Source organism: Schistocerca piceifrons, chromosome 3 (genome assembly GCF_021461385.2).
Source record: "Schistocerca piceifrons isolate TAMUIC-IGC-003096 chromosome 3, iqSchPice1.1, whole genome shotgun sequence".
NCBI classification, from domain to species: domain Eukaryota; kingdom Metazoa; phylum Arthropoda; class Insecta; order Orthoptera; family Acrididae; genus Schistocerca; species Schistocerca piceifrons.
The window spans coordinates 404502866-404791223 of NC_060140.1; the positions used below are offsets into that span (position 1 = coordinate 404502866).

The window sequence follows — 288358 nt, forward strand, 5'->3', positions numbered from 1 at the left end:
ACATTTTATGTACAGCAATGTTTGAGCTAAAATTAACCATATGCGTAGCTTACAGAATGCGTTTTTATCTCTGCAAACTCTTACAAATTTAGTGAAATTTAATGCAGTGCATTAACTGTGGCGAGTGACGAAAGGCAATTCTAAACCTTACTGAGCGATGGTGTCTGACTATAAAACGAGCAAAAAGCAAATTTTTCACCAAACAGTTTTCTTAAAATCGGATAACCAGTATTTGATAGTGGTTGGAATGTCGTCTCACAGCACGCGCAGCAAAATTTGGTGGGCAGTACAGAGATAATAAAGCCGCACTCAGAACAGAACGCAGATAGCAAGTCTGTGGTAGTGACAGAGTAACAACAGTTTACAGGCTTGTTTTGAACCGCAGCTTCATAGAACTGTACGTCTTCTCATTTCATGGGTAAACATGTGCACGCTTCTTTATTTTTGAATCATACCATATTTAAGGTCTTTCACGGTTAGTTAACAGCTATAGCAGTTTGTGGGAAGACGTCCCAGTACCCAGTCGAGTATACAAATTTTTGTCTTGTAATATCGTGTTGGAACTTGCTTTCTGCAATGTCATCTACGGTTGAGTTTACAATCATTAATGACAGTGTGTCCGCCACGATAGTTGAGTGGTCAGCGTGACGGATTGTTGTCCTACAGGCCCGGGTTCGATTCCCGGCTGGGTCGGGCATTTTTCTCCGCTCAGAGACTGGGTGTTGTGCTGTCTTCACCATCATGTCATCCCCATGCAGGGCGCAGGTCGCCCAATGTGGCGTCGAATTTAATAAGATCTGCACCAAGACCGCCGGACCTGCCCCGCAAGGGGCCTCCCGGCCGAAGACGCCAGACGCTCATTTCATTGATTTCAAAGACTGTGTCATCCCTATTAATGTGTTTCTTTTTTGTGTTACTAATCTGAAACTGGATTCTAGTAGTAACCATTTTATATTGACCAATGACTGTACAAAGAAGAGATTAAAAGACTTACGAGAAAGTTACGATAATTGAGTTGGATACAACTCAGGTGGGACGCAATTCATCTCATTTGCCTGCTTTTGAATATGAGATAACAGACGTTTGCTGCGAGTCGTCATTGAATTTACTCAATGGAGAACGTCGAAATTTTGTGGCGCACGGGGATTCGAAGCTGGATCTTTCGCACACTAGACAGATGCTTTGACCACTACACCCCCTGGACATTTCCGAAGGAACAGACACCACACTAGTTTTTTAAGTCACCATATTTCTGACTTGATGCGGCCCGCCACGAATTCCGATCCATACATATACGAGTAAAGGCGAGGACAGCCAATGAGGTCTTCGTCCAGATGCACATAAGGACCGAACTCCCATGGGAATCGACAAAATGCCGGGAAGAATGAGACGAGGGGAATGGGCCAGGGGCACTGCATTAGTAGTGTGAAGATAAGCTGAGAATTTGGCTCTGATGGGAGGGACACTACGGTAGTTCGTGCAGTTGCAATAACCACTGCTTACATACCAGGAGACCTGGGTTCGAACCTAATCCGCCATAAATTTTCATCTTCCCCCATTGATTTAAATCAATAACTACGAGCAGCTAAATGTCTGTAATTAATTTGTGCCTTAATCCATAGCGGCTGCTGAATAAAAATAGGTTCCGTTCTTTCAGACATGTCCGAAAGGACAGACATCACATATATACTTTGGAGTATGAATGATGATAGCGATAATATCGACAATCTACTACATGGTGTTAGTAGTGAAAATAAAATTTTGCTATTTGATGTGTTCATAGTAAGCAGTATTGGCTCCAAATGCGACGATAATAACCTAATTTCGAAGGTTAATGGTACTTACTCTTGTGTGTAAATATATCACCATGTCCTCCATTTTTAACTATTGAATAAAGTACAATTTCGTTTGTACTGGAGTAAGAGTGCGGAAAACTCATCGAGGCTGACCTGTGGTTGATCCGTACTTTCTGAAGCACCGACAACCTCGATCAAAATTGGCCGTTTCGTGCTCGGGTAACGGGAGCTCTCAGTTTTAATAGCCGGAGAGCACTCTAGAAGCAATATCTGGTCAACAGTAGGGAGTCTGAGTAGGGCAGCAGACGTTTATTTGCTGCGGGTCAGGTCGGCTCGGGCAACAAGTTTGGCGGCCGCTGATCCGGCTGAGCAGGCAATAACAAGGGGCCCTGGAGAGAGGGGAATCCCCCACCGCTGCCCTGCCCGTATTTCATCAAGTGGCGGGGAAACCCGGCTCCAGGCCGGATAACGAAGCCCGCACCGTGACCGTTCGGATGCAGGCTCTGCTTCTTAGTTCCTGCGTCACCAGCTATCTTCCAACAGAGAGTGTAGCACCTACGTCAGTGTGATTAAACCCTTCTGGAACCATTACCCGTGAACGTTATCAGATATCAGCACTTAACACCCACTCAGTTTACCACCTGAGTATACTACAAATAAAAAAAAAAATACATATGTATGGCCTGCACCTGAATGTGAAGGGGAAAGATAAGTTAGCTTCTGTTCTAGCAGATACTGTTAGGGGAGTCCACAGTCATACAAGGGATGATCTCTGTGGTTAATGGAACCAGACAGCCAAGTATTTTTTTTAGCTTAAAGCCAAAATTCAGATGGACAACATTCAAGAAAAATAGCATAAAAGAAGCTTCATGTACACTAAATAGGGATAGCATAAAAGAAGCTTCACGTACACTAAATAGGGATAAAGCTATGGGTGGTATCAATTTACTTCCCCAAAATATCAGGGAATAGAAAATAAAGTCGGTGAACAGTTAGTGTATTTAGAACATCTCAAAAATAAGAATGAGACTGATGTACTTTGTCTGTCTAAACACCATGTAGCTGTGGGGGTGGAATGTGTCAGAATAAATGGGTATAATTTAGCAGCTTACACCTGCAGGTCTAACATGGATAAAGGAAGAGATGCCATTCACAAAAAGAAGGGTACAAGTACAAAACTGGAGAAGGAAGCAAATTTTGTGTCGATCAGCGATTTGAAGTTTGTGCATGTGAACTACAGCTAGCTAATGTAGTATTGATATTAGCAATATGGTACAGCTCCCCTTTAGGAGATTGGGAGCTCTGCATAAAAAAAGTTTAACTCCGTATTGTGCTGTCTGTCAGACAAAAGGAAGTTTTTAATCTGTAGTGATTTCGATGTAATCCTTCTAAGCAATTATGATAGAAAACCTGAACTAGGCGTGTTATTAATGGTATATAACTTAAAATCAGTGGACATCATCCCTACACAAATAGCTCAAGGCCATATCACTCAAATAGATCATATATTTGTACAGCAAGAAGATGAAAAACTAACACATGTTTTCCCTGTGATAAACGGATTATCAGGCCACCATGTACAATTGATTAACTCACAATACCTATCAGGGTGTACAGTTCAGAAGCCATTAACTAAAATCGTAAGGCTGGTCAAACTGGTATCTATAGAGCACTTCAGAGAAAGTTTGAGAATTGTTAAATGAGGAGAAGTATATAATGAACTAAATGCTAATGATAAATGCAACATACACTCCTGGAAATTGAAAGAAGAACACCGTGAATTCATTGTCCCAGGAAGGGGAAACTTTATTGACTCATTCCTGGGGTCAGATACATCACATGATCACACTGACAGAACCACAGGTACATAGACACAGGCAACAGAGCATGCACAATGTCGGCACTAGTACAGTGTATATCCACCTTTCGCAGCAATGCACGCTGCTATTCTCCCATGGAGACGATCGTAGAGATGCTGGATGTAGTCCTGTGGAACGGCTTGCCATGCCATTTCCACCTGGCGCCTCAGTTGGACCAGCGTTCGTGCTGGACGTGCAGACCGCGTGAGACGACGCTTCATCCAGTCCCAAAAATGCCCAATGGGGGACAGATCCAGAGATCTTGCTGGCCAGGGTAGTTGACTTACACCTTCTAGAGAACGTTTGGTGGCACGGGATACATGCGGACGTGCATTGGCCTGTTGGAACAGCAAGTTCCCTTGCCGGTCTAGGAATGATAGAACGATGGGTTCGATGACGGTTTGGTTGTACCGTGCACTATTCAGTGTCCCCTCGACGATCACCAGTGGTGTACGGCCAGTGTAGGAGATCGCTTCCCACACCATGATGCCGGGTGTTGGCCCTGTGTGCCTCGGTCGTATGCAGTCCTGATTGTGGCGCTCACCTCCACGGCGCCAAACACGCATACGACCATCATTGGCACCAAGGCAGAAGCGACTCTCATCGCTGAAGACGACACGTCTCCATTCGTCCCTCCATTCACGCCTGTCGCGACACCACTGGAGGCGGGCCTAACGGTGTGCGGGACCGTAGCCCAGCTTCATGGAGACGGTTGCGAATGGTCCTCGCCGATACCCCAGGAGCAACAGCGTCCCTAATTTGCTGGGAAGTGGCGGTGCGGTCCCCTACGGCACTGCGTAGGATCCTACGGGCATGGCGTGCATCCGTGCGTCGCTGCGGTCCGGTCCCAGGTCGACGGGCACGTGCACCTTCCGCCGACCACTGGCGACAACATCGATGTACTGTGGAGACCTCACGCCCCACGTGTTGAGCAATTCGGCGGTACGTCCACCCGGCCTCCCGCATGCCCACTATACACCCTCGCTCAAAGTCCGTCAACTGCACATACGGTTCACGTCCACGCTGTCGCGGCATGCTACCAGTGTTAAAGACTGCGATGGAGCTCCGTATGCCACGGCAAACTGGCTGACACTGACGGCGGCGGCGCACAAATGCTGCGCAGCTAGCGCCATTCGACGGCCAACACCGCGGTTCCTGGTGTGTCCGCTGTGCCGTGCGTGTGATCATTGCTTGTACAGCCCTCTCGCAGTGTCCGGAGCAAGTATGGTGGGTCTGACACACCGGTGTCAATGTGTTCTTTTTTCCATTTCCAGTAGTGTATATCTTAATAAATTTATATCCCATTATGAACATCGTTGCTACAAAAAAATTACTAAATGTAACACTTAACAGTCTTCAGAAAGATAAGGAAAATTGTTTGAGACACGAAGAATTAGTAAAGACACAGAAGATATTTTTCACTATAAAATTTTTTGTAACATACTTAGAAAAGGTGTCAGAAAATAAAAAATTATCTATATTAGAGACGAAATTAACAACTCTGGCAATAAAATCAAATCAGTGTGGAATGCTGCTAGAAGAGAGAGAGGGAAAGTAAGCTCATGGGTAGGTAGTATTACTATTAAAGAGAATGGGATCGTCTTAACGATCAATACACTAGTTGCTTTTATATTTAACAACCATTTCTTAAGTGTGGGAGAAAAAATAGGTGAGAATAGTTCAAAAGAAAACGTCAAGCAGTACGTGGAAGAGTCAGTTTTGAGAAATCCTTGTCAGATATATTTTCATCTAACTACCTATTGTGAAATAAGGAAAATCATTAAATCTTTGATAAATAAATGTGCAGTTGGAGTAGATAACATCTCTAACAAGATATTAAAACAATTTGGAGGAGTTGTTGCTGATGTACGTCTGTAATGTATCACCAACTCAAGGCATTTTCCCAGACAGGTTAAAACTTGCCATTGCCAAGCCTGTTTCCAAAGAGGGGCATCACAGGTGTCAATATTTACCGGCCAGTATCCTTGCTTACAGCATTTTCAAAACTTGTCGGGAAAGTAATGTACTCAGGAGCGGTTAGCCATCTCAACAGTAAGGGCATATTTAGTATATCACAGTTTGGATTTCAAAAATGCTGTCGTACTGAAACAGCAACATACAGTTTCATTGCCTACATAATAGAGTCTGTAAATAATAAAATGTCCCCAATAAGAAATTGCTGTGATTTATTGAAAGCGATTGATTGTGTGAACCGTGACATTATGTTACAGAAATTACAATTCTACAGCTTAAATGGAACAGCATATGAGTGGTTTAAGTCATATCTACAGATAAGGAAGAAAAAAACTTTTGTATATGTTGTTTAATGATTAAAGGAAGTTTGCCACTTCATCTAACTGGGTTGAAATTACATCAGGATTTCCTCAGGCTTCGATACTGGGTCTGCTTCTGTTCTTGCTATATGTAAATGGTCTCCCTTCGTATCTAAAACAAGAAGTTAAACTAACACTGTCCGCAGATGATACAAGCATTATTATTAATCCAGTAAGCGAATACCCAAAAGAAAATGATACAAATAATGTCTTTGGAAACGTTGTTGATTGGTTTTCTGCGAATAGGCTTGCACTGAACTTTGACAAGCACATTACATCCAATTTTCAACTGCAAGGAGTATAGTTCCTTATATAACACTCAACAGAAGTCAGTTGCCAGGGTAGAACGTACTAAGTTTTGGGATATGCATACTGTATAGATGATAATCTTAATTGGAAAATCCAAATTTTTGATCTTCTAAAGCGACTTGGTTCAGGAACTTTTACAATCATAATAATTGCTTATTTTGGCGATATAGAAATTACTAAGCTAATATACTTTCCATACTTTCACTCTCTAAAGTCACACAAGATAACATTTTGGGGTAATTCAACATTTAGGCAATAAGTATTCACTGCTCAGAAGAAAATGGTTAGAATAATGTGAGGAACTCATAGACGCACATCTTGTAGGCATCTGTTTAAAAGGTTAGGAATTCTTACCACAGCCTCATAGTGCATTTACTCAGTAGTGAAGTTTGTTCTCAACAACGTGGACCAATTTGAAAACAACAGTGACATTCACGATTATAATACCAGAAGAAGGAAAGACTTACACTGTCCTCCACTTAACCTATCTTTGGCACAGAAAGGCTTAAATGCACTGCTGTACAACTTTCCGATAAATTACCAAATGAAATAAAATGTCTGTCAAACAGCAGTAAGAGTTTAAAAATAAATTGTAATCATATCTTCTTGACAACTCCTTCTATACCAAAGATGAATTCTTGAGTACGAATAAACAAATATATAGGAATAATATACGCGTTTGAGCCATTAATCTGGATGGGGTAGGTAACAAAAATTTTAAGCTTTTTTTTAAAAAAAAACCCTTGGTGCATGTGTGCATCTAACTAAGAATGAAATTAAAACATATTAGTCGTACTACCAAGCCTAACTCAAGTGCTCTGCTGGTGTTTCGTTATGTCGGAAAGCTGTGTTATTGTATCAGTTGGTATTGCATACTTCTGACTTTCTCTTTAACATCTACATCTACATCTACTTCTACATTTATACTCGGCAAGCCACCCAACGGTGTGTGGCGGAGGGCACTTTACGTGCCACTGTCATTACCTCCCTTTCCTGTTCCAGTCGCGTATGGTTCGTGGGAAGAACGACTGTCTGAAAGCCTCCGTGCGCGCTCTAATCTCTCTAATTTTACATTCGTGATCTCCTCGGGAGGTATAAGTAGGGTGAAGCAATATATTCGATACCTCATCCAGAAACGCACCCTCTCGAAACCTGGCGAGCAAGCTACACCGCGATGCAGAGCGCCTCTCTTGCAGAGTCTGCCACTTGAGTTTATTAAACATCTCCGTAACGCTATCACGGTTACCAAATAACCCTGTGACGAAACGCGCCGCTCTTCTTTGGATCTTCGCTATCTCCTCCGTCAACCCGATCTGGTACGGATCCCACACTGATGAGCAATACTGAAGTATAGGTCGAACGAGTGTTTTGTAAGCCACCTCCTTTGTTGTTGGACTACATTTTCTAAGCACTCTCCCAATGAATCTCAACCTGGTACCCGCCTTACCAACAATTAATTTTATATGATCATTCCACTTCAAATCGTTCCGCACGCATACTCCCAGATATTTTACAGAAGTAAATGCTACCAGTGTTTGTTCCGCTATCATACAATCATACAATAAAGGATCCTTCTTTCTATGTATTCGCAATACATTACATTTGTCTATGTTACGGGACAGTTGCCACTCCCTGCACCAAGTGCCTATCCGCTGCAGATCTTCCTGCATTTCGCTACAATTTTCAAATGCTGGAACTTCTCTGTATACTACAGCATCATCCGCGAAAAGCCGCATGGAACTTCCGACACTATCTACTAGGTCATTTATATATATTGTGAAAAGCAATGGTCCCATAACACTCCCCGTGGCACGCCAGAGGTTACTTTAACGTCTGTAGACGTCTCTCCATTGATAACAAGATGCTGTGTTCTGTTTGCTAAAAGCTCTTCAATCCAGCCACACAGCTGGTCTGATATTCCGTAGGTTCTTACTTTGTTTATCAGGCGACAGTGCGGAACAGTATCAAACGCCTTCCGGAAGTCTAGAAAAATAGCATCTACCTGGGAGCCTGTATCTAATATTTTCTGGGTCTCATGAACAAATAAAGCGAGTTGGGTCTCACAGGATCGCTGTTTCCGGAATCCATGTTGATTCCTACATAGTAGATTCTGGGTTTCCAAAAATGACATGATACTCGAGCAAAAAAAGATGTTCTAAAATTCTACAATGATCGACGTCAGAGATATAGGTCTATAGTTTTGCGCATCTGCTCGACGACCCTTCTTGAAGACTGGGACTACCTGTGTTCTTTTCCAATCATTTGGAACCCTCCGTTCCTCCAGAGACTTGCGGTACACGGCTGTTAGAATGGGGGCAAGTTCTTTCGCATACTCTGTGTAGAATCGAACTGGTATCCCGTCAGGTCAAGTGTACTTTCCTCTATTGAGTGATTCCAGTTGCTTTTCTATTCCTTGGACACTTATTTCGATGTCAGCCATTTTTTCGTTTGTGCGAGGATTTAGAGAAGGAACTGCAGTGCGGTCTTCCTCTGTGAAACAGCTTTGGAAAAAGGTGTTTAGTATTTCAGCTTTACGCGTGTCATCCTCTGTTTCAATGCCATCATCTTCCCGGAGTGTCTGGATATGCTGTTTCGAGCCACTTACTAACGTAAGACCAGAACTTCCTAGGATTTTCTGTCAAGTCGGTACATAGAATTTTACTTTCGAATTCACTGAACGCTTCACGCATAGCCCTCCTTACGCTAACTTTGACATCGTTTAGCTTCTGTTTGTCTGAGAGGTTTTGGCTGCGTTTAAACTTGGAGTGAAGCTCTTTTTGCTTTCGCAATAGTTTCCTAACTTTGTTGTTGTACCACGGTGGGTTTTTCCCGTCCCTCACAGTTTTACTCGGCACGTACCTGTCTAAAACGCACTTTACGATTGCCTTGAACTTTTTCCATAAACACTCAACATTGTCAGTGTCGGAACAGAAATTTTCGTTTTGATCTGTTAGGTAGTCTGAAATCTGCCTTCTATTACTCTTGCTAAACAGATAAACCTTCCTCCCTTTTTTTATATTCCCATTAACTTCCATATTCAGGGATGCTGCAACGGCCTTATGATCACTGATTCCCTGATCTGCACTTAAAGAGTCGAAAAGTTCGGGTCTGTTTGTTATCAGTAGGTCCAAGATGTTATCTCCACGAGTCGGTTCTCTGTTTAATTGCTCGAGGTAATTTTCGGATAATGTCACTCGATGCTCTGTCCCTACCACCCGTCCTAAACATCTGAGTGTCCCAGTCTATATCTGGTAAATTGAAATCTCCACCTAAGACTATAACATGCTGAGAAAATTTATGTGAAATGTATTCCAAATTTTCTCTCAGTCGTTCTGCCACTAATGCTGCTGAGTCGGGAGGTCGGTAAAAGGAGCCAATTATTAACCTAGCTCGGTTGTTGAGTGTAACCTCCACCCATAATAATTCACAGGAACTATCCACTTCTATTTCACTACAGGATAAACTACTACTAACAGCGACGAACACTCCACCACCGGTTGCATGCAATCTATCCTTTCTAAACACCGTCTGTACCTTTGGAAAAATTTCGGCAGAATTTATCTCTGGCTTAAGTCAGCTTTCTGTACCTATAACGATTTCAGCTTCGGTGCTTTCTATCATCGCTTGAAGTTCTGGTACTTTACCAACGCAGCTTCGACAGTTGACAATTACAATACGGATTGCTGCTTGGTCCCCGCATATCCTGACTTTGCCCCGCACCCGTTGAGGCTGTTGCCCTTTCTGTACTTGCCCAAGGCCATCTAACCTAAAAAACCGCCCAGCCCACGCCACACAACCCCTGCTACCCGTGTAGCCGCTTGTTGCGTGTAGTGGACTCCTGACCTATACAGCGGAACCCGAAACCCCACCACCCTATGGCGCAAGTCGAGGAATCTGCAGCCCACACAGTCGCAGAACCGTCTCAGCCTCTGATTCAGACCCTCCACTCGGCTCTCTACCAAAGGTCCGCAGTCAGTCCTGTCGACGATGCTGCAGATGGTGAGCTCTGCTTTCATCCCGCTAGCGAGACTGGCAGTCTTCACCAAATCAGATAGCCGCCGGAAGCCAGAGAGGATTTCCTCCGATCCATAGCGACATACATCATTGGTGCCGACATGAGCGACCACCTGCAGATGGGTGCACCCTGCCCCCTTCATGGCATCCGGAAGGACCCTTTCCACATCTGGAATGACTCCCCCCGGTATGCACATGGAGTGCACATTGGTTTTCTTCCCCTCTCTTGCTGCCATTTCCCTAAGGGGCCCCATTACGCGACTGACGTTGGAGCTCCCAACTACCAGTAAGCCCACCCTCTGCGACCGCCCGGATCTTGCAGACTGAGGGGCAACCTCAGGAACAGGACAAGCAGCCATGTCAGGCCGAAGATCAGTATCAGCCTGAGACAGAGCCTGAAACCAGTTCGTCAGACAAACTGGAGAGGCCTTCCGTTCAGCCCCCCAGAATGTCTTTCGCCCCCTGCCACACCTTGAGACGACCTCCCACTCTACCACAGGTGAGGGATCAACCTCAATGCGGGCAGTATCCCGGGCAACCACAGTCGTAGTCCGATCGGGGGATGCGTGGGACGAGCTGGCCGTCCCCGACAAACCCCCATCCAGACCCCCACAGTGATGCCCATTGGCAACAGCCTCAAGCTGTGTGACCGAAGCCAACACTGCCTGAAGCTGGGAGCGAAGGGATGCCAACTCAGCCTGCATCCGAACACAGCAGTTGTAGTCCCTATCCATGCTAAAAACTGTTTTACAAAGAACGTCTGAACTAATCTACAGAGAGCGCAAACAAATCGACAAAATTTAAACGGTTATTAAAATACAAGATTGCCTAGAAAATGCAGTAATGCTGCTACTTGCGCACTGCTGACACTGCTCGGCGGCGGAAGGAGACTACGCTAATTACACTATTCAGGTACTAAAACGCGATGCTACAACTCTCAAATACTATAATACGCCCGAAATTCATGAATTAAACAATGCAAGTACCAAAAACACGCAAAGAAATTAAGAGTTATACTATGTAACAAATGAGTGAGCTGGGAGTATACGACTTGCTGCTGCAGCTGCTTATCCAACGGCGGCAGGGAGCACACTGACTGTGACCAACCGACACTGGCCGTTCAAAACAAAAACAGAAGACAAACGACTACGCGAATTTACACTATTCAGGTACTAAAACGCGATGCTACAATTCTCAAATACTATAATACGCCCGAAATTTATGAATTAAACATTGCAAGTACCAAAAACACGCAAAGAAATTAAGAATTAAACTATGTAACAAATGAGTGAGTTAGGAGTATACGACTTGCTGCTGCAGCTGCTTATCCAACGGCGGCAGGGAGCACACTTCGGTTTGGTTTCAATTGATGCTCACCATTAGTCTGTTTTCACGTTCGTTCCTTTCTAAGACCTTTTTGTTGACGCTACACGTAAAAAATGAGACCGGCAATTTATCTTAAGACTTGAGTAAAACATCAGGTGCGTAATTCTGAAGACAGCAAGACCAGCCAAGTTTGAGACTGAAACTTCCTGGAAGATTAAAACTGTGTGCGAGACCGAGATTCAAACTTAGGACCTTTGCCTTTCGCGGGCAAGTGCGCTACCAACTGAGCTACCCAAGCACGACTGACGACCCGTCCTCACAGCTTTACTTCTGCGAGTACCTCTTTTCCTACCTTCCAAACTTTACAGAAGCTCTTCTGCGAACCTTGCAGAACTAGCACTCCTGAAGGAAAGGATATTGCGGAGACATGGCTTAGCCACAGCCTGGGGGATGTTTCCTGAATGAGATTTTCACTCTGAAGCGGAGTATGCGCTGAAATGAAACTTCCTGGCAGATTAAAATTGTGTGCCGGACCGAGACTCGAACTCGGAACCTTTTCCTTACGCGGGCAAGTGCACTGCTGACTGCAAGGTTTGCAGGAGAGCTTCTGTAAAGTTTGGAAGGTAGGAGACGAGTTACTGGCAGAAGTAAAGCTGTGAGGACGGGGCGTGAGTAGTGCTTGATTAGCTCAGATGGTAGAGCACTTGCCTGTGAAAGGCAAAGGTCCCGAGTTCGAGTCTCGGTCCGTCACAGTTTTAATCTGCCAGGAAGCTTCGTATCAGCGCACACTCCGCTGCAGAGTGAAAATCTCATTCTCCGAGTTTGAAATTGATCATATAATCAGCTTAACGACACACTCATTTTTGCTGACAAGAGTAATATACAGAAGACTGGAAAAGAAAATTATGGATCTGGTAGCTGACGATCAGTTCGGCTTTAGAGAAGGTAAAGACACGGGAGACGCAGTTCTGACGTCTCGGTTGATAAAGGAGGCAAGACTGAAGAAAATTTTAGATAAGTTCTTAGCATCTGTCGAACTTGTAAAAAGAGTTGGACAATGTTCAATGGCGAAAGATCTTCGAAATTATGGGAGAAATTGAGCCTAGCTACAGGGATATACGGGTAATACACAATATGTACAAAAACCAAGAGGGAACAATAAGACGGGAAGACCAAGAACGAAGTGCTCGGATTGAAAAGGGTGGAAGGCACGGATGTAGTCCTTCACCCTTCAGTTCAATCTACAATCGACGATGCAAAGCTTGAAATAAAGGAGAGGTTCAAGATCGGGATTAAAATTCAGGGTGAAACCTGCTACCTTCAATGTTTTAAGTGAAGAAGAGTTACAGTTTCTGCTGAATGGAATGAACAGTCTAATGACTACAGAATATGAATTGAAACTTGAGAACTGAGAGAAACTTAATATCCCATTTTGTGACACACGAAGCAGACGAAGAAATTCTGCTTCCTAGATAGCCAAAATAACCCAATATGGACCGAGTAAGGAGGACATAAAAAGCAGATTATCAGTGGTAAAACGGGCTTTACTGGCTTGCAGTTATCTGCAAGTTTGAACAGAAGCTTAAATTTGAAGAAGAAATTTCTGAGAATGTACATTTTGAGCACAGTATTGTATGGTAATGAAACATTGGCTGTGGGAAACCAGAACCGAAGACAATCGATCCATTTGAGCTGTAATGCTACAACGCTTCTACCGCTTTTCTTCCACGTTTAATTTGCTTTGTTTAAACATTTACTTTTGAAAATAGTGAATTCCGAAAATTTTTAATTTAATAGTAACTATCAATACGATAACTAAAAGCACTGTCTATCAAACCCTAGACAGAGTCTATGTCCAATATTTAGTGATTTCTTGTTTTATTCCTGTGGAGGCAGCTGTGTATTCGTCGAAGCTTCCTACCTTTTTAACGTGACCGGCTACATCTGTAGGATGCTGCTTGATGTCTGCCCCTCGTCTGTCATAGGATCGTTGTCTGCTGCCCGTAAACATTCTATTTGAATAAATTACTTCGAAATCTAAAAGCAGCAAACCATCGCCCCTAAAAATCGTCCATTTAAATATTAAATGCTGATAACATTTGAAATGTGGACACAGTAGTACGCGATGTGACATGTTAATCTAACGAAAATACAGTATTCTAGCAGCAGGTAGCACACGTCAAACTAGATTTGTGAATTTTGCTGCGTGTACGTTTATTAAGGATTTTGCTTCGCATAAAGCTCCACGCTATGTTCTCACAGCTATAATAAGCTCTAATTTGGTTGTCTTTAATCAGATATTCGTATTACAATTTACATTTCCAAAAACACAGTTCATACGTTTGCGATAGTCCAAAATTACGTCCTTACGTAACGTTTGCTAACAATTTAATCATTACTTCACCTCGTTCCAACCGTGCATCTTGCTGTAGTGTCCAGTGGCTGAAAAACTTCTCCCGTTATCTTCCATTAACGTTTCCAAAACTAGTGTGTATCACGTTATTTGCACAAAGCAGCTTGGATATTATTTGGTCCTCCTAGCGACGCTTGGTCCTATGAGATGACGCTAGACAGCATCCGACGGATTCACGCCGCCAAGAGGACAGTGAATATTTTCAGATCACAATTAAGATGTGTTAAGGGACGATGATAGTGATACCTCCTTTCAGTTTCGGGTTAGGAATGGTCATCCTGTCAATGAAGGTAGCGGGAACTGACGTCTCCGTTGACAGCAGGTCTTGGATCGCCAGTGGCATGAGAGTAAGTACTGCCTCCATGGACAACATGTCTAGGATCGCCAGTGCTATGCGACTAAATAATGGAACGCTCGACAGAACTCCATAGCATCCAAACCCGGTGTTTTATGGGTCTCGCCTTTACTGATGGCATCAAATATTTCCTTTTCATAACGTCCGTCATCAAGGCGTCAGCCACAGCGTGGGTTGACGTACCGTAGATATGCTGTATGACTTCCATCATCGTCAGTCGGTCTTAAGCCGAGTCTTCGTAGATGGCCATTCTGATGTCACGCTGTGTAGACAAGCGCCACTCGTCGGCTGCATCAGCAACATGGATCAGTACTCGTTGGCGTCATCGACTTTGTCTGCTAACGTGATAAATCGATGCCTTACCAGCATAAATCTATGAGGCGTCCGTGCGCGAACGACTGCGCCCTCTAAGTGTCGTCATATGTGTGCCATGATCTGTACTTTGGCCTTGTTTACAGCTGTCGATTTCTCTGGTGTGGGCGGCATTGAAACATAGTAATAGAAGTCGAGTGACCGCCGGTTCCATGAAGTAGCGTCGCGAATATACGCAATCAAAGTACGCTGGATAATCGGCCAGCCACGACCAATCCACTACTGTAGCATTGTGGGACATGCTCCTGTGCGGCAGATACGTCAGTCCCAGACATCATCGAGAGCGAGTTTGTGGTCGGGGAAAGTCAAATGAGCAGTGTTGAGCTGTCCACACCTGCTGGCCGCGGTGGTCGAGAGCGCTTAAGTAGAAGATATGTTCTGTAAAGGTAACTGGCCACAACTCTGCATCTCCCAACGCATATATTAGGGGACGATAGACATGTATCCTGTCAATGCGGCTAAATGAATGGTTCTTTTTAAATGACCAAAGTATCAACAGTCTAAGGTTCCGAGCAAGAGACCGGCGCAAGGAGAATGTCGTGGCAGCGGTTCCTTTGGAACTAGATCACTGTTAAACTAGCCACCAAGAACGATCTCCCTTGTCTGCACTGAAAAAAACTGCAACTTCCTCCGTAATTAATCGCGCGCGGTGTCGGTGGAGTGTGGAACCACACGGAGTCTATAAATTGATAAGTAGCACACCTACCACTTCGAGCTTCATCCCTCTGGCGTTGCAGAGCGTCCTGAGTAGTATTACGACGCCACTGCCGGTGGGTGAAGCTTGGGATGTAAATGCATTGTAACAGTATACGTTAGGGCAGACTGCTATGCTGATCCCTCGGAAGGAGGCTGAACCGGCGTCAGCTGCTTAAAACATTCTCTGTAACATCCGTAACTTTGGATGGGTGCATACAGTGACCTGATTTACATCTCCTCTGTGGAATGTCACCATCAGCTACAAAGGTGCGCAGACGACTCACGAGCTTTGAGGCAAGCACGACTTCGTACGATTGCAGTCGTTGTCCCCGTGTAGCATGGTGAGCACCCTCATGCTTTTCATCGTCGGCCATCAGTACAGTCCAACAAGAGCTATGAGCGGGCTGTGGTTGTTAGGAGGTATCTTCCGTAACGGCTTATTGCAGGGTCGGAGGCATCTACGGCAAAGGGTCGGCTGCAGAGGTCGGCTCGTGTGGCTAAGACTTGGCTGGGAGAAGGAAGTAGGTGCTGTGCTGTGTAGCGCCTTGTTCTCGTTGGCTGCAAGAGTACATATTCAATAGTTGATGTTCATAAGAGACAGTCATCGGAGGGTATCCGACGTCGCTTTTATGCTTGCGCAGCTTGTGTTGCTTGCGGACGTCTGGCACAGAACCGGAATGCGGTTGTCTTTCCGTAAGGCAGAAGTTGGCACAATCTTACCCTTTACGTCCATCCCATCAAAAGCTTGAGCTGGCACGGACTTTGTGTGACGGCCTTCTGCTGTTGCTCTGCCTTTGGCACGTCATTGTTCAGATCTGTACTTGGCGCGGTGTCGGAATCTGGTTTTTCGGAGAGCGAGTTTTTCCTTCGTCTGGCGAAGATTTTGGCCTCATTGCTGCGAATAAGTGACGGTGTGGGTCACACGTCGACCTGACGCGACGTTCCTGGCAACTCCCGGAACACGTGTGTGGCTGTCCGTAATACGTTATTATTTCTCGGCAGCTACCAACGTTGATATATGACGACAAATGTTTTGTTAGCCTCATCTTCACGTACCTGACTCCGTTAAGGACGGATATGTTGTGAACGTATTCCATTTTTCGACTACGTGGTTGATACGTTTCCATATAATGTGAGAGAGCAACGTTAACACCAGGTGGCACTTCAAAGGGTAGTTCGATGATGCGCAGAGAGCATAGCCAGAACTCCACGTGATAGACGATGACTGCTCCAGTCCGTCAGCGTGTTTCAACTTCAGGATGCTGGCGTGTCTGGACAGCACGTCATGACAGACGGCATCAGTTGTGATTCTTACATGATCGACGCTACTACTGATAGAATGGTGTATGTCTGCTTTAGTTGGGATGAAGGTGAAATTTGTCACGAAGGATGAACTCAATTTCAAAAGCCCCGATCGTGCATAGTTCGACTGAAAACTGAACTTGATCGTGTCTTTTCGATACACTTGAGCCGTGGCACGTCTATCAACTGTCGTAGCCCTAAGCGGCGGCGAAGTTCTAAACAAACTGTTCGCGCTCGCGAACACTGCAGACGGGACGCAAACATGACGTCCTCGCCGCTACGCTTAAGGCAAACTGCTATTAGGCCATCCGGACGCAGTGGTCATTGCAGCTGCACAGGCCACCCTAGCTCGCCTCCCGTCCGTCATAGATTCTCATCTTATACCACGCACTACTAATGTAGTCTCCCTTGCCCATTATCCTCGTTCCTCGCGGCATTTCAACGATTCCCATAAGAGCTCGAGTGTGGTGTGCATCTAAACTGATCAGATGGTCGTCATCACATTAATTATATGTGTAATGTCTGTTCTTTTTGGACAAGTCACGTAACGAACGATTAATATAGAAAGCATTAAGCCAGTCTTCATTTTAATTTAAGAATGTGAAATGTAATTATCCATCTTGTCTTTTTATAAACAGTCTGGAAGGGAGCATTCTGTAGACTCTTGCTCAGCAGCTACAGCCCAGTAGGTGTCTCCTCAACACGGGGAAATGGGAGACGGAGAGGCTGCTCCATTAATGAACTCTCCCATGCTACTGCACAAGAGGGCCCACCTCAGCTGACACAAAAGCTCATAGACTGGATGAATGGGAGAAAGTGACTTTCATATTACTTTCTTTGGCACATTTGCAATGTACGTCCTCAGTTCCTTGCTGCATATATTCCACTCTGCCTCTACAGTTTTCTATATACAGTATTCCTTTCCCCATCTATTCTGGGGAAGACTTCCTTGTTCCTTACTGTATCATTCCATCCAATTTTCAGTAGTCTTCCGTACCACCACATCCGAAACACTTCCATTCTCTTCTTTTCTGATTGGTCCACAGTCTCCTTATACAGAGGTGATAAAAGAAACTAGGTCCAAAATCTGAAAGGTGTTTGATTTATCTCCACGAATTAAAAAGGTGGAAGGTTTCACTGTAATCTCAGAAAAGTCACGCAGCCAGTGTTCACAACTTTCACCAGGTGTCTTACTGTTAATGAAGGCTGTACTAGGGGCACACTCCATGTTACATTGGCATAACGACAACATTGTTCCTACTGAGTTCAATATTCCTGTGTTATCGACGACATAATGTATGAATCTGAAAACAAGATAACTTTTATCCCACCCGCCACACGCGTCACTGAATATGTCCAGGTGCTTAAAATCACGTGCCATATTTGTGAATGTGAAGTCGTGCAACACGAATATAACTTCGTCATATCCTTTTCCTCCTATGATCTCTTGACAACAGTAGAAAAGTCACTATGAGACAGAACAGGAATGTCAAGGGAATACAGAGATAATTAGTGCCTATAAAACACGTCACTAGTGGATATATTTGGCATTTTTCTAAAAATTTGTCACAATACCTTCATAATCATTCTTTTCCGTGGCCATGATTTTGGGGCTTTCTTTCTTCTATAGAACGTTTCTGCTTTCACCTTGTATACATCATTTTCTGTCTTTAGCTGCATTTCTTCTCTTTGAAGTCTCAAATCAAATGGTTCAAATGGCTCTGAGCACTATGGGACTTAACTGCTGAGGTCATCAGTCCCCTAGAACTTGACCTACTTAAACCTAACTAACCTAAGAACATCACACACATCCATGCCCGAGGCAGGATTCAAAGCTGCGACCGTAGCAGTCGCGCGGTTCCGGACTGAAGCGCCTAAAACCGCTCGGCCACCGCGGCCGGCTTTGAAGTTTCATTTTGCCCTTTTATTTGTAGTGCTCTTTCACCTGTGGGTAATGACTCATTTCTGCTTGAAATGCTGCAGATATCACATCTATAAAAACTGAATTTTATGTTGAATTTAGAATTTAATAAATTTCGATTAGATACATCAGGTAACCCCTTTCAATTGTACAGATGATGATTTTTTCTAACATTCAGATCTGAAGGAGGGACAATTTCTGACTTAAACTCTCGCTTCAATGATTTGGCCTGTATGTGAAAGATGTAATGTGGTTATTAACTGCTTCAGACACCTCTGACCCTTTTCTTTTATGTATATGGTAGTATTTTCCACGAATATCTTTCAGTGCTGCACCTAGAGTCTACATGGTGTTTGCAAAGTCCGTACTTCTCGCGACGTGATACCATTTACAGCAATAAAGGCTTTCACAAACTGGTATCTTGTTCACCTTTTGACCATCTCTAACACACATTTCATTAGCATAAACCAATTCATAGAAACTGCAGCTCCAGATCTTGTCTAGAACTACGCTGCTTTATGGGTTCATAGAATCATTCCAGCTAAGTTGTAGTTCTGCCCTCTATTTCTTCAAATACTTGAAAAATTTTTGATTTATGTTCAGGACCCACATTTTCAAAACATTTTAATCTCTTACACTTACAGTTTCGACCGAGCTCAAGAGATGATAAACACATAGTTTTCACAACCGCCAACATTGTGCCTTGGGCTGCTCTCATCTTAGAAGACTTCTCTGCACAAGAACAATTTCGAATGTCATTTACTTCACCTTCCACACTTTCCATAGCCCTAGCAGAAACACCACTGCAATGACAACGACCAGTAGCTTGCGAACTGAAGCCACGAAATAATCATTTTTAAAACAAGAGACTAACAACAATAACAACAGGGCTGCCAACAGAGCTTGGAAACAATAAAAGTTCTGAAACATGTGGGAATGAAAGTCATCAGTTTTTCGTACGCCTAAACTGGCATCCAGCATTATTCCCGTACATGTATAATTTTCAGGCCGTTACTATACAGTGACGTCACTCCTCAGCTATGCACTGCCACTCATCTCGTTTTCGGCAGAAAGGTGACGCCCATCAATTTCCCCTGTCGTTCTTCAAATGTTAAAGTCTCATATACGAACTGCCTTCGTTTACTGACGTGCCTGAACCACATTCTATATGCTGATGACAATACACAGCTAGTCTTTAACTAAGAAAACTCTGAACGTGGAAACAATACCCGGAAGAGAGCATGTTTAAGGATAACTTGAAATTAAACTACAATAGTACCAAATTAATGTACAATGATCTCATTAGAAAGGAAGTAATATAAGTTATTAGTGAAGGGAAATAATTATTTTATGAATTTTTTCTTTTAGAGGCCTTCAAAATAACGGCTGGCCGAACAGCAAAAGAATGGGAGGGAAGAGACCTGAAGATCTCTTGGTAAAGGGAATAAGTTTTCAAAACAATCAATAAGTGTTTAATGGGAAGAGTAGTATATGTGCTTAGTAAAAGTAAAGATTGCAATGTCGAGATTCATGCTGCGAATTACAAGGGTGCACTGTGCAACAAGTATATTAGTCAGGGAAAAGGGTACGTGATGACGACTGTTGCGGGCGCCACATCCACCTTACTGGCTGGTAGTTGTGGAATACAGTTTCGTAACCAGTTTGAAAAAATAGGAAAGCACATGACTTTGTCGCTATTGAAATCTTTCGATGAACCAGTCATGATTAAACCATTACACCTGAAGTGCAAGTTATGTGAAACAGGAGAAATACCTCCAGACTGCAAGAAGACTTCAGAGTTCGAGTTCCCAAGAACCATCAGTTCATTATGTCATGCTCCCAACATACTGACACGAATTGTTTAGAAAAACTGAAAAAAAATTGAAGTAGCTGAACTCAGGGAAGATCAGTTTGGATTTCAGAGAAGTTTGGGAACATTCTACGCAATACTGGTGCCATGATTTATCTGTGAAGATAGATTACAGAAAGGAAACCTATGTAGATAGCCTTTATAGATATAGAGAATTTATGAAGGTAGTAGTTAAGAAAATCCAGTGACTGCAATATCATTTGACATTTGTAAATAAACCAGACTGTAATTGTAATTGTCGAAGGACGTTACAGGCAAGCAGTAGTTGAGAGGGGATCCCACATGTTATTTAGTATGTAAATTGGGCAAGTAGTAAAGGAAACCGAGAAGAAATTTGAAAAGGAAACTAGTGTGAACGGAGAAGAAAAAAGAACTTTAAGGTACTGACAGAAATAGATTATGAAATGAGACGCTGATAGTAGTTCATGAGGTTTACTGTACGGGTAGCAAAACAGCCAATGTTGCAGAAAAAAAGTATATAAAATGCAGACTGTGTATTGCACGATATGAACATCTGAAAAAGAAAATTAAGTACATCTAAAATAAATCTAATCACCACGAAATCTTACTTGAATGTTCTCTGCAGTGTACCCATTGTGGTAATATTTACCTTGAGCGAAGCTTCTGCAGAGGTGAAATGTGGGAATTTAAGCTTTAGGAAGACTTTCTTGAAAGTTCAAGGTATTTGTCTGCAGTGAATCCAGTGTAGAGTTATTTCCATGAAATAAAGTCTTCTAGATGAAACTTGAAAGGTAAGCAGTTCTGAAAACCAGACAATAGAAGCCTTCGAAACGCGTTGCTACAGGTGGACGCTCTAGATTTTATGGGTAGAGCGTAAAAATAATTGAGGTATACTGAATCGAGTTTGAGGAAATATAAATTAATTGCAAAACAACGGATTGGTTGACAGTATAGGTCCTAAGCCTTGAAGGAAGTGTTAATTTCGTAATGCATGCAAGAGTGGTGGGTAAAAATCATAGAGGGAGACCACGCGATGAACACAATAAGCAGTATCAAATGGATGTATTGTAAGTAAATGAAACATCTACAGCCGTCCTTATGGTGTCATTTATTGTGTAGCTACCAGTTTCGGCGGTTCAGTGCACCATCTTCAGACTTTAGTGGATGTGGAAGGGGCTTTGACGATCCATATATACGATGCATCTGTTGCCAGCATAATTGGTTTACGCAGACTGCCTGTATCTATGATGTCTTCTCTCCAGTCAAAAGGATGGACGTACAAATGGATTTAGGTTGCAAATCTAGCAAATGAAGAAGCTTTCACTGTGTGGAGTCGTGTTGACGGCTGGACCAGACAAGTCGTGGGACTGGACTACTAAAAAACACAACTAGAAAATACCGAACAGACGACCTATGACTTCGGTGAAGGAACAGGATGGATCGCCTTTATCCAGGTATGAATACCAGTGCTACTGGTTACTTCTTGTGGGAAACAGATTCATGTGAAGTCTTTCGTCCAATCACATAGTGGATGGGTTCATCTACTGAACAGTGCGGAGCTGTAACGAATTCTTTCCGCAAGTGAATGAACCAGTTATCTACAGGCTTAAGGATGACAAAGAGGTATGGAAAAGGGGGTCGTTACTGATGCCACTACGGTTGCTTTTCAGTGATGATATATGTGATTACATACTACTCATTATATGTGACCACTAGACGTACTCTGCTCCCTTAAAAATGATTAAATTTTGCTACATGATGCTACGACAATATGTGGACAAAATAACCACAAAAACATAAATATTCAGTCGATAGCAATACTTCTCTCCTCTGTTGACGTATCAAATACTATGTCTAGAATGTGAATAATTTATTTCGCAGTATCTGTAACGGATCCCATCTTTTACTCAAGCGGTGCTTTTAATTTTCATTCACGCAGATTAATGAATTCAGTATCTCTCTATTCATTATTCGATCTATCAATCTCAACCTCAGCGTTCGTTTGCTACCACATTTCGAAATCCTCTACGCTCTACCTGTTTATCGTTCATGTTTTAATTCCGTACAAGGCAACACTCCACGCTTTTAGTATGCCATAGCGAAACGTGATTCCCTGAGGATTGTCTGATCTTTTTAACGTATGTCTTGTTTTCAAGACAGCATGCATTCCGTTTGTTTGATCCTTTAAGTCAGCACCCACATCTACATAAACATATATATACATGGCTACTCTGCAATTCGCTCTTAGGCGTTTGGCACAGAACCCCTTCCAGACAGTTACTTGACCGTTCCATTCTCTAAAGGGCCTAGGGAAAAATAAACACAAAAATTTTTCAGTGTAAAGGCGATCTCAGGACTTATGATGGTCCCAATGTAGTTGGGAGCCAATGAAACTATACCGTCATTCATAGGAGGAAGCTGGTGACTGAACTGTTGTGAAAAGATCTCGTGGACAAAATCACTTAGTGTTGAGCATTGCCACCCTCAATTAACTTATCATATTCACGAAATTGTGTCATCCATTTCATGGTAATACAAAACTAAAGCCAATATTTCAAGTTTTTCTATGTATTCCATCAACATTATCTGGTAAGAATCTAATGCCTAGCGGCAGTACGCCGGTAGAGGAAAGAAAGACGTGGTACAGACATCTTCTACAGTTGATTTCTTTTTGAAGTGTTCTACCAATAAAACGCGGACTTTAGTTGACCTTCCCCTGGATACTTTATTTGTAATAGTTTCTGTTTACGTTGTTCGCAGTTGTAATCCCTAGACCTTTAGTTCAGTAAATTTTCGTGTAACGTATATTCTAGTGCTCGGATGGTGGAGAACCTCATACTTTTCATTGTTTTTAATTTTCTCTTTTTATTCCACAAAGATATCTCGACTAAATAATTTTGCAATTCGCTTTCAAATTATCATGGTCCTACGGGGTGCTGAGGGACATTACCCTCACACAACTTCACACAGCTGATTGGATTGCCCCCTAATAGATTTATATAAACTGAGAGAAAGCAGGTATTATTTAAGTTTCATTGCATGACTTCCTGTGAGTTGGAATGAACTCTGATTTTTAAATTACAATACGATGAGTATACCTCAACTTCTTCGTTTCGCATTAAATACCTTTCAAAATTTATCCTTTCCTGCTTGCTCAGGAGACCAGTGTACAGACTGAACAACTTCAGAGATAGACACACCATTCTCAACTGCCTACACCCTTTCGTGTTCTTAGGTTCTTCTAGTTTCTGTGCGAGTCGTAGTCAACTTATCGCTATCTGTGTTTTCCCCCTACTACTTCCATAATTACAAAGAGTGCATTTATAACACAGAAATGACTCATTTCCTACTTTGCTTTCCGTGTCTCTTCTCGGCACATTCGAGCATCTTTGGCTCGGGGTGGTGGAAGCAGCTGTAGTCCATTCCGCGAGGACGTGTCCGGAGCAGGGAGAAATGGGCAGTATGTTCTGAGTCGGGGAGCAGCGCAGTTACGCAGTTAGCAGGCACAGCTACGGGAAGTGTTGTACTCTGGCTTGCCAACGGCTGCGGCTGCTGGTCGTTGAGTGGCATCGGTATCAGACTCCGCATTGAAGTCCACTGTTGTTTGAATTTGAATGAAATACGATACCGTGGTGGACTAAACGAACACCGTTATATCACAAGGAGAGGAGTTGTTTCCTTATGGAGCCACGTCAATGAAAGGAATATTGAATTCACCGGAACCTATTTCAGTAATTGCTATTTAAAGTTCTTTTTCGAGCCTCACTATTCAGTTAAATTAGCAACTCCTTTAGAGCTCACTGGTGGCTCCTCCACTTTGACAATGGTCTTTACTCACCTAACTACTTAGACACTGGGGCTTGTAATTTAGAACGTTTTGTTACCGTGTGGGGTTGGCGCTAAGATCGAGAGTCACCAAGTCTAAGAAGTCATACATTTACTGATGTTTACCGTTGATGTTTGATATGCTGACTGATTTAATATTGCGGACCACACTGATATCCGGGAAGAATGATAGGAGGAATTCTATTATTGTTGTTTAAGAATTAGTTTTGTAATTGTTACTGTCTTGAATATTTTAGTTGTTTCATATTTAACGCGTTGCCGAGATGTTCCAGAAGATACGTGGAACTCCTTACGATAGTGATTTGTTGAAATATAACCTCAGCATGTTTCGCTGTCGGAATATTAACTTTTCAACACTTCTAGTGTGAGTGCATCTCCTACTTTGTACGATATTAACTTTCAGACACTCGTTGTAAATTTCTTACAGTAACTTCTCGCGGCGTTGGATCGTTAAACATAGGGCTGTGGCACGGTTGCACGGAATATAATAGCCACAGGTCGAAATGGGTAGCGTAAGAATTGTAGTTGTTGTCCCATGAATGCTACTAATGGTATTTATTTTTCAGATGATAAGAACTATTTTGGTATTTAATCAGTTAAATGCCCAATGCGCAAATTAAGCATTGACGATTGTATCCCATGTGTGCACTCCGTCTGAGTAGCTTCTAGCGAAATTTGTTGTGCTCTGTTGTTACGCAGGAAACAAAAGATAATGTACATAGAGAAGCAGTATAAATATTGAGTCAAAATGCAATATATTACAATTTAACTATATCTGCAAATAATTGAAATATAACGGCTTTCAAAGAAAGGAGTCCAGTCAGATCAAAAATAATAATGAAACAGAAAATTTTAGTACATGTATCACACTTCAGCTATTTAGAAAGTGACATTACATGTAACTACGACAAAGATATTGAGGGGCAGGTTAATATGTATCTGCGGAACAATTGGGAGAACTTTGGGAAGGAAAACAAGAAAAGATACATATAGGAATTTCTCTAAAGTAGTTTCTATACCTTCTCTGCTATATGGTTCCGAATCATGGACAGTAACAAGAAAAGATAAATCAAGTATACAAGCAGCAGAGATGAAGTTCTCGAGATATGTAGGAGTCTCTAATAAAAAGGATAAAATAAGGAATTAAAAAATAGTATCAAGTTAAAAAATCTTTTCTGTTGATGACAAGGTAGAAGAGAACAGAAGGTAGTGGACGAATAGTGCTGATAGAATGACAGGAAACAGGTTGCCAAAAAATACAATGTAATATCGGCCGACTGGAAAAAGAGAACTAGATAGACTTCGCAAGAGATGGATGACAGAGACCGGAAAGAGTTATTACACCTAATCCTTGGAAGGAGATGATGATTTTGCTGTACCAATTCTGTGCTGGGTTCATAAAATCAATTTATTAGCTAATTGTGTGTTTTTGGCTACTATTTTGCCCAGATATACTTGTTTCAATAAATTACTTTCTTAACCAATTGTATATTTTCATCATCGTCATCATCATCATCATTTAAGACTGATTATGACTTTCAGCGTTCAGTCTGGAGCATAGCCCCCCTTATAAAATTCCTCCATGATCCCCTATTCAGTGTTAACATGGGTGCCTCTTCTGATGTTAAACCTATTACTTCAAAATCATTCTTAACCGAACCCAGGTACCTTCTCCTTGGTCTGCCCCGACTCCTCCTACCCTCTACTGCTGAACGCATGAGTCTCTTAGGTAACCTTGCTTTTCCCATGCGTGTAACGTGACCCCACCATCTAAGCCTGTTCACCCTGACTGCTACATTTATAGAGTTCATTCCCAGTTTTTCTTTGATTTCCTCATTGTAGACACCCTCCTGCCATTGTTCCCATCTACTAGTACCTGCAATCATCCTAGCTACTTTCATATCCGTAACCTCAACCTTGTTGATAAGGTAACCTGAATCCACACAGCTTTCGCTCCCATACAACAAAGTTGGTCGAAAGATTGAACGGTGCACAGATAACTTAATCCTGGTACTGACTTCCTTCTTGCAGAAGAGAGTAGATCGTAGTTGAGCGCTCACTGCATTAGCTTTGCTACACCTCGCTTCCAGTTCTTCCGCTATGTTGCCATCCTGTGAGAATATGCATCCTAAGTGTTGTGGACTGGCAAGACAGCCAGTCCACAGTGACGGGTAACCGAAAGGCACGCGCTTAAACTCACGCAGGCTGGCGTGAGATCTGAAACAGGATACGTAATGAATGCTATAAAGAAAAGTACGTAGCTGCTGGAATACTTAACTTAAATCCACAATTGGTGAACATTGGTCTTGTTACTGTACATGCTTCATTAGATACATAGCAAAGGATAAATGGCGCCTTGCTAGGTCGTAGCAATTGACTTAGCTGAAGGCTATGCTAACTATCGTCTCGGCAAATGAGAGAGTAATTCTCAGTGAACCTTTCCTAGCAAAGTCGGCTGTACAACTGGGGAGAGTGCTAGTAAGTCTCTCTAGACCTGCCGTGTGGCGGCGCTCGGTCTGCAATTACTTACAGTGGCGACACGCGGGTCCGACGTATACTAGCGGACCGCGCCGATTTAAAAGGCTACCACCTAGCAAGTGTGGTGCCTGGCGGTGCCACCACACTAAGTACTTGAAACCGTCCACCTGTTCTAACTTTGTTCCTCCTATTTGGCACTCAATCCGTTTATATTTCTTTCCCACTGACATTACTTTCGTTTTGGAGATGCTAATCTTCATACCAAAGTCCTTACATTTCTGATCTAGCTCTGAAATAGTACTTTGAAAACTTTCAATCGAATCTGCCATCACAACTAAGTCATCCGCATATGCAAGACTGCTTATTTTGTGTTCACATATCTTAATCTCACCCAGCCAGTCTATTGTTTTCAACATATGATCCGTAAATTATATGAACGACAGTGGAGATAGGTTGCAGCCTTGTCTTACCCCTGAAACTACTCTGAACCATGAACTCAATTTACCGTCAACTGTAACTGCTGCCTGACTATCCTTGTAAAGACCTTTAATTGCTTGCAAAAGTTTGCCTCCTATTCCATAACCTCGTAGAACAGACAATAACTTCCTCCTAGGAAGCCGGTAATATGCCTTTTCTAGATCTATAAAGCATAGATACAATTCCCTGTTCCACTCATAACACTTCTCCATTATCTGCCGTAAGCTAAAGATCTGGTTCTGACAACCTCTAAGAGGCCTAAACCCACACTGGTTTTCATCCAATTGGTCCTCAACTAATACTCGCACTTTCCTTTCAACAATACCTGAGAAGAATTTACCCACAACGCTGATTAAAGAGATACCTCTGTAGTTGTTAGAATCTTTTCTGTTTCCATGTTTAAAGATTGATGTGATTACTGCTTTTGTCCAGTCTGATGGAACCTGTCCCGACTCCCAGGCCATTTCAATTATCCTGTGTAGCCATTTAAGACCTGACATTCCACTGTATTTGATGAGTTCGGACTTAATTTCATCCACCCCAGCTGCTTTATTGCACTGCAGTCTTTTGACCATTTTCTCCACTTCCTCAAATGTGATCCTATTTCCATTTTCCATCACCATTCCTATCCCATTCTACCTCGAAATCTGAAACATTACTGATCGCATTTTCACCTGCATTGAGCAACTCTTCAAAATATTCCCTCCATCTGCCCAAGGCATCCACAGGATTCTCCAGCAGTTTTCCTGACCTGTCCCAAGTTCTTGTCATTTCCTTCTTACCTCCCTGTCGAAGACTGCTAATTTCACTCCAGAATGGTTTTTCAGCAGCTTGACCCATAGTCTCCATCCTGTTTCCAGAGTCTTCCCAAGATTTCTTCTTGGATGCTGCAATTATCTGTTTGGCTTTGTTTCTTTCTTCAACATAACTTTCTCTGTCTACCTGAGTTCTAGTATGTAGCCATTTTTGATACGCCTTCTTTTTCCTTTTACAGGCTGCCTTGAGTGTGTCATTCCACCAAGCTGTTTGCTTCATCCCACTTTTACACACTACTGTTCCAAGACATTCTTTAGCCACTTCTAGTACTGTGTCCCCGTACCTTGTCCATTCCATTTCCAATGACTGTATTTGACTACATTCTGAGATCGCTGTTATGTACTTGTGCCTGATTTCCTTATCCTGAAGTTTCTCCACTCTTATCCTCCCACAGATAGACCTGACCTCCTGCACTTTCGGCCTCACAATCCCAATTTCACTGCAGATTAAATAATGATCGGTGTCATCAAAGAATCCCCTGAATACACGTGTGTCTCTCACAGCCTTCCTGAATTCCTGATCTGTTATTATATAGTCAATGACAGATCTGGTTCCCCTGCCTTCCCAAGTATACCGGTGAATGTTCTTATGTTTCCCGTTCCTGTTGGCCTCCATATCCCCTCCAAATTTACCCATAACCTTTTCATACCCCTCTGTTCGATTTCCAATCCTGGCGTTAAAATCAACCATGAGCAGGACACTGTCATTGTCCTTTACTCTAACAACTACATCACTGAGTGCCTCATAAAAACTATCCATCTTATCTTGATCTCTCCCTTCACAATGCGAATATACTGACACAATCCTAATTTTATTGCTAGACACTGTCAAATCTATCCACATCAGTCGTTCGTTTACATACCTTATTGCAACTACGCTGGGTTCCATTTCTTTCCTGATGTAAAGCCCTACACCCCATTGTGCTGTTCCTGCTTTGACTCCTGACAGGTAGACCTTGTATTCTCCCACTTCCTCTTCTTTCACCCCCTTACCCGAATGTCACTAACAGTTAAAACGTCCAGTCCCATCTTACTTGCAGCCTCTGCCAGCTCTACCTTCTTCCCAGAGTAGCCCCCATTGATATTAATAGCTCCCCATCTCATTACCATTCGTTTTTAATTAATAAATTTTTCAACTTGCCATTCTGCACGTCATTCACCCAGATCTTGCCCCACGCATCCCTGAGCTACACCTCTTGCCGCGTTAGTACCTACATGGTCACAAAAGAAACATTTACAGTCCATCAGTGTGCAATTACTCCGTTTTACAGAATGAGTAGTCATTGAGCAGAAATTTATGGTGAAAACTTTCAGTAGTTTTCTATTTAGCTGAGTGGTTCTAATTTCGGTCATAAACCATTGTCTGGTTAAGCAGGCATAAATGGCTAGGTTTGAAAATGATCTATGACGGAAACTAGTAGGAATGTGCAAAATAAAAGGCAACTGAAGGTTTCCACCAAGAATTTCGACGATTATTTAGCAGCTGATTTTCCCAACCTATATGTATGTAGATTGCTCCATTTGGTTATGGGAAGGGGTGCTTGCTGACGACTTCCGCGTCCAGCACTCCCTCCGGTGACCTGTGCAAGGTCAGGGCAGCGCTCCCACTTGCTGTTGGCGGCATCCGCTGCGCGGGTCGTGATTTCTCTCGGGCCACTGGTGCTGCGGATTCATCACCGCTATCTGCGCCAGGCAGACGCAAGAGGGCAACCCGAGGAGGTCACACCCACAATTCATTTCTTCACTCGACGTATTTAAGCACATGCTCCGACCTAGTAGCACAGAAGTACATTCCGCTTTTGCCCCCTTTATGACAGAAAGTTGATGGAAGTTCCAGTAAGTACAATACGATTTCCAAGACACTATCTTTTACTGGAATGTAAATTTGAGTCATTTTCAACTGCTTTTTCGTCAGTTTTCTGAGTACTTTGATGCGGTCCAATCGAATTCCTTTCTTGTGCCAACCCCCAAATTTATAATAATCGTTACACCTAACGTGACGAACTTTTTCTTTGAATTTATTCCAAACTCTGTCTTCCTACACCACTTCTTTCCTCAACAGGTGCATCTGTTACCCTTTAAATTATTCCCCGGCGACTTAATAGTCCTTTCGTGCGGTCATTCCTTCATCTCAGTGTTTTCTATATGTTTCCGTCTTCTCCGACTTACTGGAGAACCTCCTTCGTTTCCCACAGTACATGATCCAATATGATACAGTGCTGCGCTCCAAACGTACACTCCGAGAAACACTTTCCTCAAATTAAAGCCGATGTTTGATATTAGCAGAATTCCTTTGGGCAGAAATGCCCTCTTCGTATGTCTAATTTGTTTATTATGTTTTTTCTTCGGCCTTCATGCATGATTTTGCTTTCAGGGTATCATAACTCCTTCACTTCGTCCTGACCCCAATTTTGAAGTGAATTTATTGCCTACACTTACATCTCCTGCTTCCCACTACCTTTGTGTTCTTTCGGTTTACTATACGTTCGTACTGGGTACCCATTATGCTGATCATTATGGTCAACGAGTCTTGCAATTCTTCTTCCTTTACGTTGAGGATAACAATATCAGAGAATGTTATCATTTAGATAGTTTCATCCAGATTTGTAGTCTCACCGTTGAGCCGTTATTTTCATTGCTTCTTCAACGTACAGATTGAACAGGAGTGGCCGATGGCTATATTCGTGTGCATAAAATTATTCGGAAAAATGTGGCGTGATAGTTTCAAAGAAATATTGCTGTGTAACAGTACCAACATAGCTTCGTGACGTAATTTCTCAGGTAGTGCTGCGGATAAAATGGTATAAGAACACGCAGAAGCAGAATAGATCATGCCCTACTGATATTATCATTAACCTATACATCGTTCTAAAATGTCTGCCCATATCATTCACCTGTCATTGTTTCTGATTTCCAACCAGATGATCTATCTCTTTTGAGACTATTAGCATTTGTATCTCTTCCCTTTGCGACAGCTCTCTCGTTCCTGTTACTAGTGCAGCGAGTGTGGGTGAAAGCTGATTCTCTTGCACCCTTCAAATAGAATATTATATTTCGTCTCTTTCAACTTTCATTCGTTTGTAATTATGGCTCTGAAAATCCATATTATCTCCTGTTTTATCAATGCCACTTGCTATTTGTCATTGTATATCGAGTAATGTTGATCTTCCGCTAAGGTCTGGTGTTACTGGCTAGAGGAATGTCATGAAAATGTTGACGTGTTTTTGAACTTTTCTTCTAGATACTGTACGTGAAAATGGTGCTTTACTTGTCTGTTCCCTTGTTTTGTCTCAATCTATACACAACGCTGTTCAGTAACCACAAGAAAAAGAGCAAAACATGAGCTAAATGACGGAAATATTAAAATGAAGGAAAGTTGTGGCAGTTTTGTAAATAAGAATTTCCTTATACCTGAATGTAAACAAAAGGTCTCCAATACTGAATTAATTCAGCTTTTAAGTTTGACATTGTCAGTAGAAGACAAAATCATTTTAATTAGTTGTTAACGTAGTTTCCGGTCTACTGCTAAATTGCATATTAATATTACGACTATTCTAGGACACTGAATCCTTGACTCGGATTTCTAATTGGACTTAAATTGGATAAAGAATCTTAAAAATCCTCAGATAAATTTCGTATATATTTACGAGGATTTACGTGACGTTCAAAGTAAACGATTTTGGGACACTTAATGGCCACTCATCAGAATTTAACTGTGGGCTGTGATGTGAATAGTCTCATAGTATAAGTTTCTAATTTTTTGAAAAGGTATGTTCATTTATTTTTACAAATTCCCAACAATCACAGCCTGGACAAAACAATTCAGAAACCAATCAAGCGCCAGAACAAGAAACATTGAGATAATGACAGCATATTTTTCTGTGAAGGTAAATTGACATTTTAGTGCTCAAAGATGTCAAGCAACGACTTGATATATTTGGTTGAATTTCGTGCTTGACATCAAAAAACCAACGAAATGACTCTACTTTCCAGGTTTCTGCAGAAAACTGAAAGGTAATTTTGTGTTATTTTGCTGCAACTTGTCTGTTGGCATTGGTGCTCTGAATCCAAAATCGGTAATTATGTTACTAGTTTAGGGATAACTAATTGAAAAGAGCTTATGGTTAGCGCAGTCCTTTCGTATTAATAATAATAATTACTCTGTATCATAGAGTATTGAGTACAGGTTCGAAAATGAACCTCAACAAAATACGAAACAAGGGGTAGCAAAACAAGGAAAACTTACAAACGTATTCGCAATGCAAAATAAAAGGAGACGCTTTTGTTTCGGACTCTGGCAGAAACATACTTCATAAAACGAATTCCTATGTTTTCACTTGTAAGTGCAATACAGAATGTTAACGAGAACGTCATAAATGAAACGTAGAAATATTTGCATTGCCTTGAAAATAAAAACTCTGAAAATATCTGTGTTCAGGCATCAGTAGAGGCTACTGAAGTGAATCTTAGGCGGGGAAAACAACGGCTAAAAAAGTGATAGGGCTAATGAATGCACTTTTAAATGACATCAGTCATACAGTTTAACTGGAAGATTGGCTGTATACTAATGCATGTTTGAAAGAACGTCTATATTGTAATACATAACAGATTAAGGAGAATCTTCCAGTTATTGCTTGATAATACTACACCTAAGGCGCGAACGGCCAGAACAACAGTGGTAGTGTTATTTCTGGCAATATTTATATTCGTATCCATGACCGTACTGTAAACTTTGAAGTTACGAAGTTCATTTTGGATGATAACACAGAAAGTGCTCCTATGGTCATTGAAATAACATAAAAGTTCATGAGGTATTTATTAATGACAATTTCATAAGATGTTCTTTAATGACAGTTATGACTTGAAAGACGTCGTCAGGTACCATTTTACATGTTCTTACCTTCGTGAAAACTTTGGGTATTAATTCAGTTGACAACAAGTTGACGTATATAATCAATGTAAAAACCTAAAATCGATGTATATGGAGGAGTCCTTGTGTATCATGCTAATTGTACTGAAACAGCAGAATGAAGTGTACATAAGAGAGGAGCCAAAATGTTTCATACAAGTATGGAAAAGCATCTAAAAATTACGAAAATAAAGCTGCCGATTTGGTTTTGATTATGTGAAAAACTTCCCGCTTCCGAATATTCCTGTACAGGAAAGTTTTTTCCAGGCAGTAAGTTTGTGTTAACGTTTTTAGTATCCATGATCTGAAAAGCAACAAGCCCAAAATCTATCTTTATCTTGAGAGCAAAGATCTTGAATCTTCTGGAGGTAAAAGAAGCCTTCATTTTAGTGACATTTCGCCAAGACAAAACAAGACCCAAGCAGTTGATTTTTGTTAATGTCTGCTGTTGAAAATATAACTCAGAAATTCCCTGTTCGTGGTCACTCGAATTCACCGTGTGGCAGTGATTTTGATGCTACAAAGCATCTCCTGAAAAAATAGATCGAATTTATGAGACAGAGAAATACGTGGTGCTTATATTGAAAGCTACTAAAACAGATCTTTTAACTATTAATTAAGTTTCCTTCCAAGATATCATAAGTTTCAGAATTTGGAAGGCTCATTCATACAAAAAACTTAGAAACTCAGTCGGAAACTCTGGTAGAGAAGAACTACATGATATACTCATACAAACAGCAAGAACACTCCCGTTACAGTGATAGTATAGTCACATGTTAATGGAATCATTCCGTCAGCTCTCACTCTGAGGAACACAAGTACCTCTCCAAACTTATCCACCAAATTGATCTATCTTTCAGAAAGAATAAGTTTAGAAATATAACACAATAGGTAGATCTACAAAAATTATACTCCGGGTTATGGACAACAATGTTCACTCATTCAAAATCGTCAGTAAAGCATTGTATTGCGCCTGAAATGCGAGCACTATAGTTCTAGGCACCCTCGACTCATGTTTCTGTTTCAACCATAATTCCTTCGTTGTGGTTTTAGGTTCTCGTCAATATCAAGGACCTGCGAGTCCTACCGTCCTAAAGCCTTACTTGGTGGGGTGCGAAACCCTTTATTCCCGCATGTCTACTATTTCTACTACCCTGAAGTTGGTTTACAACGACAGCTTAGCTCCTACCGTGATGAATCACCATATATGTTTATTTCATCGTTTTGTTTAACTTGCCTTACCAGTGCAGTCTAAATCTAATTAAAAATGCTTTTATTAGAACATAAAAGAACGACAATTATGCTATAAAAATTGGGTTGCTCCACTACTTTACTGCAGAAATCGGTTACCGGTAAGTAAAAGTATTTTTAGTTATTATTCAGCAGCAAAAAAATCGTAAAAACTATTTTTATTTGACAAAACGGCTTGAAAAGTATACTGCTTAAAGGAAAACATACGACGAGCAGAACCAAAGCCTTTAATCTGATACTAGACAGTTTTTCTCTTTTCCCAAACTCCGCAAACTTGCTGCTTTAATGTTTTCTGGAATAAACGATTCCCTGTGTGTGGGCTTAGATCGGCGTTCATTTCAATTACAGTTTCCGAGCTGAGAGTCTGTAGTAGCAGTATTAAACAATTCGTGGAAGTTTCGTTCCCATCAGCGCGAGAACTCTTCCAGTTGTCGATTGTGCTCTAAAGATACACCGTCCGTCCTAAATATTCCGAGTCTGTCTGTATTCCTGGCTTGTAGGCGACATCAGTGCATTACGTAAGGTGGCAGCAGTTGTAAACACCAGATGTGCATTCGACAAGTCAGTTGCGAGTAGACAGTGTTATCCAAAGGAAGTGCGGAAGTAGCATCTCTGTGTTGATGTGTCGCCAATCCCAATAGGACAAAGTCCATAAATCAAGTTTTCAAGAACGTTTTTGCCCTCCCACACCTCGACTCCCGTACAAAATTAACAACGCGTGGACGCCTGCCGCGACTTGATTGAAATGAAATACACGGATAGTTCATTTCCGGAAAAAAGTCATCATGGGAGCGAGAATTGGTGTTATTAATCGGAACCTACCACAAAACGGTAAGGTGTAGAGGTTAACATGAGTGGTCAACGCTTTCACGTGATAACCTACGTTCGAGCGAATTTGACGTGTGAGGTGAACAACCACCCAAAAAGAGGCTTTTCTGACGGTGCCATATCGGTCTGCACACCACTGTAAAAAAACCGTGTGAAAATGTGATTCTTCAGGGGATCATATCTCGGGTTCTATTGATCACTAATATAAGGGGTGGAGTTTTTGGAGAGCCGTAGGTCTAGCAACTATTTGTATACCTACCGGAAGAGTGGTCATACTGCAGCTATCCATCAGTACAGGATAAAAATTTAAACATTACAAACTTCCACCAACCCATGCAAATTGAGCAAATCTGTTGGTTCTCTTGCATTACGTGTGGTCTAAGATGCATCATTTGTTCGTGGGCGGCTTCAAAGGAAACCCCTGAAAACCATGATGTTGCTGTACAGACATTACCGATCGTGGAGATGATCCTTCTTTACTTTCCACTCTTGGAAAATTGTCTAAATTTTGACCACATGATCATACGATGAGGTTCCCGGAGAACCTTGAAACTTTTTCCGATGTCGTTATCTGTGACCGTGGTCGAGAGGTTCAAAATTACCGTACTTACGCACAGAAAACATGCACGTAATATACGGTCTGAGGTCTAAATGTTGTTTAAGCTGACTAATTGAACACAAGTCAAGGATTCTACGGTCGTCGCAAAGGTTATGTGGATACAAAACCATGATTTCAGTTAGCATGTTTCACCAATAAAACTTTATGACGCATTGTTTCTATATAATGGATATTTTCCGAAAGTGATATAGCAGTGACAAAAAATGACTAAAAAGGACCTTAACATGCATGAAATTTATATAAAGCGATTGCCATAAACGATGTATATCTGCAAATACTGAAAATTCAGTAAAATGTTCTTAATAACCTTTTCATTCTTTTAAGAAACGAACTATAGGACAGGCATTTTCGTTGAATTGCGATAAATGAGCGAAGTAATCAATAAAATTGTAAGGCAAATGATTTTTAGTTAACCTTACTTCAGGTGTACGTATTGGTTGTTTACATGTGTCAAGGTATAAAAATTTGTTGAAATATGTGAATAAACTGTCAGACTTTACTGACATATGGAATTCAAAAATGTTTCAAATGGCTCTGAGCGCTATGGGACTTAACATCTATGGTCATCAGTCCCCTAGAACTTAGAACTACTTAAACCTAACTAACCTAAGGACATCACACACATCCATGCCTGAGGCAGGATTCGAACCTGCGACCGTAGTTGTCACGCGGTTCCAGACTGAAGCGCCTAGAACTGCACGGCCTCACAGGCCGGCTATGGAATTCGTTTTATGTAAACAGCACACCTTAATAAAAAGGGAACAATGCTCCTGTCGGAGCATAAAAAAGGTGAATATGTTCCCATGAAAGGACGCTGACAGGAATGTGGGAAACCAGCTGTCTCATTGCTCTTTCCACATTCTTCGCCAGACATTACGGCGTATGCACGCGCTTGTGTGCTGAAAAAAAGTAGGAGAAAACTTACGGTGGAGGAGACAGTAGAAAGAGACTGTGAAGATGAAAGAGAGAAAGGGGCAGTGAAAGACAAAGAGAGATGGATGAAATTGCAGTGTGAGCAAAACAGAGAAGAGGTATTGATGGTCAAGGAGAGACGGTGGCAGTAAAAGGGAAAAACAAATGGCTGGAGATAGAAACAGTCGGAGAAAACGAGGTTGGAGGCAGTGGAAATGAAAAATGAACGTGTGTGGGGACCAACCAGAGGTTGACAGGGTGGGGATTCCAGCCCTCACCCCAGAGCAACCAACGTTAACAGATTGCTGAAGCGGAGAGCACAATTGGGACCGAAATTTTAAACATGTGGGTGCAGAGGAAAGAAAATACGTTGAACCGTCGAGGCAGTGGGTAAGACAGAAAAAAGGAGACGGTGTAAGTGAGAGTCCGCATACATTGCTGAGCAGTTAGCACGCGTGACTGTCATGCAGAGGTCTGGGCTTTGATTGGGTGGGAGATTTTCTCCGCTCGAGGACTGTCGTGCTGTCTTCGTCATCATTTTATCATCATCAATACGCAAGTCACCCATTATGGCGTCAACTGAAAAGTCATAAACACGTTTGCTGAATTTCTACAGGTGGCGATTCCCCGCCATCGGTGTCATACGACCTCCATTATCAGTTCAGGTGACAGAGGAAACTGTGGCAGTGGGAGATATTGAATGAATATCACTGGTAGAAAAAGGAGGCAGTGGAAGAGAGACATGTATAAATATGGCATGTGAGGGGGAAGTGGTGATTATGAAGACTTAACTACAGAGAGAAGCTGGGTAATAGGATATAGAATTTTCTACGTTAATAGAGCGCGAGTATGTTCAGATGATAAAATCTTTATTAATCAAATCTAGAAACATTTTGGACTGATGGGTTATATCCCACCAATACGATCAAAGTGGATGCGATCATTTCTGTAATTCGACCACAATTTCTCAGCCTGGACTTTCGACTTAGGAAATACACAACAATGTAATCGCTGTACAATGATCGGTCGGAATGACTGCCGACCCTCTATCTATATAAAGTCGTCCAGGCCATAGCAGTAGCTGCTAGTCTGACATACACATGGCGCATGTAGTTATCTGTGAGCGTGTAGAATTTGGAAAGCGTTCGAGTTTTATCGAGCTGTCTGTGATAGTCTGAAGGCTCGGCGGAAAACGGACATCTTTTCGGGTATTCGAGGAGTGCTGTGGTCAGTGTCTTCAACACGTGGCGAAACCTATGTGAAACCTCGTCCTGAAGTCGTGGGATTTGACAGCCAACGCTCATTACAGATGTCGGACGTTGAGGGCTGGGCAGATTGGCGAAACAATTCAGGCAGCGAACTGTGGCGAAACTAACATCATACTTTAACGTTGGACAGAATACAAGTGTGTATGAACACACAGTGCACCGATCACTAGTAACGATGGGTCTCCATAGCCGACGACATCGGGAACATCGACTAAAATGGGCACAAGACTATGAGCAATGTAAGGTGGCGCTATGGCAGAGTGTTGCCTCATCTTATGAATCCGATACCTTCTTCATCATGCCGGTGAGAGGGCGGAAATCCGTCGTTTTCCAGGGGAACAGCTCCTTGACTCCTTTACGGCGGGAGGGAGACAGTCTGGCGGCGGCTCCATTATGCTCTGGGGAACACTCACGTTGAGCTTGTGCAAGGCACCATGACGGCCAAGGAACATCATACACTGGTTGCAGACCACGTACGCCCCTTCATGACGATCAGGTTTTCCGATGGCAGTGGAATTTTTAAACAAGATAATGCGCCAAGTCACAGGAACAGGAGTGTCACACGGTGGTTCAAGGAAGACCGTGGCGAGTTTAAACAGATGCGCTGGCCCCACAACTCTCCACATTTGACCCCATCGAACACATCTCTTATGTGATTGAACGTAGTGTTAGAGCTCATCACCCCCCCCCCCCCCTTTCCCCCGCCCTCCATCCCCCCGCCTCCCGCCCACCACTCCTTCCCAGAATTTACGGGCGTTAGGAGACTTGTGTGTGCACTTTAGGCTATTAGGTAAATTGTCATAATGTTCTGGCTGATCAATGTGGATGACAGCATCACACAAAGAGGATGCTAGTTGAACGTCCTGCGGTGCTAGAAAATCTTCTGCTAAGCTGCACCAGCCTTTGCTGAACACGTGGATTGCATATCAAGTATAAATGGCCTCTTTTTTATAGTGATACACACGAATTCCTCAGGGTCCACGTTCCAGCTGAGCCTGCAGTATTCAGCTAGCAGCGCATGCTTTGACTGCCGACATCAAAAACAGCAAAATTCCAGGCTGCAAGGAAAATTGTTCGTTGCATCGAACAAAAAATTGGCAGAGAGGAGGGCAAACACGCCCGCTATCCCGTCTGCGCGTCCCCCTCTTCCCCACCCCACTCTCGTACATTCTCCCCACCCCACCCTCGTGCATTCTACTCTGTACAGCGGCGTAGTAGCAGACGTGGAGACACGTCATTTGTTCGCGTTTACTAGCAACTGTTATCTTCGACTAAGCATCGAGACAACCGTCGGACACGCACTAATTCCTTGCTGATAAACAAACATTATGCAAGACATAATGTGAGAGCATTTTCCACATTTTACACTACGCTGCATTAGATTACAGAGCGGTCTCTTATCAAAAACCGGCTGCCTGAAACCTTCTTATCATCTTAATCGTCATCAGCTATCCAGTCTGTCCATTAACACGTCGTGGGCTACGATGCATTTCACATATCTCTGGTCCTGCAACACTTACAGTTGACCTATGGAGTGTTCCAAGAGGACTGCATATCGGTGTTCAGACATTTCACGAAGTAGGTTGCTCTCATGTAAACAATACAGAACTTCGGGATGGCTGAGAAGAGGTATTATTTTAATAAAATTATCTACTATGTAAGTAGTTTCCAAAACTCAATTGTCGACGAACCCGACCAACACACTGACGTGCAGAATGAAATGGAGGTTGTACTGTAGTGCAGTGGCCTACTGTCAGAAGCAATAACCTTCGGAGGGACAGATACTGCGGTGATGATCAACAGCCTCGTTTCAATTAAGACATGACTCGCAAAATGCGATTATGGTCCGGCATTAGCTACAAAGCAGATATCTGTACAAAATTGGGGCCGCTCCGGGAAGTGTGTTCGGATATCCGAAGTAGCTAAAGCGACCGCTCGCGACGTCCTGGGGACTGGGTGTTTGTGTTTTTCTCATCAGTTCATCATCATTTGTGAACGTGGAGAGACTGGACTGTGTAAAGACTAGGACTTCGTACGGGCACTTATAACCGCGCAGTTGAGCGACCCTCAACCCAAACATCACCATCATCATCATCATCATCATCATCATCGCTCACGACATGTGAAATTCCGGTTCGAGTCCCAGTCCAGCACAGATTTTCTTTTGGTATGTGGTCCCACAGATACGGCTGTTGATCGTGAATGGAATGTCCGTTTGAACGTGCATCCATGTCCGGGTTCGAATCCCAGTCCAGCATAAATTTTCATTATTTCTAAAATACTCTAATCATTTCATAATTGAAGCGAGGCTGTTGATCATGAATCCAGTTTCTGCTCTTTCGGACATGCATTCATTTTGCTTCATATGTACTACAACACAAACACAACACTTGAGTACAGCATTTCACGCCATAGCAGGGCAGAGTGACGACCGAAAAACAGTGTCTCAGCCTGTGCGGAAGTCATCGTAGTGGAGTATGAAATCTAGGGAATGTTGACACCAGGACAAATGGATGTCGAACCGCTCTTGGAACCGTGCTCATATAGCCAAAATCGTTATTGCGACCGATCGCGACAAGTGAAATATTCGCATGGAGTCCCGTTCCAGTATAAATTTACATTTGTTCTAAAATATTCTCCAGCTGATGAGAAATCCTACGAGCGAGTTCTGATTCATTTCATAATTGAAAGAAATCATGTTTTGTAGCCTGGCCGTTTGCCTTATTTCGCTTCGTTAAGTTAATTATTAATTCCAGTCAGAAGCAAATGCAGTATTTGATAATTAACACTAAAAGGAAATCAGAGAAAAATTAATCATGTTACACTAATGTTCGCCAAGATCTTGCGACTTGAGTAAGCAGAAGATTTCCTGAATCAGATTTTCACTCTGTAGCGGAGTGTGCGCTGATATGAAACTTCCTGTCAGATTAAAACTGTGTGCCGGACCGAGACTCGAACTCGGGACCTTTGCCTTTGCGAGAAGTTTGGAAAGTAGAAGACGAGGTACTGGTGGAAGTAGAGCTGTGAGGGCAGGCAGTGAGTCGTGCTTGGGTGGCTCAGATGGTAGAGCACTTGCCCGCGAAATGCAAAGGTCCTGAGTTAGAGTCTCGGTCCAGCACACAGTTTTAATCTGCCAGGAAGTTTCAGAAGATTTCCTTCTTCGTAAGATGCAGGAAGCAGTTTCCAATGCAGTAGGTGTTCCAGGGTATGTTTTTAACCGCTGTTATAGTTGACGGTACTCACAGAGATGTGCCGTTTATGGAGGTTGCTCGTGGATTTTGCAGCTCCAGATTGAAGACGGTTGTTTGACCTCTACACGATACAATTCTTTTCGTGCCCTGGTTGGAGGACTGTTGAGGCCAGGTAGACATATTCATTTTGAGGTATCCAAAATCTTTTCCTTGGCGTAGTTTCAGTTGATTGCAAGACAGAAGCGGTCTTGAGCAAACATCTTCAGGACTTCAGCCTAAGGGCTGCTGCAACGTCCCCATGTAGTGGATCGTTTTCCTGATGAGCTTGATTTGTTCTCTCTGCTTTGGCAGCCGCTTGCTGACGAATGTCTGCCGGCGAGTTGGTAGAGTTTTACAAGTGTCGTAGTTCTCAAACAATCTGTAATAAGCCTACACGTTCCGTTTGGCGCCTTGTCAGCTGTGTGTGCGTGGATTTAGAGAAAACTACTTCTGTTCGCTGGAAGCGGTTAGTAATCCACATCTTTTCCTGTTGAATCCGAAAACTTTCGAAGCAAATATCTCTTAAATGCTGTGCAAGCTGAAGTGGCACGTCTGAATGAAATATCAGAAGGACGTTTTTGCACAAAAATTTGCATGATCACCAAGGTTTCTTGCAAACGATCAAATTCGTCCTTTTCGTCTTTACAGTTATGCTTTTCTTTTTCTTGTTACGCTCGCCTTTTTCATTCGTTCTTATAACGCTCATTTTCCCGATTAATTCTTGGTGTCTTTAAAATTTATTAATGACTGATATTCTGTGACATATAAATCTCTGTCTGCACGAGTTGACGAATTTGTGACTTTTGTGATGAAGTCATCCACCCTCTCTTTAATCGTACTTAACTGTTTCTTTTGTTCTCCGAAAGTAGGTGTTAAGGTTTCTAAACGATCGTGATTTCATTACAATTTGTGTCAAGATTTTTCCACAGTTCTCTCACCTGTGTCACTTTCGCACTCGAGATTACAATGTTCATTTTAGCTAACAATTCGTCCTTATCATATTGCTGATTTGTTTTCAAGTTTCCACAGTCAGTCCACAGGCTACATAATCTACGTAATCTGGTATTAAGAAGAACTGAAGATCATTTTCAATTTCTTCTCTAAGCGCTACTCTGTTCTCTTTCTGTAATTTCTTGATTTCATTCTGCGATTTTTTTATTTCTTCTCAAAGTGATTTAGTAATTTCTTCCAGAAATTGTTCGAACTTTTATCCATATCATTCTGTGATTTTTGCAACTTCTAACAAATTCATTCTAACAAATTTACCATACCCACATCATGTTATACGTATTATTCCTCACTGAAGGAGCTGGGTGTACTGTCTGTTCAAAAGAATTTGACGCAGAACAGTTTCTGATGCATCTTCTACTAGCAGTAAAATTTCTCGCGGCCATGGCAAGTTTTTGCTAGCTTGTGACGTCTTATTGCCGGCCGACTCATCTTGAGAGTTTGCGTGTTATATACTCTTCATCTGATCTGTTGTCCGACCCTGGTAGCTCAGTGGTAAGCACGACGGAATGTCATACCTAACGGCCCGGGTTCGATTCCCGGCTGGGTCGTGGATTTTCTCCGCTCAGGGACTGGATGTTGTGTTGTCCTTATCAGCATCATTTGATCAACATCGACACGCAAGTCGCCGAAGAGGCGTCAACTCGAAAGACTTGCACCAGGCGAACGCTCTACACGACAGGAGGTCCTAGCCACACGGCATTTCTATATCTGTTCTGTTTCATTATTGTTTGGTTGACTATTGTGCAACCGCGCAGTTTCCTGCAGTCTCATGACGTACACAATTGGTTGTACCTATTTGCTCGAAGCGGTATCTCATCTTGTACCGACTCGCTATTTTGTAACGCCCTCTGTTGCCTCGTAATTACAATGAACTTTCATATTGTTTCGTGTTGTACCAAATATGAGGAAACACTATCTCTTGGAAAAACAAAATTGATACAGCGACCAGATTAAAAAACAAAACTATACTATCGTGCACGTAAATAATCAACAATGAATGAAATCCACTCAGAACATATACTAATATACTACCATGCAAACAGTCTACGTAATAAAGCAATCGATATACGCATACTTTCCACACTGAACACTAAATTATAAATGGATTGCCTCAAAGAGAAGTACAACATTAGTATAATTAGCGCCGCCGTATTTTTTGATTTCGAGAGATCCAACACTATCTGACCACATTTTACCAGAACATAACTTACTCTCTCTCGGACGCGCACATCGATAACTTACAAAAATCAAAATGACATGCCCACCTAACAAGTGCAGTGCCTCACCGAAGCGAGAGATGGTTTGCAGGCAGAGCAGATGGAATCTGATGGCCGGGAAGAAATGAGCCACATTTGCTGGAGCCAGTGTTGGGCCGTCGTGGGCAGCGGAATGCAAGTGGTCTAGTTAGGCGTCGGGCCTGGTCATTTGATGTTTCCAACGTGGCTGGCGTCCCAATGGAGATGGTGGTGACCACGGTTGTCATCAGGTGACCAGCTGTAGTGGTAGAAAGTTCTGGGGTACAGAACTGAGGCGGAAAATTCCACATTGAGATTGCACTGGACCACTGTTGGCAGTGGCTATGGAGGCTTTTGTGCGTCGCTGGGGCCTTGCACCGCACAAGGGCAGAGCTAGTTTCAGTACGACCATGGCTGGTCCAACAAGTGTCGGTGTCAGTGCTACTTCATATAGAGGACAGGCCCCGGTCGTGTCGAGGGCTTAGGAATCCGCCAGCGAGGAGAAAACAGCTAACAAATAAAATAATACACCGTTCTGGCTGGAGAAGGGGCCGGTGTTTGATTTCATACTTACAGGGAACGAGCGAGGAAGTACTGGTTGAGGTGTGTTTTCCATTGTGACAAGTCGAATGAAGTGAGTAACAGTGATTTGTACTATATTCTCGGGCAAAGCGTTGAGCCTGTGCTGGCGTACTTAACCTAGCGAAAGGTTAACATTATTGAAACATAACGAGGCTGCTGAAAGACCTGGAATTTTTCGTAAACAGTGCCATATATTGTTGAATCGTATTTTTGGGATAAGTTACGTTGCTTTTCCTTGTGACCGTGTTATAGGATGTGCAATTGGTTAATGTGATTGCTTTAGGTGTAGGCTTCGTTTGCATGCATTTTATGATAACATTCTGGAGCAAGATGCTTCGTTAACTGTCTTTGTCCTCTTGTACGTACATTGTTTCTTTACGTGAAAATTCGTGCTCCCTTTATTGAAAAGTTTTTCTCTCAGAAGAGCGGCACATTAATATTTGAGGCTGTTTATTAGGTTAAGGCAGTCTGATTTTGTATTTACACTCCTCCTGTAAAGCTGATTTTCCCGGTGTGGCAAGAGTTGTACCTGGTATCAAGGTCATCTGATAAACTGACCGCTTTTTACTGGTTTGTGATTTCTCATGCATGGGCTATGACTTATTATCAGTACTCGTAGATTAATAAAATTAATTTGCATTGGGTTGAAAGTATGCGCCCGCAGAACCCCCATCCACTTTTGACTTTCAGCATTCTCCTACACCACAATGGTATTTACAACAGATACCTAAAGTGGTACAGGTGAACGATTGCCCAGTTGGTGTACAAAGAGAACGTACTACCATGAAGACCTGTTTTATGCAGTCTAACAGCGCCTTTCACTTCATTTGACAGAGAGAAGTACCATCCATAGAAAGCAGAATCTCATCGTATGGTTGTACACGTTATCACAATTTTCGCTACTGCGTCGGTATAGACTTATTGCGATTTGCCAGCATATCGTTGTCTGTATGCTGCGACGAGATCAATTTCCGTGAAGGTTTGAATAATTAATAATTGTTGAAGGAAAATTACTTAGCTTGTTGATTTCCTGAAGTACGCAATCGCTCGCTTAAAATGGTCAACCGATTACTGTGACTAAGACGGCAAAAGGTCATAGGTCATCAGAAGATAAAGGGCAGCTTGAAGTTATCATTTAGGATTTGATGATTAACACTCTCATGTCTGTGCCGTAAAGTAACAAATAAATATGATTTCATCATTGTAACATTTATTGTCATTTTTACCGGTGTACGTATTGCTAACATTTTATTTATTAATCATAACTTTTAATTAATTATTTTTGTTTGTTCTAGGTAAGTTCCTGAACGAACCCGGCTCGACTTGCAGAGCATAGGTAAGTCCGCCATCTCTCTCATTAAATCTTAGCTACAGAAGTACTGGAGGACATCTGAAGGAGAAAGAAACTGAAATACGATTTGATACTAGTTTAATTCAATATCATTTTGGATCCACACAGAAACTACATGCATAATAATGGAATAAATTTTCGAAGATGCGTAGGATTATTTGAAACATATCACTGATTAAGAAGAAATTAAATCGTAAACAAATAACTCCGTCGTAGCAACAGCTGTTATATTTTGAAGTGAATTCTGAGACTATTCATTTAAATTTGGAAAAATGATAATTCCTGAAAAACAGATCAGGTATATATTCCACAAACTGTGCCAGTCAAGATTTTCGTTATCTGCCTTGTCTCATGCATTTGTCGTAAACACCCCCAATTACACTTCTTTAGACTATTTATTTTATATATGACAGTTTTCAGTCATATTATGTCTGAGTGTGGATCGTGGACGAGATAATCCGGTAATCGCTAGGAAGTACATTTTGGGTCACGTACGTTTATGAGAAACTCGCAGTTACCGTCATGGAATTCATCGAAACAACACGACAGTGGGGTAAGAATTGTAACTGGTTGGATCCAACTAGAAGTCAAAGGCTGATGTTACATGAAGTTTACACTTACGTGCAAGGATAACATCAATTTCATTTTAAGAGGTTTATTATTGTGGCCGTCGCAAACACATCGTATGACCTCACTGCAAGAAAAACCCAATAAAGAAAGGGTTTTCATAGTTTCAGTATCTAGTCGGTCTGTGGAAAGTGCTTTAGAAACCATAGTTAACCACGCCTAACACGCTGCAGGAAATTCGTTGGCTTTCAAAATAACTTTGGCTAATTCTGGTATTGAGGCTCGACATTACGGAGAACTAGTGACTGTGGTGGTCGCTGGCCAGGGGGTTGGGGGGGTGGGGAGGGGGAGATGGGGGAAGCGACAGTTACAGTTCATTCTCATGCTCACAAAACTAGTACTGGGCGATGCGAGCTGTGGGAACAAGGAAATTGTCGTCTTGCAAAACAGCATCACCGTTGGGGAACAAACGTGGGACATGATCAGCCTAAATTGTCACCGAATTCTTGGAAGCAAGGTGACCATGCAGAGTAATCATGGGACGCATAGAATACCATGATATGGCTGTCCAAATCGTCGCCGAACTCCGACCATGTTTCGTTCCAGAGACATAAACGTGGACGCAAGTTGGAAACAACGTGAAACAAGACTCATCGGACTATATGACTTTCTTCCATTCCTGCATTGAGCATTGTTCTGGTACCACGTTTTCTTGTTACAGGCATTTTCATCACTCATTAGTGGTTTTGGAATTACAGCCCTGCTGTTTAAGCTCTCTACGTAGTCTTTTGTTGCTGACTGTGTTCGTTTGTACGACATTCCGTTCTGCAGTGAGTTTTGCAGCTGGCATACTCTTGTTTTTCTTCACAATTTACTTCGGTGACCATCACGATCACTCATCACTATCGCCACCGCTATGCCTCAGCGGAAGATGTCTTCCCGCTTTCCCAGTATGTGGTGTAAATCTTCGATTTAATGCCTGTTGAAACACATAACACTTTGGCTAAAGACTTCAGAAGCGCGGCTCTCTAAACAAACAATATCGTGTGAAAGACATAAATTATATTAATTGTGAAATGGTCAATATTTGCATGAAACAATATATGCTAACACGTTCACTACCTACAAAGACATATTTCGCATATAGATGTGAACGAAATGGAGAAACGGAGAACCAGTCGCTCTCTACACTATCCTCAGTATTTTCCACATCGATAATTCTTGTCAAGACCTCCTCTGGGCAACTATTAGCTCTAAAGATAATTACACGAGGTACTGTCCTTAAGTCGACTACACTTTTAATGGTGCGCGTCAGATGCTTGCGTATAAATCGACCGCCAACCTCGTCACAAGTGGATCAGTGACGTCAGTGAATAACTGACTGTACCAACAGTGGAGTTCAAAAGTCTTGCGTATGCTGCAGATTGTTCATGTTCGGGAACAGGGGAATTCGGCGTTGTCTGCTAATATCGGAAGTTAACATATTCTCGCCTGGATTACTATTATAACGAAATTCGTGATTTATTGTCTTGTCAATTTTTATGTTGTTATTTGTTTTGTTACTTTATTCGTGACACACAGTGAAGTTTGCACTAGGGATATGAATTTTTCCGTCCAGCGTTCTCACACAATAAAGGCGAAATATCTGAAAGGAGACAGGTATTTCAGTTTCACAGTATCTGGTCAAAGGAAAGGCCTACACTGTGCATAGATACGAAAATAAATAGATAAAATATTTCTAACAAAATTATTGCAATGCTAAACATTCAGATCTATTTACAGAAGAAAATTAATTTTCAATAAGCAAGAAGAATAAATAACAATGCATTCAGTCAAAACTTTTCCCTATTTATCGAATCACAGGATGTATTTAGAACACTGTGGGTCCATCATCGGGTGCAAATCGTTTTGTTACGTTACTTACTTCTTCTCTTAAGTTAAATGATGCAAAATGTATGTCCCTTGAGTGATATGACGTGCAGTTACGGTGACGTGCAATTACGGTACGGCTAAATAAACGTCTGCTGGCAAGGAAACGTTAAAACTATTGTTCCTGGATTTCTGGGAATATATATTACGCATCACTTCACAAAAGTACTCTTTGCATCCAATGACGAACCTACAGAATCCGTACTCCAAAGTGTGATACAACTAAACACAAAAAAATGTTGACTGGAGGAGTTCTTACCGTACTTCATCTGTGTTGCGTGGATTCGAGTTACAGCTTTGAAATATCGTTAAAAATAAAAAATTTCCGATCTTCTTACCATAAATAAAGATAATATGGTACAAAGGGTGTAATAGAAATACACTTTTTATTGTGTTCCAAATGTTGTTTGATAAGTTTATAACCATACCAGAAAATCCCCGATGTTTAATCAGCTTTAAATGCCTTATTAAAAACAATAATGTGTTCAATAATTGGCGTTATTATGTAAGCGAGGAATGTTTAGAAAATGTTTGAAATTGTGGTTCATTTTTGTTTGAACTTTCTGTCATTATCAACATCTGGGTGCTTATGGTCTGTGTAACTGGCGTTCCGTTTTAAGCAAATTCTTAGTTCACACATATCAATGTATATGACGTCATATCTCCAACCTATGGGTCGTGCAGGTACATTCATTAATTTATGTGGCTACTGTCTGCAAAATTTGTTGCGAATAGCCTCAGTAACAAAGACGCAATAAATTGATAAGTCAAGCTTGATGTGACAGTTTTGCCGTATGAAGAGCGGAAATATTATAAGCGATAAACTTCGTTCCTATCATAATTTTGTAGAGGGCGTCAAGGAAAAAAACATGGTGTCAAGTTTGTTGCAAGTCACTAAGTAATCTCATGGTGATTGTCGCTGCATCACCGCTTTGGCCACAGTTTCTGACTGTATTAAACCTTTACCAACAGATTTTATTTCTTAATGAGTTTATCTCACAATTTTATATTTTCTACTGCGGCCAGTAGCGTGCGAAATATTGAAAATAATGTTTGTTGCTCTTGAAAGTCAGAAAGGCAACCTGTGAGCAATGGAGACTAAGATAGACATTACCTCGAGCAAGTCTATCTAGATGTTTTAAATTTTAGGACGACAGTTCACCTATTATTTCAGTTCTCCGTTTACCTATGGGCCTTTTTTTGGTCATTATCTTTACTTGTTCCCGCACTCTGTTGCTACATTTAGAAACTTTCGTAAAAGAGATAGTACTTCATAACGTCACTTCCACCTTTGGGATTCCAAACTCTGACAGCTCTCACGGCATGCGTTATATTGTCGCTGACGTTTAAACGAGCACTCGTGACAGGCGAGACTCAGAACAGAAATAAACAAAAATGGCCCTGCAGTACACTAACTTGCCACTAGTAGTCGGCTCAGACAAGAATTTCGCTCATTTAAAATGGGCTAAATACGAAACTGCCGCAAAGTAGTAAACCAGCTTGCGCTGGATCACACATAGTCGAGTTTGAGAAACACAATTCCTCGGTATCTGTAATTTCAGCAAGGCTTCCACCAGGAAATGAACAGATTACAGCTCTCGTAAGATGTCCCTCTCGAGAATGTTTAGCAACTGTCACAGGCTGAACGGATCAGCCTACAAGGCTTCGTGTCTGAGAAACTGTGGTATGGACTCTCCAGTACTTCAGCTAGCGACGACTGCGACTGCTTTTTCAGCAGGAACGTCAATATAAGTATTATGAATGCGGAAGTATGTTCGTCTGTTACCTTTTCACGACTAAACGGTGGAACCGATTTTGATGAAATTTCGTACAGAGGTGGCTCGAACCCCGAGGATGAACACAGGCTACTTAAAAAAGAGTAATCGACCCATATCAGTGACCAAATACCTATTTAGCAATGAAAAATCACTAAACAGATGCACTTTTCAGAAGTTGCCATTTTATTTAGACGACCAGTTTCGTCATCCCATAAATGTCATCTTCAGGGCTCTAAGCAGTAAGTGTAAAGAGAATCAGATACATTCACGCACAGTAAATGGGGACATCAGTACCTGGACTCCGTTAATATTTTGTAATCCCTACATTCCAGCGGTTTCTCTATTTCCATTCTTCCCCATTTCTGCGTAAAACCTACTCTTTCATTCCTTTCCACTTAACGTTCATCATCTTCTTATAGCACTAGATCCCAAATGTCTATATTGTCTTCCGTTTATTCTCTTCTGTTCCAGTTGTTCCACAGCGCATGATTCACTTTCGTACAATGCTGTACTCGAAACGTACATTCACAGAAACTTCTTCCTCAGATTAAAGCTGATATTCGATGCTAGCATACTTCTTTTCCTGTCATTGTTTTTGATGTCCTTGACTCGTCCATCGTATGTTGCTTTCCTTGTAAGGTAGTAGAATTTCCTCGTTCCATTTGAGTTATGATAGCCAGTTTTTGCCGCTAATATCATTTCTGACACTTTCTTAGGTTGACTCTCAGTTCATAACGTGTAATACATCGCTCATTCAATTTTACACGTCCCACAATTCTCTCTCATTTTCGCAGGTGAAAGCAAAATCATCAGCTAACTTTATCACTTTTCAAGAGGAAATTTAATCTCACCTCTGAACCTTTCTTTCGTCAGAATAGGATATATAAAATTAAAGTTTATAAATACAGCTCAGTACCGGTACAATGCACATTCGCACATAGGCTCCAGATACTGTGGTCTATAGTTAGTGGTTCCAAACAAATTTACAATACAATTAATACATTAGTACACAAACAAGCAGAATCATGTGGTAAGCTGATAATACTGAAATAATCTTATTTTTCATTTAGTTTAAGTGTGTCTCTTGCTATCGCAATTTTGTTGTTCATACAATTCCCATAATACGATTTTGGCACATGATACACCAAAATGACTGTGTCCATGAAATACATACTATATAATAGTATGGATTAGCATGTCAAAGTCATTGAATACGTACAGTATTCCTGTATCTTTACTTTGTAATGTCTGTTTGTCGTACACTCTCAGACAAAATAAACGACGCGCAACGAACCAACTACCCGAATGTGCAATTATCCAAGTGGGACGGAAATCGGTAGATATGATGTACTTCTACAGCCAAATTATTACAATTTCAGAAATCCTGGATGGTTTATTCAAGAGAACGATCATTAGAAACTAAGAAAGTCAATAACATATTGGTCCACCTCTGGCCCTTGCAGAAACAGTTGTTCGTCTGGACATTGACTGATACAGTTGTTCAATGTCCTCCCGAGTATATCATGCCGGATTCTGGCCTTTTGATAAGTAAGATCACCAACATCGTGAATTGGTTGGAGGGTCCTTCCCATAATGCTCCAAACGTTTTCGATTGGCGAGAGATACGGCTACCATTTTGCCCAGTGTATAGCTCGATAAGGAGAAGACAAGCAGTAGAAGCTCTCGCCATATGCGGACAGGCTGTATCTTCCTGAAATGGAAGCCCACTGTGACTTGGTCCAGTTCGAAGCAAGAGTCACAGCTGAAGACAATTCTACTGAACTTAATGAGATAACAGGCCAAAGACCTATCTGGTGGCGGCCCAGCAGCGGCGGAATACCACCTGACAGTATGGCCCGACATCCAGGAGTGATGGTCTCGGGTGCCATTTCTTTCCATAGCAGGACTCCTTTGATTGCCATCCGCAATGTCCTTAGAGCACAGCGGTAGGTCGATGACATTCTATGTCCTGTTTCGTTGCCCTCCGTAACCGGCCTTCCTGGGCTTACATTTCAGCAACATAATGCCTGCCCGCACACAGCGAAAGTTTCCACTCCTTGTTTTCGTACTTGTCAGACCGTACTTTAAGCTACAAAGTCGCTGCCGGATCTCTCTCCAACTGAGAACGTTCTAAGGGCAGGGCTCTCCAACCAGCTCGAAATGTTGACAATCTAACGTTCCTATAAGACAGAATTTGGCGTGTCATCCCTCAGGGGGACATCCAACAACTCTGTCAATCAATGCCACCTGCTTGCATAATGGTCAGAGGTGGACCAGCGAGTTGTTGAGTTGCTCAATTAGTGAGGCTCGTTCTCTTGCACATATCATCCAATCTTTCTGAAATTGTAATGAGATGTTTCTCTGTACACGTTCATCACATATACTGATTTTCATTCAAGGTCGGATTATTCCTTCGTGTTGGGTCGTTTACCTTCTTTTCTTTTTTTTCCTTTTTCTTTGTCCTTGAGTGTATTTGTAACTTTTCTTTTAATGTTTTTTTTAGTATTATCGACATAACACTTTGATCGACAAATCAATGTGGATTTGGCAGTATTACCATTGTGATTCTGAGTGAGTACATTACAAAATAATTTATGTACTAGCCAAGTGGGTGCATGACTCTATTAGTACCAGAAGTGGTGCGGAAAAGCTACAACTGGCTCATCAGAATGTAGTGCAGCGAGGATCTTGGTTTTAGGTTGTGGTCTGAATTACGTATATTATATGAGCTACCATTATCCTAGAGCCTAGAAATTAAAATATTTTATCGTGACATGTAGTTTTTAGGATTTTGTAAGGCGGTGAACAACTGACAGTTACTTATTTATGAACATTTACTAGCTGATTCTGGAGCTTACCATAAACTTTTACACGATCGGTTAGAAGACTTAAAATATTCTCGCACCAGACTTGTAATACATTGCTGCTGCTCAGTGTACACATAGACAAAACGATGACAGAAATACAGGAAAGGTTCAAGAGGAAAATTAACATTCATTGTGAAAGGATATAGATGTTAAGATTTACTGATGATATTGCTATCCTCAGTGAAACTGAAGAAGAATTACAGGATCTGTTGAGTGGCATGAACAGGTCTAATGAGTACAGTGTACGGATTAATAGTAAACAGAAGAATGATGAAAGTAATGAGAAGTAGCAGAAATGAGAACAGCGACAAAACGTCATAACTGATGATCACGGAGTAGGATAAGATCAGGATTTCCACTACCTTTGCAGCAGACTACCCCATGACGGGCGGAGAAAGGAGTACATAAAAAGCATACTAGCAGTGACAAAAAGGGCATTCCTGACCAAGAGAAATCTACTAGTACCAAACGTGGTTCTTAATTTGAAAGAAAAATTTCTTATAATGTACGTTTCGAACATATGTAACATGGACGATGCGTAAACCTGAACAGATGAGAATCGAAACATCTGAGAAGTGATGCAACAGAAGAATGCAGAAAAATAGGTGAACTGATAAGGTAAGGAATGTGGAGGTTCTCTGCAGATTCGGCGAAGAAAATAATATGTGGGAAACACTGACATGAAGGAGGGACAGGATGATAGCATATCTGTTAAGACGCCAGGGAATAACTTCAATGGTAGTAGAGGGAGCTGTAGAGGGTTAAAACTGTAGAGGAAGACAGAGATTGAAATATATCCAGCGAGTAACTGAGGTCGTACGTTGCAAGTGGTACTCTAAAATGAAGAGGTTGGCACCGGGAGGAATACGTAGCAGGCCGCATGAACCCAGTCTGATGACTCAAATAAATAAATAAATAAATTGATGTGTTGTGTAGGCGTACGAACAAATTCATTCCACAGCAGTTAAAGATTTTTTATTAAAATTAACGTGCTATTAGTATAAACTGCCGACAGTGAAATCATTTACTGTCTATGATCTGTACCAAAATACCTTTCATAGTAACCGTTCGTAAAGATCTTGTTGTGGTAAAGTGTCACGAAGGACCATGCGCAAAAAGCGGTGGAGACGTTAACAAGTTATCTACAGATGATTAAAATTCTTCTGTGTGTTTTTCGCGTATATTGATTCACAAGATAAAATTACGTTTCGGCGTTATTAAAACGGTCTTCCTCAAGGCAAGACCGGTTAATAAGGAGAAAATGTCATTTATGCTGACTATCAACCACCAGGGTAGCCAAGAGCACTAACGCGCTGCTTCCTGGACTCGGCTACGGGCGCCGGCTCCAGATCGAATCCGCCTGGCGGATTAACGGCGAGGGCCAGCGTGTCAGCCATCCTGGATGTGGTTTTTAAGCGGTTTTCCACATCGTGCCAGGTGAATACTGGGCTGGTCCCCACGTTCAGCCTCAGTTATACGGCTCGCAGACATCTGAACACATCGTACTATTCCATGGCTTTCATTAGATGGACAGTTGGGGTACACTAATTCCTTCCCGGGTGTACGGGGCGGCGACAGGAAGGGTATACGGCCACCACTTAAAGTTAACATGCCACATCCGATTAACCAACAGACCCCGCATGTTGGGATAAATGCTTGGTAAGAGAGAGAGAGACTGCAGGCTATCGTCAGTATGTCATATTTCATGAACGTTATCGCCTGTAGAATGTAATAATCTACTCGTCACCTCATGACGAAAAAGAGAGGGTAGGAACGAGGCTATTCGTGGACTATCCGGCTTGTCGATGATTGTCCCCATCCTACAAATGAACGCTTGGCTTTGGGTGGGCGTATTTTCATCCTGGCGAGCGTGGAAATGCACTGACATTCCCTGCATAGATGTTTCATTAGGGTGTCGCGTCCTTTTCGGGTAAAGGTTTCGGCCCGTCGGTAGTGATACGGGCTGCCAGGATGCCAGAATTTCCTAGCCGTTCTCAAATCTACAAATGTGTGAGTTTTCCAGGACCAATCTGCCGAGGTTATCGGTCCCCAGACTTACACACTGCTTAAACTAACTTATGCTACGAACAACACACACACCCATGCCCCAAGGAGTACTCGAACCTCCGTGGATAGGGACCGCACATTCCGTGACATTTCGCGTCTAACCGCGCGGCCACTCCACGCGTCTAGCCATTCTCTCTATTAAAGTTGTCAGGAAGCCTCCTAGAGGAGGGCTATATATCTCTGCTGTCTTTGCTGCTGGCTATACCTGCTGACGGGCCGCAAACGGTCGCGGTGAAGAATCCTTTACCGGGCAAGGACGCCACATCTTAAACAACAACCGCGCACCTGGACGAAAACATGCCCACCAGAAGCCAAGCATTCATTTGTAGAATGGCTCCAACCATCTATAAGCCCGTCGACGAATAGCCTCCTTCTCATGATTAATGTTTTACATCCTCTAACAAATAAATTTGCAGAAATATTACGTATTAAGACATGGTTTGTGATAAATTGAGGCACCTTGATGCAGTGAGGCTAGTATTTCCCTGAGGAAGACGATGGTAATACGGCGGAAAAGTTGTTTTTACCGTTTATATATTTTAAAGCATTCTATAGATAATAGAATGACGTGGTAAAAACCCCAGAAGATTTATAATTGTCTTGACACCGGCCGCGGTAGCCTACGTTGATACGTACTTTCCAGATTGAAATGTGTATCGAGTGATTACTCTTACGGCAACCTATCCCTGTCGGCTTGAAGAGCTACGTCACAGTGTTGAAATATAAATAGAAATCTTTCTTCTTCATGTCTACGTATTTATTTCTCAACATGATCAATACGGCGACGAACACATTTAGCCCAATGAGAGACCAGTTTTTCATACCCTCACCCTCTGCTTGCACCGATACGTCACTGTGAAAGTGAAGTTCTCGAAGGTGTTCTTCGTTTTGGCAGCAAATGAAAATCGTATGGAGCCGGTATTGTATGGAGGATAATCGATGACAGTGAATCCAACGCGTACGATTGATGCAGATGTTCCGGCGCTTGCGAGTGGTCTGGCATTGTTTGGAGCGTCTCGCCCATTAGGGAGACACATCGTGATAATGTTATTTAAGCTTTATTGCTTACTAAATAACCTAAGTTTACGAGATCGTCGGTGTCATATATAGCAACAAAATCAAAAATTTGCCACATGTGTGTACTGAAAGCGTAAATGACACGCGTATGTTACATAATAAGCAATGCAGCATAAACAAAACTGTGTTATATGTCTCGCTGATTATAACATACACTAAAAAACAAATATTTGTGATCTGGAGATGGCTAATTAATATAGCCGAAACAGGCTATCAATAAAAAATAGCGATTACTAGATCTATTCTGTCTTGTTGAAGGTGATCTTTTATTAATTGTTAACGTGTCTGGCTATAATGGTCGTTGTGATGCTACTGTTTGTGCTAATGTGAAATGAAAATGGCAATTTAAATTTGCTGAAACTAATCATCACTGTAAAAACAACTGTGATCTAGACAAATGAAGTGACTTCCGCATCTGAAAAGATTATAATTACAATGGTGAGTCATAAAGGATTTTTCTGAACCCACAGCTTTTAATATAAACAAATCACTAATCGCCATATAAGAGTGCTAATAGCGGTTGACCCAATAATATTTGAAATTACTTTCAGCTTTGTTTTATTTTTTTAAAGAACTTCTAATTTTAAGAGTTTATTTGGTTTGGGGAAGGGGACCAAACAGAGGGGTCATCTGTCCTATAGGAATAGGGATGGTCGCTGAAGGAAATGGGCTATGCTCTTTTAAAGAAATCATCCCGGCATTTGCCTGAAGCGATTTAGGTAAATCACGGAGAAGATTAATTAGGATGGCTGGACGCGGGTTTGAATCGTCGTCCTCCCGGATACAAGTCCAGTGAGTTAACCACTGCGCCATCTCTCTCGGTCGTATGTATAAACTGAACGACCCCGTACATCTACGTATGTTACTAGTGAATCTTGATCAGTGCGATAAATAATCAGACGTGATACGCTAGGGTATCAGATATTCTAAATGAGGAATAATTTTTTTATTTACATCAAAAAATAACGAAGATTACTTTAGAATATTTTGACATTGACACATGATTAATATTGCCACGGAAATATGGGATCTGGATGCTACAGAACAGATAATGTTGTGTCTGGACAAGTAACAGCGGAACTATGAAGGCTAGTGAACTGCGGCGAGATATCCGATACGTTAGGTGTGAACTGCCGCTGTCTCCCGTCTGGGACAAAAATACCAGTTCGGCCGCTGGAGACCCCTGCTAATGAAATGTTTGATCAGTATTCCTAGCCCAGAGCACACCGACAGGGTAGTTTTACGCTTTAACAGAGCACAACCTGACGAAGGCATATTTTCCCGCAGTTTGCACTCACATCAGAAGACGAAAGATTAAGTCATTACTGAAGAAGCACAAGGTCAAACCGGACAAGAATCAAGAAGGAAAATCGCTAGTATCTTTCTCGAAGCAATCACCACTCATTACCCTTATGCGATTCTTTCATAGGTAATCGTGTCATTATTTTACAACCGTGACATACACTGAGGCGACAAATTCGTCGATACCTCCCAATATCGATTCGGACCTCCTTTTTCCCAGCATATGCAGCATCTCGAAGTGGAGTCGACTCAACAAGTCGCTGGAAGTTCCTGCAGTAATATTGATCCATGCTGCTTCTATAGCCGTCCATAATTGCAGAAGTGTTGCCTGAGCAGGATTTTGTGCATGAAATGACGGTCATATGCCTTAAATACTCGAAAAGTTTGATGACTGGAGATCTCGACGGCCGAATCATGCGCTCGAATTCTCAAGAATTTTCTTCAAATTAATCGCAAATAACTGTGGCCCACTGACATCGCGCATTGTCATCCGTAAATATTTCATCGTTGTGTGGGAACATAAGGTCCATGTATGTTTGAAAACAGTCGCCAAGTAGCTGCACATTGGTTCAATTGGTCCAGAGGGTCCAGTTCATTCCATGTGAACACAACACACACCTTAAAGGAGCCATTACCAGTTTGCCAAGTGCCTCGTTGCCGGCTTGGATCCATGCCTTTGTGGTGTTTGTGCCACACTCGAATACTACCATCAGCTCTTACCAAATGAAATCAGGACTCATCACACTACAGTTTTCCCGTCGTCTAAGACACAAATTGCATACATGAGAAAAAGTTTTGAAGCATCGCAGTTCCCAGAACTCCTGACGATAGACATGGTTCAAATGGCTCTGAGAACTATGGGACTTAACATCTATGATCATCAGTCCCCTAGAACGTAGAACTACTTACATCTAACTAACCTAAGGACATCACACAACACCCAGTCATCACGAGGCAGAGAGATAGACATTAACTGACGATATTATATGACAGACACAGACCCTTAGACTATTCAGAGATGTCACTAAACCCGCCCAAAGGTGTAAACAACCATGTATGAGAAGCGCCTATTAGACGGAGGGAGTCCGACAGCCGATCAGTTCTAGTAATTCCACCAGGAAGGAGGTACACGGCTCATGTTGTATGTAGTTCAACCATGCCTAGACGGTCAATACCGCTTGTTACTATGTGGCAGGAAGAGCTCTCAACAAGGGAAGTGTCCAGGCTTCTCGTAGTGAACCAAAGAGATGTTGTTCGGACATGTATGACATACAGAGAGACAGCAACTGTCGATGACATGCCTCGCTCAAGCTGCCCAGGGGCTACTACCGCAGTGGATAACCGCTACCTAAGGATTACGGCTCGGAAGTACCCTGCAAGCAACGCCACCATGTTGAATAATGCTTTTCGTGCAGCCACAGGACGTCGTGTTACGACTCAAACTGTGCGCAATACGCTGCTTGACGCGCAACTTCACTCCCGACGTCCATGGCAAGGTCCATCTTAACAACCACGACACTATACAGCACGGTCCATGGGCCCAGTAACATGCCGAATGGACCGCTCAGGACTGGTATCACCGTTCTCTTCACCGATGAGTCTCGCATATGCCTTCAACCAGACAATCGTCGGAGATGTGTTTGGCGGTAACCTGGTCGGGCTGAACGCCTTAGACACACTGTCCAGCGGGTGCAGAAAGGTGACGATTCCCTGCTGTTTTGCGGTGGCGTTATGTGGGGCCGACGTACGCCGCTGGCGGTCATGGACGACACCTTAACGGCTGTACGAGACGTGAATGAATGCCGTCTCCCAACCGATAGTGCAACCACATCGCCAACATATTGGCGTGGCATTTGTCTTCATTGACAACAGTTGGCTTCCCCATCGTGCACATCTTGTGAATGACTTCCTTTAGGATAACGACAATACTCGAGTAGAGTGGCCAGCGTGTTCTCCAGACATGAACCCTATCGAACATGCCTGGGAAAGATTGAAAAGGGCTCTTTATAGGCGACGTGACCCACCAACTAGGGATCCACGCCGAATCGCCTTTGAGGAGTGGGACAATCTGCACCAACAGTGCCGTGATAAACTTGTAGATAGTATGCCACGACGAATATAGATATGCATCAATGCAAGAGGACGTGCTACTGGGTATTAGAGGTACCGGTGCGTACAGCAATCTGGACCACCATCTCTGAAGGTCGCGCTGTATGGTGGTACAACATGTAATGTGTGGTTTTCATGAGCAATAAAAAGGGCGTAAATGATGTTTATGTTGATCTCCATTCCGATTTTCTCTACATTCGGAACCGAGGTGATGCAATACTTTTCTTGGTGTGTGTACATTGTAAAATCCCCAGGAGATCACTGCAAACGGTATCGTGCTGTTAGCGAAGGCTCTTCATTTCGTTGTCTACTGACTTCGCCCATTAACGAAAAATTACGTCACACTATCATAACTGATACTTTCCGTTCTGTGTACTAACGTAGTAGTGAAGAGGCTCCAACCACGTGGCTTCCACTGGCTGTCCTGTATCACAGCGTCAGGGGGTGCTCATTGTATGGAGCTGCTGGAGGTGTGTCTCAGTGGACGCGTACCATTGCGTCTGCTAGATCCTGCGTGACCACATACTGGTGTCAGACCCAAGCTTGCCAATCTATTTTCCAACTTTGTGAAGGCCATGGTGTGGTGTCGATACATGGCACCACATTAGTGATATATCCCACGTTGCTTTCTGCGGTTATTTCACGCAGTGTTCCTTCTCTGTTAGCACAGAAAACTCTATGCAATCGCCGCACCGCTGCTTTCAGTCGTTAAGTGAAGACCGTCGGCCATTGCATTGTCGGTGATGAGAGGTAAAGCCTGATATTCTCGGCTTACTTACGACACTGTGGCTCTCGGAATATTTAATTCTGTAACAATTTCCGAAATGGATTGTCCCATGCTTCTAGCTCGAACTATCCTTCCGCGTTCAAAGTGTATTAATTCTCATCGTGCGGCCATAATCGTGTCGGAAACATCTCCACATGAATCACCTGAATATTAACGACGGTTCCGCCAATGAACTGTCAGTTTTATATCTTTATACTGCCTCTATCTGTAAATGAGTATTGCGTTATCCCACGAATTTTGTCAACTCTGTGTGTACTTCCCTTACCACGTTAGCTGCTCCACCAGGAAGCATTCAGTCTCGTGGTGGACATTACTCTTGATTTTTCGGATCATAAGTGTATAGTTAAATACATTTTGAGTTTGGAATACAGTATATAGTGTGACGAATAAAAGGACGAATACTAGAAGTGGGCAGAGAGAGTCACAGCAGAGAGCAGAATAAGGGGAATAATCTTAGAGTTATGTGTATTAGGACCACATGCCGTGATAGCGATGTTCTCAGAAAAATAAACAGGAGGAAATTAGACGTAAGACATCAGGCAGATGTGAAAAAAATATAAAGGAAACTACGAGACACGAGAGGAAATGGAGGAAAATTTTATGTTCATTTGTTTCACTATTGGGCAAATGTAAGACTGCAGAAAAGGTATATATAGAGAACGACAGAGGGGAGCATGGAAAGGTGCTACGAAAGGGTACAGCAGTGATATTAAATTAGTCCTATACTATTACAATCAGGTGAGGAAAATTTGATGCGCGACGAAGCTCAACGAGACGAGAATAAATACACTGGGTACAGTATATGATCCATAAATTTCTTGCTCGCTACCGTCCCAGCTCCGCTCAGAGGTCTTTGACGATGTTAAACGGCAGCTTTTGCAGGTGTGAAGTGGAAAATCCTTTGAACTCAGCTCAAAATTTCTAGTTTTTCCTCTATCGACGTTACGATATATTACATAGCAGTGGCGAAGGTTCAGAACAACGAGTGAAATCATTGGTTTAAGTTACATAACCGATATAAATAAGTTACAAAACACGTTTTCGCTCGTTCTACAGGTTTCTGTTATATCCCATTCAATTCTGAGCATTACCTCTTAGTTAACACACTTCCTCACCCTTAAGCCCTTTCATCAGGTGCAGTTTCAACCGATTTTGTAACGCAGATTTTGCAGATGCAACTTTTTGTCTCTGTGACTTCTGATTAAACCATTAGCAAATAGAAGATTTAGAGCAGCTGATAAGTATCGGAAGGAAACATAAATCGTTTTTAATGTGAAATTTCTATAACACCGTAAATAATAATGAGCATAAGGCGTGACAGCCTAGGAAACAAAAGTGTCGCAATACTACAACTTCGCTGCGACAAATGACGTCAACGAAGCAGTACACTTTTCCTCGTACTCAGACAGTTTTCATTTTTGCATATACATCCCGTGAGTCCTTCTTGTACACAACTGATACCAAGAAAATAAGCATAGGATTACGACTGCGGATGGAATGCCACTTATGACGTAAGCATTGACTGAATTCAAGATAACTCATCTATATATTTGTAACTAGTGTTTCGCAAGGACCTTGGAAATGAAAAGTCACAATGGCAATTCTTAATGTGTGACAATGAAGGCATGGATAAGATACAATTGTAACACAAAACAGGAATAAAACGCATTTAACTCCCGTTAGTGGGAATGTTCAATCAGACGTGTTTTCGCACCATGCCTCAAGGGCTGACAACGTGACAACGTATTCTCTCTTGTATGGCAGTGTCATCTCCTTTTAACGATATGTTCTGTGTTTTGAACTTTAAAAAACAAAGAAAAATTCGTACATTTTGTTGTATTCCACCAATTGCAAATCGTATATCCTGTCACCTTGAAACTCAACTAATGTCTTCTCCCTAATATGGTCAGGCCTTTGACTACATTGTCCTTTACTTGCTTATATCCAAACTCATTCAAAAACAGTTTTATTTATTTTAAAACTAACTACATTGACTTACTGTGTTACTTTGTACACTAAATATAAGCAATCGATGCGTAATTAGATGCGCAATTAATTGTTTTTTTCCATTTGTCTTTTAGTAAGTCTTCTTCATTTGCCTGTAGCACATCATTTTTGACTTTACCAGCGTATCTCTTTGTAAAGATCCTGGCATGAAAAGCATTCCTTTAAGACGTTAATCAGAACTCACCAACTGATGAACTTCCCCCTCCATTTGTTGCAATTTTTTGCCGCTGTACATTCATTTTGTAGTGAAAGATTTGTATCGTTTCGACAATATGGTCCGCATCTTTCCTTGCTTCTGCCAATTTTAAGTATCACCTCGTGAAGAAAAAGGATTAAGTTACTCTTCGTTTCTATTTGCTAAAGTCTCTTTAGCAGTCACAAAGTCTATTCCACTCAACACTTCTAAGTGGTATTTGCTTTCGTCAGAAATTATCGTATTTTGTACTTGGTACTCCTTCCAACCACTGTACGATAATTAGCGTTGCTTCCAATATTCCATAATTTTTTGGTCTTCATTGATTGGACTCTATTGCGCCACCGGCTCAGTCGTGCAGTTAAAAAATGTAAATTTTACACATGTAAATCTTACGTCACAGTTTTCTGATATTAACGGGATCAAATTAACAATTAATTCGTTTCGTTTCTATAGCTATAAGACTACGAAAGCACTGTGCTTTTAAGAGTGAATTTAGAATCGAATTGTCAGCACAGTTAGCCCTTGCGTAACGTTTACAAAAGTCGTTTAATAGAGCAAATACTGTGCTCACTACACCAACGAAACCTTCTATTTCTGTTCACCTATTGTATAACATATTCGATGACGTTAGCTGTACATGGAAAGTTTTCAGTTCCCGTAGAACCCTTTCCATTGAAACTATCCTCCCAAAAACTGTAGTGTGCTTACTTACTAGTTGCCTCTATATCAGAAGTATGAGTCGCCCTAATGTTTGGTAAAAGTTGACTCGCATTATGCATGGAACTGACAACAAATCTTAAACGTCCTTCGTCGCTTTAATGTTTCAGTAACTACTTGTTTCACCTTGACTGTTACGGGATTTATTTACCTCATTAATTTTCTGCTTGTACTTTTGAATGATTGTAGCAATAAACAGCTTGCTATACACAAATTCAGTTACAAGGTTACAATACGCTACAAATTTTAATAAGACACATTATCCTTTAAGATTTTTACAATTCTTCATTCTTCAGTATACAGTGCAACAATACAAATTCTTAAAAGTCAAGAGAACATCGTCCACGTGTGCACGAAATTTATCCTGTGTGATAGCTTGTTTTCCTCATAATCAGGTCATATAGTAAGAGTGACTTAGCTCTTGCCAACTGACGATGTGCCAAATACTAATTTACGCTAAGGCAGTTTTGCCGTTTAGAAATTCACAGATAGTCTTATCTTGTTTAGCGATTAACGATTCCCTTTTAGTATTCATATTTTCGTTTATTTAGGAATTAAATTCTTATAGAAACATTTAATGTCTTTCTGATTCTATTAGTTTTTTTGCTGTCCACATTCAACATATTTGTCCTTCAGCTTTTGTCCTTCAACATATTTATCTTCGAAAGATTTCCCATAAACTCTGTACACTGTTATAAAACCAGATGCATTAGATTTCGATATAGACACATGTTGCGATAGTTGTTCACTTTTTAGGCAAGTGAAATCAATTTGCCCTACTTATAAACAACATCGCTAATGTAACAACAAATTTGCTAACGTCTGAAGTTTCCGATGATGCTACATCGAAAATTATACAGAAAGAACAGCGTTTGTGCGTAACACAAAAATACTGAAAATATAAGGCAGATGTATCGGTCTTTTATCTTTGGCAATATTACATATACTAAATAATAAGGAAACTAAAAATCAAAGTTAATAAATCATTAATGCGAAGAAAACTGATACTATGGCTACCTAATACTGAAATGGGTGATTCTCGACAAGTCACTGGTCGAAGTTATCATGGAACAAATCCTAACGTTTAAATAGTTCCCCAGACGGAGCCACAATCTCAACTCTGCTTGTACAAAAAATGGTTCAAATGGCTCTGAGCACTATGGGACTTAACATCTATGGTCATCAGTCCCCTAGAACGTAGAACTACTGAAACCTAAGTAACCTAAGGACATCACACAACACCCAGTCATCACGAGGCAGAGAAAATCCCTGACCCCGCCGGGAATCGAATCCTGGAACCCGGGCGTGGGAAGCGAGAACGCTACCGTACGACCTCGAGCTGCGGACCTGCTTGTACAGTTTCATCACTATCAAACTGATGTTCGCGAAGCTGTCCTTCATTCTGGAAGCAGATGATCATCGTACGGAAGAAAGTCGGTACTGTATGGAGGATGGTCGATGACAGTGGACCCAAGGCGTAGGACTGTTGCAGATGTCGCAACCCTCGTGAGTGGTCTGGCATTATCATCCTGAAGGAGAGCGTGCTCCAAGTGTGGACGACTCTTCTGCGGTTAGAAACGCGATTGCAGCATGCTGTTACCGACTCGCCGACATAATTACGTCACATATGGCCATGTTACATGCTTCAGTAAATAAAGGTTTAGAATGTAACGAACGTTTGTTTTATTAAAAAAACTTTAATACATTTCACAAAAGAGATGTGGAGGCATCACTTCTCAGCACGCTCCCCTAATTTCTAAACTTGGGAAGTAGTGCTCTTGACTATAAATAAAGTTTTAAAATATATAATAATGATTGAAAATTACAGAAGAATGTAACATAGAAATTGCTAACCACGCAAAAAACAAAGTGAAGTAATTCTGCTTGCTTGCAAGCAAAAGAATGCATAGCGGACGAAGCGAGAGGAACCAGACCAGCGCGGGCTGAGGAACCTGGGAGATATTGGCGTTTATCAAGCAGATAGGGGGAGAGGGGGGGGGGTGATAGGACCTTTATAGATGTCTCATGGGCGAAAGGTGGACCAGTAAAATAAGTATAAAAAGCATTAAGAACTAAGGGCTTACAAAGTGCGTCGGATAATGTATATCGGAGGAAAATATTCTTCAGTGAACTATTTCCAAATGTCGCCCACCTCTGTAAGGCTAAATTCGTGCCATCCGTGACTCTGTAGATCAACTTCGAGCTCTGAAGTGGCTCTCTGTACGGCGCTAGCGAAGGTTCCTACGATTCACACACTATACCATGAAGGAGTAGTTAGTTCATCACTATTTTATCTTCCTTCCGGAATGCTGGGAGACTATTAATGCGACGTAAGCTTGTCTCTGTTGATGCCATTTCAAACGACATTAAGCTGAAAATACAACAGCATCTTTTGCCAATCTTACAAACCTTTTGATGAGCAGAATGATTCACGCACTTCATATGCCTTATACGCGATATTATGGACATTCATATCGTAAATCATGTATACATCGTCACATTTTTCATATTACAGTCTGATAATATAATAAAGCAAAAAATTACACTGAAGAACCAAAGAAACTGATACACCTGATAATATCGTGTAGCGCCTTTCTGTATAAAGGGGTCAGAGCATTGGAGGCTGAGAATACGTTTCGATTACTAAGACGAACTAATCGAGACTGCAATAACGAAGTAAGTGGCATATAATTCCTGACCAATCCCATGGACTTCTCCTTCGTTTTACATGCCCAATGATCAGTCGCCATGAGTATTTACGTAGCTTCGCTGTTCCGCTTTGCATAATTTTTATGTTTATTTATCCTCTATAACTTCGGCGTATTTGTGTATAGTTCGCAACTAGGTACGCCTTTTAGTCGAGAATCGGTTCAGTGTTTGTTCAAATATGGTTCAAATGGCTCTGAGCACTATGGGACCCTAACATATGAGGTCATCAGTCCCTTAGAACTTACAACTACTTAAACCTAACTAACCTAAGGACACCACACACTTCCATGCCCGAGGCAGGATTCGAACCTGCGACCGTAGCAGTCACTCCGTTCCGGACTGAAGGGCCTAGAACCGCTCGGCCACCGCGGCCGGCTCAGTGTTTGTCTAGCCGTACTGTAATCTAACTTCAAGTACTGGTCTGTGTATTCCAATTTCTTTTTTGCTAATTCTAATTCTAATTCTGAATCTAGAAAGCCGTAGGAAAAAAAGTGTTAACGTGTTCGAGCCGTCTCAGGCGCATACACTGAGACCCGGGGTCACGCCGCGGCGTTTAGCTCTCGGTGATTGCCCGCGCTGTGAACACGGGACGGCAGCATCCAAATTGCAGGAGGTCCTTGATGCCGCGTCACTCTGGCGGGATTAACGCGGCCGGCCCCGGGCGCGGCTCGATGGGTGCGTGGACGGTCAACAGCGGCCCTGCCACTGGAGTGAGCGCTTCCGCCCCGCCGTGATTACAAAGAGGCGTCCTGTTAACCGTACAAACACTCCGGCGAGTAATGCTACCAGCTTCAATTAACGTACCTGCACATGACGTCTGAGACCTGGAGCAACTCGGCATGGAGAATTCTGTAATTAAATACGTATGTGTGGACACTGCCTCGTCGCTGCAAACATCGAAGCTGTTTACAATCACTGTAGGAACACCTCTCATAGTTACAGCCCTCTAGAAAGACGATACGAAAATATGCTGGAAAAAATCAGCCGCCACAAGAGTTCTTGTACGCCGAGCGGGATTAGCCGAGTTGTCTGAGGCGCTGCAGTCATGGTCTATGCGACTGGTCCCGGCGGCAAGGGTGTTTGTGTTTGTCCTTAGGATAATTTAGATTAAGAAGTCTGTAAGCTTAGGGACTGATGACCTTAGCGGTTAAGTCCCATAAGATTTCACACACATTTGAACACTTTGAGTTCTTGTACATTTTTAAAAATAAGTTTTTATTACATCGCCCGCAGCTCTTTGCGAGCTCATTTCGTAGTTAACATTGCTGCGGATGACTCAAATTTGGCAGAAAGATATTTCTTATAGATTCAGATACAGATTCAAACTGATTAATGGTGTACTCGCTGCTAATCTGCATCTGTAAGTCTGTGTATCATTATTGTGCTGGGAGTATTCGTAAAGATTTGCATAGAGGCTTCCAAAAGGAAGTTAAGCACGTCGACCCACGCTAAGATCGTTGCCCAACAAGAGTGATGCATTGCCAGAAGAGGATACATGTTCAGATTTTTCTGAAGTAATACGGTAAAGTGCGGATATCACTAAGGCGGTTTGATGATTTGCGATGCGACACTGCAATAAAGATCGTGCGACGCGATGGTTATCCGTGTGTGACACTCGTGTTAGCACAGGAGTAACACGACTGGAAAAACTATACAGTAGGCGACAACTGCCTCGCGTGTCGCGCATCACTGGCAGACTCGTCGCAAACGACTTCCAAATGTATCAGATTTTTGCTCGAGAGCGGAGTGAGGCATACTCTCCTTCCAGGTTTAGAAATAAATTCCATCTGTTAGCTGCATCTTATATCCAGCACGCGCCAATAGTAAACGCGACAGAAACTAAATAATTTTCCTGAAAACTTGTGAAAATATGTGCTGTGTTTTACTGAGTTTTGAAGTGCCAAACACTTAGGAGAAGCAGCGAAACGAAAACCATTTCATTATCAAACTGTGATTGCAGACTGAATTATGAATAACAATCTGAGGTTCTAGCTAAATGTTTCTTCAAACCCGAATGACAAAATTTTCATAGCGGGGAACACACTCCAATCTGTAAACAGTGCTTTTTAACTTTTTTAGCGAAAAGTATAATTTTTATTGACAAACTAACTTCAGAGGCATGTGTAGCTTTCTTTGTCTACGCAAAACAGTTTTTTCACTTCCCGTGTATCACACGGTATAACTGCGTGGATGAACCAACAGCCTATGTGGCACCTGGCGATATGACAGAGAATCTTTTGCGGGTTGTTTTGCTGTCATGCCAGTGTGAAATAGGTAAAGTCGCTTCAGTTACGTTTCTGGTCTTTCTTCTAGTGTCGGATGATTCTGGGTTGTGTGTCGTTTCGCCTCATTTTGATCCGGGCTTACAAGGTCGTCACGGGTTGCGAGTGCAATAGCGCGGCATCTAGAAGATAAAGCACGCGAGACAATACTATTTTTATGGGGGAAATATCTGCATTGCACATAGGTCCACCTTTAGATTCTGGACCGAATGCAATGTTGCTTCCAAGCATAGTGAAGTGGTACTTACAATTTTACGAAGGCCTCACAGGCCCGTGTGATTCTGATTGGGAAGGAAGGTAAGGACGTCGGCCTCAGACAACGATGTCCAATCTTTCTGGCAATTTGAAAGAAACTTTGTGGGGGAAAGAGATTTTCCACTGATGAGGACGTTCATACATCGGTTCTCGGATGGCTGCGTGACCATGGACCAGATTTCTATCGTCGAGAAAATGAATGATCGGTACAGCGATCCGACCGTTGTTTGCAGAGACTTGGTAACTGTATTGGAAAATAGTGTCGTATTGTATAATTTTGACATCTAATATGGCATTCAGTAAACATTATTTCAGAGGGTATACTGGGGAATCCACTTTTGCAGCCTCCTCGTAATCATCAGTTTAAAAAAAAATAATGTTTGTTAATTTAATTTCATTTGTTTGCAGGTAAATGTCTTTAGGCCTCTAGAAATCTTGCACCACCGTATCGCAGCACGCCCCTAGAGGAGTCAAAACAAACTGAAGGAGTCCCTTGCTTGGGAGCAGCATCGTGCGGTAAATCGTATTCGGCAGCAGTGGAAGTGTTGCAGCTGTTTTAGGGCAATCCGTACGGTTAAAGGAGTTAGTATGCTTAGTTCTCGCGGCTGATACGCGACGCTGCGCCCACTCAACAGGCCGCTAGTTTCAAAAAGTCTGCATGTCGATGTTACGCGACAACCGTCCAAACCTTTTCCATCAGTTAAGGAGGTGTTAGGTATACTCACCATAGCACCGAAAATCAGGCTTCTCTCGTTGCCTAGATGAAACATTTTCAGGTTACAATAGCAGTGCTTTTGATTTCACTGAACATCTGAACAATTGTTGTTCAACGGTTTTGATATTAACACTTTCGGTGCCTGCGCACCGCTAGGCATTGTATCTGGGGGAACGGCAGGTGACCCACGCTACGCCTAACGTGTTCTATCGTCGCCATCTGTTCTACAGTATGTTTTGTTTAATGTGTTGGTCGGATCTGCCCAGTTTGTGCCCGGGCAATCTGCAGTGCACATCAGTCGCGGTTTAGCTGCTGGTTAATCTCTCTGCCTTTCTGTGGTGAATCCTGTGCAGGTAAGTGTGTTTGTTTCCACTTTATTTACAAAATAATTATTTTCAGCGGAATTACACTAATTTTATGTTTGTAGAAATGTTCAAAAATAAGTGTGGATTTAAGAGAAAGTTATTTCCTCTGGAAGGTAAATTTTGTGTGTGATACCGCTGAAAATAATTATATTATACGTAAAGAACGATAAATTGAAATCAAATATACTTACCTCCACAGGTTTCACCACAGAATGGTATAAAGATACGCCGGCAGCTAAACCGACGTATGTAATGACTGACTTGACTGAAAATAATTTGATGCATTGTTGAAATTCAGCTACCTCGTGAAATTTAGAATTCTGGAAGTTTAATGATTTGCTAAAGTAATAAGATAAATACGAACGAAATTTGTTGCCGTGTAAGAATAATATAGGAAGATACACCATTTCTTAATGATAACAGACGTTCACTGCTGGGAGTAACCTAAGGACATCACACACATCCATGTCCGAGGCAAGATGCGAACCTGCGACTGTAGCAGTCTCGCGGTTCCGGACTGAAGCGCCTAGAACCGCACGGCCACCGCGGCCGGCTTGATATAATGGTTAAATTACGTGTTTGTATTGGTAGCACTGTCAAAATCAGTACCAAATCGTTTCATAGTATAAACAGGAGTTGTATGTCGTAGTACTAACTTTTTTTTGAGGAGAGGTGACGAATAGACTGGTAAATCTCTCAAAAAGTAAAGTATGACTCCAGAACGAAGTGTTTTTAAGAAACATGGATTTCATGGTGATTTCTTGTGTGTTTGAGTGCTTACTAGGAACGAACTTTTATTTTAAAATCAGTGTAGCTTACAGTATCGCCATTGCTATCGACCCTTGTATCGAACCTCGCATCGTACAGCCTTTCGTTTGTTTTGCTTAGAACAGCTCAGTGTCGGTTAGACCATCAGTGACAGAGCTGCTCGTGTTCCTGCTGCTAATAAGGCGAGAGCACCATTTGTTTATTACTTATTTTTAGGAGTTTTAAACAGGAGCAACTTCAGAAGTGGATATGCGCTATGACTGCTGTGTACAGATGTGAGCTGCGTTGGTGACCGTTCGCTCACAGCTCCAGGCAGTGTTGGTTTCTGTCACAGCTTGAGGCTGCTGCCAAGGAGCATCACTGCAGGGGGTCGGGTGCGGGGATGCGAGGGACGTCAAGCACGACCCATGTGTCCCCCAGTCGGTCCACTGCTGTGGCTGCCCCAGGTACTGCCTGCACTGATGTTACCCCTCACCCTTGGTCGACTGGGAGATTATTCCAAAGTCTGGCAGGCAGTGAAAGACTTTCCGAGGGGCCAATCGAAGGGCCTCCCTCGTTCGTTTGAGCTGGATGCAGTCGTCCACACTGTTCCAGAGGAAGCTTCTCGGCCCGCACGGTCTGGGCATTCGCAGAGGGTGGGAAAGGTGGGGAAGGAATCCATTATGCTCTCCATGTGCAAACTGGGGCAGACATTCCGGATTTGTAAAGGCTGCTTCCGGATGCTGTGAATGGTTCAAGGTGCAGCCGACTGCAGGTGGTGGCCCAAAACAGTACGAAAGACGTGTGTCGCTTTGGATTGGACGAGATTCTCTCTGCTTTCCAGTGGCTGGCGGAAATGCTTAAGACTGCCAGTCTTGCTTGCGAGCCGGCCGGTGTGCCCGAGAGGTTCTAGGCACTTCAGTCTGGAACGGCGCGACCGCTACGGTCGCAGGTTCGAATCCTACCTCGGGCATGGATGTGTGTGATGTCTTTAGGTTAGTTAGGTTTAAGTAGTTCTACGTTCAAGGGGACTGATGATCATCGATCTTAAGTCCCATAGTGCTCAGAGCTATTTGAACCATTTTTTCTTGCTTGCGAGATTAGGGTGGAGCTCACCATCTCCAGTATCGTCGACAGAACCGACTGTAGTCCTTTGATGCAAAGGCGAGTGGACGGTCTGAATGAGAGGCTCAGGCGGTTTTGTGACCGTGTACGCTGCAAATTCGTTGACTTGCGCCTTCGGGTGGTGTGTTTCCGGGTTCTGCTTAATAGGTCAGGAGTCGACTTCACACAGGAAGCGGAAGCATGGGCCTTATAGAAGGTTATAGGGTCTCAGGAAACCACAGAACGGGCGTCAGTCTGAAAGTGTGCAGGTAAAACACAGTAAAGTAGTTGTAGAAACGATCGGTATTGTAGTTGTAAATTGTCGTAACTGAGTTGGGAAAGAACCAGAGTTCCAAGCCCTAGTAGAAAGCACTGAAGTTGAAACAGTTACGGAAAGCTGGCTAAAGCCGGAAATAAGTTAAGCCGAAATATTTTCAAACGATCTAACAGTGTTCAGAAAGGATAGATTAAATTCAGTTGGTGGTGAAGTATTTATTTCAGTCAAAGGTAGTTTGCCTTGTAGCGAAATTGAAGTAGATGGTTCGTGTGAAATAGTATGGGTAGAGATTATACCTGACAATCGGACAAAACTATTAACTGAATCGTTTTACCGACCCCCGACTCAGATGATATATAGCTGCTGAACAGTTCAAGGAAAACTTAAGCCTCATTTCAGATAAGTACACCGCTCATACAATTATAGTCGGTGGTGACTTTCATCTATCCTCGACATGCTGGAAAAATTATACGTTTAAAGCCGGCGGCAGGCATCAAACGTCGCCGAAATTGTACTGAATGCTTTCTCAGAAAATTATTTTGAACAATTAGTTCATGAGCCCACTCAAAGCGTAAATGGTTGCGAAAGCATACTTGACCTCTTAGCATGAAATAATCCTCGACAAATATGGAGAATCATGATGAATACAGGGATTAGTGACGGCACAATCATCATAAAGAAACGCAAAGTACATTTAAAAAGTTGATAAAAATGCTCTTAACGCCTTAATGAGAGAGAGTCTCCACTCCTTTGGATCTTATCACGTTAACGTATAAAACGTATGGAATGATTTCAGAGAGACAATGTCGTTGGCAATTGAGAGATTAATAAGTGATGACACTGATTCCCCATGGTACACAAAATGGGTTAGATCGCTGTTGCCAAATTTAAAAGAACGCAAATCCCTAATATTGGCAAAATTTTGATGAAGTTCGAAATATAGCGCGTGCTTCAATGCGAGATGCTTTCAATAATTTCCAAAACGAAACTCTGTCTGTGAATCTGGCAGAAAACCTAAAGAGATTCCGGTCATATATAAAGCACACCAGTGGCAAGATGCAATCAATATCTTCACTGCGCCATAAAAACAGTGAAGTTACTGATGACAATGCCACTAAAGCTAAGTTATTAAACACGGTTTTCTGAAACTCCTTCACCAAAGAAGACGAAGTAAGTGTTCCTGAATTCCAATCAAGAACAACTGCCAAGATGAGAAAAATAGATGTAGATATCCTCAGTGTAGGAAATCAGCTTAAATGAATAAAAGCAAAGCCTAGGGTCCAGATTGTATAAAAGTCAGTTTCCTTTCAGGGTATGCTGATGCAATAGTCCTTATTTAGCAATAATATACAACCGTTCGCTCACAGAAAGTTTCGTACTTTAAGAATGTAAAATTGCTGAAAAAGTGAAATAATAATTCGGTGAAGTACAGGCCCATGTCACTAACGTCGGTGAACCGTAAGATTGTGGAACGTATAGTGTGTTCGAACATTATGAATTACAGCGAAGGAAAAGATTTATTAACACATAGTCAGCACGGATTCAGGAAACATCGTTCTTGTGAAACACAACTAGCTCTTTCTACTCATGAGGTAATGAGTGCTATCGACAGGGAATGTCAAATTGATTCCATATTTTTAGATTTCCAGAAAACTTTCGGCACCGTTCCTCACAAGCGTCTTCTAACAAACTGTGTGCCTACGTAATACCGCCTCAGTTGTGCGACTGAATTCGTGATTTCCTGTCATAAAGGTCACAGTTCGTAGTAGTAGACGGAAAGTCATCAAGTACAACGGAAATAATATCCAGCGTTCCCCAAGGAAGTGTTATAGGCCCTCTATTGTTCATGATCTATATTAACGACATAGGAGACAATCTCAGTAGGCCTATTAGATTTTTTGCAGATGATGCTGTCATTTACCGTCTTGTAAAGTCATCAGAGGACCAAAACTAACTGAAAAATGATTTCTGTAAGATATCTGTGTGGTGAAAAAAGTCGCAGTTGACCCTGTATAAAGAAGAGTGTGAAGTTATTCCCATGAGTACTAAAAGAAATCCGCTGTATTTGGATTTTGCGATAAGTCACCAAATAGTCAAAGAGACTGCTTACACTACACTTGTCCGCACTATCCTGGCCTATTGCTGTGCGGTGCGGGATCTGCAACAGGTGGGACTGACGGGTGACATCGAAAAAGTTCAAAGAAGGGCAGCTCGTTTTACATTATCGCGAAACAGGGGACATAGTGCCATAAACATGATAGCTGAATTGCAGTGGAAATCATTAAAACAAAGGCGTTTATCGTTGTTACGCGATCTTCTCATGAAATTTCAATCACCAGTTTTCTCCTCAGATTGCGGAAACATTCTGTTGGCACCCACCTACATAGGGAGAAATGATCATCACGATAAAATAAGGGAAATCAGGGCTGGCATAGAAAAATTTTAGTGCTGGTTCTTCCCGCGCGCCGTTCGAGAGTGGAACGGTAGAGAGACAGCTTGAAGTTGGTTCATTGAACCCTCTGCCAGGCACGTAATTGTGAATAGTTATCACGTAGCTGTAGAAGTAGATGGTACAAGATTTCCGAATATAGGGAGACTATGTGTTCAACATGTGGCGTGTGAAGATACAGACAATGAAATACAGGCAAACTCGTTAGTATCTGGTGAAACTCCCACTATTGCTTCGAATATTAAAATAAACCGTTGTGAGACACAGTTTTCTCAAACCGAAACTGATGCAAATGATAGATTAGATTATATTCCGATAGATTTGCGCATCCTAACAAGGGTGTTAGGTGAATGTGTGTTGTAAAATATGTGGAGGGCCAGTTAGTTTACATGAAGACAGTGAGGTATCAAATGTGCCAGTTGTAAATATACTCATTCATTTTGGAATTCTGATAAGTGTAAAGATAATTGTTTTGAAGTAAATGTTAGGTGGTTCTATGCATTGAGAGCTATTGGCAAAGGACACACTGTAGCAAAAACAAAGTGTGCCATGAAGAATATGCCATGCCCACCTTGTAGAATCGACAGGTGTGAAGAATTTATTGGAGATGTTGTGGAATCTGGTGCATGTGAGTCAATGAAGGGTGGAATGTGAGAGAGGATGGGCACCAGTTTGAGGAAGTTGAAACAAAGTTTGAGAGATTAGAAACTATCTGATGATAAAACCATAAGAGGCAGGCTGACAGACAAAATGATTGAGGAATTATAGCAGTATCTTCCACACACTGTCAACTGATGAAAAACCAGTACACCACCTTTGTCTCCCTGGACCTGATTTGTGGTGCAATTACCGCAATGTCCCGTACTCAAACAGTTCATGCAGCTATAAACATTCCATCCCAGCAGTAGTCATGGATATCATAAAACCTATTTACAGAGACTTGGCAAATCCTGAATTACTGAAGTGTCGGCATGGTCAGACTCAAAATACCAGTGTGCCTTTCGCAAATGTAGTATGGATTCGCGTACAAATAATGTTTTTGTTGGAATGAAGACAATAAAGTGGGGAGCCAGTGATGCTGATATTGCTTTTAATGATGGCGACACTGGTAGGGTGAATGTGCTACAGCATATGGGAATTAATCCTGTAGAAAACTGCCTCAGAGAACTTGAACGGACGGACAGGGTTCGCATTGATAAAGTTGAGTATGCAGCACAGTTTGCCACTAGGGGATCCAGAAAGAAGAAAAGAAGAAAAAAACATCGAGAAAGATCAAGGGGATGATATAAAAGTATGGTGCAGGATGCTTCTGAGTGGCTAAAAATAAAAATTTAGCATACATTAAGTGAGTAACAGTCTTTTCATTCTTTAGAAGCCGTTCCTGAAAATTTACATTTTCTATTGCGTTTTTCAAATCTCAGAAACCACGTAGAGTAGAACATTAAATTTTTCAGGGAGTAATGAAATACATATAGTGAGTGTACTGAACTAAAATAAGAACATAATGCTATGTATAATTAATATTATTTCAGGTAATGTAGAAAAAAGTTCACAAAATTTGAACCATGTAATTAAAAAATTGTATTTCCAGAAGCTGTGGCTGAAATGCAATTATTGTGGATCAATAGACTCAGAACATACAGTTTAATGTCCTATAAAAGCTGCACGTCAATGGCTACAGTGGTTCCTGAAATACAGTGAAGCGAAGTCACAAAACCTAACATTGTCGGGATAGGGCGATCCAACTACCCTTAAGAACGACGCGTTTCACCCAGATATGTTACATGATCAGAAAATTAACATAACCTAATGATGATCTATCCACACGAAACGTGTCGTTCTTAAGCTAATAAAAATCATCCTGCTACGTACGACTGTTTTTTCTTTTTCTTTTTTTTAAGTAGTAACAATGGAAAGTTGCTGTACCGCCAAGTCAAGAACCAATGAAATAATTTTTAGGATTCCTGCAGGTACGACACGTGCCGAAGGTGGTCACGCACGTTTTAATTTTTGCATGTTCAGGATAGTACGGGTCAGTGCCGACCATTACTTTTTATCGATCACATGTAACAGCAATATGTGCACCAGAAGATGAAACTAAAATGTCTAGAAAACGGCTGTGCGAGTTTACAGGACTACAGTAAATTACAGTTGCATTCGATTAACGAGCTTTCATTCAGCCACATTTGGTTCTGGCTAACCTTGGATTAAATTATCTGAAAATCTAACACCACATTCTTCCAATTCACTAAATACTTACAATGAACAAAATTACTTACCTGCTATTCTTCCTAGCGCTGCAGTTTGAATAGTCAGAAGTGTTTGTGCCTTTATTTCTGTTGTTAACGAAAATGCGCACTTTATGCAAATACAAAAGAAACACAAAACTTAGTTACATTACCCTAATCCTAGTTTTATCATTGACATTCGACGTTGTCTGCAGTTTTTTGCATGCCATTCTTCATTGCACAGTTCTTACACCCAGCCTTCATTCAGCCGGTGGAACCTTCTGTTTTGTCAGAACTCATGGTGAAAACCATGTTTTGCGTATCGTGTTACTACATGTCTGTGATGACAGTTTGCCTTTTCCCATTGTTCCATCATTATGGCGTCGGCTGAGTAGAATTCGTTATCAGTATTTATAGTGGGTGCTTTCGTATGCTTTGTGTTTGGTGGGAACTTCTGAGACTTTTTGAGGTTGTTGGGTGTTTTTTGCTGCTGTTGCTCTTTCTTCCGCACGGGTGTTGAATGATGTCAGAGTTGTATGTGCATATATTTGTGTTGTGGTACCATTTCTAAAAGTTTATTTTGAATGGACAATGTGTCTCTTGGCGAGTGTTTAAAACATCTTCAGAAAATCATCTGTTTGATTCCTCCGTGGTTTATTTATACCTCATTTTCTGGAACCCATGATGTCACACTGTTCGACACGTTTCGCAGCTCTTCTTTGTGTTCTGAACCTTTTGCCATGTCATCTGCGAGAAGTATGACTTTTGTTGAGATTTCCGTAACGATCTTTGTGAGGTCTGCTGTTATGATGTTGAACAATGTCGGACTGGTCGGGTCGTCTTATAGTATTTCATTCATTTGTGTTGGATTCTTAGATATCATTAGATATTTTGTCTAAGGAATTGTGTCCGCAGCTCGTGGTCGTGCGGTAGCGTTCTCGCTTCCCACGCCCGGGTTCCCGGGTTTGATTCTCGGCGAGGTCAGGGATTTTCTCTGCCTCATGATGACTGGGTGTTGTGTGATGTCCTTAGGTTAGTTGTGTTTAAGTAGTTCTTAGTTCTAGGGGACTGATGTCCATAGCTGTTAAGTCCCATAGTGCTCAGAGCCATCTAAGGAATTGTGGAAGTACTTCCGTTATTTGGTGTATATCAGCAGTTAAAAGCTCTATTAAACCGTTCACTGCATATACTGGGGTTATGCCCCTTCTGAAACCAAACTTATTTTTTGGTATATGGGCCTCTACTCCAGCAGTAAGCTTGCTGTTTAATATTTACCTTAAAATTTAGAAAAAATGTGTTTTCGAGGACTGTGCCTCTGGTATGAGTACGCTCCCTGGTTTCTCCTGTCCTTTTGAAAATGACTTAGATTGTTGATGTTCTCCACTGTTCAGTAAATTTTCTGTGATCCAGGAGTTATTGAATTGTTCCTTCCTGTAGTCTTCCATTAGGTGATAGGATTCTTTGAGGTGTTCTGTACTTGTGCTATCTGCCTCTGGATCATCTTTGTTTTAATTGTACTGTAATCGTAGTCTCTTTCCGTATGTTGAAGATTTAAGATGGCATCAGACTGGTTTTTCGTGTGTCCGGGGCTGTTCCTTTTATTACTCATGGTCTTGATTATCTGAACGCTATGAATGATCCTCTTCCAGCTAGTTCTGCTCGTCTTCTAGCACGTCCTTCCACGTAACGCAACATCTTCTTTATTTGTGTTCCGTATGACCTTCGCTGTCTGGCATATAGTGACAGAACGTATTGTTGCCTTGTTCTTTTGGCTCGGTGTAGTGCTGACAGCGCCTTCTGCTACGCACTTCCTGTAACACCTTAGTTGTGATTTTATTTTTTATTTACGACAGACATGGTTGCAAAGTCGTTTTGATACCTCCATTGCTTCCATTGCCTGTCTTTGGTGTATCACACATGTTGCTATTCTATTTTTCCTGGGCCTTCTTTTAACTTTTAAAATTTCTTAGCTATTCTGTTCTCTACAGGCTTGGTAGTTAGTAATGGCTGACTGAGTACAAAAGTGGTGACTGGTATATGTTTACTCATTGGCGTTACCTCTGATGTCCAAAGTGCTTTCGGGTTAACTGCCGTTTTTCCTCGCCTCTTGACAATACGAGGTCTATTGCGTTGTTTCGATTGATCCTTCTACTACTTGTATGCTTTCAGGTCGGTTTTGTTGATGATAAACCTTCCACGACCTTTTTTCTGCTATAGTGTTGATTTGCAGGTCTTCATCTGCAGGGATTACTTTTTTGATGACCTCCGTTTGTCTCAGTGCTTGTATTATTCTTTTGATTTCGTCTACTACCGTCATTTGGGGTGTATGAGTGGGTGCCTGAACAGACACTGATAGTTGCGGATAGTGTACCGCCACCGGAGCTACGTCAGAGTCAAATTACGAGGTTGTTCTTTCAGTAAGGCTACATCCAGTCCGTAATAGGTCAAACCATGAAGACGTCCCGTGTGGTCCGAGACTGATAACTTGCAGAGTAGTGTTGTAAAACGCCAAAATCGACGCCGATATCTTAATGAAGTGTACTAATATCTAAAGCACTGTCGATCAGTTATTTAATGACGTAAGTTGCAGCTGCTCCCACGAACCTTTGTATATGAACACACAATGCTCCCTGATCACCCATATATTAATCTAACCAACTTTATAAAAGACCATAGAGAATTTTTTTTCTGGGGAAACAAGAGCACAAACAAGCCAGTGCTTGGTCGATTCCATTAACTCGCAATTCACACTGCAGCCAGTTTGATATGTGCAGCATCTGAAAGTAAGGATGCTAACTGCTCGTCCGTCCTCTCACTTTTTCTCTTCTCATTACGCTATGCACAAGAATACAGAATGGAAAATAATGCCTAGTAGGCCTAGTAGCTATGTAAATATCTGGTTGCCAACAAGTATCTAAGATTTACGTTTTCCCTGAACGCTGAACAGTATTTTGAATTAACAGAAATTTGTAGGTTCTGAGCTGGGTTGTGCTCCAATCCACACGGCCGACCAGTATCAATCATCACTCTTGGGGAGCTTTTATTACACAATGACCAACTATAGCGTTGCCTAAATGTTATTGTGAAGGTTTTCAACACGTTGAGAGTGAAGCTTCCAAATACTGAACAAGAATGCTTAGTTGTTTACCTCTAAGCTGCTAATTGTTTATTGGTTGACTAGCGTCGGACTTTGCCCACTTTCACAAGGCACGTATTTTATGTTTGGGACATTTTTAGAGTTGACTGTTCTGTTTATGCCATAACACTCTAGATGTTGTTCAGACTTTCATTATGGAGCATGATCCGATCCACGTGATCACGACACTATGGATAATTTCTTCTCGGTAGAGCTCACTGTTTGTCCCACTCTATTACTGCATAATCTCTAGACACGGCATCGGCCTGATTCGCATACCTACTGAAACTCACTTACCGCCTCGTCACGCGAAAGCAGAGCTCTCAACGCATGGTGTCAAAACTATAGCGTTTGTGAGTTTAATGGTTATGGCTTAATTCACCGATATGAATGTTACCAATTTCCCGACATCCCACGCCACCAAACTATGCTTCAATACACGAGTTTTTGATAATACATTTATTTAGTGGCAACCCGGAATTTTTCCCGTGGGACGGATTGAAGCCAATCGGTAGACGGATGCTGCCCGCGGACGACCAGTTGTTCACCAGTGTCCTAGATGATCGACTGCTTGTGGTATGTCATAAAAGCGCGTAAAATGAAAGCGTTAAATACTGACTAGTCATAAAAAGGACGCTTCAACAAACAGAATCAGTATGAAAAACATCGAGGAATTCTCCTGCTTCTCTGGCCAGAAACCACTGAACTGTTTGTGTAATAACGTCTCTCAGATTCTTGCATACTGTTATTCTTCTTTCTTGCGTTTCGGAACATTTGTGCCTGGGCTGGGATCTCCGTCAGAAGCTATTCTGTGGAAGGAACTACTCCTAAAAAGGCACAGTGCAATTAATCTTTAATTAGGAAGTACTCACACGATGATTCTAGAACTAGGTTTATAAGCCAAATTGTATTAACATCTCTCTGAACAGTGTTGCGGCAAATGAAGAATTCCCCGCCAGTCCCATTAGCACAGTTGAAATGAAGAAAATAATGTACAATAAATAAAGTTAATATTCCATTTAAATTATTAATGGACACTAAAGTCCGTAGAATTGAAATAAGTTATTTCTAGATTCTGCTATTACAATTTCTGCCATTTTAGAAATGTCAGATTAAATAAGAGACTCGTGCAAATTTTGTAACGTAATTAACTGTAGTTTCTCAAGCTTCACTTTCAACGACGTTATGGAAGCAAATTCACTGAAAATTGAAGAATTATTAAATACAAGTTTTCCTGCGCTGATCCTCAGAAAAATAAACAACTTGTAAAATTTAAGATAATGAACACTGCTGGATGCAGCAGTTCAGTTGAGGAAATGAAAGGTTTTTCCAAACCTGTTGACCTAGGTTACGAGTTCTTTAAAAAGTATCATTCAGAAGGTTCAATGGTTATATTTACAATGTTTAATATTATATACATGTTAAAATACAGGGGCCGGCCGGTGTGGCCAAGCGGTTTTAGGCGCGTCAGTCTGCAACCGCGAGACCGCTACGGTCGCAGGTTCGAATCCTGCCTCGGGCATGGATGTGTGAGATGTCTTTAGGTTAGTTAGGTTTAAGTAGTTCTAAGTTCTAGGGGACTGATGACCTCAGTTGTTAAGTCCCATAGTGCTCAGAGCCATTTGAACCATTTTTGAAAATACAGGTTCATAGGAAAGTGAAAAATTACTGACTACCGTACAATAAATTATTTACACTTATTGGCTACAAATGTTGTGGAGGTACGATGAAATGTGACCATAAGGCGCCAATGAAAGATACGTCTCACCTCAATAATTTAAAAACATACAAATCATGCCGATCGTCATAAGAAACTACTTCACAGACATAACTAGTGAACTGACGTCGCGCCGATGTCTCTTAGGTTAAGGAAAGCTTCGGACGAGAGAGGGCAGTGCTTGTATACGCGGGATATGTGCGCAAAAGCACTAAAATAGCTTAAAAATTAAAAAATTTAAACTTTAACCTAGAAACAAGGGATTTGGTGACCACATGGTAATAGGAAAATCCAACATAAGGTATTTTATTAGGTTCCGCCACAAATTTTTTTAAAAGCCAGTGAATTAGGTAACATGTAAACTAACTGAAGCATATCATTTGTGAGTGAAAACTAGTGATGCAGAAAATGTGGGGGAGTAAGTACAGTAATAGGAACGATAAAAATTACAGTTACATAATGTGCGGCTGTACTAAAGACCGAAAGGTAATCTTACACACAAATACAGTAAATAAATGTCTAAACTGAACCTTTTATGTACAAGGTATCATTGTCAAAAATCAACTTGTCATATCGTGTTCTGCAGTTTAATTTTGGGATAATTGTCGAGTCAGCACTTAATATACGAATAAGGTACCACGAAATGCCATTAACATCAGATTGAAAGTGCTGATAATGATGAGGTTGGATCTGCACGCATTTATTCTTCACTCTTACCTGCGGACCGAGCGAGGTGGCGCAGTGGTTAGACACTGGACTCGCATTCGGGAGGACGACGGTTCAATCCCGCGTCCGGCCATCCTGATTTAGGTTATCCGTGATTTCCCTAAATCGCTCCAGGCAAATGCCGGGATGGTTCCTTTCAAAGGGCACGGCCGACTTCCGTCCCCGTCCTTCCCTAATCCGATGAGACCGATGACCTCGCTGTCTGGTCTAATTCCCCGAAACAACCAACCAATCTTGCCTGCGGTAATGTGTGGTTAACATTGGTGCTTCATACCTCGGGGAGACATTCTAGCCTCTGTCAGTATCAACTACACTCTATGCGCGGGCGTAATGCACAGCGTGGTGCACAGATATTAACTGTCAGTCAAGCTGCCGTGGATGACAGATGGGATGATTAGACAGGCCGGCTTCTATCGCAGCAGAGAGCCAGCATGTCAGCCTTAAGTGGCAGACGCATATTGTATTCGATAATGCAACGATATGAACTCACACTGTCAGTTTATACAGAGAGCTAGGTGACATGTAGGTGGGCTCCAGGAGAGCAGTTATTTTATTGACAACTCTAAACACCTGAATGAAGCATAAATTAAATTAAGGCGCGGATTGAACAATCTGCGAGCAAGTAATGAATCAATGTTGCTAGAAACCGCATTGCGGCCCAACTGCAACTTGCTGAGTTGCTGTACCTCAAAAGAAAACAAAAGAAAATACAGTTAAATTATCTAGTTGGTCTTACAATGCTGAATTACTTCGTTCAATCGTACGATATGTATCAGTTCTGCGAAGATAAATCTACTTCATACGTAGTAGGGTATCCAAGATAGGATTATCTTCAAGTTGGCAAGAAGTGTGTTGCAATTACAGATAATGACAAACACTAACGGACTGGATTTCTAGAGGTTGACATATTATTACTATTGAAATCGTTGATGAAAGCGTTTTCTGTCGCAGGATACCACGCTAACAATGCGCCTTATTAACACAGCTTTTCATCTGATAGGCGCCGGGACCGTTTAGGGCCTGCTAGGAAGAACTTTGATCTCACCCTCTGTCTGAATATCGCGCACTCATATGCGTAGAACTTTGTACCTAAGCTTTAATTAATAATCGAAATTTGTAGTGGCTGAAATAGAAAAAAACTTCTAGAATGAGAGTAATATTATAAAAACTAATTTCACTGACAAACGTTTGCAATTTTTTGCTGATGATTCGGCCCCATTCTAAATGGTTTGTAACGAATCCATCTACATTTCGTGACACGCAAGCGGCTCAGTTACGTAGAAGTTTGCCCAATATTTCATTAAGACGTTCATGTAGTTTGTGCATAATACAACGCCAATGAATGTTCATCTACATAAATTCAGCGAGAACTGTTATTGTACTATAGTACGTTCTCGAAAACTAGTGGCGCTATCGCCACTCATTCGCCTCAAGGACATCACTCTCCACTTCCTAAGTCCAGTTACTGCCCAAACAACCTTTATATTCTACATGAAGTACTTCATTTACTAGTGATCCCATCTCACAGGATGCAAGTGCGTGAATTATTACTCTATTACTCAATAAATGTGATCTAGGAACTTGGTTCAAATGGCTCTGAGCACTATGCGACTTAACTTCTGAGGTCATCAGTCGCCTAGAACTTAGAACTAATTAAACCTAACCAACCTAAGGACATCACACACATCCATGCCCGAGGCAAGATTCGAACCTGCGACCGTAGCGGTCACTCGGTTCCAGACTGCAGCGCCTAGAACCGCACGGCCACTCCGGCCAGCCTCTAGGAACTTGACCATAGCATATAAGTTCGTATGCTTCCACGCCGGATGTCATTTTTGACAAAATAATTGTCGGTATTAGATCAGGTCATTGTTAATTACTAAAACAATTAAACTCCCAACGTGTTGGACGACTTACTGCGATCCTCTTCAGGGGCCATATTTTGTATCTTTCAGCCATTTTCCGATCGGTTCTGTACGCGAGCACTCCAAACGGTCTTATTTTCAAAAGAGAGCCCCAACATCATTCTATAAGCATTTCAAACGAGGTGAACGGCCCTAGCGAACCGAAACGCTGTTGCTAGTTCTCCTCGCGCCAAACAATCAAAAGCAATCTGCCTCAGATCCACGCATGCGCACTGCAGCGCCACAAGGGCACAAACCTGAAGCGGCTAGCACCCGACACAGGCGCCCTCATCTTCACAGTACCGACAAGTGTGGTTACGGTACGTAATACTGTTCAAATTTCGCTGATCACGTGCTTCCTTGAATGCATGACAACGATACTATGTTGTTGTTGTGGTCTTCAGTCCTGAGACTGGTTTGATGCAGCTCTCCATGCTACTCTATCCTGTGCAAGCATTTTCATCTCCCAGTACCTACTGCAACCTACATCCTTCTGAATCTGCTTAGTGTATTGATCTCTTGGTCCCTCTCTACGATTTTTACCCTCCACGCTGCCCTCCAATACTAAATTGGTAATCCCTTGATGCCTCAGAACATGTCCTACCAACCGATCCCTTCTTCTGGTCAAGTTGTGCCACAAACTTCTCTTCTCCCCAATCCTATTCAATACTTCCTCATTAGTTATGTGATCTACCCATCTAATCTTCAGCATTCTTCTGTAGCACCACATTTCGAAAGCTTCTATTCTCTTCTTGTCCAAACTATTTATCGTCCATGTTTCACTTCAATACATGGCTACACTCCATACAAATACTTTCAGAAATGACTTCCTGACACTTAAATCTATACTCGATGTTAACAAATTTCTCTTCTTCAGAAACGCTTTCCTTGCCATTGCCAGCCTACATTTTATATCCTCTCTACTTCGACCATCATCAGTTATTTTGCTCCCCAAATAGCAAAACTCCTTTACTACTTTAAGTCCCTCAGCATCACCCGACTTAATTACACTACATTCCATTATCCTTGTTTTGCTTTTGTTGATGTTCATCCTATATCCTCCTTTCAAGACACTGTCCATTCCATTCAACTGCTCTTCCAAGTACTTTGCTGTCTCTGACAGAATTACAATGTCATCGGCGAACCTCAAAGTTTTTATTTCTTCTCCATGAATTTTAATACCTACTCCGAATTTTTCTTTTGTTTCCTTTACTGCTTGCTCAATATACAGATTGAACAACATCGGGGAGAGGCTACAACCCTGTCTTACTCCCTTCCCAACCACTGCTTCCCTTTCATGTCCCTCGACTCTTATAACTGCCATCTGGTTTCTGTACAAATTGTAAATAGCCTTTCGCTCCCTGTATTTTACCCCTGCCACCTTTAGAATTTGAAAGAGAGTATTCCAGTCAACATTGTCAAAAGCTTTCTCTAAGTCTACAAATGCTACAAACGTAGGTTTGCCTTTCCTTAATCTTTCTTCTAAGATAAGTCGTAAGGTCAGTATTGTCTCACGTGTTCCAGTGTTTCTACGGAATCCAAACTGATCTTCCCCGAGGTTGGCTTCTACTAGTTTTTCCATTCGTCTGTAAAGAATTCATGTTAGTATTTTGCAGCTGTGACTTATTAAGCTGATAGTTCGATAATTTTCACATCTGTCAACATCTGCTTTCTTTGGGATTGGAATTATTATATTCTTCTTGAAGTCTGAGGGTATTTCGCCTGTTTCATACATACATACGATACTATATTGACTGTTTTCTGTAAACTGTCATTTATGTCACATTATTTCATTTTATTCTCATTCAAATCGACGTCCTGTTTTGGATTTTATGTTTCGTCATTTTTTCTGTTTTCCGTCGTTCCTTAGTTGCTTCCAAATTCATGTGTGTACGTTCCGTCTATGCAACTAATTGAAAGCAATTCGTTTATTGCCACTTGCGTTTCGCTTATTTTATTCGTGAAGATAGCTATACGCATTTTGCTTCTTGTATTCGTGAAGATGCTTCACAAATAAAAGAAGCGAATCACGTATGGTAATAAACAAACTGCCTTCAATTAGTTGCATAGACGGAACACACCTCCACGAACGTGGAAAATTGTTGAAGAGAGCGTCAAAGAATAAGAAGCTGCAGTTCGTTGTAATTTATAACATGCATCTGATGAATCAAAGTGTTTCATATATTGTGGTATAGTCTGAAAATATTGCAGTGGGAATCTTTTGTCTCAGTCTGCTGTTGTTAGGGATTTGATCGCAGATAAATACTTGTGACAAGCTGGAATGTAAAGACAATTGCTGCTAGTTTCATTCGCAGTAGTTTTAGTTGTGCTCTTAGATTCCTGTATGACCACACTCTCGGAAATCGCTACGAATTCAGAAAAAAATGGTGAATTATTTGTGACAAGAAAAAGTAGAAATGTCACTGTCAGTTACTTCACGCACAGCTATTTCATCTTTCATTTCTTAAACATATGGTAGTCAAAAAATCGAAGATACCCGTTACTGAGAAAGCGCGTTCTTACGTATAAATAACAACGAATATTTCAGAAAAATGCTTAATTTGGACGATTAACGAAGTCTCAGAATGTGTTACAAACACGAAGAGGAAAAAGAGAATTTTCGCACCCAGAGGTATGCGAACATAAGATCTGCGTCATGACAGTAAGTTGCCTTACCAAATACGATACTACAACGCTTTTATTTAGACATTTATTAAACTTGATTCCACTCAAAAGAGACGCAGGCTGAATTCGTTGGCGGATGATTCAGGCGTAAGCCGAAAATGCATAACATTTTGAAAGCTTTCCTGTATCAGGCTTTGCAAAATTCCTTTGCTTTGTTCCTTAAAGTCTTAAACGCATTTCGATACTTAATAAGTAAACCATTTGCGGAAAAAGTACGTGAAGTGACTAGTAATTTCAGCTAACACTCATGTGATATACATAAGCAAAACCAACATTTGATATTTAATTACGTAAAAAATAACGGTTATTTTGTGAGAATATTGACCGAAACTTTTTTGTAATGTTATAATCATCCACAGTAACAACAATACAAACCATATTTCTAACAAAGGAAAATAGTCTATTATGAACTCCTCCACCTGGACGAATCCTGGTGATTCTTTAATAAGCTAATCACTAAATCCGAAGCTAAAACCGCTCAATGTGTTTAAAGTAACAAATTATAGGTGTAAATACATCATACCGAACCGAACGACAGGCCCATAACGAAATCCAAAACCTCTCAGTACAGTTGTCGAGAAGTCGGTAGGAGGACCGATCGGTAACAGGTATCAGAACTGTACTGAATAGGAACTTCGGTTACAGAACCGAAAATGATGTATTACCAAGGTTAACCAACTGCAATGATCGGTATGAACGATATCGTATAGGGACCCAGGACAGTTCACTGCTGTATACTGGGAAGTCTTTCTTTGTATACTGTCATTTTAGGTTATCTGTTGGCTACCGACGCCACATATCCGGTCATTGGACAGTTTTGAAGAGGATGTTATCGGGGGTGGCTGTACAGCCCAATGAAATTGGTCTGTGGAGCGTGTGTATGGATTTGCTTAACACTTCTGTTGAGTTTAAATGAATGAGGACCTTAATGGCTATCCTTTTAGCAGTGTGATCAAGCATTATTTTCTAGTTATTGCACATCACAGTTAACAATAATAAAATTCCCTTGAATGTGGTGTCGAAAGTACAATCAACACAGATGGGGTGTTTATATCACAAGAACAGTTTTTAAAAGGGCTTACAATAAGTACATCTAATCATGAATTCAATGATCTCTTCTAGCAAAGATGAAACTGTCGATTTATACAGAGATCTTCGTCCACCATATGTCATTTTAGTTTCACGGTAGTGGTATTCCTTCTCTTGCACTACTTCATGGTCATTACATTTGATGTCAAGTTTATGGATTATTCAAATTTGACGTCAGGCCTACGGATTATCTTATTTCTGTTACTCCTCGTTAGTTGCGTCTTTCTTCGGTACACTTTCGTTCTTTTTCCGCTGCCAGTTCGTTTAGTTAAGCAGGCCCTGCAGTTTTTACCTCCTTTGAGGATAGCAATTTCATCAGGTGATCTTATAATGTGATATTTTTTAAAATGTCAAAAAAATTCTTTTTATCTGAAATTACATTGCATTCAGTTAATCTTGCAGTATGAAATATAAAATACTAACAAAACAAAACTGCATGTATATAATGTTTATTTGTAGTCGTGCACTTATTAAGGGACACTGTTTTCTGGTACTGGAAGCTACTCTCAAACTTTCTGCAGCTTTAATAAAAGAGTCTTCTATAGCTCTATGGCATGCTGCTAAGTTTGTCGTAGGCTATAAATCAGGAATATATTAGACTATTTGTAATCACACATTCGCTATATATCTGAGCAATGGCAGGATTATAGATTGGATTCTGGTAAAGACTACTCGTCCCAGAAAAATCTTTTAAAAAAAGACGAAAACACTTTGGCGATGAATAAGGTTCTCCCTGGAAAGATTTGACCATGTTCATGCTGTTAGATTGGTAACAAATTCCATCCATCTGCAAGTCTGTTCCGATGAGCAACAGGTCGGTATCACTTCAAATAAATTTCGTAGTAATCTTTCCACGTTAAAAATTGTGTATTTTAGTATACTCTTGTTACAAAACTACAAATTTCGTGTGTATTTGCCAGCCGGTGTGGCCGAACGGTTCTAGGTGCGTCAGTCCGGAACCGCGCTACTGCTACGGTCGCAGGTTCAAATCCTGCCTCAGGCATGGATGTGTGTGATGTCCTTTGTTTAGTTAGGTTTAAGTAGTTCTAAGTCTAGGGGACTGATGACCTCCGATGTTAAGTCCCATAGTGCTCAGAGCCATTTGAACCATTCGTTTGTATTTATATTATCATTTGAGCATGTAATTAAGCTTTGTGAATTCTACACTCCTGGAAATTGAAATGAAAACACCGTGAATTCATTGTCCCAGGAAGGGGAAACTTTATTGACACATTCCTGGGGTCAGATACATCACATGATCACACTGACAGAACCACAGGCGCATAGACACAGGCAACAGAGCATGCACAATGTCGGCACCAGTACAGTGTATATCCACCTTTCGCAGCAATGCAGGCTGCTATTCTCCCATGGAGACGATCGTAGAGATGCTGGATGTAGTCCTGTGGAACGGCTTGCCATGCCATTTCCACCTGGCGTCTCAGTTGGACCAGCGTTCGTGCTGGTCGTGCAGACCGCGTGAGACGACGCTTCATCCAGTCCAAAACATGCTCAATGGGGGACAGATCCGGAGATCTTGCTGGCCAGGGTAGTTGACTTACACCTTCTAGAGCACGTTGGGTGGCGCGGGATACATGCGGACGCGCATTGTCCTGTTGGAACAGCAAGTTCTCTTGCCGGTCTAGGAATGGTAGAACGATGGGTTCGATGACGGTTTGGATGTACCGTGCACTATTCAGTGTCCCCTCGACGATCACCAGTGGTGTACGGCCAGTGTAGGAGATCGCTCCCCACACCATGATGCCGGGTGTTGGCCCTGTGTGCCTCGGTCGTATGCAGTCCTGATTGTGGCGCTCACCTGCACGGCGCCAAACACGCATACGACCATCATTGGCACCAAGGCAGAAGCGACTCTCATCGCTGAAGACGACACGTCTCCATTCGTCCCTCCATTCACGCCTGTCGCGACACCACTGGAGGCGGGCTGCACGATGTTGGGGCGTGAGCGGAAGACGGCGTAACGGTGTGCGGGACCGTAGCCCAGCTTCATGGAGACGGTTGCGAATGGTCCTCGCCGATACCCCAGGAGCAACAGTGTCCCTAATTTGCTGGGAAGTGGCGGTGCGGTCCCCTACGGCACTGCGTAGGATCCTACGGTCTTGGCGTGCATCCGTGCGTCGCTGCGGTCCGGTCCAGGTCGACGGGCACGTGCACCTTCCGCCGACCACTGGCGACAACATCGATGTACTGTGGAGACCTCACGCCCCACGTGTTGAGCAATTCGGCGGTACGTCCACCCGGCCTCCCGCATGCCCACTATACGCCCTCGCTCAAAGTCCGTCAACTGCACATACGGTTCACGTCCACGCTGTCGCGGCATGCTACCAGTGTTAAAGACTGCGATGGAGCTCCGTATGCCACGGCAAACTGGCTGACACTGACGGCGGCGGTGCACAATTGCTGCGCAGCTAGCGCCATTCGACGGCCAACACCGCGGTTCCTGGTGTGTCCGCTGTGCCGTGCGTGTGATCATTGCTTGTACAGCCCTCTCGCAGTGTCCGGAGCAAGTATGGTGGGTCTGACACACCGGTGTCAATGTGTTCTTTTTTCCATTTCCAGGAGTGTAATTTTAACAAGATGGCTGGCTTTCAACAATGCATCAAATTAGTTCTGTCAGAAACTCATTACACGTCTACTCTCTCGGAGAGCTAGCACCTGAGTGTCCTTTCATAATTCGTTAACCTATTATTAGCAAAGGCCACAGAGCAGCACTGCGCTGCCGGCGGGGGTGGCCATGCGGTTCTAGGCTCTACAGTCTGGAACCGCGTGACCGCTACGGTCATAGGTTCGAATCCTGCCTCAGGCATGGATGTGTGTGATGTCCTTAGGTTAGTTAGGTTTAAGTAGTTCTAAGTTCTAGGGGACTGATGGCCTCAGATGTTATGTCCCATAGTGCTCAGAGCCAAGCACTGCGCTCCACCACACATTCCAGAGCTTCTTCTCCGCAATCAGAAATAAGAGATTATCAGTTATGTAGAAGTCTTAGTTAATTTACACGTGATTTGAGCGTCCTCAAGGACGTCTCTCATTATTTAATAGATAACCTCATCTCAGTTGAGTTCCATTCGTAGATACGTAAACACTCGCACTCGAAATGGGGTAAATTTTAAAGTCGCGATGTTACAGAGGATCCTCGTGGGAACGAAAATTTTCTTAGGTAATATTTTGTTACCAGACTTGACACAATTAAGTTCTTACCCTCACCAGTCAGAATTTTGTAGTAGAAAGAAATAATTTGATCTGAGGTGGCTGGTTACCATTCTTTAACCGGGACTGGATTTTCCCTAGCTGTAGAGGTACATTTTGATGGCTAGTTTGCCGTGTCTCGCATTTACAAAAATTTTGTCTTCCCATTTGGGAGATGGTCTGCATAGAAACCACAGAAAAGCTTGGACGAATGATGTCAACCTCTTTTACTTTCCTTTCACAAATAAATACTAAATTAGAATTCGATAACAACCATACTCCAAAATACAATATTCAGTTCCGTTTTATAACACTTTAGGTCGCTTTGAATACATTGAATCTGAATCACAATACATTGTGATTAGTTTTGTTCCACAAGGCAGAAGTAAATTATTAAATATCAGTCACAAGAACTTTATACGCACTATCCAAAGCACGAATTTGTGAAGAATACTGAAAATATTTTGTGATAAAAATAACTCATACTGGTGGGCTCGCTTGCGCTCCTATATTACCACTCGACACAGGAGCGCTAATTGTGATGGACTGAGAACGACAACAGGAGGCGACTGCAGGAAAGGTGAAGACCTGGGTGTGGGATGGAAGGGAAGCCCTTCTTGAAACTGGAACAGGATACTTCACCTAGAGACGGGTTGTTCCTCGGGAATCAGCAAGGACCAGACACTCATGGTAACACGCTCTTTGTTATGGCAAATGAACATGTAAAAAACGTCGGGACACATGTAAATACATTGATGAAGAAAAATCTCAACACCACAGAATAAGCAGTACTTCCCGACCTTTCTTAGACCATCACCCTTGAGCGCAATCCGACATTAGCCAGTACCCCCCCCCCTTCCCCCAGCCATCTTATGTCCCTCCCGCACCCCCCCCCCCCTCCCCGTCGCCCCACCACATTACCATCAATTCTATCATCTAACTAAACTTTAGACTGAAAGCCTTTCCTAGGAACTCTTTTGGTTTTTAAATTATGAAAGATGAATGATATTTAGTTTGTACGTTGGTCAGAGGAGGGGGTGAAGTTAGAATGAACGACAGGGGAATCTTGGTGCATCGCAAGTGCTACCCACTACTCCTTCTTGGAAGAGAAGGAAGGTACACACTTCCTACAAAACATGCTGTCCCTGCGTGACTCCTCTCCATTGTGTCACTTGCTTGCCCTACTCGCTGCAACCTTATTTAAAATCAACCAAGTTCAGATGTGTGCACTATAGTAGCCATTATGTAGTTACTGCTGTGCCGTGCTCTCTATTGATTCGTGTACCTGTTTCGAAGCGAGTAATGAAATGATTTCTGGACTACTGCAGGTACTACCTACAGCGTGGAGAAGAGATTTTCTACATAATTGTATATTTAGAATTGGTAACGTATACGTTTCACTTTTATCACGAGTGTTATAGGGACAAAGCACAAAAGTAGTTGGTGGACTATGAGAGGAACTTATAACCTCCACTGCATTAGTGCTGCTAATTGAGTAAAGTAATTATTGATAACAGATTTTCTGGGAGATTAAAACTGTATGCCAGACCGAGACTCGAGACCTCTGCGTAACGCTGTAAAGTACACTACCATCTCAGCTACCAATGCCCGACTGACGACATGTCCTCACAGCGTTAATTCCACCAGAAACTCGTCCCCTACGTTCCAAGCTTCACAGAAGCTCTCCTACATACCTTGTAGAACTATCAGTTCTGGAAGAAAGCGCATAATCCGCAGTAGAGAGAAAAATCTCACTCTGGGGTTATTGATTTATATAATCAACAGCAGCGTCTTACAAAATTGTGATAATAGTATTGATCTTTTGAAAATATTTTAGTTTCGCAACTGAAAAAGATTCGAATCGTTTAGTTTTTACCCCTCTGTGAATTTCATTTTACCCCTCGGGGGGGGGGGGGGGGGGTAGTCACCCCCAGTTTGTGAACCACTAATCAAGAGTAATGAAATTTAGGGAATATATTTGTCTAGGTAACATATTTAAATGATTAACGTTAAAACATCACAGGTTAATGCAAGGTCGAGATAATCGATTGAAAATGTGAAATGCTGGTACATTAATAAGCGAGTAACTATGAGAATATTGAATTCAAACACGCAAACGAGCACTATTGTGTTGTACAAGCGCTGGACGTCCGTCTGTGGGATGGAGTTCTATGCCCGTTCCACTTGGCCAGTCAGTACAAGAACGTTTAATGCTGCTTGTGAATGACGCTGTATTCGTCGTCCGGTGACGTCCAAAAAGTGGCCTATTGGAGACACATCTGGTGATTGAGCAGGCCATGACAACATGTTGGCACTCTATAAAATATGTTGGATTGCAATAGCGATAGGTGGGAGAGCGTTATCCCTTTGCAAAACACCTCGTGGAATGACAGCACAACAGGCCGAATCACCAGACTGACGTACAAATTTGCAGTGAAGGTGTTTGGGATAACCACAAGAATGCTAATGCTGTCATAGCTTCATGTACAGTTCCAGACCATTACTGTACGTGTCTGTGAGCTTGACGCAATTTACCCAAATTGCGTCAAGCTCACAGACAGGTGGCCTACAGACTCTCAATTGGCATCATTCTAACCAACACGCAGCCATCACTGGCGCGAGGTATAACCAGTTTACATCAGAAAAGACAAAAGACCTCCACTTCGTCCCCCAACGGGCTTTTTCTAACGCCACTGAAGTCGTAAACGGCGATAGTTTGAGGTCAGTGGAATGCACGCTGTTTGGGAGCTATCCTTGAAGTAACCGGTTTGTAACAGTTCGTTGTGTCTGTGTGGTGCCAACTGCTGCTTAAATTGCTGCTGCAGATGCAATACGGTGCGCTACAGCCATAAGCAGAACACGATGATCTTCCCTCTCGGTAGTGTCACGTGACGTTGCGGAGTCCGGTCTTATTGCAACTGCACATTTTTGTGGCCACCACTACCAGTAATCGTGTACTGTGGCTACATTCCTGCAAAGTCTTTCCTCAATACCGCAGAAGGAGCATCCAGCTTCTCGTAGCCCTATTGCTTGACCTCGTTCGTAATGGCGTCTTTAACACAATGAAGGCATTCTTTATTAACATCAGCTCACCCGTGCAATGTGAGTAGACATCTTTCAGGTGTGGAAACCCGCCTACCAACATTTGTTTATGCCGCACAACTCATTCTTAATGTTGCGATTCTTTTCCGCCAGCGTAATTTCTGGGTGTTGTACTGATGAAAAGAGCCCTTAAGTTGATGGTTATCATTCATTAGATTTCTGTCCCGACCCATCAGATTTGGAAGAAATAGCAACAAATGAACTAACAATGTTTTTAACAAGGAATAAACTCTATCCTTATACTTATTTGGCACTGATTTCTCTTGCAGTCAACTGTTGACGACCTTGGCAACTTCCATTGTTTTACGTGGTACTGTCATACATTCAAACATAAATACACAAGAGTCTAAATAATTGTCACATATAGTTTCTTCGTCGACAATAACCGTTGCTGCACTGGCTGAAGATTTTCAAAGACGCGTGAAATGACTCACAGTTCGTCTGTCGTTTCCATATTTATAGTTATGTCACATTAACTGCACTTTATTTCCATTCTCACACCTGTGCAGGCTCGCGACCTCTCCACGTAAAAGTTTGGCTTCTCTGTTAGAGACGAAAAAGTACATGTTTAACTGTCTTTGGAAAGTCATCTCCTAAGGAGGGAATTAGTATCAGACTGACTCACTTACTCGTCGTCACCCATCTCAAACCGGTGAAGATAGAAACTTGAAGTTTGGAGAGGGTGTGGGTCTTATACTGAAGAAATAGTTTAAGGAGGGATTTTCCGACATTCCACTCCTAAGGGGATGAAATAGGAATGAAAGGCATTTTGAAAATATGCCGCTATTAAGGGAATCGTGAAGCTAAGACTACGAAAACTGGTATTTAGTTTCTCAGTTAGAAGAAAAATATTTCAAGATCTTCTTAGATTCAATCGCTAAAGGGGTAAAATAGTGGATGAAAGTTTTCTTTTAAAATGAGTAATTACTAAAGAACTATTAAAGGATTTTTAAGACTACGTCTATGACAATTGGTATTTGACAACTCAGTTAGAATTTTTTTTAAAAGAATATGAGTTTCTGGATGTTCAACCCCTAAGTGAGTGCAATAGGGGCTGAAAATTTTGATGGAAACTGGTATTTGAAATAAGATAGTTTCGGTTACAAAATCTTTTTTATTGACAGGAATTGATGCGTTTCGCCATTTCCGGTAACATCATGTTGGCCTAGAGGTGAAACATGACAATAGTGAAGCGTATGCAGATTAAATGGGGAAATAGAATTAATATAAAATTACGAAAGAGGCAAAGTTCCAGGCTGTGCAGCCATCTATACAATTAACCATAACATGAACGTAACGTAAAAATCAACGTGGAAAACTAACATTTGTCTATTAATGCCCACATATGATGTAAGACAAAAAGTAATAACGAATCATCGTCCTAAAATCATGGGATTAATAAAAGCACTAGGAATCTGGAAGCGGAGATACAATGCCAAGTACAGCTACAGTATCTGCTGGATAGGAAAGCCATGACAAACAAAGAAAAATTAAGAAATATTACATAACAAGGAGCCAAACACACATGGAGCTTAGCGTACAGCTGACAAATAGCAGATAACGCGGTCCAGAATAGGATACGTCAGCCCTCCAAGCCAGTCACAGAAACATAGAACTGTAGAGGCAAAGTTATTCGACCGTAGTACCAGGTATTAAAGGTAGATGGCGTTGGTTAACCAACGCGCTTACAAAAAGGGACTGTCTAAGTAGAATTACTTATGCGGAAGACAAATTCGGTAAAACAGTGAATTATTAAAGTTGAATGTAGTGCAAGAATATTAACGAAATAGTTGAAAGAAAAACCACAAAATTAGTACCTGTAGATAGATATCTATGAAGTGTAACATTTTTAAACCTGTCAAGTAGTAAAACTGAAAATGGTGCTAAAAGTCTGCTGAAACCGATAAAACCAGTTAAAAGATAACGAATAAGAAAAAGGTTGTGTCACATTCACAGTTAAATCGACTAGTGGGTTGAACAGTGGGCACCATAATGTCATAATAATACTGGTTTCTGCTAACGAATTCATCGTTCAATAAAATACATTTCCCTGTACCGGAACGTTTCAGAATTTCAGTTTCCTCTAAAATATTTAGCCTTTTCCCTTTACTGGCCGTATGGAGTAAGCGTAAATGGCTCAACGTAGGGGAACGGTGCTAACTAGATTTTAGGTGCGCCGCAAAAGCCGACTTCTGTTTAATTCGTCCTTAATTGTTACGCAAATGTGCACTGAATGTGGTTCGAAACTTCCTACCAGTCTGGCCTACATGCGAAGTTTCACAACCGACGCACTCTGTTCTGTGAACCCTCGATTCGGCGTATTTCTCTTTAGTAGATAATTCATTAAGGGTGTACCGATACTGGACTTCGTGTGTCGATTAAAAGGCAACGTCCACACCGGAATTTTGTAAATAATTTTGCAAGGCCTACAAAGGGGCTTTTAAGAAATCTGTTATTCTTGGGTAACAATCCTAATGTAAGTTTACATCCATCGAGATTGGTTTTTTGTTGATACTGATCGTCTATAATGTTGGGCTTGTATTCGTTGCTGATTGATTAGTTAATTCTTTGACGATGGAAGACTGACTTAGGGGAACTCCTGTGATGCGGTGATTCATTGACTTATAGAAACTCATCTTAGGAGATATTAATGACAAGGAGAGGAATGAATAATGATAAAAAAGGCTTTGACCTGGCGTTTCTTGAGAAGGATCTGTTTGGATCTAACTGCATCGTTCTTAAGATAACCACCTTCTAAATGATAAACAAAAACGTCGGCAGTGAAGCCCGCCAGACAGCTACCCTTGGCTAAGTTCTGGTGTTGCTTATAAAACCCATTATTGAATGAAAAATAGTAACACGAAGTGATTAATTTAAGAAGTGAGATGGTTTCAGTGATTTCGTCCACCGTGAGCCGATGCTGTCTACGAAGACTGTTTTCGATAAGGTTAATAGCCTCATTGATGGGAATATTCGTATACAGACACTTAATACCTGAAGACAACAGAACACAGTCTCGGTGAAAGGTTTTGCCACACAGTTTTCTTCAAATACAACGTTTTGTTGCAACAACCGCAGTAAATATTTAGAAATCTGTTCTCCTGTGTTCCCTACCCCTTGGAAATCCGACGAATCGGGTACCATGGTTTATGAGTCTTCACTTGCACGCGTAACATAAGGGCTTTAGGGTTCATGACTTTTCACTTTGCAGCGACATCAGGACCTATAATATTAGGGCTGGCCCCGAGACAAGTTTTTAATTCTGTAGCACACGCCTCACTTGGCTCTGTTTTTTAATATTATTGTCTTCAGAGAAAGGCAGGGTTTTAGCTATGTAGTCTTCTTTATAAAGTACCACTGAAATATTACCCTTGTCAGTACGAGTTATCATAGCATCATCAGAGCTTAGCTTATTATTGATGGTACTGAGTACAAGATATCCTTTAGTTTTAGGACTATTAATTGTAGCCCTTTGGATTAATTTGCTTGCTCTACATGCTGTTTTTACTTTGTCGGCCTTAGTGCATGGGGTGGCATCAAGTGCCATTTTCAAATCCGCAGCTAGGCCTATTGAGGTCTTTCCATTAAGTTTCGGTTGAATGCAATACTTGAAACCTTTATTCAATAGCTGCATCTCTTGTGTACTACCGGCTGGCCGTAGTGGCCGAGCGGTTCTAGTCGCTTCAGTCTGGAACCGCGTGACCGCTACGGTCGCAGGTTCGTATCCTGCCTTGGGCATGAATTTGTGTGATGTCCTTAGGTTCGTTAGGTTTACGTAGTTACAAGTTCTAGGGGACTGATGACCTCAGATATTAAATCCCATAGTGCTCAGAGCCATTTGAACAATTTTTTCTCGTGTACTACCGAGCGAGACGGATCAGTGGTTAGCACACTGGACTCGCATGCGGGAGGACGACGGCTCAAACCCGCGTCCGGTCATTTGGGTTTTCCCTGATTTCCCTAAATCACTCCTGGCAAATTCCGGGATGGTTCCTTTGAAAGAGCACGGCCGGATTCCTTTCCCATCATTCCCTAATCCGATGGGACCTATGACCTCGCTGTTTGGTTACCTCCCCCAAATTAACCAATCTATTTTAGTTAGGTTTACCACCCTCTCTGTAAACGGAAAATACTCTGCTGTGCTCTCATATCACTTTCCAGAGGGGCGATACCCAGCTTCTTTTAGCTTATGCAACTTCTGAGCATGTGTCTGAGCGATCGAAGGGCTAGGATCCCATAAAACATAAACTAATTAGGGATTTTTAGTAAATTATCTACAAAATCGTAGGTTAAAAACTTCACAGCACTAATATAGACATGGAATGGAACCATTTTTACTTGGTATTTCACTTCTCGGTTAGATATAAAGACATATTTGTTAAGGGATGAAAGTTGCTATGTAAATATCTCCACCAGAAGAGAAAAAGCATGGTTAAAAAAGACTTTGGACTCCAGCTACCAGAACCGCGTTTTGTTCAGAAGTGCTTTCGAGGAAGACCGTGCTTATAGGACCCTAATTAGCGTGAAAAGCTTAGAAGGTGTTGGAGTTTGTCAACAACATAATAATTCTAATAAAAAATCTGTGCAGGTCATACTGGGTCGATGTATGAGAAAGGTTATTAATTGTCTCCTCAAATTTACGTAAACAGTAGAGGCACTTGTTTCTCTGCATGACAGTAAATCATCGTGAACCGATTTATCTCTCTAAACACGTGTTGCGTGGAGTTCACTTGAAGATAGTACCAGATTGTTAATACTTGTTTGATGCCTGCACAAGCAAGTGTGGCTCTCCAACTGAATCAAGCAAAGCTCAAAGCATTGTCTGATAATAAAGCGAGAACCACAGAGATGTCTACACAAACAACTGTCGAAAGTTCATCTAGAATAATAGAGTGCAATAGTTCTTTGCTTCTTTGATTATTTGGTTTCGCCCTTTAACCTACAGTATAGGGTGTTCGGAAATTCCCTTTATGAACTTCTAGGGCTTGTACAGGAGAGTGAGTACATAATATTTCGAATAGGAACCCATCTCTGGAAACGTACTACTTCCGTTCTACTGTTTCCATTCGGATGCGTAACGTATCGGCGTCTACTGATGAAAAGATGTCTCAGCGTTGCTTGTCCCGGTATGCAATCCCCCGATACAGGACTGTTTCATGTGGGATCTCGTGCAAAGATTGATTTACGGGACTCCTGTAAAGGCAGAGGAACATCTTTTGACACAAGTTCTCCTCACTGCACTACAAACTCAAGAGACACCACCTGGGATGGAGATTGTGTACCAAAACAAGCTTCGTAGGTTAGTGTCCGGAACAATATTGGTGGTTGGCATATCGAGCTGCTGCTGTAATGCAAATGTACTGCTCTGTACGTACAGCATGCAGAATTTTTCTTCGTTTTGGCCTAATGTAAATATGTAACGTTTAAGTGCTAATTCAAACACAATTCTTAAGTAATAAATGGATTTTTCGTAATAATTGTACATTTGTAGATTTTAAGAAGGCATATGGCTGTCTCCACAGACCTTCAGTATAAAAAATTTTAAGAACTCTAGGACTCCATCCAAAACTAATTAAAATAATACAACTCACTCTAACCAACACCAAATCAAAAGTGAAGTTTAGAGGAGAAATTTCGGAACCATTCCTCATAAAAACAGGCTTAAGACAAGGTGACTGCCTATCACCATCACTTTTCAACTGTGCACTGGAATACATAATGAGAGAGTGGTACAAGGACAATCCAAAGAGGATAAGAATTGGAAGTGCAAAAGATGATATTAGCTTAAACTGCTTGGGATTCGCTGATGATCTTGCTCTCCTAGCCAACACAGTTCAAGAAGCCAGGCAACAAGTGAAATCACTACAAGAAATAGCAGAGAAAGTAGGCCTTAGAATATCATTTGAAAAAACGGAGATTAGCTAACTGATCCACCACTTGCTAACAAAATTACAATTGGAGAACAGGAAATCAAAATTGTTGATAAAATTAAATATTTAGGAGAAATAATAACATACAATCTAAATGAGAAGCCATCGTGGCAAAATAGAATAAAAAAACTGAACTATGCAAATTACATTACCAAAACTAGATACAACAAAAAAAGCCTATCTATAGATGCAAAATTAAAACACAATAAAACAGTTACACACCCAGAAATAACGTATGCAGCTGAAACTATCTTCAAAACAACTAATACAGCAGAAATTGACAGAATACTAAAAATAGAAAGAAGAATAATTAGGACATGTATAAATAAACAGTATAAAATAAATGGACATTGGAGAATAGCATCAAATGAAACAGTATATAAGAAAATAGAACCAGTCATGACCACAATCAGGAAGAAACGCATCTCATTCTTTGGACATCTGATGAGAACTCCAGAAAACAGAATTAGTAAAAAAATAATACAAAAATTGTGGAATAGCAAGAGCGACATCAAATGGACCGCAGAAATTAAGGAAGATATAAAAGAACTTCAAATTACAGTAGATGACCTAAAAAACAAGACAGAGAAAACCAGAATACTGCAAGACCCGCAAACCAGACTACAAATGAAAATCAATAAAAGGAATACAGGAAGAGTTGTCTCAGATGTAGAAAGAAAGAAAATATATGAAAGAATGAAGAAATATTGGGCAGACAGAAGAACAAACCGCCTTTCATATAAGAATAGCCTCTAATAATTATATTATCTAAATATATTAAGCTATTGTCGAACCAAATTGTATCCATGTGTAACAACATGTTTAGAACATTGTATTTTTGACTACAGTGGTCCAATAAAGGTCATAAAATAAATAATAATAATTATAATTGTACTACTTCACGCCTAATTCAATTCCTCCAGCAGAAGTAGATGAGTTAAACATCTAAATTGGAAACGTCCTAGAACAGAAAAGGCACATTTCCATACATACGTCCCTATTCAAAATATTACGTACTCTCTTGCCTCTACAATTTCTGTAAGTTCATAACAGGAATTTTCCAACATACTGCATAGGTCTTTGATTCCATTTGGACATTAAGCCGAATGTTGGTAAAGTAGCAGTAACAGCCTATCTTGCTGGCAGAACACCAAGGTATGTGCATATCAATTTCTTTTCGTATTCTTCCAGTACGCATACATACTACTGTTGACTATCTTCGTATCTCCTGTAGAACAACATGTCATTCACAGTTTTGTAAAGCCTGTGCAGTCTCGACTGTCTTCTTGTTTCACAAGCTGTTCCTTAATCTTAACCCATCTCGTATACTGTCATTGTAGCTTAGGCATGCTTTCAAGCAGGTGATGGCATACTTACGATTGACTTTATCTGGCGTAGAAAAGTTCCGGAAATTCGTCTACCTGCTCTTCAGAAATGTTGTCGGTTTTCAGGCCCTCCGACAATCTAGAAAAAACATATGTGATCACATTGTTCCTTCTGTTAATATGCACTATGCAAATGATAATATTCACTATGCAAAAGTTGTAATCTAGTAAGTCTGTCTTGAAAGGCGAGAATGTAGTAGTTTGCATACATGGAGAGAACTCAGGGGGTGGTGATCACATTACACAACTGTTTGTGCACCGTACAGATAGTAACTGAATTTTTTGAATGCTCAGACTATGCCCTAGTCTTCTTGTTCAGGTGTTCTGTAGGAAGAAGATAATATCCAGCTTGCGAATGCAGTTAGACAGAAGGTAGACATTCCATCTATAATACAAGTCCAAAATAAGCAACCTTGAAGTCCAGTGGTTGATGCTGCGGTCAGAGGTCTGTCGCGTCAGGATGGTAGAGAATCTTTGCATTAACAAAAGCATTTTCATGTGGCCATTTCCATGCTGATTTTACGCAGTAAGAACAACAAGTGGTCTGAGTTGCATGGTAGATCCGTGACGAAACAATGGAAATAAGACGCGATTCCAAGAAGTCCATTCAACGGTTTTTCAGTTGGGGAAACAATGGATTTTTTAATCATTCTAATGTTATCTGAATCAGCTAGCATCCCTTTCGAATTGTTGAGATGGCCTAAAAATTTTATTTTTTCTAGTGCAAAGTGAGACTTTCACAGGCTGGCGGTGATTCCCGCCTGTTCAGAAGTCTCTAATACCCGAGCTACCGGTTCTATATGCTCGTTTTGCAATCAGGAGGTCATCCATGAGTATCGTTAGCTTGATTCTGAGTGCTGGCCCCACTACAGACTCTACTGCAGCAGTGAACGCTCTGGAACCTTTCAGTCCATAGGGAAGCACTTCAAAATGATAGCTCCAGCTGGTGGAGAAATAAGCATTATATTTCCTTGAATGTAGGCTAAGTCCCAGCTGATAGCAGGATGCTCGGATATCTATACTTACCACTTAACGGATAGCATGAAATTTCTGTAAGTTCAATAGTATTTTCGAGATGTGTTCTGACGTACTATATGGTGGAAATGATAATTCTGGCATGGGGAACCGAATGCCCTTCCCCTCCTGGCTTGGGCACGAAAATGAGTGGCCTACATTAAGGACTCAATCAGATATCACTACATTAAGGCTCAATCAGATATCACTAAATGATGAATTCTTCTTGTACTGCCATTTTTATTTGAATGGAACAGGGTAAAATGTATGATAAACTTTACGATGGGGAAAAACTATAAGATGGCAAGTATAGTTTGTGAGGATCCCTGGATTCTCCTCAAAAATTTTAAAATAACTGTTAAGAAGACATAACAGTTACCGTCACACTGTGTGATTTTAGTTCGTCTCGTCTGGTCTTTGTCTCAGTTTCTCTTGTTCTTTGTCGTCTGTGCTCTATTCTGTTAATCGCTTTTATTCTCTGTGGGTGTTTTTAGTATTTGGAAAAAGGGACCGATGACTGTAGCAGTCTGGTCCTTTAATCCCAACCAACCAACCAACATAACAGTTAATCCCTTTACTCCTCTACCAGATGCTGACCCTCACTTAATGTGGTTCGGACCTACTCATATAAGTCTCCTAGCTTCTGTCACTTCAAGAATCACCGTCATTTCTCTACCATCAAATGAATACCAGCACCACGGCAGTATCTCCCATGTGATACTTTCATCCTTAGTAACTCTGTCTGGAATGTGACTCCACCGATATTGAAAGTTACTTTTCCCAAAGAGAAGTCGATGGTTCCATGCCTCTCTCAGATACCATCAGTCCTAAAACACAGTCGATTACCAATTTATTAGCGGCTAAGAACGTACGTTTCCTAGTTTATATTCAAACACTGACTATATCTCTACAATTTGTGATCTGCTGCTCCAATGATCTTGCATTATTGTACGGAAAAGTTGGGTAATTCTGTCCTTTGAGATACTCGCTGAAAAAAGGTGGTGGATATCGCGTTGACTGACGCTCTGGTGTCGAGAGCTGGAATGTAATTGCAGCCTTCAGCACCGATAAATGCACAGATGGATAATGTCTTCCACATGTGTTGATATTAGCACAGACTTCATCAGTGGTACTTGTTCCTTCATTGTAACGTAAAAATCGTATATCCTGCTCATAGTCCCCACTTATACTCATGACTGGTCCTCAGGGCCATCAGTAGATGTTCTGTGTTTAACAGACTCTAGTCATTTTGATTCATCTACAAACAGATTGAATCGCGTATGGACATAAATTCATCAAGGTTTTCATCATTCACGTTAATGATTTCCTCGTGTATTTTGGATGATAATTTTTTTCCAAGATACGTAGAGTTCCTCGTGTATTTTGGATGATAATTTTTTTCCAAGATACGTAGAAGATCTTTACAGGTAATAAGCTTATCCTAATACTGAGATTCGTTGTCTTACTTCACAGAGTTGCCTCGGAAACTACCATTCTTTTAAGAGAACATGCCTGGTTTTAAACTTCCTTTTTAACTGCTCTTCTATCTATTGAAACCAGTACTTTGACAAAAACTCTCTCTCGGATTCCCCACAAGTCTGAAAACTGTCCTTCATATCAGGAGCCCGATGGCTTGTGTCACCCTGGATATATCCTGCTACACAGCCTATCTTTTGATATTCACTCAACGAACAGCGCAGCTTACCACGAAATCTTCTTACGAAGTTAACAGGATTTACTGTTTCCTTGTCCACCGAAAATGATTGGAACTCCTTAAAGAGCCTCTCCCACATTTCCTTCGTCATTAAAATAATTGTCATTAACAAAACACGGTGAGTTGTGTTCTCATTATATGCACAGAACGTCTGCTATTCTTGTGAATTATTGACTAACTTATATTGCTAAAGCTGTATATGGCACAATTACTCTGGGAGGGTTGTCTAGTTCCTGGCTGTGGAGTTTCATCCCACTTGGTTATTTATGAATATTGTGTCCTCTGGTTACGTGTAATTTATTTTGTACCCGGGTAAGTATAAATTCAGTTTTACTATCTGCTGTTTCAGTTTAAGCCACATGCCCATTATAGTTAAAATTTTATTAGTACATTCTGTTATAGAACTAGCCTGAGTGATCACAACAGAAAATCAAGTTACGTACACTAATACTTCATTTCTTGCCTAAGGTTCGTTTAGAACCTGATTGGCTACTTGTTGCTAATATTAGGCTCCTTGATGAGACAACCGCTACCTATTTATGTGGGTTCGAATAAACTTCCTCTGACTGCTCATTGCAACTTGTGATCTGGTTTGCTTACAGGTGTTAACTGATATGTTACTACATTTTTATTCATACTTGATGTATTATTTGGGAACAATTTTAAATTAAAATATCCTTCTCTGTGTTCTAGTAGTTTTTCAATTCACATTGTGCATTACTGAATTAATTTGGAGTCAGTTCTACCTGAGTGAGGAAATGTCGAGATTTTAAGTCACATATTCATGTTGATCAAATTTGAGACACTAAATATTTATGGATGATTTTCTTGGATCGTTACAAATACACTCCTGGAAATTGAAATAAGAACACCGTGAATTCATTGTCCCAGGAAGGGGAAACTTTATTGACACATTCCTGGGGTCAGATACATCACATGATGACACTGACAGAACCACAGGCACATAGACACAGGCAACAGAGCATGCACAATGTCGGCACTAGTACAGTGTATATCCACCTTTCGCAGCAATGCAGGCTGCTATTCTCCCATGGAGACGATCGTAGAGATGCTGGATGTAGTCCTGTGGAATGGCTTGCCATGCCATTTCCACCTGGCGCCTCAGTTGGACCAGCGTTCGTGCTGGACGTGCAGACGGCGTGAGACGACGCTTCATCCAGTCCCAAACATGCTCAATGGGGGACAGATCCGGAGATCTTGCTGGCCAGGGTGGTTGACTTACACCTTCTAGAGCACGTTGGGTGGCACGGGATACATGCGGACGTGCATTGTCCTGTTGGAACAGCAAGTTCCCTTGCCGGTCTAGGAATGGTAGAACGATGGTTTCGATGACGGTTTGGATGTACCGTGCACTATTCAGTGTCCCCTCGACGATCACCAGTAGTGTACGGCCAGTGTAGGTGATCGCTCCCCACACCATGATGCCGGGTGTTGGCCCTGTGTGCCTCGGTCGTATGCAGTCCTGATTGTGGCGCTCACCTGCACGGCGCCAAACACGCCCCAGGTCGACGGGCACGTACACCTTCCGCCAACCACTGGCGACAACATCGATGTACTGTGGAGACCTCACGCCCCACGTGTTGAGCAATTCGGCGGTACGTCCACCCGGCCTCCCGCATGCCCACTATACGCCCTCGCTCAAAGTCCGTCAACTGCACATACGGTTCACGTCCACGCTGTCGCGGCATGCTACCAGTGTTAAAGACTGCGATGGAGCTCCGTATGCCACGGCAAACTGGCTGACACTGACGGCGGCGGTGCACAAATGCTGCGCAGCTAGCGCCATTCGACGGCCAACACCACGGTTCCTGGTGTGTCCGCTGTGCCGTGCGTGTGATCATTGCTTGTACAGCCCTCTCGCAGTGTCCGGAGCAAGTATGGTGGGTCTGACACACCGGTGTCAATGTGTTCTTTTTTCCATTTCCAGGAGTGTATGATCATGAGTCGCTGCTCCATTACATGCCCTGTGCAGACGGCCAGTTCACAGTCAGGCCGCAATAGGTTTGTTACCATGTTCCGCTGCACATGTCGGTTACATTCGAGACTGACTGAAAGGTGGACAGCAACGTCCAGTGAACGTCGTGGTGGAACGTTGCGTCAGGGTACTGCCACAGGTGGACCGCATTATGACCGGGAGCTCATCTTCCTACGCTCATGTTTTACATAAATTACCTATGAAATATTCCTACTTGGTCCAGAAACGCTAGGGCCGAGCGGTTCTAGGCGCTTCAGTCGGGAACCGCGCTGCTGCTACGGTCGCAGATTCGAATCCTGCCTTGGGCATGGATGTCTGTGATGTCCTTAGGTTACTTAGGTTTAAGCAGTTCTAAGTCTAGGGGACCAATGACCTCAAATGTTAAGTACCATAGTGCGTAGAGCAATTTGAACCATTTGGTTCCGAAAACCATTTATTTGCGGGGGTTAGGGGCAGTCTGGTGAATCATCTCGAGGACGAATAATAAAAAAAAAAACCTTCCCCTAACACAGGAAACACGTATTGCCAAAAGTTCTTCAGGGAGAATTGACATAACTGCTCTTCCTTTCTGTATACATAAAAGACCTTATGGATAGGTTGAGCAACAATCTACAGTTGTTAGCTCATGTCGCTGTAGTCTACCCTTAAGTTTTTGAGTGACTGGATTCAATTTCTGATCTGTATGATGACTGCATACTGCTTTAAAATATGTGAAAAAAGGTCAGTTGATGCAGATGCAGTCCTAAAATGTTTAAAGAAACTATCCACATGACATAGAAAAGTCGAAAAAATGTACAAGCGTAACATTGCGATGAAATATGAAATGTAACGGACATGTAATCTACATCTACATCTAAATATACGTGAATACTCTGCAAATCACGTTTAAGTGCCTGGCAGAGGGTTCGTCGAACCTCCTTCACAATTCTCTATAATTCCAATCTCGTATATAATGTATAATATCTTTCCGTACGAGCTCTGATGTCCCTTATTTTATCATGGTGATCGTTTCTCCCTATGTAGGTCGGCGTCAACAATATATTTTCTCATTCCAAGGAGAAAGTTAGTGATTGGAGTATCATGAGAAGATTCGCCTGCAACGTGCTTCCCTTCCTTGCATTTTTTCAATGTACTCCGTAAGTTTTATCTGCTAAGGATCCCACACTGGACAGCAGTATTCTAAAAGAGGATGGACAAGCGTGGTGTAGGCAGTTTCCTTAGTACGTCTGTTACATTTTCTAAGTGTCCTGCCAATAAAACGCAGTCTTTGGTTAGTCTTACCCACAACATTTTCTGTGTGTTCCTTCCAATTTAAGTAGTTCGTAATTGTAATTCATAGGTATGTAGTTGAATTTACGGCCTTTATATTTGACATATCTATCGTGTATCCGAAGTTTAAGGGATTCTCTTTAGCACTCACGTGGATGACCATACAGTTTTCGGTATTTAGGGTCGACTGCCAATTTTCGTACCATAAATATGTCTTTTATAAATCGTTTTCAGTTTTTTTTTATCTTCTGATGACTTTAGTCGACGATAAACGACAGCGTCATCTGCAAACAATCGAAGACGGCTGCTCAGATGGTCTACGAAATCGATTATGTAGATAAGGAACAGCAAAGCGGTTATAACACTACCTTGGGGAACGCCAGAAATCACTTCTCTTTTACTCAATGACTTTCCGTCAGTTACTACGAACTGTGACCTTTCTGACAGGAAATCATGCATCCAGTCACATAACTGAGACGACATTCCATAAACAAGCAATTTCGCTTCAGGCTTGTGTGGTACAGGGAATCAATCAGAAATTCCTTGTTAATAGCATTCAATACTTCATGCGACAAAAGAGCTGGTTTTGTTTTAAAAGAAGGATGTTTTGTAACTCTATGTAGTCTCTGTGTCAATAGACCGATTTGTTCGAGGTGATTCACAATGTTAGAACACAATATATCTTCCAAAAGCCTCTTGCATCTCGACGTTAATCATATGGGCCTGTATTTTAGTGTATTACTCCTACTATTCTTTTAGGATATTGGTGTGACCTGTGCAACTTTACAGTCATTCGTCGAGCGAACCGTTGTATATGATTGTTAAGCACGAATCTATTACAGCAACATACTCTTAAAGGAACCTAATTGGTTTGCAGTCTGGACCACAAGACTTGCTATTATTAAGTGATTTAAGTTCCTTCACTACCTCGAGGATATTTACTTCTACGTTACTCATGTTAGCAGCTGTTCTTGATTAGAATTCTGGAATATTTACGTTGTCTTCTTTTCTGAAGGCATTTCGGAAGGCTGTGTTTAGTAACTCTCCTTTGGCAGCACTGTCTTGGATAGTATCGCCTTTGCTATCGCGTAGAGAAGGCATTGATTGTGTCTTGCCGCTAGCATACTTCACGTATGACCAGAATCACCTTGGATTTTCTGCCAGGTTTAAAGACAATGTTTCGTTGTGGAAACTATTATAAGCATCTCGCACTTAAGTCCGCGCTAAATTTCGAGCTTCTGTAAAAGATCTCGAATCTTGTGGATTTTGTGTCTGTTTATATTTGGCTTATTTGTTTCGTTGTTTATAAAACAGTGTTCTGATTCCAAGGAATATCAGCTCCGTAGTTTCTTAATTTATTTGATATAAATATCTCAATTGCTGCCGATACAGTTTCTTTGAATTCAAGCCACATCTGGTCTACACTTAAATTGTTAATTTGGAAGTAGTCTAGCTTGTCTCTCAGGAAGCCGTCAAGAGAATTTTTATCTACATGTATTTTTCGTTAATATTTGGAGGATTTGCTGGTTACAATATTCAGTCTCGCTACGACAACCCTATGTTCACTAATCGCTGTATCCGTTTTGATGCTCTTTATTAAGTCAGTATTATTTGCGACTTGCAGTTCAAATGTATTGTTGCAATTGTTTATTATTTATCGAGGCTCAAGAACTAACGGCTCGAAATAATTGTAAGAGAATTTGTTATCACAATTTCGGATGATGTTTTATGCGTACCTCCGGAATTAAACGTGTATTTTCGCCAACATATCGAGGGTACAATAAATTCACCACCAACTATAATTGTAGGAGTCGGGTGCGTGTTTGAAATCAATCAAGTTTTCTTTGAATCTTTCTGCAATTGTGTCATCTGAATTTGGAGGTCGGTTAGAGGATAATATTATTATTTTATTCTTGTTTCCCACAATGATCTCTGCCCATACTATCTTGCAGGACATATCTACTTCAGTTTCGCGACAAGATGGATTATTTCTAACAGCAACAAACACGCCACCCCCAAACGTGTTTAGACTATCCGTTCGGAACACCGTTAGGTTCTTGGCAAAAATTTCGGTTGAGCTTATCTCCGGCTTTAGCCAGCTTTAAGTGCCTAAAACGATTAGAGCATGAGTGCTTTCTATTAGCGCTTGGAGCTCTGGTACTTTCTCATCACAACCACGACAATCTACAAGTGCTATACCTATGGTTCCTGCATCTTCGTTCTTCCTTTGCTCGACCTGCACCCTTTGTGGCTGAAGCCATTCTTGTGTTTTCCCGAGACCCTGCAACCTAATAAACCGCCCAATCCATGCCAGACAGCCCCTGAAACCCATGTAGCCGCCTCCTACTTATAGTAGATTCTTCATCTATGCAGCGGTACCTGAAACTCAAACCCCCTTTTGCGCAAGCCTCTGATTCAGACCCTTCATTCGGCTCTGTAGCAGAGGTCCGCAGGCGGTCCTGGCTACTATGCTGCAAATGGTCAGCTCTGCTTTCATCTCGCAAGCAAGACTGGTTGCCTTTATACCACTTCTGTTAGCCTCTCGAAGCCAAAGAGAATATTTTCTGATCAAAAGAGACACACATCATTGGTACTGACGTGAGCCACCACCTGCAGTTGGGTGCACCCTGTGCTCTTCATGGCATACGGGAGGATCTGTTCACGTTTGGAATGACTCCACCCGGTACGCACAGGGAGTGCACATTCGTTTTATTCCCTTCTTGGCAGCCACGTCCTTAAGGGGCCCCATAACGCGCTTAACGTTGGAACTCGCAACTATCAATAATCCCACACTCTGTAATTGTCCGGATCTTGCAGGCTTAGAAGTTTCCTCTGAAACAGGACAGGCAACGGCATCTGGCTCAGCGAGAGTGTCAGGCACAAGCATCGCCTGGTGCCTGTTTGTCGGACTAACCGAGGAGGGCTCCTAGGAAGTCTTCCAGCGCCTTCTACGGCCCGGGGCGACCTCTCACTCGCCCACAGGTGAGTGGTCAACCTCAGTGCGAGCAGTAACTGGGCTGGCCACCGGCGAGGACCGATTGGAGGACGTGGACGTGCTGGACGTCCGTTGGATCCCCACGGCCGGCCCACAACAGTGGTGCCCATCCACTGCAGCCTCAAGCTGTGTAACGGAAGCCTTCACAGCTTTGATCTGAGAGCGAAGTATCAGTATCTCGGTTCGAATACGCAAACAACAATCATACTACCTGTCCATACTAAAGACCGTGGAAAACAAAATCATCCATATAAACAGACTATCGGCACGTGCTGCGGAACTCTACCGTAGACACTGACGAAAACGCGGGAACCGTGTCTAATAAATTAGAGTAATACCACAGATTTAGAAACGTAACTACCGAAGCACTTGGTGAAACTAAATAATTCCCCCTGATTAGGAACTTATAATATGTCACAAAATCGGTTTACTATCTGACGCAATCGAAATTGCGAAAACTGTGGCTATTGGATATTAAATTAACCAGCAGAAATTCAAGAAACTAATATCTTAAGGCACACAGATGATTCTATAAAATTCTCTCCTGGGTAGGAGGTCGTAAAAGTCACAAAATCGGTTACTTCCCAGTTTCTGCGTCTCTCTCGGCCGGCTGCTATTGCCTGACTGTTGTAGGGCATAAGAATGGCTAACTTTGGTTTATCTAGGAAATTCTACGATATTTTAACTGATGAAGCTGAGAGACTGCGTGCAGAACACTTGTATTTCCTATTCTCGAGCACTGCTAGTACGTCTTTGCTCACCACCAGATAGGATGCATGGAGAACAACGAAAACAATCATAGGTGCCCTGCTAGATTTGTAACTGTTACGTTCGATCAGCATAGAAGTGTTATGGTGATCCTCACTGAACTCAAATGGAAACTCTTGGAGGGAAGAAAGAGCATTTATGGCAAAACATTAGAGAGTGGAGCACCGGAATTTGCGGCAGACTGCTGAACGAATTTGCTGCCATGCAGTATACGCTGTAAAGGGCAGTATGCTTCGGACAGCTGCCTAATGCCCATAAACGAAAAATCGAGAAGAACCGCGAAGACAGAAAAAGCGAAATAACGGTTCTTACAGAAGTGTACGGTCTCCCTTTCACTCCATCTGAGAGTGGAACGAGAAAGTGACTGACTACCGGTGCTACGAGGTATCACGCCTTATTGTTACCTGAGGAATATGATGTACGTTATGTGATCAAAAGTATTCAACGCTCCTATGTAATGAAGAATTCAGATGTCATCAGAGCATAGCATAAAAGGAGACAGGGAGTATTTCGTTGTCAATAGAGGAGGAGAAGCAGCAGAGGGAATTGATCAGGAGAGCTCAGTGACTTAGAAATTAGGCTAGCCTTTGGATTCCATCTGAGTCCCAAGTAATTTAGGATCATTACAACCCTTCTAAAGATGCCCAAGTGGACTTATGATGACGTGATTATAAAGTGAGAGCACAAAGGAACAACCACAGATAAAACAAGACCAAGCTGACTTCATGTAAAGACCCTCTAGCCCGACGTTCATGGCAGTGAGTGGCAGCAAAGAAATCTCATTGGACCAGCGGAAGGTATAACTTATAAGTACCAAAATGCTACCAGCAGTCCATCTAGCACAATGACTGCGGATAGGAAGTTAAAAAGAGTGGCGTACAGTGTTCGAGCAGAAGGCAGACATTTGTGGAGTTAATAATATGCGACGCTTGAGCTTGTGCAAAGAGGGGCAGTGGATGAGTAACAACATTTGATTGAGGGTGATGAATCCAGATTTATCCTGTGGCACTCCGATGGAATGGTTTGAATTTGGCGGGTGCCCGGAAAATGTTACATGCTGTTGTGTTTAGTGCCAACAGTGAAGTTCAGAGGAGGTGGTGTTACAGTATGGCTGGTTTCTTCGTCCTTGGGGTGCGGCCCTTTTATTGCACTTAAGAAAATGCTATGTGCGAAAGTATATGAACACATTTTACAGAATTTCATGCTTTGTGCATTCAAGGAACAGTTCTGAGGCTGTGGTTGTATAAAAAAAAATATATATATTTATATATTCATATGTGTGTGAAATCTTATGGGACTTATCTGCTAAGGTCATCAGTCCCTAAGCTTACACATTACTTAACCCAAATTATTCTAAGGACAAACAAACAAACCAACCCATGCCCGAGGGAGGACTCGAACCTCCGCCGGGACCAGCCGGACAGTGTTGTATCAGCTTGATAATGCACCCCGTAGAAATTAATCCTCTTAAAGACCCAGCCTGAACTCAATGGAACACCTTTGCGAGGATCTTTAACGTCGTCTTCCCTCGAGCCCCAGCGTTGAACCACACTACCTTCTTGTGGTTTCGACTCTGGAGAAGAATGGGCTCCCATTCCTACTGATACATTCAGACAATTAATGGATATTGTCAGTTGCAGGGTTCAAGCCTTCATAAAGTGGAGCGATAGGCACAGCCCGTATCAATAGGTGTCGGTGTACTAAAGATCAAATTGTCTATATGTGCACGTGGAGAGAAATTTTGCAGCGAGCTATGTTCAACAGAGATAATTACGAGGTAGGTGCTGAGTTTACGCCTCCGTTATTACAACAACGCAGGAACCATCGGCGGCACTGTGTGTGTGCGCGCGCGTGTGTGTGTGTGTGTGTGTGTGTGTGTGGAGGAGATGCGGCAGTAGCTGGTGCGAGCCTACTACACGCCTCCACTGTGCAGGTAAGCCCCGGGGTTAGCCGCAGCTAACGTTATTAAGCGGGCAGGACCGCGCCACCTAATCTCCACTGCGGAGCAGGATCCACAAGAGCGGACGAAGCAGCCAGCCCCGCCACGCCTCGTGGCTTTTATTTGCTCTCGTGGCAAAACGCCCGTTGTAACAACTTCGAAGCGTGTATGGAAACAACATATCTGATTGGTATCTTGATGATTGTTTCTTCAACCTCAGCGTGATTCCTGAATGTTAAAATCATTTTTATATCCACCTTAGGCTGTCAGAATTTTTCTTTGTACATACGAACGTTCTTGCACCATGTAATAAATTTAATGCGCGAAAAAATAATACAAACTACAGTAGACAAAAATGGTTGTAACATTGAGAAATTTGTCACATCCTATGGAGGTGGTTTGCACAGAGGAAACTGTTTACATTAATTACTGATTTGATGTCTTTAGCGTAGTACACGCAGCTCACCCCGTTAATTCCCCTTCTTTTTTTTTAAAAAAAAATACTTGTTTATGTTATCAGTGTTTCATCAGGTTTGACCCTGGCCGCCACCCTTTCCTGGCTTGTGCTAACAAAACTTTTCATCTGTGCATAATTAACTTCGATGGGCAAATTGTTGTAGAACTGATACCAAGCGCTCATGTGGCTCTCCTCCGCTAACGCAACTCTTGACACTGAAGTGATGTCCAGGTGAAAGCCTGTATTGCGTCAGCCCAGGCGTAGTAGGACGTTCCCAGGACCACTCCGACGCTGAATTTATCCAGTCTGTTGCTGTAACAACGCCGATTTACGACATATCTGCAAGGAATGGTTTACCACCCACAACCAACTAAAATTATATACGAACTGTAGTCGGTTAATTACCCTTGTCCTTGTACCATTCTCTCATTAAGTATTCCAGTGCACAGTTGAAAAGTAACGGCATGGGGCGTTGCCGCGCCGACTGCAGTAGGCCGTTGCGACAGACGTGGGAAAGTTTGTGGCGCCTCTAGGTGACCAGCGAGCGACAGATCTAAATCATGGCGGGTCGATCGGCGCTGCTGTTTGGATTTCACCTGCTGGACTGGCGTCCATCGAGCGTATTTGGGTCGGTACCAATCTTACTGGGACGGTACGAAGCAGGATTCCGAATAACAGGAGAATACCCGTATATCCTGTGGTCCTAAAGTCTAATGGTTCGTGCCATGGCCAGAGTGGGTGAAAAAGGATATTTCCTGGTTATGGATACTTTTGTTCTCTCTCGACCTGTCACTGATTAATGATGGCTCGACCTGTTGTGAAATTGGTTGCGTTGTTAATCGGTGAGGCGAGTTGTAGTAGACAGTTTTGCTGCCTTGGAGCAGTTTCCAAGACAGTGTTTAGCTCTTGTGGGTAGCCAAATACGCAACTAATTCTTTGTCCTTAAAAGGCTGTCCATACTCAGGATGAAGGTGAACAGAAAGCTTGTTCACGGACGTGTCACCTGTCAGAGTCGTATCTAGACGTATCAGCGGTCCCATATCATTCCAAATGCAAACGTCCTTTATTATTAGTCCACCAGCTTGAACAGTTCACTCCTGACACGCAGGGTCCGTGGATTCATGGACCCTGCATGTCCATACCCGCACACGTCCATCCGCTCGATGCTATTTGAAACGAGACTCGTCCGACCAGGAAACATGTTTGCAGCCCCAAGAGTCAAGTGTCGATGTTAACGTGCCCTGGCGAGGCGTAAAGCTTTGCGTCGTGCAGTCGTGAAGGGTACACGAGTGGGCATTCGGCTCCGAAAGCCCATATCGATAATGTTTCGTTGAATGGATCGGACGGTGAAACTTGATGGCCCAGCATTGAAATCTGCAGCAATTTGCGGAAGGGTTGCACTTCTGTCACATTGAACGATTCTCTTCTGTCATTGTTGGTTCCGTTCTTGCAGTACCTTCCTCCGGTTGTAGCGATATCGGGGACTTGATATTTCACCGGATTTCTTATGTTCACGTTAAACTCGTGAAATGGTATTTGAATACGCTTGTCTATACAAGTTACTTTGGCGCTTCAGTGTAAATACCAACGGCCCACAGTATGTTACAGAAAAGGTCGTTTACTCCCAAGAGGTGGGGGGAGACCACCAAAACGTGTGGTATATAATTGATGGTATGCTCAGCTCATCAACACAATAAGCAACTGCCATATTCTCCTCCCATCTAATTACGAAACTTTAGCATACTTGAGCACGCAACTGAAACCTGCGTATGGACAGCCTTTTAAGGACAAAGAATTAGTTGCGTATTTGGCTACCCACAAGAGCTAAACACTGTCTTGGAAACTGCTCCAAGGCAGCAAAACTGTCTGCTACAACTCGCCTCACTGATTAACAACGCAACCAATTTCACAACAGGTCGAGCCATCATTAATCAGTGACAGGTCGAGAGAGAACAAAAGTATCCATAACCAGGAAATATCCTTTTCCACCCACTCTGGCCATGGCACGAACCATTAGACTTTAGGACCACAGGATATACGGGTATTCTCCTGTTATTCGGAATCCTGCTTCGTACCGTCCCAGTAAGATTGGTACCGACCCAAATACGCTCGATGGACGCCAGTCCAGCAGGTGAAATCCAAACAGCAGCGCCGATCGACCCGCCATGATTTAGATCTGTCGCTCGCTGGTCACCTAGAGGCGCCACAAACTTTCCCACGTCTGTCGCAACGGCCTACTGCAGTCGGCGCGGCAACGCCCCATGCCGTTACTTTTCAACTGTGCACTGGAATACTTAATGAGAGAATGGTACAAGGACAAGGGTAATTAACCGACTACAGTTCGTATATAATTTTAGTTGGTTGTGGGTGGTAAACCATTCCTTGCAGATATGTCGTAAATCGGCGTTGTTACAGCAACAGACTGGATAAATTCAGCGTCGGAGTGGTCCTGGGAACGTCCTACTACGCCTGGGCTGACGCAATACAGGCTTTCACCTGGACATCACTTCAGTGTCAAGAGTTGCGTTAGCGGAGGAGAGCCACATGAGCGCTTGGTATCAGTTCTACAACAATTTGCCCATCGAAGTTAATTATGCACAGATGAAAAGTTTTGTTAGCACAAGCCAGGAAAGGGTGGCGGCCAGGGTCAAACCTGATGAAACACTGATAACATAAACTTGTATTTTTTTAATAAAAAAAGAAGGGGAATTAACGGGGTGAGCTGCTTGTACTACGCTAAAGACATCAAATCAGTAATTAATGTAAACAGTTTCCTCTGTGCAAACCACCTCCATAGGATGTGACAAATTTCTCAATGTTACAACCATTTTTGTCTACTGTAGTTTGTATTATTTTTTCGCGCATTAAATTTATTACATGGTGCAAGAACGTTCGTATGTACAAAGAAAAATTCTGACAGCCTAAGGTGGACATAAAAATGATTTTAACATTCAGGAATCACGCTGAGGTTGAAGAAACAATCATCAAGATACCAATCAGATATGTTGTTTCCATACACGCTTCGAAGTTGTTACATTTCGCACGAAGGCTGAATTTTCAACGGGCGTTTTGCCTCGAGAGCAAATAAAAGCCACGAGGCGTGGCGGGGCTGGCTGCTTCGTCCGCTCTTGTGGATCCTGCTCCGCAGTGGAGATTAGGTGGCGCGGTCCTGCCCGCTTAATAACGTTAGCTGCGGCTAACCCCGGGGCTTACCTGCACAGTGGAGGCGTGTAGTAGGCTCGCACCAGCTACTGCCGCATCTCCTTCACACACACACACACACACACACACACACACACACGCGCACACACAGTGCAGCCGATGGTTCCTGCGTTGTTGTAATAACGGAGGCGTAAACTCAGCACCTACCTCGTAATTATCTCTGTTGAACATAGCTCGCTGCAAAATTTCTCTCCACGTGCACATATAGACAATTTGATCTTTAGTACACCGACACCTATTGATACGGGCTGCGCCTATCGCTCCACTTTATGAAGGCTTGAACCCTGCAACTGACAATATCCATTAATTGTCTGAATGTATCAGTAGGAATGGGAGCCCATTCTTCTCCAGAGTCGAAACCACAAGAAGGTAGTGTGGTTCAACGCTGGGGCTCGAGGGAAGACGACGTTAAAGATCCTCGCAAAGGTGTTCCATTGAGTTCAGGCTGGGTCTTTAAGAGGATTAATTTCTACGGGGTGCATTATCAAGCTGATACAACACTGTCCGGCTGGTCCCGGCGGAGGTTCGAGTCCTCCCTCGGGCATGGGTTGGTTTGTTTGTTTGTCCTTAGAATAATTTGGGTTAAGTAATGTGTAAGCTTAGGGACTGATGACCTTAGCAGATAAGTCCCATAAGTTGTTGTTGGTTGTTTTTGGGGAAGCAGACCAGACAGCGAGGTCATCGGTCTCATCGGATGAGGGAAGGATGGGGAAGGAAGTCGGCCGTGCCCTTTCAGAGGAACCATCCCGGCATTTACCTGGAGTGATTTAGGGAAATCACGGAAAACCTAAATTAGGATGGTCGGACGCGGGATTGAACCGTCGTCCTCCCGAATGCGAGTCCAGTGTCTAACCACTGCGCCACCTCGCTCGGTAGTCCCATAAGATTTCACACACATATGAATATATAAATATATATATTTTTTTATACAACCACAGCCTCAGAACTGTTCCTTGAATGCACAAAGCATGAAATTCTGTAAAATGTGTTCATATACTTTCGCACATAGCATTTTCTTAAGTGCGATAAAAGGGCCGCACCCCAAGGACGAAGAAACCAGCCATACTGTAACACCACCTCCTCTGAACTTCACTGTTGGCACTAAACACAACAGCATGTAACATTTTCCGGGCACTCGCCAAATTCCAACCATTCAATCGGAGTGCCACAGGATAAATCTGGATTCATCACGCTCAATCAAATGTGGTTACTCATCCACTGCCGCTCTTCACACAAGCTCAAGCGTCGCTTATTATTAACTCCACAAATGTCTGCCTTCTGCTCGAACACTGTACGCCACTCTTTTTAACTTCCTATCCGCAGTCATTGTGCTAGATGGACTGCTGGTAGCATTTTGGTACTTATAAGTTATACCTTCCGCTGGTTCAATGAGATTTCTTTGCTGCCACTCACTGCCATGAACGTCGGGCTAGAGGGTCTTTACATGAAGTCAGCTTGGTCTTGTTTTATCTGTGGTTGTTCCTTTGTGCTCTCACTTTATAATCACGTCATCATAAGTCCACTTGGGCATCTTTAGAAGGGTTGTAATGATCCTAAATTACTTGGGACTCAGATGGAATCCAAAGGCTAGCCTAATTTCTAAGTCACTGAGCTCTCCTGATCAATTCCCTCTGCTGCTTCTCCTCCTCTATTGACAACGAAATACTCCCTGTCTCCTTTTATGCTATGCTCTGATGACATCTGAATTCTTCATTACATAGGAGCGTTGAATACTTTTGATCACATAACGTACATCATATTCCTCAGGTAACAATAAGGCGTGATACCTCGTTCCACCGGTAGTCAGTCACTTTCTCGTTCCACTCTCAGATGGAGTGAAAGGGAGACCGTACACTTCTGTAAGAACCGTTATTTCGCTTTTTCTGTCTTCGCGGTCCTTCTCGATTTTTCGTTTATGGGCATTAGGCAGCTGTCCGAAGCATACTGCCCTTTACAGCGTATACTGCATGGCAGCAAATTCGTTCAGCAGTCTGCCGCAAATTCCGGTGCTCCACACTCTAATGTTTTGCGATAAATGCTCTTTCTTCCCTCCAAGAGTTTCCATTTGACTTCACTGAGGATCACCATAACACTTCTATGCTGATCGAACGTAACAGTTACAAATCTAGCAGGGCACCTATGAATGTTTTCGATGTTTTCCATTCATCCCATCTGGTGGTGAGCAAAGACGTACTAGCAGTGCTCGAGAATAGGAAATACAAGAGTTCTGCACGCAGTCTCTCAGCTTCATCAGTTAAAATATCGTAGAATTTCCTAGATAAACCAAAGTTAGCCATTCTTATGCCCTACAACAGTCAGGCAATAGCAGCCGGCCGAGACAGACGCAGAAACAGAGAAGTAACCGATTTTGTGACTTCTACGACCTCCTACCCAGGAGAGAATTTTATAGAATCATCTGTGTGCCTTAAAATATTAGTTTCTTGAATTTCTGCTGGTTAATTTAATATCCAATAGCCACAGTTCTAGCAATTTCGATTGCGTCAGATAGTAAACCGATTTTGTGACATATTATAAGTTCCTAATCAGGGGGAATTATTTAGTTTCACCTAGTGCTTCGGTAGTTACGTTTCTGAGTCTGTGGTATTACTCTAATTTATTAGACACGGTTCCCGCGTTTTCGTCAGTGTCTACGGTAGAGTTCCGCAGCACGTGCCGATAGTCTGTTTATATGGGTGGTTTTGTTTTCCACGGTCTTTAGTAAGGACAGGTAGTATGATTGTTGTTTGTGTATTCGAACCGAGATACTGATACTTCGCTCTCAGATCAAAGCTGTGAAGGCTTCCGTCACACAGCTTGAGGCTGCAGTGGATGGGCACCACTGTTGTGGGCCGGCCGTGGGGATCCAACGGACGTTCAGCACGTCCACGTCCTACAATCGGTCCTCGCCGGTGGCCAGCCCAGTTACTGCTCGCACTGAGGTTGACCACTCACCTGTGGTCGAGTGAGAGGTCGATCCGGGCCGTAGAAGGCGTTGAAAGACTTCCTAGGAGCCCTCCCCGGTTAGTCCGACAAACAGGCACCAGGCGATGCTTGTGCCTGACACTCTCGCTGAGCCAGATGCCGTTGCCTGTCCTGTTTCATAGGAACTTCTAAGCCTGCAAGATCCGGACAATTACAGAGTGTGGGATTATTGATAGTTGCGAGTTCCAACGTTAAGCGCGTTATGGGGCCCCTTAAGGACGTGGCTGCCAAGAAGGGAATAAAACGAATGTGCACTCCCTGTGCGTACCGGGTGGAGTCATTCCAAACGTGAACAGATCCTCCCGTATGCCATGAAGAGCACAGGGTGCACCCAACTGCAGGTGGTGGCTCACGTCAGTACCAATGATGTGTGTCTCTTTTGATCAGAAAATATTCTCTTTGGCTCGAGAGGCTAACAGAAGTGGTATAAAGGCAACCAGCCTTGCTTGCGAGATGAAAGCAGAGCTGACCATTTGCAGCATAGTAGACAGGACCGCCTGCGGTCCTCTGCTACAGAGCCGAATGAAGGGTCTGAATCAGAGGCTTGCGCAAAAGGGGGTTTGAGTTTCAGGTACCGCTGCATAGATGAAGAATCTACTATAAGTAGGAGGCGGCTACATGGGTTTCAGGGGCTGTCTGGCATGGATTGGGCGGTTTATTAGGTTACAGGGTCTCGGGAAAACACAAGAAGGGCTTCAGCCACAAAGGGTGCAGGTCGAGCAAAGGAAGAACGAAGATGCAGGAACCATAGGTATAACACTTGTAGATTGTCGTGGTTGTGATGAGAAAGTACCAGAGCTCCAAGCGCTAATAGAAAGCACTCATGCTCTAATCGTTTTAGGCTCTTAAAGCTGGCTAAAGCCGGAGATAAGCTCAACCGAAATTTTTGCCAAGAACCTAACGGTGTTCCGAACGGATAGTCTAAACACGTTTGGGGGTGGCGTGTTTGTTGCTGTTAGGAATAATTCATCTTGTCGCGAAACTGAAGTAGATATGTCCTGCAAGATAGTATGGGCAGAGATCATTGTGGGAAACAAGAATAAAATAATAATATTATCCTCTAACCGACCTCCAAATTCAGATGACACAATTGCAGAAAGATTCAAAGAAAACTTGATTGATTTCAAACACGCACCCGACTCCTACAATTATAGTTGGTGGTGAATTTATTGTACCCTCGATATGTTGACGAAAATACACGTTTAATTCCGGAGGTACGCATAAAACATCATCCGAAATTGTGATAACAAATTCTCTTTCAATTATTTCGAGCCATTAGTCCTTGAGCCTCGATAAATAATAAACAATTGCAACAATATATTTGAACTGCAAGCAGCAAATAATACTGAGTTAATAAAGAGCATCAAAACGGATACAGCGATTAGTGAACATAGAGTTGTCGTAGCGAGACTGAGTATTGTAACCAGCAAATCCTCCAAAAATCAACGAAAAATACACGTAGATAAAAATTCTCTTGACGGCTTCCTGAGAGACAAGCTAGACTACTTCCAAATTAACAATTTAAGTGTAGACCAGATGTGGCTTGAATTCAAAGAAATTGTATCGGCAGCAATTGAGATATTTATATCAAATAAATTAAGAAACTACGGACCTGATATTCCTTGGAATCAGAACACTGTTTCATAAACAACGAAACAAATAAGCCAAATATAAACAGATACAAAATCCACAAGATTCGAGATCTTTTACAGAAGCTCGAAATTTAGCGCGGACTTAAGTGCGAGATGCTTATAATAGTTTCCACAACGAAACATTGTCTTTAAACCTGGCAGAAAATCCAAGGTGATTCTGGTCATACGTGAAGTATGCTAGCGGCAAGACACAATGCCTTCTCTACGCGATAGCAAAGGCGATACTATCCAAGACAGTGCTGCCAAAGGAGAGTTACTAAACACAGCCTTCCGAAATGCCTTCAGAAAAGAAGACAAAGTAAATATCCCAGAATTCTAATCAAGAACAGCTGCTAACATGAGTAACGTAGAAGTAAATAACCTCGAGGTAGTGAAAGAACTTAAATCACTTAATAAAAGCAAGTCTTGTGGTCCAGACTGCAAACCAATTAGGTTCCTTTAAGAGTATGTTGCTGTAATAGATTCGTGCTTAACAATCATATACAACGGTTCGCTCGACGATTGACTAGAAAGTTGCACAGGTCACACCAATATCCTAAAAGAATAGTAGGAGTAATACACTAAAATACACGCCCATATGATTAACGTCGACATGCAACAGGCTTTTGGAAGATATATTGTGTTCTAACATTGTGAATCACCTCGAACAAATCGGTCTATTGACACAGAGACTACATAGAGTTACAAAACATCCTTCTTTTAAAACACAACTATCTCTTTAGTCGCATGAAGTATTGAATGCTATTAACAAGGAATTTCTGATTGATTCTCTGTTATGAGTTTCCGGAAGGCTTCTGACACTTACCACACAAGCTTGAAGCGAAATTGCTTGTTTATGGAATGTCGTCTCAGTTATGTGACTGGATGCGTGATTTCCTGTCAGAAAGGTCACAGTTCGTAGTAACTGACGGAAAGTCATTGAGTAAAAGAGAAGTGATTTCTGGCGTTCCCCAAGGTAGTGTTATAACCTCTTTGCTGTTCCTTATCTATATAAACGATTTCGTAGACAATCTGAGCAGCCGTCTTCGATTGTTTGCAGATGACGCTGTCGTTTATCGTCGACTAAAGTCATCAGAAGATAAAAAAAAATTGAAAACGATTTATAAAAGACATATTTATGGAACGAAAATTAGCAGTTGACCCTAAATACCGAAAACTGTATGGTCACCCACGTGAGTGCTAAAAAGAATCTCTTGAACTTCGGATACACGATAGATATGTCAAATATAAAGGCCGTAAAGTCAACTACATACCTATGAATTACAATTACGAACTACTTAAATTGGAAGGAACACACAGAAAATGTTGTGGGTAAGACTAACCAAAGACTGCTTTTTATTGGCAGAACACTCAGAAAATGTAACAGACGTACTAAGGAGACTGCCTACACCACGCTTGTCCATCCTCTTTTAGAATACTGCTGTCCAGTGTGGGATCCTTAGCAGATAAACTTACGGAGTACATTGAAAATATGCAAGGAAGGGAAGCACGTTGCAGGCGAATCTTCTCATGATACTCCAATCACTAACTTTCTCCTTGGAATGAGAAAATATATTGTTGACGCCGACCTACATAGGGAGAAACGATCACCATGATAAAATAAGGGACATCAGAGCTCGTACGGAAAGATATTATACATTATATACGAGATTGGAATAATAGAGAATTGTGAAGGAGGTTCGACGAACCCTCTGCCAGGCACTTAAATGTGATTTGCAGAGTATTCACGTATATTTAGATGTAGGTGTAGATTACATGTTCGTTACATTTCATATTTCATCGCAATGTTACGCTTGTACATTTTTTCGACTTTTCTATGTCATGTGGATAGTTTCTTTAAACATTTTAGGACTGCATCTGCATCAACTGACCTTTTTTCACATATTTTAAAGCTGTAGGCAGTCGTCATACAGATCAGAAATTGAATCCAGTCACTCAAAAACTTAAGGGTAGACTACAGCGACATGAGCTAACAACTGTAGATTGTTGCTCAACCTATCCATAAGGTCTTTTATGTATACAGAAAGGAAGAGCAGTTATGTCATGTTTAACGGCGGCAGAAGGGTGGGTGGTGACATGAGGGACGGGAGCTATAGGGAGGTGGCGGGAAGGGGAAGGTCTCGGCGTGGACGCAGCAGTCGGCGCCGGAGATGGTGACGGTGAAGGCGACGGCGACGCGACGGCGACAGCGACTGTGGTGGCGGTGATGGCGAAGGCGATGTGGAGAGTTGGACTGTAGTGACAGGCTGGGGGAGTGGTGGGAAGGGATCAGAGAGAGAGGAGCGGGAGGAAGAAGCTGGAGAGGTGGCGACAAAGAGTGAGGGCGAAGGGAGAGGAAGGATGGAAAGACGGGGGTGTGACTTGGCACACCATGTAATGGTGGCAGTGGCGGAGGAGGGGGAAGTATAAACTAGGACTGTGGTGGTAGTGGTGGTGGGGGCTGTCATGACGACAGGGATAAAGTAAAATGCACATGACGAAAAGGAAAGGAAAAAACTAAGGACAGACGAAGACAGATGAAGACGAAGGCGGAGGAAGACGAAGGCAGACGAAGATGAAGTCGGACGAAGATGAAGGCGGGTGAAGACGAAGGTGGATGAAGACGAAGATGGATGAAGACGTAGGCGGATGAAGACGAAGACGGACGAAGACCAGAGTCCCAGGCTGCTGACGCTGACACTGGCGCTGACGACAGCTGGCAGGATGGCAGCAGCTGCTGCTGCTGCCGCGGACGGGGCCGGGGCCGCTGCTGTTGCTGCTGCCGCGGACGGGGCCGGGGCCGCTGCTGTTGCTGCTGCTGCCGCTGCTGCTGCTGCTGGAGGGCTGGAGGGCTGGCTGGCTGGGCCGCCGCTGCTGGAGAGCTGGCTGGCTGGCTGCTGCCGGCTGGACCGCTGCTGCTGGCCGGGACCGCTGCTGCTGGCCGGGACCGCTGCTGCTGCTGCTGCTGTTCGGCTGGACCGCTGCTGTTCGGCTGGCTGGCTGGCTGGCTGGCTGGCTGGCTGGCTGGCTGGCAGGCACCTGAAAACCTAGCACTTCGATTAGTGCTGGAACGGAACAATCGATGGGTGGTATCCTTGCGGAGTACCGCTGGAGATGCCACGCCGGGCTGGCGCGGGCAGTTTTATTTCAGTCAGACTGTCGGCGCTATTCAACAGCTCCGCGTTGCTTCTGGGGCAGCGTAATTAACGAAGCTGTAGAGATCAAAATATCGGACGGCACCCTCAATGAAGACAATGGTTTGCAGCTAAGTCCGGCGTTGGATACAGTAAAAGCGTTAGTGGCGGGCGGCCACCTAAAAATTTGTATATGTTTCGGGACTGAGCACCAGTGGCTTCACTGGCGACGGTGCGGCTATTACACACGACAGGAGAATCCCCTTGACAGTCAACCACTTGAAAATGGCGGAGACCTCAGCCGGAAGCTTGTGGACAGTTACGCAATTAACGAGGCTTGAAACCGGAGAATGTTTTATTAGACTGGCGTTTTATTTTTTCGTTTAAGCGCCTTCAACATTGAAGAGTTTGATTTTTATGTATTTAGGCACAGTTATCGAAATGAAACACAACCGTATTCTCATACGAGAACTGCTGTATCGCGGAGCATATTAATCTCACGAGACTATCACAAACAAGTGTGTTCGCGTGTGGTTCGTGCGGCGTGCGAAGCACTTGAGTGGCGAGAGCAGGGCACTGCCTGCAGCTCTAACGGAGCAGCCGGCTAGCTGGCCAGCCAAGGGCAGCGCGCAGGTGGCGGCCCCGGAAGGGAGAACGAGCGCTAATGGCGGGGCTCACTGCAGCCGCGGCCGCGCGGCGACACCCGAGTGCGCACAATAATTAACATAATTAACACCTGCTAATTAGTGGCCGGACCTCGCCGCTGCTCTCCGTTGTCCGCCCTTCTCAACAAACGGATAATTAGCAAGGTGATAGCTATTAATACCGCCCATAATTTTTGGAGCAACACGGTGTGCAATTTTCCTAGCAACAAATGAGGCAGCGGAGCACTATCTCTTGTTTAGTAGGCGAGAGCATAATGGAGACACAAAAGGAGTAATACCAAGATAGCCTCGAATAGTTTCTACTTTATTTTGCATGACGACACCAGTGAATCAAGTATGAGTAACTTGTAGATTTCCCTTACGGATTTACAATTCGTACAGTCAGTTGGCAATCAGAATTATCTTACGGAAAGCACTTGACAGTGGTTCAAATGGTTCAAATGGCTCTGAGCACTATGCGACTTAACTTGTGAGGTCATCAGTCGCCTATAACTTGAAACTAAGTAAACCTAACTAACATAAGGACATCACAGACATTTATGCCCGAGGCAGGATTGTAACCTGCGACCATAGCGGTCGCTCGGCACCAGACTGTAGGGCCTAGAACCGCACGGCCACTTCGGCCGGCACTTCTCAGTGGGTTGCAGAGTATAGAAGCAGATGCATTATAGAAATAACGAAGCTTTATAACTGTAGTGAGCCCAGGAAATAGTGCTCGGATGAAAGACTTGTACACACGTTAGATTCATTTATTTCTCCTGACAACTAAGATCCTCACTTCAGAAGGTTTTGTACCCAGTTCGCAATTATGAGCATATAATTGACCCACAAACTATCAGTTTACGCTCTTAACAAAAGTACTTATTAGCATAATTCGTCAAACCTCAAATATGACAGCAGGAAATGTGCCCTACAAATTCACAATTTTCGTAACACAACTGTGACATATTCACGCTGGTCAAATTGCAAATGCGGCACACTAAAATTAATGTCTCTAGAGGGTTAAACGAACTATCCGACCTAGTTTCTCAATCTAAACAGCATGCGGTACCAAACACGAGGGCTGATGAATCATCAGCTTCAATCACGATTGCAAAAAGCTCCAAGTTTCGTATCGAAAGTTAATCTGCGCTCAGTGCGGCTATCTGTTAATACCGCAGCCTCAACAATACACAGTACACTAACAAGTACGACCGAATGACGCGTGTGTAAAGAATAGTCAACATAATCTCAAGAGCTAAACAAACTTGTATACCTACCTAATTTCGTATAGGGCGACAGCGAGAACGCAGAAACGTCACAACACGACGTGGCGTGGACTCAGCTGACGTCTGCAGGGAACTGACACCATGAATCCTGCAGGGCTGTCCATAGCTCCGTGACAGTACGAAGGGTGGAAATCTCTTCTGAACTGTACTTTGCGAGGCATACCAGATATTCTCAATAATGTTCATGTCAGGGGAGTTGGGTATCCAGTACAAGTGTTTGAGCTCAGAAGAGTCTTCCTGGAGCCACTCTGTAGTAATTCTGGAAGTGTGGGGTGTCACGCCGTCTTGCCCAAGTTCATCGGAATGCACCAGTGTGCATTCATGGTGTCAGTTCCCTGCAGACGTCAGCTGAGTCCACGCCACGTCGTGTTGTGACGTTTCTGCGTTCTCGCTCTTGAGATTATGTTGACTATTCTTTACACACGCGTCATTCGGTCGTACTTGTTAGTGTACTGTGTATTGTTGAGGCTGCGGTATTAACAGATAGCCGCACTGAGCGCAGATTAACTTTCGATACGAAACTTGGAGCTTTTTGCAATCGTGATTGAAGCTGATGATTCATCAGCCCTCGTGTTTGGTACCGCATGCTGTTTAGATTGAGAAACTAGGTCGGATAGTTCGTTTAACCGTCTAGAGACATTAATTTTAGTGTGCCGCATTTGTAATTTGACCAGCGTGAATATGTCACAGTTGTGTTACGAAAATTGTGAATTTGTAGGGCACATTTCCTGCTGTCATATTTGAGGTTTGACGAATTATGCTAATAAGTACTTTTGTTAAGAGCGTAAACTGATAGTTTGTGGGTCAATTATATGCCCATAATTGGGAACTGGGTACAAAACCTTTTGAAGTGAGGATCTTAGTTGTCAGGAGAAATAAATGAATGTAACGTGTGTACAAGTCTTTCATCCGAGCACTATTTCCTGGGCTCACTACAGTTATAAAGCTTCGTTATTTCTATAATGCATCTGCTTCTATACTCTGCAACCCACTGAGAAGTGCCGGCCGAAGTGGCCGTGCGGTTCTAGGCCCTACAGTCTGGTGCCGAGCGACCGCTATGGTCGCAGGTTACAATCCTGCCTCGGGCATAAATGTCTGTGATGTTCTTATGTTAGTTAGGTTTACTTAGTTTCAAGTTATAGGCGACTGATGACCTCACAAGTTAAGTCGCATAGTGCTCAGAGCCATTTGAACCATTTGAACCACTGTCAAGTGCTTTCCGTAAGATAATTCAGATTGCCAACTGACTGTACGAATTGTAAATCCGTAAGGGAAATCTACAAGTTACTCATACTTGATTCACTGGTGTCGTCATGCAAAATAAAGTAGAAACTATTCGAGGCTATCTTGGTATTACTCCTTTTGTGTCTCCATTATGCTCTCGCCTACTAAACAAGAGATAGTGCTCCGCTGCCTCATTTGTTGCTAGGAAAATTGCACACCGTGTTGCTCCAAAAATTATGGGCGGTATTAATAGCTACCACCTTGCTAATTATCCGTTTGTTGAGAAGGGCGGACAACGGAGAGCAGCGGCGAGGTCCGGCCACTAATTAGCAGGTGTTAATTATGTTAATTATTGTGCGCACTCGGGTGTCGCCGCGCGGCCGCGGCTGCAGTGAGCCCCGCCATTAGCGCTCGTTCTCCCTTCCGGGGCCGCCACCTGCGCGCTGCCCTTGGCTGGCCAGCTAGGCGGCTGCTCCGTTAGAGCTGCAGGCAGTGCCCTGCTCTCGCCACTCAAGTGCTTCCCACGCCGCACGAACCACACGCGAACACACTTGTTTGTGATAGTCTCGTGAGATTAATATGCTCCGCGATACAGCAGTTCTCGTATGAGAATACGGTTGTGTTTCATTTCGATAACTGTGCCTAAATACATAAAAATCAAACTCTTCAATGTTGAAGGCGCTTAAACGAAAAAATAAACGCCAGTCTAATAAAACATTCTCCGGTTTCAAGCCTCGTTAATTGCGTGACTGTCCACAAGCTTCCGGCTGAGGTCTCCGCCATTTTCAAGTGGTTGACTGTCAAGGGGATTCTCCTGTCGTGTGTAATAGCCGCACCGTCGCCAGTGAAGCCACTGGTGCTCAGTCCCGAAACATATACAAATTTTTAGGTGGCCGCCCGCCACTAACGCTTTTACTGTATCCAACGCCGGACTTAGCTGCAAACCATTGTCTTCATTGAGGGTGCCGTCCGATATTTTGATCTCTACAGCTTCGTTAATTGCGCTGCCCCAGAAGCAACGTGGAGCTGATGAATAGCGCGGACAGTCTGACTGAAATAAAACTGCCCGCGCAAGCCCGGGGTGGCATCTCCGGCGGTACTCCGCAAGGATACCACCCATCGATTGTGCCGTTCCAGCACTAATCGAAGCGCTAGGTTTTCAGGTGCCTGCCTGCCAGCCAGCCAGCCAGCCAGCCAGCCAGCCAGCCAGCCAGCCGAGCAGCAGCGGTCCAGCCGAGCAGCAGCAGCAGCAGCAGCAGCGGTCCCGGCCAGCAGCAGCGGTCCCGGCCAGCAGCAGCGGTCCAGCCGGCAGCAGCCAGCCAGCCAGCTCTCCAGCAGCGGCGGTCCAGCCAGCCAGCCCTCCAGCCCTCCAGCAGCAGCAGCAGCAGCAGCGGCAGCAGCAGCAACAGCAGCGGTCCCGGCCCCGTCCGCGGCAGCAGCAGCAGCTGCGGCAATCCTGCCAGCTGTCGTCAGTGTCAGTGTCAGCGTCAGCAGCGTGTTACTCTGGTCTTCGTCCGTCTTCGTCTTCATCCGCCTTCGTCTTCATCCATCTTCGTCTTCACCCGCCTTCGTCTTTGTCCGCCTTCGTCTTCGTCTGCCTTCGTCTTCCTCCGCCTTTGTCTTCATCTGTCTTTGTCTGTCCTCAGTTTTTTCCTTTCCTTTTCGTCATGTGCATTTTAGTTTATCCCTGTCGTCATGACAGCCCCCACCACCACTACCACCACAGCCCTAGTTTATACTTCCCCCTCCTCCGACACCGCCACCATTACATGGTTTGCCAAGTCACACCCCCGTCTTTCCATCCTTCCTCTCCCTTCGCCCTCACTCTTTGTCGCCCCCTCTCCAGCTTCTTCCTCCCGCTCCTCTCTCTCTGATCCCTTCCCACCACTCCCCCAGCCTGTCACTGCAGTCCAACTCTCCACATCGCCTTCGCCATTACCGCCACCACAGTCGCCGTCGCCGTCGCGTCGCCGTCGCCTTCACCGTCACCATCTTCGGCGCCGACTGCTGCGTCCACGCCGAGACCTGCCCCTTCCCGCCACCTCCCTATAACTCCCGTCCCTCATGTCACCACCCACCCTTCTGCCGCCGTTAAACGCCCTAGTGGCACCACCACCTCCTCCGCTCCCAAAAAAGCCACGCCCCCTCCTCCTTCCCCCGCCCCTCCCCCCAGGATACCATGGATGTCTCCCCACCTGGCCCTGCTCCCTCCGCCTCTTCCTCCACCTCCTCCTCCAGCCCCTCTTTATACAAATACCTCCTCTCCCATGCCGATCCTTCCCATCTCGAGGCCCAGAATCTCTCCCCCCTCCTCCGCCAACACTTCCCTGGTGCCCCCATCTGTCTCCTCACTCCGAGGCAGGATTCCATTCTCATCTCCTCCCCCAGCCCCACCATCCATACTGACATCCTCTCCCGCCTCCCCATCACCCGTTTTGGTCACAAAGCCTCCCTCACCCCTGCTCCTTCTCCATAGTTTATACTTCCCCCTCCTCCGCCAACCCCAACCCCCGCGTCGCCCGCCGACCCTCACCACCGTGATCACTCGGCTCAGTCCGTCGATCACAGAGGAGGAGGTGTTGGCGGAGCTCAAGACACATCCCACGCTGGAGGTACGGGCAGTCCGCCGCATTTTCAACTCGGCCGGCCCCACCCACCTGTTGCTGTCTCCTGAAGGAGGGTGCCCTCCTCTTCAACCAGCGCTATAAGGTCGACCCCTCCCGTTCCTCTCCTCAATCCCTGCGCTGCCAGAGGTGTCTGCGCTATAACACACACCCAACAGCTGAGTGCCGCGAGCCCCCCACCTGCCCGCATTGTAGGCAAGCGCACTTACTCCAGCAGTGCCCTAACCTCCAATCCCCTCCCTCCTGCAATACCTGCAATCTACCCCATCCCACCTACTCCCAAAAGTGTAAAGCCCGACCCCCTCTGACCACTCCTGAACTCACCATCCCTGTCCGTCCTCTGGACGCCCCCACCCCTCCTGGCAATTCCCTTCGTCCCCCTCCCACCGCTGAGGACATCATCAGGTTCCTCACCATTGTCCTACAAAACGTCCACCCCTTCAAGCGCCCTCACACCCTCCAACAAGTCTCCCTCGCCGCCCGTTCCATTTTCCACTTAAAAATGTATGCCACCTACTCCATCAATCAGGCCTATTTCACCTTCTCCCATCTTGACACCCTTGTCTAATTCCCTGTCATGGCGCAACAGCACCGTATCCTTTTCAACAACATCCGCTTCCTTACGGCTAACAAAAACCTCTTCCTGCACACCCTTGCCACCCACCGCGTGGATGCATTCCTCCACAATGAAACCTTCCTACAACCCCACCACACCGTCCACACTTCGCCCTATCTCCTTCACCACTCCGATAATCCCCTCCCGATTGCGCGTGGCGGTGTTGCCATTGGTCACCACCACCACCATATCCCCGTTCGGCTCCAACCTCTCCTTCCTGACACCACCAAACACCTGATCCTTAGTCTGCCCTAACACCCCTATTCCCTTCGACATCCTCTCCCACACTGACCGTACCTTCTCCTCCACCATGATCGCTGCTGACCTCAACATCCATAGTCGTTCCGCCGCCCAGTTATGGTGGTGGCATCGGTTCCTCTCCTCCCTTCAAGCTGACCTCATCCCCATCACCCAGCACACCCATCCCAAATCCAACTCCACTCCAGATGTTGTCCTTTCTTCTCCAACCTCCTTGGCCGCATAACGGTGGATGTCCTGGAGCCTATTGGTAGCGACCATCTCCCTCTCCTCGTCACCGTTTCCGATGGTCGTCGCCCCCGCACCAACCCTCGTAATGACCCTCCCCCTAAGTACATCCATGACTATTCCCGTGCCAACTGGAATGCCTACCAGGATACCCTCTCCACCAAGGTCGGTAGCCACCCCTTCACCTACCACGACCCTGATGATGTAACCCATGCCGCCTCCTCTCTCCAACGGACCTTGTCTGAAGCTGTGGAGGCCCACATCCCTACTGTCACCATCCACCCCCACCATCCTACCTTACTCCCACAGGCCGTCCTCCTCCTCTGTGAATCCCGACGTCTCTACCGTGCCTTCCTCAACATGGTTGACCCAGACACACTACGACGCCACCGGCAACTCCAGTGACACATTCGTAGTTTGCTTGTGGCTAAGAAAAGCCGTGACTGGCGACAGACATGCACCCATTTAAATGCTACCCTACCTATCAACTTGTCCAAGTTCTGGTCAGCCTTCCGTCGCCTGCCTGGAACTAAACCCTGCCCCTACTATCCTCTTCTCCATGATGATCACCCCTTCCCTGACACCCTTAGTAAGGCCAATCACTTTGCCTCCTACCTCTCCGATGTGTTTTCCATCCATGATGATCCCCAGTGAATTACTCCCTCTTCCCGGATGTCTGCGATCAAAGTGACACCTCTGTCCCTCCCCTCGCACCTGATATCCAGTACTTGGACAACATTGCACACACAGAACTCAATGCCCCTATCACTACACAGGATCTGATTGCTAAACTCCGCACAAAACGCAACACTGCTCCTGGTCACGATCGTGTCACCTACTGTCACCTTCGTGAAGCTCCTGCCACTTTCCTCTCCACCCTGGCCAGGCTCTACAATGTAGTCCTGTCCACTGGTTCTACCCCGACCTGTGGAAAACCTCCCGTATCCTGATGTTCCTTAAACATGGCAAACCGCCGTCCGCCGTCTCCTCCTACCGTCCCATCAGCTTTACCTCGGTCTTCAGCAGGGTCCTGGAATCTATCTTCACCCGACGCATCCACCAGCATATCTGCCAGCACCGTCTCCTTCCCGTTACCCAATGTGGCTTTCGGCCGTCCTTCTCTTCCGACGGCCTTCTACTTCACCCCACTCATCTCCTTTCCAACCAGCTTAATTCCCGTCGCTCCGCAATCTCCCTCTCCCAGGACCTCGAACGAGCTTATGACCATGTATGGCATTCTGGTCTCCTCTTCAACCTCCAAACCTTCGCCCTTCCCATTAACTACGTCCGTCTGATCGGCTCCCTTCTCTCCCGCCGTCCTTCCTACGTCACCATCCATAACACAGATTCCTACAACTTTTTCCCCTCCGCCGGTGTGCCCCAAGGCTCCGTCCTCCTCCCCCCCCCCCCACGTCTCTAACTTTTGTATACAGCGGACATGCCGCCGCCATCTCCCCCCGCCCACCATCTCCAGTTTGCCGATGACACCGCCTTCCGTGTCCTTGCCCCCACCCTGCAGCGCTCCCAACACCTTCTCCAATCCCATCTTGACCAGTTCACCACTAGATGCTACCAGTGGTTGCTCAAGGTCAATCCCTCCAATACCCAGGCGATCATTGTAGGCAAAACCACTCCTTCCTTCCGCTTCCTTGATTTCTATCTCACCATCTATGGCCATCCTATCGCCCTCACTCCAACCCTTAAGTACCTTGGCGTCACCCTCGACCGTTGCCTCTACTGGACTCCCCATCTCTGGACAATCCAAGCCAAGGCACGCTCCCGACCATCTCCTCAAGCTCCTTTCCAGCCGTACGTGGGGTCTGGACCCCTCTACCATCCTCCACACCTATAAATCCCTCATCCACCCTATCCTTTGTTATGCCCATCCGGCCTGGATCTCCGCCCACCCCCTACCATTTATAAATCCCTCCAAATCCTTGAACGTCATGCTCTCCGCCTCGCCTATCGCATCCGTCTCCCCTCCCCCACGTAGATCCTGTACGATCTCATCCCCTTCCCCCACCTCCTCCTTTTCCTTGAAAGCATACAGATCCTGTACACCTTCTGCAAACTCAATCCACCTCACCTGCTTGTCTCACCCATCCTCTCCCACCCCTGCCCACTGCCGCGCCTGTATTCCCATGTCCCACCTGGTTTCCATCTCTGAACCCTCCTTACCCTCTCCCAAGGTGGCTTCCACCAGTTCCTCCTTCCTGATGATGTCCTCCTCCCCTCCATCTACCCCTCCTATCAACTTTGATCCTCCCGCCCCCCCCCCCCCCCGCTTCCTGTGTCCTTTCCTTTAGGCACCCTCCCTCCCTTCTCTTTCCTTTTCCCCCGTCCCCTTCCTCCATACCTTTTCCCCTGGGCTTCCCCTTCCCCTTTGGCTTGCCGGTGTGGCTGTGCGGTTCTAGGCGCTTCAGTCTGGAACCGCGTGACCGCTACGGTCGCAGGTTCGAATCCTGCCTCGGGCATGGATGTGTGTGATGTCCTTAGGTTAGTTAGATTTAAGTAGTTCTAAGTTGTAGGGGACTGATGACCACAGATGTTAAGTCCCGTAGTGCTCAGAGCCATTTGAACCAACCAAAACTGCCCACATCCACGCTATATTTTGTATATTTCAGGTACTCTTAAGGCGATATCGTCTTTCATAGGTTTCATTAGTTCTGGGGGTCTGAATACTGATTCGAATTGGTGTCTCTTCAGAAGCGGGCTAATCTTCCCTGCTAGTGCACAATGAACGGCAAAAATGCATGGCAGCGTCATCCTATTGACAGTCGGCCACTTGACAGTCAACCACTAGACTAGCCGAAAGCTCGTGGGTAGTTAACCACTTGTCATGACTTGAAACCCAAGAACATTTTATTAATGGATACCACCACGGGAGCATGCTTTCTTACATATTTAAGAAATTTTAATAATTATTAACTGCACGTTTAAGGTCTTGATAGTATACAAAAAATTAAAGACGTTTAATGGTTACTCTTTCATTGACATATTCATCTCTCGTGGACCCTGCACAGAGCTGAATGTTCGCAAAGTATGGCGGACAAGACGTCTAGTGTGACGTCACAAGTTCGGTACGGCTCTCGTATTTCTCGTGGGCCTGAGGTGTCGGGAGTATTGTGCAGTCAGTGGAGAAACTTAAACAGCAGAATGCATGGGTCAGAAGAACTCAGAAACTTGGAATACGAACAGCTCAGTGTATATCAACAGTGGAGCAAATTCATCACGAATATTGTCATTGTTGTAACTGTATCCTTTTTTTGTTGTTTGTTGTTGTGTATCTGAACTACTCTGCTTCTGGAAGTGCTATCTCATGAAAAGAGTTACCAAATCCATCCGAAACTGTATAACCGTATTGCTGTTAACTTTTATCAATAATTATTAGAAACCGTGACTGTATCCTAAAATTGTCATTTTTAATTCTGTATTGCGCTGTGCAGTTAACAGTGCTACAAGGTGTGATGTCAAAGAACGTGTCTTGCAGTTCCAGCTAACAGAAACTAACAGCGGATAAATTATACATAAAGTTACAAACCTAACTTTGAAAGTATAGCTGTCCTGAAAGCTTCTGCAAAAATGTCCTTCACAGTCACGCATCAGAACTGACTAAATAAAATTCCGAACACTAAATGGCACACTTGCCCGCAGTTCGTGGTCTCGCGGTAACGTTCTCACTTCCCGAGCACGGGGTGCCGGGTTCGATTCCCGGCGGGGTAAGTGAATTTCACCTGCCCCGAGGTGACTGGATGTTGTTTACCGTCTTCGTCATCATTGTCGTCATCATTGATCCCCATTACAGTCGGAGGAAGGCAACGGCAAACCACCTCCACTAGGACCTTGCCTAGTAAGGCTGTGCGGGTCTCCCGCATCTTTCCCCCACTCTCTGGTAACAATTATGAGACTTCATTTACAAATGGCACATATACCAGCACGTAACATTACACTGATAAAATATGAAGTGCACTGTAGCTAATCTGACCGTGCTGATAATTTTTAAACGCAACGCTTAACCGTAAACGATCTAATTGTGTCCTAAATGTAATGATAAACTGAACGTAACGCATATTCATGGCTTATCTTGCAGCAACGGAATCTCGTTACTTTTCGAAAGTGATAAATGCTGAGGTCCAACTCTGCAAAAAACTAACTGAAGAAAATAAAATTTGCCCAAGTGCAGTGCTAGGAAACACAACTATCCTAAGCATATCATGCTTCACCTTGAATGACGGTGTTCCGCAAACTGCAATGTGGCGACACACGATTACAAAACAAATTTCGTGAGGCGACAGCTTAAAGAACTATCTTTACTGAATCATATATTGGTGAATTTGCAACTCTGCGTCCAAGCACATAACTTGGTTTAATCACATTCCGACAATCAACTAACTGCCCTCTTTAAACACAAGGTAAATTACACATGAGCAAGCAATGCAGTAACAACATTCCCTGAATATCTTGGCAGTTTTCAAATTAATCTTTACAAGATAATATTTTCAAGAAGGAGCATCTTGTACGTTCGTATCTCTAAATTCTGTCAGTTATTTCCAGACCGTTTAGAAAAGTGACAAAAACTTGAATCTCTGACTTCCTTTTCAATGAATACGGCAATGTCACGATATGCTACCGACAACCAAAGATCCCATTGGTTGTACTCCGTTTTTGGCGTAACATATCGACTATTGATGAATTCTGTTTGTAAATATCCAAAGAACATACGAAGTACGACACATCGAATAATAGGAGAGCTTACATCTCTTTCTTTGAATACCAAAAATAAGCTAGAAACCTTACCAAGTTGAAACGTGAAGGAACAACCAGAGCTATGTCAAAAGCAAGCAGACCTCGTATACTGCCGGACAAGGACCATCAAACATGTCTGAGGGTGTTTGTAAAAACCGTCATGAAATCAGTGAAAGGAATCAATCGTGAGTTAAAAAGTGCTAACAGTGGTCCAGCTTGCACAGTAACCGCTGGTTGCAGTTGAATGGAATGACGTGTAATCGTAGAACAGCTCTTCACAGACATATTTCTGTCGTCGGTTTTTAGCGACGCTTCAGGTGGTGTGAAGAGAGATGCCACTGGCTGTAAAGGAATGATTGGAGTGCCTAATCACGTTACACAGTACGGCAGTCCGACAGCATATTCCATCTTGGGTATTAATAAACCGCTGTAGCTATGTTTAGGTCACTACCGGTTTCATGACATTAAAAGCCACATCTTCAGGTGAACATACAACCAAAACATTAGAACTGAAAAGCTTTTTACTTTGTACCCAATATTCGTTGTCCGTCAGAACAAAGCACCGCTAAAAGGTGGTTTCTCATTGAATGAAACTGCCAGCTTCCATTATGGTGGGGTAAGACACAGCATGCGGCCGCGACCCAGGCTCACGATTGCGTGTAGACAGAAGAAGAGGCTACATTCACAATATACGGCAGCAGTCCGGCTGTTTTATTCAATAACATACCGCCTTTCAGTTGTGTCTCGTTCGGACGGATAACGAATGTTGGGTGTGAAGTTCCGAGCCTCTTACCTCTAATGTTCTAGCTACACGTTCAGCTGGCGGTGTGGCTTTTAGTGCTATGAAACAGGTAGTTTTTAAAATTAAAAGTTCTGAGGCGACAACTGTAACATTATGAGAGTGCACGCTCTGGTAAAGCATTTGAACTATAACATTCTTGAAATGGACATGCCTGTCCAAATTCCGATTTGAACTCAATGGAACACTTTGGGATTAGTTAGAACGTCGACGTCCCACCGGACCCCAGCATGCAACATCACCATATTCACTGGCTTCCGCTTTTGAGAAAGAATAGGTTGGTATTTCTCCACACGTATTCAGTCACCTACAGAGTTCAAATCGTCATCAAGTCGAAGGATGGACACAAACCATATTAAAATTCGCTAATAGGTTTCCAGTCAATTTTCATCAGATAGTAACACTTTAGTTCCAAGACGTTCTGCGTAGCCTCGGGCCCTTATACACATGCAGGCTACCCTGGCTGCAGCCTAGAGACACGCAGTACAAAATCTGAAACAAAAAGTGTATTAACATTATGCTGTGGGCTCTCTTATAATCGTAAAGGATTCGGACGTTAATATTTTGTGAGGACATGTTCGACAAATTCCCAGTGGCCTCCGGTTAACCATTAGGCACTTCACTTGACAAAGACATTGAAATGCTTAAAACAATCGTTAAAAAAATTGGCTGCTTAAACTGAGATCTGATTTATGGTGTCTGTACTCGTCATTGTAGGCGACTGACGACAGAGCGGAAGTGAAGCTGTGCCTTTAATAAAGCTTGTGTGTACAGTATTATCATGGACCACCGTCACACAGATACTAATCGCCACAAAGAGACGTAAGAATTAGGGAAACAGGAGCTCCAAACGAAAGCTGTTTTCATTTATTTTTAAATCTCATCAATTTATTAAGTCATAGTTTACTAGTAAAATGTTTTGCTATTAAATGCTGTGTTGCAGGAAATTTGTTCGAAAATTGTTCTAATACGCTATTTTTCCAAGTTACTTACCACAGCTTTTCTGCAGCATACTTGCAACACAAGCTTCAGCCAAGGGGGTCTATATATGGTGATACGGCCCTGCATAGTCCACAGTTGAATTTATGTTCGTCTGCCGTAGTTTTTGTAGTGTTACTGAAAGATAGACATCAATGAAACTTATTGTTTAGTTACATTGTGTTTGAGCAATTCAGCGACGCTACTTATTCGCTCCATAAAACTGACCAACCGCTAAAATTTATATAGGTAAGAACCACACTGCAATAAAATTCATTGGGTTTGGGGACTGTCAACCAAATCAAGCAAGAGCTACCCTATCAATAATATGAAAGATGGTTCAAATGGCTCTGAGCACTATGGGACTCAACTGCTGAGGTCATAAGTCCCCTAGAACTCAGAACTACTTAAACCTAACTAACCTAAGGACAACACACACATCCATGCCCGAGGCAGGATTCGAACCTGCGACCGTAGCGGTCGCGCGGTTCCAGATTGAAGCGCCAGAACCGCTCGGCCACCAGCGGCCGGCAATATGAAAGAAGCTGCAATCACTTTAAAACTATAACAGACAAAATTTACACAAAACTAAAGACAGATATTACCCGAAAATCATGGTTTACTTGGATTACAGAAAATGGAAGGGAAATAATATTTGCAATGAGGACAAAATACAACAACGAGTATTATTCTTCCCATCTACATCGAATCACGGTTGCTTGGTCCCCATGTTGAGTGTGTGATGGAAACTCAGTTAGATATTAGAGCCATGTGCTTATTTCCTATAATACATTGAGCCACCACCAGAAAGTCATATTCACCCATTCAATAAAACATAGCCAACAGATAGCACTCGTTGTCGACCATTACCTCTCTGCGCAAGATAAGAGACCGTGCAAAATATTAGCCTATTTTATGTGCCAATATAACATGTATATGTAATAAAACTATAAAAAACAACCTGTTGGATGGTTTTGATGGCCGACTACAGAGTACATAAATACACTGTATTGTAATACGCAGAGGGAAAGAAAAATCACACAATCAAGAAGGAGTTCCGCGACATAAACTACAAGTGGCGAATCTTTCTCTACAATTGAAACATGACGTCTATTTAGATTTCGCGCCAGTCCAGTAACAATGGCGCTAGTAGCACCACTAAGAGGAATCAAGTCTGGTCAGCTTCGAATACACGCTACAACGATTCTGAATGTTTTAAAACTGTGTGCCCGACCGAGTCTCGAACTCGGGACCTTTGCCTTTCGCGGGCAAGTGCTCTACCAACTGAGCTACCGAAGCACGACTCACGCCCGGTACTCACAGCCTTACTTCTGCCAGTACCTCGTCTCCTACCTTCCAAACTATACAGAAGCTCTCCTGCGAACCTTCGCAGGAGAGCTTCTGTAAAGTTTGGAAGGTAGGAGACGAGGTACTGGCAGAAGTAAGGCTGTGAGTACCGGGCGTGAGTCGTGCTTCGGTAGCTCAGTTGGTAGAGCACTTGCCCGCGAAAGGCAAAGGTCCCGAGTTCGAGTCTCGGTCGGGCACACAGTTTTAATCTGCCAGGAAGTTTCATATCAGCGCACACTCCGCTGCAGAGTGAAAATCTCATTCTGGATTCTGAATGTTGTTACTCTTTTAGTTTAGACGCAGTGAGTTGATATTAGTCAAGAATTCCTTGTGGTGACCCGGCCATTATCAACACATTACTGAGCCACATTGAGGGCTCGTAATAGGGCTACGCGTAGCTGGATGTTTGTTCTACGGTACTACAAAACAGTTGGCAGTAATATAGCCACTGTGCATGATTCTGGCAGCGGTGGTCACCCCAATGCACCGTCGCAACAAGGCCAAGTTATGATGGCCACGTGCCACTAAGGAGAGGGAAGGTTACTGTTTTCCCCGTGTGGCCCTTGCGCGTCGTACAGCATTTGCAGCAGCTATGTAAGCAGCAGTTAGCACCAAAATGACACAATAAACTGTTACAATCCGGTTACTTTAGTGTTATCTGCGAACCAGAAGCGCTGTAGAGTGTTTCCCATTGATCCCAAAACACCACCATTCGCCACTTCATTTGTATCCAGTGATAGCTCATTAGAGGGCAGGTTGAAACTCTGTGTTTTCTGATGAAAGCCGGTTCTGCCTCGCTGTCAGTGATGGCGATGTCTTGGTTAGAAAGAGACCAGTTGAAGGCCTACTACCAACGTATCTGTGTGCTTGACGCACTGGAACTTTACCTGGAGTTACGGTCTTTAATCAATTTTCTATGACAGCAAGAGCCCTCTCGTGGTTATCCCGCGCACCCTGGCTGCAAATTGATATGTCAGTCTGGTGATTCGACCTGTAGTTCTGTCATTCATTAACAGAATTCCGGGGTTTTTTCAAATAGGACAACGCTCACCGATATACCGGTGTTGTGTAACCCAACGTGCTCTACAGAGTGTCGACATGTTACCTTGACATGCTCGGTCGCTAGATCTTTCTCCAGTTGAGTACATATGGGCCAACTCCATCGTCATCCACAACCAGCATTAACCGTTCCTTCATTGACTGACCGTGAGCAACATTTGTGGAACTCCATCCCACAAACTGACATCCGACGCGTGTACAACACAATACATGCTCGTTTGCATGCTTACATTCCAATTCCTGTCGCTTACACCGGTTATTAGTATACCAGTAATTCACATTTGCAATGGCTTATCTTGCGCTCACATTAAATACGATCTTTCAGTGTTAATCACTGAAATATGTTACCTATAGAAATGTATTCCCGTCGTTTCGTTACCACACGTTCATCTTTCCCGTCAACGTAAATTGAGAAGTGATATTATATCACTGGGAATCTCAATTTAGTAAAATTTATAATTGACTTTATCGTGAAATTTGACATGCAAATTTCTGCCAGACTCACAAAAATGTAGAACAGCAGTTTTTTCCAGGTAAGGTCGCAATGAAAACAAATGGCAGAAGGAACTAATATATGGAAACCTCATATGATCAACGTACACTACTGGCCATTAAAATTGCTACACCACGAAGATTACGTGCTACAGACGCGAAATGCAACCGACAGGAAGAAGATGCTGTGATATGCAGATGATTCGCTTTTCAGCGCATTCACACAACGTTGGCGCCGGTGGCGACACCTACAACGTGCTGACATGAGGAAGGTTTCCAACGGATTTCACATACACAAACAGCAGTTGACCGGCGTTGTCTGGTGAACGTTGTTGTGATGACTCGTGTGAGGAGAAGAAATGCGTAGCATCACCTATCCGACTCTGATAAAGGTAGGATTGAAACCTATCACGATTGCGGTTTATCGTATGACGACACTGCTGCTCGCGTTGGTCTAGATCCAATGACTGTTAGTAGTATATGGAATCGGTGGGTTCAGGATGGTAATACGGAACGCCATGCTGGATACCAATGGTCTCGTATCACTAGCAGTCGGGATGACAGGCATCTTATCCGCATGACCGTAACGGATCGTGCAATCACTTCTCGATCCCTGAGTCAACAGATGGGAACGTTTGCAAGACGACAACCACCTGAACGAACAGTTCGACGACGTTTGCAGCACCATGGACTATCAGCTCGGAGACCATGGCTGCGGTGACCTTTGACGCTGCATCACAGACAGGAGCGCCTGCGATGGTGTACTCAACAACGAACCTGGGTGCGCGAATGGCAAAACGTCATTTTTTCTGATGAATCCAGGTTCTGTTTACAGCATCAAGATGGTCGCATCAGTGTTTGGCGACATCGCTGTGAAAGCACGTTGAAAACGTGTATTCGTCATCGCCATACTGGCGTATCACCCGGCGTGATGGTATGGCGTGCCATTGGTTACACGTCTCGGTCACCTCTTGTTCGCATTGACGGCACTTTGAACAGTGGACGTTAATTTTCAGATGTGTTACGATCCGTGGCTCTATCCTTCATTCGATCCCTGTGAAACTCTCCATTTCAGCAGGATAATGCACGCCCGAATGTTGCAGGTCCTGTACGGGCCTTTCTGGATACACAAAAAGTTCGACTGCTGCACTGGCCAGCACATTCTCCAGATCTCTCACCAATTGAAAACTTCTGGTCAATGGTGGCCGAGCAACTGGCTCGTGACAATACGCCAGTCACTACTCTTGATGAACTGTGATATCATGTTGAAGCTGCATGGGCAGCTGTATCTATACACACCATCCAAGCTCTGTATGACTCAAAGCCCAGGCGTATCAAGGCCGTTATTAGGACAGAGGTGGTTGTTCAGGGTACTGATTTCTCAGGATCTATGCACCGGAATTGCGTGAAATGTAATCACATATCAGTTCTAGTATAATATATTTGTCAAATGAATACCCGTTTATCATCTGCATTTCTTCTTGGTGTAGCAATTTCAATGGCCATTGGTGTAAACACGAGGGTTGGCTGAAAAGTAATGCCTCCACCTTCGTAACTCTTCAAAACAGTTGCCAACATTGGTATGCGGCAGGTACTGGTTTGTTCCGAAGCGTTTTCTCTAGCGCTCCAGTTGGCGAGAAGCCATAACAATGAACGGTAGTGTTGTTGCAGTTTAAAGTATGGAACCCTGCGATTTAAGCAACGTGCAGTCATTGAATTCTTTACACCCGAAAGGAGATTCATCAGAGAATGAAAGCAGTTCATGGTGATTGTGCTATGTGAGTACTGTGCGTCATTGGGCGAGTAAGTTTAAAGATGTTGAGGTGGGATCATCTGACCTGCGTGACAAATAAAGTATAGGAAGTCCTTTGACAGCAACCACGGAGTTCCACAAGTAAAATGTTGACAGATTGATTCAAGACTATCGTCGTATCACTCAGAGAGAAATTGCAAGCACAACCGGTGTTTCACAAGAACGTGTGGGCCGTATTATTGCTTTGCTTGGCTATCGAGAGATCTGGGAACTAAGAGTAACCAGGATGCTGACTTCTGAAATGAAAGCGCACAGACTAGAAATTTGCAAGGAACTCTCGCGTTACGAGAATGAAGGTGATGGCTTTCTCAATTCAATTGTGACAGGAGACCAAACGTGCGTACACCATTACGACCCGGAGACGAAACGTCAGTCTCTGGTTCTGGGCGCTACAGTCTGGAACCGCGCGACCACTACGGTCCCAGGTTCGAATCCTGCCTCGGGCATGGATATGTGTGATGTCCTTATGTTAGTTAGGTTTAAGTAGTTCTAAGTTCTAGGGGACTGATGACCTCAGCAGTTAACTCCCATAGTGCTCAGAGCCATTTGAACCGTCAGTCTCTGGAATATGGACACAAAGACTCGCCACAGAAAAACAAATTCAAGATACTGCCCTCACCTGGAAAAATTATGGGCAAATAGCTCTAGGACGCAGATGGTGCTATCCATGTTGACTTGATCGTGGAACAAGAAGAAAGGGAAATGTTTTCCTGCAGTATGATAATGCCAAACCACTCACTTCGCATGCCACCACAGAAGAACTTCAGAGACTGAATCTTACCACCGTAAGGCATCCTCCATGCAGTCCAGATCTAGCACCGTCTGAAATCCATCTGTTCCCGATAGTGAAAGACGATCTCAGGGGACATCGTTATACTTCTGATGAAGACGGTGAAAAAACTGTGAGACTATGGTTGCGCAAACAGAGTGTCGACTTCTTCCGTGATGGCTTCAGAAATCTTGTTCATCGTTTGCAGAAATGTATCCAATTGGCCGGCTATTATGTGCAAAAGTGAATATTGGTAATTAAAATTATTGTTATTGTAATTGTAAACTGTCGAAGCTGCATTGGTAAAGTACCGGAACTTCAAGCGCTGATAGAAAGCACCGATGCTGAAATCGTTATAGGTACAGAAAGCTGGCTGAAGCCAGAGATAAATTCTGCCGAAATTTTTACAAAGGCACAGACGGTGTTTATAAAGGATAGACTGCATGCAACCGGTTGTTGCGTGTTTGTCGCTGTTAGTAATACTTTATCCTGTAGCGAAGTAAAAGTGGATAGTCCCTATGAATTATTATGGGTGGAGTATACACTCAACAACCGAGCTAGGTTAATAGTTAGCTCCTTTTACCGACCTCCCGACTCAGCTGCATTAGTGGCAGACAACTGAGAGGAAATTTGGAATACATTTCACATAAATTTTCTCAGCATGTTACGGTCTTAGGTGGAGATTTCAATTTACCAGATATACACTGGGACACTCAGATGTTTAGGACGGGTGGTAGGGACAGAGCATCGAGTGACGTTATACTGAGTGCACCATCCGAAAATTACCTCGAGCAATTAAACAGAGAACCGACTCGTGCAGGTAACATCTTGGACCTACTGATAACAAACAGACCCGAACTTTTCGACTCTGTAAATGCAGCAAAGGGAATCAGTGATCATAGGGCCGTTGCAGCATCCCTGAATATGGAAGTAAATAGGAATATAAAAAAAAGGGAGGAAGGTTTATATGTTTAGCAAGAGTAATAGGAGGCAGAGTTCAGACTACCTATCAGATCAAAACGAAAATTTCTGTTCCGACACTGACAATGTTGAGTTTTTATGGAAAAAGTTCAAGGCAATCGTAAAATGCGTTTCAGACAGGTACGTGCCGAGTAAAACTGTGAGGGACGGGAAAAACCCAGCGTGGTTCAACAACAAAGTTAGGAAACTACTGCGAAAGCAAAGAGAGCTTCATTCCAAGTTTAAACGCAGCCAAAACCTCTCAGACAAACAGAGGCTAGGCGATGTCAAAGCGTAAGGAGGGCTATGCGTGAAGCGTTCAGTGATTTCGAAACTAAAATTCTACGTACCGACTTGACAGAAAATCCTAGGAAGTTCTGGTCTTACGTTAAATCAGTAAGTGGCTCGAAACAGCATATCCAGACATTCCGGGATGATTATGGCACTGAAACAGAGGATGACACGCGTAAAGCTGAAATACTAAACACCTTTTTCCAAAGCTGTTTCACAGAGGAAGACCGCACTGCAGTTCCTTCTCTAAATCCTCGCACAAACGAAAAAATGGCTGACATCGAAATAAGTGTCCAAGGAATACAAAAGCAACTGGAATCACTCAACAGAGGAAAGTCCACTGGACCTGACGGGATACGAATTCGATTCTACACAGAGTACGCGAAAGAACTTGCCCCCCTTCTAACAGCCGTGTACCGCAAGTCTATAGAGGAACGGAAGGTTCCCAATGATCGGAAAAGAGCACAGTTAGTCTCAGTCTTCAAGAAGGGTCGTCGAACAGATGCGCAAAACTATAGACCTATATTTCTGACGTCGATCTGTTGTAGAATTTTAGAGCATGTTTTTTGCTCCAGGATCATGTTGTTTTTGGAAACCCGGAATCTACTATGTAAGAATCAACATGGATTCCGGAAACAGCGATCGTGTGAGACCCAATTCGCTTTATTTGTTCATGAGACCCAGAAAATATTAGATACAGGCTCCCAGGTAGATGCTATTTTCCTCGACTTCCGGAAGGCGTTCGATACAGTTCCGCACTGTCGCCTGATAAACAAAGTAAGTTCCCACGGAATATCATACATGCTGTGTGGTTGGATTGAAGAGATTTTAGCAGACAGAACACAACATGTTGTTATCAATGGAGGGACGTCTACAGACGTTAAAGTAACCTCTGGCGTGCCACAGGGGAGTGTTATGGGACCCTTGCATTTCACAGTATATATAAATGACCTAGTAGATTGTGTCGGAATTTCCATGCGGCTTTTCGCGGATGATTCTGTAGTATACAGAGAAGTTGTAGCATTAGAAAATTGTAGCGAAATGCAGGAAGATCTGCAGCGGATAGGCACTTGGTGCAGGGAGTGGCAACTGACCCTTAACATAGACACATGTAATGTATTGCGAATACATAGAAAGAAGGATCCTTTATTGTATGACTATATGATAGCGGAACAAACACTGGTAGCAGTTACTTCTGTAAAATATCTGGGAGTATGCGTACGGAACGATTTGAAGTGGAATGATCTTATAAAATTAATTGTTTGTAAGGCGGGTACCAGGTTGAGATTCATTGGGAGAGTCCTTAGAAAATGTAGTCCATCAACTAAGGAGGTGGCTTAAAAAACACTCATTCGACCTATACTTGAGTATTGCTCATCAGTTTGTGATCCGTACCAGATCGGGTTGACGGAGGAGATAGAAAAGATCCAAAGAAGAGCGGCGCGTTTCGTCACATGGTTATTTGGTAACAGTGATAGCGTTACGGAGATGTTTAGCAAAATCAAGTGGCAGACTCTGCAAGCGAGGCGCTCTGCATCGCGGTGTAGCTTGCACTCCAGGTTCCGAGAGGGTGCGTTTCTGGATGAGGTATCGAATATATTGCTTCCCCCTTCTTATACCTCCCGGGGAGATCACGAATGTAAAATTAGAGAGATTCGAGTGCGCACGGAGGCTTTTAGACAGTCGTTCTTCCCGCGAACCACACGCGAGTGGAACAGAAAAGGGAGGTAATGACAGTGGCACGTAAAGTGCCCTCCGCCACACACCATTGGGTGGCTTGCGGAGTTTAAATTTAGATGTAGATGTAGAAAGTTCATATTCTAACGATTATTTCTGCGTTTGATTTATTAAAATATTTCCATCCAAACCAAATTAACGAAGGTGACGCCATTACTTTTCATGTAACCCTTGTATTTTATTGGCGACACTGACACAACTCAGTAACTGAGCAGGTAATGAAGAATACATTCAGAAAATGGATCTGAGCACTATTGGACTTAACATCTGAGGTCTTCAGTCCCCTAGGACTTAGAACTACTTAAACCTGAATAACCTAAGGACATCACACACATCCATGCCCGTGGCAGGATTGGAACCTGCCACCGTAGCCGGTCCCGCAGTTCCAAACTGTAGCGCCTAGAACCGCTCGGCCACCCCGGCCGGCGAAAAATATATTGCCTCGACATTATAGAGCAGAGTCAATTTTGCATGAAGGTGTTGGTGACAGATGCACTGTCAGTACGATGTGACAATCACTTTTCTTACTTTGTATGGTAGTGGTTTGACAGCCAATCAGCTTTCATCTTGCGTGACTTATCTCGTTCCTGCTTTCTGGGTCGTAATCCCCCAGGTACAGCGCCGTTCCTGCTGATTGGTGTTCCCGAGCTAGAACTCTCAGTGACTTTTGTCTATGGTAATTGTCTCTGTACAACGATGGAAATAAAAGAAAGGTTCAGTAGTCGAATTAAAATTTAGGGTGAAAGGATATCAATGATAGGATTCGCTGATGGCACTGATATCCTGAGTGAAAGTGCAGAAAAATTACATGCTCTCCGGAATGGAATGGACAATCTAACTAGTAATAAATACAGATTGAGAGTAAATCGAAGAGAGACGAAAGTAATGGGAAGTGAAGAAATGAGAACAGCGAGAAACTTAACATCGGGATTGATGGTCATGAAGTAGACGAAGTTAAGGAATTCTGTAACCTAAGCAGCAAAATAACAAATGAAGGGCAGAGGAAGGAGGAAATCAAAAGCAGACCTGGCCAAGAGAAGTCTACTAGTATCAAACATAGGCCTTAAGCTGAGGAAGAAATTTCTGAGAATGTACGGTTGGAGCACAGTATTGTACGGTAGTGAGACATGGATTGTGAGAAAATCGCAACAGAAGAGTATAGAAGCATCTTGATGCGGTGCTACAGACGAATGTTGACAATTAGGTGGACTGATAAGGTAAGGAATGAGGAGGTTTTGCGCGGAATCGGAGAGAAAAGGAATATATGGAAAACACTGACAGGGAGAAGTGACAGCACGATAGGATACTGTTAAGATATTAGGTATTGACTTCCATGGTACTAGAGATAGCTGTAGAGGGCAAAAACTGTAGAGGAAGACAGAGATTGGAATACAAGAAGACAATAATTTAGGACGCAGGTTGCACGTGCTACACTGAGATGAAGAGGTTGACACAGGAGAGGAATTCGTGGCGGGCCGCATCAGACCAATTAGAAGACTAATGACTGAAGGAAAAAAAATTGTGCTGCTTAAGTGGCATTAGAATACTGTTTCGAGGCAGAGCTTCGACAAAGAAAGGTGGACGCTTAAAGATTTATGCTTCACTTCGTAATGATTCTTCCACTCAATGGAGCGGAAATGGATATGTCACAGAAGATAGCCATTGGAGCCAAGGCAGGAATGTGACTGGACAATAGATTGCATGCGTTCAGAAGTCAAATACGCTCTCTGACTCGTCAGACAGCCTCCTGGAGGTTCTCTTATACTCGGTGAATATCAACGATCTGATCTCTATCCCCGCTGTCTTTTGACTATTCCTTCTGTCATTGTCAGACTGACCGACTAGCCACCAAGTGAGAATTCCACAGGCCAATTGACTATCCAATGTCTGCTCATGCTGGACAGTTTTCTTATGGTATCCCCCATTGACTTCAAGGACACAGAACATTATGTGTTATCGTCTTTGTCATTGGTGGATTCCATTTACAATAACTCCAAATGCATGATCGATAGTTAGCAACCAGGCTTCCTATTCTTGATGTAGTGTGAGAATCTCTGATCTTGTAGTGGATGACGAATAACCTGGGAACTTCTGACTTATTCCCACACATTTCCTCGTTGTGGCAGTTCCTACTGACGGCTGCAGTCTCCCCAAAAAATTGTACGGCATTAGGCACTGTTTCACGTGTTTTTCGGCATTCCTGAGTTACCAACAAAGAAGCAGACCGCAGCAAACTTGTTTGTTTTCCTTTTTTTAACGAAATTATTAGTAGTGTTATTGCAGCAAGAAATTAAAGAGTAGAAATACAATAAAATTTTTGCCTTGTGACGGGTCTAGGTTTCTTCAAAACTGGACACATTGAAACACTTCATTCTCAATGTACACTCCTGGAAATTGAAATAAGAACACCGTGAATTCATTGTCGCAGGAAGGGGAAACTTTATTGACACATTCCTGGGGTCAGATACATCACATGATCACACTGACAGAACCACAGGTACATAGACACAAGCAACAGAGCGTGCACAATGTCGGCACTAGTACAGTGTATATCCACCTTTCGCAGCAATGCAGGCTGCTATTCTCCCATGGAGACGATCGTAGAGATGCTGGATGTAGTCCTGCGGAACGGCTTGCCATGCCATTTCCACCTGGCGCCTCAGTCGGACCAGCGTTCGTGCTGGACGTGCAGACCGCGTGAGACGACGCTTCATCCAGTCCCAAACATGCTCAATGGGGGACAGATCCGGAGATCTTGCTGGCCATGGTAGTTGACTTACACCTTCTAGAGCACGTTGGGTGGCACGGGATACATGAGGACGTGCATTGTCCTGTTGGAACAGCAAGTTCCCTTGCCGGTGTAGGAATGGTGGAACGATGGGTTTGATGACGGTTTGGATGTACCGTGCACTATGCAGTGTCCCCTCGACGATCACCAGTGGTGTATGGCCAGTGTAGGAGATCGCTCCTCACACCATGATGCCGGGTGTTGGCCCTGTGTGCCTCGGTCGTATGCAGTCCTGATTGTGGCGCTCACCTGCACGGCGCCAAACACGCATACGATCATCATTGGCACCAAGGCAGAAGCGACTCTCATCGCTGAAGACGACACGTCTCCATTCGTCCCTCCATTCACGCCTGTCGCGACACCACTGGAGGCGGGCTGCACGATGTTGGGGCGTGAGCGGAAGACGGCCTAACGGTGTGCGGGACCGTAACCCAGCTTCATGGAGACGGTTGCAAATGGTCCTCGCCGATACCCCAGGAGCAACAGTGTCCCTAATTTGCTGGGAAGTGGCGGTGCGGTCCCCTACGGCACTGCGTAGGATCCTACGGTCTTGGCGTGCATCCGTGCGTCGCTGCGGTCCGGTCCCAGGTCGACGGGCACGTGCACCTTCCGCCGACCACTGGCGACAACATCGATGTACTGTGGAGACCTCACGCCCCACGTGTTGAGCAATTCGGCGGTACGTCCACCCAGCCTCCCGCATGCCCACTATACGCCCTCGCTCAAAGTCCGTCAACTGCACATACGGTTCACGTCCACGCTGTCGCGGCATGCTACCAGTGTTAATGACTGCGATGGAACTCCGTATGCCACGGCAAACTGGCTGACACTGACGGCGGCGGTGCACAAATGCTGCGCAGCTAGCGCCATTCGACGGCCAACACCGCGGTTCCTGGTGTGTCCGCTGTGCCGTGCGTGTGATCATTGCTTGTACAGCCCTCTCGCAGTGTCCGGAGCAAGTATGGTGGGTCTGACACACCGTTGTCAATGTGTTCTTTTTTCCATTTCCAGGAGTGTATTATAGTAGCGGTCTCCTTTGGTTTGGTATTCTTCTTCTTCCTTTTTATGGTTCCGCGAATAGGCAACCCTTACAGGATCGAATAGGGAACCCTTACAGGATCACTTTGTTATCCGTCTGTTTTTCTGTCTGGACGTCTGCCTGTTCAGAAGGATTTTTCTGAGGAACGTATAGAGGTATTAAGCCGAAATCTATGTCGCATAGTAAGGTCTACGGTTCCTTGGCGGAGCAAATCCTGTTGGATAATTCCCATCTAATTAGAAACATGTTATTTAACAAGCTCACAACGTTTAAAAGTACAAATAAAGGAAAGAATCCAAAAACTGTTGATCTGTATTTATATAACACGAAAAAATATTTTTTGTCATATATTATCCGACTGTTTGTATATTATGGTACCAACCAACTTAATCGCCGAGAAGTAAAGGTACTTCCCATTTATCTAGAAACAAGAAATTTGGCAAGAAGCAACGCTTCACAGTACACGGAACTTAAATAATCAGATTTTTTCTCTGATTACTTTACACAAAAATATTTATTTTTTCTTACAATTTTTACCCATCTGTTCTGTTCTGTTCATCTGTTACGAGCACTTTTTTGTCAAGAATTATTTATAGCAAATGTGAAGTTCCACGAAAATTTAAACTTGAAACTTGCAATTAATACGTTATCGAAAGTCTTAATATTTCCGATACAAATATTTTGTCAATATCGATGTCGACAACGGGCGAAAATTGTCCAGTTTCTCGATATCCTTGATCGATCAACTATCTATACACGTAATAACATGTTACGGAGCTCTGAGAGCACGAGTCCTATTTGCGCTCTACAATATTATTTCCTATTCTTTTATCTCTCCGTTTGTTTGAATGGGAATATCTATGATTTGCACAAGTGTCCCCAGGTGTCCGTCGGGACACCTTCCCCAGTTAGGCAAACCATTTAAGCCATTTATCTCTGGTTTTTGTAAAATTCTCATGACTTACATGCCCCTCTGGTCCTGAGCATGTGGGGGTGAAATACTACAATGTATTTTTCCTCTGTTTTCCCACGTGAGTCCAAATAATGTTCCACGATGAACTGGATAATAACATGTAAAACTATAACATTTATGGCCTGCTTTACTCGGTCATTTGTTATCCATCGCGCCATTCAGTCTCCGACTAAATTCGTTTATTGTGTACCGTAGAGTACGACTAAAACTTTTCGCAGGGGAAGATATTATAGCGTGTCTGTTCCTAACACAAATGTGTGAATACATTTTGCTGTTAGGTCCTCTTATATTCTATTCAGACATTATTTGTATGATTTGGTCTGTATGTGATTTGTGAAGTTTTTACGAGCGATAGAACATTTCATCGTCTTTGGGGCTGGCAGCCAGGACAGCACTGTTTCATTATTTAGGCCATTAGATATACAGCCACCTTGAAAGCGCGTACCTGACTGAAGTAAAACCACCTGATGCAATACACTTCATTGTGTGGCGGTTTATTTTAATTCGGTGCGGACTTAACCTGTAGACGGCTGTCTGGTTAACAGGTACTCTATCAGAACATGAAATACTGCTATCCCGAATGAAGCCCAATAGATGATGACTTACCAGGTCTGAATGATAATAGCCTTTTACTCATTAGTACACTATTTCACGCCACACAATGAAGTACCACGAACATGCAGATCAAACACTCTGCTCTACGGCCCCCTGCTGACAGCCAGGGATAGGATATTATCTTTCAGTAGCTGGGCATTGACTGCTATGACGTAGCTTCTATCAGTTGTCAGCCATTACTTCCTGTTAAATAATACATAAATCGAAGTAAATAATGTAACATACAATTTCTAATCACGCTGATGTCTAGATGTATCGTTTCAACATTTTTCCTCTTGTCTCTGTGAAAGTGTGATGTTAATGATTTCCTGTCGTTAATTAAACTCTACACGTCATTGTACTCTAATTCGTTGGATTGGTTCGCTCTTCTGATATATGTGTTAGTAAATTTTACTCTTTGTGGGATCATTAGTCTTTTCTTTTCTTCATAGTGTCTGCAACTACATTATTTCCTCCGCACACTTCTTCCAGATCAGCCAGACGTCCTCAGGTATTACTTGGATACAGTTGGCTGCAACGTCCTCTACTGTTTTCAATCTGTTGTCCCTAACATCATAAAACATAATATCCTGTCGGTTCTTCTAGTTAGTATTTTCCGCATATTCCTTTCCTCCGCAATTCTATAGACAATCCAATTTCCACCTAACTTTAAACACCTTTCTATAGCACCACATCAAAAGCGCTTTGATTCTCATCTATTCTCGTTTTCACATACCATGCTTCACTGCCATACAATGCTGTCTACCAAACGAATATTCTCACGAATTTTTGCCTCAAACTGGGGCATATATTTGATATTAGGAGACGTTGCTTATACCAGTCTGCTTTTTATTTCATTCTTGCATCGTCCGTCGTGTGTCACTTTGTCTTCAAGGTAGCATAATGCCTTCACTTTACCTATTTCGTGAATCCAGATTTAAGTAAGACGGAAGATTAATCTCCTTCTCGTCACACCCCTTTACTTACGTCACTTTGTACTACTCTTTAGTCAATTTTCGCTGCTCATCTAGATACTGATTCCGTTCAACAGGCCCGATAATATGCGTTTCAGTGGTACCTAGCACTTTCACTCCAGCAACAGTGTGCAGTTGTGCAAAAAGTGGGTGCTTCGTTTTACTCTTTCAGAGGCTTTACTTTCGACTTAGTGTCGTGCCATATGCGCTCTGGTCGATATCCAGGACTCATTGATCTGTCATTGAGCAGCTGGTGGTGGCAATGCAGTTTAGCTCCAACATAGGATTTCTTTCCGATTTACTACGTGGTGCCCTTAGAAAATCCTAGCCTATGTAAGGGACGCATAATCAGCATTCACCTGTAACCGAACCATTGCACCAGATGGTTGAATTCTCCGACAGCGAGAGTCTTTGTACCCTGCCAGATTGTTAGAAGCCGCCATTACCTAAATTCCTGTATTGGGAAAGTTCAGGCCACGATAGTGACTAGAAAAACAGTTACTTGTAAATGGCTATTGTATGAAAGTGTTGCCTACAGTAAATAGCAAAAGATTCTGAAACAGAAGTTACATTTATTTATCGGTTTTCAGCGATTCCTTGATTTCACAACACCAACATTGCGGCTTCACTAAGGTCCTTCGGTAGATAATGTGAACCGATTTGGTGGACCAAAATGCTCGTGATTACGAGTATTACCAGAGTCCATTTGTCCTGAATTACGGAAATTTGTAGGAGTACGATTATTTCTCCTTAGGATATAGTTGTTGCGCAAGGACAAACTCCGATGGATGTAGTGAGAGAAGAATAAAGACTGTTTAAGTTTTCAGTGAGGAGGAGATCTGTCCCTTCAGAAGGAAACTTCCATCAGATTCTCCAGCAATCATAACATCGACTGTGCACACTATTCTGTTCTACTGTCTTGTATCCCGCCTGGAAGGCAGCGCGTGTGCCTGCTTCTGAAGACTGAAGAGTAGGCTGAATGTAGGAAGCTAGGTGGAGGTAGAACTCTCGGTACAACTTTTTACGTAAAAGTACATTTAATTGAGAATATTAACCAATGGCATATACGTAACTTTCGGTAACGATGAGCACGTAGTTGCGAAGTCTTAGACCCGTCGTAAGTAGTACATAGTCTCTTGCTCAAATGGACAGAATCTGGAGCGGAGCTCGTAGAGCTCTTCCGCTCCGGCTAGAGTGCGCTGTGGTCTGTGTCTGTCGTAGTGCCAACCTAGCAGAGCGCACCTACGTTGTGGCATTGTAGCTATCGATAACACATACTGGAACTGTGGTCACGTCGTTATTCATACTATCACTTCCACTGAAATAATCTTTGACAAGACATTCTTAATTTTGCTAAATATTATAGTTTCATATTGTCAGTTTTCTTACACTAGTGGAATGAATTTATTGAGTTTTAATGAAACAAAGACAGAATGGCTGATTCGCAATTAACACAGAGAATTATCTTGTCAAGAGGTTTATACTTCATTCAAACACTAAGCAAATTCTCTTTGTAATAGTATATACGTACAATGCTTTAGCTCCCAAGGATAATGTGGGAAAATTAAAACATCTGAACACTGAAGCTAAATAAGAATTTTACAGATGGTGTTCGTCTTTGGCAGCCTTAATATATATGGAGATTACATGATATCTTATAAGAGTTTTATAGTTGAAAAATGGTGATAAGGAAGGGCTAGAGCGTCTGTGACGCTGTGGAGATCACTTGAAGCAAGTGGCACTATCATGACGTTGCCCTTCCTTACCGCTCGCATTCCATTAAAAGCGAGAGAATGATTAAGAGGGTCTAGCAGGCGGCGGCGTTAAACGTTCCTGAATTTAAGATACGGCGGCGCGCCTTAGTCTGCGGGTCGGTGTTGGCTGAAACTGACGGCGTGAGTGGCGGGTAGCGGGTAGCGGACGCCCGGGAGAGAGCTGCTCCCACAAATGAAAGCCGACGGCGCTTATTGACAGCCTGAGCGACGCGGCGCCGCCGTCGGCTAGACGGCGCCCATCTGCACGAGTGCCTGCCCGCCTGGCAAAGTGTTAGCCCGCTACTGGGCTCCTCGCCGGCGCAGGTAAGGCCCTCAAAGGGTGACTGCATAAACCATAAAGAGTTCAATTGGACGCAAGGTGACTTGTGGAGTACAGGTGGTGTTGATGTAAACTGACAAAGGGCTGTTACAGTGTTAGAGCTCGCATCTAACGTGCAAATCCAAGTATGAGGCGTATTCACGAAAAGTGCCATCTGCAGGCAACCACCAAAACGCTCTCCTGTCCGCGACGACAAATAAATACTTTATGTCTCCAACTACATCCATACTTTGTAGGCTACATGGCATTGTGGGTACATCTAGTACCCATTATTGATCCCCATTCTATGTTCCATGCGCGAATGGCGCGTGGGAAGTATTACTGTTGACAAACATTTTTATTAGTTTATTAGCTCTAATTACACGAGTTTTATCGTTTGCACCATTTCGCGAGAAGTGGAGGGGATGAGGTATGAGGCCTATTTTTTATAATGTATCCTCCTGATATCCTCAGCGTGGGGGAGGTCTGTAGTATTATGAGTACTGAATAAATTTTCTGATTCCAAAATCTCTGAAGTAATTTATTTGTGTAGATTACCAGTTTTGGGAAATCTCTATATAGACATCTTTTGATCTTCATAAGATGAGATTGAAACGCTGGGAGGAAGCAGCTAACAAAACAGCACACGTAATTACATCCAAGATTTGCAATAGATGGAATAACAACATACCATGTTTACATCAATACACAATCTGCTGCATTATATTTTTTTTCAACTTCCGATCAGTCGCGAAATTAAAATCACAGTTAAATTTCGGTTAAGCTTTGCAGATATATATTGTGCAGTATCCCTAGTTCAAATGGTTCAAATGGCTCTGAGCACTATGGGACTCAACATCTGTGGTCATCAGTGCCCTAGAACTTAGAACTACTTAAACCTGACTAACCTAAGGACATTACACAGCTGGCCGGTGTGGCCGAGCGGTTCTAGGCGCTATAGTCTGGAACCGCGCGACCGCTACGGTCGCAGGTTCGAATCCTCCCTCGGGCATGGGTGTGTGTGATGTCTTTAGGTTAGTTAGGTTGAAGTAGTTCTAAGTTCTAGGGGACTGATGACCTCAGAAGTTAAGTCCCATAGTGGTCAGAGCCATGTGACATCATACACATCCATGCCCGAGGCAGGAGTCGAACCTGCGACCGTAGCGGCCACGCGGTTCCAGACTGAAGCGCCTACAACCGCACGGCCACACCGGCCGGCCAGTATCTCTAGTATGACCATCTGCTGCGTCACATCGCAGTTTTTAGTTCAATGTGGACTATGAGCACATGAAAATTTCTAGACATTAGTGTCTCCTCCAAGTGTCCTACAGATGCGTTTCTCCTGATTTCATGCAGCCTACATACATAATATTACTGTCAGACGTTTCCTTATTCATGAAAGTTCGCGGCAGCATATACTACACGCAACGAAAATGCTCCTGCAGCCCGACTTGGCTACTGACATTAGCGGATTGAAGACAGGAACAGTCCAGCCCGTTAACTGATAATTGCCTACTACTTTAAGGTGCACTCTAGTATTAGTGACTGCATACGAAGAAAAGGAGGAGTCCATTATAATCCACTTCCTTCTCTATTTCATCATTGTCGTCGTCAGCATGATCATCATATATTCTCCTTCGTTTTCATCTTAGCCTTCTTCTCTATTGTGTCTGTTTCGTGTGCCTTACATGGTTAAGAAAAATCTTCCCTCATGCTTACAAGCACCTCCTTCTCCATTCTCTAAAGGAATATCCAATTGTGGTATATCTCTGTTGTAGATGAAGTCGGTGACGGGAACCAATGCGTTAACCCTAGATTCAGCGAGACGAACTTTCAGTTCTACGGTGGAAGGAATGTCGCAATTTGAACCCAAAAAGGGCTCCTCATTGGCTCTTGAGATGATGGAACATGGCGTTTCAAATGCTGGTGTGTGTGTGTGTGTGTGTGTGTGTGTGTGTGTGTGTGTGTTGTGTGTGTGGGTGTGTGTGGGGGGGGGGGTGATGTTGTTAGTACACAGATCGACACAAAGCATCACTTTTTCGAAACCATGTAATTGTCCCCCATTCGGATGAATAAGTTTGAAATTCCGCTCATAGTTGTCAACAACCTTATTTTGGTAATGGCGCAAACGTGTGGCACCCTGCGACCTCACTCTCGGATTCTACGACTCTTCAAACATCAGTACCAGAGGTCAGAAACCCTTGTGTAAGATGGGTTAAGGATTTCACAGTGGCACCAAATTTACCACAGTACTACCCAGCATCGCCGTGGATTTGTCGCACGATGGAAAGGTCGTCAAATGACCTCTTACCAACATTTCACCCCGTCATTTGGCGCCTCTGCGATGGAGGTGAGAACCGCAACGCCCAGCGCTAGTATCACGCGGTTTTCAGATGAAAACATATCAGGCACATTATCCCTTAGAATTGACACTAGAAGGCATAAAGGGATGGTATGAAGGGCGTCAATGAAATCCCTTTCCTTCGGGCATAGATTCCCACACATTTCGATGTCGAAACCAACAGTTCAGCCTCTGATGAGTAGCAATATGACGCTGCATTGTGGATGCAGCCCACAGTGACCTCAGAGAACCGCTCACATGTACGGGGTTGTCAGCAGTGTGAAAAGTTGTCAAGAACATTATCTTGTTGCTCATCGCAATTCGAACTATCGTTTTCGACAGCCAAATGTGCGGCAATCAACGCCCCAACGAAATGAATGGTCTCATAGAAGCTCTTTTTACCAACCCCTTGAGGCCTTTTAGTGTCGATTCTGAGTGGCGGTCAGTCTGAAATGTTTTCCTCAGCTATCCACAAGAAAACTGCGTAATTTCAAAGATGGACTTCGGGGTTATGACCATCACAGACGCATGAACAGGGGAGGTGAAGTGTGGGTAAGAGGGAATGTTACGGCCTTCGCATTGTGTGAAAGGTTCACGGTGGCTCAGGGTAGAGCTTTGCGGATATTTGGTGCCAATGTGGCATCATTAGACCACGTTACACGTTACATGAACTCCTGAGGTCTGGCGTTGTTTTCGAATGTGTCGACACATTGCTGTATGAACTGTCATCGAGCCCAAGGGTGACGACGCAGTAAGCCAAACATTTGTACCGTTGCAGAGGAAATTTGTAAGCACCTTTGAGTGAAATTCCAAACTCATGCATCGTAATGGGAGACAAATCGAAAAAGTGATCCTTTAATTACCCAGCCCAGTGTAGTTAGGTTGGTCACCGACTTGGATTTATCGTGAATGACGGATTATACGCCAACAGTCAGGCGTCCCGCTACTGTCATCAACAACAGAAAAAGAACACCACACACTAAAAACTATTGTTGCTTTCCTACAAGGAGTCAAGCAAAGTGAACTGGGATACATTGTCTTACACGAAGCTTCCCGTCGTGTTTTATGTTAATGCCTCTGCTTCTACTACTGCTACTACTACTACCACTACTACTACTGCTAACTATAGTGATGAGTTAACAACGTTTGTATCAAAAACACTCAAAATTTAACATCACTATTCTGTTATAGCGCGAGTGCATCTATTTGCATCTCTCTTATCCTCCCTGGGGTGTACTAATGCAGAAAGATGCTATGCAATACACTGAGACAACATTGTAAAAACCAGTAATAATAGCGAAAAGCAATATATACTTGTACAGATGTGTACCAGAGAAGCAGTGCCTAAAAGACGAATTCCATGTTACAGCCGCATACGAAGGATAACAGACTCAAGTGAAATGAACGTCTTCTGCAGTGTCTTTGATGTTGAAACAGATACACGAATACCCCAATAAACGTTATAAATATCTACAGGAAGTGAGTATACGACGAAGACACACAAAACCTATCAGCTGTAGAGACATATGAGAAGTTCCGGAAGGCTAATCGGACAGCTGGTGCCCGTTGTTTGGATGAACGCCTTGTGAGTCACAGTGAATTTGTGAAAAGAAACAATGCGCAAAATAAAAGAAATCTTATGAGAACAGCGGTTATAATGGTTGTAAGCTTAGCGTGCTCTCAGGTGAGGGCTGAAGAAACAAAGAAATATGACTAATAGCTCCAGATTTGTAAAAACATAAGTTTTCCAGTCGGTAAATGGGATATTTGTTTTCTCCTGTATGCGTCACTTTCCATTTTATTTTCATGGTTTATTTAAACTTTTTTTCTCATGCTCCATAAACTGTGTAAAACTACGGACACTTGTAACTATATGGCTTTGAAACTGCTGTTACAAATATTTAATGTGCCACGCGGAGATCAGTATATGACCGGAAATAATATTCGCCTATTTGGCTGTACTATTCCTTTTATCCATTTATGTTTGAGTGCAACTTCTTGCCGTAAAAGTAGTCGTAGTTAATAACTTTGTCAATATACCTATACTATAGAATTTGATGTTTAGGAAGAAAAGAGCACCACACTTCGCATTGACTACATTACGCTCTCATTCATGTACTCCTCTTCTCAAGTAGCAGTCTGAATCAAGTACAAAATTTTACGTGCAGATTTTGGTGAAGCAATTGCTGCTGGCTAAATCCAAACAGAGACTCATTGCAGAAAATTTTTAAAGACTTTTGTATGGTGCTGTTGCCCCACAGATTAGATCACAGCAAAGCATACCTATCCCCTTTTTTATCATATACACGGCCGATTTACTGCAGTGTAGAATTAACAGCACGATCACTAATGTGTTCAGCATTATTTAAAAGAAAGGAAAGTGAGACTGCTCTCTACGACATTTTCGTTACACCATGAATCAAAATATAAACGAATCTTTCCAGCACACACTCTCAAATCACAAGAATATAAATGTCGTTAGCTTCGTCTGAACACCCACATAATCGCCATTTTCCGATACGATAGAATTATCGCTTGATAAGATTACACTGCATCAGGGTGAACAGCTGAAATGAACATGATATTAAAGAACCTCATCCCAATAAAGGGAAACAAATATCTAGAAATCATTTTTTAGGTCGGTTCTCTGGTTTGATGGGGCGTCGTATCATGTGCTTCATTAACGTAACCCTGATTTTTCTCAGTGTGTTAGTGACAGTTCTTTCCACTCTGATTGCATCGAGAACCTCGCAAATCCTCACTTCATCAGCCCATCTAAATTGTGACTTACTTTTCTAGCATCGTATTTGAAATGCTTTCATACGTTTCTTTCCCGGTTGTCACATAGGTTACGATTCACTTTCACGGATTACTATGCTCCTAACAAATTAGCTCATAAATTTGTGCCTCCAATTAAGGCCAATATTTGCACCGGTACACTTCTTTTGTCCAGGAGTGTCTCCTTTGCCTTTTCTACATCTTATATGCTCCTATTTTCGTCCGTCATATGTTGTTTTGCTTCCTAGGTAAGAAAATTCCATCACTTCACTTAGTTCGTGGTCTCCAATTTTGAGGGCAAATTTCATAGTAATCACATTTCAAATGATCCTCCTTACTGTTGCCATTTTTCGATTTGCTTCCAATCCTTATTGCGTGTTCAATACACTGTTAATTTTATTCAGTGTGTCTTGTAATACGTATTGAGAATAAGAATGTTGTTAGCGACTTTTGAGAGTCATATTTTTTCACTGTGATATGTAATCCCAGTCCTAAATCCAACTTTTATTTCTGTAATTGCTCGTCGAAGTACAAGTTGAACGGTAGTAGGAAAGACCATTCTTCCATTTCTTACACCCACTTAGATCTCAGCACATCGTTCACTCTCACTCTTTATGTATATTGTATGATACTTATCTTTCCCCGTTGTTGTTGTTGTTGTTGTGGTCTTCAGTCCTGAGACTGGTTTGATGCAGCTCTCCATGCTACTCTATCCTGTGCAAGCTTTTTCATCTCCCAGTACCTACTGCAACCTACATCCTTCTGAATCTGCTTAGTGTATTCATCTCTTGGTCTCCCTCTACGATTTTTACCCTCCACGCTGCCCTCCAGTACTAAATTGGTGATCCCTTGATGCCTCAGAACATGTCCTACCAACCGATCCCTTCTTCTGGTCAAGTTGTGCCACAAACTTCTCTTCTCCCCAATCCTATTCAATACTTCCTCATTAGTTATGTGATCTACCCATCTAATCTTCAGCATTCTTCTGTAGCACCACATTTCGAAAGCTTCTATTCTCTTCTTGTCCAAACAATTTATCGTCCATGTTTCACTTCCATACATGGCTACACTCCATACGAATACTTTCAGAAATGACTTCCTGACACTTAAATCAATACTGGATGTTAACAAATTTGTCTTCTTCAGAAACGCTTTCCTTGCCATTGCCAGCCTACATTTTATATCCTCTCTACTTCGACCATCATCAGTTATTTTGCTCCCCAAATAGCAAAACTCCTTTACTACTTTAAGTGCCTCATTTCCTAATCTAATTCCCTCAGCATCACCTGACTTAATTAGACTACATTCCATTATCCTTGTTTTGCTTTTGTTGATGTTCATCTTATATCCTCCTTTCAAGACACTGTCCATTCCATTCAACTGCTCTTCCAAGTCCTTTGCTGTCTCTGATAGAATTACAATGTCATCGGCGAACCTCAAAGTTTTTATTTCTTCTCCATGAATTTTAATACCTACTCCGCATTTTTCTTTTGTTTCCTTTACTGCTTGCTCAATATACAGATTGAACAACATCGGGGAGAGGCTACAACCCTGTCTTACTCCCTTCCCAACCACTGCTTCCCTTTCATGTCTCTCGACTCTTATAACTGCCATCTGGTTTCTGTACAAATTGTAAATAGCTTTTCGCTCCCTGTATTTTACCCCTGCCACCTTTAGAATTTGAAAGAGAGTATTCCAGTCAACATTGTCAAAAGCTTTCTCTAAGTCTACAAATGCTAGAAACGTAGGTTTGCCTTTCCTTAATCTTTCTTCTAAGATAAGTCGTAAGGTCAGTATTGCCTCACGTGTTCCAGTGTTTCTACGGAATCCAAACTGATCTTCCCCGAGGTTGGCTTCTACTAGTTTTTCCATTCTTCTGTAAAGAATTCGTGTTAGTATTTTGCAGCTGTGACTTATTAAGCTGATAGTTCGGTAATTTTCACATCTGTCCCTACAGCTTACAAATTTCCAATATCTTGCACTACTGTAGATTGTCAAACACTTTTTCTAGGCCAACAATCCTATGAAAGTGTCTTCATGAACCTTGAGTTTAGCGTCTAGTATCCAGAATCTTATATGCCTTATGTTCCCTAAGACCAAACTGATCGTAACCTAACAGATTATCAATTTCCTTTGCTATTCTTCATTATATTAGTGTTTCCAGCCATTAAATACACGAGTGTTAAGCTAATAGTATGATAGTTTTCCCAAATAACTGTCTTTCCTATTTTCGAAATTGCGTGGATGATAGTACTCCGCAAGTCTGATGGTACGTCACCACTCTCATAGATCATACGTATCAAACTGAACAGTCGTTTACTCCTCCAGTAACTTTAGAAATTCCGAAGGAGTGAAATCTTTGCCTTTTGCCTTTTTAAATCGTAAATCTTCCACAGCTTACTCAGACTCCGACCGTAATAAGGGATCGCCCTATGTCTTCTGAATCGACATCCATTATTTCGTCTGTCCGTCAGCGGAAAGTTTCTCCCTGCTCGTAGAGGCGATGAATGTATTTTTACATCTTTCCACCCTTCCCCCTGCACTTAACATTGGAATTCCCATTGCGTTCTTTATATTGCAGCCCTTACTTTTAATTTCACCATAGACAGCTTACACTTTTCTGTATTCTGAATCTGTCTACATCTACATTTATACTCCGCAAGCCACCCAACGGTGTGAGGCGGAGGGCACTTTACGTGCCACTGTCATTACCTCCCTTTTCTGTTCCAGTCGCGTATGGCTCGCGGGAAGAACGATTGTCGGAAAGCCTCCGTGCGCGCTCGAATCTCTCTATTTTTACATACGTGATCTCCTCGGGAGGTATAAGAAGGGGGAAGCAATATATTCGATACCTCATCCAGAAACGCACTCTCTCGAATCCTGGAGTGCAAGCTACACCGCGATGCAGAGCGCCTCGCTTGCAGAGTCTGCCACTTGATTTTGCTAAACATCTCCGTAACGCTATCACTGTTACCAAATAACCATGTGACGAAACGCGCCGCTCTTCTTTGGATCTTCACTATCTCCTCCGTCAACCCGATCTGGTACGGATCCCACACTGATGAGCAATACTCAAGTATAGGCCGAACGAGTGTTTTTTGAGCCACCTCCTTTGTTGATGGACTACATTTTCTAAGGACTCTCCCAATGAATCTCAACTTGGTACCCGCCTTACCAACAATTAATTTTGTATGATCATTCCACTTCAAATCGTTCCGCACGCATACTCCCAGATATTTTACAGAAGTAACTGCTACCAGTGTTTGTTCCGCTATCATATAATCATACAATAAAGGATCCTTCTTTCTATGTATTCGCAATAGATTAAATTTGTCTATGTTAAGGGTCAGTTGACACTCCCTGCACCAAGTGCCTATCCGCTGCAGATCTTCCTGCATTTCGCTACAATTTTCTAATACTAGCAGTCAGCCTCTGAGTTGCTCCTATCTCTTCCTTGAATCTGACCTGGTACGGTTTCCAAACACTCCAGCAATACTCATGAATAAGTTGCACCAGCATCCTATATGCGGTCTCATTTACAGGTGAACCACACTTTCCTTCGACTATTATAGCTTTTCGACTTATTCACTGTTTTCCTTTAGCTATCTTATCTTGGCTTCCCTGAATTTGCTATTTATGTCACTGCTAAGTTAGCTATACAGCTCTTTTCCTGTGTTTTCATGGGCGTTTCTGACTTTCTTCTTTCGTCAGTCAACTGAAATATATCCTCTTTAACTGAAAGATTCTTTGTAGTTTTACATTTACATCTACAGAGATACACAGCAATCTACCGCTTGGTGGGTTGCGGAGGGTACCCTGTACCACTACTAGTCATTTCCTTTTCTGTTCTACTCCCAATAGAGCAAGGGAAAAACAACTGTCTATATGCCTCCGTATGTGCCTAACTTCGGGTATCTTATCTTCGTGGTCCCTACTCGCAATGTATGCTGGCGTTCGACATTCAGCTTCAACTGCCATTTCTCTAAATTTTCTCAATGGTATTTCTTGAATAGGAATGTTGTCTTCCATCCAGGGTTTCCCATTTGAGTTCCCAGAACACCTCCGTAACACTTAGTGTTATTCGAACCCACCGGAAAGAAATCTAGTAGCCCGCCTCTGAGTTGCTCCTATGTCTACCTTGAATCTGCCTGGTACGGTTTCAAAACACTCCAGAAATACTCAAGAATAGGTTGCACCAGCATCCTATATGCGGTCTCATTTACAGGTGAACTACACTTTCCTAATATTCTCCCAAGAAACCAAAGTCGACTATTCGCCTTCTCTCACAATTTCTATCCATTTCAGGTGCTTTTTCAACGTTACGTACAGATATTTAAACGAATGTATCAAGCAGGACACTACTAATACTGTATCCGAACTTTACAGGTTTGTTCTTCCTACTCATCTGCAGTAGTTTCATTTTCCAACATTTAGATTTAGCTGCCATACACCACACCAACTAGAAATTTTGTCTAAGTCGTCTTGTATCTTCCTACAGCCACTCAACTTTGACATCTTATCGTACACCTCATCAGCAGCAGCACACCCGGTCTGTCAAGTCATTTAAGTATGTAGAAAACAAGTCGTATCCCACTTCCCTGGGATACTCCTGACGATGCATTGTCCCTGATGAACACTCGAAGTCGAAGATATTTTTCTGGGCCCTGTTATTCAAGACGTCTTCGAGCCACTCTCATAACTGTGAACTTATTTCATATTCTCACACCTTTGTTAACGGTCTGCAACGGGGCGCCGTGTCGAATGCTGTCCCGAAACCTAGAAATATGGAATCTGCCTGTTGTCCTTCATCCATAGTTCGCAATATGTCGTGTGAGAAAAGGTCAAACTGAGTTTCGCACGACCGATGCTTTCTAAAACCAAGTTCGTTGACATCAGCTTCTCAGCCTCAAGAAAGTTTATTATATTCAAACTGAAAATTCGCTCAAGAATTCTACTCTAAATCGAAGTTAGGGATATTGGTCTGTATTTGTGAGAGTCCGTTCTTTCAGTATTGGTCTGTATTTGTGAGAGTCCGTTCTTTCACCCTTTTGATGTACTGGAGTTACCTGTGCTCTTGGGACTTCTGCTAGGCGAAAGATTCACTATAAATGTAGGCTAGGAAAGGAAGGGGCCAGTGCCCAATGCTATAGAGTACTCTGTAAAACTGAATTGGGATTCCATCCGAATGAGGTGAGCCGGCCGTTGTAACCGAGCGGTTCTAGGCGCTTCAGTCAGGAACCACGCTGCTGCTACGGTCGCAGGTTCGAATCTTGCCTCGGACATGGAAATGTGTGATATCCTTAGTTTAGGTCGGTTTAAGTAGTTCTAAGTCTAGGCGACTGATGACCTCCCATAGTGCTAAGAGCCATCTGAACCAAATCAGGCGATTTATTTGTTCTCAAATGTTTCAGTTGTTTCTCTGAGGCAGGGATGATTATTGCTATGCCGCCCATAAAGGAGTCTGTCTGACAGTCAAATGACGGTATATTTGTACGAATCTCCTGTTTGAATGATTTCTTGAACGTGAAATTTAAAAATCTGGTTTTCGTTTAGCTACCTTCAGCTGTCACACCAAACTGGCCAACAAGGATCTGAATGGAAGCTTTACCGATGTCACATAGGACCAGGATTTTCTCGGATTCTCTGCCAGACGGTGGCAGCAGTTACACCTCGCGCATAAATCTTTACACAGACGCAAGAATCTCTACTAAAGTTTGGTTATCGTCCTTTTTTGTGTTGTCCTTTGACCCGGGAGTGTAACGCCTCTGATTTTTGAGCATTTTCCGAATTTTGTTATTAAACTATGTTCGTTTCCATCCTTAATTCACTTAGTAGTCACATGACTCTCCAGACCACGATTTACATACAATCTGCATACACTTTGCTCATAATTCCTCTATGTCCATCTTGATGAAACTAAGTGACGTCAACTCACCTTCTAGGTCAGATGCTAAGAACTGGTTACCTGTTCTTTATAGCAGAAACTCTCTCAAAACTTTCTTTATTGAATTATTAACTTTCGTAACCACAGTTCTTATAATGACATCATGATAATGACATCACGATCTCTACTTTGTAGATATGATCCGATTTGTAGCTACAAGGTGTAGGACATTTCTATTGCGTGGGGGCTACCGAGCGAGCTGCTCAAGTCAGTTATCAAGAAACGTGTTGAGATGCATTTCGCATTGCTGTCAACCCATACTCTGCGCAATGAATTCATAGACATTCGAGTTTATGCTCGGTAGGTTCACGTTACCCCGAAATAGTTTTGAATTTACGAACTACTGCCCGTAGACATTCTTCGAATGACTCTAGAACTATCGCAGAAGTATCGGGTGGCTCGTAAAACCATGCAACAAGCCACTTCGTTCCAACATAACATCACTGTCACACTCAACTTCGACCTCAACAGAGACAAGGTATTTTTTTTTTTTTTAACTACGATGAACATTCCCCCTCCTGTGGTCTCTAATGTATCTTTCCGATATAATATTTCAGAGCCTTGCCCATAGGGTTGCAGCCAGCTCTAGCTCCCATGAATAAATTGAGCGGGAGAACTTCCCCAGAGGACAGTAAATTCCGGAACTTTATTACGGATACCGACAATTTATTGATAAAGGTTAGACAGTCGAAGTCTCTTTACTCTGGATGCGATCTGAATTCCTTTGCTGCATATCGACTGGCGAATGTTCAGCAGAGCATCTCAAATTACCGACTTGCCTGGAAAGCCCTCATGTGCATTCCACAAGTTCTCTGACCACTGACCTATTAAGGGGTTTCCTACAAACCCTCTCGCCATAACACAGGTCTAGAGATCTGCAGCATGGGACGCCACAGTCGACGAAGCCTTTGGTTGAGACCCTCCACTTAGCTCCAAACCAAATGACCCCGAATAATGCTGCAAATTTCGAGCTCTGCTTGCTCACCGCACCCTAGGGCAGAAGTTATCGTGAGCTCCGCCAGCGACCTGTCTGAAGTGAGGGTGGCCTCAGAACCAATGCAACAGCCGTCGTCGGAGCCGATATGAAACACAACTTGTAGGCGACTGCATCTTGCACGCGCGGTAACGCACGGCCCCTCGACACCTCGGTTGAGGCCCTCCCGGCAGACATACCGACTGCACATTGGCTTTCTATACAGCCCTGAACGCTATCTGCCTAAGGTGGGGACGGGGGGAGGTTCCGAAGGTCCATAACGCGCCTAAACGTTGGAAACCCCGTGTGCCTTCTCGGAACCTACTGATAGACTGGCCCCGTATCCACTCACAGAGAGAATAGGTGCAGCCAGGCGGAGTGTCTCCACGTTGGCCCTCCGCCTTGAGCGACGCGAACGCGCAGCCACCCACCAATCATCCTGCTGTGAGGGTGGATACACAGCGTCGGGTACACTAGCAGGTGTCTCGGAAGCATAGCCTGTGGGCAAAACAAGAGACAGCTGAGTCCGCCCGTGCATGACTGCCCTTGTTGTGGATGTCCCATTCCACTTGATGCTCATCGCAGTGTCTGGGCCTCCGTGATTTTCAAATATATCACATCGTTCCTCAGTACTTAATTACACTTCTTTTCGTTGGCCCTTTCTGACGATTCTCTTAAACTTTAGTGTAATTCTCGTTATTAATAATCTGTAATCTGAGTGTACATGTATTCTTTGGACGTCTTGCAGTCCTTATTTTGGAATCTCCTTCTCGCCATGATGTAATCGTGCCAGTATCTTCCTGCGTCGCTAACTCATCTACTTTAACATAGAAAAGAAAACAAATACCTAGAGCAGGGTGCTCTAGCTCACTGAAAAATTCATTTGCCATGATTGTGGCTCAGTACATTATACTGATTGTTATACCCTTCACTCTTCTTCAAACTGGCGCGAAATGAAACAGCAATTATTTTGAACACAGTCATTTAATGTAGATAACACCTCGTCATTTGCGACTTAGCAGTTTAAATAGTATGATCTTTCTACATATGTTCTTAAAAATCTTAGATTGTGTACATTCTGACTGAGAAAAACTTTCAAACATCTTGACCTACTTCCTGGTATATGCGCACTTGAGATCGAAATTCATCCTTCAGAAAATTATCAGCGCTGTTTAGTAATAAAGCACGCAAATCAAACTGAACACAGTACTACCTCAGCGTCTAACTATACGTAAGAATCAATGAAAAGGATATAGCTTTAATGCAACCTGCGGTAATCACCCAACTCCTGTAATGACACTATTATTGCATAGTCACGTATCGAAGTTTCTTTGTTGAGTAAATCTATTGCTTTCCAGCCCAAATCACAGACGTACCAGTTGAGATAGGGAGGTAATTGCCAACTACGCTGTTGGTCTCATAAATGGTCCAAGACTTACAACCTCCGTTAATTGCTACGTTATGTACGATTTCTAGCGCTGTGGGGAACTATGGCGATGTGCAGTAAATCGTTGATGTACTATTGATATTGAAGTTGGCAAGCTTCCATCTTTCAATTACAATCAAGACTTAATTAAATGGCAAGGGTAACGTTAATCAGAACACTGGGAGGAGTTGCGGTGTAAATAACAATTCGTTTATTCATTCTTAACATCGCATGATAGAAGAAGGCTAACGAAACGCCACATAAACATTTTTTTTATTTGACAAACGCATTCAATGATATGCGGTCTATGGTGAACAAGGTGATCGGCTGGGGATCAACACACGACTATAACCAGAACTAATCGCTTTACCTGACTACATACATTTGAATCCGTGATATGGCCCAAAATAGATGCTACTATCAAGCATCTGTACTCTACTATTCCGTAAACAAAAATATGATTCCAAAGAACAGGATGCTAAGAAGCACATATTAGAGTCCTACGCTGTTGAAACAAATACTTTACCTTCCTGCTGGTCAGGGCGGCACCCCACATTGTGCTCGGTGACTGGAGTCATGGACGGAGACAATGCGTTATTAATGATGTGCACGCGAAAAAAATGTCAGTATGCGGTCTCGCGTTCGGCTGAGGAATGCAGATACTTCCCTATGAGCCTTTGAAACCCCGGTCGATTCCAGTGTGCAGCTGGACCCTATGTGTGACGGAATACGTCAAATGTTGGGAAGGCCGACTCAGAGCAGATAAGTATACCCACCTATCAGTTGTTGTGTGCTTGATCCAAGAAGCACAACCTCTAATTTTTCAGATGGTGACTGGCACAGACTCCAAGTGGCACACTAGCAAAAGACACAAGGCTCAACACTTAGGTAAAGACCTGCCATTCTTTACTAGTGAAGTGCTAGTAAAAGAGTGATCTCTCCCTCTCCGCTTACCTGGCCAGCTCAGTAGCATAGCACATTTACATATTGGCCTACTCCCGGCTTAGCACAAGCTAATCACGAGCTGAAGTGTGCCATTCGAAACTGAGAGAACGCCCCCTACTCTGAATACACAGATTTGACCAACCAGCGAGTTTAAAAATTAATTGAGAGAAAAGGAAAAAAGGTTTAGCTTTGTGACCTCGTTCCCATGCGTTTAAGGTGTGTCTCTGCTAAGATCGTGACCTGGATGGAACCACAGCCCTCCATAAAAGATAATTATCTCCCTTGGTGCATCCATTTCGAACTTTCCAAAGAACAGCGATAAATATGCATAAGGGCTCGTGCTTTTACAAAAATGTTTTGTAGGAGAATCTGGATGCTTGGGTGTCACTGATAAGCCCGACGGAAATTCTCAGAAACCCAAAACTGTCTCGTTGGCTTCCTACCTAACAAAGGTCCATCGTCTTCTTTATTTCCGGTCATCAATGCTCCGCCCATAGCTCCAGCGACTCCTTGGCGCTATTCAGCCTACCTGAGTGTGGTCAACGACCGACTGCCACCATCCAATGTGTCTTCACAATGATACCGAGGGACTGGTAGTCCACAAACATTTTCAACCAGGTTCTGCAGAAAAAAACGTCTCCTTCGCCCTAAGTCGCCGTATGCTTTTACTGCAGTCAATTAACTCAGCACCCTCCTCCTTTGAATGCAGGTAAAGCTTACCACCATTCCTTCACTAGAGCACACAAGCATGAGCGTTAACTACTGCCAACCATTTCATCATAGGAATGAACTTAGATCGTATCCATTACAGCAACCGGGTAATAATGATCATCTTCCCTAAGAACGTTAAGCAGCATGACACCGTATCATAAGTGAGAGTGCCCTGCAATCTCTCACAACCTCCCCATTTCTCTCAGATTTATTCTTGGAGAGTGCCCCACTTTAAATAGTTAGTCTGACACAGAGCAGAATAACTTGTCACACTTTAGTTGGCTCATGATCAGAGAAATAAACATGAATCAGTCTTTGTTCACCACAAAACCCAGCAACACGTTATATGCTGTCTTTACCACATTCAAGCAGGGGTCATACATACACTCTCTTCTGCATGAATATAAAATTAAAGTGAGAAATAAAAATCTAATGGGCGTACCATCAGGTCATATTCTTGTGGACCCAGACTTTAATGACAATTAATTAATGGTTACAGGGTCATGCCGACATTTATCTACTCATTCATCCCGGAAATGGTTAGAGAGAACGTTATTTCCATAACCAGAAAGTAATATTGTTGTCTTGGGGATTCTCTGCCATTGAAAAATTACTACCCCTGCATTCGTTCATTGACAGAACATCGATCATATACGTTTTGACATTCACCCAATATAAAAAATACCTAGTTTTCATCTGGCATGTGTCATCTGTTCAGCTTATTTCTTTAAAATATGTCAGTCTGTTCGTTTAGTACGAAGATGTAAGTCTCAGCACAACAAAACACATAGAAGTGACATAAAACAAGTGAATCATTAACCAAAACGAAAAATAATTCATGAGTTCATTTAGAGAAAAAAACATGGTTAGAAAAAAAAGAAGATACACATGGTCTTGTAAAAATGGAAACAACAAGGCATATATAAAACAAATTAATGGAAACAACAAATACCTCCAACAGCACTCTTCTGAAAGGTCTTAAAGGATTTTTTAAATTTACAAATGTCACACGAATAAAGATAGCACTGCACATGTAATGTAACAGGTTAGATTTGGCAGCTATGCGGGATCAGTTTGCCAAGGTGGGTTACCCCATTTACTCAGCATGTACATTACATTCAGCAGCCTCAGTCTCGCAGGACCTCCTCCTTGTGAGTGGCCAGAAATCACTGGCATGTTGGTTACTGGCCGTTCTGGATGACACGGTAGTCAAAAATGCGTTGCCTTTGTCGAAGTCATTCATGGGTTGACCGGAGCAGCATATGGACACAGGTTTGAGGTGAATCACCTCCTGCCACCGCAGTCTGCGTGGACCCATGTCTCCAGAGATATATGTACCTCCCTTCAGCCCTCTGCAGCACGCCACTGTGGTTCTAGCTCGCCCTTCCATTCAGCGGTAGGTCCCTCAGGACCTTGGAAGCCGAAAGTCGCAGCGAAAGTGCTCGCAAACCACCAGGGCACCAGCCGTTTCTTCACACCTTGTGGCATGTAGAGGGTCATCCGCACCTACCTCCATTCACACAGCCAAATGACGATACGTCGACCAGCTGTTCTGAAGTTGCTATGTGGGTTACTGCCACCTGCTGCGCCACCCCCGGGTCACAGGCCTGGCGGACGACCTCAACTGCCGCTTCAGTCCTTGGCACCCATCTGCCCAGCTGCTATGGCCGCTCCGGTGTCAGTGACCTTTCCAACTGCCTGATTCATTGTTATCCACTCAGCTCCCGTAGCCTGCAAAATGCTTACATGGGGAATTAGTGCCGTGTTTTTACAAACATGTTTACAGCATAAACACAGAGAGAACAATATCGAAATTGTAAAGTATTGTTTTAGATGTTTACTTTAAGAATAAAAAAATGGTTAGAAAGATTTTTTGACAAAAATAAAAATTTTATTTTGTTCCACAATTATTCTTTGCTTGGATTACAGCAATAATTTTAAATGATTGATTTTCTGAGTCGAAATCTTTATAATCTTAAGTATCGGTGAGGTGTTGTATGATAGTGTAGTGTTAATTTCCCACAACCTTCATGCAACTCAAAGTACTAAGCTGGTTTAGAATACAAATTCACTTCAGTCAGTCTCACACCATCAAAGTCTACTACTTATTCATGGAACACAACTACTATAAAAATTATACAAACTACTGAAGGTACTAGACTTCCCCATTACTTAGTCATTATGGTGGCGCTAACGCTGGTGTATAGCATGAGTCTCGATGAGTGCTGATGTCACTAGTCTGTTCTGTTTCATCTGCTCCGACATTCACTTTTTTTTTAACTGACACAAAAATTTTTTACGTTGGTGTTCTAATTTTTCACTCCAGCTGCTGAAACAAACATAAAAAACGCACAAGCTTTTGGAACCGTAAATTTACTTTCAATTTTTTTTAAAGAATTTACTTTATTTACTGGCCATTCATCAAGAACATTGACACATTTAATCACACTAGGTGAGCGGGGAAGTAGTTGCCAGGAAGTAACTAATAGAAAACTACCTTTAACAAATGTGAATTTATTCCTAAAAGCCTTTTCAAAACAGACTTAAAATTATAAGCAGAAATGTACCCTCGAAATATTAAGTTACAGTTTTATTTAGAGGCAAGAGCAATATTAACAGTAGGAGCCTTCGGGCTGAAAAGCTTGCCTGCTCCCTCTCAACACGGCCGTAGTCATGACCGCTCACAATAACCTCTGAAAGAGTACACTGATGCAAATCTGCAACACATCAGATTACTTCAAACAAAAAATTTGAACAACTCATACAAACATGTAAACTATGGACCCCACAAGAGGAATGGAAATGGTACAACCCTCAAATTATTTGCCACCGAAAGTGGAATTTTTTTAAAAATTTTTTTAAAGGACTCTTACGGTGGAAGGGTGGCAACCATATGACCTAAAATGACTATTTAAATAAAATCCATAAAATGCAGACTTACATAAAATGTACAACATGCTCTACATTACAGATATACCACCTCGCAGGATGATAGGCAAGATAAAAACATATTTCAAGAATTCGGCCTTTAAGCAATAAATTCGTACACAGAATCCGACAAACATGACAGAGGCTCACAGACAGACAGACAGACAGACAGACAACACTAACTGCCTAAAAATGCGGACGAGAAACAGACGAGCAAGCTGAGGACGAGAGAGTGACCAAGAACACAAGTAGAATTTAACAAGGAACTAAAACAACATATCACTAATCGCTTAAATTCTAATAACTGCGATTTCTGGCAAAGACCTGGCGCAGCACCCCCAAAACACTCTCCCGAACCGTCCGCTGCCTTTCGCTTCAACGGACGCAGGAAGGCGCGCCGATATGCCGTCTCACGGCGTCGCAGCTCGTCCCGCCCAGACCGATGTCGTGGGTTGACCCCTGTTGCTCTCGTGTTGGTCGCGAAGCCACTACGCCTCGCTATACGGCGCGAACACTGGACTCACGTAGCGACCTCACATGCGCCGACGCTCCAGGCGGACACGTCATCTCGTGTCTCAGTGCGCGACCGACCAACCAACCGATCCAACCGTCAGTGCCCATTGCCTGAGCAAATTCGAGCAGACTGGCGGCCTAACACATACGTGCACTCCGGACGACAGACTGAAACTGAGTGCCCCATACTGACCCGGCTGACCAACTGACCAGACTCGCCGAGACTGACAGACTGCCCAACTGCCTCCTTAGCTCCAACTGACCGACCACCGAGCTCATAGCGCCTCTTAAATGCACGTGAACAGGCAATTTTTCCCCTTTCTCATCATAGGGAGACACCAAAGGTGCGATTGCCACAGCGGCGCCACCGCTCTTAACGGAAGGCGACTGCTTTACAGAACGCGCTGCGGCGCGCTCTTTAAAACAGCAAATTTTACTACGGCTCACTATTAGCGACATTTCACTGCAATGCTACGTTTCTTCTGTTCTTCTCTTTCTCACAAATTGGTGGTGTGCCACGCTCACTCTGCAAAAACATACCAAAGTGACTCGCACATTCTGTGCTCATGAAACTTAGTATTTACTATCGCCCAAGATCTACCACTCAGGCGCTTGCGAACCACCCAATACTGCTGAAAACCAAGTACGAAAAACACAAGCGAATAACCACAATGAACAACAATCGCTTAAGACGTGATAGCTCCTCTGAGTAACCACACTCGAATAAAATATTCCATTTGCGAGAGACATTGCACCCAAGGCAACACCCACAGACGAAAAACACAGCACAAATATTTCACGCCACTGGCGATGACAATATACAGCCCACAGCGAAGACAAACTGCACTGGTCAATGGCGACAAATGTGTTAATACAGTCGACTGGGTGTCATCCGTTTTGCATTACATACTTATAGACAAATCTGCTCATTATCGCCAAAGTAAGTTAGGTGTCAAATTCACCTTCCCGTTACGATGTATAAAACTCTTACGTAAGGTGCAAAATTGACCTTCATTAATTCTGCCACCTTACAAACGTTTCTTCAAGATCATCGTATCTACGCATAACACCATTGATGAGGCTAGGTCCGAGATCATTTGCAGAAGTTTTTAGTGCCTCTTCTGTCTATTCAACTAGTCATTGACGTTGGTTGACACTTCCTCTCGCCTCTCGTCCTAGGTTTAGTCCCCGAATCTCAATTTCTTCGGCCTGACCCTTATTTCCGTTTCCTCCATTGTTCATTCGCGCACATCTCTCATTTTCATTGAAACTGGATCCATGGTTTCGCCATCCGCTGTCTGTAGCCTTCATTCCTTCTTCCATTCCAGTCTTTGTTGCATAGCACATAATTATTGCGTTTCCCATTCCAGTCTCTTCCTTGTTCAGCTTCATTATTGCCGAAATTTCCCGACCGTGAATGGTTTCCATATGGCGTTCCATTTCATACATTTCCAATTCTATTAGTGTAATTGTTATGTTGTGGACGCGACATATTCTCTCCTCGGAATGCGTACTCTGTTTCGTAAGTAGTGTTATGGAAAGTACTGAGCTCTAAATTACACTTGCCAACTAATACTTGTTGATATGTTAACACACGTTTGGTGTAACACTGACGTATGATTTCACCGGTAGAGCATGGTACGACAAGATATGGTTCCGGTCAATCATTGCATCAAGGAATTTGGCTGGACTTTTGTAGTCTGTGCTTGAACTACTGGTAACTCTTACACGTCGCTGATATTCCGCGGATTTTCTCCGCAACTGATCCTTGAACGTGTCCGCAAATACCGTCTAATTTATATATTAAAAGCAAATTTGGAGATAAAGAGAGGTCAGATAGTGATATCCAAGTGCGCTGGTGAATAAAATTACTCTCGCCTCGGAAAATTTCGTATTAAATGACTTGAAAGGAGTGTTGAAAATCGAATGGCGTTTCTTTGACAACTTCCGTCCTACGGAAAATATGTCCTTTGGATGTCCTCATTCACGTCCCCTCATTTGTACTCCCTCCACAGCTTCGAGAAAATGCGACGTTCACTTCACCATGTCCTCTGCTCACTGCTAACTGTCTACAGTTATCCGTCCCGTCCGAATTTGTTTCTGGATCTGTTGCGTTCACGCTTGGGCGCATTTGAAATTGTCTCCTTAGTCTCCTCCAGTTTCTTTTCCATACACGTGTTGATAGCTTCCTGTTGAGATCGGAACGAAAGGAGAGTCTGGACCTCTTCAGTCTCGTTCACTGTAGTTGCAGTTGTCACGTCCGAAGCAGTGCCTAATTTGCGCAGCTCTGATTGTAACTGGTCCATGACCAATGTCGCATGAAAATCCATGGATTAACGTATTTTCGTGTCGATGCGATGCTCCACGTCATTTTGCCGCTTTTCCACGCTGTAGAACTTCTTGTTAACATTGATCACTGCCTCTCGTCCTAGCAGTTCTATGCGTTCACTCGTGAACAGTGCTTCACCTGCTACTCGATTTGCGCAAGTTACTACTGCCTTGGCTCCCCCAGCTGTCTTATTAGCATGATGTGCAATTAGCATGATGTGCTTTGGTGTTTACTTTACGTAGATTTTCCTGAAGATCATTAATTTTCTCCTTCATCTTTTTATTTTATCGTGTTTCTTCTCCATTCTCATTAAAAATGCCATCATACCAAAACCTCTTCCGTTTCCTCAGTGTGGGGATCTCATACTTGTTATCTGCGGTGTTGTTTTCGCATCATTGTGTTCTGGTACCCCCTGTCTTCTCTTTCAGGATTTCTAATAATCACCTCTACTTCGATATGTTGTGGTACGCTCATTCCTTCTATCACACGCGATCTGACACTGCCCGTTCCCTCAATATAAACCATATCGCATTCATCTCCCAGATTTCCTTGGTGCACCATATCGTTGTTGCTAACACCGTTCAACAGCAACGTCCCATACGATCAAACCGTGCCTCTACCGTTCCATTGCTCTCTTCGATCATGACATAAGCTTTACTTTCCCACTCCCAGTCTACTTGTCTCTGTGCCCTACATCTCGTTATTATTCAAATTCTGTATCAACAACAAACTGTAATTATCAGTGTAACACATAGACAACTATATTATCTAACTCACAAGATATACTCAGTACAACACGACGACGTCAAAACAATAATTAGCAAGGCAGTTTGCAGTCCGAGACTATGACAATAGTACACTAGATCCAGAATCAAAAAGAACCAAATACAAAAATATACAATACTAAACACCATGAAAATAATACGACAACGCCGTTCGCAACGACGGGTAAACGGTCTACATGCGTCACAGAAGTCACTGTAAATAAAACAAATGAATACATAAACAACACAATCAGAGAAGTAAGTATCTACAACATCCTTCAGAACTATATTTTTAACTACCATAATGTGGATCTGTTTGGCAAGGACGCTAAATGACATCACCCCGCCAAGTACCTAGATCCTGGCAGCAATTCACCAATTGCAAGCTTCGATCTTTCAGTTACAATAAAGACATTAATAAATTGGCATAGGTAATGTTAATCAGAACACTGGGAGGAGTTGTGATCTAAATAACAATTTATTTATTCATTCTTAACATCACATGACAAAAGATGGCTAAAGAAAGGCCACAGGAACATTTTTCATTTGACAAACGCTTTCAGTGATATGCGGTCTATGGTGAAGAAATTGATCAGCTTGAGATCAACACAAGACTCTAACCAGAACCAATCGCTTTACCTGACTTCGTACATGTGTATCCGTGGTATGGCCCAGAAACAACGCTACTATCAAGCATCTATACTCCACTATTCCATAAACAAAAATATTGTTCCAAATAACAGGGTGTTGAGAAGCATATATTGGAGCCCTACATCATAGCAGCGATTAATTTACCCTTCTGCTGGTCAGGGCGGCGCACCACGATGCACTCAGCGACTGGAGTCACGGACGGCAACAATCTGTTATTAATGGCGCGCACCCGAAAAAATGCAAGTACGCAGTCTCACGTGGGACTGATTCAGAATGCTGATACAAAAGCAGCCTTTGAAAACCCCAGTCGATTCCAGTGTGCAGGTGTAATATGTCAAATGTTGAGACGTTCGTCTCAAAACAAATAAGTACACCCACATATCACTGCCGTTCTTTACTAGTGAACTGCCAGTAAAAGAGTGATCTTCTCTTTCTCGTAGCTTTCATCACCAGCTCGATAGCATAGCACATTTACATCGTGGACTACTCCCAGTTTAGCACAAGCTAATCATGAGCTGGAGCGTGGCATTCGAAGCTGGGAGACCGCCCCTGTACTGCATACACAGATTCGACCAACCAGCGTCTTTAAACATTAATTGGAGAAAAGTAAAAAACATTCAGCTTCGTGGCCTCTTTCCCACCATTTATGTCATGTCTTTGCTAAAAGCATGACCTGGATGGAACCACAGCCCTCCATAAAAAGATCGCTACCTACCCTGTGGCGGAACTTTCCAAAGAACGGCCACAAACTCGCTAAAAGGCTCATGATTTCGCAAGAATGTTTTGTAGCCACTGACCCGTCCCACGGAAATTCGCAGAAAATCAGAGCTGTCTCGTAGACTTCCTACCTAACAAGGGAGCATCCTCTGCATTATTGCCTGTCTTCAATGCTGTGCCCATAGCTCCAGCGACTCCTCGGCGCTAGTCAACCTAGATGGGTGCATCAAAAGACCGACCGTCACCATCCTATGTGTCCCAGAAACGAGACCAAAGGAATGGCATCCCGCAAACGTTTCTGCAGAAAACAACGCCCTCCTCGGCCCGCAGTCGCCGTACGCTTTTACTGCAGTCAATTAATTCGGCACCCTCCTTTGTACGCAGGTAACGTTTACCACTCGTCCTTCTCTAGAGCACACAAGCAAGAGCGTTAACTACTGCCAACCATTTCATAATATGAATGAAGTCAGATCCTATGCAGTACAGGGACCAAGTAATAAAAATCATCTTAACTAAGAACATTGAGCAGCACGACACCATATCAGAAGTGAGAGTGCCTGCAATCTCTCAAGGTCTGTGAAGTTGAACCTACTTGTCAGCACCATAAGGTGACCCATATCACTACAGTCCCATTGGAAGGCGTTGTGAGTACATGTCAACAATAACTGAAAAGCTAAAAAGCAGATGAGAATATTGTCTTGACAATGGGTAGTGGATATTGTAAAAGTTAAGACTTCCGCTGAATATTTTTTTTTTTATTTTCTGTCGTGTCAGTCGTCGACCTCACGCATTTCGGATGAAGTTATAAGAACACATCAGTTCCTTTCTTCTTATTTCTAACTCAGGTACAAAACTATTACTCCAAACTTACTCTCTCCTATCATCAGGATAAAGGATAATTAATGGATAAAAATCATTTAATTGAGAGTGGATGGAGGGAAAGTAAATCAAAGAAACCAATGATAACAGCTGCATTGGGACTTTCTGTGAAATCAGCGGCGACAAGTGAATCTATGTGCTGGACCAGGACATGAACGTGAGATGTCCCGCTTACTAGACAGTAGTGTTAACCACTGTACCATCTTCACACAATGTTCATCACAGATGTGCAGAGTATCTCGGCACAATCCTCAACCGACCATAATTCCCACTTAATGCAGGTTCCGTCCACGTTTTCCATGCTCGATAATTTTAGATTCCCACTGGAGGTCGAACGTAATTTTCAAAAGTCGTGACGGTCGTCGTTTTATTGCCAAGCGAGACGAATCAGTTACATTAATGCATAGTGTCTGTTCTTTTTAAATGTTCGAAAGAACTGATAGTATGCACTCATGTAAAGGATAGAAGTAAAGCTGCTTTCAAAATCAAGGAAGAAACATTAGAATTTTGCATCTGGTCAACCACAGTGTCACTAGAGACGGTTTGGGTAAGGATAAGAATGGAAATCGACCATATCTTTACCGAAGGATCCCTCCTGCATTTTTTGCAAGCGACTTAGACAAACCTTAAGTTAGATGGCAAAAAGGGGATTCGAGTAACCGCTTCCCTGACTAGGTGGCCAACGTCTCACCTCTGATCCAGATAATTTAGTAATGGAATAGCAACCGAGTACTCTGCAGTATACGAATTAAGGCTTCGATTACAAGTATGATTACACCTCTTCCACTTGACGTTTGGTTGGATGTACGAAACGGCCACCTCAGAAATCCATCTTAATCAAGATTCCTCCAATTAAATCGTCACTGTACTTCACGCAACAGCAGCCGGCTCGCCGGAAACTTAGCTCAATAACGACACTTACTTGTAAAATATTCCACATGTAGAAGTAATTAGTTCGCTGAGATCTTTTTCTGCATTATAATTTCTGTGCGAGGAAAGTACGAATAAAATCTCCCAACAGCAGTCGCGACATCTTACGTTTTCTTAGTGGCTCTGAGCACTACGGGACTTAACTTCTGAGGTCATCAGTCCGCTAGAACTTAGAACTACTTAAGTCAAACTAACATAACGACATCATACACATCCATGCCCGTGGCAGGATTCTAACCTGAGACCGTAGCGGTCCTGTGGTTCCAGAATGTAGCGCCTAGAACCGCTCGGCCACTCCAGTCGGCGCTTTCTTAGTAATGTAGCCCTCGTATCACGTTATACCATTTTCTGAGTTGTTCCCGTTCCCATGGGTTTTCCAAACGAATGCATTAGTTTTTGAATAAAATACTCCATCTTTTTTCCAGCGACAGTTTTATTTGCATTGTGTATAGAATATTCTACTTGTCACTGCTTTGTGCTTCTCTTGGTACCTAAAAAGAAATATTCTATGCCAATCAGTCGTCAGATGTGAGAGCTGATCTCTAGTCTTTTAAATAACATGTTCATGCAGCTAACACAATAGTATCCACTTAAAGTGTTGGAAATCCTAATGGACGTCCTACTTAACATCCGAAATTTTTCACATATAAGCTAAAAATGCTCTATTTGATAGTTCATCGAAGCAAGTTTCAACACAATTAGGCATAAACGTTTCGGTCCGTTAATGTAGAAACAAACTGCATATCACGTCTCCGAGCAGGTACCCAGAAAGCCTTAAGGGTGGTAGGACGTCAAACGGGCCGACTTGGAGCAGGAGAGGCACCACAGGAAATTTTAATTTCCACTGTCAATAATTTTACAAGTAAATTCATAAAAATTTGTCAGCATGACCAGGAAGGATTCGGGATTCACACTCGTAGCAGAGAAAGTTCAAAAACATAACAAAATAATTTTTTTACACGTGAAATTTCATCATTTTTTCACTTACTATTGGCTGCATGTGTTGCTACAGGTACACTTTTCGTCATAAGTAAGAGAGACTATTTGATGATTTTGCACAGCATACAAACCATACTTAGAGGTGTCAGAAACTCTAGAATCTATTTAATTTATGAAAAAATGAATGAGCTGTTGCGTTTTAAACTTTATGTCTAGAAAGAAATCTAATTTTGCAGTTAATTATCTCAGTTTTTACCACAGTTTCTTAGATTTGGAAAGCAACAAATGCAGCCGACAGTAAGTGAAAAAATGATGAAATTTCATTTCTAAGAAAAAATTAATTTGTTATGTTTTTGCACTTCCACTGCTATGAGTGTGAATCCTTAATCCTTCCTGGTCATGCTGACATTTATGAATTTATTTGTAAAATTATAGATAGTAGAAAATAAAATGTCCTGTGGTGCCTCTCCTGCAACAAGTCGGCCCATTTGACGTCCTACCCCCCTTGATAATAAATTTGTATGTTAAATTGCACATGGCGATTGTAGGTGACAACACGTGGTAAAAAATATTAGGAGCGACAATAAACAATAATAGTAAATGAAAAAAAAATCCACAGATTTTTATTCAGGGAAAGCGAAATGTAAAACCAAATCTGAAATATCAGTTGTTTCTTTAAGCTAATCAGGGAATATACAAGGACGATTCTATTTAAAAGGAGTGGACTGATTTCCTTCCACATTATCGTCTCGTTCCTGCCGCTGACGGTCCTGACGTCCACGTAATTTTAAGCAGGAATGTTCTTCCGTTTCTTTCTTCAGTCCTTCGTTCGTTGCTTTTCCAATGACGTCCGAACACAGATAGCCAATCACTGTGATTACGACCCAGGAGAAATTATTTCGAATTAGTCCGGCTGTATGTTAGATAATCTGGCAGTGTTTGCCAGCCAAAACAGACATCATCACGCACTCTTCATGGATGTTACATAAGGTTATCTAGTGCTGAATAAAGAAAGTCCCTGACAACCTGAATATTATTAGGTAGAAATTTGGCTTTATATTATTACTTACGTGCTTTGATGAAGACTAACTGGCATAAAATTTATTATTTAATGAATCTGTAAGTTTCGTGTTCTTGACACATTTTGAAGATTTTCATTTTCTCTGTATTTTGACAACAGTTTTTCACTCTTTTGGGGAAGCTATATCAAGCAGAAAGTGTCTTCCTCAAAACTGAAAAAATAATTGAGGTTGTAAACAAAATTTCAGTAAAATAATAAAGTTGTGGCGACAAATGTAATTCATGAACATATTCTGATTTTGAACATAATTAATCTCCCTGAGAGGGTAAAGGTTCTATCCATAAATCAGCACGGATGTAGAAAAAGAAATTAGTCATGTGAGATTCTGCTTGCCTTTTTCTCGTCGGTATCTTGAAAGCACGGATGAAAGAGAACAGGCACATCAGATATTATGTAAGTCTCCAGGATTACGTGGCCGTTGTCATTGCATATGAAATCGTCCATATACATCCGCAAAGCAGTTAGGAGCCCAGAGGTACCCTAAATCCAAACATTTCATTCCTGTATTATGGCGAAATATCTAAATCTCTGGATTCTAATAGCATTTCTGTATCAGCTATTAAAGTTAGTTATTATGGCATTAAATTATTCGAAACTGTCCGACTCTTCTACATAAAGAATGGTTACTTTGGGGTCTGAAGCATGCATTTATCGCAATTACTATGAAAATGTTATATACATGTAAGACATAACCAGTCCACGAGTAACAAAATAAGACGTATGCGCTCAGTCCGGAACCGCGCGACTGCTACGGTCGCAGGTTTGAATCCTGCCTCGGGCATGGATGTGTGTGATGTCCTTAGGATAGTTAGGTTTAAGTAGTTCTAAGTCTAGGGGACTGATGACCACAGATGTTAAGTCCCAAAGTGTTCAGAGCCATTTGAACCATTTTGAAGACGTGTGCATTTCCTGGATAGAGACTCGTAAAACGGCACTCATTATCGTGTAGTGTTATTGCATTATTAGAGATTTGTCCAATCTCCATTTGTTCTAAATGTATAAAAAATTCTATTCGGGATTGATTTTGCTAGGGGTTGGAGCTCTTGTAGTGAATTTGTCGTGAACTGTTTTCGAATCGTTCTTTTCAGCTCAGATAAGGCCTAAAACTGCCTTCTATTGCGATAAAGACGCAGGTATTGTCCAAAGATTTCAAACGGGATTTAAATCCGGGTTACAAGCAGGTCTTTGGAAGACATCGGTTTTGGTTGCAGCAGAAACATACACGAACGAATCATCTTGTTGAAGCACTAGAATTTCGTTCCCTAGATCCCCATGAATTCTAACCATTTCCATCTCTATCCACTCATTGTACATCTTAGAGTTTATTCTAATGCTCAACGGAGAAATTCGTGACTTACCTATAACCCAGAAGGCTGCCCAAATCTTAACACTTCCACCAACAAAATTTATGTACATTATTATCTGCTGCTCTGTTCTCATATCATGCCAATAATGTTGAAATCCATTCTTCTCATCTACCACATACTAACCTTTTTATTTTGTTAGTTGGTATACTTTGCCAATACTGTAAAATTTTAGACTCTCGTTGTTAGTACACTGCTGCACGTTCATTTCCTCTCGTAAGCGGACGAGAGAGTCAGCCTTCGGTGGCAGCGGCGATTACGCTGGATTCTTGAGCGCATTGTAGTGGCGCGGAGGCGCGCCTGCCGATGACGCGCACCAATCACGCGAGTTATTAGGAAGAGGGTGGGCGCAGGCCGGCCGGTAATTGCGGCGCGTATTGAGTGCGCAGAATCCGAGGCACGGCGGGCACGTCGGCCTCGCAGGGGCGAGTGAGCGCCGCCCAGCCTCAACACTCGCTTCCCCTGCTCGTTTCTTTCCCCTCCTATGACGAGTTATTAATTTATTTAGCGATAAAATTTTAGAATGATTCATTACGCAACGTCTAATTCATAATCATTATCGCCTATTTATTTTACACCGCTGAATATATTCTTCTCTATACCTTGGATAAAATATTCTCGCTTAACCTGCCGCTTCAAATTCGTATAAAAAGTCAACTCTTCGATTACTGCATCGTCGTCATGAGGTAACTCTTGAGTGTCATACAGCTTGCGAGAGTCCTACATTTATGTCCAATGAATGGTATCTGATTGTCTAGATTACCTCATGATGATGTCGCAGACACGTGAAGTCGTTATCGGCGTTATTCTTTTGTCTTCTACATAGTTCGATAGATTGCTAATGCATTGCCAATATTTCTATTGATGGTGTTATCACATATTTAATTGTCCACAGTTCCCAAAACGCTGAGTCACAATATTTAGAAACGTGAGCAAGATTCCTCATACATTCGAACATATTTTTATATTTATTCAAACAATGGCTCTGAGCACTGTGGGACTTAACTGCTGTGGTCATCAGTCCCCTAGAACTGAGAACGACTTAAACCTAGTTAACCTAAAGACATCTATGCCCGAGGTAGGATTCGAACTTGCGACCGTAGCGGTCGCGCGGTTCCAGACTGTAGCGCTGAGAACCGCTCGGCCACCCGGCCGGCGTATTTATTCATCACATTGCCCCCATCAACTTTTAGTTTTTCTAAACTTGGCGTTGATAACCTATAGTACAGGCAGACGTAGTAGCTGCTATCATCTCACAATGAATATTACAAATACCTGCCATTCTTAGGCGTAGAATAACAGGTCACGACTTTAATGTTCCTGGGTGACCGGCAGATCGGTGTTATTCATAGCCTGCTTATTTGTTGTCGCAACGCATAACGGGAACTGTGTTACGTGTTGGTCCTCGTTCCTTGGTTTTCTCGACGGATTTGTTGTATTGTTACGGACTGTGTACCCGTTTCTTCTGGTCACAATCATCAGTTGACTAATTTCAGAGTCGAAGTGATCCTTTTCTAGAACAGACCTGGATCTGTGTATTAGGGTTTTTGGCATAGCTGTCTTATGAGCCAGTCGAGGAAAGGTATGACAGTTCAAATATAGGTCCATAAGCACTAGTTTTCGACACACAAAATCGCTGACTCATCCACATGCTTTCAACCAACACATCTTCACGTTTTACATTCTAAATTGTATGCTTGAAGACACACCTTACCATCCTCAGATTTTCACTTCCAAATTTTCTTCTTTTCTTCGTCATGTCATCAATCCATCTTCCATTTGGTCATCTTATATGCCCTCCCTTATCGAGAACATTACGAAACAGAATTTTTTTGTTTTGAATGAAATCCCTTAGGTTGTTAGGCAGTGCTGCAATTAATCATTAAATAACAATAGAACCGGCATCTGAAGCACACAGTGCACCTTTCCATGAAACGGCAAAGTAACATTTCTGCTTACGGACCTGTGTGTAATAATTCCTGATATCCTTTCAATTAAGATATTTGCAAACTTGTGAAAGCTACAGTCGGAGAGCTGGTTTCTTCTACTGCTGTTATAAAAGGCAAAGGTTTTTTAAAAACCTTTAAATTAAAACTGACCTTTGTCCTGCGAACTTGTAATTTCTTGCATACACAAAAAGGGCGACGGTAATTTGTCTGTTTCTTCCTCTCTTCATACCAATAATAAACGAATAATATATTTAAAAATTAAAACATCATCTTAATGCGTCAGTAAACCACATAATTATAAGTGCACACCCATGCAGGTGTCTAAATAGCTACTGCTTTAATTAATTTAAAGTGATAGAGTACTTATTCACCTATTACCACGTCTCTCTGCTCACACCGAACACACTTAACCCCCCCCTCCCCCACACACACACTCACACGCACATGTCATTTTCGCCAGCGTCACGACTACGATGAAACTCCAAATTCTCCATTGTATACTTACCGTTGTTGTAGTGAAGAATGTTAATGAAAGACATCGTTCTGTTGTCTGACATATAATGTTGATACGAGTCAGAAGCGGTGTATATTCATTAATTTAAAAGTTATTCACCAACTTCCTGTCTTACAAGAGATCTATTACATCGTGGAATAATTTCAGTGTTCAAATATTTGTAACATACATAAATTTAAAGGCTTCAAGTTCTGTTGCCTTTGGTTCTACACACCTTATCCATTCCGAACGCAGTTACCACCAACTGCAGTATTAAAGTATCTGCTGTGATATTAATGAGAGAGTTAACATTTTGCACTCTCTCACGTCGGAGTTCATCCGAATTAGTTGAGATTTCATGATATATGTTGACATATACCCAAATGAAGACATTTAGTCTCTATTGTCTGGGCGATGCGGCAGTCACGACAGGCTACACGTCCACAAATGATATTAACCATTCATCTACTATGAATCATGTGGAGGTTATAGATAAAACATCCGAGAAATATGTCTGTTTCCAAAACATAAGTGATTATCACCTACGACAACTTAATTTTCAATTTGTTTTAGAAAATACTTGTTTCTGTTACAGTGTTCCACAGGTGAGATACATAGGTAAGACGTTATTACTAATTGGTTGACAAATGAGTTTACAAGCCAGATTGGGAAGCGGGAGTCGTAAATAATGAATGACTCCTGCTCCATAAATTAATTCTTTCGTAACCCGGTGGAACAGGTGAGTGCCTGATAAATTATTCTGAGTTATCTGAGAGCTCCCATCATCGTCATGGTTACCATTCGCAAAATAGGAGTGACTGGCTGAAAAGTTAAAATAATTTGGTAAATGCGTGGATCAACTTGGACTGGCCTATGTTTTAGCCGGAATTTATCCAGTAAATTCGAATCAGTATTATATTTCAGAATCAGGGTACATCGACAAACAGGTGAATGCTACAGCACCAATACATACATAGATTTTTAGTATGATTCATTCCTACCATCTAAGTATTGCTGTTGATAAGATATATTCACTGCTCAGCAAGGTCACAGCTTTGTGTACTGCGGCTAAAACATTTACTTCCACTTCTAGTTGACCTTTGACTGTTACCACCACGTCTCTTCAGACTACTTGTTTCTCGAATTAGTTGTTCAAGACGTAAGAAGGTAATGGCTGGTCGAGCTCTTAGATGTGTAGATCTCGCGTCATTAACCGTAGCCACTTCAACAGCATTGTGTCAGCATTCGCAGTACATCAGCAGCATGCCGTGTTTGCGCATTCATGCGTGCCACGTCACTATATCGTATTTTCCTTCCGATTATAGAACAGGGGCGAACATGAATCACAACTTGCAGCAGTTCCTTAGACAACGTTGGCCACAATACACGTTCATCTATACCGATGGCTCTAGAAGTTAGACGGATGTGTGATACGCCTTTTTTCAACCCCTATGGCATGCAGACTTTCCGTCTAGTATTGATCTCCAGGGACAACATCTGACGTTTGATAAACAGACTAAGAGATATGACTTGGACGTCTTAGATACCATAATACACACGTGGACGTCGAGTATTGACGTTCAATTTCTTTGGATGAATTGACACCAAGGCATTCTGCATAATGAAACTGTTAGCCACTTCGCTGAGACAAGCGTTACAGAAGAATAGCCCCGCCCAACACCAAGCCCTTTCGCAGATTTCAATTAGGCGTTGAAGAAATCTGGTTATCACGAATGGATCTGTGAATCTTCCAGCACTAAAAGAATGGCAATTTTTTAGCCATGCATCTGAACGTGTTTTGTCGGTCATGAAGATTACTAGAAGTAATGTGTTCTCATCCACATCAGACTAGGACACTGCTGTCTTGTACAAAAAAAAAAAAAACTTTTTACGTGATACCGTCTCCATGTACCTGCTTTACTTACCGGTTCGAGATATATATATTTTACTTGCTAGCGAAATATTTAAAAGACACTGGTATCCAGCTTCGACCTGTAAGTTATGTCCTCCCACAGAACCATCCCGGGTTGAAAACTGGAACATCTGCTTGTGTTTTTATTTTGCATTAATAACTTACTTTGTAAAAGGTGCCATTGTCAAGCTTTCAATTATAAATTGCTACGGGCGTCATTCTCCTCTGGAACCAGTCAGGTTCGAACCATGGGTTGTAATTTTGTGTGTTCTTTTCAATTTGTACAACGAACTTAAGATTGTAATTCACATTTTATCACTATTCTATTGTGGAAATGGCACTAATGTGAAATTGGCACCAGTGTAACAACTGCTGACTGTCTGGTATTGGTCTCTTAGTGTCTTTATTTTACATTACGAACTTAAGTTGCTATAGCGAAGTCTTTTCATTGTACTGTTGTGGAAACTACAGTTATGTTAATAATGCAGATTTGTAAGTGCTGTCGGCTTTATGTTCATTCTGCCCAAGCCGAAAATTAATAAATAAAAAAAAAATCATACCTGCCTTGTATATGGCAGGTAAGAATACCTTCCTTGTTGCGGAGGTATTACAGTTGTAATCGCATCCTGCATCTCTGTTACCAAATGCCTAGATCTCGTCATTCATTCTCATCCCCTTCCATTCCTCTTCTGTCCATCGCTTCTTCGATACTACTTAGCCACCCTTTCCGTGATCTTCCCCTTATTCTACTTCCAGGAGGTTGCCATGAAAGTACTCTCTCAGGTCATCTGTCTTCATTCATTCTTTTGAAATGCCCAACGCAGTCTAGCTGTCTTTCTCTCAAATTATGCGGAATACTACAGAGTCCGCCAGAAAAAATGTATGCATTCTCTGTCAGGCTCAGTCAAGATATCGATATTCTCGTTATATTTCAGTTACAAGTACCTTTTATTATGGTCTTTGGCTCAACAGATTTTAGTACATTCATCTCGGTATTCGAGCAACGAAAATGTAATGTAAAGTGTTATCTCAAGTTCGATAATGCCACTGAAGTGCAACGTCGGTGGAGGCGGCAGTTTGAAACAGAACAGCCAACCTGCCTAACAATCAAACCCATCATTGACAAGTTTGGACTGCATGGAACGATTTGACATTCACGAAGGGAGATCAGGAAGACAACGTACAGCTTCAAGTCCTGCATCGACGGCTCTCGTGTTGGAAACGTTTGTAATTCTCCATTGAAGTCTGCTAATCAATGAGCACGTGCAATGGGGCTTAGCAGTACAAGTGTACGAAGAATTCTGAAAGCTGCAAAGTGGAGAGTTTACGTCCCACAATTACTGCAGGTGATTAATGATGACGATCCTGGTCGCCGAACGTACTTTTGCGAATGGTATCAGCAAATGGTAACTGATGACGAACAACTGATTACGAAGGTAGTGTAGAGTGACGAGGCACAATTTAATGGAACCGTGAATCAGAATAACAGTGTATACTGGGCACCGGGAAATCCGCATGTTTATGTGGATAAAGCGGTCAATCTACCAGGGGTTCATGTGTAGTGTCGACTATCACCTAGGGACTTAGTAGGACTCCTTTTCTTTGATGCTACTGCTGGCCTGAGTGGCCGAGCGGTTAAGGGCGCTTCAGTCTGGAACCGCGCGACCGCTACGGTCGCAGGCTCGAATCCTTCCTCGAGCATAGATGTGTGTGATGTCCTTAGGTTAGTTAGGTTTAATTAGTTGTAAGTTCTAGGGGACTGATGACCTGAGATGTTAAGTCCCATAGTGCTCAGAGCCATTTGAACCATTTTGATGCTACTGTCGCTGGAGAAATGTACCTAAAAATGTTACGCCCATCAATTTTTCCAGATATACGTGCGCATTATGGAGGTGATGAAGGGGTCTTATACCAATAGGACGGGGCGCCACCACACTACCACATAGCCGTACGAGCTTTCCTGGATGACACTTTCCCGGGGCATTGGATTGGACGAAGAGGGCTCCTTGAGTTCCCTCCACGATCGCCAGATCTAACACCTATGGACTTTTACTTGTGGGGAACTGTAAACTATAACGTCGATCGACGTAAGCCACGCACGCTGGAGGAACTTTGCCATGAGATTACAGAAACAAGTGCAGCGATCTCCACTGTAACACTGACTGACGTAGGTGTGGCGAAAGCTCGTCGTTCTGTTATGTGTATAGCCGCCAACGGTGAACATTTCTAACATTTAAAATAACCTTGTTGAAGGTGTACAACATGAGTGATCAGTTATTAAACATAAAATAAACACTTAAGTAATACTTTTCGTTCCTTAAAGTGCGTTTAAATTCTTTCTGGCGGACTCTGTATAATGACTCTGAGTCCTTTCTGTTACTTCATCATTTCTTACTTGATAAGATTGGGAAATTCTACACGCTCTCCTCAGGCGATACTTTTATAAAGCCTTCTGTGAGAATCCGGCGCTCACTCCCATACCTTACTGGTTCAGCGATGTATTTGTATAATGGTTTTTAATCTTTCTACTTATTTTTTAGGATCAGAGTACAGGGTTTAATTTCTTGGTAGCCGCTCTTGTCTCCCTGATCCGTTGTTGGATATCACTGTCACATATTCCATCACGTGACAAGGCACTAACCGGGTACTTCAACTCTTTACGCATTTTGGTAAGATTCCCGTCAATATCCAGGCTACTTACCAATTATGTAAGTCTGCAGGGTTTCGTGAACGTTTTCAAGCTAAAATCTCCTGTGGTGTTATGCCGCGTCATATTTCCTCTAAAATAATCCAACAGTGGACACCGGAAGATGCTGAAGGAGATCCCAGCAGAGGCGTCGAAACGTTGATTATTTTAGAGGAAATATGATGCGGCCTAAAAACCCAGAAGATTTCAACTTTACTTACCTATTCTCTGCAACACAGATATTCCGCCTTCCCAAAATTAATTTTGAAATCCCTCTTGTCATACCCTTCAAACAACTTCCTAAGCTCGTAAGATATATCCTCTACATCGTTCAGCCAGCCGGTGTGGCCGAGCGGGTCTAGGCACTTCAGTTCGAATCCTGCCTCGGATATGTATGTGTGTGATGTCCTTATTTAGGTTTAAGTAGTTCTAAGTTCTGGGGGACAAATGACCTGAAATGTTAAGTACCATAGCGCTCAGAGCCGTATTTTTCTTCACCGTTCATGTACAGTACATACAATGGTTCCGTACTTCAACCCCCTTGTTCACGCACATTCGCCTACCGCGGTGGCCGTGCGGTTCTGGCGCTGCAGTCCGGAACCGCGGGACTGCTGCGGTCGCAGGTTCGAATCCTGCCTCGGGCATGGGTGTGTGTGATGTCCTTAGGTTAGTTAGGTTTAAGTAGTTCTAAGTTCTAGGGGAGTTATGACCTAAGATGTTGAGTCCCATAGTGCTCAGAGCCATTTGAACCATTTTTTCACGCACATTCTGTATCAAAGACCCTGTGTTTTCTTCACATACATCTCAATGAGAATAGGAGACAGGCAGCATCCTTGCTTCGGACCTTTAATTATTCTAAAGGCCTGTCTAGAAACTTCTTTCCCTACTTTAATGACACACTGCTGACTTGTAGAGCTTTATGATACTACCTACTTGAAGTTTGGCACTGCATAGCGCCTCGCACAATAGTTTCAGTGGGACTAAGTTTCAAAATCTAATCGGGCTTCAAAAAGGGCAACAAGGAAGCATGTAGATCCTACCACTGGCAACTTCACATGTTGTCCAGCGATCAGTTAGAAGGTGTCATGAGATATCCATTAGAGTAAATGAGCAATTCTATGGATACCTCAGCTAGATGAACATACCGCCAAAGCAATATCAGTCTGACGACATGTATCGTTCTCACTATGGAGCAAAGTACACCTATGAGGTGGGTGATGTTTCTAAAGCTATTGTCTAAACTTCAGTTAAAGCTGTCCTCTTACGTCTGCACTTTCCCGTTGTTCTGCACGTAACATTCCGACATCCGCTACGCACGCAGAGGCGCGCCAGCACGGGCCGCCCGGTATAATGCATGTATTTAACTAGATGTACAAACAGGCGCGCGGACTCTTACGGGCGGCCCAGCGGGCTGCGCAAATACGCGACTGTTTACACGGCCCTCGCCAAATTGCCTCTTGTCCTACCTCTGAGCAGCGCTGCAATGCGTAATTAATAGGCAGCGTTGCGTGCACGCGTGCTAAGAGGACTCACTGCTCGCTACCACGATTCATTATGCACAGGCCCAGTTCCAAACTGCGGATTTTCACAGTGACGCAACGCCGGCACACGTTGACACAATGCCCGCGCAGCGTGTATTTATGCCATACGCACAAAGCGGACACTGCCCCTCCACATCCGTGGGTAGTATTTGGCGTTCCATGCTTCAGTGTTGGTACTAACGCGTCAGACCGCAGAAACTTGGCTGGCCTATTGATATCCACGTAGCTTGTTACACGAATTGTCTAAACTGTATGCGCTACAACCTTTACATTATTTAACCATTCAGCTGCTACCTAGAAAATGTTTATTACGTCCAACTGGTGGAGTGTTGCTTCTACTACCTATGGCTCCACCATCATTCTATACTTCTCGGTATACCTACGGTTCCACGAATCAATTCCGTAGAGATTGAATACTTTTATCGTAAGCTTTGGCTTTTAGAAAGACTGACGATTCAATGACGTTTGCCTATTTCCTCATTCTTTTCCTGTCTTTGTAATCAAAAACTGTAGACGATAGCACAATTATTTGAAGATTTACAAAGATGACTCAACCGTAGTTGTTACGTCTTACACCTAAGACACTTGATAGTCAGTGGATTCTGCTACTATGGGTTTCTGCACACAAACGGCATTGACCTGTTTGCAGTTTCTGTTTTGTATTATTTCTTCATAATAAGCTGCTGAAAGAATGAAACGGAAGTATTAACACACGCTACACAGTTGTGTAAGGTATGGAAGAAAAATTCTGAAATTAAACTGAATTGAAAATGGGACATTTATTTTGATATTAGTGAGGGATTTAGGGTGAAGAAAGCAGGTAGTTCCACCTGTTCAACATGGGATGTTTTTCATTCCAAAACCAAGATGAAATAATTACGCACTTCATGTCCTTTCCCAATATATATTTTTCATCACGTTCCTTACCCAGACCGTGAACTCATCCCCTTCAATCAACCGAAACCTATCCTACCGGCCCTACACCCATTAAAGGCTCCAACCCCTATTTGTTCCTTGCTAAATTAGCGTTCTTCTCCTATCTCAACACCTGAATCATGCGGGCTTTCAGATAACTAAGCACCCTCCGACAAAGCGTCGCGATATTAAAAGTTTTGGCTGGTTTCGTTGTCTATGGGCTGGCATAGGTAGTTGCAGCATTACGGGCTAAATACTGCTGAGTCTACAGTATACGATAAGAATACACACATGAATCGAATGGTCGAAGGTTTCTATCACTCAGCAATTGCGAATTATGAAAGTAACACACAAATTAATAAATGAAAGATTGCAATTAAATAAAGTCTGCAGGTACTATCTTAACGACTTAAAATGTGAGCACGATAGTAGAAGTTCTTTTGAGAATGCGGTATATTTCTGCAAAACACTTATTGGTGTCGATTGTCGAGCAATTAAATAAAATATAAGTTGAATAACAGGGAAACAATAGATTCCTATTTCACGTAATTTGTTATGAACAACAACATAGCTCGCGAGATATTCACCTCTAAATTCACACTAAGTCTTAACTGTAGAAACCTCGGAAATCTCACAAGTTCTCAAGTCCGCACGCCGAAATATTTCTATCTCTGGCGACCACACGAAAACCGCTCCACACACTGCAAGTCTCTCCGCGACTCCACGTCCGTCGCGCCGTACCGTCGCGGGCGCTCCGTGTCCTGTGCCGTACTCTGACACTGCCGCACTCCCTGTCTTCTGTACAGTCTCTCCACGTGTCCTTTTTGCAACGATCGCTGTGACTGGCTAGAGCGCTCCCTCCCTGTTTTCAAGCCAACGCACACTCACAATATAATGAAACATATTCGAAATACTGGATTTACATTTAAATACTTGAAACTAAATAAATATACCTACGGCTGGACCATAAACACTATCTAACACACATTATTACATACATAAACAAGTAAATAAACACACACCAAAAGAAAAGAAGCAAAAGGTAGGCCAGGACCCTAATGTCTCTGTGCTTTGTAACACACAGTAAATATTTAACCAATTTCTTTCATGAACAGTATATATCGGATATAAACAAAGACATAGATGAATAAATATATTTATAAGCATGCTGCTACCGTTTTTTCGTGTAATTGGGGAGTACTTATGGTCTGACGTCATCGATGGTAATCGGCCACTTTGACCTCTAATAACTCATGTACCATTTACGTTACATGCTTGTAATTCATACCAATTTAGGACATACTCTAATAGCTTTCTAAAGACACGGCGATCGACAAAATCGCATGAAGCGTTTATATTTTGTAAATTCGATGCTGAGTTTTACTTGTATAATTTACTGTCAGATACCAAACTTTAAACTAACGAAGATCGTCGTGCAAATAATAGTAGTGTACATGTTTCTTTTTGAGGTATCATGATTCATCTGGCTACTATTAATTTCTATACGAACTGTGAAATGTCCGCCATTAAGGTTTCACAAAGTCCGCCATCTTTGGCAGTCCCAGCTGAGACAGCTCCTTCATCGACAGAAAGCACCGTCCTTGCCACAGCGGAATTCCCAGCCACGCGGCTGGACAATTCGCTGGGGCTACCCCTCTCGTCCGGCCAACGTATGGCACCACGTGTTTGCTGCCGGCCCCGACTGGCCGATCGGCCGTCCCAACTCCGAACATACAGTATTTCCAGGGCGCCACAACTCGCCCGTTACCTCACAATCACTGGGATAGCTTCTTTCCACAAAGACTTCCCTTATCATTCCCCTCCATCATACAGCCCAATACCTCCACCGTCTCAGTCCACACTCATAGTTTCCAGCAGCCTACATTACAATATATTCAACACAGTTTTGAATGTGCACTAAATCGTCATTACCTCTTCATAAACATCATCATTTCTATATTAAGTATGTATGTTGTCGTATTTAAATCTGAAAAATTTTAAAAAATAATTGGCTTAAGAACGAAAAAATAGCCTCTGGCAGCACCTCCCCCACAACAGGGCGGTGGTGGATCGGGTGCGTAACTTTGAAATTTAAGAAATAATTAATGCACTAATTAGTCAAACAAATCGAAGAAGGCATCGGACACAAAGTCGCTCCGTCTATTAAGCACTCATGATTCTTGATCTTACGAAATTTTAGCTCCTCCTACAAACTAAGAAATTAAGAGCTGAACCCTGTTGCAATATGTGGACAATATGTGTACTAGTCTCGATCTCCTTATAGCACGGACGGTCTCCAATAAAAGTATTTTCACTGGCATCATCATCGAGATCCTTGGCCTCCTCACCTGCTGATGGTGTGGGAGCAGCAGAAACCTATTGCCTAGCACAGCTGTCGCAAGCACTACTGATTCGTTAGAAATGCAATTGCAGCGTACCGATGACGCTACCCGTAACTGCTTGGTAAATGAGTAGGCTCGACCATATGACCCTGGATTAGTTGCGTAAATGAGTACACTTCTGGCTAAGACTAGCGTTCTTTTCATTTTTGTTTTTAAAGTGTTCAAAGAATTCCACTTGGCAGCAGCTCCTCTGCTTTAGTTCTATTAGAGTTTTACAACTGAAGAGGATGGATTCGGTCTTAACATACCGTCGACGACGAGGTTATCAGACAGGGAGTACGAGCTCGGATTGGAAAGCGACAAATAAATAAACTGCCATAGAATCTTGTACTTTGTTAAGGAGTTTAATTATCTTGTATTGTCGACTTATTGATTTACTCATTTTTAAGCTTGAGGCTGTTGAAATCCAGCGAGGGCACAGCGAGGCAGGTAATCAGAGACATAACACATGTGGCCGTCTTAGACTGTAGCGTTTAGGTTATGCTAGGGAAATACTAACGGAAGAAACTAGTAAAATGCTGACTCTCTGGACAGTTGTCCGAGGCTAGAAGTTTCAGTTCATCGTCTAGACGCTGTTGTAGGTAGCCACAATAGGTTGTTAGAAACGAATACATCCTAGCATGTGCAGCAAGCGTGACCCTCGCTCCTGAGAGCAGCTACGTCAGTGGGTTAACAGAGGCTGCAATTAGGTGGACAATGGAAAACTTGCTGAAGCAGCGACCTCCAGTCGTGAGACTGAATCTCCGTAGTGGAAAAAAGTGACGTAAGACAATGTTATTGCTGGCCATACTAGGAAGGATGGTGACGTTTAGCTTTCAGCTAAAAGGTGCTGCTGTCAAATATGGAGTTTGGTAACGTAAAAAGCAGTAATACTCTACCAACAGAGTAGGGCAAAGAGAGAAGCACAAATTTGCTTCGGTTTAGGCACTATGAAGGTGCAAAGCATCGTGCTAGATTGGCCGATGACTGTAAAGTGCCGGTATGTGGGAAGCATTGTGGTGCCAGAATCCTTTAAAAGCCCTGGATGTCCGTAGCGAAGAGAGTTCTCAGTCAAAAGATTTGAACGCCAGCTCCGTGTCTCTCGACTCCGGCCGTGGGTAAGCTCCATGTCTTTCTCACTTGGAGTGTTCTTCCCTTCTCTCTCTCTCTCTCTCTCTCTCTCTCGCTCTCTCTCCCTCCCTCCCTCCCCGAAAAGACCACGACAGGCCGAACGGCACCGACCGGCCACCGTGTCATCCTCAGCCAAACACCACTCTCGCGGCCGTTGCCATTCTTCGTGACCGGAGTCGCTACTTCTCTATCGGGCTCTCAACTGATCTCATAAATGCTGAGTGTACCCCGGTTCCCAAAAGCGCTCAGCAGAATCAGACGGAGACCCATATAAGTGCTAGCCAAGCCCGACAGCAATTAACTTTGGTCATCTGACAGAAACTGGTTTACCACTCTCACTTGAAGTGCTGATCTAAAATCTTTGTACTTTATGGTGCCGCTAGAGACTGCTACTTCCGCAAGTTCCCACTTTTGGCTCTCGGATACTGGTTTCTATTGCTGCGTTTGCTCATGTTTAGAAATAGCCTTCCTGATAGTAATTTAGTCTGACCAATAAATAGAAGTCTCCTAAAAGTATTATCGAGCCCCAAAACCAGCATTTTTCGTGGGCACTGTGTGACTGTGTTTGATGGTGATACAAACAATTATCTGCGATCACTAGAAGTTTACGTCTCTTCATTTGCTCCTGACTGCTCGGAAATTATAGATTGGCCTGAACTCCCCTTCTATTCTGGTACGCTTCCTCTAGCCTATGCTTCAACATGACATAAGAAAACTGCGGGAAACCTAGATACTGAAGACCGGACGACAAACTGAATTGGCATCCTTACACCATTAAGGTAACCATTGTATGCGCTTCACTTTGTGCAGTTCTGGATATTCGTCCACGGGATCAACCATGTGTGTCGAAGAGATAATGAACTCCTTGACGAAGTCATCAACCAACATTCCGTAATTAAGACCAATAGCTCCAAAGCCGCTGGCCTGTTATTGCAGCTAGCAGAAGAATATTATCAAGGGGTAATATGCTATGACAAAACCACTGTTTGTCCCAATGATTGCGTAAACCAAAAATTATTCGAAGGTGCTCGTCGTATCCTATGGCTGCCATTGCTACTTGAAATTTTGTCACACTTTATGAACAACAAGCTCCTCAACATTAAAAAATACGATTACTGAGTGCCCTCCCATCGCAGTTTTCCTCACCTACCTCTTTGGTTAAAGGCATCAACTCACATATAGTAACAGACGTCCTTCCTAAAAACTAGAGATCTTCTCGCAGATTTTCGCTGTCTACAGCTAGCGCAAAGACTTTGAAAGATTTTTTATTTACCTCTGATAATTCTGTGCATCATGTATTAAAACGCAAGATGGAATTCATCTTTTCATGTTTCCAGCTGCAAAGTTGTTGTTGTAGTGGTGAAATGCCTATTAAATGATCGACTTCAGTTTAGCCAGTCGTAATGTTAGGTTTTCGACTCGGACAATAGTTGAGAGATACAAATGGGATATCGGAATTGTGTGGTTTAAGACAATAAAGGCGTGAATATTTTCCAAGATTTTATAGTTTAGACGGATTTTGTAGAAACTTGACACAGGGCTTGCTTCACATGCAGGTGTGCGCATAAAGATACGGCCGCACTGATATTACATATTATGATTTGATATGTCGTATTGTGCCGGCCAGAGTGGCCGAGTGGTTCTATGGGCCACAGTCTGGAACCGCGTGACCGCTACGGTCGCAGGTTCGAATCCTGCCTCGGGCATGGATGTGTGATGTCCTTAGATTAGTTAGGTTTAAGTAGTTCTAAGTTCTAGGGGACTGATGACCTTAGCAGTTAAGTCGCATATTGCCCAGAGCCATTTGAACCATTTTTGTCATATTGTGACATTAACAAGGTGGTCTCCTTTGTAACTGATTATTTACACGTGCAGCTGTCATAGTGAAGTTGTTACAGTGATATAAACGAGAAAAAGGGGGTGGGGGTTATAACAGTGTCAGGTCATGTCATTGTCCGCATTAGATACTGAACTCGGTTAAGGTAGACAGCATATGGAAGGAAAATTGTCCCTATATATTTCAAAGTGTCCATCCCACTATTCTGCTTAACCGATTCAGGAAACAGCGGGAAGTTTGAATCAGGACGTCCATAACTCTAGAACTACACGTATATTTAAGGGACAAGAATTTAAAACATCACCACAGTATATATCGTTTTTTGTCATTAAGTAAATCCTCTCACAGGACTTCAGTTTTATTGGTGAAAAGAAAAGTTCGCTCGTGTTCTACAACATACGAATGTACGAGGGCGTCCTGAAAAGTAATGTCTCTCATTTTTTATTCTGTTTTCTATATAGGTTGAGGTATTAGATCTCAAGTGTTTATTACGTCGATTTTTCCGCTTCGCCGACTGACGTTGCAGCCCTCTGCCGCTAGAGAAATTTTCAAATGTGTGTGAATTCCTAAGGGACCAAACCGCTGAGGTCATCGGTCCCTGGACTTACACACTACTTAAACTAACATAAACTATCTTACGCTAAGAACAACACACACACACACACACACACACACACACACACACACACACACACATGCCCGAGGGAGGACTCGAACCTCCGGCAGGAGGGGCCGCGCAAACCGTGACATGGCGCCTTAAACCACGCGGTCACTACGCACAACGCCGCTAGGGAGCTCCGAATTGTATCTTGTAATGTGGCGGTGAGTAACGTAACTATGCGAGGGAGCAGTAGTATTCTGTAATCGAGTTGCAAATTCGAAGAGTCGTCCGTACATGGAGCATCTTCTCCTTCGGCATGACAATGCCAGACAACAGACGAGTATTCTGACTTCTGCAACAGTCCCACGCCTTCCGCTCACTGTCTTTGAGCATCCTCCCATACAGTCCCGACTTGGCCTCATACGATTTTCATGTTATCAAACCTTAAAGAACACGTCCGAGGACTTCACATTAACCTTTTGGTTAGCAAGACAACAGTTTCCAGTCATGGTACCGATACTTGGGAAGCAAGGATCGGTATAATATACGCATCAAAAACATGACAAGCAATTCTCACCAAATGCTGTATAAAATCCTTTACAGATCCAAATCTGGGTCGCACGGCTCGGTTCGGGTAAAGTGGCCGATTCCAGTTCTCACACTACAAGCCAGGTTCGGTCTTGCAAACGTGTCAAACACACCGCAACCTCTGCGTCGTGCCCCGGCCTGCTCAACCACGCTCGCCTCCGATTCACACGCCGCGCGGCTCTCCGGCTGTCCCCTCTCTAGTCCCAACACCCGTCGCGGCCAAAAGCCACGTCAAACGGCCGAGCCCAAAGATCACACCATACTGACCCGAGCGATCAATCGATACGAGCCAGCACGGCTCAATTAGTAAGCCAGTGTCAAAATAATAATCAGACTTCTTTACCTCAAACTGATTTGATGCTGCGGCCACTTACTAATTCCTTTACTGTGTCAGCTTCTTCATCTCAGTGTAGCAGTTGCAACCTACACCTTCAGTTATATGCTGGATGTACTCTGCCTTCCCCTACAGTTTTTCCCTTATACAGCTTTAGTACCATGGAAGTCATTTCCTCATGTCATAACAGGTGTCCTACCATCCTGTCCCTTCTTCTTAACACTGTTTTCCACATATTCCTTTCCTGTCCGATTCTGCGCAGAACCTCCTCATCCCTTGCTTTATCAGTGCTACTAATTTTTAACATTCGTCTCCAGCACCACATCTCAAATGCGCCGATTCTCTTCTGTTCCGGTTTTCCCACAGTCCACGTTTCATTACCATACGGTGGCGTAACCAGACATAAATTCTCAGAAATTTCTTCCTTTTTATACCAGTTGACTTTTCTTAGCCAGGAATGCCCTTTTTCCTGTGCTAGTCTACTTTATATGTCCTCCTTGCTCCGTCCGTCACTAGTGATTTTACTGATTAGGTAGAAGAATTCCTTAACTTCATCTACTTCGTGACCATCAATCCTGACGTTAAGTTTCTCGCTGTTCTCATTTCTATTACTTCTCATTACTTTCGTCTTTCTTCGATTTACTCTCAGTTCATATTCTGCATTCATTAAGTTGTTCATCACATTCTGCAGATCATGTAATTCTTCTTCACTTTCACTCATGATAAGAATGTCATAAGCGAATCGTATCATTGATATCATTTCACCTTGAATATTAATTCCACCCTAAACATTTCTTTTATTTCCATCATTGCTTCGTCGATGTACAGATTGACCACAGGGCGAAAGACTACATTCCTACACAGTTTTTAATCCGAGCACTTCGGTCTGGGTCTTCCATTCTTACTATTCCCTCTTGGCTCTTGTACATATTGTATGTTATCCGTCTCTCCCTACAGTTTATTACTATTTTTCTACGAATGTAGAACATTTTGCACCATTCCACAGTGTCGAAGGCTTTTTCAAGGATTGAAAATCCGATAAAGTGTCTTGATTTTTCTTTATGTTCTGTACGACACAAAACTTAAAAAGGAAACGTCCAAATACAAACTGTACCTCTAAGAAGGGCCATCACGAAGTTGGAAAGAAAATCATAGTTACAAAGAAGGTAACTGAGAAGAAGCCATGCGTAACAGGACAAATACTACAGTTGATCATACATTTATGTTTATGAAACGCACTACACATTTTAAGTTAGGACTAACGCAATATGGCAACTTAAACCATTTTAAACCTTCATCCGTGAAGATGGGCCAACACCGAAACCGATAGAATTTGGGTTTAATATAAAAACAACTCATGATTCAAATAGGCATTTTATATGCTTTATAGCCGCGCAGGATTAGCCGAGCGGTCTAGGGCGCTGCAGTCATAGACTGTGCGGCTGGTCCCGGCGGGGGTTCGAGTCGTCCCTCGGGCATGGGTGTGTGTGTTTGTCCTTAGGATAATTTAGGTTAAGTAGTGTGTAAGCTTAGGGACTGATGACCTTAGCAGTTATGTCTCATAAAATTTCACACACATTTATATGCTGTTTAGTGATGTCCATTCCTCTTCGTCTGTACTTCCGACTGGACAATTCTTTATTGGTGTTTCTACACCCTTAGACAACTTTAAGCGTATCTCTTCATTCCTTAGTACTCCTGTATCCCACTTCTTTGCGTATTGATTCTTCCTGTCTAATCTCTTAAACATCAGCCTACTCTTCAACACTACTAATTTGTGATCTGAATCTATATCTGCTCCTGGATACACCTTACAATCCAGAATCTGAATTCGGAATCTCTGTCTGACACTGATGTAATCTAATTGAAATCTTCCAGTATCACCCGGCCTTTTCCAAGTATACCTTTTCCTCCCGTGATTCTTGAAATAGTATTCGCTGTTACTAGCTGAAATTTATTACAGAACTCAAATAGTCTTCCTCCTCTCTCATTCCATGTCACAAGCCCATATTCTCGAGTAAACCTTTCTTCTTCTCCTTCCCCTACACCTGCTCTCCAGTCCCCCATGACTGTTAGATTTTCATCTCCATTTACCTAGTGCAATATCCTTTGATACTTTCGCTATCTCTTCATCTTCAGCGTGCCACGTCGGTAAGTATACGTAGACTACCCTTGTCGGTTTTGGTTTGCTATCGACTCTGATAAGAAAAACCCTACCACCGAACTGTTCACAATAACACACTCTCAGCCCTGTGTTCCTATTCATATCGAATCGTACTCAGGTTATATCATTTTCTGTTGCTGTTGACATACTCATCTGACCAGAAATCCTTGTGTTTTGTGCATTTCATTTCATTGGCCCCCACTATATCTAGATTGAGCCTTTGCATTTCTCTTTTCAGATTTTCTAGTTTCCCTACTACGTTCAAGCTTCTGACATTCCACTCCCCAACATGTAGAACGTAATCCCTTCGTTGATTATTCGCTCATTTTCTCATTTGGCAGTCTGCTCCCGGAGATCTGACTGGGGGCTATTCCAGATGCTTTTGCCAATGGGGAAATCATGATGACCCTCTTTTCAGTTACAACCCATATGTCCTTTGGATATACGTAATGTGTCTTTAATACTTTCTGCATCGTCATGCCGTTGATCACTGCTGATTCTTCCACCTTTAGGGACAGTTTCTCACCCCTGGAAGAAGAGAGAATCCTCAGTTTCTGTCCGCTCCTCCGCACTCTTTGATAGGCCCGTTGGCAGGATGAGGGTGACTTCTTATGCTGGAAGTCTTCACCCACCAATGCTTTGCTGCAGAATCAATAAAACAGAGTGAAATATAATTTTTTTATATGTGCGATGAGTTGCAAACAGTTAAAACTTCCAAATTTCACATCGAAATAGTACGCACGAGAAACGTCACCCTCAAACTCATCTCATGGAATCACCTTCCCTCTCGCACAGGTTCATAATAATAATAATAGCTGAATTCAGAATCAGTTGTCGTTACTAATCTGTGCTTGGCCACTTTACGAACGTGAGACGAAAGAGTGATTGTTTGATCTCCGATCCCTGATCTAAAGAGGACTAACACAGATTAAAAAAGAAAACTGATTTTGAACTCAGCTACAATTACTCTGAGCCTGAGCCGATGGAAAGATAATTCCATTAGAAGAGTTTGGTGGTTCATTTTTGTCGCACATACAATGTGCGATGTGAAATTTGACAGTTAATTGTTTGCCATTCATAGTACATCTCACTTATTTTTGGCGATTCCATTCTGTTATATTGAATCTTTATCAAAGGACACCAACGTCCGATTGTTTTTGACGCTGGCTTCTTAATGATTTAAGCCTATTTCACTTGTGAAGATAAGATTTTAAAACTGGAATCAGACCCATATGTTTGATTTCAATGGCAGAACCATGTTGCATTTTTCATTCATATAGTTACTTCAACGTAGAGGGCGATTAAGGGCTAAATTTGAGGATTTGTAAAATATTTTATTCTTTCAACAAACTGCTCACAAATCGTTTAGGTGCGTGCGCTGCACAGAACATATAATTTGACAGGTCTCCCTTGTAAATCAGGATTGCTGTGGGTGACTAAGTTTGCTAGTTATCTGTTTAACAGTTTTCGGGTAAAAGACCACATGGAAGAAGAAATGTAATTAGTCTATCTACGAATATTGAATTTTACGGAACCTCTGTGACAGGAATACAGAGAAGGTAGGTCACAGTCAGAGAAAAATGTAACTAAGCGAACATTCAAGCCGTTTATAAGCTGTTGAGGTGGTGCATTGAAAATGGTTTGAAGAGTACCGGAGGCAACTACTAGTTAGTTGTGGTTCTACTTTTAAGGCAGTACATTTCAAACTGGTGTTTTGTTCCAGGGATGTTTGAATCCATAAAGCAATTTTAATTGGTTGAGGTAGATGACATGATTGTGTGGTTGTTAGAACAGAGTCAGATCCATCAGTCACTGGAGGCATCGAAACTTAAGTTCTTTTGCTGATATTTATCAGTGCCATTTAAGACTAACACAGATTTCGTACACGCTATATTGGCAGTGGAAAGCGGGATGGGGAACTTTGCAATTTGAAAATGCTGTAAAAGAGAGGCTGAATAGTGTATCTTCATCCAGTTCACCTGCAGTTATTGGTATGAGTCATGTAAGCGTTCGGAAGATATTACAAGAGTGCGAACATACATGTACCAACATCAGGTGGTGCAGGAACGAGGAACAGCCCCTTTAGCTCGTCGTATGCTAATTACGCAGTGGTTTCTCATCAAAATGCTAATGATGCTGTTTTCCAAGTACGTGTGCTTTTCAGAGAAGTGGCCCATTTTGCTGGTTATTTTAACGGGCAGAATATAACATGACTTTCAGAATATTCATGAAACCTTACGTGCCTAACCAATAAATAAAGGGAATCTAAAATTATAGTCCTTGCCAAAGCTCATTTTTCCCTAACTTAATCTGACTACGTCTGTGAGATTCTTAAACACCTTGCATCCAAGATAATGAAAACGTCACAAGAAAGGCAAGTAAATAAAATCTTGCAAAACTCTTTAGTTTTCAATTTATGCACCTCGAAATCATATTTTGAGATAAGAATATTGTCCATTCCACTCAAACGACATCTGTTTTCCTAACTTCCAGTTACAAAAGCTGTGCCGTCTGCTAACATTAGGATCGACATCTCTTTCTCGTGCCCTAAGCCGTTTTAGACATGAATTTGCCTTTATTGATGTTAAGCACATTAAATTCAGCCGGTACTTTTACACAATTTTAACGTGTGTTCCTTGTCCCCATCTGGGGTCATCACTGTGACGACAGTTTATTGTACAATTAATGAAGAGACAAGCCTCGAGATAATTCACACACATACACGGACAATAAAATTGACTCAAGCGTTTTCACAACTCCATATTTTCCGCGGTGCTCGTATTACTTGTATAAATATTTGTGACACACAAGCAAAACCGGAAACTCAACAAGTGTGTGAACTTACATGCAGATTAAAACTGTGTGCCGCACAAATACACGAACCTGGGATCTTTACCATTTCTGGAAAACTGCTCTACCAACAGAGCTACCCAGGCACGACACATAACCCCTCCTAACGCTTTTGTTTCCGCCAGGGTCTCATCACCGGGAACTTTAGCATCAACGAACATTCCGCTGCAGAGCAAAATTGCACTTTGGTTACTGGTTTGTACTTTGAATCACCAAATGTTCTATGGTGCCCCTCTGGACACACGACACAGTTATGTTCGATCCATACCTTACGTAGCAACATGCTGTCAGTGGTCATGACAGATGCATTGGTGTGTTCTCTGAGGTGTTCCAGTGTTCGTGGCAGCAGGGGTACGCAAACACGGTTCTCAGTGAACCGCTAAAGAAAAGTCGGTAAATCGTTAGATCAGGTGACCTGCAGGGACGAACGCAGCAGAGCCACACCATCTTCACCGATACACTCAATCCTTCGATGGGAAAGTCTGTCGTTTAGCTTGCGACGTAGATCGCCGCTCCAGTGACGCTATGACCTTTCTGGTTGGATCAAATTCTCGATATCAGCAGTCAGTTGTGGAACAACCAAAACCCCAACATATCAAGATAAGAGGTACCGGTCACAGTCTTCTCACGGAAGAAAAGCGACCCATACGTGTTCGTTTGTGACATTGCACGGGAAACCGGCGAATGTCGTTCTTGCGACAGAGCAAGGTGACGCAGTCGTTAGCACACTGGACTCGCGTTTTGGACGACGGTTCAAACCAAAGCCCAGCCATCCCGAATTAGGTTTTCTATGAGTTGGTTTTTCTATAATTTGGTTTTCTGTGATGATCCATGACACAGTCCGAGCTTGGGCACCGTCTGTAATGACCCCGATGTCGACGGGACATTAAATCCAAACTTCATCCTTTCCTTCCTCGTTCATGAGCCACAATTTCATGAGGATGTTCAGTGGCCCCCATTCTCTCACACTGTGGCGATTAAAATTTCCGGAGAAATGGAAAGTTATTCAGTCGGTGAACTTTGGCTTGGAGGCAAAATATTCTTTCTGAAGTGGTCCCTGCGATCTGATGCAGAAATAAAGGGGTGGTCTTAACTTTCCGGTAATAATTGTTACACGAGCCGCAGACCATACATTTTGAAATTTAACTGCCATTGTAAAATTTTGCACATCTAGTTTTCTTTCTTCAGGGACTACCACTGTCCCTGAATTGTCGATACCAATGTACAGTACTCTGTTTCCATAATTTCTCCTGAATGCATGCTGCGCTGTTGTAAAAGATAAACATCTCGCGTATTGTAACACCCAAAAGCTCTTACTTTGTCGTGTAAGGTGGCTATATTTTCGCACCTTACAAGCACTCGTCTACATACTTTACCGTGATCTACAACCACAATTAGGTATCATTTGATAGGTTGTACATCGTATATATGAACATTTAAAGAAGATTGACATTGTCACGTACGCCTTGTAAATAATTGCAAACACTTTTGCATGAAATGTGACGGAGCACCTTTTCTATCAAAACGGCATAATGAATGATTGCCTATACTAGTAGAGATTGGAATGGCAGTGGAGGTGAAACGGAAGGCTGGACTCAAGTCCTGGGTCTAAGACCTGCACAGGTATGTTGGTCCTGCTTAAACACAGGGAATAGCTAGACGGACGTTTGGCCACCTGAGCGCTGGAGAGCAACAGAGTCACGGCCGGCCGGTTTGTAGTGGGACTAGAAGGATAACCGGGAACTCTGCAAATCTTGGACACAGCAAAGAGGAATGAGGATACAGATTGGGTTATCTCCAAGAATTTTTACTCAGAAGCATTCAATAGTACGAGTAAATTACCACGCAAACTTCCCACGCAGGATGACAAAAGACTAAAATACGGTTGTCGGCGTTCGGAAGGATCTGTAAAGACGGAAAATATTCCGGGGTTTCGAGAAAATGATTCACCTTTTGCAGTTATGAGGGAGGGGAGCAGTGTCTTGCTCGGAGGCCAGCGGTGTAGAGGAGGCGTCTTATGTTTATTTGCGCCCGTGTGTGACTCGCCCAGTATCAGCTTTGTTGGTACAGACGGACTTGCTGTCTTTGCTCTCAGGAGAGTTTATAGTTAGAGCGCTTAGGTACTGTACTGTTGCGTACTTATACGACTCTGGACTTCACCTCTGGGTTGGAAGTCGTCGTTGAGTATGTAGTGTTTGAGAGCATTTCTCCTGCTTACACTTAAGTTGAGACTTTATTTGCACTCTGTCCTTGTGATTGGAAGTTCGCGTTTCTCGTGTGTAGAATACAGAGAGAAGAAGACAGTATTAGAATATATTAGTCAGAGGACCTCCTTCTGCCATCCTAGTGTTTGAAAGAGCATATTCTGTGGCTGGAGTTCTTCCATTGTCACAGTACGAGAACCATCACTCCGACGCACCGGACGCAGTACATTCGGTGATATTGCTAATTGCTTCCGCTTATTAGGGCTATAAAGCTAAACAGCTGTGATGATACTGGTTTACTTCCACTGAGATTCCACACCACCTTAGATCAGCTCTGAAAGTAGTGTCTTCAAGCGTTTGGTACGTAGATGATGTCAGTCAAATGGTTCAAATGGCTTTAAGCACGATGGGACTTAACATCTGAGGTCATCAGTCCCCTAGACTTAGAACTACTTAAACCTAACTAGCCTAAGGACATCACATACATCAGTGTCCAAGGCAGGATTCGAACCTATGACCATAACAGAAGCACGGTTCTGGACTGAAGCACCTAGAACCGCTCGGGCACAGTGGCCGGCGGTGTCAGTCATTTCTCATTATTTATGTTAGATCGCGTGGCCATAAATTGGGGCAGAGTTGGGCAATTGATCAGGAAATTTTTGGTCAGGAAATATAGAAAATTGTAATATAATAGGTTCTTTTCAATCAACAATAAATATAAAATGAGAAACAAAGTTTATCATTCAGTGGTATTAGTTGTCTTAATCATTCATTTACGTTGAGGTTGTAATTTATATGTTAAAGAGCGTTAAGACACCCTAAGATCTGCTTCTGGGGGTAGTCATACAGGGCCAAATCGTCATTTTAGATTTCAATATTGTCCGTTGCGCACATGCATTTTACACCCGCCCACAATAGCATCTTGGAGTCGCACTGTTTACAAATCACTGCAGTCAAGTAGTGGACACAGTGCTAACTCGATGTATTCGTAGCTCTGTCGTCAGACAGCTGAAGTCATTCTATTATTGTCATATCACTTCCGATGTTCACATGCTATCAGCAGCTAGTGGATTTTGCGAACGTTCCTTGGGATGGCCTAAGTTTACGTTTCGGTCTGTAATAAACAGCTCTGTTAACAATGGCGGGTTCCTGATTTCATTTCTGTTAAAGTGCGAACTGTATCTTATTCATCCATAATAGGCCTATGTTCGAGTCAGTTTCCAGCAATACATCAAGATTCACGTTTGGTGATTCAAGCCTGATACTGACAATTGAGATCGGAAGCTTCTGGCTACAGAGAGCAGCTGAGATCGAAGAATGCGTTCGAATATGGGTTACGTGTTTTCTTGAAAAGAAAAATGTACCGCCTTCAGTGTACCGGAATATCCCCGCATCAGCTTTTAAGTAAGCGGCACGTCTTTTGTCCTTCACCCGGATGCTCGTGTGTAGCGATACTGTGAGTTGCCCCGAGAGTGCGTCCTCTGCCTACAAAGCGGTGCATGTGCTCAGATGCCCTGTGTCGGGCTATTACGAGCTGGGGAATTCCCCACCCCCAACTTTGCATCCCGCCCACCGCTCACACTTCCGCCGCTAATTGCCGCAGCAGTGTCTGGCGCTTCGACGCACTGTTCCCGTTCACGGCCTGGCTGGCCAACTTGTCGCAACGACGCCACTGCGAACCCTCCCCTCCCCATCCCTCACCAAAGTCTGCCGGTGCACCCACACAAAGCCAGCAGTGTTTACTAACGGAAGAGCAACCTCCACTTCCGTTCCCTCTGCACGGAGATACTTACAAGCTCTGGCAAACTGTAACAGTGCATGTTAATCGCATTTTAGTTAATATACTCCAGCTAGAATATTCAGTATTCAGGATACGACAGAATCTCACAATTGTCAGCCGAAAAGACCTAATTATTCTACCTCAGCGCCAGACTTTTCCACAAACATCATGACTATTGTCAACGGATATGAGAAGTTTATATACGAACGTCCCCTTACAGAAGACTCTTTTCATCGTGAAAAAAAAATAGAAGAAGAAACGAATTATTAGAGAGGAAATCATAGAAGCGATTTCTCTCCTATGACTACTCACCTCACATTATTATTTCTCATTTGACTTTCACATTTATAAGCAATGTAACGGATTCGCAATGTGTAGCTGCTTGCCTGGTTTACTGAGCGACATCTTCGTGAACCATCACGAATGTGACTTTGTCAATACAAATTTTCCAGCATGCCAAAAATCCTTATTTAACCGACGTTATGACCATGATTCTTTAGTTGCTGTTTAGTGGTCACATGTACGAGGCTTTCTGCTGACTATTGAACTCGATGTGCTCCAACCAAAAGTGTTATTTACCCATGAGAACATGGATTTGGCTGGAGTGCTAACTTACCTTGACTTTATGTTAGATTACGTCTGGTACATAGCAAAGTCCATATTGGCATTTTCAGGAAACCAACCACATGGGATCCGTTATTTAAGCGTCATGATGCAGCCCCTGCCAATATAAGCTTAACCCTTTTTTTAAATCAGTGATCTCCCACATACCTGAGTTGCCTATAAGTGATTCCGCCATTAGTGTTGAACTGGAGAACATCAAATACATTACTGTAACGAATGGCTTTAGTAGCTCCATTGTAAACAAACTTTATGAAGCCAAAATGTGCGAAGTTCATGAAAGTGCCCCTCCTAATTCGTCGTTACTTAAAGTAACTATTTGTACTTGCCCTACCTAAACACTTTTTAGTATCATTTGGCTTGACTTTTCCCCGGAATGAGCGTATGAATATTTATACTCTGCGGATGCCAATATTGAGTATAAGTACTTACGGAATGAGCAGCGAAACGTAGATAAATAGCTAAGTTCAGGGGTATACTTACCAGAATGCGATGATTGTCACACTACACACTTGGGTCGGACTGCTAGAATATTCATAGATATATTTCAAAAACACCTGTTTAATCAAAAATGCCTAGTTAAAAATAGCGTGAAATTTGCAGAGCATGTGAAGGTTAGTGACCATCGCTCCCTTACCTTGCAGATTCTAAAAACATTTCATTACGCTCTAGTGTGGGAAATGTTTGGCATCCGTGAAGGAATGTAAATAGCTATGCATACTGAAAAAGCGGTTGGACTGCTGTGTGGAAGAAATCAAGTATATTCTACAATGAGAACGTTGCTTGATATATGTAACAGAACTTAGGATATTATGCAGGATGTCTGTGTTACCTCCTGTTTGTAAAGAAATGTATTTTTTAGCTGTAATTTCTAGTTTACCTTATTTACGTATAGTTTTATTATTGGGTACATGTTCGTAATGTATACAGTATTTCGATTATCACACATGAACAGAGTCCAGATATGGTACTGATCATCCTTCAGGTTTGTGTGGCAAGTACTAACAATTTGACATTTGGAGTAGACACTTGTTTATACATTATTTATAGATTTTCCTTTATAGTTTCGGGATTAAGGGCCACCCAGTACTGCTGGCACTTGGATCCACGCATCCCTTCATAGAAAAATTTCTAGTATTTAAGAAATGCGTCTATATTTATTTCTTACGGGAAACCACATTATTTTTGTGTACCTAACGTGGGAATTGTTTAGATCCCTAGTACTTAATGCTCCAACATAATATCTTTAATTTTTATGTATCCTAGTATTTGTACCACCAATTACTTCTTGTCTTCATCTTTGACAATGAAGGCTCTTTTATGCGTATTCACGTCTCTGCACTGCGGCAAACATTTTTATTTATTACATTTGTGAAAAATAGATTACCCACAATTTTTGATACGATTAGTTTCATATAAGTTTTTTTCATCCATTTTAATAGCTCTCATCTTTTGCAATTTAACCCTTGCCCATATTTCGTAATTAAATAATTGTCCGTAACTCACAAATCATTGGGCTTTTATTGATTAAGCTACGTCGCATGCGTGAACAAAGTAATCTGTTCTCTTCTCTCATGAGGCATAAGACACATTTTTGTGGCAAAATCGGTCACCAGTTTTAACCAGTTTTTTTAGATCAACGCGCCATGTTTCAAAATATCTAACTAGGGCAATTATTTACTGAAATGTCCTGTATACTTTGCATCCCATGTTCCTAATACAATACAACATCAGTACACTCTAATTACAATTTCCTGACAGTAACTAAAGTTATGTAAAATAGAGTCAACAAAATCTGTATTTTTTGTGTAGGACAGTATGGAGATGCCTGAATCAGGGTTGCTTCCTATCCTCGCTATGATATGGAAAGGCTTCATGAGGGAACATTCATTTGAAGCAAATACTCGTATGGACATATACCCTATCCGAATGGTTTCCGCGATAGCTCACATTTAATACGTGTATGTTTTTGATCAAGTGGTGAGAACGTATGTGTCTAATACACCCAACCTCTTTGACATTTTATTCTAGCCTAACCCACGTCGTTGCTTTCAAACTCTTTGTTATGAATGTATTTGTGCCCTTAAACCAACCCGTTGAACGTGTCATGTAGTGAGAAGGATTGAGGATGTATGAGAGAGAAGCATCAATTAACTGTGTTTATACACGTGATACACTTGATGGATAAACTGCCACACACAACAATGAAGAATATTCAGGTATGGTATACAGTAACGGATTATGTTGTGGTAGTGCTCCTACTGCTATCGAAGAATACCGTAGGCGTTTCTTGACAGGTCGAACTGCTGATCAGTGAGTGTTTACAATAGTTTTCAGCACATTATGTGAAACAAGTATTCTTCCAAGCTCCCATTTTTCTTCTCAACGTGCAGTTCAACAACCTGTACAGGAACAGCAATAAACCTGTGTAATGGTGCAGCATAGTCCTACTATCAGCACACAGCGATTTTCTGTACCTATCAATGTCCCATGAACACGTGTATGGCGAACATTATTTAGCGTGAAACTTCCTGGAAGATTGAAACTGTCTGCCGGACCGAGACCCGAACTCGGGACCATTGCCTTTCGTGGGCAAGTGCTCTACCAACAGAGATACCCAAGCACGAATCACGACCCGTCCTCACAGCTTTAATTCGGCAAGTACCTCGTCTCCTACCTTCCAAACTTCACAGAATCTCTTCTGCGAAACTTGCAGAACTGTCACTCCTGGAAGAAAGGATAATGCGGAGATATGGCTTAGCCATAGCCTGGGGGATGTTTCCAGAATGAGATTTTTACTCTTCAGCGGAGTGTGCACCGATGTGAAACTTCCTGGCAAATTAAAACTGTGTGCCGGACCGAGACTCGAACTCGGGACCTTTACCTTTCGTGGGCAAGTGCTCTAACAACTGAGCACCCAAGCACGACACACGACCCGTCATCACAGCTTTCATTCCGCCAGTACCTCCGCATTATCCTTTCTTCCAGGAGTGCTAGTTCTGCAAGGTTCGCAGAACAGCGTCTGTGAAGTTTGGAAGGTAGGAGACGACGTACTTGCGCAATTAAAGCTGTGCGGACGGGTCTTGAATCGTGCCTGGGTAGCTCAGTTGGTAGAGCATTTGCCCGCAAGAGGCAAAGTTTCCGAGTTGAAGTCTCGGTCCGGCACACAGATTTAATCCGCCAGGAAGTTTCATATCAGCGCACACTCCGCTGCAGAGTGATAATATCATTCTGGATTGTTAGGAGTGTCCGCCCCTGGTAGTTGCGTGGTCAGCGCGACGGAATGTCATACCTAACAGCCCGGGTTCGATTCCCGGCTGGGTCGGAGATTTTCTCCACTCAGGTTCTGTGTGTTGTGTTGTCCTTATCATCATAATTCCATCCCCATGGACACACAAGTTGCCGCTGCGGCGTCAAAAGAAAAAGGTTCAGATGGCTTTGAGCATTATGGGACCTAACTTCTAAGGTCATCAGTCCCCTAGAACTTAGAACTACTTAAACCTAACTAACCTATAGACATCACACACATCCATGCCCGAGGCAGGATTCGAACCTGCGACCGTAGCGGTCACGCGGTTCCAGACTGAAGCGCCTAGAACCGCTCGGCCACTCCGGCCGGCACAGTGGCGTCGATAGACTTACACCAGGCGAACGATCTACCCCACGGGCGACTCTTGCCACATGGCATTTCCAGTTCCATTTGGGGTAAACCTGTAGGCATTTCACATACAACGTGTCCACAGTCCTCACATTGGCATGAATTTAGTCACTGACTGAATGACAATCGTAATTTTCTTCCGTTAATTCTTTTTACTGCTAAAGCCACTTCCCCACGTAATGAAATCAACAATGCACGTTACAGTCGTCGACGGTCGCAGAAAGATCCTCATGATTCAGTGCAAACCAATTTCCAAGTTCATTCGTGGATCAGTGTTTGGTGCGGTTTCACCTAAAACAAGTTGATAGGTCCTGTAATTTTAGATGAGCCAATCATCGGACAGAATTACTTGTATTTTTTTTTAAATACAGTGAGAACGTTCGTTGGCCCTCGTGGATTCTCACATAATTTCAGCATGACGGGGCCCTTCCACGTATTACCTGACGTGTGAGGGAACATCTTGACTGCACTTACCCTATTGGCTGGATTGGTGGTGAGAGTTCTACTAACTGGCCACCAACTTCTGCAGACCTTACGCCATTAGATTTTTATTTCTGGAGTTGGATGAAGTCTGAGGTGGACTAACGAAAGATGATACGCTCGATGAACTACTTGGTTGCATCATGGACGCTGCTGCCCTTATTGGGGAACGTACAGAGACTCACACGAGCTGCAGAACTTGTTCTCCCAACGTAGCACAAATGCACTGATGATGACGCTGAGGTATACGAACATTTATTATGTACTGTACAACACCTCTCATGTGACGTAACGTAATTCTTAAAGGTGAATATGATAAGAAACATAATTTACAATAGATTATAAAACGCGTGCTGTAATCTTTACTAACTGCTGCACATGAATTTATGTGTAAACCTGATAATGTAGTGAATGGTAAAGAAAATAAATAACAATGCACATCAATGTTTTCTATCAAGGAAACTATTCGGAACGGGGCATATGCCCATATGTAGATTTTTGCTTAAAATAATTGTTCCCATCATATGACAGAATACTGACGATACTTCGTGGTACCCCCTGTGCACAGAATGTCCCACCTAAAGTCATCAGGCGCTTTTTCATTGATGTTTCGACAGATAGTTACAATCTGTTTTTTCTTTGTGTAGCTGGAGTAAGCCCAAGCAAGTACTGCTACTCACGTCTTCCATGCGTTGCTCGTTGTGGACGGAAAACTTCGGTTTGTTTCCCGTTACAACCAAAATGATTTTAAAATAGAACTTTACGTGACCATTCGATAGAGTGACCCCAAGTTAGTCTTATGGGATATTAGTTCTATTGATTAACAGGGGCAGTAAAACGCGGTGCGTAAACAGTGCTCGAGGAGCGACTGAGCAGCGCTGCTGCATGGCTCTAGAAGTCAGTTTGGGCCTGGGTAAGGGTGTGTCCGCTTTAATCGTGGTCTTTCCACGTCTTTTCTATCCCTGGTAATAATTCTGATAAAACGAAAGGCACACTAAAATAATTAAGTAATTTGGAACCGCTGTGTCAAATGGACAGGTAAAGTTTCGCATTAAAAATATTGTTTGTTACCGGAAGCCGGCCTTAGTGGCCTTGCGGCTCTAGGCGCTGCAGTCTGGAAGCGCGTGAACGCTACGGTCGCAGGTTCGAATCCTGCCTCGGGCATGGATGAGTGTGATGTCCTTAGGTTAGCTAGGTTTAAGTAGTTCTAAGTTCTATGGGACTGATGACCTCAGAAGTTAAGTCCCATAGTGCTCAGAGCCATTTGAACCGTTTGACTTAGTGGATGACGTTTTCTCGCTTTCCCCATTTGAACCATTTTTGAACAACACTTCCATAGACACGGGGCGACACATGAAAAACGTGATGGCAAATATTTATTTGGGTAGACTCCAACTACACATGGCAAAAACTAAGTTACAAATATCTATCGAAAAATACCGATTTCCGGGAGGAGTGGCCGGTATTCTGGGACGGGAGAGATAAAACGGCTTACACTGGATGGAATACAACAGAGACCTGCATAAAACCACACTGAGGGACGTAACAAAAACTTAAAAAATCCTTCTGCTTGATTTTACATGACATAAACCGTTACTTCCACTCCTTGAAGGGTTGGCATTATAGTACGACTTATTGCAAGGAGACAATTACTGTTATGGCGCCATCGCTCCTGAAGCACTTACTTTGTTAATGGTAATTATGCGACATATAAACATGACAGCAAAACGATTACAGCTATTTAAACCACATATACACATATATTTTACAATCTGGAAAACGCATCGCAGAGTGGCTACGCTAGAGACAGATTTCTGCAACGGCCAGTCTGTTTACTCAAGCGGTAGGGGTGGCTCTCACTACCAGTGTTGCGGAGAGAAAAATCTAGTGCAAAGTTTTTCCTAAAAAAATAAGAACTTTTACTGAGCTCTTTGGGCAAAGCCATCTATACTGGTACTCCACACCTCTGATTACACAATGATGTCTCTGCTTCCTGAACGATCGAGAGTAACCAACCATGTCTACAGATTCACAATGTGCAGAGATTATCCAGGCAAACGCAGAGGATATGAGGAGAATACTGGTTGACTCATAAAATAAATACATATTCGCACGCTGCATAGTCTCTTTACAAATGAGCGGATGTAGGACAGCCATCTTTACAACTTAGATAAGAGTGTTGTTCGGAAAGTAGGGTCAATCGGGTGCGAAAACGAGACCGCAGTGAAAATCCGAGAAAGCTTTGAACACATGTGTTGGACAGTGTTTATAGTATCCACGTCGAACGCGTCACGACTCTCGTTTCAGTTCTGGGCGCACAGTGAGCACACAAAGATGCTTGCATAATAATGTCTACCGCCTAGTATGAGGGCCTGGTGAGAGATTTAGCCTGATGTCATGTAGTCCACATAAAGTAACAGTCATGCGCTTCCTTGTTTATGTCTATTGTCGGCCGCACTCTGTACGGGCAATGAAGAAGCACCTACAGCGTTTTCGGTGGTAAGTGTTTGATTACCTGCTCGTCTTTCAAACCCGAATTTGCTCCCCCTGAGTTTTCTCTGTGTTCCCGTGAACCGCTGGCTATGGAGACAGTGTTTCGGCACAGACAACGAGCTACACATCAGCGGAGAGAACTGCCGTAAAACACACGCGGCTGCCTTCTCTGACGAGGGCACTGTAAAGTTGGTACAACGCTACGACTTAAACACAGATGTTTAAGTCGAAGCGGTGACTATGTAATGAGGTAGCTTTAAGGTCTATCTAACTGTTGCAAACTAAACATTTTTGATTTTGTCAGTTATCATACCTTGGTAATTAGGCAGTATCACACAGTCAGAAGTGAAAGTTGTATTATACAGTAAGCTTTCAACTCTATTTCATTAATAATTATAATGATCGTGGCTTAAACTTTCTGCAGTTGCCGTGACATTCTGGCCAGGCATCAGATGGGGCTGGCAAAGCCCGATACATCTTGTGAGAGTACTTCGAATTTGTTTATAGTTAAAATTAGAGTACTTTCAGTTTTAGTTTGTGCGTTTTCCTCTCTGTAGAAACGCTCGCACACACATTGAATCATTACAAATTACACGGCCAACTGAGAGAGCTTTTAGTCGAGCTCCCTGCTAGTAAAACCTGATGTAACAGACAAGAAGACCTGTGGTTCATACCTGGTGGTAATTTTACACATAGGTCACACTATATATACTCGAGCCATTGAGCTGCTCATAAAGTTGAAAAAGTGTAAACAAAAATAAATACCTAGATTTGGAGCTTGTAGAATAAGTTAGAGCTTGTTCTGTTGTTCAAATGATAGAAAATCATCAGCTAAAATCATGCCTCAGATATATGCAACAGAAAATGTATTCGGGACTAATGGCATTTCGTCTAGTCATTCAGAGCAACGCTGCAGTTAAGAAGAACTATTTTGAAAACCGCGCAACATTTAAGTTCCATGCGTATGAGTATTTACACAAACATGCACAATGTCAAACGCTTCTACTGTGCGGCAAAGCACTGATATTGGAGGAACCACGTTCGTGATACAGTGTATGAAAATGAAAAATGTTCACTCTATAGATATCTTTCATGTTAAGAAAATTTCATTATTTGGAACCTTTTGTTTGTTCATCCGAAACTTGAAATTGCGAGAATATTTTGCCGCCCTCTGTGCTGTCAGGTAAGAGTGAAAGGAAAACTAGATTGAAGAATCAATAGTTACAAATCCTTTGTAATCTATAATCCGGAAAGGACCGCATAGGAAGTAGATTTTTCTTAACATTGTTTTCGTATGTTCCACACAGTTCTCTTAAAAATGTGTAGTATGAGTAGTGTTTGCCCTTTCCTTCTCCTGAAAAAAAAAAAAAAATTTTCGCCCAAAGTAAAGTCTGCTGGGTGGAAGATAGACAGGCTGTTGTAGCTGGTACATCTGAACTAAATAATTGCGTCTCCACGACCGCAATCACTAAGTGAGGACTGTGGTGGTGCTCAATTCGCGTGCGGCCAGTCCTAATCCTTCTAGTGGTACATATTTTCATCGGAATATTTGGTTGGCATGTGGAGGAGACTAGGAGATGATATATCTTTTGTTCAAAATTTCAAACATCTTCACAGGTTTTCGTATAGTCAGGGCATTTCGCATGGCAATCTTCCGTCGGTTCCCTTATTCTTCATGGATACTCTGCAATGTGGCGAAGGGTTCGTCCAATCTCTTTCACAATAATTCTTATTATTCCACTCTCGAACAATACGCGTAAAGAACGAACACATGTATGTTTCCGCGCGAGCTCTGATTTCCCTTATTGCATTATGCTCATCGTTTTTCCTATGTAGATCAGCGTCGACAAAATATTTTAGCTTTCGGAGGAGAATTTTGGTGAATGAAATTTCGTGAGAAGATCCCACCGCAACGAGAAATTGTGTCCATCACAAATCCTGTATCATATCCGCGACACGCTCTCCCCATATTTTTCGATAATACAAAACACGATGCTCTTCTTCGAACTTTCTCGATGTACTCCGTTGATCGTAAGGCTCTCACATCGCGCAGCAGTACTCCAAAAGGAGAACTTACAAGCCTACTGTAGACAGTCTCTTTAGTACATTTGTTGCATCTTCTTAAGTGTTCCACCAATAAGTCGCAGTCTTTGGTTCGCCTTCCACAGAACGTTTTGTATGTGTTCTTTCCAATTTATGCTGTTCTTAATTGTAATTCCTAGGTACTTAGTAGAATTTGCCGCCTCTATATTGGATTGATTCATCATGTAATTGAAGTTGAAGGGATTCCTTTTATCACTAGTGTGGATGACCTCACACTTTTCATTATATACGGTCTATTGACAATTTTCGCACAGTACAGATATATTTTTTAAATCATTTGGCAACTTGTTTAGATCTTCTGATGACTATACTCGACGATAAACGACAGCATCATCCGCAACAACCTAAGACTACTCGGATTGTTTCCTGAATCGTTAGTACAGTTACGGAACAGCAGACGGTCTGTAACAGTACCTAGGGGAACACCAGAAATCACTTCTGTTTTACTTGATGACTTTCCGTCGGTTACTACGAGCTGTGACTTCTCCGACAGGAAATCACAAATTCAGTCGCATAACTGAGACAGTGTTTCATAAGCTCGTAATTTCATTACAAACCACTTGTGGGGTACGGTGTCCAAAGCCTTCTGCAAAATCTTGAAATACGGAATCAGTTTGAAATCCCTTGTCGATGGCACTCAACAATTCATGTGAGTAAAGAGCTACTTGTATTTCACAAGAACTATGTTTTTAAAATCCGTGCTGACTGCGTGTCAATAGACCGTTCTCTTCGAGATAGTTCGTAATATTCTAACATTATATATGTTCCAAAACCCTGCTGGATATCGACTTTAATGATATGAGCCTGTAATTTAGTGGATTATTCCCATAGCCTTGGTACGACCTGTGAAACTTACCAGTCTTTAGATGCCACTGGAGAGGAACTGGCTACGTCCCTTCTCCATAATACCTCTAACACAACACTATGCCTTGTAATGACATATTATCGCACCTACAGAAAACAGATACATACACGGCACTTCATAATGGGACGAAGGGAAGGAACGACACACGACCTCCTCTAGCACTTCGCTAACGACGGCAATGTCGGATTACACATCTGCCACTAAAATTCATTTCTTGAGTTGGTTCAGCTTCTATTCATTATGATTTTGTTTGCCAGTAATACAAGTTGGGTCCGACACCCTACCTACAGCTTGGTTGTTACTATGTAATTTAATTTCTACAGAGAACTAAATAAACTTGCCATCAGCCAACGAAGGATAACTTTTTAGTTTTCGTAGAGAGTTCAACTTAAAAGTAACATTTAGAGTGCATCACATATTATAGTCGGCATGTTGCCGAGGCAATGCTGCATACTCAAATTATTGCCTGATGTAACTATTGCAAGCATGTGGGAAATGCAGTCTCTTAGTGCATGAATTCTTGTTTAAGCCAACGTCTGCAGAGTTACTTCTTGGTATTTTAAGAAATGTTCTGAGTAAACAGTAAATAAGTCCTGGAAGAAGCTGCAGTGAAGCTGCGGTGTCATAGGCTGAAGCCTACCTGTCAGAAAATGACTTTCATATTGAATATCACAAGGCGAGTTGTAAGTCATTGGCACGATACAAGACTCTCTCGTCTGATAGGGGAGTCACATCCTCGGTTATGCAGAATATCTTCAATTGCTGCTTCGGAGACAGCCGAGTTTCCACAGCGCCGCGTGTACAGACATATTTTTCTGCTCACATCCTGACCAAACTTGGATCTGTGGAGGCACTACGCGTATTGTACTGTTCGCTGATGATTTCAGTTGGTATAGACGATGCTAAAGCACTCTTATAGTGCTCCCATCGTGTTGTTTTGGTGCTGAAAGGGGTTCGCGAGTGCAACATCAGTTCTGCAGTAACATTTGCAGCTGTCTTCCTCTTATTTCTCATCACAGTCCTCTTCAGTGACCATCTGGCACTATAACTCAACATCATCTTCGTCCGCGTTTTGTCTTAGTGGAACCGGTCATTGTGGCCGAGCGGTTCTAGGCGCTTCAGTCTGGAACCGCGCGACCGCTACGGTCCCAGGTTCGAATCCTGCCTCGGGCATGGTTGTGTGAGATGTCCTTAGGTTAGTTAGGTTTAATTAGTTCTAAGTTCTAGGGGACTGATGACCTCAGATGTTAAGTCCCATAGTGCTCAGAGCCATTTGAACCATTTGACTTAGTGGATGACGTGTTCTCGCTTTCCCTGTATGTGTAAACTGAGAAGCGAAGCCTGTTGAAATATCAAACACTTCGGCTGCCTTGGTTACGGAAGCGCCGGCCATACGAACAACAGCAGTTTGCCCAGGTGGGAATTCACTTAGCTCCCACATACCGTATCAAAACTTCTGACCATGACTGTTCCTTCCAATGTATTGGTGACATTGCACAGTCGCTGTTCGTGGTCAAATACAGCCTTCAGGTTTGGCCAGCATCTATATTTATGTCCTAGTACTCATTTCGCTCGGGTTTATGTATTTTCGTCCAACCCCTGTACTTCAGCTACACCATATATAGCGACCAGTTCGAGCATAAATGGCTAACCTTCGAATACGTGTTCGATGTAAAATCGGTTAAACTCTTTCATTCATCGGTGACAGTTAAACGATTTCTTGTGCGCATTAGATGGAAAGATAGCACGCTGGTTTAAATTCTGCGCAAGGCACTTTGCCCAGGGTATAAAAGAGCAGTTGAAGAGGGCAATAAAGGACCTGAGATGTCGTATATAACTCAGTAAACGAGTGCCGGTCTAATCATACCAGGTAGCCCCGTAAAAGTCACATTTTCTTATAATGACTTATGCGCCGAAGCACACGTTGATAAAACCGGCATGGACCTAAGCCAGTATGCACAGGTGCATTTGATCACTGAACCATTACTCGCGCAGTAACAATGTCGCACACTCGAGCGCTGATTACCGACCTAGACGAACCGTATCGTCGTGTATTTCACCCATAATTTCTATAACGATTATACAAGTTTTTACATAAAATATAATACTTCTTGAAGAATTTATTAGATAAAAATGGCTTCTCGAATGTGCCAAAGGAGACAGAGTGGTCGTGTTGACAACAGCATGCCTGAGAAAAGGAAAATAGCGACAGAATTTCGTAACTGTATTTTCAAGACTGAGCCAGGAACAAACCAACTGCGTGAACCAAGGAACTTTCGTAATATAACTGTTGAAGTTCACCCACAATATCTATGGCAGTACATCTAGCCTGGCTATTAAGTTCTATTTCTTTCTTTATTACAAAGGGACCGATTCCTATAAGTAAAAATTTATGCATGACTCAAAAAAAAAAAAAAATCTCAAACTTACACGTGAGAGTTACATGTTTCTCACCCACCCACCACCTGGCCATTTCTGATATTTGGTTATTCATGAATGTATCTGATTTGATTTTTCATGATGAGATTATTTGCATCGGAACCTCTCTCACATCGTCCTAGGGTTTTACACACAATTATTTAGCGAGTATACATGATACATAGGCATCAGTTGTAATCAGTAGAATAGAAATCCCAACAAGAATTAAGATTTTTTAAATGCATTTGGAATAATACATAGCATTAACTTTAGCTATATACTAGTAGCTACTGCTACTAACAAAGACAACAATAGTGACAGTAGAAGGTACGAGAGCGAGGTTTTGTACATCACTGAGTTCTGAAGGAGGAAAAAAATTCAAGTCGATCTCAGCAGTTTGAGCCTAATTTAACATTATTGAAATGGAATGTATATAATTTGATCTCTGCCGGCCGAAGTGGCCATGCGGTTAAAGGCACTGCAGTCTGGAACCGCAAGACCGCTACGGTCGCAGGTTCGAATCCTGCCTCGGGCATGGATGTTTGTGATGTCCTTAGGTTGGTTAGGTTTAAGTAGTTCTAAGTTCTAGGGGACTAATGACCTCAGCAGTTGAGTCCCATAGTGCTCAGAGCCATTTGAACCATTTAATTTGATCTCTTTTGAAGTTGGACTCATTTCTCTGATGTAGCGAGAGATATCATAGTTACTGAAAGCTCTTGTAGAAGACGGCTAAGTGACAAGTAGGACAGAAACGACTTAAAGCTGATGGGAAAGTGTGGTTCTGCTGTATTCAGGAAAAAGCGTTCAGCCTGAGGAGAGATATGAGTGCCGACATATGTTAATAAGACGATAAAAGGGCGGGTGGAGTCTGTAAATAAAATAAAATAACCTAGTATTAATATTCCTATCTAAAAGTTAGTCTGGCTCTTATGGACTAGTTCGATATGCTAATATTCAACCACAGAGAGTAGTGCACAAGGAAAACTGGTGACTCATGTAGGTTCATTCCGTCTTTGTAACTATATGACACGCATGCTACTATACGAGTTCCTTTTGATTGTGAACCATCTTCAGTGGCCTGTAATATACATGTTTGTTTATTCAATGTAGTAAGTGCGTTATATAGTAGTTACAAGTATGTTACTATACTACGTTTTTTCTTGTTTTTCAGATTACAAACAACTTTTTCATCAGAAGTTTCGTGATGTGAAATAATAGTTCGGTGTTACTTACAATTTCCGCTGATGTCAATGCATGTGTGTCATCCGGGAGATATATTTACTTGGTCTGCATAGTCGTCAGATTATGGGCGCATTTCGACCACGTTTATTTCAGTACATGATTTCCACTGCTAACAGTGTGTTTATTATTTTGCCAATCTTCGCTGTGTATTTACCCTTTGCCTTTTGTTTATGTTGTGGTGTGCAAGTCTGTTTTAATCTTTTTCCATTTATCTCTACAGGGGGAAACGAAATTCGCGCACCCGGACCCCGCATCGCAACTCCCCACATGCCAGTGACATGAAAATGTCTCTCACAATATTTCGTTCGGCGAGTACATCCGGCAGAAAAAGGACGTTAAAGAGTGGCAGTCTGGCAGCCCAGTTACCCCATGTATGGTAACTACCTTTGTCAGCACATGTTACGTGTTTTGTACAGTTGGTGCAATAGATAGAGTTTTGGGTTTGCATGCAGGAGGTACAGGGTTCTATAATGGGTTGGGATGTATTTTTTATTTGCTACTTTCATTCTATCGTTTGTTACTGTAATATACACCGTTTCTTACGTCACATGTTTCCTAAATTTACAGCATTTAGTGAGGATGAACATAAAAAATATGTGGTTAAACAAATATTAATTAGACAGTTGACACAATTGACCGGTCATAGGACAAAAAAATGGCTCTGAGCACTATGAGACTTAACTTCTATGGTCATCGGTCCCCTAGAACTTAGAACTACCTAAACCTAACTAACTTAAGGACATCACACACATCCACTCCCGAGGCCAGATTCGAATCTGCGACCGCAGCGGTCGCGTGGCTCCAGAGTGTAGCGCCTAGAACCGCTCGGCCACTTCGGCCGGCGGTCATAGGACAGAATAACTACAAAAACAATACCAATTTCGAGATGCTAAAGATGATAGCACTGTACAATAGCACAACATCTACTTGTAGTTTATACTACATGTAATATGAGCCCTCAAATGTGGCACATTAGTAACCAGTGAAAATAATTGTGTCCATATTAATGACCGCATGACCTTCAGAACAGACTAGATTTTCCTTAGAACAACAGATGCTCAAAGCGACATCCCGCACGTCGAAACATTGCGCAACCCGCCAGATCATACAGCCTTGAACCCATCTCAGCAAAGCTGCGTCAACAGTAACAAGAGCAGCGTGAATACGCACTACCAGTTCTTCCACTTTCGTCGGCGGTGTAGAGTACAAGTTCTCCTTCAGATATCCCCACAGGAAGAAATCCAGTGGATTTAGGTCAGGCGAATGCCGTACAACTGGACGTGCATGTCCGAGACATTTCCCTGGAAATGTTCTGTCCAAATACCGTCGCACATTAATTCCAGTGTGTGGAGGTGCACCATCATGCTGGAACCATATCCACTGCCGAACATGTAGTGGAACACCTTCCAGCGCATCAGGCAGATAGTTTGAAATGAATGCATGATACCTTTACGGAGTCAACTGGTCAGGCAACATGTAGACGTCCGAACACCCGTGGCCCTATATCCCGGCCCAGACGTTGATAGCAAAACGAAATGGGTTTCCACGGTCGCGGGTGACGTGCGGGTTAACCTCACACCAAAGGTGGGCATTGTTTGAATTGAAGACACTTCCGCGCGGTCTCAGGCACTGCAGTCATGGACTGTGCGGCTGATCCCGGCGGAGGTTCGAGTCCTCCCTTGGGCATGGGTGTGTGTGTTCGTCCTTAGGATAATTTAGGTTAAATAGTGTGTAAGCTTAGGGACTGATGACCTTAGCAGTTAGGTCCCATAAGATTTCACACACATTTGAACAATTGAAGACACTCTCACGAGTGAATGCTGCTTCATCCGACCATATTACGGTGTTTATGAAGTCAACGTTGACTTCCGGTTGTTGATGGAACCATTCACGGAATTGCATGCTCTCTGATGGCGATCTGCGGGATGCAGGTGTTGCGTGATAGCATAGTGATAGGCGTGCAGCCCATGCTCGTTAAGCACTTTGACGACCGTGAGTTGCGAGACATGTAGCTGCCTTGCTACGCTACGTGTGCTTCGCTGAGGTTCTTGGTGCATTACCTCCAGCATATTCGCGATCGACAACACCAGCCCAGTTATCAGATGCACCAAGGACTACAAACATATCCACATATTAATCGTCTGTGTATGCCATACGTCTGCCACACTGGTTTAGAAGTTTAGAATGAGAAAATTCGAAATGTGTACTCATGTTACATTGGAATCTGTCACAGGTGAGTTACTGTCCTCGCAACTAGTGCCTGTCTTGTGTACAGCGCGAACAGCATAAACACGCCGTCAGTCCCACACGAACTTCCACCTAACGCTCATTATACCCCTGACAAATGTGGTTCTGTATGATTCATCCCAATACCGGTAATTGTGAAATTTCCCTAATGGTAATAGACGTGATGTTTCCACAATCCCATCGATAGAATAATAATAATAATAATACTAATAATAATAATTATAATAATGCATTGAGATACGTACTACACAGCATTCAGTGACCAGTCTCAGTGTTGAAAGGTATAATTAGTGGAACCATGGTGATAACACACACAAATAGTAACCCAGTTTGTACATTATTCACAAAGCACAGTGCTAGTCCTACTGCTGACGTATGGCAATGACGAAATGTAATGGACCTGAACGACGCAAGAATAATAGTTGGTACTAATCTATGGGACCATTGGAGGAAGGTACAAAGAAAAGCAGGTTTCGCACCTAGTAGATAAAGTGGTGCGAATAAATCCACACCCATGATGTGGTAAGGACTTCTTTCAAAGCTGACTAATCTTCCATTTCTACGATTGTAGTATGTAAGGGCAAATGTTTCCTAGAGGACCCGCTGCAGTCACTGTTTCCGATTAAGATGCCAGATACCATATCCCATGGACTACATTAACCAAATAAAAAACATATGCCTCGACCCAGGATCGAGTCATTGATCTCTTGCATGCTAATCCAAAACTTTATCCACTGCACCAACTGTACAGTACGACTAATATGTGCTCACAAAGGTAGTTACCGTACCCGTACATGTGGTTACAGTGTTGCAGACTGCCACTCCTTAACGTCCATTTTCTGCCGGATGTACTCACCGGACGACATTTTGTCACAGACATTTTTTATTGCTGGCATGTGAGGAGTCGCGCTGCGGAGTCCGAGTGCGTTAATTTCATTTCACTATATATATATATATATATATATATATATATATATATATATATATATATATATATGACACGAAACATCCAACGTGGAACACAACATACAAATAATTCGAGTGCACAGTTATAACACAAAACTACTGAGTATACAGAAGAACTTTCAAATACAAAGAGTGCTTATAATGAAACAGAAAACATATAATGACCAAATAGTCTGGCTATGTTTTTCATCTCTGTTTGTTATTGTTTTAGTCGCTAAAATGATTAGTGAATTACTACTTGTATTGGTTTTGTCATTATATATTTTCTCTTTAATTATAAGGGCTCTTTGTATTTGAAAGTTTTCCTGTATACTCAGTTTTGTGTTATAATTGTGCACTCCAATAATTTTTACGTTCTGTTCTACGTTGGATGTTTAATGTCCGTGATTTATCAGGTGTTTGGCAAAGGAAGAATGGCTATTTTCATACTTCCAGCTTCTTATACGTTTTTATACTAGTTTTGAAATTCCCGCCAGTCATTTCCAGATGCATTGATTCACATTCTTGACTTTCTGAACGGTCATAACCTGCTCCTCGGTTGCCTATTGTTGTTTATAAATGTGACTGGAGTGTGTTTCTAATTCAGTAAGCAACGTGTAATCCTTGTTTCCTTAGTATATTTGCCATGCTGTGTGTTTAATTGTGTTTGTATGTTTAAGACTACCATTTCTTCCGGTTAGTCATATAAGGTCTGTTACTGCTTTCGATATCTGTGTGTACTGTGGTGTCTGTATTGTTTGTAGGGTTCTGTGATGTTTGTATTCTCCGCATATATTCATTTTTCTTTAGCTGTGTTTTGATTTTGTGGCTGAGTCTTTGTACTATGTGGGTACTGTAACTATCAAGTCTCAAATTAATTTGTATGCCCTTCAATACTCTATAAATAGTTATTAACACTAATAAACATTTCAATGGATGCAAACTGTACAAATTCGTCTCTCATATATTCATTCGCCATTCCGTTTAATAAACGCCAACTGATGCTAACACACCATTAATTCACATATTTCATTTGTCCCCTATATTGGCTTTTATAAGTCAAAAATGCGTAATATCGGGTTCAGAAAGAGCAGAGGGGTGTAACGTATTTACGTAGGAATTAGTCAAAAGAAAAAAGTTTAGTTTCTGTCCTGAAGAACGTAACACATACACTGATTCCAGCAACCGTCCTTGAATGCTACACGGCGTCACTTTCCACAGGTTAGCTATATTAAATATTTTATCTGACCGTGTAGATGCAGTATAGCTACACATTTCTAATAAGCATTGTTCGAGAGGACACTTCATACTAGTTTATGAGATATGTCAAATTTTATATGTCTTTAGGGGTCCTCCACTGTGGGCTGTACAATTTTTGGAATGAAGGCGCAAATTCGCCAGCACCTTACGGAGATTTTTAGGTTTTTAAGGCTTAAATTTCGGCGTAAATGTTCTTTTTCAAGCGATCAATATTGAAGACTCTAACAGAAAACAGTTACACCCTAATAAATCGGGCGAACTTGGTGGCCAGTTGACGTCACCATAGTGGGAAAAGGGCCTTCTGGAAACATTGCACGTTGGGCACTCATGGGAGTTCTAGATGTACTAACGGTCACTCTGTCTTGTTGAACTACGACGACTGCATGTGGATATCCTTACGACGCAATTCCTGCATTATGAACTGTTGCAACATAATAAATGCGATATGACAACATATCAAACTTATGTTACTGTACACAATTCTTAAAAGAATGCAAACCAACAATAGTCTGCACAGACATGCTAAACTACAAAGTGACATTTTCACTATGAAGTGGACTTCTGTGCATATGGTGAGGGTTGGTTGGCGCGAAATACCAAATGTTTGGTTTGTTCACTAAAATGGTTATGGGCGTCGTCAATCGTCATGAAATTGTTGACAAAATTGGGTTGAGTGGTGATGATCATCTCCAGAAGTTGAGTACAGACCTAGTGACTTGATAGCTGATCTGTGGGAAGGAATTGTTGCCACATTTGGATCTTTTAACGATGGAAATGAATATCCAGAGGCAACATATATCACACACTTCTGTCTGAGATGTAAAAGAGATACGAACGCTGAAGAAATGATCGTAGTGGACTTCACTGAAAAGCAGCTGTTAGTGTTACAATGTTGTCCCGTGTGCGGAGCGTTCGTTTTGTACCAATTGTTGACTAATTGTTGCGGATGCTGTTGCTCCGAAATGCTGACCGATCTCGTAATCGACTTCTGGGCAGTACCTGATGTTTACGACCGATATAGAATTCCTACAACCGTCGACCTGCCTTAGTAACCGTGATCACATTGTTATAATAAATAAACTAAAACCGTCATTCGGTAAATTAGAATTAGTGGTTCTCAAGGTGTTCGTTGATTCATTAGAATGTCAAAATGTTGCCGGCTTAGACAGTGCGTTACAGCTACGTTGTCACTGCATTTTAAATTCGTCTCTATAGCGAACACTTGATGTTCTTTTGACTAACGAGTCACAAGTTCTCTAAGAAACCGCGTTAAACCAGTGGCACGCAATTTAACAGGTCATTGTTTCTGACGCAGCCGTGTGATAAATTATGAAGAGTGGAATTAAAATCTAGTTTCTATATGGTGTATGTCTCATGACTGAGAGTGTCAGTTCAGACCAGTTGTTTAGGTGACGCTAATTTGGATGGAAATAACAGCCCGGTGTTTGAATGGAGTAAATGCTAGATAAATAATAGATTGCGGCAAATTTCGCAGAAGCACTAGATAAGTAACATCACAATCATCGAATCACATTAATTACTGCTGTTTGTAACACAGGCGAGCGTGGAGATAATTCCCGAACACGTACCTATAAACATCACGCGTGTGGGGTGATATTGTGTGGCTTCGACGGCACAGAATACGTGTGGAGAGACAGCTTCCCTCGCGCTTGCCAGCCACTCTCTGGGCTAATTACACATTGTGGCGTCGAGTGACGGTCCTAAATCATCCATCATGAGTTCCGCCGTCCGAAACGGTGTGCGCCGATGCAGAAGCTCTACAACGCAGCGTCCAAATAGCAACAAGGGCACACACGACACAGCAGGGCAAACGCGATGTGAACACAGAGCCATCCGCAACCGCCTATCGTCGACGGTCACTTCCGTCACCAGACTCTCTTAACCAACATATTAGAGAAAGAAATTTTTCACTGATTCACAACAACTTGAAAGCACCATTGCTAGTATTACGAGGACTAAGCATCTCAATTTCGTTCCAGAAGGTTTACGAAATATCATTGTGCTTCATTACAATGTTACTATTGAAACAAATCCTTGTAACGATATACCTTATTAGTAATCACCGAATTACGAATATTAAAGCGCTTAAATACAGGGTGACACAAAAAGGTACGGCCAAACTTTCAAGAAACATTCCTCTCACACAAAGGAAGAAAATATGTTATGTGGATATGTGTCCGGAAACACTTACTTTCCATATTAGAGCTCATTTTATTACTTCTCTTCAAATCACATTAATCATGGAATGGAAACACACAGCAACAGAACCTACCAGCATGACTTCAAACACTTTGTTACAGGAAATGTTGAAAATGTCCTCCGTTAGCGAGGATACATGCATCCACACTCCGTCGCATGGAATCCCTCATGCACTGATGCAGCCATGGAGAATGGCGTATTGTATCACAGCCGTCCACAATACGAGCACGAAGAGTCTCTACATTTGGTACCGGGGTTGCGTAGACAAGAGCTTTCAAATGCCCCCATAAATGAAAGTCAAGGGGGTTGAGGTCAGGAGAGCGTGGAGGCCATGGAATTGGTCCGCCTCTACCAATCCATCGGTCACCGAATCTGTTGTTGAGAAGCGTACGAACACTGAAATGTGCAGGAGCTCAATAGTGCATGGACCACATGTTGTGTCGTACTTGTAAAGGCACATGTTCAAGCAGCACAGGTAGAGTATCCCGTATGAAATCATGATAACGTGCTCCATTGAGCGTAGGTGGACGACGAAACTAAAATGAGCTCTAACATGGAAATTAAGCGTTTCCGGACACACGTCCACATAACATCTTTTCTTTATTTGTGTGTGAGGAATGTTTCCTGAAAGTTCGGCTGTACCTTTTTGTAACACCCTATATATCTGTATGTATAACGGACGTCGATCGTATAAATGATTCAGCTTGCAGATACCCATGGTAAACTGGGTGCCTTCATAGAACATACAGCGGCGAAACTCTGGGTTCTGGTAATATTCTTGAGGATGAGCCAATAATCCTGAAGAGGCCCAATATGTCGTCAAAATTTTAGAACTGCTTTAATTTATAGAGGTATGTTTCATCTTTGCATCTAATGACAGGAAGTTCGTTTTTTGCCATATGCGTTTCGCTTCTTCCATTTATGAAGCGGATATTGACTCAAATCACACTTTTGTAACGATGAAGAGTGGGCTGGAGTTTAACAGACTAGGCAGAAAGAATCTGTGCCTAAAGAAGTGGGATACTCGAATTAGGAAGGAATAAAGAGATACGCTTGATATTCTCTGAGGCTATAGAGACAGCGATAATGAGTAGCTCAGTAGGCAGTACAGTCGAAGGGGAATTTAAATCTTTAGTGAGGGCAATCACAGTAGTTGACAATAAAACTGTAGGTATAAAGAGGGTAACTACGAGGAAACCATGGAAACAAATGAAATATTTCAGCTGATCGACGAAAGAAAGAAGACCAAAAAAGGTCAGGATAGTTCAGGAATAAAGAAACACACGTCAGTTAGAAACTAAATAAACATGATGTGCAGGGAAACTAAAGATGGATGGCTGCATAAAAAATGTGAGTAAATGGAAACAGAAATGATTGTCTTAAGGATTGTTTCAATATACAAAGAAGACAAAACAATCTTCAGTGAAACTGAAAGCAAGGACTTGATCATTAAGAGTTCAACAGGAATTCCACTGTTAAATGCAGAATAGAGAGTGGATAGGAGTACATTGAAGGCCTCTATGAGGCGAATACTTGTCTGATGAAGTTATAAAAGAGAAATAGGGGTCGACAGTGAAGGGTCAGGGGATCTCGTATTAGAATCAGAATTTAAAATATGTTCGGAAGACTTAAGATCAAATAAGACAGAAGTAACAGTCTATCGGGATTTTTAAATAATTGGTGGAAGTGGAAACAAAACGACTCTTCAGGTAAGTATATGGAATGTATCAGAGGAATGATATACCATCAGATTGTCGGAAAAACATAATCTGCACAATTCTGAAGATAGCAAGCGCCTGGGAGGGGGAGGATTATCGCAGTATCAGCTTAACAGCCCATGCAACCAAGCTGCTAACAAGAATAATATATAGAAGAATGGAAAAGGAAATTGAACTTGTGTTAGATGACAATCAGTTTGGCTTTAAGAAAGGTAAATGCACCAGATAGGCAGTTCTGACGCTGGTGATAATGGAAGTAAGATTGCAGAAAAATCGAAAAATGTTCATACGATACGTCGACTTGGAAAAAGCGTTCGACATTGTGAAATTGTGCAAGATGTTCGAAATTCTGAGAACAATAGGGATAATCCATAGGGAAAACCGAATAAAATAGAAAATGTACAAGAACCAAGAGGGAACCACGAAACTGGAAGACAAAGAACGACGTGATCTGGTTAAATAGGTTGTAAGACAAGGATGTTGTCTTTGGCCCCTGGTGTTCAATTTGTACATTGAAGAAGCATTGAGGAAAATAAAAGAAACGTTCAAAGGTGGGATTAAAATCCAGAATGAAAGGATTGAATTGATAAGATTCGATGATGATGTTTTGAGTGGATGAACAGTCTAATTACTAGAGAATATAGATTAAGAGGAAATCGAAGAAAGACGACAGTAATAAGAAGTAGCAGAACTGAGAATAGCGAGAAATTTAACAGCAAAATTGGGGATCATGAAGTAGACGAATGTAAGTAATTCTGCTACCTAGGCAGCAGAATAACCTATGACGGACGGAATACGGACATAAACAGCAGATTAGCACTGGCAAAAAGACGTTCCAGGACAGGAGAAGTCTACTAGAATCAAACATAGGTTTTAATTTGAAGAATAAATTTCTTAAAATGTGCATCTGGAACACAGCATTGTATGATAGTGAGATATGGTCTGTGGGAAAACCAGGAGAGAAGAGTATCGAAGCCGCTGAGATGAGGTCCTGCAGAAGAATGTTGAAAATAAGATAGACGGACAAGGTAAGGTACGAGAAGGTTCTCCGCAGGATCGGCGGGGGAAAGGAATATATTGAAGACACTGACAAGGATAACGGACAGGAGGAATAATTTGCATTGGATGCGACGAAGCTGTAGAGGGAAAACACCGTAGAGGAAGACAGACATTGCGATACATCCGGCAAATAATTGAGGACGTAGGTCGCAATATGAAAAGGTTGGTGCAGGAGAGGAATTCACGGTGAGCTGCAACAAATCAGTCAAAAAAGTAATGACACCCCCCCCCTAAAAAAAGAAGAATAAAAGCATGAAACAAATTCACGGCCTGTAATACATGTTTGTTTCTGTGTATATAATAATTATATTACGTAGTAGCTACGACTATGCTACTGTGTCACGTTTTCTTTTCTTATTCCCAAGTTTTCAGCTTAGAAACAACCACTGTGGCACAAGTTCGTGAGGTTCCAATATCGTTTAGTGTTACTTACAATTTACAACGTTGGTAACACATGTGTTTTGTCCTGAAGGTGTATTTATTCGGCCTCCATACTCCAGATGGCTGATTTCCATCATTTTTTGACCACATTTATTGCAACATTTCGTTTGCTTGTCTCGCTGCGTACTGAATGTGCATGTTTACAGCCTGTAGTGTTGTAAATGTCGCTATGTGTTTATCTTTGGTCTTTTGTTCGTGTTGTGGTGTGTATGTGTGGTTTGGTATTGTAAATTTATTATGAAATTGTGTGCGCCGTGTGTGTGGTGTTACGTATGAATGTGTTATTGTTTTTGTGAGCATTCTCTCTCTCTCTCTCTCTCTCTCTCTCTCTCTCTCTGTGTGTGTGTGTGTGTGTGTGTGTGCGTGTGCGTGTGCGTGTGCGTGTGCATGTGAGTGTGTGTGCGTGTGTGTGTGTGTGTGTGTGTGTGTGTGTGTGAGAGAGAGAGAGAGAGAGAGAGAGAGAGAGAGAGAGAGAGGGAGACGAGGGAGACGAGGATTAATTAATTATTTGGCTTGGATATTATTGATATTTCTGTTTGTTATTGTGTCCGTGGCAACGTGATCAGTGAGTTATTATTTATACTGATTTGCTCATTAATTTCTTTCTGTTTCAGTGCCAGCGCTCTCTGTATACGAACGTTTCCCTCTAACGTCAGGAGTATTTTGTTATAATTGTTCTTTCTAATAAAACGCTTGTGGCAAAAACAAACCGATTTCCATTAGTTGCAAAGTCGAATCATACCTCCATGAATTTTGAAGCAACTAAGAAATGACAGATAACGAAAAAGTGACGAAGTCTGTCAATATTTGTAAAAGTTCATTTTACATCTATCCATTTGCAAACGTAGAAAGTTTTCTTAATTTGACATCTTATACCGTGTACCTGTCAAGGAACGAACACGTGAGATCAAATTATTTACCTCGGTGCAAGAAGATCCATTGATCAGTTTCGCTGTCACGATATACTCTGACAATACTGCTGCTAGCTTTATACTTGTTGAAAGTAATTGTGCTGTATTGTAGATCCAAAACATAGATGAACGGAACTGTATTTTGTACGACTGGCCAAATTCGGTACACTCTAACATAGGCATAATGCGATGTAACTTACACATTGTCCATTTGCACACTAAGTACGCCGTTCTTCTTCACAATTGTCTCAAATGTCTTCATTTTTCTTGATAGGTCATACATAACGTGATTCTTCACTGTGTTAAAATTTCTACTATTCTGTAAAAACTGAACATTGCAAGTACATATCCTGACATACTATATAACAAATTAATGTAGTGAATTTTACTCTTACATACTGAGAATGTGTTTATTCTAGCGTCTGTAGATAGTGCTATTTTCTGAAGATGCATAAAAGTTGACTCGAAGAAATGTTGTGAAACTTAAATGTTGTTACCTGACAGAAAATGAGTGAAATTCTTTTAGAACAGATCCGCCAGGGAGGTCACAGACGTAAATAGAGAGTTAACAAATTTCACGCACACTGCAATATCGCAGTACTCCCACAATGTAATCACAACAATATGTAAGGTTTTACATGTTACTGAACAAACGACAGTTTCATCACATGAACAGGCTGCTCTTAAGAAAAGGGTAAATACGGGCGAGTGTGAAGACATTTTACAGCATTATGTGCTGCGTATTGTGGAGGAACATTTCTAAGACGATCATTGTATCGGAATAACACTACACGCTGTCATAAAGCAGCTTTATGTTACAAATAACATTCCTGCACACCGCAGTATCCAACATCTGTACTTTTCTGATCTCGGTTATTAAGGAAGAACGTTCTGCCATTCCTCCGCAGACAGCTCTTGAAAGTGCTCCCAGCCGAGTTCAACCTGTCAGGAAGGTGTAGGGTCGACACAACCCATTTTAATGTTCACTGGTAGGATACTTTCGATCATACAGCGTATTTCCCGTGTACTAAGTTTTGTATGGCCATTTGCAAAAAGATAATAAGTTGAATATCAGTAGGTGTGACGTTGAAAGATCTTATTCTCTTTGAGTGGACGTCTTACCATAAAATATTGTAATCTTGTGCTAATATAATATCTCACCCATTCAGATTCTGTCTCAGGAACTGGCATAAGCTTTAGAACCAATTGTATGTACTGAGTTTGCCAGAACATTAAGTGCACAGTAGAAACGAAGCGAAATCCTTGCTGCAGAATTCCGTAGCGAAAGAAAAGGGCTACAAGCTGCCACACTTACTTTACAGAGCTATATACCTAAAATAGAATAACTGCGGCAAAAGGTGAGTGACAAGGACAATCATTTAATATTATGTATATCGAAGTAGTTGTGACTGTGCCCTCTTGTAATGTCTTATGATTCCTCACTGAATGAGGAGATGGTGGTATGATAGCAGGGTGGTCGGTTTCCTCTCACTACGACACAAAATGCACACCTGTTTAAATATGGGAACAAATTGAGTACTTTACTTCAGTGATGACCAATCTGAAGTTACGTGGTTAACAGCTATAAAATAACAACGTACTAATTTCTGAATCCTCTTCATGTCCATATGACAACAATATACAATGCCTAACGATCCCTCAAAGCTAGCTAAGGAGCGAGGCGACGAGTATCACTGTGGGAGAACGAGACAATTCGGTCGGCGGCGGCGGCCTGTATGCAACCTGCTCAGGGGGCGTTATCGGTGCGTAATCCGGGTACGTATCCAGCTCTTCTCTAGCCATAGGCGTCCTTATTTCAGTGACTTCTATACAATGTTTGCTAGTGCAACCAATGTGCTGACGGAGGTGTACGCCAGCACAGAAATATTTTCAGCTTTTTCTTGCAGAGGAGGCGTGTCACTGATGAAATTATGTACCGAATCTAACACAGTGAGCCATATACGCTGATCAGCCAGGACATTGTGACGACCTACGTACTATCGATGTAAACCCGTCATCGCGATAGCTGTGTCACTTGGCGAGGAATGACTGCTTGTCACACACAGGCACTTTCCACGAAGTGTCTGTGAGCGCTCTTTCCGTGTGTAATGTGGAGAAGGTGCACGATCTATCTTTGAGCGAGGGCAGATTATGATGGCACTAAGGCTCGGCACGAGCATTTCGGAAACTACGCGACTTTTGGGGTGTTCGAGGAGCACTGTCGTAAGTGTCTTCAGCACGTGGCGAAACCAAGGAGAAACTACGTGCAGACTTCGTGGCGTTTGGTCGTCACCCCTCACTATAGATTTCTGACATCGTAGGCTGAACAGGCTCGTGAAATGGGAAAGGAGGCGAACAGTGGCGGAACTGACATCAGACTATAATACTGGGAAGAGTACAAGTGTATCTGAACATGCAGTGCACGAACACCCCAACCGATGAGACTCCGCAGCCGGCAACCCATGCATGTGTCAATGTTAACACCACTTCATCGACACTACTACTGTAATGGGCGCCGGACCATCGGCACTCGACGTTGGCCCAATAGCGATGCTCCGGGGAACATTCATATGTACACCCGTGGGTCCAGTGGAGCTCGTGCAAGTTACCATGACGGTCTAGGAGTATTGTACATTGGCTGCAGAGAACGATATCCTGATTATGAATCCCGACGGCAGTGGCATTTATCAGAAAGGTAATGTGCCCTGTCACTAGGCCATTAATATGCTGGAGCGGTTCGAAGAACACAGTGGCGAGCTCCAATTGATGTGCAGGGCCCCCCATAATCTGTGATAGTGAGTGCACACTTTCATGCGAAAACTGTAATCGGCGTTAATGGCGTATACGATATGATGATAGTGCATTATTCACGGTTGAATCACGTGAATGTAACGATACTACATTTCGCCAAACGTGCTGTGAACACTTCTATGAACGTGACAATGGTCACACGATTGAAACTGGTTGTAGATATAAAGTATTTTACAAATAGCTTAGTGCCCTGATGTGCTATTTTTCAAAATTCAAATGAAACCTTGTCAGTGCGTCTACCTTTCCCTTATACGTAAGACGGCACCACGTAACTTCGGGTATGGTGACGCTATCTGTTGGTAGAGAGACTGACGTATTCCCACCATTTGATGTTGTACAGTGCCCGTGTGGTTTTACGCCGAAGAGAAGGTGGTCACACAAGTTATCGTCCACTACCGAACATGCAGGCGAGTAAGCATAAACAACGAGGAGTGATTCAATTTTTGGCGGTGGAGGGAGTTGGAGGCCATGAAATGGATCGACGGATGAAGGCTGCGTGCGGTGAGTACAGTCTGAGTCATTCAAGTGTTGTGGAACAGCGCAAACGATTCCTTGAAGGGAGCGAGTCACTGGAAGACGATACTCGTCCTGGATAGGCTCATCGTGTCATCATATAAGAAATGGTTGTGTAAGTGATTGGTTTAGTCTTGGACAACCACAGAATCATCGTGGACGAGATTAATCGGCGTTTGGACCTCTAAAACAAGTTATTCGCGCACATCGATTCGCAACGGACGACTAAGTGTGTGACTGGGTCCAGCCTACTAGCTTCTTCAAGGATGGAATCTACCGGCTAGTGTCGCAATGGGATAAATTTTCCAACAGTTTTGGGGAGTGTTTTTGAGTACGTGTACTGTGTATAACCCCATTTTTAGTAAACAAAATCGTTACCGTTACTTTACACTAGTGACCGGTTTTCTTTTGAATGCGCCATGATATAAGAGACGTGGGGCAACACCGCCTTAAATGTTTTAAGAAAGGTTGTTTAGTTCACATGCAAGTTTCTCTCTGCCTCCAGAGATTAAAGTTCTGGTAACATTGCCCCAGCATCTGAATTGTTCTACTACGAGATGACGCAGCTACTAATCATTCTGTAGTTAAGCATGCAGTACTATCCAATTAATATTACGTTTTACTTGAACCATAGGCAATAACTCTTTTCTTCTACGGTGATTCTAATTTTACTTTCGGTAACTGTCAGGATTAGTCCCACTCTTTCCACAAAGATAATAGTGTGCGCATAAATTCAGGGAACCACGCAGTTGCCGAATGTTAGGGTGTAAGAGCCTACAGTGCTTTGTCCACATCCTTGGAGTTGATAGATCCCTCTCGTAATGAATCCTACATTTTCAACTTAATGCTAAACGTCCAAGGCGACGCCCAAGGACGCGAAGGAATGATTAAAATTCTCAAAGAAACGGAGCCGACAGCGGTGGAAGATGAAGGTGGAGACGGGCAACGTCGGACTACCATCTGAAGTAGGCGTCTCCTCTATAGTGAGTAACTGACACACCTTTTATTGTGCTTTTTGTAATGTGTTATTTTATATTTTAAAGAGTGCGGTTTTTTTCTCCTTTGATAGTGCGGTTACTTTCTTTGTTTACGTTGTAGGCCTTAAGGATGAACGATACAACGCCCTTGTAACTAGGCAGTGGTCAGCATATTAAGACAATTCGGCCCTGGTAAACCATATACGCTACTGCGCCTATTTGTTGAGCTGCAATAGAAATTAATTACGACAAGTATACCTCACTAATATATGCCGTGCGCAACAATCAGCCAACACAGATCGACAAAATTCCAACCAAGGACTGACTGGCTGCAGTAAACCAAACAGTCGCATACTGACAACCACAAATATTTTTTCAGGCACACGTGACTACGTAAATTAGACAAAACAAATAGAGGTGACAAAGCGAGATATATAAAACAGAATCTCCACAATTTCATGTGAGTTAGACGTAGGGTTAGTGTTCGCACTGTACCTCGCCCAGACAATAGGCGGCGGAACACTTTTCCTGAACAGCAGTTTAGTCAACAACACTAGCTACGTTTCTAGTTTCTCTTGTAACAAACAGCCAACAGATCACAATGTTCCCCATGTACAACGTGCAGAACACCACTTTATTGATCAACAGCCTGCACAGAACTGACGACCGTAAAAAAAAAAAAAAATTAATTAAATTATCTGATGCCAGTGCTTATTATAAGACGTCACCAATCAACATGGGAGAGTCCATGCTAAACGACAAATGCAACTAGCAACTGAGATTCCAGTCGACTTTCATATGACAACAAAAATGGAATAGCGTTCAATAACAAATACAACACCTTTTTTCTGAAAGAAATTTTTTTTCAGGATTTCAGTGCAACATATTATTCGGCACTCTTGGCTAAAAAACCATCTTTTTCAAAATAATATCCGTTCAATGTACCGGCCTTACACCACCGTACTGGGAGGGCCTGGATGCTCACATGATACCACTCTATAGGTCGACGTCGGAGACAACGCCTCCCCACTGCATCAGCAATCCACCCCCTCCCCCCCTGTCATCATCTGCGTACTGATTCCCATGGATTGTATCCTACATTGAGACAATGGAGGTCGAAAGGTGCGAGGTTCGTGCAGTGAGTGGATGAATGAGAGCAGATCATTTTAGTGAATGTGCAGGCTTGAGTGAGGCCTTGTGACATGAAACAGAATAACCTCTTCAGAGTCCCAGGAGACCATCGCCATGATTCACTGGCTGAGAGTACGACTGAACGTTTTCTTCGGAAGAGATGTGGTTTAGTGCCACTCCTAGGATTGGCGTTTTGTTTCCAATTCGTTGTGATGACCCTATGTTTCTTTGCTTGTGACAATGTGCAGCAAAATGTTGTCACGATTAGCCTCGTACCTCGCGAGAGATTTCGCTCAGATGTTCATCCGTTACTCTTAATGGTCTTCTGTTACTAGTAACCCAGCTGGCGGGCGAATATGTCAGCGTTACCAACAGAGATGTCCACCTGAGGAACGAGATGTTTGTGATTCGTGGACCACCTCGACTGAGAGTGTTCTCACATTCCAACGTTGCGGGAGTCACAGCTGTGTGCGGCCAGCCGGGTTTGGAAGACATTGTTCCGGTGACAGGTGCTGAAGCGTTAATATTCCACAATGCCTCACAACAAATCCCGCATCTTTTTAACCGAAATTGACCTAGGACGAAAAGTGTAGCTTTACTTATTGAACCCCTCTCGTACATCACCGAAACACAACTCACGTGGTGGTGGAAATAGCACCATCAAACAACTGGATTCTCCAACAAGTGATATGATTGTGCTCTGGAACACGCAGTCACGCACATATCGACTTCCACAAAATATACACGAAACACAAAAATTAAGTAATAGTGGAAATTACACAAACAAACAAGACGTGATGAGACCGTGCTCCGCTCACATTAACCGCCTTTCCATGGAGGTCACCAAGTACGTTCCTGACGTAGAGGCGACCTACAACCAGGGTGGGCGACCTTGTCTTATTCATAAAACCAACAGCAGTCCACAAACACCAGCGGACTGCAAGATACACGAGCCTCGTCATACTTAGTCCCTAAGAGCACTCTCCTGAGTCCAACTACACCAAACAACTCAGTCAGCCCGACATACATACATGGCACGTACGACATCAACGGCTAATTGCAAAGTACACAGCTCCGCAGCGTGGCAAATGATATCTGCTGACCAGGGCTTGCAAACTGGTCGGTGGGGCCAAAAAAACGGAGCAACTCGGCAGCTTGCGTCTGCCGCTCGAGGAACACAGCAGCCACGGCTGACTACAACTGTAAACACCACCGCGCACTAAAGGCGGTGGGAGATCAAATCCCCGACGATGAAAAGCACTCATTTCAACAGTAGGTCATTACTCAATGTTCGAAATTGGCATACACTCTGCGACGACTGCATTTGGCAGCACTCCACCTAACTTGTAGGTATTTGTAGAATGGGGTAAGTAGAGCTGTTGGACTATAGCTACAGGAACTGGTCAAAGTGCTGAGAATTGGACGAATGTCGGCGTGAGGTCGCTTGGATCACGCGCTCTGTATATGAGTGTCGTCCTGTGAACTATTTGGCTGATGAAACAAATACTTACGTTTGTGGTGACTGTTGGAGGGTGAATGGCCTATTTTAACTTGTTGTTCCTGGTTAAGAGCGGTCTAGCAGACGACGGGCCATCCTGTAAGTGAGGTGCCACTCTGTTACCACCTAGTGCGAGGCTCGCTCTGAAAACTAAGCTGTGTACCGCATCTGCTGGAGACACAGTTGTGAGTAATCGTGAATCACGTACAGACCGATCAAAACTTTGTACCCATCTACAACACGGTGGGCGATGCAAACGGCAGGATTCTGGAGCAAGCGGAAGTTATTTGCCTGAAGACGTTAGCTCTCACAAGGAACCACTTGAGTGCGAGGTCTCAAACGGCCAATGATGTTTATCTACCAGGCAACCACAAACTGGATGCTAACTCCAAGAGGAGGTGGTTTGGAGGTATCCAATGATGAGCACAGAATCAAGATACGCAGTGTAATCGAACTGCTTAGTTAACGAGTAACTCAGAACGGTACTACTGTGCTAGTAGTGTCGATACGAAGCACAGTAATGGCAAAGATAAACAAAGTAAACATTACAACGTATCTACAACAACAGTTGCCGAAGTTAACATTTCGTCTTAAAGAAATGTAAGGAATTTCGTAGGGTGAGAAAGAAGCTGTTGATGAAATATTAGCGTCTCTCCAAGGTGAGGGCCGGCCGCTGTGGGCGAGCTGTTGTAGGCGCCTCAGTGTGGAACCGCGCGAGGAGTGCTACGGTCGCAGGCTCGAATCATGCCTCGGGCATGGATGTGTGCGATGTCCTTAGGTTAGTTAGGTTTAAGTAGTTATAAGTTGTATGAGACTGATGACTTTAGATGTTAGGTCCCACAGTGCTCAGAGCCATTTGAACCATTTGAGGAAGATGAGTCAGGGAATGTGTGGTGTCGTATACTCTGGACTACGCGAACAATGCACATGAGGAGTACAGTGAGGACGATACGCGCCTAATAAGTGAAAGTGACACTGAGACAGGTATTGAGTTATGTAATTCATTATCCTTGTCAGACAGGAAGCCACAAATCCCGTCTCCAGTGAAAGCTAGTAAAGGACCATCGTTGTCCACGTAGCGTGAACTAATCAAAATTACTTACATGGAAGGTCATTCACAGCATAATAAAGAATAGTTTTGAACAGATTGCGAATGAATCCGCAGCAATATGGCCTTGTAGTGCGTCAGAAAAACTACTGATATTCAAGAGAAGACAAGGCGCACTTGTTACATAAACTGGTATTTGCGCGTTTCAAGTATGCTCAATACAATTTACAAGATGTGGATGACAGTGGCCTACTAAGTCACGAGCATCAGTGATTTTAGTGGAAGCAGTGGATGATTGTATAGGTTCAGACAGTGCTACAGAATTAGAAGACGTAAGCTAACAAAATTTCAAACAAAACGTCATTGTGACGATGCACAGCAGTTTGCGGAAATAGGCTGAAAATTTGTATCTGAGATAAACAAACTTATCCCATCGTTCAATAGGAAATCTCCGAGAAATAGGGATTTGAAGAGGAAAGGCATGTGAAAGGAACCCTCGAAATTAGAGGCACGGAGGGAGTTGTATGATGATCAGTTAACATCAGTGCCTGAACTCATCCGTATACAATTATTCCGACCGTTAATCTGGACGGTAAATTGACTGGAAAGTTATTTATTGTGCTGCAAGAGGCTGTAGGTGCTCTGTCCCCTACGATTCTTTCTCATGTGCCTCATCATGCAAGGGCATCTACGTCACATGAAGTAAGAGTAGGAAAATGACCGTAAGAGATCTGCAACTGTCTAGTTGACAAATAGCCGATCAAAATAATGTGCCTGTACTTGATTCCAGATGTGTGTATAAAGATCATATTCCTTTAGAGCAAATTTTCCATCGTGAAATATTTGTGACGTTGCAGTTCATACCACCTGGAACTACTTAACAAATTTAGCCTCTGTATGTTTGTTTTTCTCCGCATCTGTGAAAAATATCGCAATATCTGCAGCTATACCTTAAAGGATAGCCACTTTTACGATAAACTCAGCGACGGACTGTTTTACATTGTGCTGCGTGCAATCTCACCCCATCAGTTCTTATCACTCCATTGTATCAATATGATTATATATGAATGAGATTTTCACTCTGCAGCGGAGTGTGCGCTGATATGAAACTTCCTGGCAGATTAAAACTGTGTGCCCGACCGAGACTCGAACTCGGGACCTTTGCTCAGTTGGTAGAGCACTTGCCCGCGACAGGCAAAGGCCCCGAGTTCGAGTCTCGGTCGGGCACACAGTTTTAATCTGCCAGAAGTTTGATTCTATATGCATTCTTTAAGAGTGGTTAATTATCTGGATGTTTTGCATGGTTTGTAGCTCCCTAGGAGTTCGCCTTCGATCTTGATAATGCGAACTTTGGTGATCACTGTGGCGCGCCATTCTTCATCTGGTGTTCATGGTTGAGCCGTGCGCGGCACCTGTTCGTGCCATTATTGTTGACATAGCGGTACTTCTGTGTCGCTTATTGTTCGATTTACTGGCGTTACTAAGTTTCTGGCTTGCCTGCCCGTGAGTGTTAGCAGCAATGCTTATCGATAAGACCACTGTCGTACTATCTTTGGAGCGACCGCTAATATCTCCAGGTCGTCGAGTGTCGGGAGTTCAGTGGGAACAGAGTAGCAACGGGCAGTCATGACACGGCCGACCGTCGCCGACACACATTACGAGAGTGAGGACGACCTCGGTTGTTCGTTCGGTCGGTCGTCTCATCGGACGATGTGTGTTTGGTCGCCGACCGCTTCTGGGTTCTCTGTGTGTGACGACTTGTGACTCATCCTTGTTGTTGTACAGTCACTGGTTTTAGTATTCTTCGAGTTGTTTGAAGAAGTGTTTTAGCGCAAGCATGTGTAACTTGGGTGGTTTTGCCTGAGCAGTTATTTTAATGCTGTCTGCATGTTGGATTAAGTCAGTCTGTTGGGACGAAGCAGCGAGGAAGTCGCCGTGCGGCGCCAGACCAGGCTGGTACCGCTGGCGGCTTGCACGCACTGTCGGATCGTGAGGTGCTACAGGGTGTTTCAAAAATGACCGGTATATTTGAAACGGCAATAAAAACTAAACGAGCAGCGATAGGGATACACCGTTTGTTGCAATATGCTTGGGACAACAGTACATTTTCAGGCAGACAAACTTTCGAAATTACAGTAGTTACAATTTTCAACAACAGATGGCGCTGCGGTCTGGGAAACTCTATAGTACGATATTTTCCACATATCCACCATGTGTAGCAATAATATGGCGTAGTCTCTGAATGAAATTACCCGAAACCTTTGACAATTTGTCTGGCGGAATGGCTTCACATGCAGATGAGATGTACTGCTTCAGCTGTTCAATTGTTTCTGGATTCTGGCGGTACACCTGGTCTTTCAAGTGTCCCAACAGAAAGAAGTCACAGGGGTTCATGTCTGGCGAATAGGGAGGCCAATCCACGCCGCCTCCTGTATGTTTCGGATAGCCCAAAACAATCACACGATCATCGAAATATTCATTCAGGAAATTAAAGACGTCGGCCGTGCGATGTGGCCGGGCACCATCTTGCATAAACCACAAGGTGTTTGCAGTGAGGTCTAAGGCAGTTTGTACCGCCACAAATTCACGATGAATGTCCAGATAGCGTGATGCAGTAATCGTTTCTGATCTGAAAAATGGGCCAATGATTCCTTTGGAAGAAATGGCGGCCCAGACCAGTACTTTTTGAGGATGCAGGGACGATGGGACTGCAACATGGGGCTTTTCGGTTCCCCATATGCGCCAGTTCTGTTTATTGAAGAAGCCGTCCAGGTAAAAATAAGCTTCGTCAGTAAACCAAATGCTGCCCACATGCATATCGCCGTCATCAATCCTGTGCACTATATCGTTAGCGAATGTCTCTCGTGCAGCAATGGTAGCGGCGCTGAGGGGTTGCCGCGTTTGAATTTTGTATGGATAGAGGTGTAAGCTCTGGCGCATGAAACGATACATGGACGTTGGCGTCATTTGGACTGCAGCTGCAACACGGCGAACGGAAACCCGAGGCTGCTGTTGGATCACCTACTGCACTAGCTGTGCGTTGCCCTCTGTGGTTGCCGTACGCGGTCGCCCTACCATTCCAGCACGTTCATCCGTCACGTTCCCAGTCCGTTGAAATTTTTCAAACAGATCCTTTATTGTATCGCTTTTCGGCCCTTTGGTTACATTAAACCTCCGTTGAAAACTTCATCTTGTTGCAACAACACTGTGTTCTAAGCGGTGGAATTCCAACACCAGAAAAATCCTCTTTTCTAAGGAATAAACCATGTTGTCTACTGCACACTTGCACGTTGTGAACAGCACACGCTTACAGCAGAAAGACGACATACAGATGGCGCACCCACAGACTGCATTGTCTTCTATATCTTTCACATCACTTGCAGCGCCATCTGTTGTTGAAAATCGTAACTACTGTAATTTCGAAAGGTTGTCCGCCTGAAAATGTACTGTTGTCCCAAGCATATTGCAACAAACGGTGTATTTCTATCGCTGCTCGTTTAGTTTTTATTGCCGTTTCAAATATACCGGTCTTTTTGAAACACCCTGTAGCTGCGAGAGCGTCAAAGTTCGTTGCCGACGAAACCTGGACGCTGAAGTTAAGTTATCAGTAAACCTGCTATGAAACCTCAACTACTGTGACATTTCTTCGTTCATTTGCGGGTTGTTACTCCCTGGGCCGCTCGGGCTAGCAGCAATTTATGATATGTTGAAGTCGCGCGAAATCTTGCAGCCGTGTTATTATATTATGATTAATTATTAAATTGACTGTTACTTACCAGTGAGGTGCACTAGCGGTATTTTCTGCCCTCAGGCCGTTAACACCCCAGTTACCTGCCCTGGTCGTTAACGTAGTTTTCCGGCAGTGTGCCTTTCCTCGTCGTATTGATGCTGTCTGGCACGGCGTGTACTTTGACAACCTCTTAAGTTGTTTGGTTCATATTTTGCTTAGAGTGGTTATTGTTGCCTTGGCTATTTTTAGATGCCAATTTCTGAAGATGTAGTGCTGTCATATCCTTGTCCTCGGCCGATATTTTCCATCGTCGTGCCGTTGGTCGGACGGAAGGGAGTTGGTCAAATTGTTGGTCAATCCTTGGGCTATCCCTAGTTTTTGGTTGCTATCCGATTATTTAACTTCAACTCTTGGCTGCCTGTCTCACCTCACCTTACGTTTGAGCTACCTTCTCAGGCCGACCCTTCGAACACTTCTGAGCACTACTTCTTCTGTTTGTTTTAGATTGTGATTTTCATTTTCGTCTGAAGTATTGTGCGAGGCCTTCAGCCGTGTATTAATGCAGTTCTTTTTAAATTTTACATAAAGATCTTCAGCCATGTTAAATTAAAGTTTTGAAGATTGATTTTATTTGAAAAAAGTACGTTTTCCTTAAAATTTGTCCTATATGAAATTGTTTGTAATCCAGGCCCTAAGCTGTTAGATGTTCGATGTGTTATGTGTGGCCTTCAGATGAGGATTTAAGTGAACCCCTTTTCATAAGGCCTTCAGCCGTGTGTATTCTTTAAAGTAAAATTTTTATAAGAAGGAAGGGGTTTATTTAAAATTGTTTGACTTTTGTTCAGGCCTTAAGCCATTGTTTTTAATTTGCTTGCGTCGTTAAGCCATGCAAAAAGTTAATACTTCTATAATTAGGTTTTAGGCCGTTCTGTTGTAACTTTAAACAGAAATTTCTTGGTTGGAAAAATTCTTTATTAATGGTTTTTAATTATAATTGTCCTTCAGACGTGTAGTATAGACATTCAGCCGCTAATTGTCCTCAATCGCATTTTTTATTAATTTTTTTTAAATGGAAAAATTTTACTTTCTATTTTTAATTGCTTTTGATTTCTAAGCCAGGTCATCACCTGATCTTGTTTTTAGTGTGGTTTTGGACCTTCAGCCCAGAAAGTATCTCAAGTTCTTTAACTAGGTCTTCAGCCATATCGTATAATTGTGATCTTTTAAAGCAATGTGTAAATGAGTGGTTCTTAGAAAAATATAGTTGTGTGTTTGATTGTGCAACTCACAGTAACTGTTTACGGCCCCATCCACAATCATAACCTAATCCTGTGCGCTCTCTGAGTATCTAACAACCAGGTTTCAATGGTGCAAGTTAAGGGTTTCTTTTGAGCATTTATTGAATGTAGATGACTTCCATTTTGTGAAGCATAACACATACATTCCATAGAAAGTTCACTTCTGCAGCTCCTGGACACTCATTTTCTGTCACCCTCCTGAAGGACTTGATGAGTAATTAGCAACTAAAATTTTTCCTGTCATATTTATTAACACAACTCTTTCAAGTGAGCGTTACTAAAGACCGAACTAGCGATCACGCTCCCAAAGGTTTCCTTGTCATCCCAGTCAATATAGAGACAATTTCCAGAATGAGATTTTCACTCTGCAGCGGAGTGTGCGCTGATATGAAACTTCCTGGCAGATTAAAACTGTGTGCCCGACCGAGACTCGAACTCGGGACCTTTGCCTTTCGCGGGCAAGTGCTCTACTGGCAGAAGTAAGGCTGTGAGGACCGGGCGTGAGTCGTGCTTCGGTAGCTCAGATGGCAGAGCACTTGCCCGCGAAAGGCAGAGGTCCCGAGTTCGAGTCTCGGTCGGGCACACAGTTTTAATCTGCCAGGAAGTTTCATAGAGACAATTGTTCATGTAACTGGAACTTCTCACTGTAACAGTGAAGTGTCGTATCAGCTAAGGAATGACTTTTTAAAAGTGGAAGTACAATAGCATAAAATTTTTAGCAGCCTGTCAATGAATTTAGAAGCGTATACTTGCCGGTGACGATATCGAAATGTAAATAAAGAACTGAACGTTCCGCATGTCCGCCAATTTTTATGACGTTGCTTCATTAGATTTGTTTTTTAATTCGGTGACAATATTAATTGCGTTGTGAAACTAAACACAATGAGGCGGGACGCTTTCATTCGGAAACTGAATTATAGCCCTTATTTACACAAAGTTGATTGTCACATTCTATAAACAGTAGATAGAACAGTTTATGGCTATTGAAAAGGCTATATATAGAACAATTGGCTAAACTCGTGATTCCAGATACATTCAACCCTGACTGGAAAAATTAACCTATCGTCACGCTGTTCCAAAAAGCCAGATACGGTAAACGTACTATTTGATTTTGCCCATTTTTAACATGAGAATAACAGTGTCCACAAACGAGACGAGTCCACAAATGAAATCTGTGAATGGGAGTCGCCATTTGTTCAGTACGCCACGAAGCAAAATACGAAGTCCTGTAGTTGAATACACGAAATCTGAATGTATGGCTTCGGTTTGGCGCAGCCAAAAAATTCATAATACTCTGCTCTTAAAAATTTATTTTTATTGTGATAGTGCACCAAGTTATAATGCTCAAGCCATTTTATATAGATTGTTATCTGCGCTCCATTACTGATGTAGTCGAATTATTTATCATGTGATAGGGCGCTGATGACCTCGACGTTGAGCGCCCATAAGCCTCAACACACACACTATTATGTCATAACTATTCAGTAGAACACAGACTGGAAGTTTAGATGAAAGCGCCAAAAAGTAAAACAGTTTAAAGGCTTCTTTTCGATATGATTATAAAGTGAAAACAACTACAACCGTATGAAAAGGTTTTCAGAGACAAATTTATGTTCACTAACTTAAAATTACTTAATAAAGCAACTTGTTTCGAGGCAGAAATCTCATTCAACAAATGCCCACGTAGATACTGAAGTTCTTCGTCAGTCTTGGCTTGTGCTGTGGTCATCCTGCGACGTAAGAGGATAGCCTAATATATTTGTTGTTTTGTATGCTGATCACGTAAGAGTTTTTGTATAATAACCCACTTCGTTCATATGACCTGCCTGTGCTCATGTGTTATGTTGAGTTACATCAGTTGCTATGGCTTCTTGGAACTTGTTAACCACTGTTTATAATGTTGCAAAGGACAAAATGAGTGATTATGTAAATAATTTCTATTTGAGCAGTAGACTAACGAATTACTGCATTAGGTTATACTTCCCCTTCTCTGTAGGATGACCACAGCAAATGTCAGGTCTACAAAGAACAAAATTAATATTCATACATATGTTTCTTAAATATTTTTTATATTTTCATTGTAGCCTGATGATGAGCTTTGTACTTCGAAATATGATGCTTTATTAAATAATTTTAAGTAGGTCTACGCAAATTTGTGGCTGGTAAATGTGCCTGAAAAAACTTTTCTTATTTTTATAACAGTTATGGTAGATTAACAGTTATTAAGGCTTAAATATGAGTCACAAGTCTACCACGGTTATCCATATATTGATACGAAATTATAGCATTTCCAATATATGAACATCTAGTGGTGCTAACGTACAGTCTTCAAACGTATGACCCAATCCACTGTGTTATGAAATTACTGTGACTGAGGACACGTAAGTCACCGATATAGCACAGCGTAGATGTAATTCTTGTTTCATGTACCAAGTTGTAATCATCTGCCTCAACAATTGGTTTCAGTTCCTACGGTTCCGAAAGATGCAGGCGGCTAGAAACTTACTTTCTAGATGTGATATCCCCTCATTTCTACGAATCTTCCGAAACAATTGTCTCTTCATCAGCTCAGCATAGAAGGCCTCGGAATGCAACCAGCTGGCGACTGCTGGCTTGGGCTAATCTCTGTTTTCTAATCATCAGCTGTCAATAAATTGTGTCTCTTGCAGCAAGAGTCGCTAAATGCGAGACCGAGACTGTAGGAACTGTTGAACTTTATCGTTACAATGGAGTAGAGGATGCGCAGTGTCTGACATCCACATCTACGTCTCTAACTACACCTCACGGTGTGTGTCGGAGGGCACCTTGTGTACCATTGTTACTTCCCGCTTTTCCTTTTCTAGTTGCAAATGGTCCGCTGGAAGAACGATTGCTGGTAAGTCTCCATGTGGGTTCGAATTTCTCTGATTTAACATTTATGGTCTTTTCGGGATATATACATAAGAAGTAATAATAAATTGCTTGGCTTTGCCAGAAATGTACGGCCGGGCAGGGAATTGAACGTCTGCCACCCCATCCCCTCCCCCTCACCCACCCCTCCCCAGTAAACACTGAATTACCCTGATCGGTACCCATACTTTTCCCTTTCTGGACAAGCTAATGCATTAAGTATGCAATCATTTTTCTCACTAGCATCGTTAGATGTTACTACGCTTGTGCAATCTAAAACATTATTCATTATTTCATATGGTCGAAGAGCGTCACACCTGCTGGTCGCAGATAAATGTAAAAAATCATCTCTGTCATAATTGAATGGAGTTCCTTTGTTCTGAAGAGCTAAAACATGAAATCCATTACCATAGAAACTTATTACTTGGTCAGCAGGATAAATTTGTTTCCTTATATCAACGAATATCTCCGAGATGACATGAAACACAAAACTTCTTCAACAATTTGTAAGCACAGAACCAAATTATCACGATTATGATCCTGTCTGGTGGAATAGAGTGAAGTCTACATCTACACTCCTGGAAATTGAAATAAGAACACCGTGAATTCATTGTCCCAGGAAGGGGAAACTTTATTGACACATTCCTGGGGTCAGATACATCACATGATCACACTGACAGAACCACAGGCACATAGACACAGGCAACAGAGCATGCACAATGTCGGCACTAGTACAGTGTATATCCACCTTTCGCAGCAATGCAGGCTGCTATTCTCCCATGGAGACGATCGTAGAGATGCTGGATGTAGTCCTGTGGAACGGCTTGCCATGCCATTTCCACCTGGCGCCTCAGTTGGACCAGCCTTCGTGCTGGACGTGCAGACCGCGTGAGACGACGCTTCATCCAGTCCCAAACATGCTCAATGGGGGACAGATCCGGAGATCTTGCTGGCCAGGGTAGTTGACTTACACCTTCTAGAGCACGTTGGGTGGCACGGGATACATGCGGACGTGCATTGTCCTGTTGGAACAGCAAGTTCCCTTGCCGGTCTAGGAATGGTAGAACGATGGGTTCGATGACGGTTTGGATGTACCGTGCACTATTCAGTGTCCCCTCGACGATCACCAGTGGTGTACGGCCAGTGTAGGAGATCGCTCCCCACACCATGATGCCGGGTGTTGGCCCTGTGTGCCTCGGTCGTATGCAGCCTGATTGTGGCGCTCACCTGCACGGCGCCAAACACGCATACGACCATCATTGGCACCAAGGCAGAAGCGACTCTCATCGCTGAAGACGACACGTCTCCATTCGTCCCTCCATTCACGCCTGTCGCGACACCACTGGAGGCGGGCTGCACGATGTTGGGGCGTGAGCGGAAGACGGCCTAATGGTGTGCGGGACCGTAGCCCAGCTTCGTGGAGACGGTTGCGAATGGTCCTCGCCGAAACCCCAGGAGCAACAGTGTCCCTAATTTGCTGGGAAGTGGCGGTGCGGTCCCCTACGGCACTGCGTAGGATCCGACGGTCTTGGCGTGCATCCGTGCGTCGCTGCGGTCCGGTCCCAGGTCGACGGGCACGTGCACCTTCCGCCGACCACTGGCGACAACATCGATGTACTGTGGAGACCTCACGCCCCACGTGTTGAGCAATTCGGCGGTACGTCCACCCGGTCTCCCGCATGCCCACTATACGCCCTCGCTCAAAGTCCGTCAACTGCACATACGGTTCACGTCCACGCTGTCGCGGCATGCTACCAGTGTTAAAGACTGCGATGGAGCTCCGTATGCCACGGCAAACTGGCTGACACTGACGGCGGTGGTGCACAAATGCTGCGCAGCTAGCGCCATTCGACGGCCAACACCGCGGTTCCTGGTGTGTCCGCTGTGCCGTGCGTGTGATCATTGCTTGTACAGCCCTCTCGCAGTGTCCGGAGCAAGTATGGTGGGTCTGACACACCGGTGTCAATGTGTTCTTTTTTCCATTTCCAGGAGTGTATGTTGAAAAAGTCTGGCTAGAGAGAGAAGATAAATTATGTCAGAATGTTTTGATAAAGACGACATAATTATCATTTTGGGGAAATCCATTATTTAAAGAAACAGTTCCTCTTTCTACTTTTAGATATGTGACGTTGATCACTGTTCCTTTGACCTATTACTGACATTAGCTGTGACCAACAGCCATCAAATGAGTACGAAAAGTATGAATCCTAAGTTCGTCATCTGAGACTACTGATCAGAAGGAAGCTGTAGCTCACAGATGATCTCAATAATAAGAAAAATATTTAAAAAAAACAAAAGAGTGGCTGTTGTCCGACATAATCAAAGAAGAAAATGTAGGTGGAAATTCCTTTTTACAATCCATTCCGCTATACTGACGGCAGATAGTAATAATGTAAACAACCAAATTTTTTATCGTTTTTAATGATCTTCTCGTCAAGACTCATTGTTGGAAGAAACAACGGGCGGTCGAAAAACGGTCATGCTCATAAGTAAATTTTACAGTTAATTGCAGTCTCTGCTTATCGTTGTGTAAAAATAATGTGCCATTACAGTTGCATGGGACCGTGACGCCATTCACGAAATATCACATCCTTCAGAGAAGGTGACATCAAGTAAAGTAGCGCCCTTGGATCTCCTAATTTGTAATGAGTCCCATAAGTTTCTCGAATTAATCCACTCCAAACGACGATTTCTCATCTGCGCTGGTATCAGTGCACATAATTCACTTCAATCTATCAGAAAAATTCATTTCCTGATCACACTAATTGTCAGAAACGAATAATTCGCTTTTTTGTTCTAACGAAGTGTTACAGCTGCTTGCTATCGCTATTTGACCTGAACATCGAACAACGACTGAAGGAAATTAATTTGATAAAGGGATAAACTGGTCTCGAAGCTGAAGGTTTCAGATGTGGTAGGCGTTCCCAATAAAAGCGCAAATTAAATGTAAGGGCTACAGAGCAAACTTCAGGGCGGAAATTATGAAGATGTGATGGAAGAAAGGCGAATAACGGATTGCTTTGCACCGTAATTAGGGAAGACTTATTGGAAAGGGCGATAATGGTTTCTACTATCCCATAAAATAAGTTATACGAAGTCTTGTTTTTGTCAGTTTTTTCCCTGTGTTCCTTTCTTAGCTGATCTTTCTTCATTTCTTATCTTGTCATAGAAGAAAGCATTTGTTCCAGATTGGTACAACTGAAAAGCGAACTGTCAATAGATGCTAACCTTCTAACCTTGGGAAAAAACCCTGAAATACCACGACTGCATTCAAATTTATTTATTTATATCAGCAGCACAGATGCAGTTTCATACATAACATTATACATTAAATTTATGAACTTAATTAGTACACAGTTTTCGAACGTAGATATTGAAAGTAACTATTTTAAACGCTCAATACATCTTACAGGACGTACTGAAAGATCTAACAGATTAAATTATATAAGAGACATTTAAGTAAAAGCGAAATATTACTGGATTGCACAACATAACCAAACGATAATCGCGCTGAAACAGGCCATGCATTCATTGTATACTTGCTGCCAAGACTGCCCTTCTTTTGTGAATCATCAGTCCTGTGACTGGTTTGATGAGGCCCGCCACGAATTCCTCTCCTCTGCCAACCTCTTTATATCAGAGTAGCACTGGCAACCTATGTCCTCAATTATTTGCTGGATGTATTCCAGTCTCTGCCTTGCTCCACAATTTTTGCGCTCTGCGGCTCCCTCTAATACCATGGACGTCATTCCCTGATGTCTTAATAGAGGTCCTATCATCCTGTCCTTTCTCTTTGTCAGTGTTTTCCACATGTTCCTTTCCTCTCCGATTCGGCGAAGAACATCCTCATTTCTTACTTTATCAGTCCACCTAATTTTTAACGCACGTTTGCAGCACCGCTTCTCAAATGCTACGATTTTCCTGTCTTCCGGTTTTTCCACAGTCCGTATTTCACTACCATACTAAGCAGTGCTCCAAAAGACAGAAATTTCTTCCTAAAATTAAGGCCCGTGTTTGGTACTTGTTGACTTCCCTTGGCCAGGAATGACCTTTTTGTCAGTGCTAATCCGCTTTTGATGTCCTCGTTGCTCCGTCAGTCAATGGTGATTTTGTTACCTGGGTAATAGAATTCCTTAACTTCATCTACTTTATGACATTAAATCCTGATGTTAAGCTTCTCGCTGCTCTCATTTCAGCTACTTCTCATTACTTTCGTTTTTCTTCGATTTACTCGCAATCCATTGTCTTACTCATTACATTGTTCATTCTATTCAGCGTATCACGTAATTCATCTTCACTTTCACTCAGGATGGCAATATCATCAGCGAATCCTATCACCGATGTCCTTTCACCTTGAAATTTAATTCCACTCTTGAACCTTTCTTTTCATTTCATCATTGTTTCTTCGATGTACAGTCTGAACAGTAATGGCGAAATATTATATCACTATATCACACCCTTTTTAATCCTAGCATTTCGTTCTTGGTCTCCCACTCCTATTGTTCCCTCTTGCCTCTTGTACATACTGTATATTACTCGTCTTTCCCTATGGTTTATCCTATATTTATCAGAATTTTGAACCTCTTGCACCATTGTACGTCGTCGAACGCTGTTTTCTGATCGACAAATTCTGTGAAGGTGTCTTTTTCTTTTGTCTGGCTTCCATTATCAGCCGGAACGTCAGAATTGCCTTCCCGGTGCATTTACCTTTCCTCAAGCCAAACTGATCGTCATTTATCGCATTCTCAATTTTCTTTTCCAATCTTCTGTTTATTATTCTGGTCAGCAACTTGAATCTTGAGTTGTTAGGTTGACTGTGCGGTAATTCTTGCACTTGCCAGTTCTAGCAGTCTTCGGAATTGTGTGGATGACATTTTTACGAACATCAGATTGTATGACACCAGGCTCATACATTCTAAGCACCAACGTGAATAGTCGTTTATTTGCTTCTTGCACCAATGATTTTAGAAATTCTGATGGAATGTTATCTATCGCTTCATTTTGATGTGATCTTAAGTCTTCCGAAGTTTTTTAAATTTCTATTGTAATACTGGATCCCCTGACTCTTCTACATCGACTTCTGTTTCTTCTCCTATCGCATCCGACAAATCTTCTCCCTCATATAAGACTTCAGTACACTCTTTACGCCTATCCGCTCTCTCCTCTGCATTTAACAGTGGAATTTCCGTTGCAGTATTAATTTTACTACCGTTGCTTTTAATTTCAAGGAAGGTTGTTACGACTTTCCTGTATGCTGAGTCAGTCCTTCCAACCGTAATTTCATTTTCGGTTTCTCCCGACATTTCATGCAGTCATTTCGTCTTCCCTGCTTTATTTCATTCCTCAGCGACTTTGATTTCTGTATTCTCTAGTTTCCCGGAACATTTTTGTACTTCCTCCTTTCATAGATCAGCTGAAGTATTTCCTCTGTTACCCGTGGTTTCTTCGCAGTTACCTTCTTTGTACCTATGTTTTCCTCTCCAACATCTGTGATTGCCCTTTTTAGAGATATCCATTCAACTTCAACTGTACTGCCTACTGAGCTATTCGTTACTGTTAATTCTATAGCCTTAGAAAATTTCAGAATTATCTCGTCATTCCTTAGTAGTTCCGTATCCGACTTCTTTGCTTATTGTTTCCTCCTGACTTATATTTTAAGCTACAGCTCACTCTTCATCGCTTGTACATTGCGATCCGAGTCTATATCTGCACCTAACCTAGGTATGACTTACAATCTCGTATACAATTTCGAAAAAACTGTCTGGCCATGATGTAATCTAACTGAAATCACCCCTTATCACACAGCATTTTCCAAGCACCCCTCATCTTCTTGTGATTCTTGAACAGAGTATTTGCTGTTAGTAGCCGAAATTTATAACAGAACTCAATTAGTCTTTCTCCTCTCTCACTCTTGTCCCACGCCCATATTGTCCCGCAACCATTTCTTTTAGTCCTTCCCCTACATCTCCAGTCCAGTCTCGCATGACTATTAGATTTTCATCTCTCTGGATTAGCCTTTCAGTATCCTCTAAATCTTTCACTGACTCTTCATCTTCAGCTTGCGACGTCGGCGGTTATAGCTGAACTATCGTTGTCATTGTTGGTTTGGTGTCGATTCAAATAAGAACAACCCTATCACTGAACTGTTCAGAGTAACGCTCTCTGTGGTCTATCTTTCTATTCCTAACGAATCCTACTCCCGTTATACCAGTTTATGCTGCAGTCAAAAGCAGTAATCCTTTCCCACTCTCTTCTTTAACCCCTCATACATCTAGATTGTTATGGAAAATTGGAGAATGTGTTGGTATTGCTAGGGTTAAAGTGTGCAAACAGCTTATCTGCCTGAGTAGTATCCAGCAAGTGATCATGCAGGAAAATCCGGCTATCCAAAAATTCGGTCCTGCTCGTTAGTCATCAAAAATGAGGTAAAAGATATACCTTCAGTCATACAAATCCATCGTGCAAGCAATAAGAACCAATGGGAGTGAGTGTACGGAACTTAAAGATGTAAAAAGAGGACTATAGATCTAGAAAAGGACCACATGAGAACAAAATGAAGCATTTTCCGACTTGATGGCGTAAGAAATGAGGCAATAAGAGAAAATACCCAGACCCATTACAGTATTATGTATGGAACTGAAGACAGACAACTGATATGGTCAGCAAGTGAAAAGAATGTAAGAAGACAAATGGTCGAAGATGACACTGTCACAGAACCTTCTGGAAGGAGAAGAAGACGTAAACTACGTAAAGGGCGGGTAAGGGCCAGCCAAGAAGCGATGGGGAGAATAGGAATAGAAGAGGACGAATAAGAAGGTCAGACTGTGGCTTTTGGAGACTGAGATGCCGTATGCAGCGACGTCAGTAGGACCCCTACCACAGGAAAGGAACGTGTCCTTATAAATAAATGTGGTTCATCGATTTCAATCTATCGAGTAACAGGGGACACACTACTACAGAAGGACTTCAGCACTCAGCCGGAAGCAAAAGACAATGTTGCAGCTCCTGCATGACCAAATTGCCCAATGGTTTTAAAAACTGAAAAAAAAAACAAAACATGTAGGTATGTGTGGACGAGAATGTATTCTCGTTAGTCATCCTGTAAGTACTCTTTTCAGGAGTATATTAGCTAGGCTCAGAATATCAGCAGAAATGTATCATGCCTCTTGTGCATGTACCGTTGTACGAGACACGCCATAGGGGGGGGTGGGGGGGGGGGTGGTGATAAATTTTAGTTGGTCTGTGCATCACGTATCTAGCAATTGGCCGTTGTAGAAAGTGTCAGTAGGTTTAAATATAAGACAAATTTTCACAGGGACAACATGGCTACATGCTGGCCATTTACATGACTAATATGTTTTTAAAATTATAATCCAGAAAGGAAATTGATAAACGTAACCCAATCACATACATACTACCGAAGTTCAAAGGTGGAGTAAAAGGAGTCATCCATGTGAATTGGTTTCAGTTTGTTTTTATAACCTTCTTTATCTGCCAACACATTGCATCAAACGGAAATTCGTCAAACTCTCTTAGCAGTTTATTGTTATCCTTTCTCTGGAGGAATAAGGTTACGTTATAGATTGTAGAGCCAGTATAAGTTCTTAATATTGTATTTATGAATGTTACTGCTATTTTTAAATTTTACCTGTACCTTTTCAAAATGTTTCACTATGGAGTAAATACACGGGTGTGGAAAGCTTAAGGACGAAAGTAGCTTTTGCATGATACTTACTGCCAAGCAAAATGAGTCGACGACAATTTGATCAACACAGAAGGAACTTCTACATTATGGTGCAGAAGGTAACTGAAATATGTACAGAAGGAGTGGAACAGAAATTACACTGAAATATGTACAGAAGGAGTGGAACAGAAATTACACTTTTATTTAAAGATAATAATTATACTGATATTATCGTGGTTCATGATGATCTGTTGAACGTTGCAAATTGCGGGATGTGATTCTTAATTGGGTTTGTGGTAGTAACGATCGGCAGTGGGTGCTGTGTAAAATAGTCTCAAGCTGGTCACAAGATCCTTCATAGGCGCGGTTGAGAACTGCTCGATGCATATAACTGCGTAGGCTTCCGCGGCCAGAATCAGTCGACATAAAAGTTTTGTGGGTCTGGTACTGCGTCATAATGTAAAAACTACTACATGCTCGATGCATGTGGATGGGCCACAGTACGTCTACCCATCACATCCCACACTTGCTCTATGGGATTTAAGTAGAAGGAACAGACAGCTCAGCCGATTCACAGAATATCATCTCGTTCCAAAGTATTCTCAATGACGCGGTTCCATGTGGTCGCGCATTCACCGCTGAACAGGTGTATGGAAGGAGTACAGAGTCACGACAGGGCTGACCAGTCATTGTACCTTGTTCAAAAATTTGTGTGTCAGTACGTCCATGCAACATTATGCCTCCCTACACTAACACAACGATCATGTTCCAGAATGCTAGCTGTACCCTCATATGGTGGGAAGTGGAAACACGTAATGCAAGGAACATGATCGTTCAGGTAACTCCAGGTGTTATATAGTCTGTGGGGGCACAATATTGTGTGAACGTACTGACCTCCAAGACTTTGAACACTTTACGCTCACAGTGCAACGATCATGTGAACTCCACTCTTTTCCGACGTGCATCAGGGGTGCCCTCGGCCTCGACCTCATTTCACTGAAGACAATACGCAATCGCATCGAACGGTGCAGGTGTAGACGCTCTTGGAACGAGAGCATACTCGGCAAATGGACTGGCCTGTCTATTCCATCGACATAAATCCCTTTGAGCACGTGTGGGTTGCGTTGGAGAGATGTATTACATCATGCCCACATGCACCAACGTCCATCCAACTCGTAAATGAATGGTACCACAGGAACTTACCAACATTGTTGCCAGCGTGGAAGCGAGCGCATTGTAGAGGGTGCACTGCCGTCAGTGCTTATCACGCACCCTGTTAAATACCATGTTTCACCTTTTGTAGTGTCCCGATGACCATTATAAATCGCAGGACTTCAGAGATTTACTGTTTTTTAATAAAGGCGTCGTTTTTGTTTGTCTCATAGCATATTTCTTTCAGTTAAGTTCTATGCTATACTGCAACAGTTCTTTCTGTGGATGGTCCAAATTTCATCTACCTATGTCACCTGGCTGTGACATCTTGCGAAAGCTATTTTCGTCCTTATGATTTTTGCATCAGTGTATGTTGTTAGCCTTTTTCAAAATGGCTGTTCCTTTCACGAGCAGCCCACATGCAATTCGAAGATGGATATCAGCATCCTGTGAATGCTTTGAGGCTGTTAATGTAATTATCGCCGAAAGCTATTCCATATGAAATCAGTGAATGGAAGTAAGTAAAGTAACTACTTCTCTAATGTTTTCATCGACAACATCAGCAAATACTCGTAGTGCTAATTATGCTGAACGGAAGCCGTTGAGCAGGACATACTAGATGCTTTACAAGTCGTAATTTTTAAAGAAATCAAAGACGTTTTAGCTATCAAATTGATATACAGTCTAGTCACTTTAATGTGACCACCATCAGCTGTGTAAATAGAATGAGGACAATGGAAATTTGTGCCGGACCGTGACTCGAACCCGGAATTTCCGATTATCGCGAGCGGTCGCCTTACCATTTTGCTATCCGTGCACAACCCAAGGCCAGACCCAAACTTCCATATGTCGTCAACCATGTGTCTACGACATGATCTCCTACATCCATTATGTGTATTCCTGTACAGGTCAGACGCTGTATTTGAAAGTCGCTTGCCCGGTATCGGCATGCATGCACGTCCAAATGAACTTTGCATCATTATCAGAATAACACAGGAACACAGACATTGCCATATCGTATCGTGCTTATGTTCGACGTCAACGTGAGTCGTTGTCGTAATGCGGAAACACAACGACTTATCTGACGTCCATCATCATTGGCATTTGGGCCAAGGGTGGAAGCATTTCGGAAACGACTAAGATTGTAAATTGTTTATTTGTCGCTTTGGCAAAATATACCGTCCATGGCAAAATGGCACTATTCAAACTCCGTGCCGAAGCAACGTCGGTGCACTACGGGCCCTGTATGACAGTCGTGAACGACGCTGCGGAATTGTGAATGGGCGAACAGACGTGCAACCCTTGAGCAGCTGACCGGCCAAAAGGGTCTACCAGCAATGTCTTCTTAACGACCTTTCAGCGAATGTTGCTGCATATGGTCCTCTACAGCACGCGACTGGTTAATGCATCCATGCTAACTGGTATTCATTGGCGACGAAGGCTGGGATTTGCACGCCAGTACCGAAACTGGACGTCCACCGGGTGGCGAAAGATGGTCTCTTCAGAGGAATCACATTTCATACTCCGTAGTACACATGACCGTTGGAGCGTACGGCGTGCAAAGGCTGAAAACAGAAGGTCCAGCGTTATGGCCTAGGGAATAGTATCTTGGCATTCCCTAGGTAACATTGTCATCCGGGAAGGAAGAGTGGATCAACGCAAGTATGCATCTATCCTTGGAGCCTAGTCTACCTGTACATGCAGTTTGTTTTTCCTCAGCACCATGCCATCTGCCAGCAGGACAATGCAAAGTGTTATACAGCTCGCAGTGTACGTCCGTAACTGTAAGGGAACCCTGGCCACCAAGCTCACCGTATTTAAAACCAATCGAGAATGTGTGGGAACATCTCGAATGGGGTCTTCACGCCACACATTCTGAAACAATAAATTTAGCCCATCTGTCCATGACACTGGAGTCGGCATGGCTCCACATCGCTCTCGATACCTTCCAAAACCCACTGACTCTCCTCCTACTGGTGCGCCCTGCAATCGGCGGTTATTCAGGCTTTTGACAAGTGTACACATTAATGTGACTGGACCTAATATATTTCTATGCCCCCGTGCTATTTTGGTGGTTTTGCTGATATATCACACCTTTCACAGAATTGAATAAATTGCTTCTCTGCTGAACTATTGGGTATTTCGTTTTCTCTCCTTAGACTTTATTATGATGTTTGTATAATTAGTAAATAAGTCATGGGAAGTGTTAGAGAATACAGTCTCCAAAATTCCTCAAAATTATGTAAAGATTTTAATGGGTGATTTTAATGCACAGTTAGGGAAAGAGAGAAAATTTAGAAAAACGGTCGGTGAATTCCCTGCACATAAATGGACCAATCAAAATGGAAAGAGGCTGGTAGAATTTTGCAGAAATTTCAATCTCAAAATTATGTCAAGTCATTTTAAGAAAAAACCTTCAAAACAAAAGACATGGCGATCACCTAACAAGGACATAGGTGAATTCCAAATTGACCATATTGCAATCTCGTATCCATGTCACAAAGAAATTTTAAATGTTCAAGTTCGTAAAGGCGCCAATATTGACTCAGACCATTACTTAACCCGTGTGGAACTAAAGCTAAAACCCCAAAAGTTCAACAAAAGGACACCATTAATTTCCAAATTTGACACCAGTAAAATCCAACCATCATTATTAGCAGACGAATTTGACAAAACAAGTGCACAAAATTGGGAACAACTCAAACACAAAATTATCAAAACAGCTCAAGATCAAATTCCTTTACGAAAACACAAGAAACATGCTTGGTGGAATGAAAACTGTGATCGTGCAATCAAAGCCAGACAAGAGACATTTAAAGCATGGAATAGCAACTAGACAGAAGACACATATGATACATTCCTGACAACTAGAAAAGACACTTCAAAACTAATTAGACAAACAAAAAGACAATATGAGAATAGTCAACTCTTAGAAATTGAAGAAGATTTTCAGAAATACAATACCAGAAATTTTTATAAAACTTTTAAAACCAAAATAAAAGGGTACTAACCCCAGAATCTTTGTTTCAAGAAGGAAAATGGACAGTTGGCTCTTAACAACCAAGAAAATTGCAAAGAACTTTCTAAATATTTTAAGAATCTTCTAAATTGCCCCGAGCCCACAGAAAGATTTCCACCAAAAATTCCCCAACAATGCAATCCAGTTTCACTTGCACCAAATGAAGAGGAAATCATTAAAGAAATTCATAGGTTGAAAAACAACAAAGCATCTGGTGAAGATGGAATTGTTGCAGAACTTTTAAAGGCAGCGGGTCCAAAAACCGTTAAAGAAATTACTTCAATCATGCAAAACATTTGGCAAACTGAAAAAATTCCTGATGAATGGAAAACCGCCTTGATTCACCCACTTCATAAGAAGGGAGACAAAACTGACGTTAATAATTACAGAGGAATTTCTCTTCTTCCAGTCACATACAAAATCCTCTCTCAATGTCTTCTGAACCGAGCACAACAACAACTTGAATGGATAATTGGCGAATATCAAGCAGGTTTCAGGCCAAATAGATCTTGCCCTGAACAGATTTTAGTCCTCAAACTAATTCTCAGACATCAAAAAATTTACAATAAAAAACTAGTTTTTACCTTTGTAGATTTTAGAAAGGCGTATGACTCAGTGGATCGTGAATCTCTTTTCCAAATTGTGAAAGAACAAGGCCTGGATCCTAAAACCACGGCAATTATCAGAGACACGCTAACTGGTACAAAATCAAAAGTAAAGTTCAGAGGAGAAATTTCAGAATCCTTTGAAATAAAAACAGGCGTGAGGCAAGGTGATGGACTCTCTCCGTTGCTATTTAACTGCGTTCTAGAAAAAGTAATACAAGAGTGGCGCGAACGAAAATTGGAGTTCAAAATTGACCAACCAGTGAAATTAGGACGAACAAATATTCGAATAGACTGTTTGGCCATTGCAGACGACTTGGTTATTCTAACGCAGGACATCCAAATGGCTCAGAAACAAATAGAAATTCTTAAAGAAACAGCAGAAAGAGTAGGTCTCCAAATCTCATTTGAAAAAACACAGTATATGACTAGCAACAAACTGGCACCCAAACTTTTGGAAACTAAGTATGGAAAAATCAAAAGAGTTTCGCAATTCAAATATTTAGGTGAAACAATCTCAGAGACTGGTCTAGAAAAAATTGGAAATGAAATTCGTTGTCAAAAGATGGAGACAGCTTTTAGACTTACAAAAGACATCTACAACAAAAAATGTCTCTCGAGGTACTCTAAATTGAGACATTACAACACGGTCATAAAACCAGAGTGCCTTTATGGGGCTGAAACGCTAATTTTAAACAGAAAAAAGGACATTCAAGAAATCCAAAAAAGAGAAAGAAAAGTAATCAGAAAAATTCTAGGTCCAAAATATACTGAAGAAGGAACATAGAGGCTAAGAGCAAATAGTGAATTTCAACAATACACCAGCATATATTCGGATATGAAAAAAGGCAGATTAAAATTTTATGGGCATATTAAAAGAATGGATGCTACCAGACTAACTAAACAAGTAGTGGAATTCTACGAAAATCGAAGTAAAGCTAAATTTGAGACAATAAAATGGATTGCTGCTATAAAAGAGGACATGAAAGAGGCAGATATAAAACAAGATGAAATTCAAGACAGAAAATTATTTAGGCAAAAAATTCATGACTGGGTAGTTAGTCAAGCTGAAAAACCAAAGAAAACTGGAACCACATGGTCTGATGAAAGGAAAAGAGCTCATTCCGAGAGAATGAAAACAATTTGTGCAGAGAGAAAGTCTAAAAGAAAATAATTGAATGCCCCGTGATTGTACTTCGCGTGGTCCAGTAGGGCCCAAACGTGAATAATAATAATAAAGAATAACATTTCTCCTGTATCTTTGTAAGGCACTGATACAGGTGAAAACAAAGACTCGAGTGCGGGGAAACCAGAGCTAAAAACGCCGTCTCGCCATCTATGTTTTTGCTTACTTTCTTATCCCTATATTGATTAGCGAATATTCCAGGGTGATCAATATGATGGCGCGCAGAATATTACCAACCGAAAGCCTTCCCTCTCTGAGTTGGGGCAGCGTCTGTTTTCTCCCCATGACTCTTCAAATTTGCTTGTAGTCATTCTGTAGTGAAATCGTCGTACTCTATCACTGAGCTCCTCATAGTTGATGAGACTGCCCAGAGGATACAGTTCTATATAAAAAAAGTCAGTCTCGCACTAACACGCCTCGCCAAAAAGTTCCTTTGGTTGGATATATACCGGGTGTCCAGTCGGATGCTGTCGTTGATGGCTCAAATGGCTCTGAGCATTACGCGACTTAGCTTCTGAGGTCATCAGTCCCCTAGAACTTAGAACTATTTAAACCTAACTAACCTACGGGCTTCACACACATCCATGCCCGAGGCAGGATTCGAACCTGCGACCGTAGTGGTCGCACGGTTCCAAAGTGAAGCGCCTAGAACCGCTCGGCCACTCCGGCCGGCGTTGTCGTTGATGAAACGCGATGTTTTGGAAGAGTGCCTTGCCGACATCTTCAGCTGTTACTGCAGAGGTGGGACCCACTGTCGTATTGTGTATTCCTTGGGGCTCGAGGTGGCTCGTGTCCCATCCCTAAACGCACCTGCCGCCATCGTTGGCCTCGGAAGATGCTCTCGGTCAGCACGTTCACTTCAGCTGACTGAGCACTCGTTCCACGCGTTGCCGTGAGTGAGGTCACCGGCCCTACTACACAGGCCGTCGTTCGCCCGTATTTCAGTAGCCTTCCCCAAAGCGACGAGATATGTCTTAATGACTTCGTTACCTCATATTTGGTGTAGCTATGCAGTATTCCGCAACCACAGGTACTGAGTGCTGGTTGAGCTTATTCAGTTTCCTGTGCTGCTGGCACGTTTGTTGTACTGCCACGCGGTGCCCCATGTATGCCGTACCGAATTTACATGGTACACGAAAGAAATCTTGAAATCCTAGTTACGTAGAGTGAAAAAATCTTTCAGCGTACCTAATTGTGCTAGGATATTTGGAAGTGGACGGAATGTGTTTAATGCTACGCAGTTTTCTTCAAGTACACTAGCTGAGTAGCCGATGCTGCCGGGGTATGCATTTATTCCAGACATATTAATCTATCTCCTCCTTTTCCGTCTCTTTGTGTCCGTCTACTCCTACCCCCTCTCACTGTCACTCTACTCCTCCCCCATCCCTCGGTCCATCTGCTCCTTCCCCCACCGTTCATCTACTGCTCTCCCAACTCTTTGCCTATCCCTTCCTCCCCTTGCTTTTGTCCAACTTTTCCATTTTACCTTCACTGTACATGTCCTATCCTCTCTATGTCCTTAACCCCATTCCTCAGTCACTGTCCATCTCATCCCCACCCTATTTGTGCCTGTCTCGTCCTTCCCCCATCTCTGCCTACATATCTCTCCGTCCTCCCTTCATGTTATCACATTCGTCCCAATAGGACGATGGTGGTTCTTAGCCCCACACAGTATTTCTTATCATATAGTAATCAATATGTGTACCAAATTTGATTAAAATCTTTCCATTTGTTTTACCTGTGGCTTTGCACGCATACGCACATCTCAGATATAATTCACACATGTTTTACATGTGTCACGCGCATTGTACACAAAATGCACCTGCGTCTATAACGAATTTCGCACTGGAAATTCATTTTCACGCAGTTCAATATTTAAGACGACATATCTTCTGAAGTATGTGCTTAACAACGATGTAGTTTTCCAGGAAGATCCAGTGGTATGTGTGCCTACTGTCTTGGAGATGTGAATAGAATTAGTAGTAAAAAAGTAATAAGCCAAAGCATCGAGCATGAAGCGGTTACTTTTCACAAATCTCATTGCTTATGACATCACTTCCCCTAAATTAAGTGTCGTACAATGATGTAATTTCTGGGGTACACGCAGTGGTATTTGTGAACACTGTCTGCAAAATTGTCACGAGTACAGTTAATATACTGAAATAATAAAAAGTCATGCTCCATGTGGCACTTTTACTGCATGAACAGAGAAGATGTAAGCAATTAATTTTTTTCATCGCATCTTGTAGGTCGTCAGAGAGGAAAAGTTTCTTAGCTGTTTGAAATTATGTGTAAAATTTGTTGCAAGTCTCTAAGAGCTCTCATTATAACTAAAGTCACTTTCTAGCGAGAAGACACCAGGACGATATGAGATACCTGTAAGAATTGCAGATATTATGCGATAGGGTTTGCTCCATTTCTAGTAGCTGTTTATTGTAGGCCGCTGGAAAAAAGCGCAGGTAATTGTCGTTTCTACGGAGAGTCGCAGGACAGAGAATAGAATTATAGTCCCAAATCCTTGACGTCACTCTCTTGTAGAAGTATGGAGCATGTTTCATACTCATTTAATATGACGTTTTTGGAGTGCGAAAATCTCTTCTATAAAAATTAATATGGATTCCGCAAACAGAGCTCTTGGGAAACTCGGCTTGCTCTGTTCCTCCATGGGATTAACTCTGTCACCAACTGCCGTTATGTGAAAAGAAACTACGAACTTACCGAGTGAGGGACCAGATTTGCTACTGGAGCCAACACTTTCTTGTAGAAAGAACTCAGCACGTCGACAGATATAAAGGTAATTTCGAGAGCACCCCAAGGAAATGTCATGCGATGGTTAGTGTGTGTAACGTACTTATGATTCAGTAGAGTGGTCGGAAAGTCTCTAAAGCTGTTCGCAGCTGATGCAGTTTTCTGTACCAAGGTAAAACGCCAGAAGGCACTACCGATTGGCAGAACTACCTCCAGGGAATTAATGAATGAATTCTGCAGGGGCTGATAGTTGACGCTGAACGTAAATAACCGTATCATATTGCGCATACAGTAAAAACGAAATCCCCTACTGTATAACTACGCTAATGATGGAAAATTCCTGGATACTGTATCTGTCGTCTAATATGTGGGAATACATATTCAGAGCCATCCTAAGTGGATTGACCACATTAAAAAATCAGCAGGAAAAGCAGGTGCTAGAGTATGATTCCATAGGAAGAATCTCAAGGAAATGTAACTCATCTACCAAAGAAGTGAGTCACAAAGTTCTTGTTTGAACGATTCTTGTGTACTGTTCATAAATTTGGGACACTTAGCAGGTGGGACTGATACAAGAGGTAGAGAAGATTCAACGAAGAACAGCGCGTTATATATATATGAGGACCCAGCACTGCTCCACTCGTGGCGTCTTAACTTGACATCTGTATCCTAAAGGCCAAGAACGCTACAAATTGTACTCACTTTCATTGCAGGACGAAAAATATTTCGTTCTTGATTCGCATTCCATCTGAAACAATTTCTCTGCAAATATTGTATCTCCAGTTCTCTATGCCAATAAAAAAAATCACGACAGTTACTGTGACCTCCTGTTATGTGCAATATTCCCTGATTGTATCTCTGCATACCCTGGTTATTTTGGCATTTTATTGAAATCGGAGAATTTAATACAAGTGTGTGCCGCGCGTGTTTGAACAGTGGTGTGTACCCGAGCACAATTCCAGAAATGTTTTGGGTGCCAGCACGATACTATTCTGCATCTGTGTACAGGAGCTCAGTCTCTATATCATACGAATCAATTAAACGCGCTTATTCTGTAAATAACCGATAGGTATTATGTCTATTTAACGTCATCTCCTTAATTCAATGCGCAAGACAAAAATTAACAATTCGTTTCATTTTCCTATTTTGCATTTACGATAAATTTGTTCCGTCATTGTTTATTTATTTATTTTTACCGAGTTGTATATTGTATGCCATTAAATACAGATTGTTAAAATAATATGAATCCATATGAGTTTACGTACTACTCAGATACGGAAAAATTCTTCTTCCGTGTCACGTAAAGGTAACAGGGAAGATTGTATTAATTTTTCTAGAATCCCATTGACGTCAAAGACTGACAAATTCTGAGAGAATTTCACGCTTTTAGATTGAAGCTATAGAAAAGAGGTACCTAATTAGTCTTTGCATGTAACAAATACTCCTTCCTGGCCTACCAGCGTTTAACTTTAGTAATAACATGTGCCTCAGTCCGTGTGGGATTGTGAATCTGTCAGAGCATTTGAACTTTATTACTTTATTTCGTTTATCTAAACGTAGGAAGTATCGTTCTACTGATATCTCGGTGAATTAGTGATACTTACCGTTACATATCATATTTACTAGTAGGTCTTCCCGTTTTCCAGACAGGAGCTAGCACTTTCATTTTGGAGAAGCAGGAATTCAATATCCGTCTGCCAGTTCAGAGCTAGAAGAGGTTCTCTGTGGTTCCTCTAGACCGATTGAAACGTATGCCGTACTTGTTCTTTTGAAATGGATACAGTTGATAACCTTCCCAGTCCATGAGCACTCCAAGCACTCGTTCCATTTCTAGAGATATCCTCGTAGACAGTCATTGTAACTCCAGCCTCACATTCTAGGAGACGCGATGCCATCGTCAGGAGGACACATAAGAACGTGCATGAACAACAAAAATCTGCAGTACGCATGTACAGCAAAATTCTGCAGTAACTGATGTCCAGTAGGGTAGAATTTTCATAGTAGAGGGATATAAATTACACAGCGACGTAAAATAATCTTTTATAATGTTTTTGATTGTAGGTCTTCTAAGTGTCAGTTTTCTATTTTAGTTCTCAAATCTAACTTTTTAGCTTCATAAGTGTAAATGTGTAAGTGTCATTTCTCAAAATAAGGTAATTACCTTTACAATTCAGTGAAATCCTTAGACTTTAATCTATGTACGCATGCTGCTTCATGCTCAATAGTGGCTGCATGTAACCATTACTTGTTCTGCAAAACTGAAGGATCTGTGCTGAAAGTGCCTACGTGCATAATTACATTCACTGTATGCAATAGTTACGAACACTATGCATCTGACTCACCAGAGGTGATAACTACACTCCTGGAAATGGAAAAAAGAACACATTGACACCGGTGTGTCAGACCCACCATACTTGCTCCGGACACTGCGAGAGGGCTGTACAAGCAATGATCACACGCACGGCACAGCGGACACACCACGAACCGCGGTGTTGGCCGTCGAATGGCGCTAGCTGCGCAGCATTTGTACTCCGCCACCGTCAATGTCAGCCAGTTTGCCGTGGCATACGGAGCTCCATCGCAGTCTTTAACACTGGTAGCATGCCGCGACAGCGTGGACGTGAACCGTATGTGCAGTTGACGGACTTTGAGCGAGGGAGTATAGTGGGCATGCGGGAGGCCGGGTGGACGTACCGCCGAATTGCTCAACACGTGGGGCGTGAGGTCTCCACAGTACATCGATGTTGTCGCCAGTGGTCGGCGGAAGGTGCACGTGCCCGTCGACCTGGGACCGGACCGCAGCGACGCACGGATGCACGCCAAGACCGTAGGATCCTACGCAGTGCCGTTGGGGACCGCACCGCCACTTCCCAGCAAATTAGGGACACTGTTGCTCCTGGGGTATCGGCGAGGACCATTCGCAACCGTCTCCAGGAAGCTGGGCTACGGTCCCGCACACCGTTAGGCCGTCTTCCGCTCACGCCCCAACATCGTGCAGCCCGCCTCCAGTGGTGTCGCGACAGGCGTGAATGGAGGGACGAATGGAGACGTGTCGTCTTCAGCGATGAGAGTCGCTTCTGCCTTGGTGCCAATGATGGTCGTATGCGTGTTTGGCGCCGTGCAGGTGAGTGCCACAATCAGGACTGCATACGACCGAGGCACACAGGGCCAACACCCGACATCATGGTGTGGGGAGCGAGCTCCTACACTGGCCGTACACTACTGGTGATCGTCGAGGGAACACTGAATAGTGCACGGTACATCCAAACCGTCATCGAACCCATCGTTCTATCATTCCTAGACCAACAAGGGAACTTGCTGTTCCAACAGGACAATGCACGTCCGCATGTATCCCGTGCCACCCAACGTGCTCTAGAAGGTGTAAGTCAACTACCCTGGCCAGCAAGATCTCCGGATCTGTCCCCCATTGAGCATGTTTGGGACTGGATGAAGCGTCGTCTCACGCGGTCTGCACGTCCAGCACGAAGGCTGGTCCAACTGAGGCGCCAGGTGGAAATGGCATGGCAAGCCGTTCCACAGGACTACATCCAGCATCTGTACGATCGTCTCCATGGGAGAATAGCAGCCTGCATTGCTGCGAAAGGTGGATATACACTGTACTAGTGCCGACATTGTGCATGCTCTGTTGCCTGTGTCTATGTGCCTGTGGTTCTGTCAGTGTGATCATGTGATGTATCTGACCCCAGGAATGTGTCAATAAAGTTTCCCCTTCCTGGGACAATGAATTCACGGTGTTCTTATTTCAATTTCCAGGAGTGTATATTACTCTGTAAATTTTGTACCTAGTCTCAATGCTCACATTTCCGATGAAAAAGCAGTTTCACAACCACAGAGACAAACAGTAGAATGTTAACAATCACTGTTCTTTAATAACGCAACACAGTATTTAATTCTGGCCGTAATAATATCTTTGACTTAAGTGATTGACAACTTATAAATAGCTATGCCCAGCAAGTGCTTCTCCGAAATAAATGACGCTACCTCTATCGTATAAAATAACTTTACCACGTGCAGCGCAATATATTGCGCCAGTCTGACCAACAATTAACAATCGGACCTCGTGAACTGTATTGCAAGTACAAGATATGTTTACATTAAAACTAGTGAACAGCAACCGGAATGTGGAGGCTTAATGTCGAATAATAGGGAGAAACTGCACTTCAGCTTTGCGTTTTAATGAGCGAAATTAAAACGGCATGAACAAGACTGACTGAAAATGCTCTCTAAATGCGATCCCTCTCCATCTGTAAAGATAGCGCACGCGTCTGGATATCACCTTCATTAATAAATTCCGGGTCACAATAACAGCATTTCGAAGTCAGCCCACCGCAGGTACACATGTCTGCCTCCTGCCACACTCGACGTAGTCTCACTCTCTCGCTCTCTCTCTCGCCGGCCGAAGTGGCCGTGCGGTTAAAGGCGCTGCAGTCTGGAACCGCAAGACCGCTACGGTCGCAGGTTCGAATCCTGCCTCGGTCATGGATGTTTGTGATGTCCTTAGGTTAGTTAGGTTTACCAAGTTCTAAGTTCTAGGGGACTAATGACCTCAGCAGTTGAGTCCCATAGTGCTCAGAGCCATTTGAACCATCTCTCTCTCTCTCTCTCTCTCTCTCTCTCTCTCTCTCTCTCTCTCTCTGTTTCCGTCCCTCCCTCTCTCTGTCTCTCTTTCTCTGTCTTTGTTTCTCACATGTACTGACTATGTAACAACAACATAATCTTCGGGATGCAGAGTGTCGCCTCTATATATGTATTTAAAAAAAGGTGCTTACTGTGTCCCATATCGTATACAAAACTGATACAAAACTGCCTTTTCTTATATGTAACAATTCACGCTGCATGAATGAATCCATCATATATAATTAAAAGGATATACTCCATTTGCTATTACAATCGGTACTACAATGCAATGTCTTCTGGCCCCTGGAAACATTAGACCATTTCTCACATCTGTACATAATGCACTAAATCTGACGTTATATGTACAGGGTGATTCAAAAACAATACCACAACTTTAAAAATGTGTATTTAATGAAAGAAACATAATATAACCTTCTGTTATACATCATTACAAAGAGTATTTAAAAAGGTTTTTTTTTCACTCAAAAACAAGTTCAGAGATGTTCAATATGGCCCCCTCCATACACTCGAGCAATATCAACCCGATACTCCAACTCGTTCCACACTCTCTGTAGTATATCAGGCGTAACAGTTTGGATAGCTGCTGTTATTTCTCGTCTCAAATCATCAATGGTGGCTGGGAGAGGTGGCCGAAACACCATATCCTTAACATACCCCCATAAGAAAAAATCGCAGGGGGTAAGATCAGGGCTTCTTGGAGGCCAGTGATGAAGTGCTCTGTCACGGGCAGCCTGGCGGCCGATCCATCGCCTCGGGTAGTTGACGTTCATGTAGTTACGGACAGGTAACTGCCAATGTGGTTGATTGTGGACTTTGCAGCTCTCTGCTAGCTCTGCGAGTCGATTTTCCTGGGCTGCGAACAAATGCTTGCTGGATGCGTGCTACATTTTCATCACTCGTTCTCGGCCGTCCAGAACTTTTCCCTTTGCACAAACACCCATTCTCTGTAAACTGTTTATACCAACGTTTAATACACCACCAATCAGGAGGTTTAACACCATACTTCGTTCGAAATGCACGCTGAACAACTGTCGTCGATTCACTTCTGCCGTACTCAATAACTCAAAAGCTTTCTGTTGAGCGGTCGCCATCTTAGCATCAACTGACGCTGACGCCTAGTCCACAGCGCCTCAAGCGAACAAATGTACAACTAAATGAAACTTTATAGCTCCCTTAATTCGCCGACAGATAGTGCTGAGCTCTGCCTTTTGTAGTTGCAGAGTTTTAAATTCCTAAAGTTGTGGTATTCTTTTTGAATCACCCTGTATAATTGTGCTTAAAACTAATTACAAGTTCATTCCATCAGACTAACTTACACAATATATTTTTCCGTTTCTGTCATGTAACAATCAAAGTGGAGAAAATAACAACAAAAGCAATAGGTAAGCTGGCCGCTGAAGCTAGTCAAACGATATTCACTGGTGTAACTTTAAATAGAAATATATCATTTAAAAAATCAATGTAACAAAATAATGTAGTGTTTCTACCAACCTCAAAGCTGCAGATCTCTATACAACACCTTCTTACAAATTTCAGATGTTTTCGATCTGATATTTTAAAATGGTCTGATATTTTGAAGTGTATCATTAATTTCAAACAAACCATTACCGAAATATATCAGTTAAGAAACTAAAACATAGGTCGTTAAATATGCAGTTTCTTCGCTTTCACTTATTCGGATATATTTGTCAAAGACTTCTTAGTGACTAGAGATGTGTTACTTTCTTATATTGGTTTCCTTCTCCCCATCCTTTTAAACACTTCTTGTTGTTAGAACATATACTGTCAGTGCATAGAGCTAAGCTTCACCACATCCTCCCTTTGATGAATTACAGTTGATGCCACCAGTGTAATCTATAAATTGGAATTTGTAGACAACTTTTTACTAAGATAAATGTAAATTTATCAAACCAAACTCAGGATAGATATGCCTGGAAAGACCAACAAAGATGGTGAAGTTCAATACCATTTAGTCCAAAGAGAGAAGATACTCAACTTGTTTGAAAGACAGACGTAATAAAATTCAGGCATAACTAAGTAAAATATTAAAATGCAGTTATCATATAAAGATTTATGACATTAAATCGTTGTTGTAATAGAGAGAGATATGATGGTGTAATCCTGTGAGTTGTCAAGAGAGTGGTGTAGGATTGGAGGTAGTTGATCAAATAGAGAAGAAAGGAAGTAGTCCAGGAGCGAGGAAAACAAGGATTTGTTACTGTGGAGAGGTAGAGCTATAAAGAAAAAAAATACAGTATACCTTGATACCAGAGCTGATGTACTTTCGTTTGTTACAATGCACAAGGGATGTTTGTGACCAAGTCATTCCTTTTTATAGATCATAATAGTATTGCTTTTTTTTTCATTTGGTTTTACGTGCTATTTTCTGTTTTGATGTAATACGTTAGTCACATTTAATATAATGTATTTGGACTGCAGTCTGTATCTTTAAAAGGCAGTGTACTGACTGACTGACTCGTCATTGTCAAGCCCAAGCCCTAAGGATAGAAATTTGAAGTTCGGAGAGGGGTGGGTCTTATCCTATAGGCATCATTCAAGATGGGGTTGTCCAAAATTCCACTCCTAAGGGGGTGAAATTGGGAACGAAAGGCATTTTGAAAGTATGTCTCTATTACAGAATTTTGAAGGTAGAATTAGGAAAACTGTATTCGGTTTCTCAGGAGGACAGTAAAATAATGCTTGTTTCAGAATTTTTGGAAATTCAGCTACTAAGGGGACAAAATAGTGCAGGAAATGTTTTTGAAGATAAATAATTACTGTAGAACTGCTAAAAGGTTTTTAAGGCTACCTGTATGAAAGTTGGTATGTAACTCCTCGGTTCGATATAAAGAAACATTTGTTATAGGATGAAAGCTGCTAGGGATATATCTCCACAAGAACGAAAAAGGCACATTTAATAAAAACTTTGGACTCCTGATACTTTTTGGTGAGAAGCGCATTCGGAAATGACCATGCATAAATGACCTGAAATAATGTGAAAAGCTTAGGTGTCGCAATTTGTGAACGACAGAGACATTCGATTGAATAAAAGCAATACATACCTCTGCTAGCCATACAGTTTATACGAACGAAGCAGCGAGCGCTAAGCTAGTATTCTAATATAAAGCCTGTACGCTTAGTATCAGAATGTACCGTTTCCAGAAAAAGACTGTGTTCTTTAATAGGCCAACAACGGCTGTGCTGGTGTTTCTTTCTAAACCTAACAGACCAATTACAATCATTAAACCAAAGAAAATTCTATACAAAATTTAGAAGAAAATTGTAAGTATATAAATAAATTAATAAATGGAAGAATTGTGTGGGCAAATATTGTAATTAGGAAATTTAAAAATTCGAACTGAAATGAAATGAGACTATTGTTGTGTCATAATGAATGTTTTACCTGTCGTATTATAACGAAATGAAGTACAGTAAAATACAGTAATATATTTTAGGAGGGTTTTCCATGCAATGATCACAACAGTCAGCAAAGAACTAATCGACTCCGAGCGAAAGTTCTGACTGATGCTATGCAGCCTATAAGGGATATACAAATTATTAGAGACAAGGTATGTAAGAGGATTTTATGGTCTAAAATTTGACGAATGTGAATCGAACGGCTTCAAAGAGTACCGAAAAACATACATCTGTACTCTTAATGGGTTATTAAACGGTTACAGTTTAGCTGAGGTTACAAAGGTAAAAATAAATTGGTTGTTGCGCAATAGATGTTCCTTCTAGTGCAACGTGCTGCATATAATTCGGTCGAATGAGATTCAGCTTCCACGAGCCGCATATTGCGAGGACAGTTTCATAAAGCTGCAACATTTACAGGCAGCAGGGCCTGAAGCTGCCGTCGCGGAGAGCGCTGAATGTGATACGCAGCGATCTGAGAAAACGCTTCGCCGAAACAGCTCCAGTTAATCCCGCTCTCCGCACCGATGTGAATATTACGCTTTGATAGCAGATCCACTCAAAGCAGTCACTCGTAGCAGCGAAATGTCTCTACATGGCTTCAAGGTTTATCCTCAAAGTTTGCTCTGCGGGAGCAATATGTCGACAGGATTTTCCTTTTTCTTCTATACTTATAATACTCCATTCCGCTCTCCTGCTTCTTTCCTGTACACAAAAATGCTTTCAGCTCAATAGTCTTGCTTCATGCTTCAGGCTTAGCCGTATTTATCGTGACTCCTCATATGTGCCTGCCAGTTCAACAAAATGTTGTGCCACGCCCATTTCGTATTTGAATGAGGTTGGTTCCATAGGAAGAGATGCCTAATAATTTCCAGCCATTTAACAAGAGCAATATGTATTTGACGTCCGAAAACACTGACGGGGAAGAGTGTAATACGTATTTATTTTGATACAAAGTACACACAAAAACCATATCTCTATTTCGCTTTACTGTATTTCGGCATAGAAAATCTGTGGAAATGACTAACACTTCAGCGTATTTCACACAGAGGACACAGCATTTGCCGCTTGTCGGTGTGTCTGTATTTTGAAAGGAAATCGAAACTGCAAGACGAGATGAATGGATTAAATTCTGATGAATGTGTACAGAAATATTGCTGGTAATATAGATTTGCAAATTGCTACAAAAAGTGAGTGGAAGGGCTAGCTCGAAGTGAGTGCGATATATTTCTTATGAATTGCATTTCAGTTTTCTTACATCAAAACCTCCCGTGAAAAAATGCAACAATACTTATAACCAGAAACTCTAATCCAATCCAGAGGATAAGGCCACATATAATTTTTATCGGTTGCATGTATACACCTCCACTTTCTTTGTAAATACAATAATATTAAAAAAATGTGCTTAAAACTCATAATTTACTATCCCCTATCACCCATGCCCGGAAAATACTGCCGCCAAATTAGTCACACTAACACCCTATAGAACAAAATTTAACAGACAAAATAACCATGAAAATTCATCAACACAGTTAATTAATGTTATGCAACGTGGCTCAAGAATTGTCGTATAGCTGAGTTGTGATTACATACAGCAAACCAAAAAGACTAGAACCACCGTAATCATATTCGTTGGGCAATCAGCTAGCCTTTGGCCAGCAACGTTAACCTGATTATAGGTCTGTTCACTCGTAGTATTAGATGCATGCAGTTCCTCGAAAGTCCGTCAACATGGCCTTTTTGTACGCGGAAAGCAACTGTACTCGATTTTTTTGACGCTCGTTCCAACATTTCATGCTCTAAGGTCGCGATCGTCTATATCAGTTACCCGATCACCACTCAGTCGCACACTGCACTATCATGGTGCGTGGACGTGAGATGGAGAGTGTGAAAGAGGAACTTGAATCGAAAGAATATACCACGAGTTTTAAAGTCGGTGGTCATAGCTACTTTTGTAGAGATTTTCACTGCTATCTGATGTGGAAAGAAATCACGTCACCCAAGAATACTGGGTACGGCTCTCCTTCTTGTATTACAGACCTGCCACGGGTCTACAGAACACGATCTAGTGTAAGTCCTCAAACATGACGAGTTTCAGTGAAAGCTATCTTATTTAAATCGCATAATATCAGAGGTACAGTTTCACTCTTACGTTGGTAGTTCGCAATCGTAGATTGAGAATTGGCACTTGTGGACGTCTCCAGTATTTGGCCTCGTCATACGACAGTAGCTTGAAATATTGAAAGATAAACTGTAGTTATATGGGCGAGAATGATGATCAACATTGTCCAGGCCTTAAGCATGAATGCACGTGAATGTACAACGGTTATCTGGGTCGGTACATATCAGGAAAGGTGTTACTTATCTGTTACTGCGCAGTTTGATTATCAAGTTTAGACACCTCCAAATATAGTGTCGGTGAAAACTTAATTTCCTGAGAAAAAAACATTTGGGAGATTCATTAAAAGCTACGGTGGTGAAACATTATACAAGTTATTAGCAGTAAATCTCCAGCACTTTAGTTACATTTAATTTCTAATGACCAAGACACAAATATATGCAAGGCATTCCAGTCTTTTCAGCATTATGCATGCATTACACATATTTTGAATAAAGTCCTAAACTCATTTTCGATGATTACTTGAAAACTGAGTATACAGTCCACAACTTACGCTGCCAAAGATACTGTCCGTTTCACGAATAAAACTGGTGACGTCGGTTCGGTGTCTCGAGATCATACTGATTACCACAAAAACACTGCAAAAAGAACTCAGGACATTTCTAGCGTCATTCAGAGATGTAAAACAAGCTTCCGAATGCGAGAAGTCAGTTTGTTTTGTTATAGGTGCTAAAGCGAAAAGTCATTGTAGCTCAGAGGTCAAAGGTACAGAGCTACGTTTAAACTGCTGTGAACAAAGTTTTCTCGTTTAATAGACGCAGCGTGTTCAGCAAACGAAAACGGTACTTAACTGCAAGACACTGGTGTCATTGGTGTCATTTCCGTCTATGAACTGTAGATATTACTAGCACTAAAAGAGCACTGTGTATGTCGCTCAGGAGAAAGTAAAAATTTTGACGTTACGAAGAATAGTAAATTTCTGTTGTCGCCCTTCAGATTATTGCAAATTATGTACGTTTCTGATATGCGTGGGACGTTAAATACTTTTCGTTACTTTTGTGATATAACAGTTCCAGGTAATCTTATTACGTGAGTGTGATATCTCTGTGTTTTGAGAGTATCTGGTTCGTATCGCCACAAGAACGACAGCAGCGCTCACCAGCCCAAATAATGAAGTCTCTGCTTTTGGGGTATACGACCCTATGTCCGGAAAGGCATTGTTTCCATCTGAGAGAATTTATTCAGTCACACTTGGTTACAGAGACTGCAGACTAATACGCGCTGTTCCATGCAGCAACGGTTACAGTATGCATGATTTCCTCCTAGAGGGTGATACTGTTCCTCATACGTCATCCTCTAATGCCCTCTCCGCCATAGTAACTGGTAATGTTGTGTCCGATTCACTTTTCTTGCTGACAGATACAGCGTTGTTCAAGACGGTTCTGCATTCGAATCGAGAGCTTGCTGACTTGGTGCTTACTTAACATGGTGCTTACTTACGGAAAGGCAAATGGAAACGGGTGGCGGGCAGCAACGTCCCCGCTGACAACAGGCGCAGCATTCAATGTTTGCAACAGTGTTTCATCGTTTGTCTGAGGCAGGGCAGTTTCAGGAAGCAGGGAATCATGGACGACGTACCCGATACTTTCGGACGCCATACTTGAAGGAAAATGTTATTAACACTGTAGAAGGCCACCGCCGTGTCAGTACCAGACAATTGTCCCAGCAGCAGAGGGCAAGGGAGAAGGGCATGTGGAACATTCTCCATGACATTTGTTACTACCCTTATCACTTACAGCGTGTACAGAGCTTACTAGCGACGGGCTTTCCACATCTGGAGTAGTTTTGTCACTGGTTTCTTCGCCAGGCAATCAAGATTCCGGGATCTTTGCCTTCCGTCCTCTTCACGGATGAGGCAACCTTTAGGTGGAGTGGTATCCTCAGCTTTTATAGCAGTCATCATTTGGATAGTATGCATAACCCCCACGGTACGGTGACAGCGAATCATCAGCATTGGTGCAGCCGGTATGTGTAGGCCGGGGTAACGGGCTACCAGATGTTGGGACCAGTCTTCCTTTTACGTCGCCTAACAGTCCGGAACTACCGCCGTTCCTTGTGGGTGATTTTGCCTCTTCTGCTGGAAGAAGTGCCATTGATGATTCGAAGGGATATGTGGCTGCTGCATGATGGTGCCCCAGCCAACTTCGTCGCTAGCGTGCAGACGCATCTCAATCGTGTCTTCCCTGGTCGATGGATCGGACGAGGGATTCCAGTTGCGTGGCGTGCTCGTTCTCTGGTTATGGGGCCATCTCAAAAGTATCATGTATGCAGAGGCCAATCCATATCTGGAAGCTCTGGAGCAGCGTATTCATGCTGTCTTTGACACTGTTCGAATGCAGCTTGGCCGATATGAACGTGGAGATAGAACATGCTGCGGTACGTACAACGCATACGTTGAGGCACATGGAAACCATTTTTAGCACATTCTGTAACTGTGGTTGCATGGTATAGCGCGATTAGACAGCAGTCTCTGTAGCATTGTATGATTCAATAAATGGTCTCTAGCACGGAAACCGTGAATTTCCGGACATTTGTTCATTGGACCTTTTTTGTTTCGTATCCCTTGATCGATCAATCCCTGGAGTTTGTACAAGGGAGAAAAATCCCACATCCATCTTTATGAACTACTGTGCGCCTGACAGTTACCGATGATTTTGTAACCGACGGAGTGTGACACTCGCCGTATTTACCGGATTTTACACAATGTGATCAGAAGTACCCGGATACCGCTATATAATGCGGAATTGCCGCTCGATGTCACAAGAACTGACATCGCCAGTATTAAATGAGGGTGGAGTGAGTGGTTTGTGTTGTGCTGTACCAGCAGAATGAGTAGATCAGAATAGATAAGTAATCTCCTACGTGGAATAGTCACAGAAATTCTTAAGGAAATTTCGAATGTTGGTGATGTGAATGTGAAGTATAAGCGAAGATCAAAAGGTTGTCGTCTGAGGGGGCTGCCACAGCGTACATGCAAGTTAGTGCGACTTCAATGCGGGATATGTAAGCAGCGGAATAAGGAAAAGGTTAGTGTGGAGGACACTCGAGCAGCAGCCCTATGGTCCTGATCTCTCCCTGTGTGATTATCACACCTTCGGTCTGTCGAGAAAGACCCTGGAGTATCAATGATTTCTATCAGACGAGGATGTGCAGCAAGCAGCGATAGACTTCCTCATGCAACAGGAGACGATGTTTCACCAAACGAGTACCCTCAAAGGATGTGCAGCAAGCAGCGATAGACTTCCTCACGCTACAGGAGACGATGTTTCACCAAACGAGTACCCTCAAAGGATGTGCAGCAAGCAGCGATAGACTTCCTCACGCAACAGGATACGATGTTTCACCAAACAAGTACCCTCAAAGAATGTGCAGCAAGCAGCGATAGACTTCCTCACGCAACAGGATACGATGTTTCACCAAACGGGTACCCTCAAAGGATGTGCAGCAAGCAGCGATAGACTTCCTCACGCAACAGGAGACGATGTTTCACCAAACGAGTACCCTCAAAGGATGTGCAGCAAGCAGCGATAGACTTCCTCACGCAACAGGAGACGATGTTTCACCAAACGAGTACCCTCGAAGGATGTGCAGCAAGCAGCGATAGACTTCCTCACGCAACAGGAGACGATGTTTCACCAAACGAGTACCCTCTAACTGATGCGACCGTTACATGACTTCCTTAGCGTTCACTGCGCTTTTTCCTGATTGGCATACCGATTCTGGACTGGACGGGCTTCAAACGGAAAGTTTTTGATCTGCCCCTAATAAAAAAAGCGAGGCAACAATCCAACATTAACATTTCTGTAGGAAACCTGAGCGGAGATTGAGATTTACCGTGGATGAGTGGAAACGAGTGATATGGAGTATTGAATCGCTCTGCATCCAGTAGCAATCCGATGGAAGGGTTTGGGTTTGGCGAATGCCTACAATAATATTAGGTGTCACATGTACAGATGTGGTGGAGTAGCAGCAGGGAATATTTTCTGTAGTTTGGTTGTGGTCCCCTTATTGAGCTCAAGAAAATGGTAAATGTGGTAGGATGTGAAATCATTTTACAGTATTGTGTACTGCGTACAGTAGAGGAAGAATTAGAAGACTGTGACTGCTTGTTTCACCGTGATAGTGAAGCCTTACATAGAGCAGCATCTATGAGGGTATTGGTTGTGGACAATAATATTCCAGAAATGGACTGGGGTGTCGAAAGTCGCGATCCGAACCCAATGTAACATTTTTGGGATGAGTTAGAAACGGTTTCACTCCAGACCACAGTGTCCAACATCATTCTGTGATTTCGACTCTTGAGGAAGAATCGATTGACATTCCTCCGCAGACATTCAATAAACCTCACTGAATGTGTCCCCAGCAGATTTCAGGCCGCAATAAACACGAAAGAGGGAGAAACGCCTTGTTAATGTCCAATAATAAGCGTCCAGATACTCTTAATTTAAAAGTGTGTATGCTACACTTATCTATTGCTGCAAGGCAGACTCAAGGCACTTCTGAGAAAGTCTTTGCTAGATACTGGTTCGGTGGGATTTAGCGTTGTCGCCAGTGTTTATACCTGTAACCTGTGGACACTATTCAATGAACACGATTTGGGGCAATAGTGGAACTTTGTATATGGGCCGACTTAAAAGGTTGTGCTCAGTTTTCAAGAGCTGATATTGTATTCGAAATACAACAACTTTGGATCAGGAATTAATAGTCTTGGAAATAAGCCTGAGCCAGTAAGGGCTTCGGAATATCAGGAACAACAAGGACAATTACTGTCCTTGCACCCTAGCTTCAGCAAGAGTAATATATTATTTCTGTGTACTAATGACTGGGGCAACTAGATGACGACCTGAACACTTTTCTGTGAAAGAGCATGATATACTCAGCGACACATATACAAGTTATATCGGAAGTGGAGGTCCATTTATGTAACCACATCATTCCCCTGGCTGGTTCAAATGGCTCTGACCATAATAGCACTAAACATCTGAGGTCATCAGTCCCCTCTAACTTAGAAGTACTTAAACCTCACTAAGCTAAGGATATCACACACATTCATGCCCGTGGCAGGATTCGAAACTGCGACCGCAGTGGTCGCGCGTTTCCAGACTGAAGCGCCTAGAACCACTCGGCCACAACGGACGGCATATCACTCCCCTGATCAGGTTACCTTTTAGGGTTCTGTAACTCAGTCGGTAAAAGCAGTATCCTTGAAGGATCAAGCTATTTTCCGTCTCTCTGTCCGGTTGCTAAGACTCCCTTTTCTCAGAAACGGATACACGTATCAAGCTGAAAATCATGTCAAATACTAAGGTATACGTTGCATTGGCGATGTGAAAAAATTAACCCTGTAAGTCAACGCAGACAAAAGGCGCTTCCATTTACGTAACACATTCAGATATTCGCAAAGTCACAAATCAAAACCTGTAGCGTAGTTAACGTTGGCCTAGAATTATGACATTTGACAGGCAAGGTTTCAGAGTACAAGTGGAGGACAAAAATCCGAAATTTATTACTTTGTAATTGGACCAGATGATTTTTTTTTTCTTTCGCAGTTTGTTTTCCGTCTGTCTATCCTCCAGAATGTCCCTTTTTCTCAGAAATGGGTGGAGGCATCAAGGTCAAATTTATGTCAAATACTAAGCTCTATAGTCCCTTGCTGTGGAAAAAAGTGGCCGAGCGGTTCTAGGCGCTTCAGTGTAGAACCGTGCGACCGCTACGTTCGCTGGTTCAAATCCTGCCTCGGGCATGGGTGTGTGTGATGTCCTTAGGTTAGTTAGGTTTACGTAGTTCTAAGTTCTAGGGGACTGATGACCTCAGATGTTAAGTCCCATAGTGCTCAGAGCCATTTTAACCATTTTTCTTTAAGTTTAAGCGTCTAAGTGCATGCAAACAAACAGGTACTTCTGTTTGTGTCACATATATTGATACTCTCAAAATTATTCGTCAAAATCTGTTGATGAACTGCGTGTATACGCTCGCGTGTGATGTTTAGAGATAAAGCACGTCCATGGAAACAGAGTGGTCTCTGTCTCGAATGCTGCTCGGGTCATGGATTTTTCAGTCTTAAGTTTCTTTCCCGTATCCCTTTCCTTTTCCCAGTTGGACAGATGGGAATAGTCAAAGCCACGCAAGTTGTCGAAGTGGCGTCCAGTAAAAGATCTGCAAAAGCCATTTGGCCACACCAAATTACTATTATTATTATAATAATTATTATTATTATTATTAACACACCTAATTTAGTATGTACGGTGCTCTGAGGGCGCGAGTAATACTCGTACTTGGACGTTATTTTTATTGTTTTATTTATTCAGCTATAAAGAAACAGGTTAGTTAGATGGACTTTGGAGTTTATGGGCCTTGTGCGAGCAGCTGCCATCGATTCGGTGTTGGTACCCAGCTGCTTCCGTTGCCTTCCGTGAGCAAGCGTCGCCAGCTACCGAGCCGCTGCGCGCCAACGTAACAACCCGCTGTAGGGCAGCACGTCCAGTACATGCCCACCGCGCTAACAATGGACAACATCAGTTTCTCGCATCAGCATGTGACACAGCGCCGCTGTGGAATGTTAACAATGCGATGTCTCTCCGCGAGATCGATGCCTGAGCATGGGGCGTAACACGGACAGGAGGTCGACGGCGGCTGCAGCACCGGACGAGGGTGCGCTCCTGTAACTGCTCAGCTTGTTCAAACAATAAAGAGTGTACATACGCTCCGTCTGTTCTTGCTGTAGCCACCCAACTCCTCCCACGGCCGCTCGTATCCCTCGCTAGCCGATAGAGGCTTCCAATTCCCGTGTGAAAAATCCGAAAGTCATTCTGACAAATAGAAGGAAGGCTTCCACCTCTCCATAGTACTCACTGCACTCCCGCCACCTTTTCTTCCTTTTTTTTCCCTTTGGGTGGGTAGGGGCGTGGCGGAGGGCACTATCGGAAAGCACGTGACGCTAAATCCCGATGAAAGATTTCTCGCCAGGATTACTTGTAAGGGGTGTCCCACGAGTATATGCCTAACATATGATGAGAAGCAGATTCTACATCTATATCTACATGACTACTCTGCAATTCACATTTAACTGCTTGGCAGAGGGTTCATCGAACCACAATCATACTATCTCTCTACCATTCCACTCCCGAACAGCAAGCGGGAAAAACAAACACCTAAACATTTATGTTCGAGCTCTGATTTCTCTTATTTTATTTTGATGATCATTCCTGCCTATGTAGGTTGGGCTCAACATTATATTTTCTCTTTCGGAAGAGAAAGTTGGTGACTGAAATTTCGTAAATAGATCTCGCCGCGACGAAAAACGTCTTTGCTTTAATGACTTCCATCCCAATTCGCGTATAATATCTGCCATATCTCTCCCCTATTACGTGATAATACAAAACGAGCTGCCCGTTTTTGCACCCTTTCGATGTCCTCCGTCAATCCCACCTGGTAAGGATCCCACACCGCGCAGCAATATTCTAACAGAGGACGAACGAGTGTAGTGTAAGCTGTCTCTTTCGCCCCACAATATTATGTATGTGGTCTTTCCAACTGGAGTTGTTCTAATTTTAACACCCAGGTACTTAGTTGAATTGACTGCCTTGGGAATTGTACTATTTATCGAGTAATCGAATTCCAACGGACTTCTTTTGGAACTCATGTGGATCACCTCACACTTTTCGTTATTTAGCGTCAACTGCCACCTGCCACACCATACAGCAATCCTTTCTAAATCGCTTTGCAACTGATACTGGTCTTCGGATGACCTTACTAGACGGCAAATTACAGCATCATCTGCGAACAACCTAAGAGAACTGCTCAGATTGTCACCCAGGTCATTTATATAGATCAGGAACAGCAGAGGTCCCAGAACGCTTCCCCGGGGAACACCTGATATCACTTCAGCTTTACTCAATGATTTGCCGTCTATTACTACGAACTGCGACCTTCCTGACAGGAAATCACGAATCCAGTTGCACAACTGAGACGATACCCCATTGGCCTGCAGCTTGATTAGAAGTCGCTTGTGAGGATCGGTGTCAAAAGCTTTACGGAAATCTAGAAATACGGAATCAACTTGAGATCCCCTGTCGATAGCGACCAATACTTCGTGCGAATTAAGAGCTAGCTGCGTTGCACAAGAACGATGTTTTCTGAAACCATGCTGATTACGTATCAATAGATCGTTCCCTTCAAGGTGATTCATAATGTTTGAATACAGTATATACTCCAAAACTCTACTGCAAACCGACGTCAATGATATAGGTCTGTAGTTCGATGGATTACTCCTACTACACTTCTTAAACACTGGTGCGACTTGCGCAATTTTCCAATCTGTAGGTACAGATCTATCGGTGAGTGAGCGGTTGTATATGATTGCTAAGTAGGGAGCTATTGTATCAGCGTAATCTGAAAGGAACCTAATCGGTATACAATCTGGACCTGAAGAGTTGCCCGCATCAAGCGATTCGAGTTGCTTCGCAACCCCTAAGGTATCTACTTCTAAGAAACTCATTCTAGCAGCTGTTCGTGTTTCAAATTCTGGAATATTCCATTCGTCTTCCCTGGTGAAGGAATTTCGGAAAACTGCGTTCAATAACTCCGCTTTAGCGGCACAGTGGTCGGTAACAGTACCATGGGCACTGCGCAGCGAAGGTATTGATTGCTTCTTGCCGCTTGTGTACTTTACATACGAACAGAATTTCTTCGGATTTTCTACCAAATTTCGAGACAATGTTTCGATGTGGAACCTATCAAAGGCATCTCGCATTGAAGTCCGTGCCAAATTTCGCGCGTGTGTAAATTTTAGCCAATCTTCGGGATTTCGCGTTCTTCTGAACTTCGCATGCTTTTTCCGTTGCCCCTGCAACAGCGTTCGGACCTGTTTTGTGTACCAAGGGGGATCAGTTCCATCTCTTACCAATTTATGAGGTATGAATCTCACAATTGCTGTTGCTACTATATCTTTGAATTTGATCCACATCTCGTCTACATTTGCATAGTCAGTTCGGAAGGAATGGAGATTGTATCTTAGGAAGGTTTCTAGTGACACTTTATCCGCTTTTTTAAATAAAATTATTTTGCTTTTGCTTCTGGTGGATTTGGAAGAAACGGTATTGAGCCTAGCTACAACGACCTTGTGATCACTAATCCCTGTATCAGTCATGATGCTCTCTATCAGCTCAGGATTGTTTGTGGCTAAGAGGTCAAGTGTGTTTCAGCAACCATTTACAATTCGCGTGGGTTCGTGGACTAACTGCTCGAAATAATTTTCGGAGAAAACATTTAGGACAATCTCGGAAGATATTTTCTGCCTACCACCGGTTTTGAACAAGTATTTCTGCCAGTATATCGAGGGAAGGTTGAAGTCCGCACTATAAGCGCATGAGTGGGGTATTTATTTGTTACGAGACTCAAATTCCCTCTGAACTGTTCAGAAACTATATCATTGGATTCTGGGGGTCGGTAGAAGGAGCCAATTATTAACCTAGTTCGGCTGTTAAGTATAACCTCCACCCATACAAATTCGCACGGAGTATCTACTTCGACTTCACTACACGGTAAACCATTACTGACAGACACAAACACTCCATCACCAATCCTGCCTAATCAATATTTCCTGAACACCGTCTGAGACTTCGTAAAAATTTCTGGAGAACTTATTTCAGGCTTTAGCCAGCTTTCTGTACCTATAACGATTTCAGCTTCTGTGCTTTCTATTAGCGCTTGAAGCTCAGGGACTTTCCCAGCACAACTACAACAATTTACAACTACAATTCCGACTGTTCTTTGATCCAAGCACGTCCTGTATTTGCCATGCACCCTTTGAGATTGCAGCTCACCCCGTACTTTTCTGAGGCCTTCTAACCTAAAAAACCGTCCAGTCCACGCCACACAGCCTCCGCTACCCGTGTAGCCGCCAGCTTGATAATAAATTGAACTGGGAAAAGCACACCACATAACTGCTGAAGCATCTTAACAAATCTCTATTTGCAATGCGAATTGTGTAAGACATAGGGTTTATAAAAATGAAAAAGCTGGTATACTATGGGTACTTTAATTCCGTAATGTCATATGGGATTATTTTTGGGGTAATTCATCAAGCCAAGCTAAAGTTTTCCGGGCACAAAAACGTGCAGTAAGAGTTATATGTGGTGAGAACTCAAGAACATCCTGCAGAAGCCTGTTTAGGGAACTAGGGATACTAAATACTGCTTCCCAATATATTTATTCATTAATAAAATTTGTCAATAAAAACATATCACTTTTTCAAACCAGCAACTCAGTTCATGGAATCAATACTAGAAATAAGAAAAATCTTCACAAGATTTAAAGTCACTTCGTCTTGTACAAAAAAATGTGTGCATTATTCAGGAACACACATTTTCAATAACTTGCCAGCAGCCATTAAAAGCTTAACAGCCAATGAAATTCAGTTTAAGAGAAACCTAAATGATTTATTGGTGACCAACTCCTTCTACTCCATTGATGAATTCCTCAGTAGAACCATCTGATATGTGTGTGTATATATATAAGTACAATATAATTTCTGCACAATTTCAGTGCAGTAATGTGTTCATTGTAAATAAGTGTGTGTGTGTGTGTGTGTGTGTGTGTGTGTGTGTGTGTGTGTAAGTACAATCCAACTTCTTCACCATTTCAGTACAGTAATATGTTCATCGTAAATAAGTATTATAGTAGTTGTATTACACGTTTATTACCTTACAAATAAATAAAAAACTTTTCTTACTTTATATTCAGTGCATTAGTATTTGTAAAATGATTCATTCATATCGTGTTCATTAAAAAATAACGATCATTCCGCTTGGGACCTGTTGAATGGTACATTAGCTTATTTGTTTGAGTTGTAAATATTTGTGATGTATTGTTGTTTTTCTGACATGTTCCACGTCCTGGAGGACCTCCTCACTACGGATAAATTGGAATGAAAGTAAATCTAATCTAATTATTCCAACGTCGGATTAGTTTGTGCTATGCCTGGTGTCTTCGTAGAATATGCCAGAATTTTCGACGATGTTTCGCCCTCACTGAATGTGGTGGTCTCCATTTTGCACAAATTATGTATGTAAAACATTGTTGAGTAAGCAGTACATTATCTTTGGTAAACTTGAGCCTCGTGTGCATTCTTGTTCTTGTTCCTCCTGAGATTATTCCTTGTTTTTCATGACATTCCAAATCTTTCAGTGGCTCAGGCTTACGTATAAGACAATAAGTTCCTGTTCGAATGTTGTTATAGTTCGACTCCTCCAGGTGCTCCTCCGTTTTGTGCGCAATCTTTTGAAAGACCCTATGCAGCACAGAAGGGGATAGGGACATCGCTTCATATCTTTGAAAAGGAGAAGAAATCAGCAATGAGTGCTGTATGTCGGTTTAATGGATGATTGTTGACTGTCAAAGACGGTGCACAAACATAAGCAATGTGCTCAGGAACAGTCTGAAAAGGCAGTAAGGTTGTTGCAGAGTAGTTTGTGCTGGTAAATAATTCTTAAGAAAAGAATTCGATACGTTGCTCCATTTCCGAGTTAATTAGGACTGAATTGGCCAATCAGACCGTTGTGTTAACAAATTCAGGCTGTCCGCCAGAGACAATGTCCCCAAACGTTTTCGTAGTTTGGTTTCCTAAAACGAAAAAACGAGGGCTAGAAAAGAATTTTAGATGGAGCTATAGTAAGGATGCAACGCGAGCCGAAGGCTGAGTAGCCTCGTGCTCTATCGTCTGCGCTATGAGAGCAACTGACAGTATTTGTATCTTGCGGGTCTCTTGAAATTTTTTTTATTTTTTTGTCATCAGTCTACTGACTGGTTTGATGCGGCCCGCCACGAATTCATTTCCTGTGCTAACCTCTTCATCTCAGAGTAGCATTTGCAACCTACGTCCTCAATTATTTGCTTGACGTATTCCAATCTCTGTCTTCCTCTACAGTTTTAGCCCTCTACAGTTCCCTCTAGTACCATGGAAGTCATTCCCTCATGTCTTAGCACATGTCCTATCATCCTGTCCCTTCTCCTTATCAGTGTTTTCCACATATTCCTTTTCTCTCCGATTCTGCGTAGAACCTCCTCATTCCTTACCTTATCAGTCCACCTAATTTTCAACATTCGTCTATAGCACCACATCTCAAATGCTTCGGTTCTCTTCTGCTCCGGTTTTCCCAACAGTCCATGTTTCACTACCATACAATGCTGTATTCCAGACGTACATCCTCAGAAATTTCTTCCTCAAATTAAGGCCGGTATTTGATATTAGTAGACTTCTCTTGGCCAGAAATTCCTTTTTTGCCATAGCGAGTCTGCTTTTAATGTCCTCCTTGCACCGTCCGTCATTGGTTATTTTACTGCCTAGGTAGCAGAATTCCTTAACTTCATTGACTTCGCGACCATCAATCCTGATGTTAAGTTTCTCGCTGTTCTCATTTCTACTACTTCTCATTACCTTCGTCTTTCTCCGATTTACTCTCAAACCATACTGTATACTCATTAGACTGTTCATTCCGTTCAGCAGATCTTTTAATTCTTCTTCACTTTCACCCCGGATAGCAACGTCATCAGCGAATCGTATCATTGATATCCTTTAACATTGTATTTTATTTCCACTCCTGAACCTTTCTTTTATTTCCATCATTGCTTCCTCGATGTACAGATTGAAGAGTAGGGGCGAAAGGCTACAGCCTTGTCTTACACCCTTCTTAATACGAGCACTTCGTTCTTGATCGTCCACTCTTATTATTCCCTCTTGGTTGTTGTACATGTTGCATATGACCCGTTTCTCCCTATAGATTACCCCTACTTTTTTCAGAATCTCGAACAGCTTGCACCATTTTATATTGTCGAACGCTTTTTCCAGGTCGACAAATCCTATGAAAGTGTCTTGATTAATCTTTAGCCTTGCCTCCATTATTAGCCGTAACGTCAGAATTGCCTCTCTCGTCCCTTTACTTTTCCTGAAGCCAAACTGATCGTCACCTAGCGCATTCTAAATTTTCTTTTCCATTATTCTGTATATTATTCTTGTAAGCAGCTTCGATGCATGAGCTGTTAAGCTGATTGTGCGATAATTCTCGCACTTGTCAGCTCTTGCCGTCTTCGGAATTGTGTAGATGATGCTTTTCCGAAAGTCAGATGGTATATCGCCAGACTCATATATTCTACACACCAACGTGAATAGTCGTTTTGTTGCCACTTCCCCCAATGATTTTAGAAATTCTGATGGAATGTTTTCCATCCCTTCTACCTTATTTGACCGTAATTCCTCCAAAGCTCTTTTAAATTCCGCTTCTAATATTGCCTCCCATAGCTCTTCTACATCGACTCCTGTTTCTTCTTCTATCACATCAGACAAATCATCACCCTCATAGAGGCTTTCA

The 288358-nt window shown here is 42.7% G+C and overlaps 1 protein-coding gene across 1 annotated transcript; it reads right to left on the reverse strand.

The window, feature by feature from the left end:
• Positions 1–16196: 16196 nt before the first annotated feature.
• Positions 16197–128562, reverse strand: LOC124788694 (general transcriptional corepressor CYC8-like). The gene is made up of 3 exons (XM_047255975.1): positions 128357–128562; positions 123453–123806; positions 16197–16368 (listed from the first exon to the last, which is right to left on the reverse strand). Exons 1-3 carry the CDS (start codon positions 128560–128562, stop codon positions 16197–16199), a joined length of 732 nt encoding a protein of 243 aa, XP_047111931.1.
• Positions 128563–288358: the final 159796 nt, after the last annotated feature.

Excerpts from the sequence above, each read along its gene's own strand:
- LOC124788694 (XM_047255975.1), bottom strand. The coding sequence starts at position 128,562 with ATGAAGACGAAGACGGACGAAGACCAGAGTAACACGCTGCTGACGCTG. Across the intron at positions 123,807-128,356 it reads CCGCCGCTGCTGGAGAGCTG|CACTAATCGAAGTGCTAGGT; the intron begins GCTGGCTGGCTG and ends GTTCCGTTCCAG. Across the intron at positions 16,369-123,452 it reads CTGCCATCCTGCCAGCTGTC|CAATGAGGCCAAAATCTTCG; the intron begins GTCAGCGCCAGT and ends ACTTATTCGCAG.